The sequence below is a fragment of the Oryctolagus cuniculus genome, chromosome 15, assembly GCF_964237555.1.
Source record: "Oryctolagus cuniculus chromosome 15, mOryCun1.1, whole genome shotgun sequence".
In the NCBI taxonomy this organism is placed as follows: domain Eukaryota; kingdom Metazoa; phylum Chordata; class Mammalia; order Lagomorpha; family Leporidae; genus Oryctolagus; species Oryctolagus cuniculus.
In genome coordinates, this window is record NC_091446.1 from 28789361 (window position 1) to 29046673 (window position 257313).

Genomic DNA, 257313 nt, shown 5'->3' on the forward strand with positions numbered 1-257313 from the left:
TAACCCTGCTGCTGACCCCGACATGGACACCTGTAATTAGGCCAGGGGAGGTTGCAGCTGAGGAGTGGGGAGGAGGGGGCTGCGGGGGGTGAGGGCGGGGCTGTGACAAGGAGCCTAATGCCCAGGAATGCTCTCAAAGCTGTGCCTGGCTCCAGGGGCTGCTTGGCTCACCTCTAATACCTCGAAAAGCCTCCCAGACCGGGCTCCAGGGGGATTACCGTGGAGGGGCCCAGAGAGGTGGCAGGGCTGCTCAGCAGGCCCACCCTGCCAGCCCTGGGCTGGGGAGGGCTCGGCAAGCAGAAAGCTGCCCCCTTGACCTCAGAGCCCAGCAGCCTGGCCACAGGATCCCTCCGCAGCCCAGAATGCGTGCCCCTCGCGGCATTTGCCCCGGGGGTGGGGGTAAGGGTGGGGCTGGGGAGAGCCAAGTCCCGGCAAGCTAGGCAGGCTCGCGCAGCCCCTCCTCCGCTCCCTCCCCTCCCCCACCGGGGCTTGTTTGTGTACCCATAGCTCCATCCGCATTAACCCCTGACCCCGCCTGTAACTCTCCCTTCCTCTCCGACGACTGTGCCTACCCTTGGCTTTCTCAGGGCAGAGGGGAAGGCTTCTCCTGCCTCTCCCTGTCCTGTGTGCTGTCCTCTGGGAGGGCGGGAGTGTGCCCTGGGGCCACTGATGAGGCTCCTCCAAGAGCCTGGGGAGGGGGGACAGTGCCCACTCTGATTTGAGGGTGCTGAGGTCATCTTGAGGGGCAAGCTGGCAATAGCTATCGAAAATTGTTAAAGATTTATTTATTTTAAAGAATGACAGAAACAGATGGAGCCTCTATCCTTTGATTCACTCCCCACGTGGCTGCAACAGCCAGTTCTGGGTCAGGCTGCAACCAGAAATTTGTAAGGGATGTATCAGTTGACCCAGCAATTTCACTTCCAGAAATTTGTCTATATATTTTCTGCATTTATGCTAAAAGAAATATGGTATTATTGGGGCTGGTGTTGCGGTGTAGTGGGTGAAGCTGCGGCCTATGACGCTGACATCTGTAGGCACTGGTTCAAGCTGGTCCACTTCTGATCCAGCTCCCTGCTAGTAGCCTGAGGAAAGCAGTGGAACATGGCACAGGTGTTTGAACCTCTCCCGCACAGGTAGGAGACCCGGAGGAGACTCCTGGCTTCAGCCTGGGGAGTGAGCCAGCGAATGGAAGATCTCTCTCTCTCTCTCCCTCCCTCTCTCTCCCTCCCTCCCTCTTTGTGACTCTCCCTCTCAGATAAATAAATATTTTAAAAAGGAGAAATATGATATTTATTGCCGTGCTGTAAGAGCTAAAAACAATCTAGGGACAAGTTAAATAACTGAAACACTTTCACACAATGGAATTCTACACAGCCATTCAAGAGAACAATGTGCATGTTCCCTTCTAGAAAGATCTTCAAGGTATTGTATCGTAGAAAGGTACAGATAAAAAAAAAAATACAAGGTGCAGAACAGACTGTTGACTATGCCATCACTCGGGAGAAAAGAAAGAAAACATACAAATAAGCTCTCATCTGTCTTGGGAAACAGCTTTGAAACAAAGCCTCTGGAAGTACCATTGTGCAGAGGGCCTGAGGGCTAGCCGGGTTGAACGGCTCTTCTCTTTTGTGCTTAATGATGTTGTTTAAAGATTTGTTTATCTGAAAGGCAGAGTTACAGAGGGAGAGACAGAGAGATCTTTCATCCGCTGCTTCACTCCCTAAATGGCCGCATAAAGTCAGGAGACTGGAACTCCATCCAGGTCTCCCATCTGAGTAGCAGGAGCCCAAGCACTTGGGCCATCCTCTGTTGCTTTCCCAGGCACTTTATCCGGGAGCTGGATCGGAAGTAGAGCAGCCATGACTGGAACCAATGTCCATATGGGATGCTGGCGTGGCAGGTGGCGGCTTCACCTAGTACACCACAACACCAGCCTCTACTTTATGATTTCTCAAGCTTTGTACATGTTTAATCTTTCCAAAAGACCAGGTTTTTTATACATACAAAAATAAGTAAATTGCATACACTTAGATCTAAGTATTCAATTTCTAGAAATCTAGCTTGCAGAAATTCACAAAGATGACACTCACCCAAAGGATGGTCTGTCATTTCAATACTCATCAGAATGCTCATCACTAGGCAATTGCCTGAGTGAATGGTGGTGCTTCCGTGCCATATAATCCGGAGAGCCAGGGAAAGAATGCAAGACCACAATGACCAGAGGAAACAAGAACACAAGTCACAGAACCGCATAAACACACCAGTCCTTCTCCTTGTACATACAAACGAGGGACATTCAAAGATTTCACAAACAATGCATATTATTTAAAAATTATGCATGAATTTCAAGACTTCTTGCACCAAAATAAGTTTATCTTTTAATTCCATTTTCCACAAACTTTTCAAATCCTCTTCATATTACATAGATGCATCTCCAAAACTCTAGAAAAATGATCACCAGTCAATGCAAGCATTGCTTTGCTTCTTCCGTATGTACAAGGAGACTTCGTCAAACACTCCTGGCATAGGGGTTGGCATTGTGGCCACTACTTGAAATGCTGGCATTCCATATCAGAGCACCAATCAAGTCCCAGCTGCTCTACTTCTGATCTAGCTCCCTACTTTGCACTTGGGAAAGCAGTAGAAGATGGCCCAAGTGTGTGGGTCTCTACCATGCACATGGGAGATCCAGATGGGGTTCCGGGTTCCTGGCTTTAGCCTTGTCCTGCCCGACTGTGTCGGCCATTTAGGGAATGAACCAGCAGATTGGATGATCTCTTTCTCTCATCTCTCTCTCTTTGCCTTTCAAATCAATAAAATAACTCTTAAAAGAGAAAGAAAAATTATTCCTTGTGTAATTACAAGGTAAAATCAATAAAAACTTTTAAAAAGAATCACAGTCTCATAGCCATTCATCTGGGTCCCAGCACAGAGCTCCGGCAACCCTCCTGGACATGCTGCTGTTGCCCTCAAGACACAGAAGGGGAAATTAAGGCTGAGAGAGGTTCTGGAGCTTCCCCAAGGTCGTATACAAACACGAGCCAGAGCCGTGCTCCGAAGCTCACAGCCTGTCCATGCCACCTGTCCTCAGAGACATTTCTGAGGCTCTTCAAGGGTGCAGGCTTGTAGCTCCCCCCAGACTCCTACAAACAGCATAGTGAACCCTCCCCTGCCTGTGCCCCTCACCCACTCCGGCCACCAGAGGACCTGCCGGAGAGCCCAGCAGGGGTGAGCTGCAGAAGCCATTGTGGCTCCCGGCCTTGGCATGGTTGCCAGCGTCCCCGTCACCTGCTCCTACTCTGGCTCCTTCCTGCCAGCCTGAGCCCAGTACCCGTTCCCCGCCAACACCCCCTCCTCACCACAGAGCACCCCCTTAATTACACTTAATGGCAGAGACTATGAGAGCTTTATTAACTTTATTATGGACCCAATTAGCAGCTAATGCCCCATGACTACTGTCCCCCCCAATAATCCCATTAAACATAATGAAGCAGACTTCCCCCTTCCCTGCTGGGCAGGGGATGAGGGGACAGGGAAATCCATCTTCCTGGGCCTCATTCTGCCCCCTCAGGCCCCTTGGACACCAGCTCAGGCCTTGGAGCTTCCTGGGGACCAGGGCTGGGTACATAGAAGACAAAGATTAATCAGCAAGTATTTTGGAGCCAGCCATTGAGCCTACACACACACACACATACACATATATACAGTCTGGCTGGTGTCCAAATAGCTTCTTTCTCAAAACAGAGATGTGGGAACACACATACCACAGGCACCGCCCCCGGCCAGGGCACCAACATTGTCCTTGGCTGTGTCCAAGAGCCCTTCAGGGCTGGCGGTGCTCAAGCTGAAGGTCTCTGCCTGCACTTGGAGAGTGGGAGACGGGAGAGCAGAGAGGGAAGACTGAAGCTGCGCAAGGAAGGATGTGCCCCTAGAAGCCCACGCCCCAGTCTGCCTGGCTTGGGCTGATGGTGTCAAATATGGATTCAGCTCCCACAATGTGCAGGGCCCTCTCTGCCACCCCCGAGGATATAAACGCTGCTTCCCCCAATTTACAGATGAAGAAACTGAGACACAGAAAGACAGGCTTTTTAAATTTATTTTATTTACTTGAAAGGCAGGATTACGCAGCAAGAGAGATGACAGACATCTGCTGGTTCACTCCCCAATTGGCCACAGTGGCCAAGACTGGGACAGGTTGAAGCCATTAGCCTGGAGCTTCATCAGGGTCTCCCTTGTGGGTGCAGGGGGCCAAACACTTGGGTCACCTTCCGCTGCTTTCCCAGGCACAGTAGCAGGAAGCGGGATCGGAAGTGGAGCAGCCGGGACTCGAACCAGCACTATGTGGGATGCTGGAGTCACGAGCACTGGCTTAACCCGCGGCACTGTCATACCAGCCCCAAAGATGGTCAGTCTTTAAAATAGGTCTTCTCGGTGAATTACCTTAGAAGCTCTCTCCTCTCTTCCCCAGCAACCCCTCAGCCCCATCTCAGCAGGGGCAGAGCCGGGGAAGCTGTTTCCACAGCAGCCTTGACGGGGGTGAAAGGACTGGAAATGCTTCTGTCCCTGCTACCACAGGAGGGCACGGCCTTCACAAGTAAGAAGACCAGCGGGACAGGGCGGGTGAGGCCGAACAGAGGGTGTCATGACAGGCAAGATCCCCCAGCCACCCGTGATCCACACCTGAATACTTGGGGAGGCGGTCCTTGAGGGTCTGCGCTGGGGGTCTCCATCCACCCCCCACTCCATGCCCAGGAATCACTTCCTCCCAATGTGGCAGCAGAGGCCCACACCAGTGTCCAGGGCCTTGAGCCCCTCCCCCAGCCTGGGTCCCAGAGAAGGAGTAAACATCGAGAGTGACAGGGCAGAATGGGCGCTGCCCTGTGCAGGGCGGTGGGGGCTCAGGAAGGGAGACCCTTGATCCTTGGCTTGGAAGGAGGCTCCCTATTCCCGCTCCCCCTCCTGCGGGCTGGCCCGGCCTGGAAGCAGCCACTTGAAATGGGTCCCAGGGAGCCTGGGAGAGCGGCTGGCCTGGCTCCAGCCTCCCACTCCTCACGCCCCAGCCAGGCCCACTTCCTCAGCTCCCCTCCGGCCCATCCTGCTGGGGTCAGGAGGTGAGCAGGGGAGCTCTCTCCAGCCCATCCCGGTCGGTATCCACCCGCAGGCCCAGCAAGGCTGCTGGAGCAGGCAGGCAGCACCCTCTCCCTTCCCAGGAGGCCACGGGGCCTGGGAGGGGGCAAACTCTACTCCCTGGGGTTACTCCGGGGCACAGCATTGAGGAGCCTCCGCTCTTCGCTGTGCTCTGGATGAGTGTTCCCTGACACCAGCCCCCTGTACAAACAGCAGTGCCATCCTCCTCCCTGCCTGCGGCACAGCTGGAGGGATGTGGTGCCTGGGTAGGCTCAGCTGGAGATGTCCTGAGTCAGCCGGCAGGGGTCGCTGGGGAGCCCTGGGGGAGGGAGGAGTCGAGGAGGTGGGCAGGGGGATGTGGGGGTCTGTGTGGAGGCTCCGGCTAGTGAACTGGTCCAGATGCCTTGTTTCCTGGCTCTGTGAGCCTGAGCAAGTTTCCCAACCTCTGCACTTCCGTTTTTCACCCATAAAATGGGCCTGAGAATAGAAACTGCTTCAGGAACATTGAGGTGGTCACGGAATGAAGACTCGGAGCCAGGGGCCAGCGCTGTGACGCAGCGGGTTAAAGCCCCAGCCTGCAGTGCTGGCATCCCATAGGGGCACCGGTTCGAGTCCCAGCTGCTCCACTTCCGATCCCAATCCCTGCTAATGTGCCTGGAGGATGGCCCAAGTGCTTGGGCCCCTGAACCTATGTGGGAGACTTGGAAGAAGCTCCTGGCTTCTGGCTTTGGCCTGGCCCAGCCCTGGTCATTGTGGCCATTTGGGGAGTGAACCAGAGGATGGAAAACCTTTCTCTCTCTGTCTCTACCTTTCTCTATAACTCTGCCTTTCAAGTAAATAAAATAAATCTGAAAAACAAAACAAAACAACTCAGAGCCAGTCTCTGGTGTTCAGGGCACCACAGGGAGCACTGACGTTGGTGGGGTGGGGCTGGCGTGGTCCCTCGCTTGGCAGTAATAATGACAGCACGAAAGAGAACAAGTAGACAGCCCTGCCTCCATTGCCAGCCCTGAGACTGGTTCTGACCCACATCTCCAGCCCCCCAGACCCACGTGGCCTACCCTGCTGTGACCACTTCCGGGTACAGACTAGGTCCTGGCTCACTCCCAGCAACCCCTAAAGGTGCCTCCACCACGCCTTCTTACTTCTCCCTCCCCACGTCCCCAAAGTGTTCTTTCTTCCCCTTCCTTTCCCTGGAGCAAGGAGAGAAAAGGAGATACCAGAATTTGAAGGATGTGAAAATTAGCTGGAGCTGAGAGAGGTGTCAAGTTCAAGGCAGCACCCCGGCCCCCGCCCCTTCTCTGCCCTAAGGATGATGTTCCCGCAAGTCTCTGCAGGGAGAGCCCCCCCACCCAGGGTGTGGACTGACACTGACAGGTGGGAAGAGAATGAGGGGAGAGGAGGGGATTGCCACAAAGAGCAGCTGCCCCAGCGCAGGCGCCTGTGCCAGGCCTGGGCTCCCACCCAGGCCTCAGGGCTCGGATCTATGGCCAGGAGGGGAAAGTACAGAGAAGTAGATCAGTCTGACCCTCTCTTAAAATTTTTTAAATTGATTTTTATTTTATTGGAAAAGCAGAGAGAGAGAAATCTTTGATCAGCTGGTTTACTCCCTAAATGCTCTCAACAAGCCAGGGCTGGGCCAGGCCAAAGCCAGGACCCTGAACTCAACTCAGGTCCATCCTTGAGGACAGCACAGACCCAGTTACTTGAGCCATCACCTGCTGCCTCCCAAGAAGCTGGATTTGGAAGCTGAGGAGCTGGGACTGGAACCGGGCACTGCAACGTGAAATGCAGGCATCCTAAGCAGCAACTTAACCCTTGTGCCAAACACCTACCCCGGTCTGATCTGAAAGTGTCAGGGGCTGAGCCAGCTGGTTGGAGGGGGAAGCAACTCTTCCTAGGAGGCAAGAGGGATCTAAGCAAGGTCTTTCATCCCCTGGCGTGGGCCTAGCGCCCCCTGGAGCCTGTCAGAAGTTCTCTTTGGAGACCCCACCTTGCTTCTCAAAGACTGCAGGGGTGCCTGTCTGCTCTACTTTCTGAGAGTGGTCAAGCTGAGCGAGGGGCGGGAGCTCCAGGAGAGAAGACCCGGCAGAGCAGCCAGGCCCCTCGACCGGGCTCTGTCATCGTTAACAGCCACAATTATTATTATTTGGAGAGACGGGCAGGGGTGGTCAGGGACGTGGTTGGGGTGAAGGAAATGAAAAAGTCCTCAGTACGTGCCGTCTCGCCAGGTTAATACTCCTGCCTGTCGGCCTGACAGCTGCAAGATTGATTACCCCGGCCTCCCGCTCTTTATAACTCGATCAGTCGAATTAATCTCTGGCTGTCGGCCCATCTGATGCCTGAATCACAAATTTAATTTGGAGGTACACAGCTCCTCCCCATCGGCCTCCTCCCCTTCCTCCCAGCCCCCCCTTCCTCCGTCCATCCTCGGCTTTCGCCTTCCTTCTCCTCTTCCCCTTCCTCCTCTGTCTCCCACCCCTCTGGCCCCGTGGTTTTCTGTTCCTCCTGCTCTTCCTCCCACTGCAGCCTCCAGGCCCCTCAGGCAGCAGTGGGTGGAGAAGGAGGAAGAGGAGGAGGAGGCGGGAGGGGAGCGGGTGGCCCTGAGTCAGCAGCCCCCCTGCCCAGGCCAGGGGAGGGGTCACGCCCCCACCACTGGGCAAGGTGCCCACTCCATGTGCTCCACCCCAAATGGAGAAGGAGGTCTGGCTGACACTAAGTAAGACATATTAATGTACTAAAGACTTAATGAAGTTGGGGGGTGAGGGGTGGAAAGTGCTTGCTTTATTAGTTTATGGCCGATTAATGGGGACGCCATTACTGTGATGGAGACGGATTGCTGCTGTCAGCAGCTGGGCTGGGGGCGGGCCGCACCTCTCCTCGGCGGTGGGTGCCCGGACCCAGGCAGGGAGAACTTCATTAGAAGCAACGATGGGGTTCCACCGGGGGAGGGCTGCAGGGAGGGGCCCAGCTCCAGGCTTCAGAGGGGAACCACAAGGGGCCAGGGGCTAGCAGGGACAGGGCTGGGGGGCTCAGTAGTTCCCTGGGGAAGGGGCAGGAGGAAGAACCAGAACCCTGAGACCACACTGGGATGAAGGCGGGGAAGAGAGTGGTGGTGCCAGGATGCTCGCTCCCAGGCCACACCCTCACCCTTCCATAGTGAGGCCAAATCATCTCAGCCGCTGACCCCAGGCGGCCAATGGGCAGCAACTCGGTTCAGATGGGGGCGTGGCTGAGGGGAGCCTGGGGGCCCGTGGAGCGGACACCATGCAGCCTCCGGGCCATTCCCTCTGCTACTTCTCATCTCCAAGAGGCATGTGGGGGCCGGGCCAGTGCAGCTCGGGCCCCGGCCACTTCTTTCTATCTATCTGTAGGCTTCCAGGTCTTCCGTGAGCTTACATCTCTCAGGAGGGTGTGACTTTTTAGCATCACCTTTTTTTTTTTTTTTTTAAGATTTGTTTATTTTGAAAGAGTTGCAGAGATGGAGAGAGAGAGAGAGAGAGAGAGAGAGATCTTCCATCTGCTGTTTCACTCTCACTGGGCCAGCCAAAGCAAGGAGCCAGGAGCTTCATCCAGGTCTCCCACATGGATGTCAGGATCCCAAACACTCTAACCATCTTCCGATGCTTTTCCCAGGCCATGAGCGGGGAGCTGGATCAGAAGTGGGGCACCCAAAACACCAACTGGCACCCATGTGGGATGCCGGGGCCACAGGCAGTGGCTTTACCTGCTCTGTCACAGTGCCAGCCCCTTGGTGTGGCCATTTTCATGCTGGAATATTAAAACATATTTTAGGATCGAATGATGTTCAAACCAGACATGTCTCAGGCCCTCCCTAGCCCCTGCTCTATCTCAGGCCCCTCCAGCCCAGATCCCTCCTGGAGAGGTTGCAGGGATGAAGAGTGTCCCAGGATGAGCTCAGAACCACAGGCTGTTGGGGTGTGTTTAGCATAGTGGCTAAGCCACCATTTGGGACACCCACAGCCCATATCAGAGTCCTGGTTCTGCTTCCAATCCCTGCTTCCTGCTAATGCATACCCTGGGAGCCAGCAGGTGATGGCTCAAGAACTTGAGCTCTTGTCACCATATGGGAGACCTAGATTGTTTTCTGGTTCATGGCTTTGGCCTGGCCCAGCTCCAAGTGTTATAGGCATTTGAATCAGCAGGTGGAAAAATCTCTCCTCATCTGTCTCTAGCTCTCTGCCTTAAAAAAAAATAAAATAACCACAGCAGTTGACCAGAGTACATAGTAACAAGGAGACAATTCTACATTTTCATGCAAGTAGGGAAAACAGCTGTAGCACAATGACTGAGCCAAAATGTCCTCTGTGGTCTCATTGCCTTTTCCTCATTGTGTGTGAAATTCTCTGTGTGTGGGTGTGTAAGACATTACCCAGTGTCCATGTGCTCCACGGGGGCCCCTGTGAGTGGGTGCTTGGGTATCTGTCTGCATCACAGAGTGGTACCCCCTACTGGCCACCAGGGTTGCCGGCTCAGGCCAAGTATACACTCTCACTGCAGGGGTTACCACCCAAACACACTCCCCAAGGTAGGGGCTACCTGCTCAGCCTAACTGGGAAATAAATACCCTATTTCTGAGAGTAATTTAATTATTGGCTCCTGCGAACTAGTGGGTAATTAAATTTCGTAGCTCCCAAAGTAATTAATTGCTATGCAAATAGTAATGCCCTCTGCTTTGGAGAGGAGGATCCCGGTCTGGGGTTGCCCTGCAATTAGAAGCTAATAATTACCCTGTCAGCTCTCAGCTCCTGCTGGGTAATTACCTGCTGAAGTCCCACTGGTCACCGAGGGTTGTTCCCATCACCTGCTGCTGAAGCCCAGGCTCTCTGGCCCCCTACCCAGAGCAGGGGAGCCCCGGAACGTTGCTTAATCTTGAGATCCTCCCTGTCCTGAACCATGCCCACAACCCCCAGGACCTATGAAGAGACACCCTGACTTCTGTCCGAGGAAAACCAAGGACAGGACCTCCCCAGCCCTCCTTTTTCTGCAGGAAGAGACACCCAGCCTCTCAGAGGGGAGGGTTCAGCTCACCGACACCGGGCGACTCCCATGTGCCAGGAACGTTCCCAAGAGAATATGATCGTGAATCATAGCCAACATCTCCCCTTGTGGCACTTTTGTGCTGATTAGGCGGGGCTAAGGTGTACGACCAGGGGAGGGGCAGCAGGCATTTCATGGCTTACACAACCTTCTCCCAGCTGCTCTGCATGCCAACCTAGGTCCTGCTGCAAAGGGATTTGGGAAATGCCAATGAAGTCCCTATCAGTTGCCTCTGAGCTGCGGAAAGGCTCCTCTGTGGGCCTGACCTAGTCAGGCGAGCCCTTCGAAGGGTCTGGACTCCTCCAAACAGCAGTGGATCTGTCACTGCCCTCCCCTTCCTGGGCTTCCGCTGACTGACTGCCGGTGGCCAGCAGGGCCTGGGGCTTCCTGCTTGTTCCACATCTTTTCTTCTTGGCTGCCTGCCCTACAGATGTCAGACTTGCTTGGGCAACCCACACAACTGCTGAAGCCAACTCCTGGCAAAGAATTTCCTTGACATTTTATATGGACATCTGGGGTCTGCCCCTTGAAGGCCCACCTCCTTAGGAAGAGCTCAGAGCATCAGGAGACTGTGACACCACCCCCACAGTCCCATTAACCAATCCCTTTATAATAAACCACCTCTTGGGTTTGCAGCCTGACCAACTGATACACTCCTTTTGAGGAATGAGGACTATAGAATCAGATACAAAACAGAGGGTGACCGAAGATTCATGGCTAGTAAGTGATCAAACAAGGACTGAAGCCAGGCTTCCCACTATGTCATCATGGCCCATGCAGCAGCAGGACCTGGCTGCAGGCAGGTTGCACCTGTGCCCAGGTGGGAAGGTGTGTGTATCTACTCCTGTCCCCACCCAACACCTCATGATTCTCCAGGATCACTGTGGTTCAGTAATCATCACTTCTTATCCAGATCTTTTCCCTCCCACTGGCTCCCAGCCTTCTGTCCTGGGTTCTTGTTGCTCTCTGCTTCCTTCCTGAGAATGCAGGCCTGAGCTTGAGAATATCGGGTGTTCTCTCTGAAGAATCTCCAGAACCCACCTTCCAGATCCAAAGTCTCCCACCTGAGCCCCTGAGGGATGTTGTCCTGGTGTAGTCTCAGATCTAAGGACTCCATGGGGAAGGCAGGTGCTAGGCAGTGTGGGGAGAGGGGAAGAACTCCTAAAGACTGGAATGAAGAGCAAGGGTCTCTTGCCCTTGTATTTGAGAAAATCTGAACTTGGAGAATCCCCTTTCCCCCAATCCCCAGCTCCATCTCTCCCATTCCCCTGAGAGAAGGAAAGTGATGGTATCCCAGCATCAGAGCCTGTGCCCCACTTTCCATTCTCTACCTCTGGTTCTGATTTACTGCAGGAACTGGAAGTTAGACTCCTTTTTTTTAAAGTTTTTATTAGAAAGGCAGGGTGATAAAGAGAGAAAGGGAGGAGGGGAGAGAGATCACTCTTCCAACTGCCAGTCCACTCCTCAAATGGCCACAACAGCCAGGTCTGGGCCAGGCCAAAGTTAGGAGCCAGGAACTGCATCGTGAATTGCCACATGAGTGGCACGACCCCACTGCTTTCCTACAAGTCTGGCACTCTGTCATGGGATTCGGGCATCATAAGCAGCAGCTTGACCTGCTGTACCACAACACTGGTCCCAGGAGTCATGCTCCTGCTTGTCTTCCCAGAGATTCTAGGACAACGATGTCTGATCACTCCTAAGTCAGTACTTCTCAGGAAACTCAGATGGCAGTCTAGAAGGTGGGCTGTGCCTCCCCCATCAGACTGGAGCCTTTCTGAAAGTAAGGGTCATGTATTTCCCCTCCCAACAGGGACTTTCAAAGGCACTGGCTGTTTCTCATCTAACTACCCCCATCTGCCTGACCCTGAGGTGTGCAAACAGTGAGTTTCAAAGGGTGTGTGTGTGTGTGAAAGTGTTGCTAGTGGTGCCAGCACATGGCAGAGCTGCCAGGCCTCTGGCAATGTGAGGCCTGCTGAATAGGCTGGCATGGTTTTACCCTCACTGACAGCTCTTTAGAATCCATTCAGTTTCTACCCTGCTGTAATCTCTGGATGATGAATATTTCCCCTAATGAATGGAGGAGAATTGGATTAGGCTGGAATGCCTGTGAGCTTAGACTCTGATTAAACCTCCATCTGTGCAAGGCCTGCCTGTGAACAACTCGTTATGTGTGATTTTCCAAAGGAAGGGAAAGTGCTGTTGGTATCTGAGCTCTGCAGAGGAGCAGGAGCAACATGGAAGCAAAATGCCTGTGCAGACATTGGACAGGGTCTGGTTGCTTTGCCTCTGACCACACCCAAGGTCACCTCTTCCTCCCAGCCAGCTTATCTCATGAGGCTGGAATCAGGCCAAGGGTCTCCCTAGGCTCAGGTACCTGCACCTTTCCCAAGAGCCCAGCCCAGAGTTCCTCTGAGCCCACACATGTCTGCCTTCCTGCAAGGAGCATTGATCAGACAGGAGCTGCTTTGGGGAAAGGCAGGAAAAGGAGATGTCATGAGCGCAGAGGTAACATCTGAGGATTCAGTTTCCATCGGGTGCAGCTCCAGCTCTATGTCTGCCTCCCAAAACCTTCTTTACCTTCAAAGGAAACCACAGGGGGTTGGGGGCCCCATCCAGGGCGGGCATTTAGTTATTCTAGCCCCTTTGCTGGTCAGGACCAAGGACAGCACCCCCGCCATTTCAAGGATCTCCACCACCCTTTGTCCGCTCTTCCCTGCCACACACTCTACTTCCCCGCTCTTGAACTCATTCTTCCCTCTTCTCCTCCCCTTCCTGTTGTCCCTCCCCCTCTCTTCTTCCTCCACCTCTGCTTACTCTCTGGCCCTCTCCCAGGGATGGTGCCTGGCTTCTGGTTCTTCACCACCCCAGGAACCCCTTAAGAAAAGTTATGTAAGCACCTCCTGAAGCCTATCCTGCCCAGCCTCCAATAAATGCCGTGTTCCCCTGACTGGCTCTTTCCTCTTACCCATCACACACACACATACACACACACACACGCACACGCACACGCATACACACACAGAAATCAGCTGTTCAGAAAGAAGGAGGGGGGGAGGGAAGGAAGGAACAAGGTCAGAGAGATATGTTTTGAAAGGCTGGACCACCCTTTCTCTCCTCAGTGGGGCCCAGGACCAGCCTACCGGATGTGACTGTGGCCTGGACCACAGTCCTGCCCTCCCCTCTCTTTTACCCTCCCCTTTCCCCACCCCTCCCCACTGTCTCTAGGAAAAGCAGCAGCAGCTGCTGCAGAAGGCATTCCCTTCAACGAGCATCAGCAATTGTCGTGACTGAGTGTCCCAGCCTTCCTTCCCGGTTAATCTAACTTGGGCAGAGTTGAGGTGTGCTCTGGCTCTGCTGCCTCGGAAAGACAGAGAATAAATAACAAGCCAGAGGCATAAACAGATGTGCAGATATATGCAGCTGGCGCTTCCCTGCCAAATTACCATGGACAGAACACTGGAAGGGGGCCAGGATGCCTCCCCTCTGTTTGGAGTTTGGCCACCAGGACCCGTCCAAGCTCACCATCATTTGGCAACGTCTGAATGAGGGGAGGGAGTGCCAGGGAAGGGAGTGAAGAGGCTGCAGGTGCCCTTAGGTTTGGTGAAGTGCTCCAGGTGGGGGAGGGACAGGGAATTCCGGCCAGGCCCTCCCTGAATATTCCCTAGGGTAGTCCCCCCAGAGTATGGCTGGAAGTGGCTTGAGGGTGGAATCTTCCCTTTAAAAAGATTATTTATTTATTTGAAAGTCAGAATTACAGAGAGAGATCTATCTGCTGGCTCTCCCCCCAACGTGGTGAGCTGAGCCAGACCGAAGCCAGGAGCCAGGAGCTTCATCTGGGTCTCCCACATGGGTGCAGGGGCCCAAGCACTTGGGCCATCCTCTGCTGCTTTCCCAGGTGCTTCAGCAGAGAGCTGCATGGGAAGTAGAGCAGCCAGGACTTGAATCAGCATCCACAGGGGATGCAGGCACTGCGGATGGCAGCTTAACCCACCATGCCACGGTGTCAGCCCTGAGGGCAGATTCTTATGGTGCTACATAGGTGCTGTGTTCCCACCCTCTCTTGAGTTCCTGGATTGGGCATTCCTTGATCTGTGATCACACCTGGCACTGCCCAGAGTTAGCCTGGAGTGCAGGTGGCAGACAGCAGCTGACGAGAACCCTCAGAAGCTCCCCAGCAAAACCAGGTGTCCCCGAAGGCTCCAGCCTTGGAACAAAGACTGGGAGAGAAATGGGCTAGAGTTGCTGTGGAACAGGGGACAAGGCAGGTGCGCAGGGAGAGGAAGCACAAAGCTGGAATGAGTGCTGCCAAGGGGAGCACTCGCCATGGATACCCTAGAGCTGAATTCAGAAAGATCCTAAGCTACTTTCTGGACTCCATTCAAATTAGGAGTCTTTTCTTCAGCTATGAATTTGTCTTTCTCATGCCAGGCTATTGCATGCACACCCAGGACAGGTTTTCCACACCTGATGACTGCCCCATCTCTGGAAGAGATGCTATGGATTATAGCCCATGGGGCAGGCGCTGTCTGCCCTGGTGAACCACAGCGTTATGATGATGGTGGGTGAACTCAGTTCTCTGGGAAGCAAGAGAGTCATACGATGGAAGTAAAAGTGATGGCCTCAAGAGACAAGGCCAGTGGTGGAGTGGAAGGGAGGAGAGAGGCGAAGTGGAGAGGCTAACTGGGAGTCTGGTGCTGCGCTTCACAGCCGATGGTGGGGTCCTGAGCCATGCAATGGAAAAGGAGCAGAGGGAAGAATGCAGGAAGCATTGGTGGGGCCTGGTGATACTGAACAGGAATCAGAGATGCACTGGGATACGCCCATGTAATGTAATGTCCAATACACGACAGCTTAGCCATGGATGGAGCCCTTTCTGTAATCTGACCAGGACAATAGACATAAACTCTACCATCCTGGGCAAATCTGGACACACAAACACCTTGGTCAGAGGTGATGATGTCAACAGAGGACATTGTGAGGCAGGGGGCAGGATGGAAGAAGAGAAGATAATGATCTTGATCTTGGACTTGTTGAGTCTGAGGTGTTTGAAGACAGTCACCTGGAAATAACCAACAGCCCAGCCTCTTCCAAGCATCCCTGGGTGTTTGCTTGGAAATGGTTGTCTCCAACTTGAAGGAGAAGTCAGGGCTAAATACATAGTGACCCGGTGATGCCTCCTAGGAATTCCGATTTCTCAGAAATGCTCATTCTTGTGCAAAATGACATACGGTAAAATGTGCACACTGTGGTGTGGTCTGTTAACACTTGGAAACAATGTAAGGGGCCCTGAATAAGGAATTGGTTCCATCCATATGGAGTGCTGCACCAAGTATTTCCACTCATCCTGGGACATCCATATGGACAGCCCTGGAGAATACCTCTATTTTTAGGGAAGAAGGCAAATTGCAAAATGTCATGCCAGGCTATAGCTTTACAATAACTGTTTAAAAACTGTGTGTGTGTTTGCACACAACCATGTAGCAAATACCTAAGAGATGGGGAGATGCACTGACTTGTTAGCAGTTCCCCATGGAGCAAGGAGGAGGACTAGAGGGAAGCAAGCGAGGGAGGCTTCCACTTCTGTGCACTCCTGCGTGTTCCAGAGTTTTATAAACACCGATTCCTGAACGATTTTAAAAATAAACTACGATGAAAAGGACAGGACAATGTAAAGGGTTTTAAAGACAGACGGAGGAGGAGTGATGGAGTGATCTCATGAAGCTGAGGGTGAAGTTCTGGGAGCCGTGGAAGCAGAGATTAGGGCTGGGACTTGAGACCGCCTTCACAGAGGGGGCATCTAGGAGACAGGAAGCAGGGCGAGGGAAGAAACCCCGCAGTGCACCCCAAGAGGGTGCAAACCATTTCTGACCCCCAAGTTGCGGTGGGGGGGGGGGATCTCCACTCTGCAAATGGAGCTGCCGGGACCATTCCCTCCAGACCTCAACCCTCCCTTCAGGAGCTTGAGCCCGCACGAGAGCGCAGCTTTGTCCCAGCGTCCCAGGCAGGTCCTAGGTGACCCCAGTTGCTCCAGACTCCATGCCCGCATCTGTCTCCAGTGCCACCCTAGCCCAGAAAGCTTAATCCCAGGCACCACACTCCTCCTCTCTCTCACGATGGTGTCAGAACTCCCAGCTCTTCTCCAGGTGTGGAGAATAATGGCCAGAAATGAATTCCATCTTCTGGAGCCAGCTGTGTGTGTGTGCTGGGACTGGGAGTGTAGGGACGAGGAGGGGAGAAAGCAGTGTGACTCACAGGGCCGCCTCCTGCAGACAGAACCTGACATGTGGGCTGTGGCCCGTTGAGGTGACTCCCTGCCGAGGCTGTCAGCAGGTTTCACCCTGCACTCGCATGCAGCCTAACTCAGGCGTCTCCTGCTCGCTCTCTGGCCTTCTCCCCTTCCCATGCCCTTTCCAGCTCACCCTCTTTCCAGCTTGGTGAGGCTTTCTTCCCCCTCTTCTTTTAACAGAAATATGTGGAGTCAGCTTTTCTGTTGGGGGGCCCTGGCTCCTTCCCAACCACAGCAAATTTTATAGATGATTGGGAGTCCAGGGATGCACACAGTACAAGGGGCAAAGAGACTGCATGTGCAGTGTGTGTGTGTGTGTGTGTGTGTGTGTGTGTGAGAGAGAGAGAGAGAGAGAGAGAAAGGGGTGGGGGTGGGGAGAGAGGCAGAGTGAGCCTCTGCATCTGTATCTATGCAGCTGAGTGGTGGGTTGGGTTCAGAGTACGTGTAGACGGGAAGGGAACACAGCTGGCCCTAAACATCATCTTCCTCAGGTCTTGGAAGGTTATAGGACATCGGGATCAGCAGGATCTTTAGAATCTGTCTCACCAGCACCCCCCACCCATTTATAAATGAAAAAAGAGGTTCAGAGCCTGGTCTTCCAGTACACAGCCAGCTGCAGGGTAGCAGGGTTAGAACCCTGGGAGCAGGAGGGGGAGCAAGGCCGCGTCCTTAACTCAGAGACCTGCAGAACAGCTCCTGCGGGGCGCTCAGGGGGACTGTGGGAAGCGCATTGTGGAAGAGCCACGCATGGATTTCAAACGCGTTTTTGCACTAGAATATATTTATCTTTTAATTCCATTTTCCACGGACTTTTTGAAGTGCACAGATTTGACTAACAACTCTGCAGAGAGGTGAGAGAAGCTGCAATCCTCGTGGCCTCAAGCTGACAGAGGACAGGATCTGCATTGACAGCAGCTCCTCCTGACCATGGAGGCTGCCTGCGTCCTGATGAGACCTCAACAGCAGCTCCTTCCAGGGAACACCCCAGGTCCAGGGAGCGGCTGACTAGGAGCGCCCCACATCTGCCTCCTCTCCTTGGCTGCACGTTCCTGACCTTACTTTGAGTGCCCCCTGCCACATCCAGGCACCTAGCCTACAAAATATTTGCTTTCTTCTTATTTATAATCTTTTTAAAAAGTATGAGAGCAACAGCGAGAGAGGGCACCCCCTTGTAATGGTTCACTTCCCGAAGGCCTGCAGCAGCCAGCACCGGACCGAGCCAAAGCCAGGAGCCAGGAACTTAATCCAGTCTCCCACGTGGGTGGCAGGGGCTCAAGCACTTGAGCCATCACCTGGGCCTCCCAGAGGCTGGAACCCAGAGCAGAACTGGGACTCAGAGCCAGCCCCCCCCCGGGGGGGGGCCGTACTCGCCCCTGCCTTCCCACCCAGGCTCTGCTGGCTGCCGCCTCCCAAGGGCTTGCTCCGCTTTTCTGAAGGGAACCCTGTCTCCCACCCACAAAGCTGGCGTTCCCTGTGTTCCGGGTTCTCGGCATCGGGAGTCGCTTGCCTTCTCCGAGAATAACCCGAGAGCCCTTTCTCGTCACTGACTGAAAGAAAAATTGGTCCTTAACAGGAGCTCCAGTCCTCGCCAGCGACAGCAACCGCGGCGCGGTGCCGACCCCTCCACGCCCGCGCTCCGAGTGGCGCGCACGGGCCCAGAGCCGGCCGCGCGCTCGAGCCGCCTCCCCGCCGCCCCGCAGCCCCCAGGAAGCCCGCGGAGAGAGGCTGGCAGGGCCACGGCCCGCGTTCCCCCACCCTGCGCAGACGCTTCCGCGTTCTCGCTTCGCCCGCTCCGGTCTCCACTCCCCTCCCTCCCGCTTTCTCCGCCGCAGACCCCGCAAGCGCGCCAGCGGCAGCGGCATTTGGGGGCCGAGGCGGGAGAGGTTAATTATTGCTCCCCCACCCCCACGTCCCCCCCCTACAAGATGTATCTGACTGTCAGAAGGGGTGACAGATGAAGACAAAGTACAGGTACGGCTCCCTCCCGCGAACCCGGCCCTCCGCGTACCCGCCCGGTGCGGGCGGAGGGGGAGCGCGCCCGGAGCCTTAACCCCTCCGACGCCGGCCCTCTCCGCGCGCCGGCCGCAGTTCCACGCCGGGCCCGCAGCGCGCCGCCCACGGAGCCCAGGATCCCTGTGTGGCCTCCTCCGGCTCTGCTCCAGGGACCTGGGGTGGAGGGCCGGTGCGAGGCCTGGAGCCGGGGTCAGGAGCAGAGAATGTTACAGGTCTGCAAAAAGGGGTTCCCGGGTAGCCTAGGTAGACTGGGGGCCCAGGACCCCCAGTGAGAAGGGGGAGTCCCAGCGCTCTTCCTCCTCCCACGCCAGCAGCTCCCTCACACAAGCCTCGCCCAGGGGCCCTTGTCGGGTTGTGCGCGTGTGTTTGAGTGTGGGATTGTGTGTCCGCACTGTGCGTATCTGTGGTGAGGTTCCTCAGCAGGCCCCAGAGTGCCGGAAACTGCTGGTATGTGTGTGTGCGTGTGCGCGTGTGCACGTGCACCCTTGCGCACAGGGGCTGGGGAGGGGCTGTCTTCGGCCTGCCAGGGGCCTGTGCTATGACCATAATGCATTGTGTTTGTGTGTGTAGGAGAGAGCTGTTCGTGGAAGAGTGTGTCTCCTGGAGAATGTGAGTGTGTACTTGCACTTGAGTGAGAGTCTGTACTGGGGAGTGTGGACATCTTCCGTGGACGCCAGACGAGCACCAGTGTGAGGGACAATGTGGATGTTGTGTGTGAGTGTGGTTGTGTGTGTGGTTCTGTGATTGTGTTTGGTTATGTGTGTGTGCTTGTGTATGGTATGTGTGGTTCTCTGTGTGTGTGGTGTATGTGTGTGATTGTGTGTGAATGTGGTTGTGTGTGTGAATGTGGTTGTGTGTCATTGTGTAAGTGTGGTTGTATGTGTGTGGTGTGTGTGGTTGTATGTGAATGTGGTTGTGTGTGGTTTGTGTATGTGGTATGTGTGTGCTTGTATGTGGTTTTGTGTGAATGTGGTTGTGTGTGCGTGCCATTGTGTAAGTGTGGTTGTATGTGTGTGGTGGTGTGTGATGTGTGAATGTGGTTTGTGGGTGGTTGTGTGTGTGGTTGTGTAAGTGTGGTTGTTTGTGTGGTTTGTGTGCAATGTGTGAATGTGGTTGTGTGTGTGGTTATGTGTGAGTGTCGGGTGTGAGTGTCATGCAAGTGTGGTATTGTGTGTGGTGTGTGAATGTGGTTGTGTGGGTGGTTGTGTGTGAGTGCTGTTGTGTAAGTGTGGTTGTATGTGTGGTGTGTGTGATGTGAAATGTGGTTGTGTGCATGGTTGTATGGGTGGTTGTGTGTGAGTGTCAGGTGTGAGTGTCGTGTAAGTGTGGTTGTATGTGTGTGGTGGTGTGTGATGTGTGAATGTGGTTTGTGGGTGGTTGTGTGTGTCGTGTGTGTCGTTGTGTAAGTGTGGTTGTATGTGTGGTGTGTGTGGTGTGTGAATGTGGTTGTGTGGGTGGTTGTGTGGGTGTCGGGTGTGTGAGTGTCATTGTGTACGTGCAGTTGTGTGTGTGTGGTGCTGTGTGTGTACCAGCTGTGACCGCGGCCGCTTCCGCTGGCCGGCACCCCTCTTTCCTGACTGTCCTTTCTCCAGAAGCAAACGAGGTGAAGCAGTTACTTTTCCAGTTCAACAGCGGAGTGCTCTAATGAAGTCGTCTTTAAAAGGGAAAGGAGGACGATCCGCGTCTCCGCGGTTCAGGGCGGCCCGAGCCCTCCCCAGTTCATCAAAGCCGGAGCTCAAATCCAGCCCCTGACCCCCTTCCCCACCTCTGCTGACAGGCAAGGCGCCCCAGAAGCCCTCGTTTCAAGTCCCAGCTTCTCCCGGGGACCCCTGGCTTTCCTGCAGCCCGCTCTGCCCAGCCCTGCTCCCAGTCACCAAGGGGCTTGTCTGGCCACAGGAAGCCTCCTTCAGAAGCTTCTTCCGGTCCTGCCTCCTCCCAGGACACGCAGGCCCCCAGCCCTGCTGCCCCTCCCCACGGGTCCCCCGAGCCCCGCAGCTGCTCTGAGCTTTATCTGTCTTCACTGACCCCGCTCAGCACAGTTCCGGCAGCTTCCGCCTGGCCCGTGTCTGTTCCCCATCAAAGGCCCCACTGGAGCGCCAGGTCTTCAGCAGCACAGATAACAGAGATGGATGGAGGTGAGGTGGGGTGCCCCTCCCGCACGCTCGGAGCTGGAGCCCTGGGTTCTGACAGGGGCTCCCGGAGGAGGGCCGGGCTGCCCAAGAAGACTGGAGCTCTCGGCAACCCAGTCCCTGCCCCTCCCCTTCCTGCCTCAGCCCCTCCCCTCTCCTTGAGTCCTCCTCCAGGCAGGCGCCAAGACTGACACACAGCACCTTCCCCACTGCAGCAGGAAGCTCTGCGCTGGGGCTGGGCACCCTGCCCCCACCCTGTGCAGGTCGTCGGTCCTGGAGCAGCAGCTAACACCACCGTTCACCAAGCACCAATTCCGTGCCAGACACCTCTCCTCTACGGTCTCGGATTCTGGTCACAGCTCCTGTGGGGGAAGTTTTCTCACTATGTTGCCAAACAGGCCACAGAGGAAGGGCCAGCACTGTCGCCTAGTGGGTTAAGCATCCGCCTGCAGCGCCAGCATCCCATATGGCTGCTCCACTTCCCATCCAGCTCCCTGCTCATGGCCTGGGAAAGCCCAAGTGCTTGGGTCCCTGCACCCCTGTGGGAGACCCGGAAGAAGCCCCTGGCTTCAGCCTCAGTCCTGGCTCACATGTGGGGAGAGAACCAGTGGTTGGAAGACCTCTCTCTATCTCTGTCTTACCCCTCTCTCTGTAACTCTGCCTCTCAAGTCAATAAATAAATCTTACGAGAGAGAGAGAGAGAGAGAGAGAGAGAGAGAAACTTGCCCAAGGGGCTGGTATTATGGCGTTTTTTTGTTTTTGTTTTTTGGCAGGCTGGGCAGCCACCTGTAACATTCGCTTCCCACCTCAAAGTGCTGACTGCTCCTATTCCGATCCAGCTCCCTGCTAATGTGCCTGGGGAAAGCAGTGAAAGTGAAAGATGGTGCAAATGCTTGGGTCCCTGCCACCCACCTGGGAAACCTGACTGGAGTTCCTGGCTTCTGGCTTCAGATTGGTCCAGCCCAGGGTCACTTCCCAAATTGCCACAATGGCCAAGGGCTGGGCCAGGCCAAATCCAGGAGCCAGGCACTTCTTCCGGCTCTCTCACGTGGATGCAGGGGTACAAGCACTTAGGCCATCTTCCACTGCTTTCCCAGGCTCATTAGCAGGAAGCAGGATCAGAAGTAGAGCAGCCAGGGCTTGAGCTCAACCCGCTGTGCTAAAATGCCGGCCCCTAATAAATAAATAATCTTAAAAAAAAAAAAAAAAAAACATCGTGAACTGAGACGCAAACCTCACAGCCCCCTTCAGCTCGTCCTTGACCTCAGAGCCCTCATAGTGGCTCACACACTGGGAGGGCCAGGGGAGTTGGGGAAGCTGCAGCCAAACTCTGGTGCACATGAGGGTGAGCGCTGGGGCCTTCAGCCCTGCTTCAGGTTCCCAGGGTGGGGGACAGGAGAAGGAATTGTCCGTAGGGTCCTCAGCTTTCACCGGGGGAGGCTGTCCCTCGCTCAGGCTCTTGCCGCAACTCAGAGACCTCGTCTTTCCCAGGGCTCCAGATCTGGCTGGACACCCTGCAGTCCACCCTGCCCCCTGGGGCTTCCCCCAAGGGGATGGGACAACTCCTGATTGTGGGGCAACACCTGCCACCAAAATAGACTGCCTGACCTGTTCACTCTTTGTAAGGAGGCCTCGGTCAGCCAGATGGCAGAGAGCATGTCAAAGACAAACCCAGGCCGGCACCAGCCTGTGTCTTCATCAGGGACACAGCTCAGGTAGGTGAGGTCTCAACCTGGACGACAGAGGGACTGAAGGAAGGGAAGAGCGGCCGAGGAGGGACAGGAGCCAGGGTGTCAGCCAGAGAGGGCGAGAGGGAGGGGCAGCCAGACGGTCCTGCCGTGCACCCAGGGCGGGCTGTGGCCTGGACTGCATCTGGAAACCGTCTAGCAAGAGCAGGGGAGGCAGCAACGAGCCAGATACTCCTGCCCAGTGCGGCTCCAGGAGTGTGTGGCTGTGTGGGGGTGTTCCCTTGCTCGGACCCCCAGGCTGAGCCGGGCTGGAAGCTGGTAACAGCAGCTGGGCAGACAGCTGGGACAAGGCTTCACGGGGCACTGCTGTTGTGAGCGCTGCCCACCCAGATCGTCCATCGGCGAGTCCGCTGAGACATGCAGCTCACTCCCTTCTGCCCCCCAGCACCTCTGGGCACAGCCTGAGCAGAGGCGGGGCTAGTGGATGTTGGGCCCCCCAAGGAGAAGGGAAGGCTGGGGGACAGTGAGGGACAACTCCCCCTGAGCTGCTTCTATGCCCCCCTCCAGGCTGCCCTCCTCCCGCCCCCTGGGGCTCTGCCTCTCACCCCCACTCCACCGTGTTCCCTACCTCATTATCCCCTCCAGCCACTTCCCCATCCCAATATCCTCACTCCACCCCCCGTCCTCTGCAGCTGACTACCTCCCAGACATGGTCCCACTGTCGCCAAGTGTCCCCATCATTGTCTTCAGAGAACCTACTCTGCCACCAGCCTCCCAGACCCCAAACCCGCCCATGCCCAGCCCTGCACTGAGACCAGATCGTCACTAACAGTGCAACACCATCAGCAGTCCTGCATAGCTGCTCCCTGCTTGGGAGGAACTCAGCCATGCAGAGGGCTGGGAGAAAAACAAAGATGTTCCAGGAGTTAATAGCTGTGTCTCCAGCTTCTTTCCCTCTGCCCTCGGCTGCTGGATGGGAGTTTAAGGCCATAGGACCTATGCCTTTGGTGTCATGTACATGTGCAAGTATTCCTGTCAATACACACATGCACAACTAATGTCAGTATGCATGCATTCATACATGCATCCTAGACTCAGATGTAAGCTCCATGGGAACAGGGCCAATTTTGTCCTGTGGTGGGTGGCCCCTGCATCTACAACAATGCTGATCTGTGACAAGTATTTATAGAAAGGACGACACACAATGGAACACATGCTTGCAAATAAAAGTGTATACACATATATATCAAAATATCCATATACACAAAGCTTATGTACCATGTACATAGATATACTTCCACGGGTGTCCAATATATGCACATTGACTACATACACATAGCCTACATATGTAACAGTGCATCTAAACACACATGTAACTTCTATGAACATATGAAAGATATCACATATGTACTTCACATCCATGTACAATAGACTAAAGAATACTAATGGTTAACACCTTTTTAGGCAAACCAGCTCAAGGCCCCTGGCCAGGTCGCTGCCACTACCAGAAACACCCACCAGATGGCACTCTTTCGCCAGTTCTTGTTGCCAGAGATGTGGCCTCTTTCGGGTCAGGGACAAAACTTGGGGAGCCAGGTGTACCCCAGGCACTCCCTACCAACTCAGCCGGCGTGGAGAGCCTGTCCTCACCCCCAAAGCAATCTTGACTCTCTCCAAAGTCGGGATCCAGGCCCCCAGTCACCTAAGAGCCAGGGGTTGGGCTTGGCGGGGACCCCATCGGTTCAGACCAGCGCGGCTGAGGGACCCTTCTTCGGAGCCTACGTAGGAATGGGCAGCCAGGCAGAGCGGCCCATCCCCACGACGACCCGGGGAGTCAGAGGCAGGGTGGTTGGGCACAGGCGGGACACTCGCACACCTGTACGCGCGGCCTCGCTGGCTTATCCTCACACCTGCCTGGAGGAATGGCTGACACAACCTTCGTCCACCAGAGGCGGGGTGCAGAGCCGCTCGCCCTGGAGACCTGGACCCTGGGCCTGGGAGGGGCTCGTCCCGACTAACCCTTCCAGGCAGCGTTTTTAAATCCTGGCGGCGGGGGGAGCATGGTGGGACGGAGGCGCCCGCCGGCGGGTCTCGGCTGCTCAGCGTCTGCTCTCCTGGAGCCTCGCACTTGGCGCGTGAGCCACGGAGGACGGGAAAGGCCGGGAAGGCTCGGAAACCCGTGGGGAGGCGAAGCCGAGCATTCCGGCGGCGGCTCGGCTTCCCCCTTCCCCGCCCTCTCCTCCCCAGGGAGCAGCGGGAAATTATTTATTAAAACGCCGCCCGCGCTCTCATTTATTTGCGGTGAATAATCCTCGGCTTCTCAGCGCGTTTATTAAACCTTTCCCGTCCCCGCGCCCGCATTACTTTAATAATAAATCGCGTGTCACTTCCCAGCGACGTTATTAAAGCCGTCCGCGGCGGCAGAGGCGGGGTGCGGGCAGAGCGCGGGCGGCGGGGATTCCTCCCACGCTAGGCTGCAGCGCGGGAAACTGAGGCTGCGCCGCGACACCCTGCAAAGCCTGCCACCGTGATCCAGGACCTGAGTGAGCCTCAGCTCGCGGGGCTTCGGGGCATGGCGGCTCCGCACTGCAGGTGGGCGCGCTACGGTCCAGGAGCCCGCAGGGGGCGCCTTCCAGCCCAGCCAGGCATGGATTCCCTGCGTGATGGAGCCGCACAGACCCCCGTTACCCCTCGGCGTGGACCAACCTTTCTCTGGTCCCCACGTCCAACAGCACGCCCCCCCTCCCCCGTCCACACTGTCCCTGCTCCTGCTGCTGTGGTCGCTTTGGAATCCGTTCCAGGACACAGCCCCCTCGCGCTGTGGTGCGCGCCTCTTGGGTTCGGCAGTAGAACCGGCGCCTGGAGCGGGGGCCCGGGACAGGGCGGCAGCAGAGGGAGGAGGAGGGAGGGGCGGCTAAGCCCCGCGGTTGGGGTTCCCTACCACTCCCCTCCCGAGAGGCCGAGCTCCCTGCCTCGGGCCCCCCAGAGGACAGACGCAGACGCTGAGCCCAAAGCAGTTCCTCCCGCGGTGGCGCCAGGCTCCGGGCGGGGCCCAGGCGCGTAGGAGGCCGTCGCCGTTCGTACACAGATTCTTGGCCTCGCTGCCTTAATGCTTTCACTCTCCCCTTCAATCATTCAGCGAACGCTGCGCCTCGCCAATGTTCCTGGGCTACGTAAGGAAGACGCGGCGAGAGATTTGGGGGTACCAAAGGGTGCAGTTCTGTGCAAGCCAGGGACGACAGGTCACAATTGGGGCAGAGAGGAAGCAAGACTCACGCTGGCTTCGGGCTCACTGGAGAAGTGGGTGTGACCCACACAGGTGGCCAGGCTTCTCCCCTCCCCTATCCAGTTTATGCCTCCAAATGGGGGTCCTACCCGCATAGACCTGGGCCCCCGCTCTGCCTGGGGAGGACGGCAGGAGGGCAAGCAGGTTTTCTATCTCCATACCAACCCCAACGGAGGACAGTGCAAAGGATACCACTCCCCCCATCCCACCCCAGGGGCAGGGGCCAGAGCTGCAGCCCCTCCCTGTGCACCTGGCCAGCATGTACACGGAGAGCAGGACCTGAAGCTTCTGGAAACCAGAGTCCTGTTGGCTTGGGAGGGCCCCCAGGGATGTGCGGTCTTCAGGTGCACATCTGTGTGAACAGTCCGTGCAGACGCGTGGCTCTGTGTGTTTATAAATCTTTATTGGTGCTTCCTGTGCCCAGCCCTGTGCTAGGCTGTGTCCAGTACAGAGTGGTGTAAGATGTGCAGCTGGCTTGGTGCTAACCTAAGCCACGCTCCCCTGTGCTCTCTGGCACGACAGATGGCCAGCAGCAAAGCAATTGCAGTTAGTAAGGGAGAGAGGGAAACCTGTGGAAGGTGAAATTTGAGCTAAGGGAAACTGAGGTTAAGCAAAGGAAAGTAACGGAAGGAACCAGGACCTCTCTCCCTACCCTCCTGTGACTTGTCTCTCCCTTACCATCGCCCCCATGATTGCTCGTCCTAAGAGCCTTGGAGCAATGCATGAGGGGACCCTGCCTGCTCCCGCTTGCAGGGGCTTTTCCAGAACTGAGCCAGCCTCCACATCCTGGCTCTGGACCTAGTAGTAGTCCTCGCCCTCTTCGCTTGCAGCCTCCTCCTCCGGAACTAGGCTCAGCTGGGGGATGCCTGTGGAGTTCAGCTGGTCTGGGTAAAGAAGAAGGACCAGGAGAGAGGGGCTGTGGGCACCCACATCTCCCAGGCTGGGGGGCACCGCCATGCGCATGCACACCCAGACTGTTTCTTGCAGCACCCCGCCCCCAGGCCCCAGAATTCTCCTCACCTGGTGTGAGCACCGTCAGGGTAGCAGGGGCCTCCGTTTGGCCCAGTGAATTTCGGGCAAGACACCGGTAGACACCCTCATCACTGGGGCGCACGTCCTGGATCTGCAGCCAGCCGGTCACCTCGAACCTCTGGGGGCCACCCCTAAACTGAGGCCAGATGAGGCGTCAACACGGCCCTTCCAGGGGGCCCTGGGCTGCCCGAAGCAAGCCTCTGCTACCTGTCCCTACCTGCACGGAGATGTGGGGGTCATCCCCGGGCAGTGGGATGTCCAAGCCGTCCTTTCTCCACTCGATGGAGGCCATGGGGTAGGCGAACACCTCACAGCCAAAGATCACGTCCTGCCCGGTGACATTCCAGATGTCGTGGGGCTGTGACACGATCTGGGGCTCTGCGGGGGAGAGGCGGGAGGCCTGAGAAGGGAGGGCACGGGGTGGGGGGTGCCCAGCAAAGACACGCTACTCAGGGACACGTCTGTGTGGGGACACAGAGCGTGCTGAGGGAAATGTACACCCCTCAGCAAAACACGACAGGCACACGTGGGCACACAGGAACGCAGATGTGTGGACACACAGGGAGCAAACACAGCATGGAGATGCACACACACCTTGCAGACACAGTGCACAAACAGGCAAGTGCAGGGACCCACACCTTAGCCCAGCAGCCACTGCGGTCCCTGACTGCTCCCCTGTCCTCATTCCACCTTCCCAGTCCCCTCCCCCCATGCCTGTAACCAGCACCCCCTCCCCCTCTCTACCCAGGCCCAGTTCCCAGAGGCCCTACAAGCAGCCCTCTGTCCCTCCCCCTGCAACCACACACACACACACACACAGGGCTCCACAAGGTAACGGAGGACAACCTGAAACCAGACCTGAGAAGCAGACAAGAAGCCTGAGTGTGTGTGTTGGGGGGGATTGTTGGGACCCCCCCTCCTCCGCAGAGGTGGGGGTGGGGGAGTTTGTTTTCCCAGCAGCCCCAGCCAAGCCAGACCAGGAGCTGGGGCTCAGGAAGTGAAAGTTACTAAAGCTGCCAGAGAGAACTTGAGATCTGAATGGACCCCAGCCCCCAGGGATGGGGGGAGGGAGAGCTAGAATCACTTCCCCCTTCCCTAATCCCTAAACGCAAGCGAAAGGAGAGACGCCGGCCAGCTGGGCTAACTGATCGCTCTCAGGATCCTCGAAACTAAGCCTGATTGTGTCTCATAGGAACCCGTGAACTCATAGGAAGGCTGGGGGTCTTTTCCCTCTCTCCATTGGCTACGTGCTTGCTCCCCGGAAAGCTGGTTCCTGCCAGCTGAATCCGGAGCTTGCATGGGGCTCAGACTAGCAGGTCGCCGCGCCCCTTCAGAGGGCTGCCTTTGCGAACCAGTGCGGAGAGCAGCGCTGTACGCTGGATGCGGGAGCCTTCCCGCCCTTATCTTTCTAGCTCCGCTGGCCAGAAACCAACGCTGTCGGGCGTTGGGGAACAATGCCTCGAGGAAGCCCAAGTGCCGTGCGTACCCGATTCGCAGGGCCCTGGGTGCGCTACGGTGAGATTGGCGTCGGGCTGAGCGCGGGCCGCCTCCTGCAGGCGGCAGATCTGGGCGTAGGTGCGGCCGTCGGACCCGCAGAGCGGCCGCTGCGAGCTGCAGGCGCACAGCGGCTCTGGCACCTCTCCGCGGCTCAGGTCGCCGCCTGCGTCCAGCCGGCACTCCAGCTGCTCCCCACAGCGCCCGTAGAAATGGGCACTGGGGTCCAGGTCGCAGAGCTGGCCCTCCAGGTTGGCACATTCCCAGCAGCAGCCGCACGCGTCGCGCACCCGGCCAGCCAGGCAGCCCCGCGGCGCGGCGCACTCTTCCGGGCGGCAGGGAGCGCAGCCCTCGCCCTCCGCTAGCAGCCGGAGCCAGCCGCGCCGCAGGTAATCCGGGCCTGGGGACGGCCTTGCGCTGGTCGGGGGCGGTGTCCGCACCACGAGCAGTAGCAGTAGCAGAGGCAGTGCCAAGGCAGCAGCGGGCGGCGGCGGCGGCATGATTACCGGGAAGCCCTGCGAGCCAGCACTCAGAGCATCAGCGCGTTGGCGGCACCCTGCCAGGAGGGAAGCCAGGTCAGGCGGTCAGAAACAACGCCCAAGCCCTAAGACCACCCTCACTGCTCCCTGCACCAAAACTTGGCCCTAGCAGTTGCCCCCCCCCCCCACCAACACAGAGACCTAGGGACCCCCTCAGGGCTATCCAGTTACGCCGGTTGGCAATTGATGGGGCTGATGGGAGTGGGGGCGGGGAGTGGGGAAAGGAGAGAGAACAGGGTGATCAAGTTCAAGCTCACACCCGCGCGCACCAACACCACGAACATCCTCTAAGTCGGATCCTCCTTGTCCCAGAGCTGGACAAGGCTCTACAAGACATCGTTAATGGGGTGAGAAGAGGGGTGAGTGATGCCCCTGGGGCTGTAGCCTGGGTCCCAGGGCGCTCACCTGGTGTCTGGGAAGAGACCCTCTGATTCCAGTCCAGAGCAGGTGGTGGAAAGAAAGCAGAAGCGCACGGTGCGCGGGGCCTGTGTGCCACCTCTGCTCCGGCCTGAGGCTCTCGGGGAGAACCCACCGACTGGGAGTCACAGAGCCGCCCCTCCGAGCCGCCCCTGCGCGCCCTCTCCCCGCCCCTCGACGTCGCGCCCGCCTTCCCCCCTAGTTCTGAGGCTGCGGGTTTTATGCAGCTACACGGGACCCTTCCAGGCCATTTCCCCTAGCCTGGCCCAAAAGTCACGAGAAGCCGTAACCGGACACCGCGGCCGGGAGAGGAGAGGGGGTGAGGACCCAAGTCGAGGCGCGGGGGTGGCCAGGGAGCTCAAAGCGTTGGCTGAGCGGCCAGGCCCTGTCACACCTGACTCTTCAGTCCCTGAGGTCGGCGACGGGGGCTGCGTATTGGGGGGGAGGGGCGGTAGGAGATCCGGTGCCCAGTCATTTGCCGTCGACGTCTGGGCGCCCCTGGAGGGCAGGGCTAACTGCCGGCGTCTCCCCGAAGCCCAGGGCCGGCTTCCCGGGGGGGGCGCCTGCAGGCTTGTCCACCCAGCTCCTCCAGCGAGGATCGGAGCCCAGCGCTTCCATCTCCCTTTCCCCATCTGGACTCCTCCCTGCCCACATCTGGCAGGTGCTTCAACCCGCAGACGGCCGCGTGATTAAAGGTCGGAGCCGGCCAGCGGCCGCGGGAGCAGCCGGGCGGCGTCGCGCGGGGCCGGGATTACAGGTTTTGCTTGCGAGGCCAGCAGGGCAGGAGGCTTTCGGCCTCGCGGCCGCCACCAACGCCACCGTGGCACTTCGCGCTGGGGGCGGGGAGAAGAACGATGTCGGAGGCCCCGCCCCGGCCTGCCTCGAGCGGCTCTCTGAAGCCGCGCCGCAGTCAAGTTTGTAGGGGGCGGAAACCGTGATTTGCAGCCAGGGAGAAGGCGGTTTTAATCAGGCTCAGTCCAGAAGGCCTGGGCCGAACTGTGGCCCCGGCCGGCCCAGCGGGGCCGCCTCCGCATGCGCACTGGAGCCCCGTGAGTCGCGCTGCCGGACTCTCCCTTCCAAGAGCACCCCTGAACCCGGCCAAGCCCTTCCCCTTGGGGCTCCCGAGCTGCGTAGACGCCATTCCCGGCCAGAGGATCTCTGACGAGCTGGGCGAGGCCGAGCCGCCGTCCCCCGCGGCTTCAACCGAAGAGCGACCGAGAACGCAGCTCACGCGAGTTCTCAAAGTGTCGCGAGAGTCGCAACAGGAAACCTAGGAATTCAGAACAGGAAAAGCCCGCGGGTTTTAAACCAGGGGGCGAGGGGAGGGGGAGCGCTGGCAAAGGCAGCTGGGGCCGCTCGTCGAGGGTCGGCCCTCGTCGCTGGCCTGAGGGCACTGAGTGTTGCCCTGCGGCAGAGGTGGCCCCCGGGGAGCTGCCAGAGAGGGAGACCTGCGGAGGAGGGGCGCAGTGCCCAAGGGGAGGTTCCTGGCGCTGACTGGAGGAACACCTTGGGGCGGATACCGAGCGGAAGCAGGCCGGGATCTGAAGAATTCCAAGGCCTTAGAGTCGAAATTTGAAGAAAATTCCAGGGCCCTGGGAACTCCTCGCTCACCCCACTTTATTGCAGCCGGTTATTTACTGTGAGCGTTTGCTTTGAGTAGTTAGGAATCGTGCCTAACTCCCACTTTATCTTGTGAGTCTAGTCCCGCGACTGGCGGCACAGTAAATTCTCGGTAAATATTTGTGGATTAAATGTGAAAGACGTTTCCTGAGTGTTAAAGTCAAGTTTAACCTGGGTTCTCTGAGTGGCTGGTGGAGAAAACGACTTAGACGGGGAACGGGCGCCCTCTGGTGGGCATGCGGCTGGCGGCGAGGACCTGGCACACCGTGCATACCTTGGGCACCAGCGACGTTGACTGTGCAGGGGCTCGGTTTTAATTAAGTGCAGATTTTACTCCAGGAAAATGCCACATATTATAAAAATACTTTTAGAGGGGGTTTGTTTGCATAAGACATAATTTGAAAGTCTAGACATGGGGCCGGCATGGCATAGCAGGTTAAGCCGGGGCCAGCATTGCCTGCATACCTTATGGGTGCCGGTTCCTATCCCAGCTACTTCAGCAGCTCCCTGATAATGTCCTGGGAAAGGCAGTGGAGGGTGGCCCAAGTGCTTGGGCCCTGCACCCACGTGGGAAACCAGGATGAAGCTCCTGGCTCCTGGCTTTGGCTTGGGCCAGCCCTGGCAGTTGCAATCATCTGGAGAGTGAACCGGCAGATTGAAGACCTCTCTATCTCTTTCTCTCTCCTTCCCCCCGCCCTCCTATAACTGCCTTTCAAATAAATTAAATCTTTTTTAAAAAAACAAATAAATATAGGGGCCAGCACTGTGGCACAGCAGGTTAACGCCCTGGCCTGAAGCGCTGGCATTGCATATGGGTGCCTGTTCGAAACCTGGCTGCTCCACTTCCTTTCCAGCTCTCTGCTATGGCCTAGGAAAGAGTAGAAGATGGCCCAAGTCCTTGGGCCCCTGCGCCCACATGGGAGACCCGGAAGAAGCTCCTGGCTCCTGGCTTCAGATTGGCGCAGCTCCAGCTGTTGCAGCCAATTGGGGAGTGAACCAGCGGATGGAAGACCTGTGTCTCTCTCTCTCTCTCTCTCTGCCTCTCCTCTCTGTGTAACTCTGACTTTCAAATAAATAAATCTTTTTTTAAAAAATCAAATAAATAGGACCAGTGCTGTGGCATAGTGGGTTTGTTAGAGTCAACTGCCCGAAAAACGTCACCAAGAGACATCTCTTATGCAAACAGCAAGGGGAAGCTTTATTGATTATCCAGCATGCTGGGGCTGCCTGATCATACATGAACAGAGCAGCCCCGAATAACCAAAGGTTAGGGTTTATAAAGACAAAAACTGCAAAACCGGGAAGGGGGGGAATACATGGTTGCTATGCACGGTTGCTATACACAGTTGCTAAAATCAAAAGAGAGTACATAAAATCAAAAGAGAGTATATGGTTACTGGGGTCAACATAACCTAAAACCTAAGTGAAATTAATATTTATCATAATCTTGACGATACCAGTTACAATATTACAATCAGCAATTAGGACTTGACATTAATGTAAGACACAGACAAATCACATCTTCATTATTAGCCCAGGTAACCCAGGTGCAACCTTTCTACTTTTAAGCTTGAGCAATCATGCTAGGGGGTTTTTGTGTGTTGCCAAGGGTGATGTAGTGCACTGCTATTGTCCGACTATTTGAGATCATAGTTTCAGACCAGAGTCTCACGGTGGGGGGTGCTTTCTCAGAATGGAGTCTCAGGTGCTCCAAAATGGAGTCCCTACTGTCAAGGTGCTACTTCACTCTGTCTTATTTTTACAGCTGTACACCCGCACATATACAATTTTAACTCTTCAGGTTAAGTGGCCATCTGCATTGCCAGCATCCCATGTGGGTATCAGTTTGAGCCCTGACTGCTCCCTTTCCAATTCATCTGCCTGGTGTGTCTGGGAAAGCAGCGGGGGATGGTCCAAGCACTTGGGTCCCTGCTACCCATGTGGGAGACCCGGAGGAAGCTCCTGGCTCCTGGCTTAGGCCTGGCCATTTGGAGAGTGAACTAGCAGATGGAATGTCTCTGTCTCTCTTGGTGTGTAACTCTGACTTTCAAATAAGTGAATAAATCTTAAGGACAAAATTATATTTAAAAAATGAAAAAAATTTTTTAACAAAAAGTCTAGGCATGCTCCCAGATCTTCATCACCTGATTCTTTATTCATTACAGGTTTCAAGACACATTCAGTAAAACCTACATGCCTCCTAATAAAAGAACGGCAACATATTTAGTGTGTTCATACTTCGAAAATATTGACTCGGTCTGGCCAGGTTCACGTAAAACTCTTGGGCTGAAGGGAAAGGATTCTGTGGTCCAGATGACAGGAGTACTGCAAGGAGAGAAGCCAGGTGGCGCCTGCTTTGTGTCCACGTGGGGGAGACTGCTCAGCTGCAGAAGGCGATCTTAAAGTATGTGGACTGCCTGCCACTCTCCTCCCCGTCGCGAGCTGATGCTTGGGCTGAAGGGAAGAGGTGCAGCTGTCAGTTTTTGTCCCTGCACTGGAGTGCCTGCGCCAAGTTACTCATGAAGAAAAGGGCGGGCTACTGGGGCTCATGGCCCTGGAAGCTCGCAGCCCAAGATCAGGCAGGCTGGCTGAGCTGACATCTGGTGATGGCGCCTCACTGGCAGGATCCTGAGGCAGACGTCACATGGCACAGACAAGCGTGTTACTGTCCCTCCTTATCAAGGCATGATTTTAACACACAGGCCTCTGGGGCACACTCAGACCCATCATGGGAGGTGTGGACTGTCGTCTGCCTCCCACTGGGAATCATAGCCTGGAGTCCACGGATGATCACACTTTTACTTTCTTTGAGCCCCTGACGCGGGAAATAACTGTGAAATGTCATCACAGAGTGAAGGGGGCCGTTCTGTTGCTTCAGGAGCCCTATTTTGACACAACTGAGGAAAATAGTGGGGAAGCATCTTTGAGGAGAGAAGCAGAAGTGAAAGGAATGGTCCATGTTGACCTCTTAGCGGTGGGTACAGAGACATTGTGCTTCCTGTGCATATTAAAACCAGTTATGTCAAAAAAGGCTCCATAATGAAGACGCAATACTTTGCATCTACCCACTATGACAAATAGGTGGACTCAGGCAAAGTGAAAAATATGTGCAGAAAAATAAGGCTAACGGGGAACTATGGATATGGATCACCGCTGCAGTCCTCAGTAAGCATCCCACGAGAATTGGGAATGAGGCTGAGTGATGGTTGAGAATAATGCGCACTACTCCTTGATTTTGTAAAAACTATTTTTCATAATAAAGAGTGGAGACTGTTTTTATAGATACATTAGAATGTCGAGATAAATGGAAAATGCTGGGGTAGGCAGCTAAGATGAGAAACCCTGTAGTTCAGCTCCGTGTAATATTACCAAAAGAAGGCTGGGAGAGCCAGGCACTGAGACAAGCTGACATCCATGGGGAAGCCAGGCGACCACAGGCCTCAGTTTACCTTTCTTGCACTATCTCAGAAGACAACACCTAACCCCCAGCATCCCACCCACCTTTCAAATGAGACTGTAGCTCCATCCAACCCGATGACTTGGACACATTTTGTATTGATAAACTTTAAGAGGTTGTTTAAATCATGGTGTACACAGACTCCTTTTCCACCTGTCCATTTTTCATTACGAAGTAAACAGACAAGAAGACAAGTACACAAAGCGGATCCGTGGCCCAGCTGACTGTTAGAAAAGGAACGTTCTCGTGAGCCTCATCCAGGTCAGGGAAGACACTGCTCATAGCACCAGAGGGCCCATCCTGCTCGGTCCTTAGACAGCCACTGGCCACGCTCTGTGCTGATTTCACTGCTGTTGATGCTTCCTTAAACTGGGACATGCATAGAGATGAGATCACGGCTTCATGTCATATGAAGACAGGCAACATTAGAAGATATTACCAGACCTTTCTTCCAAAGTGACCATCAAGTCACATAGTGGCCAGCAGTTATGAGCTTTCCCACTGTGCCACATTCTTGCCAACACTCGGTATGAACAGTCTTTTAAATCACAGCCAGTAGGTAAAAATCTTAGAGCCTAAGACTTTTTTTTTAAAAGACTTATTTTATTTGTTTGAAAACAGAGAGCTGTACCATCCACTGGTTCACGCCCCATATGGCCTTGACAATCTGGGCTGGGTCCTGCAGAAACCAGTAGCCAGGAACTCCATCCAGGTCTCCCATGTGGGTGGCAGGGGCTCAAGTACTTGGGCCATTCTCTACTACCTTTCCAGACACATTGGCAGGGAGCTGGATCAGGAGTAGAGTGGGCGGGACTTGAACTGGCATCCCTGTGACGTCAGCACTGTAGATGACAGCTTAACCCACTATGCCAGGGTACTGGCCCCTGAATTCTTAAATAAAATTTATTTTTGTTGGGGCCCATGATATGGTGTAGTGTGTACAGTGCCACCTCCGGCTGTTGAGCCATTTGGGGAGTGAACCAGTGGATGGAAGACTCTCTCTCTCTCTCTTTCTGTCTCTGCCCTTCAAATAAATAAGTCAATCTTCAAAATACTTTTTATTCATATAATTTTAGACTTGCTTAGAAGCTGCAAAAATAACACAGAAATGTTCCATGTATCCTTCACATAACCCATTAATAACATCCTATTATAACCAAAGTATAAACATCAAAACCAAGAAATTTATATTACTGTTATTAACTAACTATGGATCTTATTCAGGTTTCACCAGATTTTATGTTACTTGTGTATATGTATCTGTATAACTGAAATGTTATCCCATGTGAGGGTTTGTGCAGCCATGAGGGGAGTAGGTGGGTTTTTGGGGGACACGACAGGCTAAAGCTGATGCCAAAGAAAAAGCTAGTAGAATCTGTGCTGACATCACGTCAGTTAACATCTGAGTTGCCTCGTGCATTATTATTATCAAAGTCATTTATGGGAAACTCAGCCAGTGGTCGTGGCTAAACACTCCGCCCACATTAGTGCACCAGGCATCGCCACACTGGGAAGCCTGTTGGCGTGGGTAGAGTCCCGGGGTCACTGGCGAAGGTCCACCTGTCAGTATGGCAGACTCAGAAGGGAAGATCGGTCCCACCCCACACCCACTTGTTATCTGCCGTCTCCTGTAGGTGAGGCCAAGGAGATGGCCTCCCCGACACCTCACAGTGATTCCTAATTGCTTCTGGCAGATGCCCAGGTTTCTATCTCTGCTCCACACCCGGTTCCTGCACCTCACTCCAATGTATCCAAACCAACTAATTTCTTCCAAGCAGCCGGGAAGAAGCCCCTACGAACAGCATCATGCTCATCATTCCCAGGAAAGGCGTCCGTATACCTCACATCTCAGAGAAACCTTTCACTGAGTAGGCTTGGGAGCTGTGCTCAACAAGAACTAATCACACGGCCAAGAGCGGTCACCCTGGCCCACGGATCTGCCTGCAGCACACCGGGCCGGTGCCCCTCCACTCACCTGGGCTCACCCAAGGCTACTGCTGACAATGGCTCTATGCAATGGGTCTCTCTGCCTCAGGGAGTTGTCAGCCCCTGGGGGGGCCAGAAGTGCCGCAGAGGGAACAACTCAGGAGCGAGGCACAGCAGTGGGGACAAGGTGGGAGGAGACATGACCCGCTGCCTTGCCTTTCGGTGGGGTCATCCTGAGGCACACCCTGCAGAGATTCGCTGAGAGAAGCCCAACTTCCTTCCTTCACCCTTTAATGAGCCCTGTGTTTATTTCTCCTCTCTTCTCCCACCTCGCTTCTCCCTCGCTGTGTTTGCTAGGATAGCCTTCCTGATAAATCACTCAAACCCAAGCCCTTTCCTCACTCAGGAAACTGAAACCAAGGTAACCCTTATGAAGGGGGAAGCCATCTTTCTGAGAGCCCCATCACCACCAAGAAGAGGTCTTGGACCCCAAGTCATGTCTGTTGTGGAAATGCCTCCACTCACTTCCCATTGTTCATCCTTGGCTCTTGAAACAGAGTAGACGTGGGTGTTTACACAGCAGTGAAGTCAGCAGTTGGGACACTGAGATCGCGCTCAGGAGCGCCTCTTTTGAGGAATGGTTACTCTGCTTCCGATCCAGCTTCCTGCTGATGCACACCCTCGAAGGCAGCAGGTGATGGCTCAAGTACTTGGGTTCCTGGTTGTTGCATGCATTCGGGGAGTGAAGCAGTGGGTGGAAAATTAATATCTCACTCAGAGTTCCAAGGAGGAAGCAGTGGACACTTCTTGGTGGACTCATGGGCGTTACAGAGGACTAATTAATCAGCCAGGAATGACTTGGCTTTTAGGTAACCAAACCACAGGAGAATCTTGTGCCATAGCAGAGCATCAGAATAAAACTGGTAGAATGCTGAATGTGTTTAAAAGTTCAGAGGCTGGCACTGTGGTGCAGCGGGTTAAAGCCCCAGCCTGCAGCGCCGGTATCCCATACGGGTGCCAGTTCCTGTCCTGGCTGCTCCACTTATCATCAAGCTCTATGCTGTGGCCTGGGAAAGCAGCGGAACATGGTCCAAGTCCTTGGGCCCCTACACCCACATGGGAGACCCGGAAGAGGCTCCTGGCTGCTGACTTCGGATTGGCTCAGCTCTGGCCATTCCAGTCATATGGGGAGTGAACCAGCAGAATGGAAGACCTCTCTCTCTCTCTCGGGCTCTGCCTCTCTAACTCTGTCTTTCAAATAAATAAAATAAATCTTTAATAAATAAATAAATAAATAAATAAATGAAAGTTCATAAGCTGGGGGCAGTGCTGTGGCATAGTGGATAAAGCCGCTGCCTGCAGTGCTGGCATCCCATATGGGCACCAGTTAGAGTCCCGGCTGCTCTACTTCCTATCCAGATCCCTTCTAATGCCCCAGGGAAAACGGGGGGAGGATGGCTCAAGTGCTTGGGCCTCTGCCACCCACATGGGAAACCCTGATGGAGTTCCAGTCTCCTGGCTTCAGCCTGGCCCAGTCTTGGCTGTTGCAGCTCCTTGGGGGAGTGAAATAGAAGATGGAGGAAGGAAGACCTCTCTCTTTCTCTCTGTCACCCTCCCCCCCACCCCCGTAATTCTACCTTTCAAATTAATAACAAAAGAAATCTTAAAAAAGTTAATAAGTCTGGGCCGGCGCCGCGGCTCACTAGGCTAATCCTCCGCCTAGCGGCGCCGGCACACCGGGTTCTAGTCCCGGTCGGGGCGCCGGATTCTGTCCCGGTTGCCCCTCTTCCAGGCCAGCCCTCTGCTGTGGCCAGGGAGTGCAGTGGAGGATGGCCCAGGTGCTTGGGCCCTGCACCCCATGGGAGACCAGGAAAAGCACCTGGCTCCTGGCTCCTGCCATCGGATCAGCGCGGTGCGCCGGCCGCAGCGCGCCGGCCGCGGCGGCCATTGGAGGGTGAACCAACGGCAAAAGGAAGACCTTTCTCTCTGTCTCTCTCTCTCACTGTCCACTCTGCCTGTCAAAAAAAAAAAAAAAAAAAAAAAAAAAGTTAATAAGTCTGGGGCCGGCGCCGTGGCGCAGTAGGTTAATCCTCTGCCTGTGGCACTGGCATCCCATAGGGGTGCTGGTTCTAGTCCCAGCTGCTCCTCTTCCAACCCAGCTCTCTGCTGTGGCCTGGGAAAGCAGTAGAAGATGGCCCAAGTGCTTGGGCCCCTGCACCTGCATGGGAGACCAGGAATAAGCACCTGGCTGCTGGCTTTGGATCGGTGCAGCTCTGGCCATTGCAGCCATTTGGGGAGTGAACCAATGGAAGGAAGACCTTTCTCTCTGTTTCTGCCTCTCACTATCTGTAAATCTACCTCTCAAATAAATTTTTTTAAAAAATCTTTAAAAAAAAAAAAAGTTAATAAGTCTTTCATGTCAATGTACTCAACCTCACAAAATCCCAGAGTCCTTCGTGGCTTTTCTCCCATTTCCCCAAGGGTAAGGTACAGGAAGACAGATTTAGTCAGGGTGAGGGTAGGTAAGGCACTGCTTGGGACACAGCATCCCATACCCGAGGGCCTGCTTTGAGTCCCAGCACTTCCCATCCAACTTCCTGCTAATGTACATCTTTGGAGGCAGCAAGCAATGGTTCAAGGACTTGGGTCCCTGCCACCCATGTGGGAGACCTGGATTGAGTTCCTGGCTCTTGGTTTCAGCCTGTCCCAGTCCTAACTGTTGCCTGCATTTGGGGAGTGAACCAGTAGATGGGAGATTCATATTCTCTCTCTCTCTCTCTCTCTCTGCCTTCAAGCAACTAAACACATTTCTTTAACTTATAAATAACTATAGAACTTTAGGAAATGAGATCTCCTGGGTCCTGGCACTTGACTTGCTGTCACCCTCCCTTCTGTAGCGTTTGGAAAGAACTTGGGGGTGGGTGTTTGGGCTAGCAATTAAGACCCCTGTATTTTGCCCGGTGCCGCGACTCAATAGGCTAATCTTCCTCCTGCGGTGCCTGCACACCGAGTTCTAGTCCTGGTCGGGGTGCCAGATTCTGTCCCGGTTGCCCCTCTTCCAGGCCAGCTCTCTGCTGTGGCCCGGGAGTGCAGTGGAGGATGGCCCAAGTGCTTGGGCCCTGCACCCCATGGGAGACCAGGAGAAACACCTGGCTCCTGGCTTCCGATCAGCGCGGTGCGCCGGCCACGGCGGCCATTGGAGGGTGAACCAACGGCAAAGGAAGACCTTTCTCTGTCTCTCTCTCTCACTGTCCACTCTGCCTGTCAAAAAAAAAAAAAAAAAAAAGACCCCCGTACCGTATTCCACCCCGGAGTCCCTGGGTTCAGTCCCCAGCTCTGGCTCCTGACCCCAGCTTCCTGCTGACGCAGGAGGAGGCAGTGCGTAACGACTCAGGTCTTTGTGTTCCTGCCGCCCATATGGGAGAGCTGGAGTGAGTTCCCTGCTCCTGGCTTCAGCCTGGCACAGTCCTGCCCCAGCCATTTCAGACATTTGAGGAGTGACCCACAGGTGGGAGCCCTCTGCCTCTCAAATAACAGTTACATTGAAAAAAAAAAAAAAAGATGTTTCACAGGAAACTAGGCTGCTGTGACCAAGGCCAAGTGCTAGTGACTCCAGCCCAGCCACAAGCGCTGTGTGCTATAGGGGCCGCAGCGGGGGCAGCTGGTGAGGCTCCACAGTCTTGGGGGGGTCAGTCCCCCGCCTGGGAGAAATTCTTCCTTTGACTTGGAATCCAGGCTTCCTGGCTCGGCTTAGCCAGCGGCCACAATCCATCTGCACTTCACTTGCTTCTGGGAGCCGTGAGTGAATTCAGCCTCAGACACGTTGCACTTGGCACAGTGTTTTCAACTTCTCGCTCAAGTGCCATTATTTAAATGTTGAGAAGTTTTATATAAAAATCTAGAATGTAGGGCCAAAATGGCCAGGCCAAGCCATTCAGAGAGGTTGTGAGAAGGAACCAAGCTTCTTCTAGTGTTCAGATAGAGAGGCAGGGAGTGAGAAAAATCAGGACTGGTGTCTGAGCACCTGATGCTGGCAGACTATTCTAGAAGCAAGCAACCAAGAGAAATGGGGCACCTGGTCCACCTAGCAACAACTGACAGTGACACCTGGTTCACCTAACGACAACTGACGGTGAGCACTGGCTGCTCTTCAGATAGAACTGGCTGCCACAGTCCCCACCTGGCCCGCTTCCTTCACTTAAGCTTCCTGCCTGCCGTGGTAGATTTTATGTCCCTTGAGCTAGATAGATCCTTCTTCTTTGAGATGTAATGATAATAATAATAATAATAATAATAATAATAATAATGGGCCAGCGCTGTGGCTCAGTGGGTTAAAGCCCTAGCCTGCAGTGCTGGCATCCCATATGGGTACCAGTTCGAGTCCCAGCTGCTCCACTTGCAATTCCACTCTCTGCTATGGCCTGGGAAAGCAGTGGAGGATGGCCCAAATCTTTGGGCCCCTGCACCCGCGTCGGAGATCTGGAGGAGGCTCCTGGCTCTTGGCTTGGGATCAGCTCAGCTCTGGTCGTTGCAGTCATTTGGGGAGTGAATCAGCAGAATGGAAGACTCTCTCCCTCTGGCTCTACCTCTCTCTGTAACTCTTTCAAATAAATAAAATAAATCTTTTAAAAAATAATACTACTAGCTACCACTTCTCAAATGGTTACAGTCCACGCGGTACTGTGGTATTTACACACATTAGCTTGTTTCAGACTTAAAAATCTTAGGTATGGTTATTAGCCTTGTGTTTTATTTATACAATTTTAAAACTTAGATTATTTCTTTGAAAGGCAGAGAGAGAGTGAGCAAGCATACTTCCACCTGCTGTTTCACTCTGTAACTGCTCACAGCTGGGGTCGGCCCAGGCTGAAACCAGGAGCCAGGAACTCATCCTGCGTCTCCCATACAGATGGCCGGGACGCAGCCGTCCACCATCACCTGCTGCCTCCCAGGCTGTGCACAGCAGGAAGCCAGGAGCAGCCGTGGAGCCAGCCCGGAGCCCAGGCACTCTGACACAGACGTGGTGTTCCAAGCGCTGAGCTGTCCCAGAGTCTTACCGGCCGCATCAAATGCGCACCCCACCTGATGTTTTGGACGAGGATGCTGAGGCGCAGAGCGGTAGGTATGTGTTCCCGGCGCCACACTGGCTAACACTTGACCTCGGGGCTGCCGGGGCCCGAGGTACGATTCTAGCCATCACGTTGCCCCGACGCTGTTACTGTACTGTGTCCAGCTCCAGCCGGCGCAGCGGCAGGAGTTTTACAAGTGTAAATGCCCCACGTTCAGGAGCCGCGCTGCAGAAACAGGCGACTGCGTGCCCAGGGGCAGAGATCAGGAGGTGGGGAGATGGTAACAGCTGGGCCTCTGAGGCCTAAGTGTGCCTGGAGAGAGATTGGGGTAGGGGAGCGGGCAGGCTGTTTGAGAGGGGGGTGTGTGGCGCGGGGGGTGGGGGGTGGGGGGTGGGGAGCCTCCAGTTCCATCTGTGCCGAGACAGGCTGGCAGGGTGTGAAGCAAGTGCTCACGTCCCCCGCTGGCCTGGGCAGGAGCCTTCCTGGCTGAAGGTGGTTGGAGGGGTCGTGAGTGCAAATCAAGCGGGTCTCTCCGCCGCGGAGCCGAGCCTTCTTCCGTCTTGCCCCTCTCCTTGCTCTGCCTGACCCGTCTGTGGTGACCAGCCAGGGGCCTTTGCAGAACAGCCCAGCTAGCCCCCCGGGGGCAAGTGGGTGGAGTTTCCCTAAGGTCTCGGAGCCCCTGCTAAGTGCAGTGCATTGAGCGCTAAGGAAAAAGAGCAAAGCACTTGTCCAGAAGCACGCAGTTGCTCAGTGCGTGGGGTGAGCCCAAAGCAGGAAGCCTGGGCGAGGATCCCGCGTCGAAGGCCTGGAGCGCCCTCCGGTGGCGTCCGAGAGCGCCGCAGCCAGGCGGCGGCGCGGGGCAGGGAGGCCGGCCGAGGGAGCTCCAGCCACGCCGGCGAGCGCGGTGCGCCCCCTTCCCACCTGCGCGCGGGCGCCCCGCCCCGGGGAGCAAAGACGCGAGTCCGAGGCGGGTCGGGTTCCCAGCCAGCTCCCTCCTCACAGGAGGCGGCCCATTATCCGGCGTCGTTAAAGAGCAATTAGATGGAAATTAAGCCGAGAACAAGTATTGATTATCTCATTAAGGCCGGGGGAGCCCGCTCTGTCGGGGAGAGTTTACCGCCGCTCACCCCATTATCTGCAAGGTGAAAGCCTGCGGTCGTCAAAGCCCAGTGATGCATCGATCTTGCCCCCATCCCCAAACCCATCCCCACCCCCTCTCCTCTAGACCAAGTGGGTTGGGGGGCACACCGGGGGTGCGATGGGGTGCAGGCAGAGCTCAGGGCCCCACCCTCTCCGTCCTAGGACTTTCTCCTTAGTTGCTTTAATTTCTTCCATTTCTGATCCCGAATTAGTATTTTTACTTGGCTCTTCTTGGGGGCAAGAAGATCAGAGACTGATCACACACCCCCACCCCCATGCATGCCCAGAGAGGATCCTCCGAGGGAGAGAAAGTGGAGTGGAATTTGCTCCTGTTGACCAGAATACAGGCCTACCGAGGCCCAAACACTTCACCAGGAGGGACGGGAAAGGCTTAATTCTGGGCCACTGCTATCCCCAAAGGACGAGCTCCCTGGGACCACCTGCAGGCAGGACTTCAAAACTTCAGAAGCTAGAAGGAGCTTCCTTGGGGTCTCAGATGATGTCACCTTTGGAGAAAATTCAGTGCCTTACAGCGGAAAGTTATTTTCACCCAGCTTCCAGTCTAGCTGGCTATGTGACCTCAGGCAAGTCGCTCTGCCTCCCCAGGCCACGGAATCCTCCAAAGAATGGGTTTGGAAGAGGCTTGCTACAACTGCAATTACGAAAGGCCCAGCTCCCTGGGGGAGCTGGGGGGTGGGAGGGAGGCGGGTGTCCAGCCGTGGGTCCCCAGGAGCTCACCACCTGGCAGGGGAGGAGACATGGAACTGGTACTCCCAGAAGGAATGAATAAATCACAATTATAGCATGAGTTAGAAGGGAGTGCAGGTGCCCCCAGTGTTTAATAAGGGGGGAGGGGCTCGCACAGGAGGCAGATGTTTCAATAAGCCCACTCGTTCATTCAACACACAATTAGGGAAGCGCTCCAGAGTCCGCGGTGAGCACAACCTAGATCCCTTGGCCCTGGAACCTACAGTCCTGCGGTGGAGACAGATACCAAGGCTATAACGGTACGGATAAAGATGGTTCCAGTGCTGAACCGTCTGCCAGAGCGCGCCTGAGCGGGATATCCACGAGGAACTGACTGGAAGGAGGCCATGGGGTCCAGAAAGCTGTTCCGAGAAAGCGGCGGTCAGCTCCTGAGTTAGGGGTGCAATTCTTTTCATTGGTAAAACTGGGGGGAGGTCCCCTGGAGAGGGCGCGCCTTCCTCCCCCACGTGCCAGGACCTTGCCTGGCCTTGGCGCGCTCCCCCATCGGCGGACTCACCTGCGAGCGGCCGAGGGGCCAGGGCTGGCGGAGGGCTGGCGGCAGCAGGTGGAGCGCGGGGCTGGCCCGCGCCGAGCGAGCGGCGCCGCCGCCGCCGAATCTGGGCTCGTCTCCCTGCCCCGGAGCCGGGCAACGATTAATCTTGGTTGACGGTTTCTAATATCCTAATTGGGAGGTGGGCAGAGCGGCCCAGTCCGCCCTAAAGGTGGAAGCGGCTAATGGGCCTCTTCATCACCGCCAGGAGCGCGAGGGACGCCGCGGCAGGTGAGGCGCGGCACTGGCGGCGGCCCTTAATGAGGCTGGAGGCCCCCGGCGCCCGAGGGGCGAGCTCTGGGGACGAGGGCGGTGCCAGGGTGAGCGGCGGCTTCGCCCTCCTCCGCCCCGACAGCCACCTGGGGGCCAGATACCTGAGGAGGCCTTCGGTGGGCGCAGTGCTGGGGGTGGCCTGGTCAGGCCTGCGCAGATAAGGATCTTTCCAGAGGTGATGGGAATCCAATGGGATGGGAGGAGGGTCTGAGAGCCTGCATCGCCTTGCACACTGCGGGCGCCTCGAAATGTTTGCTGACCTCCGAGGCCTGTGCCCGTATGTGCAGGGGAGAGTTCAGAGCAAGTGCGAATTTCGCGGCCTTTTCGTGGCCGCACCCCCGTCCCTTGGTGACTCGGTTTCCCTTCTGAGATGGGTTGGTGAGCTCCCCAGCCCTCCAACTCACAAAGGCGACCCTGCTCCAATATATGCCACCGGAACCCGTGGCTAGCCCCATCCCCTCAATGTGGTCATTACCACTCCCGCTCCTATCCTGACCCAAACTGCCTTGGGATGAGGTGGGGGAAATGCGGGCAGAGGCAGGGCCCACCCAGCCCCGTCGCCGCCCCCGCCCCCACCCCCACCCCAATCCCGGGAGCCCAGCGTCTCTGCAGGCTCCGCGCTCCTAGCTCGCTCGCTCGCTCGCTCGCTCGCTGTCAGCCTCTCCTGCCCTCTCCGCCTCCAGCCGCATCAGAAATATATTGCATTCTTACCTAATCCCGTTCAATTACAGCATAATAAAACACATAATAAAAACCTAATTCATTTTTCTCCCGCGTCTCCCCCATCTCCTGGCATCGTCTTGCTCGGGATTAAAATCTGTCTTCATGTTTGTGGCACAGCAGGCCCAGTGCCCGCACATCTTTAATGTATGAACCAGGACACTAGGGACCAGCGGCACCTGCAGGCACTTGAGAATGGGGGCTTGGGCCTGCGTGAGGCCCCAGACGCACCCACCTGCTGCGTTCCCCGGAAATCCGGTGGCCAGGAGCTAGAACGTCCGCCCAGTCCAGCCGACCCAGTGTGGCCTCCAGGGGGCGCAGAGGAGCAGGTCTCCGGGGATCGAGTTTGCCCAGGAGAAATGGGCCCACCGGGTGCAGCCCAGCGGGAGATGTAGAAGGAAGCCAGCCCTTCTGTCCGCAGCTCCGTTCTCTCCCTTGCCAGTCTGGCCAGTGAAGCCCTGACTTCCAAGCTTCTGCTACTAACCCCAACCCTCACTCCCAGTCCTCACACCCTGACTGACGCCTTGTGATCCCCTATGGACAACCTTGGATTACTGAAGTCAGGTTAGAACTTCCCAGAAGGAATGTTTAAGAGTCAAATCAGAGGGGCTGGTGCTGTGGGTTAAAGCCCTGACTTGAAGTGCCGGCATCCCATATGGTCTCTGGTTCTAGTCCCAGCTGCCCCCTTCCAATCCAGCTCTCTGCTATGGCCTGGGATAGCAGTAGAAGATGGCCCAAGTCCTTGGGCCCCTGCACCCACGTGGGAAACCCGGAGGAAGCTCCTGGCTCCTGGCTTCGGATGGGTGCAGCTCTGGCCGTTGTGGCCATCTGGGGAGTGAACCAGCGGATGGAAGACCTCTCTCTGTGTCTCTACCTTTCTCTGTAACTGTCTTTCAACTAAATAAAATAAATCTTAAAAAAAAAAAAGAATCCAATCAGAGAAAATTGCCTAGAAAATCACAGTACCTGTTGAGTTTAGAGAGGGCAGGTCTGAGGCCCAACACATTCCTCCTTTGTTCAGTCAGGACAGAGGGCCCCAAACTTCCTAGATTCACTGAATTCTTGGGTTTTCAGTAATTTTTCAAATACACTGGATCCAAAGAAATCTCTGACAGCTTCCTTGGGTACACAAGTCCAAACAATGTAAGTATTTACATGCCAACAATTTTGCAGCTGTTTGAAAAACTAATACATGGGCCAGCTCACTTGGCTAATCCTCCGCCTACGGTGCCAGAATATGGGCCCTGTGTTCTAGTCCCGGTTGCCTCTTCCAGTCCAGCTCTCTGCTGTGGCCCAGGAAGGCAGTGGAAGATGGCTGAAGTGCTTGGGCCCCTGCACCCGCATGGGAGACCAGGAAGAAGCACCTGGCTCCTGGCTTTGGATCGGCACAGCGCCAGCCGTAGTGGCCATTTGGGGGGTGAACCAGTGGAAGGAAGACCTTTCTCTCTGTCTCTCCCTCTCACTGTCTGTAACTCTACCTGTCAAATAAATAAAAAAATAAAAAAAGACAAACTAATACACACTAGTTGGAAGAAAGAATATTTTTATTTCATTTTTTAAATATTTATTCATTTATTTGAAAGGTAGAGTTACAGAGAAAGAGAGAGAGAGATTGTCTATCTACTGGTTCACTCCCCCAGTGGCCACAACAACCAAGGCGAGGCCAGGTTGAAGCCAGGAGCCAGGAGCTGCTTCCAGGTCTCCCTCGTGTGTGCAGAGGTCCAAGCACCTGGGCCATCTTCTGTTGCTTTCTCAGGTTCATTAGCAGGAAGCTGGATCAGAAGTGGAGCAGCCAGGACCCGAACCGGCACCCATAGGAGATTGCAACACTGCAGGCCACAGCTTTTAACCTGCTGTGCTACAGCACCGGCCCCTTTATTTCATTCTTAACCCCAATTCTTCACTAATAGGATGTAGGCATCTCTGTGTTCTCCTTATTTCCTATTCCACACCGATTCTTGTGCAGGGCCTGCTTTTATCACAAGCCATTACACGAAGACATCACTAAATATAATGCAGCACAAGCTAACGGTTGAAACTCTGAAATACCACATGCAGTGTCCAATCAATATCGAGTACGTTTCCCTCAAAAGCAGCCCTGGGAGTTCCCTGTGGCCCTCTGGGGTACCTCACAACATAGCTTGGAAACTTCAGATCCAGGGGCCACCCACTGTCTATGCAACAAGCTTCCTTAATTGATCTTGGGAACTTTGGGACAATTGAACAGAGTGTATCTGATTTAGCCTAAGGAAAAGAATTTGATTCTTTCCACAGTGTGGGGGTCAGATATATGCAGAGGAATCTGACAGACTGGTTCAGGGGCTGGCAACCAACTTGCAGAAACGGGGACCTCACTGATGAGCAAGTGTAGCAGGATGAGTGAGTATCACAGAAAGCAAAGCTTCCAGGCATGTGTAGGGTGATGCTTTATCCCATATACACCACTGCCCAGCACCACCACACCATCCCCTGGTGCCCCGGTGTGCCCTGGAAGGCAGGCACAAGCAATTCCGCTCGGAAGCCACTCTGTAAGGAACCGAGAGGGGCCAGCACTGTGGCTTAGAGGGTAGAGCCACCGTCTGTGATGCCAGCACCCCAGATGGGTACTGATTCAAGCCCCAGCTGCTCTGCTTCTGAGCCAGCACCCTGCTAATGCACCTGGAAAAGCAGCAGATCATGGCCCAAGTCCATGGGCCCCTGTATCCACCTTGGAGAACAGATGGGAGTTCCAGTCTCCTGGCTTCAGCCAGGCCTGGCCCCAGCCATTGCAGTCATTTGAGAAGTAAAGCATTAGATGGAAGATTCTCTCTCCATCTCTCCATCTCTCTTTGTCATTCTGCCTTTCAAATAAATAAATCTTTTTTTTTTGGGGGGGGGGCACTGTGGTGTAGCAGTTAAAGCTGTCGCCTGCAGTGCCAGCATATGGGTGCCGGTTTGAGGCCTAGCTGCTCCACTTTCAATTCAGCTCTCTGTTATGGCCTGGGAAAGCAGTGGAAGATAGTTCAAGTCCTTGGGCCCCTGCACCTGTATGGGAGACCCCGAAGAAGCTCCTGGCTCCTGGCTTCTGATAGGTGCAGCTCTGGCCATCGCAGCCAATTGGGGAGTGGGCCAGCAGATGGAAGACCTCTCTCTCTCTCTCCCTCACTCCCTCCCTCCCTCCCTCTCCTTCTCTCTCAGTGTAACTCTGATTTTCAAATAAATAAATATATTTTTCGACAGGCAGAGTTAGTGAGAGAGAGAGAGAGAGAGAGAGAGAGAGACAGAGAGAAAGGTCTTCCTTCTGTTGGTTCACCCCCCAAATAGCCGCTACGGCCAGCGCGCTGTGCCAATCTGAAGCCAGGAGCCAGGTGCTTCCACCTGGTCCCCCATTCGGTGCAGGGCCCAAGCACTTCAGCCATCCTCCACTGCCTTCCTGGGCCACAGCAGAGAACTGGACTGGAAGAGGAGCAACCAGGACAGAACCGGCGCCCTGACCAGGACTAGAACCCGGAGTGCTGGCACCAGAGGCGGAGGATTAGCCTAGTGAGCCGTGGCGCCGGCCCAAATAAATCAATGTTAAAAAAATAAATAAAGGGAAGATACATCTCTTCTAGATTGACTTACATGGTGGCAACCTGGTACCAGCCCCAGGAAGGTGCAAAAGTGGAGGGTAGGTCAGCCGCACAGGGAACTGCCAAAGGAAGAGGGCACTGGCAGGTGCAGAGAAACAGATAAAGCACAGCCTTGGGGGCCGGTGCTGTGGCGGAGTGGGTAAAGCCGCCGATTGCAGTGCCAGCATCCCATATGGGCGCTGGTTCGAGTCCCAGCTGCTCCACTTCCGATCCAGCTCTCTGCTATGGCCTGGTAAAGCAGCAGCAGATGGCCCAAGTCCTTGGGTCCCTGATGCCCACATGGGAGACCTGGGTGGAGTTCCAGGCTCTTGGCTTCAGCCTGGCAGAGGCTTAGCCCACTACACCACAGCGCCGGGCCCCCACTCTGGGTTCTTAATGGAAGTGCCTATACACTCCAGACCCACCCAGCTCCCTGCCTTTCCCCAGGCCCTGTTGGTGAGCACCGTTCCTGGTTCTGACAACTATAGCAGAACCCTTCCAACATAACCACTCTCCACAATCATTGCTCTCAACAACTGAACACATTTCAGCTTCAATCAAAGTTCAAACAGAAGTGCTCCTTCTGGGGAAAAAAAATATCAATGCAGTGAGGACTTGCTGGTGGGAGGGGAGGGAGGGCTTCGGTCAGAAGGAAAAGAATATAGGCCCTTAACTGGTTAATTTACAGACTAACACAGCCAGCCCTGCCCCTTAAGTAAGCACCTTCTGGAAGGAGCTTCTCGCTGCCTGTTAAGAGCACCGCGCGTGTTATTTTCCTGTTGGATGTGCTGGGGGTGGCTCGGGGTTGTCAGTGTAGCCCAAGCTAAGGAGGGATCCTCCGCCCCGCACACGCCGGGTCCGCCAGTTCAGCCGCAAGAACTCCTGGGTCTGAGATGGAAAGGGGGAAGCTGGAGGAGGCCAGCGCCTGGAGCTGGGGCTGCCGTTGGCGCCCTGGCGGCCTGGGCTGGGACTGGAACATCCCAGGAAGCTCCCTTTTGGAGAATGACCCAGCTGGCAAAGGGTGGTGCCCGCATCAGGACCGAGACGACCGCAGCGCCCGCGGAGAGGAAAGACGAGAGGCGCCGCGACGTCGGCCCGCAGGCGCGAAGGCGGGTCCCCCTCGCAGAGCCCAGCTGCCGGGGTTCCGAACACGCTTCCTGAACTCCTGGGTGGGAGGCCAGGGAGCGCGAGCGAGGCGGACGGCACGGGGGGAAGGGCCGAAGCCCGGGAGGCGGCTGCCCAAATGGGGGCTTGGGACCAGGAGAGGCCTCGCGTGATTCCTCGAAAACCTCGCGCGTTTCCGGGCAGGAAGTCAAAGGGCGGGCCCTGGGAAGCTCTTGGATTTCGAAACTGGAAAGAAGGGGGGGTGGGGATTGGCGGATTTAGCAGTCCGGGACCAGGAGCAGCAGGGCAGCCGATTCGAGATGCATGCTCCAGGCTCAGGGAAGAAGGTGAGCCGGACCCGCGACCCAAGGCGCTACCGCCGTTGCCCGGGAAACGGAAGGACCGACAGGGCCACCGCGGGGGGCGAGACTCTAGCAGCCGGCTACGTCTCTGGTGGGCGTGGCTTACCGATGGCTGGGGGCGGGGCTTGAAGCTGCCAGGCTTTACCCGGAGGGAATAGGATTGGCGCTGCCTGGAACCTGGCCAGACCAGGCTAAAGTCTGACTGGTGTGACCCCGCAGGGCTGGCGCTGAAATTGGCCCTAACCGCCTGTCCTTAGGATGGTGGCTTCATCCGGTCCTGGAATCCAAGACAGGGGCAGGAGATGCTCACTGTGACGAGGCTAAGCCAGGGCTCCGGACTGAAGCCCTTTATTTTCCCGTTTAGACTGTAGTGGGGGAGAGAGGAGGGTTGTGTTTTGTGTTCTATCTTAATAAGGGCAGAATGGAGGCCCTGGAGTGGATGAGGCCAGGCGAGGGGAAGAGATGCAGCCTCCCAGAGAAGTTCCTGGCCTCTAAGCACTGGAAAGAAGGCCGACCCACCCGAGAATGAGGTGGGTGAAGAAAGTGAGCCGCACGCCCCACCCACAGGCTTACTTCTGGTGAAAATTCCAGTGTGTGGAGACACTTCGGAGTCACCTGGTGGGTCCGTCCCTGGAGAGGCTATGAGGTCCCTGCAGATAATGTAGCATGTTTAAGAAACTAGTTTGAAGCAGGAAGGAAAGACGCTTCCTACTCTGCCCACCAGTGCCCTGCCAGTCTTCTCTGAGGTGGTTAGCATTACCTGCAGGGCACAGTTCTTTTTTATTTTAATGTTTGTTTACTTATTTTCCATCGAAAGGCAGAGCAACACACACACACACACACACGCGCGCGCGCGCGCGCGCGCGCACGTGCGCACATCGTCCATCCACTGTTTCACTCCCCAAATGCTTACAACAGCCAGGGCTGGGCTATGCCGAAGTCGGGATCCTAAAACTCCACCTGGCTCTCTGACATGGGTGGCAGGGGAGCCAAGCACTTGAGCCATCATCTGATCTCTCCAGGATGCAGTAACAAGAAGCTGGATCATAAGCAGAGCAGCCTGGACTCAAACCAGTGTTCCGATAACTCACGGCACTAGAATGCCCACCCCAAATAACTGCTATATAATGTCTTTTAAAAAAGATATATTTTATTTATTTGAAAGGGAGAGAGAGAGAGCTTCCATCTGCTGGTTCACTCCCAAAATGGCCGCAACGCCCGGGGTTGGGCCAGGCTTAAGCCAGGAGTCAGGAGCTTCCTCCAGGTCTCTCACATGGGTGCAGGGGCCCAAGCACTTGGGCCACCTTGGCCAGGCCATTATCAGGGAGCTGGATGGGAAGTGGAGCAGCCAAGGGTGGGATGTCAGCACTGCAGGTGGCTGCTTAACCCAATACACCGCCAGCCCTTTGTTTTGTAAAGATTCCTGCACCTCACTCTCAAACTAGGTTTACCTTCCATAGATCATCCCTGATTGGCAAGTTGGGGTGGAGTTGAGACTTTTATCTAAGTGTTGTCCTGTTTTTAATCAAGATTGGGGATCTTCACTTGTTTTTTTTGTTTTGTTTTGTTTTGTTTGACAGGCAGAGTCAGAGAGACAGAGAGAAAGGTCTTCCTTCCGTTGGTTCACCCCCCAAGTGGCCGCTACAGCCAGCATGCTGCGCCAATCCGAAGCCAGGAGCCAGGTGCTTCTCCTGGTCTCCCATGCGGGTGCAGGGCCCAAGCACTTGGGCCATCCTCCACTGCCTTCCCGGGCCACAGCAGAGAGCTGGACTGGAAGAGGAGCAACCAGGACAGAATCCGGCACCCCAACCGGGACTAGAACCCGGGGTGCTGGCGCCGCAGGCGGAGGATTAGCCTAGTGAGCTGTGGCGCCGGCCAGGGATCTTCACTTGTACTGCAACTGTGAAACTCTCAAGGTGGGAAACTACTTAGTGGCATTAGTGAAAGGCTTGCGTGCACTTGTTGACCTGTCAGTTTTGCTGGTCTGTACAAAAGGTGGCCAGGGAAAGAGAGGCCCTGGAAAGTCCACAGGACCAGAATAACGGCCTCAAGGTCAGCTGTGCCTGGCAGGTGAGAAGTCTAGCAGAGTGGCCATGGTGACACACACACCTCTGCTTCAATCCTAGCTATACCGCCTCCTAGTAGTGCAGTGTGGGAAACTCCCTTAATAACTTGAAGCCTGTGTCTTTGCTAAGAGTGTAAGCTTTCTGGCCCCCCAGGGGTGGTTATGAAGATCAAGAGATGACAGACTCGCAGCCCTGGCTTCACTGAGCCCACACCACACAGGGGAATTCATGGTCAACAGCTGGTGTCAGCCCTGCTGCCCGCCCAGGTGAACTTCTGACTCCAAGGACAGTGAGTGACCCCAGGCCAAGGTGCACTTCAGGCTGCTGTGAGAGCTTTGGGCTGGAAAAAAAGGGAAATGAGGGGTCTCTCCCTGCAGGGAATGAGACACAGTTTTTCATTAAAAACCCATTTATCATTGTTCCCTTTGAATCTACAAAAGCTAAGACTCAGGGGAACAGAGGCAACTATAAACTGCCCAATAGTAGCTCTTACTAGCTAGACACAGAGGTGAACTTCTGGCCTCGTCCACCCCCCAGAAGTAATGGGGGAGGGTGGGTTACATTCATAGGGAGGGGTGGAGGACCCTGGGGTCATGGGAAGAAGTGTTAAGGGGGGTGGTGTTTGGTGCAGTGGTCAAGAAGCCACTTGGGATATTCAAACAAATCAAACCAGTGCCTGGTTTGAGTCCCAGCTACTCTGCTCCAGATCCAGCTTCCGACTAATGCATCTGGAAAGCAGCAGATGATGTCTCACGTACCTGGGTCCCTGCCACCCATGTGGGAGACCTGAACTGAAGTCTAGGCTCCTGGCCCAGGAATGGCTATTGCGATTATTTGGGGAGTGAACCACTGAATAGAAAATTTCTCCTCTCTCCTGTCTCTCTCTCTCTCTCTTTGAACTGAAGGTGTATTTATTTATTTGAAAGGCAGAGTTACAGAGCGAGAGAGGAAAGGACAGAGATAGAGATTTTTCATCTGCTGGTTCATTCCAAATGGCTGCAATGGCTGGAGCTGGGCCAGGAAAAGCCAAGAGCCTGGAACTCCTACTGGGTGGCAGGGACCCAAGCACGTGAGCCATCTTTTGTTGACCTCCAGGCGCATTAGCAGGGAACTGGATGGGAAGTGGAGCAGCAGGAACTAGAACTAGTGCTCCAGTATGGGATCTCAGCATCGCAAGCAGCAGCTTAACACACTACACCACAACACCAGCCCCTCTCTGTCTTTCTCCTCCCACCCTACCTCTCAAAGAAAATGAAAATAAATACACACAACTTATTGAGGGGCAGAATTTTTGCTAAGAAAAAGCAATTTGCTTTTAAAAAAAAAGTATTAAATGGCAAGTGGTTCCTGCCAGGCCTGTTCCCGTGGGACTTTGTAGGGCATGGAGGAAGTGCCGGTGTCCTAGCAGCCTCTGTGATGGAGCCGGGCAGTTCTCAGCCCTCTCGCCTCCCTGTCTCCAGAGGCCTCTACATCACTCTTCCCCCCATGCCTGAACTGGTGGGCAGATCCCGCCCAGCCCCCAGTGGGCAGTGTTCCATCCATCGCGATGACAAAAGGCGGCCTCATCTGCAGTCCCTGCAAATGAGGGGACTGACTTTTTAAATCTCAGAGCGCCCTCTTCTGGGAAATGAGGCTCCCTACAGAAGAGGAGGCAAGAGGCCAAGAACTGGACTTCCTAGGGAGAAAAAGGAACTCCGCTGGACACTCGGACATGGAATCAGGTGAAGATCAAGAAGGAGACAGGCTTGTAGTTTATTGAGTAGCAGTGGCAGCATGGCTGTTGTCACCGGCGCTGGTGGCCTGGGAAAGTGCCCCCAGAGCATCCACTGAGGCCTTCTGTCCATCCCACCTCCACCGCCGCTTCAGCCAGTGTCCGTGGAGCTGCAGTCAGGACTGAGCTCTGAATTTACCCCCAGCCATCCCACCCCACGCCCACGTTCCACTTGGACCCACCATTGATGCCCGGGCCCTTCCTCTCCTTGGGGTTGGGGTGGAGGTAGGAGCGGGGCCAAGCCTCGAGAAAGCAAAGCGGCTAAGGTGAGGGCTTTGCTGATTGTCTCACAGGGGCCAGTGGGACACAGAATCCCTGGTCTGAGGATCGCACACTCAGGGCCTGGTTGCCTTTGAGGGTTCCTAGCTACAACCACTTGGGTGCCTGAGGAGTTTAAGCACTGCTCCCACAGCTGGGACCCTCTGTGAGCAGGTAGTGGGAGCTCTTAGAGGGAAGTGCTCGCTCTGCCTTTGTGGCTCTTTGGTTGGGGAAAGGGGTTGGAATGGTGGGGTTTCAGTCTGAGGTCATGATGTCAGAGCAGACCAAGAACTCCTAAGTGGTGCCTAAAGACACCAGCATTGAGGTCTGGGGGGAGTCGGGGGAACAGCAAGAGCAGCACAGGCTACTAACACTGCTTTGTTCTGGTATAGGAGAGCAGTGGAAGAGGGGCTGTTCCAGGGTGTGGGGGTGCCGCCGAGGGATGCGTGAGCCCCCTGCCTCCCCTTACCGCACTGTGGCTTCCTGAGCCAGCCCATTTCCAGAGTCAGCTTTGGGAACCAGGTCTCAAAAACTGGAAGGATTCAGCCCACTTTGGCCTGCTAGTGGCCCTCCGTGCCTATCTTGGGAGCCTGGGGCTCTTCCTGTGTCTAGAAAGGGTGAGGCGCTATCAGAAGTGACAGCCAGTGAAACAGTTCAAGGACGGAAGTCCCACCTTGACCTGGCTGGCAGGTGGGCAGGCCGCTGAGAAGGGAAGCCAGGTATCAGAACATCCCAGGATAATATGTCTGCCACTTTCTTCCAGGACCAACGTACACATACATGTCTCATGCATGTATGTATGTGGACACACAAGCACAGGTAAGGAGGGGTTATGTGATGTCACTCTTTGAAAACAGAGAAGAGAGAAAAAGGCTTATGGGAGCACCTCCCCCACCCTAGTGGGTTGCTGGTATCCGTAGCTGCTCCCCTCCCCCACGCCTCTTGCCCCATACCAGGCAGCTGGGCAAGTGGCAGTGATGGCAAGGCACCATGAAAGCAACAGCCCAGGCAGCAAGGGAGGGGACAGCTGACCCCCCTCAGAGCCCCTTGTTGTAGTAAACCACTTCGATGCTCGGCTTTTGCTCGTGGATCTGAGCTCTTAGCTCCGGCTCCAGCCTGCTCACTTGTATGGAGCTGCAACAGGACAGCACAGGTGGGTTGACTGCCCCCTGAGCCCCCGCCTCAGGCTCAAGGACCACCGTTCCTTCCCTCTCCCACTCCCACTCCTAGAAGCCTAGCTCCCTGTCACTCCCCCACCCCCAAAATCAGAAGACTGCCTGCCAAGCCTCCGCCCAGAACATACAAGGAGGGTCAGGAGCCCCCGGCCTTGGCCAGGGGGCAGCACTTACCTCCTCTGGGGAAACAGGGCACAGCACAGGGGCGTGGCAAACACCAGGCTGGGAGAGAAGGTTGGAAAGGCTGGTGAAGTTTGGCCTGGGTTGTTCTCTCCCTGCGCCCACCCATCCCTGAAGATAGCCCCTGGAGGTAGAAGTATTAAACCCAAAAGGGCCTTTTAGGAACATTAAGCCCAACCCTGACTTTAGGTTCTGGCTGAGGACAGAGCCCCAAGAGCTACGTTCCAAAGCCCCTGGCCAATAGGTGCAGAACCAGGAGTGAAATGTGTGGGAAAGCCCTTCCTGGCCCAGGAGTATTTGTATGTTTCCCCTTGTAGATGAAGACTGGCAGCCCTTCAGCTAAACACGTGACCTTCATGGGCAGGGACCACCCCCTAACACGCACAGGTGTCCAGGACACACACGAGCCGGACACATGAATGCACACTGAGTATAAGCATCTCAAAGGCCATAGAGAGCCATCTTCGCCCACTGTGGATGAGGCGCCCACACCCCACCCCACCCCGCTAGCTCCTTTGACACTTACCAGAAGCCCACCAGTCCCACCTGCAGGGGTGCCCCCAGCCAGGGGCGGCGCTGTGGGGAGACAGAGACAATGGGATGGCTGGTGTCCCCGGCCTCCTAACCCCCATCCTGCTCCACCCACTCTGGCAGTATCCTGTCAGGCCTACCTGTGGGCCTTTTCTATCTGCCCAGCCCAGGAGACAGTGGATCCATTGCACCCATGCACTCCAGCCAGGCCTGGGAGCTGACCACCCTCCCTGACATCCTGTCAGTCATTCTCACCTCTCAGAATTGGTTGCCAGGACACTTGCTGGCCCCTCCTCTTCTCTCACCTCCTCCGGGAGCTGCTTCCTTCACCAAGTCTTGGCTCTGAACCTCCACTCCCAGCCCCCTATCCTAGAGGTATGAATCTGTCCCTTTCCAAACACATCCCCTGCTCGGCACACTGCTCTCAATTGGCTTCAGTCACAAAGACCACCGTCGGGCCCCTCAAACGTTCCTGCCCCAGGTCCTTCGCACTGGGTTTTCTCTGTACCTGAAACACTCTTCTCTGTACTCCGTCCAGTCTCCCCTTTCCATCCCTGAGTTGTCAGCAATCCTTCTTGACCACTTTCTAAACAGCTCGTCCCCTCTAGGGCCCACTGGTTCCCCACAAAGTACGCATCCCAGCTATTTATATTGGTGGCTTCCTTGTTTATTGGCTTCTGTGCTGAATTATAAGCTTCCTGAGCACAAGGACTGTTGTCAGGGCTGGCACACAGCCTGGCACGTAGTCGGTTCTCACTCAGTATTTATGAATGGATGATCTAGACCATGTATCCCTGTGCCTTGCTTCCCCGTCCTGCTTGCGTGTGTGTGTAAACATGTGCACGCTGTGGTGGTGGGGCCTGCTAGTGGGTGATAGTAAGAGTATGCTATCAAATATGACCGTGACAGTCCTTATCCCGGGGTCGAGGCCTCCAGGGTGACGCCAGCTCCCTTTTGGACAGAAACCATTTCCTTCTTCCCTTATCTTCTCTTCCTGTGTTCCTTCACCCCAGCCAAATTCATTCTTGTTGAATGAATGAAGGTGGGGGTGCAGGCCTTAGGCTCAGGCCAGGTTGGAGAGGGCTGGAGGCTGATGCCTTCCTCTCAGCCACCACCACTTCCGGGATGGGGGCGTGGTGAGTGCGTGCCACCTACCTTCAGGAAGTCTTTCTTCTCCAGAGTGTCCATGATCACAGGGGGGATGGCTGAGGGGAGAGCAGGGCGGGAAAGGAGGCGGTTGGTAAAATGAAAGTCAAGGACCCCAAGGAAGGGAGACCTCTTCACAACTCCTGCGTCCTCCCTACATTCTTACTCCCCCAAAGTCCGCAAAAGAAACCGCACCCCTCCTCCTTTCATAGACCCCCCCCCCCCCGCCATGCTTCCCCCCGCCTCACCCATGGCAGGAATCGCCATGCAGATTCTCGATACCACCACCTGGAAGATTCCCTGCTTGGCCGCAGTCACCGAGTGGCCAAGCCTCTGACCTGTCTCGTCAGTCACCGGGATGCCCACCTGCAGCTCCCTAGGAAGGAAAAAGGGGGCTGGGGTCAGATCTTAGGCCCCAAAGCCACCTGCAGTGCCGCACATCCCACTCAAAGGCCAGTTCTCCCACCAGCCCGAGGATTCCAGACTGAGACTGAGACAGCGCTGAGCCGATCACGTCTGGGGAGGGAGAGCAGCGTCCTCACGCAGGGCTGGTCTGCATGAGGACGCTGGGCGTGCACGGGCCAGGGGCAGCACTGCTCACCTCTGCCGCATCAGAGGGATGTTGATGCAGTTGGCGGCTGCCACCGCTGCAAAGGGCACAAATCTGCCGACCAGGGGAGGCAGGTGCTGGGGGGAGAAAGATGTCATTCAGTGGCCCTGTGGGCCATGGGCTGGTGAGGGTCCCTGGGGAGAAATGTAGGGATCCCACAGGTCAGGACTGGGGGGCGATGAGGAGGAAGGAAGGGGACAAAGGATGTGTGGGGGCACCTCTACCTTGGTGAGGGATTTGAGTCCAAGAGCCGTGGCCACAGCCCCGGTGGTGGCACTCACATAGGCTGTTCCCAGCTGCCTGTGGATGGAAGGGGCAGGTTACAAGGGAGAGGTGAAGAGGCCACCTATGGGGTCTTTCCTTTAGGGACACACCAGAATGTCAGCATGTGATCGTGAGAGGGTGGCCTCACTGCAGAGAAAGCCCTCCCCAGCCCCAGCATAAACTTGGTAGGAAGCCCCCAGAGCATACCCTGGGGGACCTCAGGCCCTCAGGTGAGGCAGGGGTCAAGCTAAGCCTCTGGCTGCTGGGCCCACAGGGAGCAGGAGATAAGGACGGAGCGGTGGGGGTGAGAGAAGAGGGTCCCGCACAGCACCGCAGCTCTTCCTGGGGACACGTTCTCACCCCACAGTGATGGGAGCGTCGCCGCTGCGGTTGGAGTAGTTTACAATGGCGTTGAAGGACTGATTCACCCACTGCCAGAACACCACGGTTGGGGTCGTCCTGGAGGAACAAAGACACTTACTTCTGCCCCCTCTACACCATCACTCGCCTTGCACCCTACAATGAAACCCCATAGGTTATTCCCAACCCGCAGGGGGAGCCCCTACCCCTGCGTGCCCCACCCCTTACACACCCACTGTGCCCAGGGCTGAGATTCCAACAGCAGCTCTCGCCCTCCCACTGTCCTCTGTCCAAAGTGTCCCAGAGAGGAAGCACCTACTCACCAAGCCTTAGCGTACTCAGGAAGGGACAGGGGACAAGACCTGCCTGTAGAAGGTGAGCATGCAGCCAGTGATGGTCATGTTCATGGGCACCTGGGCTGACATGCGGCCAATCAGGACCACCTTCTCTCCCGTGTCCGGGTGGAAGGCAGAGTCGTACACGTACTTGGCCCTCCACAGCTGGTCCTCGGTGAGCCCCGGAGTGAGCACGCCGGCCCTGTAGAAGTTAGCAAGGGGTAGGCAGGCCAGGAACTTCAGCCCCCAACTCGGGAATAAAGGAGCTCCTTGTCTTTGGGGGAAGGGCAAAGCTTCCCCAATGTGGAAGCTCCTATTACTGGTTGCCTTCTAGCTCCACACAAAGGGCGGCCCTTGTGTTTCTCCCAAAATGCTAGGTCAAGGTGATGGTGGTTTCCAATGGGTGGTTGCCCTGTGGCCTCGGTGGTTCTCTCCGTTCTCTCCGTTGAGCCCTGCCCTCCCTGCACAGGGCGGCCCGGCAGTGGGAAGGGTCCTTATCAAGGGTTTGTGAAGCACAGAGCAGCACCCACTTGTAAGTATCAATGCCACCTCCTCAACCCAGACACCCTCCAGTCCTTATTGGATCAAGCTCTGGGCCACAGTGCTTGTGACACCAACAGACAGGGCGACGGGGGGGGGGGGGTTGAGGAGTAGGACCGGGTGACTTTCGAGCTGGGGGAGGCAGGTGCAAAATGTACTGTATTGATGGCAGGGAACGAGACCCATGGGGACAGGGTCAGACTGGAGGAGTCACCTGTAGTTCTGTACAATGTTGCGGGAAGCTTCCAGCTGTGCCCCGGATAGCAGTAGATTTCGGGGATCGGTGACAGTGAAGAAGTGCCTGGCTCTGCCCAGGAAAGTGCTTTGGTCCCAGCGAGGTTCCTCGATGTTGATATTTAAGGGCAGTTCACCCATTTTCTGCAGGGCAGGGACAAAGTCAGAAGGTTCCAAGGAAGGGACCCAGAAACTCCACCTGGGGATACGTTGGTAGCCCTGTCCTGGCACCTGCCTGTCACCAGCACCTTCTAGAGCTCAAGGTGACTCTAGGAAGCCGGGGTGGGGGAGGAGTTGTTTCCTAAGCAACGTCCTGGCCCAGGGACCCACAGCCTCTGGAGAGGGGAGGGGAAGGTCAGCACCGGGAACACACATCTCCTTGTGCTTTGGCCTGATACAGATTTTCATGAGTGAGGATTTACATGTATGTGGCCAATGCATAAACAGCAGCTAATCCTGTGTACCTCCTTGTGTACTCTGGATGCACAGTACTCATCACGCACTGCACACCCAGGCTCATGTCAGCTGTAGGTCCCCAGCTGCCCTGAGACCTAGATACAAACACCTAAGACATTTGAGAAGATGGCAAAAGACATGCCACATTCCAGCCCACACTCCTGACAGGAAGAAAGCCAGAGTTCACTGGGCACCCCAGGGCTTATCGGCTCCACATGGTCTCAAACATAGGTCTCTTGTCAGCCATGTGCATGCACAGATCTCCCCTCCAGACCCAGCTTCCCCAGCCCACACAAAGTCCCAAGGCTCTCCCTGCTGGGCAGCCTGGCACAGACACCCACCCTCCTCTCCAGGAGCTACCGGCCTCCAGACTAGAGCCGCACTCAGCTCAGCGGAAGCCCCTCCACCCAGCACAGAGAGGAAAGCCGGCAGCAGCCATCTGGCAAAATCCTGCAGAATGACTAATCCTCTGCGGCCCCACTTCCTCCCTCCCTGGAGGACTCACCCTCCCCTCTCGCACACTCACTCACACTCACACTCACATACCCATGCACAAAGTCACCATCATGCACGCCCTGCCCGGACATACAACAAGGTGGACGCTCCGGGTGTACACCAGCCCACAAAGACCTTTAGTCTCTGTCTCTCTGCCCGCCCCACCTCCATCGCCATCAGTGAGCACACACAGCCCCACCCTGACACTCCTCCCCAGCCAACCGCCCGTGGACCTCCGCAGAGAGGAAGTCACTGAATCCCACGCGACAGAGCGCCCGGTTCAAGGCAAGCCTCAGTTTCCCACCCCAACCTGCAGTGCTCGCCTCCCTGCTCCGACCCCTCCAGGCACGGCCAGCACTCACGCCTTCCAGGGCTCCGGGCCTCTGCAGCTCTCAGACCTGCCTTCCTCTCCGTGCGTCGCCGCCGCCCTCCTGAGAGGACGGGACGTCACGCGTGACGCTGAGCAGCGGGGAGGGGCGGGGGTGCTCGGGGCGCCTTCGCCCGCGAGCCTGGGGATTGGCAGAGCCTGGGAGCCGTGGGTGTCATTGGGACCAACGAGACTGGGTCCTGCGCCTTTTCCTAGAGTCAACCGTGTGGTGGGGATCAATCCCGTCCCAGTTCCCCGCCAGAGAGAGGGGGGAGGAGCCGCGGGCGCTGCCCCTTGTGCCTGCAGCCCCCCGGCGGGCGGTGGGCGGCCCTGCAGCCAGCAGTCTAGGTGCGCTGGAAGGAAGCTCGCGGAACGCAGGGCGCAGGTGGGCGGCATAGAGGGGCTGCCCTCTGATGGGGCGTCCGGAGGGACTCGGGTAACAGCGGGCTTGTTTACTTGATGGCTGCCTTGGCGACGGCCTCTGCCAGCTTGCCAGGTCCCCCTCCCTCCCACCCCACCTCCCGTGCACCTTCCCCAGGACCCACAAGCTCCGCCCACGGTACCTTGGCATTCGCTCCCCTTCATTGCCCTGTTCCTGTCGAACCTGTGCCCCGTCCATGTCCCCAGCCCTCTCCCTGCTCCCCCTCTGTCACCCGTTGTTTGTGTCTCCATTCTCCTTATCCCAACCCCCATTCCTGCGCCACAGTCCCCGGGATGCCGAGGGCCAGGAGGCTCGGAAGACCCGGCGGCGCCTCCGCAAGCGCGTCGGAGGGGCTCTTCCTCCGCCCTTGTGATGGGACCGCCGCCTCGCCCGCACCCGAAAGGGGGTGTCCAGAGAGAGGAGGATGCCGGCGAAGGCGGCTGCCCCCAGCCACGCGCGTACGCACTCGCGGCTCACACGGCACGCGGACAGCTCCCCCGGCGCCAGCCCGCGCTCCTGTCAGCGCAAGCTCGCTCCCCTCTCCGCCCGGTGACATTCCCCACTGCCTCAGGGATGACCACGGAGGGGTGGCAATTCCAAGAGCTAGGGGAGCTGGCTTGGCCAGCGAAAGACGCGGTTCCGTCAGGAGGAGAAGGCGAAGACGCAAATTCGCGTGACGGGTGGGGCGCCGGCGTCGGAGTGGAGAGCAAAGAGCCCCGCGGCCCCGGGCCGGGTGAGGGGCGGCTGCCGCGGGCGCCCGAGGGAGGCGCCGGGATGGAGTGATTGGCGTCCCCAGCAGCCAATGGAAGCCCATGACTTACAACGCGGCGGTGCGTGGGCGGGGTCCCCAGCAGCTACAGTCGCAGCGCCCGCGGGCGGGCGAAGCGGGCGGCCGCCCCCACGCCAGGAGGTGAGAGGGTCTGGCCCGACAATGGGGGGCCGGGAGGGCTGACCCCGGGGTGGGGTGATGCATTCTGGGCCCAGAGCTGCCCCGGGTTTTGCGCGGGATGTTGTGGGCTCTTAGCCATCGTGTCCTCCTGGAAGCGTGGGAGAGGCCCCCGAAACCTCTTCAGTCCAGGAGCGTCGTCCCCTGCTCCCGGAGCCTAGCAGTCTTTGGGGTCCTCGACCCCAGATGTCCCAGGGCCTTCGCTCGAAGCCCGGAGTCTGGTCCTCTACCCGCATACACAGCACAGGGCTGCGATGAACTGTCCTGACCCCTCGTGTGTGTACACCGCCCGAAGCTTCAGGGCCCCCGAAAATCCCATCCGCATTTTCAACCTCTGCTGAGGACTGGGGCGAGTGCGGATGGCTCAGCCGTGAGCTGGAGCCAGGAGTGAAAAAGAGGCTCCCACCTGCCTTGTGTTAATGGCTCTCATGGTGCCTGCCCAGCAGTCCTCTTGCCCGACGTGGGAGAACTGGGGGCCCAAGGCACGGGAGGGCGGGCGAGAAGGCAGTGAAGGCAGAATTCACATCCCTTCCTCCATGGCTGCTCTCCCTGCCCAGGCCTGAAGCACGCTCCTGAGAGGTGGTGCAGCAAGGGCTCCACCCCGCCGGGACCCCAGCCCTGCACAGAAGGCTCACAGAACCCAGAGCAGGCAGAGCCAGCCTCTCAGAGCTAGCAGGTTCCTTTGGATGTGTAGGGCGCCTCCGCAGCCCAGCGACCATGGCGCACGGGTTCGCAGTGGGCTTCAACCCACAGGGCCACGGAGACCTAAGCTCGGGCTCTTTGAGCTCCCTCTCCTCCCGTGGCCACCTGGGCAGCGACTCAGGCTCCACGGCAACGCGATACCTGCTGAGGAAGCAGCAGCGGCTGCTGAACGGGCCCCCCCGGGGAATCCGAGCCTGCTCGCCCATGGGCCGCGTCATCCTCATCAACTCCCCCATCGAAGGTGGGTGCGGGGCCCAGCCACTGGCCTGCCTTGGGGGGGACGGTGGTAAGGGACAGCAGGAACTAAACAGGAGGTGGAGCCAGTGCAGGGAAATGGACATCCCAGGGAAGGGAGGGAGGTCCTTGGGGACCCACACTCTCGCTCACCTCCTCTTGCCTCTCCTCCAGGCTGGTGTTTTGGGGCTCCAAGATTGCAGCAGGCTCAGATGTGAGGGACTAAGGGCACACGGGATGAGGAATGCGCCGTGTGTGCCAGCTCCCAAAGCAGCAAGGCAGGGCACTGGACTGGCCCCTTCCCGTGGACTTGATCTTTCTGTGTATCGTGTGTGTCTGCCTTTGGGGTTGGGGCAGGGTGGGGAAGGATCAGCCCACTGTGTGGCCAGCTCAGTGCTGGGCTGTGAGCACTCAGCGCCTCAGGTGCAGGAGGAGGGGACTGAGGGTACAGCAGCGAACACTCAGAAGACAGGGAACCACAAGGGGGCTGAAGGTCAGAGAAGGAGCCCCCGGGCCGGGTCTGAAGGAGGGGGAGACCTCGGTTTAGGGGTTGCCTGATGCCACTTCCTGACATGCCCAGTCTGTACCAGCCTTGCTTAGGCCCTGCAGGGGACCCCCCAGGGAGAAATGAGGCTCAGTCTCCCCCTTGCAGTCTTTGGCCGCGTGGCAGGTGGTGGGTGGAGGGGAAGGCAGGGAGCATGGCGGGGTGGGCAGCTGGGAGACAGTGGGGCTGCAGTGACAGATGTGAGGCGACGAAGAGCTGGGGAGCGCGACAGGACCTTGAATGCCAAGGGGAGGGGACCCCTGGGCCTGGGCTCTCTGTGAACAGGACCAGATAAACATCTCCAGCTCCTCTCCTCTTTCTTGGCCAACACGGCTCCCTGGCTGAATCCCAGACTGGCCTCCTCGGGCTCTGTTCCTCCCCTCTGACCCAGCTGGGCATCTCAGGCCCCCTCCCCAGGTGCTGGCAGGGGTGGGGCGTGTTGCTCCTCCTCCAGCAGTGGCCCAGTGCCCTCGCCCTGGCCACCCAGCACGCTGTGCCTCACACTCAGCTGAGCAGCAGGACCCCACTGAGGGGCAGCACTCACGGCCGGGAGCAGAAGTCCCCAGAGAACCCGGGGCCGGGGGGGGGGGCCTGCAGCACCTCCTTTGTCAGCCCATTCTAGTAAACTGTACCCCCCACCACACACACTGTGCCCACCTGTGATGCCAGGGCTGTTCATGCTGCCCCTCCAAAGACCTCCTCCAGAAACCCCCTGACCACTTTCTCCCCAGCCTTGCCCTGTGCCGCCGGGCAGCCAGGGCAGCAGCGTCTCCTAGCAGTCAAAGGACCACCTGGTCCCTACCCTGCCTCTGAGCCCAGAATCTTCCCCTCTTCCTGGGTACAAACATCCCCTGGCTCACCACAGCCTGCCCCATGTTGTCCTGTGGCTGAACAAAGTAGCTGAACAGGGGGACACTGCCACATCACCCCCCAGGAGGTTGCCAGACAAAATGCATTCTCTTTAACCTACCTCAGCCATTATTCCTTGTCTCCTTAGTTCATTCATTCATTCATTCATCAGTCCATTTAATAAAAAAATACTTATCGAATACCACGTGCTGTACAACATCCTGGGGACATACTGTGGGAAAAGATGCCAAAGTCCTACTGTGAATGAGCTTTAGTCTTGTAAAAGGATGCAGGCAATACACGAGAAATAATGAGAAAGGACGGAAAGAATTTGGAAGGAAATAATTCATGTGATGCCATAGAGTAATTTTTCTCAAACTTTTTTTTTTTTTTGACAGGCAGAGTTAGACAGTGAGAAAGAGAGAGACAGAGAGAAAGGTTTTCCTTCCATTGGTTCACCCCCTAAATGGCCAGTACAGCCAACGCGCTGCACCTGCATTAGCAGGAAGCCAGGAGCCAGGTGCTTCTCCTGGTCTCCCATGAGGGTGCAGGGCCCAAGTGCCTGGGCCATCCTACTGCCTTCCCAGGCCACAGTAGGAGCTGGACTGGAAGAGGAGCAACCGGGAGAGAATCCAGTGCCCCAACCGGGACTAGAACCCGGGGTGCTGGCGCCGCAGGCAGAGGATTAGCCTAGTGAGCTGCGGCGCTGGCCTTTTTCTCAAACTTTAAAAAAAAAAAAAAAGATTTATTTATTTGAAAAGCAGAGCATCAGAGAGAGGAGGGAGAGAGCTTCATTTGCCTGATTCACTCCCCAAATACCTGCAGCAGCCAGTGCTGGGCCAGAATGAAGCCAGGAGCCAAGAACTCCATCCAGGTCTCCAACATGGGTGGCAGGGGCCCAGGCACCTGGGCCAATGTTTGCTGCTTTCCCAGGCACATGAGCAGGAAGTTGGATCAGAAGCAGAGCAGCCTGGACTCCAACTAGCACTCTGATATGGGAAGCCAGCGTGGCAGGTGGTGGCTTAACCTGCTGCACCCACTGCACCATGCCAGTCCCTGGTTCTCAAACTTAAAGTGAGTCAGAATTGGCTGGAGGGCTTCCTAAAAGACAGGCTGGGGCCAGTGATTAGCCTAAGACGCCCACATCCCACATCAGAGTGCCTAGGTTCGATTCCCAGCTCAGCTCCTGGCTCCAGCTTCCTGCTAATGCAGGCTCTGGTGGGCTGCAGTGGTGGCTCTCAAGTGATTGAGTCCCTGCCACCCAAATGGGAGACCTGGATCGAGTTCCTGGCTCCCGGTTTCTGCCTCAACCGAGGGACCACTGTTGTGGACATTTTGGGAGGCAGCCAGTATGTGGGAATGCTCTTTTTCTCTATCTCTCTGCCTTTCAAAAAAGAAGACCAATTGGTGGGCTCCCCCCAGAGCCTGATTCGGTCAGTCTGTAGTGAAGCCCAGGAATTCACATTTTGAATACACTCCCAGGAGATGCGGCTGCGCTGCAGGTGCAGGTGCCAGCTGGGAGAATTCCTGTGGTGGCCCCTGACTTGGGGGAGGGGAGGGCCTCTGGGAAAGTAGAATCTGAGCCAGGAGGGCAGCGAGGAAGGAGCTGGCCTCTGAAAGATCTGGGCAAGGGTGCCGCAGGCAGAGGGGACAGGGACAGGGCGTGGCTTGTATGAGGGACAGCAGGGATGCTGGGTGAGAATGGCCGGAGGTGAGGACAGAGGGGTGGGAAGAGGAGGCCCTGGAGGGCCTTACAGGGCACAAGAGGTGTTTGAGTCTTGCAGAGCAGGCGAAGGGGCAGGCGTGGATGTGCTCAGGCGGAAAGACATCATCTAGTGTGCCATCTGACTCTGGCCACCCGGGGCGGGAGCAGGAGCAGGGACACAGTGAGCAGGTTGCTGTGGAGCGCCTGGAGGGTGGGGTTGGTGGCCCCAGCTAGGGCAGTACAGGCAGAGAAGGCGCCACCCTCGGAGGACCCAAGGTCCTAAGCTCACACCTCAGAGTGGCAGCCCCTGGGCCAGGGCCCTAGGAAGACCCAGAAGGGACTACGGAGAAAGAGGGCGGGGGGGCAGGGGGTCAAGGATCCGTGGCAGAGGCCGAGCAGGTCCCGAGATTCTGTAAAAGCAGTCGATGGGCAGCCGAACCTCCCCAGGGCTCCGACCTGCACCAGCCTTGCCCACGGGCTGCCCTGGGGATTTCTTTCGCAGCTGCCCTGGCCGTGCCCTGTAACCTGATTTCCCCCAGATCAAATGGAGGTGTGCTCGTGTGCATGCTGTGTGATTTCTCCCCCTGAGCCACCTCTAAAGTAAGTCTTGCCCAGGAAGAGACTTTCCCTGGGACCCCACGGACCCCCGAGTCTTGCTTGTCTCTGACCAGAAGGCCTCCCCAGGCCCGCCTCTGAACTTGCTCACTCCCTCCCCTCCTCTGGGCCTCACCCCCTCCCGGCCATGTCTCCCAAGAAGCCTGCTCTCACAGGTCCAGGCCCAAGGACCCCTCCCCTGACCGCCCTGCCCCGAGGGGAAGGCCCACTCGGCTCTGCAGCCCACTGCAGCGTGGCTGCGTCTCAGCTTCTCTCTCCACGTGGCCAGGTGTTTCCTAGAACCCTTACCTCCAGAATCACGCAGTCTAAGAGGTGAAAGAAGTCTCAGACTCCTTCCAGGAGGCCTCCGGCGGGCACTGGCCAGGTCTCAGCTTGCATGCCTCCAAAGATGAGCAGCTCACTATCTGTTCCAGAAAACTCATCCTGTGGTCCAACAGCTGAATGTTTTAGGATTTTCCTTCCGTCTCATTCCACTGTGTGGGCTGGTGCCAGGGTGGGCTCTGCCCCGTGGGTTATGCAGACAGAAGCATCTGATGCCCTCAGCGGGTGGCTCTTTGGCTATTTGAAAATGGAGCCAACAGTCATTTTTGTTGCACTAAGCTGAAGAGTGCAGACCCCTCTCTGCCCCACGCGGCAGAAATCTGAGCATCCTTCTCTGTCCCTGTGACTCTGAGTGCAGGGTTTTAGAAATGGGGGCATAGGAAGCTTATTAAGCACACATGCACACACACAGAGGGAGGGGGAGCCATGTTCCGGCTTGGGGCGTCCTGCTGCCTGCTGCTCTCACTCGCTTCCACAACCTCCTGGCCCATGGTTCCCCAAACCACCCGGGGGTACTCAGAAATAGACAGCACCCCCCCAGGGCCTGAGGTGCCTGCATCTCAGCCTTTGCAGGCCCTGAGCTGGGGAACCCAAGCAGGGCACATTGTGTGCCCAGAGGGAACATGGGCGTCATGCCTATGTCCTTGTCCCCACAGCTAACAGTGATGAGAGTGACATCATCCACGCGGTCCGGGTGGAGAAGAGTCCAGCAGGAAGACTGGGGTTCAGCGTGCGTGGGGGCTCTGAGCACGGCCTGGGCATCTTCGTCAGCAAAGTGGAGGAGGGGAGCAGCGCAGGTGAGCAGGCCCTGGGACGTGACCCTCAGCGCAGGCAGGGGCTACTGTAGTCAGGGGTGGGGAGGCAAATCCTCGGCTCTGGGGGCCTGGGATGGGCAGAATGGAGTGGGGACAGACCCCTACTCTAGCAGGGGGTGCTGGGAGCAGCTCCCCGGGGAGTCCATGCCATTGGGGACCCTTCTCCCAGGTGTCCCGTACCAGCTCTCCCCCTCTCCTCCTGTGCAGAGCGAGCCGGCCTGTGCGTGGGAGACAAGATCACCGAGGTGAACGGACTCAGCCTGGAGAGCACCACCATGGGCAGCGCTGTGAAGGTGCTGACGGGCAGCAGCCGCCTGCACATGATGGTGCGGCGCATGGGCCGAGTGCCAGGCATCAAGTTCTCCAAGGAGAAGACCACGTGGTGAGCAGCACCTGCCTGGCTAACTACCCCCACCCAGTCCACCCAGCACCGGCACCACACAAAACCCATTGGCAGGAGGGAGCCTGGCTCCTCCTGCTCTCTGGGCACCAGAAACACAGGAATGTTAGGCTTGTCCTGGAAATGAGGTCTGCCACTCTACCCCGGCCCACCCCCAAGCCGCTCTCCCAGACCAGTGGGCTGACAGCACCTGACCTGCAGGGGGCGCCGTAAGGATTAGAACTGAGCCCCAGCACCTTGTAGCTGCTCAAGAGAAAGGGGTGAGGGGTGCCGAGGACAGTTTCCAGATTCTTTGGAACCCTGAGGGGCTGCCGAAGGACCCCGGCCTGGGGAATCCCCCCAAAGGCACCCCCAGCCCCCCGCCCCGTGCACGGGAGGGGAGCTGGGCATGTGGCTGGGGGCCTCAGGCTGAGGGCCCCGCGCGGCCGTCCCAGGGTGGATGTGGCGAACCGGCGCCTGGTGGTAGAGAAGTGCGGCTCCACGCCGTCGGAAAGCGGCTCAGAGGGCGGCATGCGGCGCATCGTCCACCTGTACACCACCTCCGATGACTTCTGCCTGGGCTTCAACATCCGCGGCGGCAAGGAGTTTGGCCTGGGCATCTACGTGTCCAAGTGAGGTCGGGGGGGAGGGGGAAGCCCAGAGCTCGGCTGGGGCGACGGCGGGCAGGCTGGGACCCATCAGACGGGTGCCTGTCTGCCCCCAGGGTGGACCATGGTGGGCTGGCCGAGGAGAATGGCATCAAGGTGGGGGACCAGCTGCTGGCGGCCAACGGCGTGCAGTTTGACGACATCAGCCACAGCCAGGCTGTGGAGGCACTCAAGGGCCAGACGCATGTCATGCTGACTGTCAAGGTGGGCGGGGCTGTGGCATGGGAGGGGAGTGGTCAAACCAGGAGAAGAGCTGCCTGCACCACCCAAGCTCTAGCCCCACCCCTGTTCTGCAGACCCTGCTGCTTCCACAGCCACGCGAAAGGCACAGCAGGCCCCACTCTCACTCCCACTTTGCAACAGAGAAAAGGGAGGCAGAGCAATTCGTGGCCAGTTACTGGGCCTGGGCCCACTCCTGTTCGCAGTGGCCCGAGCAGGGTCCCTTCTGAGTAGGAGGGGCCTGCAGTCAAAGGAGCGAGTGTCCCACCAGAGGGGCTGTGGCAGGGGGCAGGGCCTGGTACTGGGTGTCCTCAGAGCTCAGGGCAAGGCTGGATTCCAGCAAAGGCGGCTGGCTTCATTATCCATGTGGGTCTCACACTTGCCTGTGAATTAGGCCTTTTCCTTCTGGCTGTGGAGGGAGGAGGTGAGGCCTGGCCCTCCCCTGGAGCCCACACCTGCCTCCTGCCCAGGCCTCCACCCACCTCGCCAGGCAGTGCCTCCTCCTCCACGAACTCCCAACACCTCCATTCCCCACCTCTCCCACATCCCATTTCCCCCTTTTCCTCCTCTCACATGGTCCGGAACATCCCTCCTTGCTCCCACTCAGCCCCTCATCCACTCGTTCCTCGGCATTTTTGAGCACCTGCTATGTGTTGGCCACCTGTGGCGCAGGGACAGTGAACAGGACAGACCAGGCCTCTGCTGCTGGGAGGTGGGGGTGAGGGGTAGACAGACAAACTGGATCTTCAGGCTGTGACAGATGCTATAAGGAAATTAACCGAGACGGGCTGGAGTCATTCACGAAAGTGCCTGTGGCCAGGGGCTCGGGGCAGGCCTCTCTGAGGAAGTGACACTCAAAGAACAAAAGGATCCGGCTGTGTGTCAAGATGAGCAAAGAATCCAGGCAGAAGCGGCAAGTGCAAAGGTCCTGAGGCACAGAGGCACTTGGTGTGTTCAGAAATGAAGTGGGTGGTGCAGCCTGAGCATGATGAGTTGAGGGTCTTAACAACGACTCCTGCCCCACCCCTCCCCACCCATACCCTCCCCACGCCCTCCCAGGACACAGGCCGGTATCCCGCCTACAAGGAGATGGTGTCTGAGTACTGCTGGCTGGACCGACGTGAGTGGCTCATGCCCCTGAGGGTGTCGGGAAAGGCCCGGGGCTGGACTCTCCAAAGACAGAAAGGGCAGGACCTCCCCACAGCTCAGAGCTGCTCTGGCTCCTGGCTGAGGAGCTGCAGATCCAATCCAGGCCCCTTCAGCCCTGGACTCCCAGAGGGGCAGAGGCAGCAGGGACTGGCCTGAGGTCTCGCAGCACGGTGGCGGCAGGGCTGCGGCACAGCCGGCGGTTCCCACCTGGGCTGCTGCCTGACCTTTGGCCCTCCCAGCCTAGGGGTGGGCTGCAAGCCTGGCAGGGCCCTGAAGCCACCGGGCCAGCCCCCAGCATCCCTGCCTCCCCTCCCTGCAGTGAGCAACGGGACGCTGCAGCAGCTGTCGGCGGCCTCGGAGAGCAGCTCCAGCGTGTCCTCCTACGCCTCCAGTGCCCCCTACAGCCCGGGCTCCCTGCCCTCGGACCACAGGGATGTCTGCCTGGGGCTCGGGGAGCTGGGCAGCCAAGGTCCAGGCTGGGGGCGGGCGGACACGGCCATGCAGACGGAGCCGGAGGCGGGGGCCCGCATGGAGACCTGGTGCAGTGTGCGGCCCACAGTCGTCCTCAGAGACACGGCCATCCGCGCCGACGGACCCCTGCCCGCCCGCCGCCTGGACTCTGCACTCTCAGAGTCCCCCAAGACTGCTCTGCTGCTGGCCCTCAGCAGGCCCCGGCCCCCCATCACACGCTCCCAGAGCCACCTGACCTTGTGGGGTATGTGGTGGGGCAGCGGTTGCCAGCCTCACACCCTGTCCTGGGCCCCAAACCAACCCTAACCCCAGTGCTTCCGCACTGGACTTTCTAGGTGTCCTGCGCGCGCGCACACACACACACACACACACACACTCCTGACCTTGCTGTAGCCCTGTGGGGGTGGAGTTGGAAGAGGAACCCCGTGCCCACTGCCTGCACCGCTTCAGATCCTGTCTGCCCTCTGCTCTCCCTAGTCTCCCTAGTCTCCCCACCCCGCACCCCTGCCCCTCGTCCTCCCCTTCCGCCCACCCCTCCAGCCCCCCGGGTGCTCCCTCGTGTCTGCAGAGGAGAAGAAGCAGCGGAAGAAGGAGAAGCCGGGGTCCCCTGGGGAGAAGGGTGCCCTGCAGCGCTCCAAGACACTGATGAACCTCTTCTTCAAGGGAGGGCGGCAGGGGCGGCCGGCAGGGGATGGGCACAGAGAGGCCTGGACGCTGGACGGCGGGAGCCCGGCCAAAGCCCGCCCGCACCTGGACCTGGACAAAGGTGTGTGCGGGCTGCATGGGACAGCTGTGGCAGCCAGCAGCTCTGGGTTGAAATTCCGCACTGCCCCCTGTCAGTCACCACTCCACCCTCCGTGGGAGCCTCAGTCTCCTTGTGTGTGGAATGGGAGCAGCACTGCCTGTTTGTTTAGCAGTGGTGGGAAGTGAGTGCATGCGTGTGTGCGTGTGGGTTGCTCTGAGCTTTGTCTGGCACAGGCAGTGAGAAGGCGCTCAGCAAATGCAGGGCCGCTGCTGTGGCTCCCGGCTCCCCATGGCACACAGAGGGAAACTGAGTCACAGCACAGTGAGGAAGTGTGAGGGCCAGGCACGGAGCCCTGTGTTCGCTGGGGCGGCGCTGGGTGGGCGGTGAGGGGGGTGTGCACTTTTCTAGGGCACCAGACGTCACCCCCCTGGCCAGACTCCGCAGGCCCTGCTGAGTTCTAGAACCATCCTTGAGCAAGGCCATTCTAGATTATTAAGGCCCTGGGCAGAAGGGCCTATCCCGGCATATGCGTGGATCAGGGGCTTCCTAACAGCTCTCACAGGAATCTCTAGTGAGTGGCAGAGGCTGAGAGTGGGTAAGTTCCTTGGAGGTGCGTGAGGCAGAAGCTCAACTCAAACACACGTTAAGTAGGCTGGGTATAGCTTTGCACCGAGACACCTGTCCCCTGCCTGGCCATGCCCTGGGCTTGGAGAAAAGGGGGCCTCCCCCGATAGGGGATGGGGGCGCTGTTGCTGGCCTGGCTGGGGTCACCTGTGCTGAGCAAGTCGCTGCGATGGAGCAGACAGGCGGGTGCTCTCTGGCCTCCTCTGGCCTGCATGGAGGACATGGGTGGAAGGCGGGGGCTGTGTCCCCAGGGGAAAGCCAGAGTGCCATTTCCCAGATCGGGTGGGCACCAGAGGCTGAGGAGCCGGCCCTGCCCTACCTGGGCTGGATGCTCCGAGGCTCCAGATGCTGGACCCACAGGCTAGACAGATGCGTCCAGCGGGGGCTCCACAGCCCCTCCCTCATGCGCCCTCTCTCCCCACAGCTCCCAGGGCCCTGCTCCCTCCCAGCTGTCCTCCCTCTCTGGTTCCTCTTTCCCACTCTGTCCCCTGAAGGTAGGTAACTCTACCCCTGAGCCTCTTCCCTCTGGAATTTGCTTCCAAATGAAACCCCGCAGGCAGAGCCTGGACTGGACCCTCTCTTGACCCAAAGCGCTTTGACCCCATTGCCCGTGAACGAAGTCGCCGGCCTGAGCTCATGACCTTCAAGCCCCTGTGGCCAGGCCCCCATCTCCCTGCCCTGTCTGCTCCGTTCCAGCAAGTCCAGTCCGAATGCCCAGACTCCACCTTCCACACTGGGGCCTGAGGCCTGCAGCTGAGCCTGTCTCTTCTCCACAGCAGGCAGCGTGGGGCCCGTGCAGAAGTTCGTCACCTGGAGACTGAGACGCGGTAATTCACACATCACTTCCCCCAGGCCTGGCGTGCAGCAGCGTGGCAGCCGAGGGTGCATGTCGGGGGCCTGTGGACTAAACTCAGTTGGGGTCCACGTAGGGGACCAGGCAGGTAGATGCTTTTGGCAGTAGCTCAAAGAATTGCACTAAGCTCAGGAAAGATAGCGCTGTAGATGACTATTGGGGTGAACTTGGGGGCTTCTGTTGGGACTCTCCAAGACGGGTTTTGGTAGCCTGCGTTAGGACTCCAGTGGGGCACAGATGGTGCATTTTTAGGGGGCGTGGGGGCCCTGGACTAAGACTGTGTTCAGGAATAGCCTGGTATGGGGTGGGTGTCAGGCAGTGGGAGGTGGGGATTGGCACACCACTGGTGGGTGGGTTGCTGTGGAAGACCATGCTGGGAGCAGATGGGCTGGCCTGGGATCCCATCCACTGACCCTCCATGGGGAGGCTTCTGCCCTCCCCTCGACGGGGTCTGACTCCTACATCACGGCCGTTTGTTCCTGCCTCACAGATCGGGACAGGGGCCGGGCCCTGCTCTCTGCCAGGTCCAGGAGCCCCTCCAGCCAGCTGCCCAATGTAGACGAGCAGGTGCAGGCCTGGGAGAGCCGACGGCCTCTCATCCAGGACCTGGCCCGGAGGCTGCTGACTGATGACGAGGTGCTGGCTGTCACCCGCCACTGCTCCCGGGTAAGCCCCCAGTGCATCCCCAGCCCCCTGCTCATGGGCACTGTAACCCAGCCCCTCACCTGTTCAGGCCACTGACCAGTCTCTGGGCTCGATGATGGGAGACCAGGGGTCGGTAAAAGCTGCAGCAACTTCTCTCTCTCTCTCTTACACACATGCACAGACACACACACATACACACACATGTAATAACTAGAACCAAATACCCACAGTGACAAATCATGGGATTTCTGTGAAGGAAAAGAGTATGAGAAAATAACCCAGAAAGTGCACTTGCAGTGGTGTAGTCTGGGAAGACCTCCCTGAGGAGGTGATATTTAAGGAGAGGTGTGAAGAAGCGGGAGTGGGAAGAGAAAGTCCAGCAGTCATGTGCCTGCAGCCTCTATAAGCCCCAAGCCCTGTCCCCATGCCTCCTGCTCTTGGGTCAGCCAGCAAGCCTGGCCTCCTGCAGCCCCCAAACCTACACTCTTGTCCTCTGTCCCTTCCACTTCGAACAAAACCAGAAGACCCCAGGGTAGGTCAGATTTGGAGGAGACCCTGTGGTCTGATCCCTGGGAGGCAGCAGAGCGGTGGCTCACCCCTCCCTGCTCCCGTGCCCCGTGCCAGGCTCCCCAGGAGAGCACGCATTGGTGTGTGTCCTGTGCAGGGCGAGCCCAGGGGGTTCAGGAAATCATTTATGCTGGTTCCCCACCCCTTAGCTTGCTGGGGGCGAGGCTGTGTTTGCATCTGTGTGTGTGGCTGGTGCACGTGTGCATCCTTGCATAGTCATCTATACTTAGGTGGGGTCATCCATGAATCCCTTTACCAAGGTCCCGTGCACAGCAGAGCAGCAGATGGGTGCATGCTGGCGGGCAGCTAAAGTCTTTTGGGCCAAAGGAAGTGGAGCACTAACTGTGGCAGCGGTGGGGACCGCCCTCCTGTGAGCCTGCAACTCTGGGATCTGGCCACTTGGTGGGGCTCTGTGTCTGTTTCTTTAGCGGCGCCTCTCTGGATCCTCCACAATCCCCACCCCTCCCCCGGGTGGTCAGGGCCACTTCTTACTGTGTCCCTCTATCAACTGCAGGGCTCTACACACCGCCTCGACGTGACCCGGGCCCCGTCCACACCCAGGCATGAGGCCCTGTAGGGTGGAGCACTGGCCGAGTGATTAGTCAGACCCCAGGCTGAAATCCCCAGGCCACCCTCTCTCCCTCTCTGAACCTTTTCCACATGGCCTCCAGACCCAGGATTGTAAACTGCCTCCGTGGTCACTGCACACGCCAGCTGCTCACTGTCATGTTCAAGGCCCTGCCTGGTTTCACCTCCCACCCACTAATCAGCTTGGTCTTCCCGCTGCCACCTCTGAGGCTCGCTCAGGCCGTGAGCTGCATGATTTGACAGGGTGCTGGTCACTCGGGAGTCATAGCTCATGCAGCCCTACATGGCTCCCATGGCCAAGTTAAGCCCCCCATCCACGAGTCACTCCACGCCACCCCAGAGCACTTTCCTCCCATGCTGTTCCCTGCGTCTCTAAGTGCCGGCGTGATACCCACTCTGCCCCTCCCCGTCTGAGACTCCCTCACCCCCATTACCGGGGGTTTATAGCTCACTGGGGGTACGTGGCTCATCTTCCCTTCACTTCCACCACAGACAGGGTCTTCATCACCATGTGGGCTGCCCCTCCCCCAGTACAGGGCCTGGCCCTTGGGGGCTGCCCGTGCAGGTGTGTGCACACGTGTGGCTGGGTCTACACAGTGTGTGCAGGTGGGACTTCAAAGAGATCATGGCACAATCAATTTGAAATCTAGGCCATTTGTTCATAATACCCGTTTTCCATGAATTTGTGAAGGCTCTCTTATATCCCTAGACAGAAGGGGTGTAGTGTGTGTGTGTGTGTGTGTGTGAGACAGAGAGAGAGAGAGAGAGTCCCATTTGTGTCTTATTCATTTTCAGGTATTTATGAATAACAGGCTGTCTCCACCAGGGCATACTGTGTCTGTCTATGCCCATAGGTGTTCTGTGTTGGGGGGGGTGGGTCCCTGAATCAGGCTCCCTCTCGCCACTAGAGGGCAGTGTGCTGCCCAAGGAGGGTGGCTGTCCCTTTATTTGGTTCCCCCCAGTCAGCTGGGTGTGGCTAGTGGTGCCCCGCAGGGCCAGGCAGAGGGGCTTCCACCCCCAGGGTACTGACTGGAGAGCCTCCCCTTCCTCAAAGTTTCTATCACAGCCAAGAACAGAGCCTAATGCAGGGGTCCGCGTATAGCCATGGGCAGGGACAGCCAGGCTCAGCCAGGAGCTCGGCTCCAGCTCCTTCCTTCTGCCTGCCGGTGGGGGCGGGAGGAGCAGCCGCTCCCTGCACATCCTTTTCCGGCAGCAGCTGGACTCCTCAAGTTCCAGGCCCTGCAGACACTTCCTTATCTGTGTGGCTTTGAGCAAAGTCCTCCTCCCTTCTGAGTCCCTGTTTCCTCCTCAGGGAGATGGGGGTAGTTAATGTCATCTCAGGACAGTGGATAAGTGAGAGACCCCATGGAAAAGGCTGAGCCAAGTGCCTGTCTGTCCCCAGGCTGTTCTGGTTGTTACTATTTATGGCCGTGACAGCCTTCGGTGTGGAGGGCCAGAGGGCTCCCAGGACCCCAGACTGCCCGCCGACCTGTGGCGCCTCTCTCCACAGTACGTGCACGAGGGTGGTGTGGAGGACCTGGTGAGGCCCCTGCTGGCCATCCTGGACAGGCCTGAGAAGCTGCTGCTGCTGAGAGACATCAGGTAGGGTGGCCCAGGGACCAGGAGGGGGTCCCTGGCGCCTCCCCAGGGCTGAAAGCTCCCTGGCACCTCCAGGACTGAGCCCCTGCCCACCGCCATCTCTCATCCTGCCCCAGGAGTGTGGTGGCGCCCGCGGACCTGGGCCGCTTCGACAGCGTGGTGATGCCCGTGGAGCTAGAGGCCTTTGAGGCCCTCCAGGGCCGGGCAGGTCAGCAGCTGGGCCAAGACCCCGCGGGCCCGCGCCGGGGTAGGGCTGGGAGCCCAGGGCGCGACGGGCATGGAGGCTCGCCGAGCTCTGTCGTGGGTGTCCCTCAGGGAGCCTTGCCTCTGACCTGTCCCTCCCTCCCACCAGTGCGGCCTCCTCCTTTGCGACCAGCACGGCAGGACACGCCGCCCAAGCGTCACCTCATCACCCCTGTGCCTGGTCAGTGAGTCTCAGGGCCCAGGGAGGGGCTCCCTGGGAGCCTGGGAGGGACGCCCCCCCCCCCAGTACAAGCCCTCGACCACCTGTGCCATCACTCACTTGGTTGAGGGTTTCAGCCCCACTTGCATTTGAAATCAAGCCTCATTCTGCGCAATAATCTCCAGGAAAGTATGGCTTTGGGGTGCTAGTCGTATTTTGTGCTAGGCGTGTTCAAATAGAACGCTGTTCAAATAGAACGCTAACAATTCCAAGAGAAGATAACAAAATACTATTATAATAGAACATGTGTGTCGGCGTCCGGGCCCAACCCAGGCCTCCCCCCCATAGCTCCCACCCCTCACCAGCCCAGGCCAGGCTGGGAGGAGGGGCGGGGCAGCCTGACCTTGGCCCTCTCCCCCCAGACAGCCGCGGGGGCTTCTACCTACTGCCTGTGAATGGCTGCTCCTCGGAGGACGAGGACAGGGATCTGAGGGACAGGCTGGGGGGCCTCAAGGTCTCCCTGAGTGCCTCTGCCCCCCGCCACCCGCACGACGGGATCCCCCCGCTCCAAGACGTGCCAGTAGATGCCTTTGCGCCCTGCCGCAGTGCCTGCACGCCCCCTCCCCAGCCACCCCCCGTCGCTCCCCGGCCCCCGCGGCCTAACTGGCTACTGACAGAACCCTCGAACCGAGAGGACCCTCGGCAGAGCCAGAGCCAGAGCCAGGACCGGGCCCAGAGCCGCAGCCGCAGCCGCAGCCGGGGTCGTGGCAAGTCCCCTGGACGCAGACGCTCCCCTTCCCCAGCGCCCATCCCCGCCCTTCATGCGGCCAATGGGTGCTACCACAAGCCGCGGAGGGCCAGGCCCCCTCTGCCCCGACCTCTGCAGGAGCAGTTGACCAGGGCAGGGGCCAGGCAGGGGCCTGCGGAGAACGGGGCTGGGAGGACGCCCCAGGAGGCAGCCCTGGAGGCCCCCAGCGAGGAGCTGAGGACTGTCACACTGTCCAAGACCAAGCAGTCCTTGGGTGAGTCTCCGGGGGAACCAGGCTGGCATGGGGACTCCCGGGCTTGGCTTTGGAGGGTTGTGGCTTAAGGGTGCTGGGCGCAGGAAGAGAAGCTGGGGTGCCGAGGTATAGGTGACAGGGTGTGAGCCGTGACTGGGGAAGTGCGTGGAGACCTGAGTGGGAACAGAAGCTGGGATTTGGGAGAGGTCTGGGGCCCTGGATTTGGGGAGGGAATCCTAGGTTCCTCCTGAGAACTCTGGGTTTCGGGGTGTTTCTCCCTCACCAGGCATCAGCATTTCGGGGGGCATCGAGTCCAAGGTGCAGCCCATGGTGAAGATAGAGAAGATCTTCCCTGGGGGGGCCGCCTTCCTCAGTGGGGCCTTGCAGGTGGGTGGAGGCCACCGGGCCACTCCCTGGGCGCAGAGCTGAATTCTGGCAGAGTGGAGGCTGCTCCACACTCAGCTTGTAAACCTGGTGGTTTAAAGCTGGTTGGGGGGCACAGGGGTCAAGCACTGGGATGATCGGTCCCCTCATGCTCCCTGGACCTAAAGATGGCCCATCCTGTTCTGCCCAGAGCCCCAAGGGACAAAGGGCCATTGTCTGTGCCCCACCCTGCCCCCAACAGCTCTGGGCACAAAAGTCCCATTGTCCATCCCCTGTACCCAGATGGGGGAGGAGTGTCCTGGCTGGTGGAGGTGAGAGGGCACTGCTTTCGGGTTGGGGGCAGGGAGGAGGTGAGGAGAGGAGGAGACTGATTCTCCCACCTCCCACCCAGGCTGGCTTCGAGCTGGTGGCAGTGGACGGGGAGAGCCTGGAGCAGGTGACCCACCAGCGAGCAGTGGACACCATCCGCCGGGCTTACCGAAACAAGGCTCGCGAGCCCATGGAGCTGGTGGTCAGGGTCCCCGGGCCTGGCCCTCTGTCCTCACCCCGTGACTCCGCTGTCACTGATGGCCGCCTTCCCGTCAACCGCTCCCCTGCCCACCTACCTCTTGATACTATTCAGGTCCTCTCCCCTGGCTCTCAGGACTCCTGGACCACCTCCACTGTGGCTGACCTGCCCCGGCGGCAGACTCCCAGCCCAGTGCCCCCCCCAGTCCTCCAGCCTCCTGCCACTAACACTAACCAGGCCTCTCCCCACGTACCCCGCCACCCTTCACACTGACCTGATCTTCCCTGGGCTCAAGTCCTCTGCTGCCTCCCATACTTCTCCTGAGAACCTCGCTGCCACTCAGGAACCTCCCCTCCGGCCCCACCTGCCTCCCCAGGGCTGTACATTGGTGGCTCTGATCTTTGCACCCCTCCCCTCCATTCCCCTCCCACTTGTCTGTAAGGCTCCCTCCTTTCCAGATAAGCCTGGTGTCCATGGAGAGTGCTAGTGGGCAGCCTGTGCCAGCTGCGCGCTGTTCCCCAGCCTCCCAGAGACCAAGTCCCGTGGGCAGGCACTTTCTCCTAACACCCCCACTGTTGATTCTGCACACTCTGAGGGGTGTGGGCTTGCAAAGGGGCCTTCCAGGGCTCCCCATCCCCAAGCAGCGCCAGTGCCTCAAACCCTGAGACCACGTCATGTTGTGAGCCACTAGGACCCCCCACTCTGCACTGGATCTGTCCTTCCTCCTATACCCTGTCTCCCTAGAAGAGCTCTCTGTGGGGAGGGGAACACCCAGGAGACAGATGGGGTCAGGGTCACACAACCTCCCCCAGCGTGTATGCACTTGACCAGCTCGTTCTTTTTTTAAAAACAAAAAAGGTTTTTAATTTTTTCTTTGGGTTTGTACAAATTTACAGTGTGAAAAATATACACTTGAAAACGAGGCCATAAACCTGGGTGTTGGGAGGGACTGCTTGGTCACAAACACAAATAAACAAGACATTTCTGAGTTCTTCCTTTGGTCTGACTTCAGCCCCTCACCTGAGGAGGGGGCAGCAGGGCTGGAGCCTGGGGAGCGGATCCCGGTCCCAGCCCCAGCCCCCAGCCCAGGCAGGGTAGGGGCAGGCACATCTGGAGCAGCTGGCGCCATCTGGCTTTCTCTGGCTTTGGGGTGGGGGAAGAATGTGGAGATGAGGGGCCCCTTCCCCTCTGAGCTCTCCTGGCTGGAGTGGGCTGGTGGGCATCTGGGCTGGATGGTGTTGGCAGTGGCACTGACAGCAACTGGGGAGTGACACAGATATAGTGAATGGGGGCTCTGGGTGACAGTGAACACAGCGACCCTCGAGGGGCCTGACCTTGCTCCTCCACATCACACGGCAACCCGAGTTCTCGCAGAGGCCCAGGGGCTGAGATCCCAGGGAAACGAGTGGCCCCGGGGTCCTCTGACCCGGGGATGCTCAGTGGGTCCCGGGGCCCGAGCGATCTGTGGCTGCTGCCCCTGGGCAGAGCTCCCTGCGGAGCGAGACGCCCCGGCCCTAGATCTCGGTGGCCGTGATCTCCTCCAGGCAGATGCAGGGGGCCGGCTCGGCCAGGCCCAGGTCCGCCAGCTCCCGGGCCTCCAACTCCAGGCTGAGCTGCTGCAGCTCCTGCTCCAGCTGCCGGTTGCGCCGGCACATCTGGATGTAGTTGTGCTGCAGCTGCTTCTGGTAGCGGATCACCTGCTCCTTCTCCGCCTGCCAGGCCAGCCGCTCCCCGTCGAAGCTGTCCCGCTGCTCCTCGCCACGTCGCCGCTCCCGCTGCAGCTCCGCCCGCAGCCGCTCCACCTGTGCCCGCAGGCTGCCCCCCACCCCGGCTGCCGCCCGCTGCACCTTGGCCTCGTCACTCTCAGCCAGGAGGAAGGGGTCAGCGGCGGCAGGGGGCGCAGGGGGCTCCCGGAGCCCAGCTGCCTCGGCGTCCAGCTGCCCGGCCTTCTCGCGCAGCCGCTCGGCTTCCTTGCGGTGCCGCTGAAGCTCCTGGGAACAGGTCTCCAACTCCAGCTCTCGTGCCCGGGCTGCCTCCTGCAGGCCCCGTGCCCGGCCCTCACTGACCCGCAGCGCCGCCCGGGCCTCCCGCAGGGCCACCCGCAGGGCCACCAGCTCGCTGCCCTTCTGCACCAGCTCTGCCTGAGACTCCTTCAGTTGCTGCTTCAGCAGGGAGATCTCGCCCGACTTCTGGCACACCTAGGGTGGGAGGGGTCAGGACAGACGGGAGTTCCTGGGTGACGACGTGCTGGCCGCTGCACGAGGGAGGGTCCCACTGTGACCCCCATTTTACAGATGGAGACACCGACATCAAGCTGCTGCAGCGGACTGCACACTCCAATCTTATTCCTGTCTTTAAGGCATCAGAAAGACCTGGCGGAAGCAGCACCGAGCCCAGGGCCTGGGCAGCAGCGGGTCTTGCAGGGTGGGAGTGGTTGGGGCACTCCGGTGTCTTGGTTAAGAGTGCAGACGATTAGAGCCACACTACCTGGGCTCCACGTTTGGCTCTGCTACTGCTAGGTGTGAACTGGGCCCCAGTCTCCTTATCTACACAGTGGGGAGGTAAACAGTACCAACCTCACAGGCAAGGTGGCAGAGCTGGGGCGCCACTGGCTATGTGGGCACTAGCCCAGGGAGGAGACCCAAGGGACTCCCACCCAGAAAGGGACTCAGTGGGCTCCTCATTTCACAGCAAGGAAGGGGAGGCCCTCCGGGGGTGGCCGGCTCACCTCCCACTTGGTCTCCTCGAGCCGCGGGCCGAGCTCCCGCTGTTCCCGCTCGAAGGTGGCGCAGCGCCGCTCCAGCTGCTCGCGCTCCTGCAGCAGCTGCGCGAAGTCATCCTGCAACTGCCGCTTCTCCTGCTGCAGCTGGAACACCTGCAGCTGCAGCAGCTGCTGCGCCCGCTGCGCCCGCTGGGCCGCCTGCTGCGCCTGCGCCTCCCGCTCCCACGGCCGTGGCCGCTGCCTCTCCTCCAGCACCTGTGCGGGAGAGGGCAGACCTGGGTCCTGGCAGGTCCCCCAACGGTGGGTGAGCGCCGGCCCTCCTGGCTCCAGGGGCCCACTGCCCTGGCTTCTGGGAGGGGAGGTGCCACCGAACCAAAGCGATCACAACAGCGGTAGCAATGACTTCTATGCCAATAGAGACGAGCACCACATAAGAGCTCGCACTTAAACAGCGCTCGGGAGGTGCCAGGCGCCGCTCTAGGCAATCTGTGCTCTTGCCTTCCTCACCTCTGAGTTACCCCCAGGGCCAGAAAGATTCCCCTTCATAGGGAGGCTGAGGCTCAGGAAGGTTAAGGACCCACGTTGCCAAGAAGTGCTCCTGGATTCCCAGGGCCTCTGGCCATGCGGTGCAGTCTCCCCCCGCCCGCAGGCCCCCCGTTCTGCCGCTGACCACACCTGGCACACGGTGGCCTCGCCCTCGTCCAGACTGTCCCGCAGCTGCTGCAGCTCCGCCTCCCGGTCACGCAGCTTTCCTTCCAGAACACAGTGCAGCAGGGCCTCGTCTGACGGGGGTGGGGGCGGTGGGGGCGGCGGGGAGCGCTCCCCGCAGGAGCTGCTGTCAGGGGAGGCCCGGGCCCCGCTGCCCAGGAGGCCCCCAGCCACGCGGCCCCCCAGGGATCCTGTGCTCTTGCTGGAGGAGGACCGGCCGCTGTCCGAGTGGGAGGGCCCAGTGGGGGCCCCTCGGGCTGGCCCAGGCAGTGGCCCCCGAGCAGGGCCGTGGGAGGACAGGTGTCCGCCAGGGGAGCTGGCAGCAGGCTCAGCGCCCCCAGTGCTGTAGGTGGGCAGGCTGGACAGGGAGTTTCGGCCAGAGTCAGACAACGTTCCCGACGGGCAGCCACTGGCCCAGCCGCTCAGGGCCAGGGGTTTGTCGGCAGCCGAGGAGGAAGAGGAGGAGGAGGAGGAGGAAGCAGGGCCACCAAACAGCTGTGTCAGGCTGCCCTGGCTCCCGGACAGCCCGGTGGCCCGCGGCCCCAGGAAGCCAGGCAGGGCCGGAGCGCCTCGAGGTTTGGGCAGCACGGGCTTGAAGGCTGTCGGGCGGATCAGGATCTTCTCCATGTTCTGAAAAGAAGTGCCGAGTGGCCTGGGGATGAGCTGCCCATGCTGCCAAGTCCCCCTTGCAGCTGTCTGACCCCCCACCCCGTGCAGTCCCAACAATCGCTACCACTGCCAAGTGCCTCCCGAGCGGCCGCTCGACGCCAAGCGACTAGGAAGGTCTCGCTCTCATCACCACCGACCACTGCCCGGGCCACAGCTGCCTTCTGCCAGCATCCCCACGTTCCACGCGGGAAACGGAGGTGCCGCATGGTTAAGGCCTTGCGCAAATCTCACGGGGAGTTAGTTGTCTGACAGTCATCCAAGCAACCAACACGTACCCAGCACCTGCTAGGCGCTGGCCCCATGCTCAGCACTGTCTGAGTCACTTCTCCTAACAACCCTACGAGGCCAACCTGCGGCTCGGACCTTACAGAGACAGAAATGGAGGCCCTGACTTCCTTAAAGTCCCACAGCAAATCGAGGCAGGGCTGGGCTGGCGAAGCTGGAGCCCACGCTCTCCTCTACACAGGCTTCTGGATCCCCACCTCCCCTCAGGGCCCCAAGGAAGGGGCTGGTCCTCACCTTCTCCAACTTTCCCGAGACAGGGATGAGCTTGGGTGGGGGGCCACGGAGGTGGGCACTGCGCGCCTGCTGACCTCGGGCATCCTCCACGTCGCTGCTCGGGCTGGGGGGTGACTCTGTCCGGAAGTCCTCATTGATGTAGGTGAAGCTGGCGCCGGGCACAGTCTTCCTGGGGGGCACAGCTGGGCACAGTGGCTCCTGTGCCTCGTAGCTACCCCGCAGCAGCCCATCCTGCTGGCGGAAGAAGGTGGGCCCCGGAGGGCCATGGTGGCGGGAAGGAGCAGGTCCGCCGGGGCAGGGCCGGCCGGAGATGAGGCTGCTCACACTGCCCATGGCTGGAGCTTGTGTGGCAGTGGCGGCCTCAGGAGCGGGCTCCAGCGGCACTGGCAGAGTGTGCACGATGGCCATGGCGGTGGAGGCTCGGGCCTGGCCAGGGGCCTCCAGGACAACCTGTGAGCAGGGCACTGATATCAGAATTCCAGCATCCTATACCCTAGCTGGAGCCATGGCTCAGTAGGCTAATCTTCTGCCTTGCGGCGCCGGCACACCGGGTTCTAGTCCTGGTCAGGGCACCGGATTCTGTCCCGGTTGCCCCTCTTCCAGGCCAGCTCTCTGCTGTGGCCTGGGAGTGCAGTGGAGGATGGCCCAAGTGCTTGGGCCCTGCACCCCATGGGAGACCAGGAGAAGCACCTGGCTCCTGCCTTCGGATAGGCGCAGTGCGCCGGCCGTGGTGGCCATTGGAGGGTAAACCAACGGCAAGGGAAGACCTTTCTCTCTGTCTCTCTCTCACTGTCCACTCTGCCTGTCAAAACAAAACAAAACAAAAAGAATCCCAGCATCCTATACCCTCTCCCTATACAAGGCCTTGAGTCCCTGTGCTGTCCCCTGATCCAGGCCAAACGCCTTCCTGACATGAGTAACAACGCCCTGACCCCCCCCCCCCCCCAAGGCTCCTCTTCCAAGTACTGGCACGAATCTCATTTCTCTCTGGGCCCCAGACCACTGCTCCCTGGTCTGCACAGGGCCACCAGGCAGAGATGAAGGGATCGGAAGCCTGCACAGGGCCACCTGGCAGTGGAGGCCCAGACCCAGACCTGCAGCCCCACGGAGACCAGGACTCAGGTTAGGCAAGAAGCCCTCTCTCCCAGCACCTGGCCCAGGTCCCCAGTCTCCTGGGACAGGTGGCCTCGTTACAGGGCAGTTTGGGCAGCGACAACCTCAAGGACACCACCAGCAACTCAGACAATAATTAGGGAACAAAGAGCCAAGGCCAAGCAGCGCCCCACCTCCCCCTATTGGGCCTCAGTTTCTCCCAGACAGAGAGGCGGCAAGGGTGGAGCTGGCCAAACAGGCAGTCCACAGCTCTCAGGGCACACACACCTGCCTCCTGGAGGTGATGCAGGCACTTGCTTGTTTCTATGACAACCCCTACCCTCTCCATACCCAGTCAGGGTGTGACATGGGGCCTAAAGGAGCCTTCATGGGCGCTGCCCGACTCCAACCTCTATCAGAAGCTTCCAGCTTCCGCCATCTCCAGAGAAACCCCGATGGAGGCGGAAGCCCCACCATCACTTCTGGCAGCTGCTCCAAGACCTCACCACCTCCCCGGGCTCTGCTCCTTCCTGGAAGGGGAGAGCAAGCCTCCCTGGGGAACTCCCTCCGGTCCCGAGGCCGCAGAGCACCAGGGCTCTGGCATCTGCCGAAATCATCATGCAGAACGTGCAGGCCAAGGAGGCGGACAGAAAACTTCCTGGGAGTAGGAATGTGTGCGTGTACAGGTCTTCATGGCCGCCTTTATGCCCAGGGGCAGCAGAGTGAGCACTGCGTGCCAGGAATAATGCGTGTGAAAACATGAGTGTGTGTTTGGACATGTTCAATACATACACCCGTCTAGGTGTGAACTAACGTGTGAACCTCACACGTATGCGTGTGTAATTAAGGGTCACCATGCAAGTACGCAGGAGTAGTAAATGCACAGGTAACAGGTGAGTGTGCTGAGATGCTGAAGAGGAACCCAGGACATGGGTTCCCCCCCGCGAACTCCTGTGTGTGCACAGCAGGCCGGCCAGAGCCGGGTTACCCACAGAGAAGGCTCTGAGGGCAGGCATGTCGGGCACCGGGGAGTGCGAGGGAACCCGCCAGTTTTCACTCTGGAGTGTGGGGAGAGGGGGAACCACCTTTGTCCGAGCTGTTCCCCTTCTTTCTTGCTTGTGTTCCATCGAGTTCATCCCTTTCCTCTCTACCCAAGTGAAAAGACACCAAGAACCAGGTCGGTGTCAGTCCAGACTGCCGGAGGAGCTGCTGGGAGCAATGGTGGGCCTGGCTGCAGGGCTGGGGCCTGACAGCACCCCAAGCTCCAGCCCTGGGCAACGCGGGCACCCGGGAGCCTCCTCCTCCCTCTGCAGGGCCACGTAAGGCACGGACAGGACGGGGGAAGGGGCTGCTAAGGGGGCCATGCGGGCTGGCATTTCTGTCCGCATTTCTCCTCTTCAGGGAGCACAGAGAAAAGTGAAAACTGAAGGAAGGCGATGGGCCCACTCGGAGAAAGAGCCAAAGGCCGAGACAAAGGCTCAGGGAGGCGCGGGGGTCAGGCGGCCAAGGAAGCCAGGCAGGCCGGCCCATGGCGCCAGGCCCCGGAACCGCAAGAGGCCAAGGCCCCCCAGACCCAGAGCGACGAAAGCCGGCCAGCCAGGCCCAGCCAGTAGGACTCCCGCTCTCAGAGCCCGACTGAGAAGGAGGGGCAAGCCGAGGCTCCATTTTGAGAAATGCGCCGTGGCTGTGGGCAAAGGGAACCCCTCGCTCTCCCGAGTAATCGCCGCGGTGGGCAGGACGGAGGGCTGAGGGCTGGGGCTCAGCCAGGGCCAGCGACGGCTCTGGCCGCGCTCCGAGCTCGCGCAGACCTGTTTTGGGGGCTGAGGAGTTCGGGAAAGTCGCCCTCCCACCTCAACTCCAAGAACAGTCACGCAGGCTCAAGTCTGGGATCCGAGTTCCCATTCCGAGGCAGGAAGCCGGGACCCCTCCCCCCGCCCACCCCCACTCAGCCGACGACCCCCCCCCCCCACCAGCACGGCGGCCGCCGAACGCCGCCTCCCCTCCCGACGCCGCCGCACAGAAGTTGGGGGCGACCCCGGGTCTCCTCCCGGCCCCGGCCTCCCCCTCACCTCCGCCGCGCTGCTCCATGCTCAGCCCCGGGCCGCCCCAAGCGCTCCACAGGCGCGCCGCCCGGCTCCGGCCCGCGCGCGGCCACTCGGAGCGGCCCGACCCGGCCGGGCCCCGCCTCCGCCTCGGCGGCGCACCCGGCCCGGGCCAGTCCCCTCCCGGCCCGAGTGGGCGGCGCGGCGCGGGGCGGCGCGGGGGAGGGGTCCGAGGGGCGTCCCCGCCCCGGGGCGCGGACACGCGCAGGCACCCCACGTCACGCGTGTCTGCTGGGGCGCACGCAGGGGCTGCGCGGCGGCGAGCGGGACCCCTCCCGCCGAGTCTCGGTGACTGCGTGTCGGACGGCTCGGTCGGCTGTGGATTCGGCGGGCGGGTCACCCCCTACCAGAGCCGGGCCCCGGGGCCAGCGGCAGCTGGTCATTGTTCGAGCACAAAGGGCCAAGGCGCGGCGCGGCGGCCCCTCCCCCTCGCTTCTCTAATCGAAGCCCGCCCCAGACACTCTCCAGCTTCAGAGTCCAGAGCGGGAAGCCGAGGGTCAGCTGCCCGCCGCTCCTCGGCTGCCGGGGCCCTGCGCCCCAGCACTAGTCGGGGGCCGCGGCCAGGTCCCTGCCTGGCCCACCCCACAGCGGGCTGGAGGCGGTACACGAGGATCTGCGGAGGCGGCGCCACCTGGCGGTCGGTTCTCAGAGCACATCTACTCGCCCCCCGACCCAGGGGGGTCTTCTCCCACTCCACAGCCCGTGCCCGTGGACGCCAGCCCAGGCCTGCCCTTGGCGCGGCTCTGGACTCCCCAACTTTCCCTTGGAGTCGCTGGCTAAGAGAAGGGTCATTGCCCGGGGAAGGGCGGCTTCTGGCCTCCCCAGTGGAAAGGCACAGCCCAAGCCTACACCAGCTTCCCACCAGACAACATTCCACGGTCTCCTCAGGGTCACGCATATGCTCACCCTCTTGGAAACAACATCTTAACACCCACACGACCTTTCCCACATTCAGTCTCGGGCAGCCGCAATCGCAGAGCTTCATCCGTCACGTGGTCCCCCAGGCCTCCTTCCATGCACTCCCAGGCCAGCTCCCGCGCAGCCCCGCGTCACACCGGTTGTGCATTAAGTCTTTCACAACAACTCGCAGGCCCTCGCACCTCCCAGCATCTTTCACATGCTGACAGCCTCGCAGTACTCACAAACAGCTTCTCATACTGCACACCGTGTTTTGCATGCACTCTATCACACAGACCTTTCCTTAGGGGTCTCTGTGACCTGGCCAGGTCAGCTGATGCCCGCTGGCCTTGGCGAGGACGGCCTCCCTCGCCCAGACGGCAGCCCTCCCCCGCAGGGCCAAGGCCAGCCAGAGCTGGGCTCTGCCCCAGGAAGGAGCATCCCCCCCTTCCAGGCCACAGCCCTGGCCGGCGCTCAGCTCTATTTTTAGCTCGATGGGTTGTTTTTCTTTCTTTTTCCCTGGAAAGGGAAACATAGCCCAGCCAACCTCAGGCTCACCCCAGACCCTCAGCTTCGCAAAAACAGACTGAGCCCCTTCCCCAGTGGAGAGCCCCTTCCTCTGGTCGTGCCCTGATCCCGGCCTCCTGGGGCACTCAGAGCCGCCTCCCCTTGCTGGCAGCGCGCCCGGAGGCTCAGGCAGCAGCTGGGATCAGCATGGTGGAGTGCTGGGGGGTGGGGCCGGGGAGCGAGGCACCAGCCCGGCTCCCTTGGCTCCTGGGGGAGGGCTGCTCTCCTGCCTACAACTTGAGGGTAGGGGCAGGCCCACTTGGGCACTGAGGGGTCGTTTAGGCTCAGGGCGGCAGTGAGGGGGCGCCCACTCTGGCATGGATGGGTTTCGCCTCCTACACCGGGAGGAGGAGCTACCGATTCTGCAAGGGGCGGAGGTGGCTGTAGGAAGGGGACTGGCAGGCACTGGGGCAGCTGCTCCCCGGGCTGCGACAGGGGTTGGGGCAGCTGTCCACTGCCATTGAGGGCCTCTCCCACACATTTTGGACACCAAGAATGTCGGGGAGAAAGGCGGGAGGAATCCAAGGAACCCTACCCACCCTAGCCCATCCATCTCCAGCCCTTCTATGCCACCCCGGCTCCAGGGGCCGGTGTGCTCCCCATTCTGGGAGAGGGCTTAGCACGGCTCCTGCGGAGAAAGGAACTCAGCCCCCGTGGGTCCCAGCAAACGCCCTGGGAAGGGGAGGAGGTCCCCTCCTGGTGGCGGCGTTGGGGGACACAGCCCACTGGTTTGCGGAGCAATCACGTGCTCCGTCCCTGTTTACGTCTTAGCCTTCACCTGCAGGCGGCCGGGAAGCAGCAGCGTCCGGATGCGTCCCACCCGGCCCGCCCCCGTCGGCGGTGATGGGACAGCCCCTCTCCCCAACCCCACCCCCCGGCCTAAACAGCGGGGCGCCCTGCTGGCTGGGGGTCCGCGCGGGCCGGTGGCGCTGCCCCTGGACTGCAAGGGTAACCCACGGGCGCGTCCTGTCCGAGTGCACGTGTGTGCGTGTGTCCCAGGTGCGTGCGTGGGGAGCCGTCCGTGTGAGTTCCCGTGTTGCTTCCCTGCTCAGACTCATCGCCTGCGCCCCAGAGAGTGGGAACCCCCCCTTCCTCAGCCCAACCCCCAGCTTTCCTAGCCGCGGAAAGTTCGCTCCGGAGCGGCGGCGTGCGGAAGGCGGGAGTTCCTGCACCTCCGCCGCGCCACCACTCACCCAGCGTCACCTGCGCCGCCGCTCTAGCTCCGGTTGGGTTCCTGCCCCAGCGCGTCCACCTCCTCGTCGCGAGAACGCCGGCTTCCCCGCCCGCTCCGGCTCCGGGCTCCGGGCTCCGGGTTCCGGACGCCGGACGCCGGGAGCCCGCCTGGCCGGACCCGGTGGAGCAGGGCGGGGCGGGCCGGCTGAGGCCGCGCCCCCCACCCAGGGAGGGGAGTGGTCTGCCCAGCACCCCCTCAACATTAGACCCAAAACAGTACCCAGCCCCACAGTAGCTAGCCCATGGCTGCTAAGCCTACTGCCGTTGGCTTTCTACCTGGGCAAGGGGCCTCTAGCATGTGACCAAGACCTGTGTTACCTGGGTGCCCTAAACTGGCTATGGGGCTTGACTCTGCCACCCGCCCCTGCTCCCTGGGAGGCCGGCCCCGCCCACTCTCAGACCACCACCACCCCAGAGGGAAAACCCCTGGGAAGCAAAGAGAACTCGGTTTCACCAAAGCAGCGCCCCCCCCCCCCCAACACACACACACCTCAGCTTGGAGCTGCACCACCCACTTCCCTGGAGTCGCTGTCTGGCTAGGTGAGCAGCCTGCCAGTTCTGGCCCCCACAGGCCATGGCTCTGCTTCCCTTAGGCTCATAAAGTCCCACCCACAGGCACAAACAGGAAGTTGGCCTGTATTGCAGGGAGGCACCAAGGACTCCCTCCCTCCCCTCTGGCAGCGCAGGTAGCCCAGGAGAGGCCCAGGCCTGCAGGTGTCTGGGTCATATTTGCAGGCTAATTGGGCTATGGAAGACTCCAGTGAGTTTTGTCTCTTCTCCCAGCCGTCCACTGCTGGGACACACACCATCTTGGCCAGGCCCTTCCTGAACTCAGCTGCTTGACCTCCACCAGGGCGCAGGCAGAGTGCTGGTTTTGTCCCAGGTAATTTGCTCCAAGCCTCTTTGGCTGCAGACGTGGACACTGGACTCCAGGGGCCTCAGGCAGGAACTACTGATTCCCCTGCTTCTTTCTAGGCTCCAGGGACTCCTGGAATGGAGTGGCACGTGTTTGGGTCAGGGGTGGGGTATTACCATCCCTCCCCCTCATCATTCTGCCTTGTGTTGTGTGGAGGAGTCTGCTAGGAGGGTGGGGCCAAACAGGAAAGCACACATCTCTCTGTCCTCGGTTCCCCCAGTCCCCCAGAGGATTTCCTGAGAACACAGCAAGCATGCTCGAGAGGCCAGAACCTGGAACTCGTGTCTTCTAGGTAGGCCTGACCTGCTATTGTGCATCTGGAAGCCATGGCCGCCGTTCAATGTTACAGACCCTGGATGAGGCCTAACCAGCCAAGGGCTGGGAATGATTACTGCAGGATTAGGGAGGCCTGGCTCCAGCCAGTCTGGGAGAGACCCCCAAGAAGGCAGGCCTGGGAGGAGCCACCCCCACCCCCATGGCTCCCCTTGCAGAGAACAGCTTTGCAGCAGGTTGGCTCCAGGGCGCAGCTCTCACACACTGTGGCCCAGGTGCCAGGCCTGTCCGCCGGGCCCAGGAGGCCAGGAAGACCTTGCCAAGGCAGCCCCGCTTCCCCACCTGGCAACAGAGCCCTCGCCAGCCCCTTTAGGACATCGTGCATTCTCACCGCTCTTCTAGGCAAATCCAAAGGGAACCTGAGACCATCAGAGGGAGATGAGAAAATGCCACTCACAAGTACTTCTGACAGGACCTCTGGATTTCTTATTTTACAACTCCTGCTGGAGGGCCAGTGCTGCGGCTCACTAGGCTAATCCTCTGCCTGCATGCAGCGCCGGCACACCGGGTTCTAGTCCCGGTCAGGGCGCCGGATTCTGTCCCGGTTGCTCCTCTTCCAGGTCAGCTCTCTGCTGTGGCCCGGGAGTGCAGTGGAGGATGGCCCAGGTCTTTGGGCCCTGCACCCCATGGGAGACCAGGAGAAGCACCTGGCTCCTGCCTTCGGATCAGTGCGGTGCGCCGGCCACAGCACGCCGGCTGCAGCAGCCATTAGGCGGTGAACCAATGGGAAAGGAAGACCTCTCTCTCTCACTGTCCACTCTGTCAAAAAAAAAAAAACAAAAAAAAAACAAAAAAAAAACCACTCCTGCTGGACTTGTTAAAAATGATTCCTGTACCCCTCCTCACCCCCGGAACTAAAAATGCATGTGTGTGTGTAGGGGGGTGGATTTAATCTGGGAAGGGGAGTAGGACCTAAGTCTTACATTTTAATTTTTTAAAAGAATTATTTGACAGTGACAGATCTTTCATCCAAATGGTGATAATATCAGGGGCTGGGCCAGGCCAAAGCTAAGAGCCAAGAACTCCATTTGGGTCTTCCACGTGGGTGGCAGCGACTCACTTGCTGCTTCCCAAGCACATGAGCCAGGAGTTGGATTAGCAGCACGGTAGTGAGAGATGGGAGGCTGGTGCCTCACGTGGCAGCTTAATCTGATGCACCACAAAGCTAGCCCTTATTCTACATTTCTAAAACAAATTTCCAGGCATTCTGGTACATACAAGGGCACTTCAAAAAGCTCATGCAAGATGGAATTAGAAGACACATTTATTGGGCCCAGCAGCACTGTGGCATGGGGGTTAAGCTGCCACCTGCAGTGCCAGCATCCCATATGATGCCTGTTCAAGTCCCAGCTGTTCCACTTCCTATCCAGCTCCCTGCTAATACACCTAGGAAAGCAGCAGAAGATGGCCCAAGTGCGTGGGCCCCTGCACCCTTGTGGGAGACCTAGAAGCCCCTGACTTCAGATCAGCCCAGCTCAGGCCAGTTGCTGTGGTCATTTGTGGAGTGAACCCGTGCATGGAAAACCTTTCTGTCTCGCCTTCTCTCTATATATAACGCTGCCTTTCAAATAAATAAAATAAACCTTAAGAGAATAAGTTTATTTTAATGTAAAAATATTTTGAATTACAAGTTCAAAAAGTTCATGGAAAACACGTTTAGGAAACAATTATGCATGGATTTCATTATTTTGCACCTAAATAAATTTACCTTTTAACTCCATTTTTCTGCAAATTGTGTAAAGTACCCTGTATTAACATTAGAGAAACATGGGGGAGAGACGCAGATTGGGGGTAGATCTAAAACATCAATTCTGACTCCCCCAGGAAAGTGTGAGGGGCTCCGGTCACAGAGTGCTGGCTGCTCACACAGAGCTTGGGCGCAGGAACATGGGGGTCCTCAGGGAAGTTAGTGATAAACATACACCACCCTGTGCTCCACAGGCCAAGAAGAGGTGTAAGGGGAGCGGGCAGTGTAAGGGGAGTGGGCGTGAAAGCTCTTTAACACCAGCGCCCAACTCGGAGGAAAGTCGTTACAGACTAGGGAGACACCTGGTGGACAAGTAAGGAAAAGCACAGAAACAAAAAGCAATGAGAAAAAGTTTGTGGTTTGTTTTTTTTTTCCCCAGTAAAACTGGAAACGATGCTACAAAAAGTTCTAAGTCTAGCTGCAAGGGGCAGCATCCAATGGAACCAATGTCCAGGGACTGGTTCTGTGGGCTCCTAGTTTCCTCTCATGGTTCTGTGAGCAAGCAATCTCTCGGGAGCTAACTCCCGTCTTAGGCCCTGATACAGTCCAGGGCTAAGCACCTAGGAACCAAATCCCACCATGTGCCCCCTCATGTCGGGCTCCACAAAGAGAGGAGCGGAGGGGCTCGGCACCTACCATGTCACCCTTTGGCTTTGAAAGTCTGGGCTGGGGTTGGACAAGAAGCCCCCCCATTCCTGTCGAGGGTCAAGAGGCCCGACCTCACTGCCTTGAACCTGACTTGGTCATTCCCACCTGCCGGCCCTGTACTGACTTTCTCTGTCTCGATCCCTTTCTCCACACGTGCGTGTGACTCACTCACTCTAGTTCTGCACCCCCAGGCCAGATGCCCCCTGCTCAGATCACCTAATCAAAACTAGGCCGCAGGCGCGCTATCGCCCTACCATTTTCTTCACAGCATTTTCACATCTGAAACTGTGTTTTCTGTTCATTCACCACGGGTCTTGTCTCCCCCACCACAAGCAGAGCCCTGTCTTTTCAGTGATGCAGATACAAGACCTCAAACAAAGCCTGGCACACAGAAAGTTCTCAAATACCCGCTCAACTGAATTTTCTCGCCGTGGAACCCTGCCCGAGAAGGGCCCACAGCCCAGGGTCCCCGGGTAGAGCCCTAGCAGCGGGCTACGAGCCCACGCCCCAGCGAGCGGCCCTCATGACATTCACCTGGAAGGCTTGGCGGGGTCTGGCTGGGAGGGGCTGGGGGCCTGACTGGGGCAAGCCTCAGAGCTCTGGGCCACAGCCCCCCTTTTGCCAGAGGAGGGCTTTTTGGCCACTAGTTCATTGTCATCCTTGATCTTCTTGAGACGGGCCTTGCTCTTTGGTGGAATGGCGAAAGTGAGGGAATTCTTGTTGAACTCAAGCGGGAAGACGCCCACGTCTCCGTCGAAGCGGTTCTTGGACACCTGTAGGTACCGCTTCCCTGGCCCAGTGACCAGCTTCCGGTCCTGCAGGATCAGAACGTTGTCTGCTTCCTGGCTTGCCTGCGGGAGGGGCAGAGTGAGGGGCAGGAGTAAGAAGACACAGGAGCAAAGCGGCAGGAGTTCAGTGTGCTGGGAGGAGAGGAGACTGGGGATAAGGCCTCCCCGCATCACCAGGGCTCTCTGAAGCCGGGGCCCTTCAATCCTCCCGCTCCCGGACAACACGCCTGTGCTGCGGAGACCGTGCGAGCCGGCCCCTCTGCTTGTAACACCTGACCCCGCGGTGGCCACCCCACTCATCACTCAACTCTGCTCCAAATGTCCCACTGAGAGGCCGTTCTGCATTCCCTTAAAGCAAGCAAAGCTGCTTCCACATCTGCGTTATTCTTCCCCGCCTTCAAGTCTGTTCCATCACGGCACACGGCGTGTGCCCTTGCCCTGGATTCCCGGGCCTGGCCCAGGCCTGCCATGTACTAGGCACTCGGTGTAGCACTGGACGCCCTAGGATGAGGCTGCTCCTGATGCTAGCAGGCCGTCCCATTTACTTGATTATCTCATTTATCTGATTGAAACCCATTGTCTGCCAAACCTCCACCCAACCCTTGTGGACTCCTCCCTGGGAAGTCTCCCAGATCCAGGCCAACTCAGATGTTTTTCCTCTTCCCTCCTGAATACCTGTGCTGCTGATCACAGCTCTCATCGCACAGAGCTGCAGTCACACCTCAGTGTTTCTCCCACACGGGCCTGAGCTCCTACAGGACACAGCACCAATGAGGAGCAGCCTGCCTCTGCATTCTGCGCATTTCCAGTCCTCGTGTCAGGACCCCAGAGGAGGTCAGGATGACAGAAGGCGACTGAGGGCTGTCCCCTCCGCTCTCCAAAGCCTCAGCTCCTCTAAGGGCCACTCACTTTGGCTGAACCAAAAATGGATGCCGTCTGCAGTTCCTTGTCATCGTCCTCCTTCCGGGGATGAATGACCAGCGTCACGTGGCAGCTGTTGTCCGTGGCGAACTTCCGAAAGGCCCCGACGATGTAGTCCTGAGCTGCGATCCTGACCCCAACCCCAACCACAGAGAGAGGTTACTGGACAAGACGGCACACACAGATCCACTCATGTGTCCCCACAGACCACCGCAAGCCCGCTCTACCTCCCTCTACCTGTGGACTCCCTCTCAGGGCCCCATTCATACTACTTCCTGCTGCCATACCCTATGTAACGCAAATGGGGTGGCCTGCACACATCTCAGAAAATAAGAGAATCGGGCTGCCATTGGGGCATAGCAGGGTAAGCTACCACCTGCAGTGCTGGCATCCCATATGGGCCAGTTTGTGTCTCAGTTGCTCTCCTTCCAATCCAGCTCCCTGCTAATGCACCTGGGAAAGCACTGGAAGAATGGCCCAAGTGCTTGGGCCCCTGCACTCATGTGGCAGACCCAGAGAAGCTGGCTCCTGGCTTTTCCAGCCATTGCAGCCACTTAGGGAGTGAACCCATGGATGGAAGATCTCTCTCTCTGTGCAACTTCGCCTTTCAAATACATAAAATAAGTCTTTAACAAGAAGAGAGAGAGAGTGCTTTGTGTGCCCAGAGGCTAGCTGCCCGAGAAGATGTGTGCTCAAGAGAGCTCAGGCTCGACGAGAGGAGGAGGTCACCTGTCTGTGGACAGCTGCTCATGACCCATCATGAACTGCAGGTTGTCGATGACCACGTGACAAACGTCGTAGACATAGACTGCATGCTGCATTGTGTCAATCACTGTCCTGGGAGGAGGAAGAGGCAAAGGAGTCGGGAGTCCAGCGGTCTCCAGAGCAGCCCGGGAGGAGGCGCCTGCCCTCCCATTCTCGGGAAACCCCACCCTGTGTAGGGAGACCTGGGAGTCCCCACCGGAGCTGGGGAAGCAGAGTGCCCGGGGCCGGGGCCGCACCTGATGCTCTGCTGCCCATGGAAGGTCATGAAGTAGAGGGGCAGGTCCTCAAAGCGGTCGGCCCACTCGTCGTATTTGTCCAGCTGCTCTTCCAGCCGCCCCACAGCGAACTGCGTGAGCATGACCCGGGCGAGCCTCACGTTGCTGATCTCAAAGCTGCCCCACAGCGTGTTCACCCCCTGCGTACACAAATCCAGGGCATATTCACTGATGAAGGTTGTCTTTCCGCTGCCTGTCGGCCCTGTGGAGGAGAACAGAGTCCTGGGTGAGGAGGGAATGTCCTAGCCTTGAAGCCAAGACACAGAGAAGGCTTGAGAAATTGCAAAAGGAAGCCTCCTTCTCAACGCCGGCAGGGGCCCAAACCCCCGCCCCTGTGGCCCCTCGGAATCACCTGTGAAGACCGTCAGCTCGCCCTTCCGATGGCCCTTCAGGAGCCGATTGAGGTCTGGAAAGCGGCTCCAGCGCACGCCAGCCGCCTGCTCCACGTTGGACAGTTCTCCTAGCACCTCTTCCCGAAGCTGCCGGAAGGACACGATAGACTTGTGCCAGGCGGGCAGGGCAGTACGAAGTATCCGAGAAAGATTTAAGCCCTGGTTCAGGGCATCCAGGGGACGGGGCTGCTGGTCCCCAGGCCGCACCAAGGAGCATCGCTTGGGGTTAAGTTTTCGGGCAAACAACTTGGCAGCTTCCCAGGACCGGAGGTCGTCCCCCAGCCAGAATACCACACGCCGGAACTGTTCAAGGTAAGGCAGCAGGGCTGGGGGTAAGCAGGCTGTTCCTCGGGGCAGGGTAAGGGTGGGCAGCCCCGTGGCCTGGTTCAAGGCCAGACTGTCCAGCTCACGGCTTGTCAGGACCACCTCGACATCCCGACGAGTGATCAGGGGCAATCCAAACAGGTTGTGGTAGGCACCAGGCCGGGGAATGGTGGTCTCCACATAGCGCACTCCATCCCCCTGGTCTTCCGCCCCTAGTAGCTTCAGGCCTCGTAATCCCAAGCCCCCAGGGGAGAACCAAGGGAAGACAAGGCTGCGGGCAGGTCGCAGATACCGCACACTGAAATGCCTGAGTGTGTCGTCCGTCACCTTATTAAGGCCGAACATGACCCGAGCCAGCTTGGCCTCCTCTGGGTCAGGCAGCTCCCCGAGGGGGACGGCTCGGTCCCAGATCCTCCGCACCTCCTCACTGTCCTCAGCTCTCGGGGCCTCACTAAGCAGGGTCCCCTCTCTGGCCCCATCCCCTCGTCCCTCCACGCTGGCCTGGAAGTCTTCCCAACTCCCTTCTGCCAGGCTGCTCATGCACAGAAAGTGGCCTGTGGTTTTATCAATGAAGAGGCTGAAGGAAGCCGTGGAAGCCGCCTGGTCCTTGGGTGGCAAGGACCCCACAAAGGGGCTTGGAGCCCGCAGGCAGCTGTGGCCATCCTGGAAGGGGATCCCATGAGTCCGCAAATACTGGCGGATTTCGGTCGTTGTTACTGGCAACACCGGCGCCTCCAAGGCTGGCAGAGCCTCCTTCCGGTACCGTCTGCGAGGAGGGCCTGGAACCAGGCTTCGCGGGAGGCTCCTCCGGGCCATCCATCCCCCTCGCAGGGGCAGCAGGATGCGGAGCGGGTACGCACCCCGGAGGAGGACCCACATTCCTAATGCAGCGGGGAGTCACGACTTGAAAAGCCCTGGGTACCTGGTGTGGGTACCTTCACTAGGCCAGACCCTGGGGATCCCAGCCCCGCCCCCAGCACTCTGCAGGGCTCTAGATGGCTTCTCGCTGCCCCGTACACATCCCTCTGCACCCTCTTCACACTTCTGCCCTTGGACGTCGGTGTCGTCTATCTCGACTCCCTCACCGCCACGTCCTGAGCAGCGTCTCTCTCCCACCACCTCACCTCCGTGCCCCTCTACACCGTCCCTCACGGACACGGTTTCTCCGTCATCTCCTCCCCTCCACTGCCCCTCCACAGATTCTCCTCGCCGCTCTCACTGCTGCCATCCGCATCATTTTCGCAGTCTCTCGGCTCTAAGCCCCAGCTAGCGTCCCTTCTCGGCACCCTCCACACGACTCCCGCCGATCGCCGAGCCCGGAGGGACGCCACCACCTCCGCCCTCCTCGTGTCTTCCCTGGGCTCTGTTGGCAAGCGCTCCGCAGCCCCGGCCAGCGCCACCGCGCTCCGCTCACTCCGTTCGTCCGCAACGTGGGTCACCAGCACGCTTTGACCCCGGAATCAAAACTCCTCGGGCCCGGATGTCCCCGGAACCGGAACCGGAAGTCTCCGGGTTTAGTCCCTCCTCCACCGTCGCTTGGCTCCGCTCCCTGCGAACTGTGACCATGACGGCGCGCGGCACGTCCAGCCGCTTCCTGACCAGCGTCCTCCACAACGGGCTGGGTCGCTACGTGCAGCAGCTGCAGCGTCTCAGCTTCACCCTCAGCCGCGACTCGCCCTCGTCCCGCGGCGCCAGGTGATGTGCGCGGTGCCGTGCGCGCGAGGAGGGAGGGAGACAGGGAGTAACACGTCCTGGCTGAGGTCGCCCGGATCGGGGGGTCACCGTGCTCACCTTCCCTGGGTCCCCGTAGGGAGTTCGTGGAACGGCAAGTGACCGACTTCGCCCGACGGAACCCAGGAGTCGTAATATATGTGAACGCGCGGCCCTGTAACGTGCCAAGAGTAGTGGCCGAATACCGTGAGTGGGGCCGGGGCGGGATCGGGGCTCACCCCGCTAACCTTGCCCTCGCCTGACCCCCGGCCTGCCGGCTTCCACTGACCGCCACCTCCCCCTGCTAGTGAACGGAGCTGTGCGCGAGGAGAGCATCCACTGCAAGTCGGCGGAGGAGATCACGACGCTGGTGCAGAAGCTGGCAGACCAGTCGGGGTTGGAAGTGATCCGCATCCGCAAGCCCTTCCACACCGCTAGCCCTAGCATCCAGGGCCAGTGGCACCCCTTCACCAACAAGCCGACGACGCCGGGCGGGCTGCGCCCCCGAGAGGCCCGGGACGCTGCCCCGGTTCAGTTGCAGTGAGAGTTGCCCCACCAGCTGCGACCCCGCGCTTTTGAGCTGTTTCCCAGGATAGGCGGCTCTTCCTCTGGGATTCTGAGCCCTGGCAGACAAGTGAAGCCGCCAGTGCGCAAATGGACACCAAAGGTTTCGCGTGGATTCACGAAGCGTGGCTTGTTTCTAGTGTCCGTGGGCCAGTGGCCTTTTTGAGCCCCTAATTCTTACCCAGTTGGCATTCCTGAGACATGAGATGAGAGGGCCTTCAGGGGTTCTACAGGGCCCTTGTTTTCTGAAATCCAAATTAATAACTGAACTGAAAACACAGCGAGGGGCCCAGAGGCTGCTGTCTGAAGCCTGTCTCTCCTGCTGCTCCATCCGCTGAGCCAAGGGCTGCTGTCTGCTACCGTGGCAGCCATCTGGGCTAGGCACTTCATCTGCTCTCTGTTTGTACAGATCTTAGTGAGATTAATAAACAGACCCACGGTCGTACTTGATCTGCCTTGAAAAGGTGTGCATATTTGAAGCCTCATTTTTCACTATTTCAAAACTGGAAGCAGCTTCCTGGGACACTGGCATCCCATCTGAACACCGGTTCCAGTCCCAGCTACCCCTCTTCCTGGGAAAGCAGTGGAGGATGGCCCAAGTACTTGCCACCCATGTGGGAGACCTGGATGGAGTTCCAGGCTCCTGGCTTCAATGTGGCCCAACCACAGCTGTTGCGGCTGTTTGGAAGTGAATCAGTGGATGCTCTCTCACATAAATAAGTAAATCTTAAAAAAAAAAAAAAACCTGTAAGTGGAACATCGAACAATCCTTCAGAGTGGTTGGCATCAAAGGCCATGTGATGATTCTAGGTCTGACCTCTGGAGAGTGGTTTGTTGTTTTGTTTTTTTTTTTTTGATAGAGAGAAAGGTCTTCCTTCCGATGGTTCACCCCCCAGATGGCTGCTACGGCCGGCGCGCTGCGCCGATCCAAAGCCAGAAGCCAGGTGCTTCCTCCTGGTCCCCCATGTGGGTACAGGGCCCAAGGACCTGGGCCATCCTCCACTGCCTTCCCGGGCCACAGCAGAGAGCTGGACTGGAAGAGGACCAACCGGGACTAGAACCCGGGGCGCCAGCGCCACAGGTGGAGGATTAGCCAAGTGAGCTATGGCGCCAGCCTGCAGAGTGTTTCTTAGGTCAAGTCCCTGGTTGGTCCCAGCTGCACACATATCCCCTTGTGCTGAAATTCCTTGGGCCAGGGGTAGGGGGCTTTTAGGTTCCTGGGGGGCTGAGAAATGAGTATATTCCAGGCATAGAGGTTGGCAGGAGGGTTAGGAAAAGAGCCAGGAAGTGAAAAATCTACAAACTGTATGAATTCTTAAACCGTTATAATTTTCCTGGTTGTCATTTTCTAACCACCATGACCAGTGAGTAACGTGTGCCTTGGTAACCAAAGGGCCTGCGTGTCTGCCCCGCACACCGGGATGAAGAGCCCTGCAGCACCTTCTCCACAGGGGAAGGCCCGTCTAGACCAAGCAGAGGACTCACAGCTGTGGGGAAAGGGTATTTATTAACCAACGGGGAGCAGCTGAGCCCAGGCTCCCCACTCTGTCACATGCCTGTTCCGCCCACCTGCGTGGTGAGTGGGGGCATTCCTAAAGAAGTGTAGCCGTTCTCACAATAAATACATTCATTGTGGGGTGGAGGTGGGAGGGTGGGTGAAGGGCAGTAAAAACCCGTGGGATTCCACGTTCTCAGCTACAAAAATAACAGTCATCCTCACCCAAGGGGGATGGGGGAGCTCAGTCAGGATTGATTGTCCCTTACAGGCCTGGAGCTGCAGAGGCCCCTGGACCCGGAAAGTGCCCCGGTGAGGTAGGACAGGGGTGGGAGCCAAGCATCCAAACTCCCAGCCTCTGCCCTTTGCATAGTTCCAAGAACGGGCTTCATGTGCCAGGTGAGACATCCGATCTCCTCCACTGCTGTGGTCCAGGGGAAGAAATGCTTGGTCCCCCAGAGGGGAGGCTGGCTCATTGAGTGCAGTGTTGGTCACCCGTCCCAGGGAAGGGTCTCCTCAGAAATGTCCACGGACCAAACCCGACAGACACGGTCCGAGGCGGCAAGGGGAGGCTCAGAAGGTGCATGTGGGTGGAAGTGAGAGCACGTGTGATAAGGTGCATGTTACCACATGTGCATGCGGAAGGGACACGCCTGGAGCTCTGTCTGTCACTCGAGAGGGACCGAGAGGAGTGGGGCTGACTCACAAGGGCACGGGAAGGGGCGAGAAGGGATTGATGCAGTCCCTCAGCTGGCCTGTTCCCAAGCTGCCAAAGAGGTCGCCACGTGGGGCGGGGCCTGGGGAAGAGGGCTAGATAGGGGTGTGGTAATTGGGAAGGTACCCAAGTCTAGAAGGGATGAAACACAAGAATCCACCAGAAGGTGGGGGTGGGGATGGGCCCTGCAGCCCAGCTGATAAACATTCTTCCGTGTGTGCGTGTGAGTACGCAGGGCTCGGCTGGCTGCAGAGGTCTTGTCTGGCCTCGGCCATGCAGAGGGTGGTGACATTGAGGCCATCTGGACCTGCAGAGCCCTGCCTGGGAGAAAGAGGAAGGGCTTGGGCAGACGAATGGGACCGGAGGAGGAGCCCCCTCCTCCTGAGTGTTTAGGGTTAAGGGTCTGGGTCTACAGAGCACCTGGTCCCAAGGGAGCACCTACCTCTGAGGAGCACCGGTGGGCCTGGGCTGCTCACGTGTGGGTCTTGGAGACTGAAGAGGGGGCTTTGGCTGGGCTTGCCTGACCAGCCCTACAGAGACAGTAAAAAGTTGGGAGAAGGGCGAGTTGCGGGGGCGTGGAGGCAGGGTGTTAGGAGGCAGCAGCCCAGCCCAGGGCAGACAGGCTGGCTTGGAAGAGGCTGGGCTCAGACAGAGCTCTCGTCCAGCTGCTCTATGAGCTGCGTGTGCTTCCGCTTCTCCAGGATGCGGCTGAGTTCCTCGGCAAAGGAGCAGGGCCCCGCAGGCACGCCATTGTTGCTCTGCCTCAGGAGCACGTAGCTGTTGCCGTTCATCCTCCGCAGCCTGCTGGGCAGCGCCACCAGCCCGTTGGTCAGCTCAGCCGGAGGCGGAGGAGGGGGTGGGGGCGGTGGTGCCGGGGCTCCTTCTCCGGGGATGATCTGAAGGCAGCCACCCTCCAGGCCCCCGGCCCCCTCCCCGTCATCACACTCGTCTTCCTCTCCAGGACACTGGCCTGAGACCGTCTGCAGCTGCACAGCAGAGCCCCCTGCCCGGCCAGCCCGGCCCAGCGAGTACTTCCGTCGGCGCCCTCCTCTGCCTCCCCGCAAACAGGCCACGTAGAGGAGGGAGAAGGCCAGGATAAGGCAGAGGCTACCAAGTGTGGCAATGGCCAGCACGTAGAGCAGCCTGACGTCGGGCTCCAGCTGTGCCGCAGACGTGACGGGAGCTTGTGGAGCTGGGGCAGGCGTGATGGGCCGCACCGTGAGGCTGTAGGAGGCCAGCAGTGTGCGCAGGCCGTTCTCCTCGGCGTAGCAGCCGTAGTTGCCACTGTGCTCTGGCTGGGTGTCTGTCACCAGCAGCCCGTCCACCCCCACGCGGTAGCCATGCTGCCCATCGCTCAGGCCCTTGCTCCCATTGAGTAGCCACAGGGCCCGGGCCAGGTTGGATGGCTGGTCACACGGCAGGAGGACGTCATCGCCGCGGAGCACAGAGCGGATCTTCAGTGGTGGTGGTGGCCCTGGGGAGGAGAGGGAGATCAGCACCTGCCTGTTTAGGGAGGGCGTTGAAGGTGGCAAGCCAAACCAAGTCACTGCCCAGTCCTGGCATCCCGCACGGACCCTGGAACCACAGTGACAGCTGACCAAGCACTCATGCTCCCGGGCAAGAGTCCCCTGAGACCTTCACAGGAAGCAGGCAGTCCCGTGGGCCCTGTTCCCTTCTCTCCATGTGCTCTCAACCTCTCCTGTACTTCCAATTCTGCCATCTGCCAGTGACGCCCGATCTCAGCCTCCAGCTTGGACCTCTCTCCAGACTGGAATGTCTGCCATGTGCTGGGCCTTCCTCAAGGGGTCTGGGGGCGCCTCACTCAGGCCGGGTACACCCAGTTCTTTCCTTGAACTGCACCACCAGCTACCTGACTGCTCAAGTCAGAAAGTGGGGAGTCTCCCTTGCCTGCCTTCCTCACTTCCTTATCCAGCCCTCACCAAGATTCTGCTTCCAGAATCCATCTCAGACCTCATTTCTCCCTGCACTGCCATCAGCCCACTCTGGCCCGTTTCACCCCATTCTCCACACGGTGGGAAGGTGATGTTTTAAAACCACAGCCGGGGAGTGGGCACTTGGCACAGTAGGTTACTTTGCTGCCTGGGGAGCCTGCATGCCGTTCAGAGTGCCTGGTTGGAGTCTCCATGAGCTTCCTGCTTATACTCATCCTGGGAGGCACAGATGCTGGGGGGCTTGGGTCACAGCCACACCCACGTTCAAGACCCGGACTGAGTTCTGGGCTCCCGGCTCGGCTGGCCCCAGCCCTGGCTATCGCGGGCATTTGGGGAGTGAACCAGCAGATGGAAGATCTCACTTTGTCTCTGTCTATCTGCTTTTCAAATAAAATGAAACAAAAAGAAAAACTAAAGAGAAAAACTACAAATCAGATCACACCACGCCTCTGCCCAGACTCTTCAGATTTCCTGTTGCTTTTCAACACGGTCCTTCCACTTCTCCAGCTCATCTCCAGGTGCCGACATGCCAGGCTCCCTCTGGCTACTCTGCCCTCTGCCTCGGTGCTGTTCCCGACCCCACCGCCCTCCTTTTCCCTGGTTAACTCTTGTGGGAGACGGCATAGCACAGTGATCAAAAGCACAGACTCGGGTCAGCCTGTTTGGGGTCAGGTTTGAATTCTGCCCCTGTGGCTCGATACTTGAACACCTGAGCCTGGAACTCCTTGCCTGTGCCTCCGAGAGGTTGTCCCTCAGGATAATCGCGGCACCTCTCACAGGAATGCTGTGCGGAGCCTCGAGATCGTGCGAGCAGGTGCGTGGTCCGCGCCTAGCACATGGCGATGCATTTGGCTACGGTTATTAACTTCTGTTCTTCCTTCAGATGTCAGCTCTGTAATCTGATCTTCCTGAACCCACTTCATAGTTGTTAATTATTAGTATTACACTGAGTTATTTGCCCACCCACTGGAGCAGTGCCCCCGACTAGCACTCACAGACACACCCAGAAGGGACGCACTGCACATCTTGACCCTGTGAACTCCTCCGTATCTTCTTTGGGCAATAAACGTCTGCTCAGCACCTTCAGCCAGGCTCTAGGCCGGGTCATCCTCGCCAAGAGCACACAGACACAAACATGACACGCAAATGACAATACACGGCAGATGCACCCCCCAGAAGTGTCGCTCACCTGTTTCCCTGCTGCCCTCGCATCCTCGGTTTCCCCTCTCCATGTCCTGTATCAGTGCTGTCCTGGGGGACAGAAGATCAAGGTTCGGAACAGGGGAAGTGGGCTTCCATTTCCCCAGGGCAAGGGTCGACCAGGTTGTTAGCGATAATTCGCCCCCACCCCACCCACTACAGCCTCCTCCACTCAGGCCATATGGAACCCGCACCACCCCCCGGCAGCCCTGGGACCTGTTGGCTGTGGTGGTGGCTGCCTTGCAGGCATGGGTGCTGGGGTCCCAGCCACAGTAGGGGTCCCGGGCCAGGATGCAGTCATAGCAGGTACGGTAGCGGGAGCAGCTGGACAGCGGTAGCTGGATGACTCCGCTAGGGGCCCCCACGTAGAGGCTGTGCTGGGAGAGAGTGAGCACGGCTGGTCGGCAACGCCCCCTCTCCCACTTGAGAGACACACACCCAGCCTCTGCCCAGGTCCCCACTCCCTCCCGCTTTCCAGGCCACATCGAGGGTCAGAAGTCAAGGGCTACCTGCACTGGAGAGATGACCAGGTTCTCCACAGACTGGGGCTCACTGAACACTTGGGTCTCCTCAATTATGTGCATCCCAGAGCCCAGGACCACGGCCTTATGGATCCAGCCGTCAGCTGGCACAGGGAAGGCAGAGGGTCAGACCGCAACAAGGGGCTCTGCTCCCGGCACCCACAGAGGCCTCACGGGACAGCCCAGGAGTCATGAGCTCAGGGGCTCCAGCAGCATTACTGATCAGGGTCAACAGAGGTGAGGATGCGGGTCAGAAGCACCTGTGCCCAGAAACAGCAGGTCATAGGTGGGTCCCGCCGGCGTGGTGACGGCTGTCCCGGCGAGGTGTGTGTAGCGCACATTGCGCTTGAGCAGCAGTGGCCGTCCGCGCGTGGGCACCACGGGCCGAGCCATCAGCGGGTGCAGCTTCACAAAGTCCAGGACCAGGGACGGCAGGTCTTGCGACGAGTTGTAGCCTCTGCTGCGCAGGGAGTCTGTGATGCACTGGGGTGGAGGAGGGGCTGGTGAGATTCAGGGCTCCGCCCCCTGCCCGCCCTCTCCTCAAGGGTGGTCCCTCCTGCACCTCCCACGGGTCTGTCTGTTTAGCACTGGCCCCAGGCCTGGGCACTTACTGAGCCAGGCCGGGGCTCAGGCACTCCACCCTCGTAGCGGCCCCAGCGCCGGGCACCATCCTGGTACTCCATGTAAGGGCCTGCGAAGACGGCCTGCACCTCGGCCAGGTCATAGCGGCAGATGGCTGAGGCCTCCAGGGTTTTCCTAGGAATGGGACATAATGGAGGGGGCTGGGTCACACTGAGCGGGGCCCAGTGTTGCCATGGCAGGCCCACAGCGGCCTCTGGCCCTAGGCTGGCCTGCCAGTCTCACCTTGCCACCAGTCCTCCCCACCATGGGTCCTGTCTCATCCATTTTGATCTCTTTCCCAGGGCCTGTGCTGGCCCAGCCCCTCGCCTCCCCACTGTCCCTGCACTGACCATTGTGTGGTCAGCGTGAAGGCCGCGTAGAAGTGCGTGCGCGCTGAGGCCTCCGCGTCCAGGCTGCAGACCGCACGCAGAGTCTCATACTGGGGGATGTGGCAGATGAGGCGAGCCTTCAGGAAGGTCGTCCACTTCTTCTGCAGGATCTTCTTTCCTCCCAGGTCTCCCTGGGGAGGCAGAGGCATGGGGTCAGGGGTCAGGAGCCAGGATCAGAGGTCCGGCCTTCACCCCGGGCCCCCAGCTGCAGCCTTTCCCACCTTGCACACCCGGGCCACACGGGCCACGCGGTGGTTGCTGCGGCTCTGAGAGAAGCTGCTGGAGCTCTCCTCGGCAGTGCGCTCCGTGAAGAAGTAGTAAACCTTGTCGTCGTCGCCCACGGCGCTGGCCTCGCTCTCCCGCACCAGGACGGAGAACACAAACTCAGCATCTGCAGGGCCGGGCAGGTCAGGCGGCTGCTGAGACAGGCATGGGCCCCGGCCCCTCCCCTCCCCGGACAGCACACAGGAATGGAATGGACAGGCTCACCTGGGGCTTTGGGGGATGGCTGCCCAAGGAGTAAAAAAAGAAGAAATAGTTTCCTCCCCCGCATCCTCCTAACCATTGAGCCAGTGCATCGGTGCCTCCTCGGTTCTCAGAGAGTGTGGGTGGCGGCTCCGGCGGATGTCAGGGATGCTCCGGAATTCGTACCGCGTGGCTGTGTAGAGGCCTCCGTCTAGAGCAGGGACATGCCAGGCCGGGAGCCACGTCATAGGCAGCAGACCACAGGACACACGTAAATGGCAAGTCCTGGCTCTGAGACCCCCGTCCCAGGAACCACACTGAGAGCCTGCTCACCGATGACAAGGCCTGTGAAGCCACGGGCTGGGTCATAAGGACACTTCTCCTTCCCCTCCTCGAAACTGGTTGGCAAAGTGAAGGCCTCAGCATCCTGCAGGACAAGAGGCCAGCAGTCCATCAGTGTTCCCAGGCACACATAGTGGAGCCCAAGTTCAGACCAGTCTGGAGTCAAGGTCAGGGGTCAGGCATCTGGGCTACAGGAATGCATACTCACAATGGCTGCACAGAGGGGCTGGAAGGCGTGGGTCCCACATGCATAGAGGTGGGTGGCATTGAGCCGCTGTAGGAATCGCACATGGTTGAAGCACTCTGTCTGCGGGACAAGGTGGGGGAGGCGGTGAGCCCCCTGCCCCTCCATTAGTCTAGTTTTTTTTTTTTTTTTTTTTTTTTTTGATGGGCAGAGTTAGACAGTGAGAAAGAGACAGAGAGAAAGGTCTTCCTTCTGTTGGTTCACCCCCTAAATGGCTGCTACAGCCGGTGCGCTGCACCGATCCGAAGCCAGGAGCCAGGTGCTTCCTCCTGGTCTCCCATGCGGGTGCAGGGCCCAAGCCTTGGGCCACAGCAGAGAGCTGGCCTGGAAGAGGGGCAACCGGGACAGAATCCGGCGCCCCAACCGGGACTAGAACCCGGAGTACCAGCACCGCAGGTGGAGGATTAGCCTAGTGAGCCGCGGCACCGGCCCATTAGTCTAGATTTGTAATATGATTATTGCCCCTACTTGTAGGGCAGTTCCTTCCAGGACTCCCATGGGCCTTCTCATTGCCCGGAACACAGAATACTCCCTGGAACTTGCTGTCCATGGCCGCCCAGAGATGACATGGCCCTCTTCTCTCCTGTAGTCCTCAGATAACCTCACTCCACTTTGCCAGCCTATGCATCTCCTGCACTTCCCCTACCCCAAGTGTAGGAGCTCCCACAACCCTGAATTACTTCTCTCCCATTGACTCTTTCTCTATAATGCTCCCTCTCCCCGCCCCATCCTGGAGCTTCACACCCTTCCCAGGGTGAGACCACCAAATCCATCCCCAGGCCCAGCTCTCTCTCCACCTGATAGTTGCAGACCCTTCAAACTCAACTCGTCAGAGAGCAAGCTTGCCGCCTCCCCAGCCTGCATCTCCCCTCCTAGACCTGCTCAGCCAGTCCGTCCCACCTTGCTCCTCCATCCATCCTGTTACTCAGGCCAGAAACCGGAAGTCATCCTTGTGCTTCCCACCCCTTCACCCCCACACTCAGTCCCCCTCCATGACTCATTCCTTGTCCTAAATGGCTTGTAACTTGGTCCACTTGGCCTTCTCCTCTACCTCTGCCTTCCACTGCAGCAGCCACCTGGCAGCTCTCCCAACACTCCACTGCTCTTTATAAAAACTATTCAGTGAATGAAGAATACATGCATGCAGTACAAGCTTCAAAAAGTATGGGGCAGGTGCTTCCAAAAGTGGTGCAGCAAGTTAAGCCACTGCTTGGGATGCCCACCTCCCATACTGAAGCACCTGGTTCGAGTCCCAGCTACCTATGGTGCTTCCTGCTAAGTTGCCTGGGAATCAGTGGGTGATAGCCGAAACACTTAAGTTTCTGCCATAGGGGCTGGCACTGTGGCCTAGCAGGTAAGGCTGCCACCTGCAGTGCCAGCATTCCATATGGGTGCTGGTTTGAGTCCCAGCTATTTCTCTACCAATCCAGCTCTCTGCTATGGCCTGGGAAAGCAGTGGAAGAAGGCCCAAGTCCTTGGGCCCTGCACCCACATGGGAGACCAGGAGGAAGCACCTGGCTCCTGGAGCAGCGCCGGCCGTAGCAGCCATCTAGGGGGTGAACCAACAAAAGGAAGACCTTTCTCTCTCTCTCTCTCTCTCTCTCTCTCTGTCTAACTCTGCCTGTCAAAAAATAAAAATAAAAAAAATCTCTTTTTTTAAAAAAAGTAGTACAATTGCTTTTTTTTTTTTTTTTTTTTTTTTTTTTGACAGGCAGAGTGGACAGTGAGAGAGAGAGACAGAGAGAAAGGTCTTCCTTTGCCGTTGGTTCACCCTCCAATGGCCACCGCGGCCGGCGCGCTGCGGCCGGCGCACCGCGCTGATCCGATGGCAGGAGCCAGGAGCCAGGTGCTTTTCCTGGTCTCCCATGGGGTGCAGGGCCCAAGCACCTGGGCTATCCTCCACTGCACTCCCTGGCCACAGCAGAGAGCTGGCCTGGAAGAGGGGCAACCGGGACAGAATCCGGCGCCCCGACCGGGACTAGAACCCGGTGTGCCGGCGCCGCTAGGCGGAGGATTAGCCTAGTGAGCCGCGGCGCCGGCCACAATTGCTCTTATTTAAAAAAAATTCAAGAAAGTGCAAAGGAATATGTTGTCAACAGATGGTTTCTTATTCATCCCTGTCTCCCAGGTCGGCTGCATAGACAGCTGCTGTTACCACTGTCTGCAGTTTCCTTCCAAGAGATTCTAACCATCAACACACCTTTGCTCCCCTTCCACGAATGTGAGCCACCAGTGCCCTGCAGGGTCCCCTGGCCCTGCACTCCTGGGCTCTGCCCCTTTTGGGGGCCTCACTCCCCGCTCCAGCCACGCTGGCCTTCTCTGTCCCTCAGAAGCTGGGAGCTGCTGCCTACTTCACCTCTTTGCCTTGTTAATGCTTCCTCCTTCTGTATGCAGGGTTGGAATCTACACAGGCCTCTTTGTCTCCTCCCACTCCCTCTCCCTCTGCAGCACCCAGCCCCTGTCCTGCCTACCAGCTGCTCAGGCTCCTCTCTGACCCATACCATGCCTTCAACCTCCCCACCACTTTTCCCACCTCCAGACTTCACCCTATTTTCCTCCATCCAGTGCCTGGGGCCAGGTCGATATTCCTAGCAGTATCACTGAAAATGGACATTCCTCGGAACATTCTCCTGACGCCTTTTAGCCCGGTGCGGTCCAGGGAGCAGCACATCAGTGTCATCTGGGAGATCCTTGGAGCTGCACACCCTTGGGGCCCACACTGTGGCATAGGTTACGCCTCCTCCTGCAGTGCCAGCATTCCATATGGGTGCTGGTTCAAGTCTCAGCTGCTCCACTTTGAATCCAGGTTTCTGCTGTGGCCTGGGAAAGCAGAAGATGGCCCAAGTGCTTGGGCCCCTGCACCCACATGGGAGACCCAGAGGAAGCTCCTGGCTCCTGGCTTCAGGTTGGCCCAGCTCTGCCGTTGAGGCCATTTGGGGAATGAACCAGCAGGTGGAAGATCTCTCTCTGTCTCTTCCTCTCTGTCTGAACTCTGCCTCACAAATAAATAAATATTTAAAAAAGAAAAAGAAAAAAAGAACTGCACACCCTTGTGCGGCCTCCAGGCCTCCTGAGTGAGCATGCGCATTTACGGTGGACCCGGCTGATTCACATGAACATTAAAGTCTGAGAGCCTCTTTAGTATCCAACCGTGACCCTCAGCCTTCTAGGGCCGGGGTTCCTCCTGCCTCACCAGCCGTTTCCTACCCATGCTGCACCAGGAGGTGGCCTTTCACAGCCCCCTGGGCTGCCTCTCTGAACTGCAGCTGTCTCACCAGCATCCCAGACTCGCCGAATAGGAGTCCCTGGGCTGGGGCCCTTGGGAACATGTTGGTTTTAGCGCTCTCCAGGTGGGTCGGGTACTAGCCAAACACGGGACTCCTGTGGCCGCCCATAACTTCAGCCAGGAAGGGCTGACCCGTCTCTAACAGCCCTCCATGGAATGACTGGGTACTGAGCTGCTTCTCAACCAAAGCCTCATCTTTCTTGTCTGTAAAATGGGGGATAACACTACTTCACAGGTTACTTGAGCACAAGGCAAGGCAACAGGGAAATCACTTATAAGAGGCCACTTATTGCTATCATGATTATTATTTGGGAGCCCCGAGGGGATTAAGATGCCATGACAGGCCAAGCGAACAGGCCACCACATGGTTGGATTAGATGTGCTGTGCCCAGGGCTCTACTCCAGCAACGCTTACAATGTTTACTGTGAGTGACTAGCGGGTCTGTGTCCCCACGAACCCTGGAAGCCCCAAGTGAAGGCGAGGCAGAAAGCAGTGGAGGACAGGGTAGACCACGTACCTGGTTGTTTTTCCCTTTCTGATGGCATTTGCTTTGCATCTCTGGGGAGGCCTCCCAGCGGATCTGGGGGGGATAGAGGGAAGGGGCTGATGCATTGGCTCCAGCGGCTGTTACTCATAGGACTAGGTGATGGGACCCCAGGGAGCAGGGGAAACGGGCGGGGAGGAATTTCAGGTGGAGCACTGGGCGCAAGGCAGGCCTGCGCTGGGCCGAGCGGCACCGTCCATGGAGGCTGACAAGGTTTCCAGGGAGCCGGGTGAGGCTGGAGCCGCTGTCGGCTCCAGGTTCCAGAGACTGACCTCTTTGTGAGCACCATCTCCTATGTCCTGGGCGCTGAGAGAGAACAGGGCGCCTCGGGCTCCCACCAGCAGCCTCCCCGAGGCCTCTTCCAATAGCAGCGTCGAGTAGTTCTGGGCCTGGCCCTTGAAGTGCCGGGTCCCGGAGAGCTCTGCAGAGAGTGGGACACAGGGCCCAGCTGCAGCTGCAGGGCTGCCTCCCCTCCCCCAGCCCAGGCTCCCACGGCCTTCCCAGGTTGAGGGTCTAACCTTCATAGGGGATGGTGGTCCTAGGGGTGGCATCCAGCTCTCTGGATGGACGTCGCACGGAGAGTCCAGGGACTGCGGTTGCTAGGAGGAAGCTCAGAAGGGTGGGCCAGAGCCTCCCCAACATCTTCCTGGGGAGGCCCAGACCAGCAGGACCCCCAAGGGGAGCCGGGGCCAAAGTCGGGGGGGTGGGTGGGTGGGTGAAGGGAAGAGCAATCACAGGCGTCAAAGTGCGGGGAGGCCAGGTGGAAAGTCAGGGGTCACGAGGCCATGGGGTCAGGGGTCATGAGGCCATGGGGGTCAGGGAGTCATGGGGCCAGGGGGGGTCCTGAAATGGGGGGGACATGGAGTCACAGGGTTGTGTGGCCATGGAATCCCAGCGGAGAGGTCACAGCGAGGGATGGAAGGCAGACTCCATGGGGACAGGGAGCCGTGGAGTCACTCAGGGGCTGCAGGCTCCTGGTGGGGTCGCCCTGCCCCCGGCAGCAGGGCTAGTCCGGTTCTCTGAGGTCGCTTTTCTGAAGGGTAAAGGAAAGACACAAACACACAGAGGGGGAAAAGCCCAGTTGTTTGATCTGCATGTGGGCAGAAGATTGACCGCAAGACCCAGACCTCAGGGGGCACTCCAGGGGGGAAGTCGGTGTCCACAGAACTCCCACACCCTCACGGGCTCCCGGCATTCTGCCCAGCTTTCTCTTGGGATGCAGAGGGCTGGAGTGGAACTCATCCTCCTTACAAGACCCTCACCTGCCCCAGCCCGCCCCAGGCAGCAGGCCTCCTCTGGCCCCACCTCGGTGGAGCTGGGGCTCTGAGCGGGAATGCCTGCTCCTCCCTGCAGTGAGCCCCAAACAGGCACAGTTGCTGCCCCTGCGGCCTGCAGGACGGCCTGGCAGAGGTGGGCAATGGGCCTTTGTGAATTTTGCCCTGTTTTCCCTGTGTTTTTTCTTCTCCCTGGCCTGAGAGCTCCCTCTGGAATTTCTCTTTAATTAGACACTTCTCCTCCTCAGCATTCCTCTCCGAGGGGGTGCACATCGCTGCCCTGCCCATGCGAGTCTGTACTGCACCTTCTGGCTAGGCTTCCCCACGTGTCCCTGCCTGCAAGCAGGCGCTCACAGGCCCGGGGGCTGGGTATCTGGGGCCCCCAGACAGGTGTAATGTCTGTGCAGAAGGCTGGAGTGTGTGCAAAGCCAGTTCACTGAGACAGAAGCAACAACTGAGGAGCTCTTGGCCACTTGCCTGGCACGTCTTGGGGACCACTACCACCTCAGCTCCCTCTCCGAAGCTAAGCAGTTGGGGCTGGGGTGGGGGTAAGCCGCAGGCCTCTCCAACTTTGGAGGGGCTCCTGCGGCTCCCTGAGCTGTGCTGGGTGTGGAGGAGGCCTGACTCACTCCATCTCACAGACACCCACGGGCAGGGTCAGAGGTGCCACTGTGTCTCCCCTCCCTTACAGGTCAAATATTAACTATCTGGCCTTGAAGAGAGGGGAGGGATCAGGAGCTGGCCAGACGGATAAGAGGAATTTGGAGAACTTATTTAAGAGAAGAGGTAAAGGCCAGCCCCATGGTGGACAGATCCCAGTGCCTAAGAGGAGAGAAGAGTGCCCCAGACCACAGAAAGGCTACCAGCTGCTGGTCTGGGGGCCAGGGCAGCAGGAGGATCCAGGAAAACTGCCCAAGCTCCACCTCTCCCGGGGAGGCACACCTGTTTACCTTTGGGGCCTCCTATTTGCTCAGCACAGAAGACAGGGTGGGGGGGTGGAGGGAGCCTTATCACTAGGAATCAGTCCCTAGGATTGGGCAGAAGGAACACACCCCAGATTCGAGGCACCACTCAGAGTGTGGTACATGGCACGCGCACACAGGTTCTGAGAAAGGTGATGTGCACGCACACAGGTACACACACATGGGCTCACAAGGAGGGCTGTGAACAGCCGTCCACACACATACACCGAGAGGGAGGTTTGTGCACACACATGCACAAGGAGGGTCATGGCCACACACAGCTATGCATACTCAGAACATACAGCCCCGGAGGTTGACACAGGTGGGTTTATATGACTGTACATCTACTCAACAGGAGTGCTCTGCACATACACACACGTGTATGGGGACACGCACCCAAACCTGTTGATCAAATGCTTCAGTACATGTGTGTTCACAGAGTCCCAAACACAGTCACATCCATGTAGAAACAAACAAGCATGCATATCGGGGTCTAGCTCTTGCTGCAGGCTTGAAGGCTGCCGGTGTCCACTGGGGTGAGATGCAGAGCAGAACCCTGCCTCTCTTCCAGAAAGTCCCAATTCTAAAGCCAGATTCCAAGTGTGTGTGTTGGAGGAGGGGAGGGGAGAAGAGGATGGGAGGGGATGCGGGGTGGGGGGTGGGGCTTCTGACCAGGGATTCCCAAGGCCATGCTGCAAGGGAGGAAGGGGTAACTAACTGAGGCAGGGGGAGGCCGTTGGCTTTAGCAAAGGAAACACGGAGGGGAACGGGTAACTTAGCTCTCCTCTGCCCCCATGTATACTGCAGTTCTTAGATAAGGGAGTTGGGCTGGTGCTCGCAGCCCCTATTTAACCTGTTGGGAGGGAGGGTGGAGCTAAATGGGCGGGGCGGTGCATGCCATCCCCCTCCTCCCATGGCAAAGCGGGTTCAAGGTCTCCAGTTCACAGCCCACACCTCACCCCGAGTTCCAGTTAGGGTTCCTCCCCAGCGCCAGCCTCGTGAACTCTGACCACCTTGTCTATTAAATCCTAGGATGAAGGGAACTGGGGCGGGGAGACCCCTCTCAAAAACAGGATCAATGGAGGATCAGCAAGCTCTCGACCTTCATCCCAGATGTCCATCCGCCTGGCCTGGGTGGTATCTCCCCTTGCCCAGCAGGATGGCAGTCCCTTTTGCTTGAGAGAGCCCCTCCCCCGCCACCCTCTTTCTCCACCATCCTGGGCGGTCCGCGGTTCTCTGCTTTCGTCAGGTCTAACCTTAGTCTCTACTGCTGCAGCCCGAGGACAAGCTCTCCTTCCATCCCGCTGTCGCCGGGAGACGTGACCCAGATCCCAGGGAGCACGGTTCGCCACGCGGGCCCCCGCCCCGTGCCGGTCCCCGACTCCACCGCGGCGGGTCTGCGCCCAGCGCGTCCCGAGGCCTGGCCCGTGCCCCTTTAGAGCCTATATACGGGGCCGGGGACTCGGCAGTGAGAAAGGCCTGGCTCAGTTTGGGGTGGAATGGATGTGGGGAAGGCCTTGACTGGCCCCAGGCCCAGCCTCGACCCCCGGCCCCGCCACCGCCCGCACTCCCCGCCTCCCTCACCTTTGCGTTGGGATCCGGGGCCATAGAGACAGCGACGCTCAGCTCCGCCGCCCCACAGCACCAGCTGCGGGAGGAAGGGGCTGCGGCCGGAGGCGGGGCAGGGGTGGAGGCGGAGCCGGGGGTGGGGCGCGGCCTGGGAGGCGGGACCGACAGGGCAGGGTACGAAGGGCGCAGCTCTCTTCTTTCGCGCCCCCCACCCTAGCACAATAAATATGGTCAGAGGGCACCCTGCCCGCCCGCGGACATCTGGTGTCCCCCTCCTCCAGGCGCGGCGGCCGCGGTATCGCCCTCTGGTGGTGGCCTCACCGCCCTGTGCGCCCTCCACAGGTTTCTAGCTCGCCTGCCCCTCACCTCTCTCCTCTAACTTGCCTCCCGCGGCGACTTGGAAATCCTCCCCCTGGGGTCTTTCTCTTTCCGAGGGCTTCTGGCCTGTCCTTTCACCTGGGCCTCACTTCCTGCGCTCCTGACACCTCTCTCAGCTCTCGGCCTAGGCTGGGGCGGGGGCGGGGGCGGGGCTACAGGTGGAGACCAAGCATTGGAGCAGCACAGCGTATGGATTCCCAGATAACAGGCCCCTGCAGTCTGGCTGTTCAGCTGAGTAGGTGAGATGGGGTTAGACCCCTGAAGGGGATTAAGCAACAGCTTTGACCTTAGGCGCACACAGAAAATGTTCTTTCCTGGATAAATGAGCCACAACCTGGCCACTCACCAAATCATAGCCTTAACTCTGGTTCACCTCTGGACTTTGGTCAAACACCTGCTTTCCCCTCCAGCTCATCTTGAACACGGTTCTTACTCCAGCACCCTGGGCCCTCCTAGGCAAATACGCTGTGCTGCCCAAGTCCAATCACTTTCCCCAGCAGCAATGAGGAAACCCTCTCAGAATCTACTCCCCCGCTCAAACTCAACTACAGTGATCCTCTCTCAGTCCCTGTCCCGGCCACTGCCCAGTACTGTGAACCCAGCTCTAGGATCTGAATGAAATCTGGGCTCTGGCTGTGACCCAGCCTGGTCCGCCCCGCTTCCCCTGCCCCCCGACAGTACTGATGTATTCTAAGAGAAGAAAGAGGAGGACCACCTACATAACTGATTGTCGCAGGCGCCTAGGAGTCTGAAAAGGATTTGAGTGGCATATTTAACTGAGGGGGCCCGTTTCTGGATTCCCCAAAGCTTACACAGTTTGGCACTTAATCCTGTACAATCTCGTAGTTTGGATTGCTGTGTGTGACTGCAGACTGCTAGACAGCAGGGCTCACATCACACTTCCACCGCCCCCCAAACACCTCTCCCAGCACTCTGCAAATAGGCTGTGCGTGTGTGCAAGGGGAGGGAAGTAGCCAGGAGAAATGCTTACATTGTATACATACACTTTATGTTCAGCTTTATTTATATTTTTTGTGCACTCATCTCACCCTGAAGAATAGCCCCATTTTATAGATGGGAAAGCAGGCTTTAAGAGGTTAAAGTGATCTGCCTTGAAATTTATTTTTGTGTTTATATAGAGGACAGTCAAGATGGGAAGTCCGAGGAGGAAGCAGGGTAAGCCTGAAGGGGCAATGTCATTAGCAGACACAGAAACATGCAAGTTTGGAGCAGGCATGGAGGTGTTAAGCTGCTGTTTGGAATGCCTGTACCCCATATCTGAGTGTCAGCTCAGGTCACAGCTACTCTACTTCTGACCAGCTCTCTGCTAATGAGCCTGGGAAGCAGAATATTGGAGTCCTTGCCACCCCTGTTGGAAGGAGACCTGGATGAAGTCTGGCTCTTGGCTAAAGTGTGGCTCAGCTCCAGCTGTTGTGGACATTTGGGGAGTGTACTAGTGACTGGAAGAGTTCTCTCCTTCTCTTTCAAATAAATAAACCTTAAACAAAGTGCCAGGAGCTGGCATTGTGGCAAAGCAGGTAAAGCTGCCACCTGCAGTGCTGACATCCTACATGGCCGCCAGTTCCAGTCTGGGCTGCTCCACTTCGGATCCAGCTCTGCTGTGGCCTGGGAAAGCAGTGGAAGACGGCCCAAGTGCTTGGGCCCCTGTACCCATGTGGGAGACGCAGAAGCTGCAGGCTCCTGGCTTCAGATCCGCTCAGCTCTGGCTGTTGTGGCTATCCAGGGAATGAACCAGTGCATAGAAAATCTCTCTGCTTCTCTGTAACTCTGCCTTTCATGTAAATAAAATAAATCTCTTAAAACAAGTACCAAATTTGTGCATGGACTTGTACAGCAAAGGGGACTGGTGGAGAGGGAGAAGGCAGGAGGCGTGGAGAGTGTGTGAGACTGCTTAGACAAGGGGGTTCATAGCAGGAAATAAGGTGTCAGAGTCAGCTAGTAGTTTGGAAAAGAAGAAAATCTTGAATGAGCTAACAGATTAAAGAGTCTGAGCTGGGAAGATCAGCAGAAACATGGCTGAGAAACACCAATCTACAGTCCCTGTGGGAAAGTGGGTTGGAGACAACAGTGACTGCTGGCCACAGTACTAGCCAGGAAGGTAAACCACAGGGGCTCAGTGGGCTAAGGCACAGCTCCCCAAGTTCTCACAGAACTCTCAGTGCTACTGCCTTCAGGTGCCTCAGGAGCGGTAAGTGGGCCAACATCCACCCTCCCTCTACCAGGCAAGCCTTTCTCCTGAGCTGCTCTCCTGGCAGACGCACAATTTGACACATTTTTCAAATTTGTAATTTCAATGCCAACTTCCAGTATAACACTTGCTACACTGTCATTGGGCAGTTACTTCTGACAGTGAAGATTCAGACCACAATCCATTTCCCTCTGCTGTCCTCCTCCTTACATCTCTGAGCTCAATGAAGGTGTCACATGTGAAGGCAATTAATGGAATCTTCTATAGGAAGCCCTTTAATGGACATTCCTTTGTGCAAATCAAGCTGATAAATATTTGAGGACAACACTTGCAGCAGGAAAAAAGGAGACTCAAAATCAAACCAAGAAATGAATGAATCCTACCCGAGCTATGAACTTGAGCCTGGGACCCTGGCAGGTGAAGTCTGCCTGGTTGCTCCTCTGCGTGGCTGTGCAAAGATGCCATTTGGAAACCTTTGCTGTACTTCACACACACAGAACACAAATGAGTTCTGTGTTTTGTGTGTATGTGTGTGGCTGTTCTCCCCAACTCCCATCAGAAGTGGCTGAGGGTAGTGCTGGCTGTCCTCAGCATGGAACCTCAACTGCCCACCTGCCAGGGGTCTTGGGGCTCCAGGCTTTGCACAGAGCCCTGTAGCAGGGATCCTTCTGTAGCAGGGGAGGCAGGAGGTGTGAACTGAAACTTGAGCAGGCAGCTCTTGTCCTGCTTTCTGTTCCCCAGGCAACATTTCCGTCTCGTCTGCCATCTCCACCTCTGGCCTGCCCAGCACCTTAGGCAGTGTGATCTTTATTTTGGCCACATAGGCAAGTGTACTTCAGAAGGGCTCGTCACCAGTGCAACAACGCTGTGGCCCCAGTGTTCCACAGTGCCTCCGAAGCCTGTTCTGCCTGTTCCGATTTCCTCCTAGCCAGTCCTCTTGGAGTCAGATCCAAAGCTGGGCCTTCTGGTTTGCCCTCTTTTGACTGCAGCCTGAGGAATGGCTGGCAAGGAAAAGGGAGTGCCAGGCACGGCCACAAACACCGGAGAACTGCCACCCACCGCTGCTTTCTCAGCTCAGCATTCTGGGTTTCAAAAAAAAGGTCAAAAACCTAATTTTTAATTTATTTTTACCAGCAGACACAGAGGTGAACAGAGAGGCCTCTGGAGCTCCTTGTGCTGAAGAAATGGAACACACTTACAACTCTAATTTTTGGAGACAGGTAGAATACTGCTAAGGCTCTGGAACTTGAGGTCCCTGGAGACCAGCAGGTAAGATGCACATGAGCTCTGTTTGTGTTGCTCACCACTCAATCTTCCCTGAAACCCAGAGTACCTAGAATATAGCAGGTATTCAACAGTTGTTGAATTAACAGCAAATGAGGTAAGAATGAGATTACTCAACTCCTGACTGCAAAGCATACAGTAAATTGTTAAGTGCTTATGTAAAAGTGAACTATGTGCAACTGTGGCTTTATGCTTCTGGAAACAAGAGACACTAAGCAGGAAACTGGAGAACCCAAAGCAAGAGGAACAAAGGAAGAAATCCATGTTAGAACTAGGGCATGGGGTAAGGAAAGAACAAGGCATTCCAGGTAGTTACTCATCCCCGTTCCCAAACAAATATTATCCAACACATGTTCAAACTGAGAAAAAGCAGTTTAATAACACACACATACATTCATAGGACTTTAAACAAGATGTAGTATAAAATCTTAAAATAAAAAAGGAAAGAGAAATCAGCAATTGCTGCCTGTCGAGGCGCTGGTGGATTAAACGGCTGACAGAATTGCCCAGGGAAAAATAAATGCACAAAGAGGTGCACCAACACTGCTGATGAGAAACCACCATGACAGATCACGCTATCTGTTCCACGTGCCCAGCCGCCTGGGTCCTACTCCTGCGTCCTAGGAGACACCAGGACAGTCATCCTTTAATTCTCCAACTCAGTCCCTCATCAATAGATCATCTCTTAAAATTTTCTTTAAGTTTAAGAATTATTCTTAAAGACTCCACACGTAATTACTGGCCAGTCCCCACCAACTATTTGTTTTGATAAAAATAAAAATGCAAGTGCTGCAACTGAGCCTGGATGACAACATACTGTTTTCTATCTTCTACATCTGGGGAGATTTCTGTGGAGTCTAAAGCAAGCTACTACTTGCACTTTAAAACAGAAACAAAATGCCAACCTTCCAGAAGGTGACAAAGGCACACCACTGCCATCAGGAGACAGACAGAAAATGTACAAATGCTGTCATTTTGCTGCTACATAGATGCATTTTGTGCATGGAAAGCCTCTTCACTTAACTGGGTATCACTAAGAGAATTCTATTTTCAGATACAAGAAAAGCAGTTTAGGAAAGGCGAACAGTTACACACAAAGGCATAAATACACGTACCTTGATTTTCAGCTTGCAGTAAGGGTAGTAAGTTTGACATACATATTCAGAAAATTAGACAAGGTGATTTTTGGCACAGTAACATTGCCAAATACACACCCATTCAGTGCAAGCTTTGTTTGCCAAGCCCCCACAGTGGCCTGGCATTTTCTGTGCAATGAACATTTTCTCCCTTTCCACTGTCCCATTCATGGGCAATAGCAGCAGAAGGGAGACAAAACGTGGGGGCAAGAGGGAGAAGGAAAATACTTGATTTAGGAGAAAAAACATGGGCTACTGTGTAAAAAGAGAATCACATAATTTTTATGAGAACCTAAATGCAAATACTGACTGGACTATGACCTGGAGACTGAAGACCTCCACCAGAGTCATAAAGACAAGGGCCTAACCTCATGTCTGGCCATTTGTTTTAAAGGGACAGATGAAGATATTTTTCTTTAACGAAGAAAGACAATTAAAAATAGATTTTTTTCTTACTGGAACTGTTAAATAAAAATATATCAAAGTGGTTTTAAATTTGATGGGCAGTTATCTGTGGAAACTGCAATACAAAAGGGTCACTTAAAAAAAAACCTGAATAACCCATTTGTCCCCCCATTAATGTATACAATTAGAAAATATTTACACACTGTAATTACAAGCAATATAAGCAGTATTTTATACTTTGAGAGTTTGTACACTTTACACAATGCAAAATGAGAAAAATATGAACACTTATAAAATTACACTCAAATAATGTATCTACAAAGTATTAAATTACAGAGTGACAGCCCCCATTGTTGGGCAGATAGATGCCAGAGTTTCAAGTGACTGTCAAATACAACTCTTTGTATCTATCTCTTTAACCACAAGTGGCATTTTGCAACAATACCCTTGAGAGGTAGTATCAAGATAATAATATTCTTACCAGTAAACTCAGCACAGAATAAAAACTTTCATTGGTCTGACTCTTGGAGCCTCCTTCTGCCTGGGCTCTTGGAAACTCCATTAGTCTTCCCTAAAAATCTCTAACTGCCCAATGCTTGACATGAGCTCAAAAGTTACTGATACTATTTCAAATGATAAACTGAAGATAAAAAGTTTTTTACTCTTAAGCCTCAATTTAGAGGTAGAAAGTTTCCAAAATGTATTCCCCCTCCTCGAACCGTAAGTATCAAGTCCGGTTCCTTTCCCCTCCACCACCTTTCCCCCCATGACTGGAGATACTACTAGAGTGCTCAAGAAAGCAGGTCACCCACGCCGATAATGAAACAACAACAAAAAGGTGGCATTCTTTCAGGCAACAAACCCTCTGAAAAGGGACATTCAGGCAACACAGAAATTTTCAGTTGGCTAGTAAGAGTATATTAACTCTCAAAGGCTTCGAAGGGCCGTTGGCCTAAAACCAGATGCACTTCTAACCTTCCACCGTTTAAACCAAAGGATGGCTTTCCAGTGTTTAAGAATTTAGAGCAGCCATGGTTTTCAAGTGCAACAACTCCAAGACACAAGCACATGATTGTGAGCACATGTGCACACGCACGCACACACACATATGTATACACACGCACGCACACAGTATCCCACAGAATAAACACTACCCAGGTCTCTGCCAAAGTTATATACTCAGTGAAACAAGGTTTTTGGAAACCTCCCTAGATTTTTAAGCATTTACTAATATGGTTTCCAAGAGCCAGAATTCTAAGAGTCTAAAATGTAACTAGTATTAAAAAATATATATAAATGCACTTAAAAGAAATACAAAACAAATGCCATAAGGATGTTCTGGCATAAAAACAGAGCCACTATTTTATAGCTTAACCTTTTCCCCTTAAGGGGATCTGACAATATACCAAACTTCCACTTCTTGCCTGTTTAAATGCATTTTAAAAACCTAACCTTTGTAATCTTGAATAGTGAATAAAAACGCATGGGTTGAAACCTCTCTTTGATTTAGAATTACAGGAGAGACTCATGCTTTTTATTACTAAATTCTGTTCTAACCTTTCCCTTACATCCTGAAATAACCAAACAGGAAAATTAAGCCCAACTGGAACTTGATCTTGGTTTCCATGTCCAACTAAAGTCAGTTCAAATTCATTTCATCCATATTTCCTGTGATTATCCAAGTGCCACCATACTACCTAGAAAGAGGTAATTTGTTTCCAATCTAACAAGAGAAGTTACTAAGGGCAGATGAAACATGTGACTACTCACTGCTTCTCCCCTTTTTATAGGACTCTGCTCTTTTAAAGGGGCAGTTGCCTAACAATTAAGCAGATCACATTTCATATCTGCTCCAGAAAGGGCAATTTCTTCATTACCAGCTTCATACTAGGTATTCAAGTGGCATATCTGCTGCACATTTTCCTAGCATCCCACTGGATTCTGCAGCAATCCCTTCTACTCCTTTCAGAAAGGCTCCTATTGAGTTTCTCTTGGTCCACATTATGGCTGCTGCAACTCCTGTTAAGAATCTGGTACCCAGAAGTCATGAAGCTGCCCCTAGAAAAGGAAAGAGGAAAACAGGATAAAGAAAAATTTAATTGGATTATGAATTAATCCTTATAAAACTACTGATCAACAGATAAAACAGGCTTTGATAATGAAAGAAATATAATCTCTATATTATACATATCTAAAAATTAATGGTAATCATTCAAATTTCACATTTTATGGTTAACAATAAAGTATCAAGTAAGTACAGTATACTTTTGTCACCAACTCACACAGGACATGAATATTTAAGGAGATTAAGCTGATTAACTCAAAGTTTTGCCATTAAATTCTTTTCAGTTTTAACGCCACCTCAGCTCAGATGGCCAGCCTAAAAACATTTATTGACATAAGAAACCAAAACAGTAACACTTGAGAAGTTTAAGACTTCTCAAAGACTTTTCTAAAAGGTTACACATGCATATCTTACGAAGGACACCCACAGCAAGAGTTAAAATGTCATAATGAGGTTGTATTTCCTAGTTAATATTCACTACTCCTGTGATTTTGTAATAAAACATAAGCAACTTCCCTGGATACTCAAAGTTTGGTCACTGGACCAGCAGTGGTGGCATCAAGGCAATGAAAATACAACACACAGAATGGGAAACAAATATTTGCAAATTATTTGCCTAATAAGGAACTTGTATCTAGAATATACAGATACTTCTTAGACACCATAATAAAAATCTATATAAACGGCTAATAAACACATTAGAAGATATACAATATCATTAGTCAATAGGGAAATGCAAATTGAAACCACAATGAGATCCTACTTTCTATGTACAACTTCAGTGAAAAAGACAATGACAAGTGCTGGGAACAATGTGGAGAAATTATAATACTCATACATTCTGGTGGGAAGAAAAGTCTGTCAGTTCCTCAGAACACAGAACTACCGTGTGCTTCAGCAACTCTACTCTCAGATATGCTCAAGATATTCTCATTTGAAAACATCTATTCACATAAAAACTGATGTTCAAATGTTCATGAAAGTGTTATTTGTAAAAGCCGGGATGTGAAAACAACTCAAACTTCTATCTAATAAATGGATAAATAAAATGTGATACAGCCATATAATGATTTCATTTGGCAATAGAAAGGATGTATGTGCTACAACACATATTCATTTATCAATCATTAAATCATTATGTTGAGTGACAGCAGCTAGTCACAAGACTGCAGAGCGTATCTCTTTTCCAGGAAATGTCCAGATTAAGCAAATCTATACAGACAAGGTATATTAATGTTTGTCCAGGGCTTGGGGAGAATCAGGAGGAAGTGAGGGGTGGAGGGGAATGGGGAGTGACTTCTAATGGGTATGAGATTTTCTTTGTAGGTGACATATGTTTTAAAATTAGATTGTAGTGACGGCATTCACAACTCTGAATATACTAAAAATCACTATATACTTTAAGTAGGTGAAAAATATGATTGTGAATTATATCTTAATAGTACTGTTAAGAAGAATGTTTCCCATGAAATAACCACCATTTGATGAAATATACCATTTTAAAGTGGGCTCAACCACTTCTGGAAATCAATTAATATAAAGCAAACAAAAATTGAAAAATGTAGACGAAACATGTACATGTATTATACTGGCATTTTTAGTTCATCTTAAGACAATAAGAAGCAAGTGCTCTTCACAGCGTCAAGAGTACCCTTCGGTAAAGCTATTAAGAATCAATAAACTGTTTAATAAAATGACACCTGAGTAGGCCGGCAGTTCTGGATTATTTCCTGCCACTTTCCATGTATCCTGGCAACCAAGTCTTTCACCTTAAAAATAACAAGAGGAGAAGGGATCAGATCAAAGAAATTTTCACCCATAATCAATTTAACACTTAATCCAAAAGATCTAATAGCTGTGACAGGCTCACACTGAACTCAATTTGATTTTTGTTAGGAAAGAGAAAACAAACTGGTGCTGGCATCGTGGAGTACCAAGGTAAAGACACCCAGCCTGCGATGCTGGCATCCCTTATGGGTGCTGGTTCATGTCCCAGCTCTCCACTTCCAATCCAGCTCCCTGCTAATGGCCTGGGAAAAGCAGCAGAAGATGACCCAAGTGCTTGGGTCCCGTCACCCATGTGGGAGATGTGGAAGAAGCTCCTGGCTCCTGGCTTCAGCCTGGTTCAGCGCTGGCTGTTGCAACCATTTGGGGAGTGAACCAGCAGATGAAAGATCTTTTTCTCTCTTTCAAATAAAGAAATAAAAAACAAAGGAGAAAGAAAACAAACCATTTATCTTTTGGAGGGGCTTTCAAATCATAGTAATTAACAACATTCCTGTATCAAAAATATTGACTGCTTAGACTCCATTTTCCTATTAGTTATTAAAGATCATCCAGAAAAAACATTTCCTGCCTTCAAAGGAATTTACATTCTCTTTTTCTTTGGGCCATCCTCCTCTGCTTTCCCAGGCACATCAGCAGAGAGCTGGATAGGAAGTGGAGCAGCCAGGACTCCTACGGGATGCCAGCACTGCAGACCCAGTATGGCACAATGGCAGTCCCAGAAATGCACATTCCCAATGTGCAGACTTTTGAATGCCCAGAGGAGCCAGAGAGTGCTCTCAGCCATGGGGCCAAGGCCTTGGCTGTATCTTGCCTTCCTAGCTTCTATCTGAAAGACTCAAGACCATAACAAATGTTTATTTGTTCTTTTTCGCATTATCAGAAAGCCCAAAATTCAAAATCAGTTACTTATCTCCATGTTTCTGCAAAGTACTATGAAATTCTCTTTAAATACCTGGTATATTCCTGTATTTTGAGGTTTAACAAGTCTGTCTGCAAAACTCAAACTTAACCACAAAAACAAACTCCACCACTCCAGATACTTCATTAGTTTTTTTTTTTTTTTTTTTTTGACAGGCAGAGTGGACAGTGAGAGAGACAGAAAGGTCTTCCTTTTCGCCGTTGGTTCAACCTCCAATGGCCGCTGCGGCCGGCACGCTGCGGCCAGCGCACTACACTGATCCGAAGGCAGGAGCCAGGTGCTTCTGGTCTCCCATGGGGTGCAGGGCCCAAGCTCTTGGGCCATCCTCCACTGCACTCCCGGGCCACAGCAGACAGCTGACCTGGAAGAGGGGCAACCGGGACAGAATCCGGCGCCCTGACCGGGACTAGAACCTGGTGAGCCGGTGCCGCAGGTGGAGGATTAGCCTAGTGAGCCGCAGTGCCGGCCGTTCATTAGCTCTTGAACATAACTGCTTGAGAAAAGTATTTTAAACAAGTCAAGGATTTTTAAGCTGCTTAAAATGCATGAAGTAAATTGCAACCTCTGTTTTTATCTACACCTAGAGTTCAGCAAATTAAGTTTCTCCAAAACAATTATCAACTTTTCTATTAGAGGCATTTGGAGAGGCATGCTACTCACCTGTTTCGGCCGAACCATCCCCTGAAGTAATTTTCATAGACTACTGTGTCACTCTCCACTCTAAGAAATTAGAGGAGCCCTGCACCAATTTGTGCCAGGCCCTTAGCTTTAAGAAACATAAACCTTGGGCAGTCCCCCTTTTAGCATGTCTGTCAGCAGCAGTCACTACCATCAAGTTGTACAAGCCATTAACTCTAGTCAATATAGGAAAGAATGTATTTTTGAAGCTAGGGTTTCCACTCTAAGGAAAAGAGCTATATCCTACATGTATTTGAAAAGCTGAAATCTGATGCAACTTCATTAGTTGCTCATTTTGATATTTAACTTAAATTGACTAAATACATACACCAAATCCAAATGGGCATCGTTCCAACGACTAACTTTACAGCTAATTAATGTATGATATAAAGTTACAAAGTTGAGCTTTACATGAGATGACTATCCAAATACAAGAGGCAAAAAGGATCAGCTTTATTTAGGAAAGCTAAAATAGAGACCTAGAAGTTTTAAAAAGTATTGTTTCACTTTATGTTTCAGGAAAAACTAGTCATTTCATTCATACAAAGGCTACTTTCCTACTCCAAACTTACATATTTGGCTTTCCTATTGACTTCTGAGTATATAAAACTTTTAAGAAAAAAACTTAATAAGCTTACTGTTGAAATCATTTTTACCCTAGAGTTCAGAGAGGTCACAGAGATTTGTAGAATCATTCTTTTAATGCATTCTTATTCAAATATTCAAAGCATAACAAGATATCAACCATCATAACATTTTATAAACACCATTTCATAACAATATATTTATATATAAACAACAGTTTTTGAAGCTATCTAAAACAAAGGGTTTAATTTGTACAATACAAAAAAATTAAGTATTGGGAGAATTTTTCTCATTTGGTGTCTAGAATTTCAGAACAAAAAGCCAAAAGTGTATTTGCTTTAAGATTTTTTTATTTCACTTTTAATCTAGCTTGAAATATACTGCAGAAACTGATTTCTGTTATTAAAGGAGAAAGGTGTATTTCTACTGATCTTATATAGTCTTTAAAAAGTTTTTACTTGTTTATTTTACTATTTGAAAGGCAGAGAGAGAGAGAGAGAGAAATCTCCTATGCACTGGTTTACTTCCCGAATACCCACAAAAGCTGGGCTGGGACAGATGAAAATCAGGAACTGAGAACTCAGTCTGGGTCTCCCACATGAGTGGCAGGGACCCACGTACTTGAGCCATCACCTGCTGCCTTCCAGGCTGTACTTACTGAAATGGAGAATACAGCTGGGGCTCAAACTCAAGCACTCTAACATGGGATGCTGGCACCCCAAGCGGTGACTTAACCGCTGCGCCAAATACTCGCTTCCTGTTTTCTTTTTTAAAGAAAGGCTCACATATTTCTCTTCCTTAAATATTATTGTAACCAAGATTAAGCAAGAACAATATATATATATAAAAAAAAAACTTACCTTAGTTCTATAGAAAAGTCTTGCATCTTCTCTAATATCACACTTAACATGCTTTTCCAAAGCCCCACAGAGTAGCACAAAGTGTTTCTGTGCAAAATAATTGCAAGGGATGACAATAATACTAAACAAATTAACAAAGACTGCAGTTTGAACAACTAAATCATTTAAAAACCTATCATTTAATACTTTTTGATGCTAGCTAGCCAACATATTAGCAGTCATTATCACTGAAAACAGTCACTTTCATGAAAATAAAGCTGTTGGGTTTTGCTAATTAATTTTAAAAATACAAGTTGCTTTAGCTCAGACTAAGTGATATTACAGTACCAGAAATTTGAAGAGCTCTTGCTGTAACAAATTTCCTAAAGGATTATTGAAATAACAGCTAACCTATTTTTTTCTTTATGAACAAAGTAAATTTTTATTAATAGTGTATCATACTTACTCCTTTGAAAAATCATGAGGGCACTTTAAAAGTCTGTGATGAATGGAATTAAAATAAAGGCCTTAGGAGAATACTCCAAATGGATGACTATATTAGCTTCCAACCAGGAGAGCAAACATAGTTCTAAGTACAACAGCATTTATAAAAACACATAAAACTTGTGCCCTTACTACTACGCTGAGGAAACAGTATGTTTTTTGGGGAGTAAAAGGTTCAATAAAATTTTATTTATGAACACTGAAATTAGAATTTCACATAATTTTCCTATGTCACTAAATATTATTCTTTTAATTTTTTTTTCCAGAGATTCAAAACCATTAAAACCATTCTTAGCTTGCTGTCACAGAAAAGGTTGTGGATGGGATCTGGCTATGGGCCATAGTTTGTTTTAAAATAAGGGATGGAACAGTTAAGATGTGAACAAAGCGGGTTCATTCATTCCATCAACAGTGATACCTATTTAAAAATAACAATGAACATTACCTACCCGTTGTCCAGAGGAAAAAGAATGAGAACAACTAACTTCACCGATTAAATGAAGAAGAATGTAGGTCAGGTAATATGCCTGTTGGAGAAATGAATAAAACAATACCCATGAATTAGATAAACGTCACTCCAGTTTACACCCTGGGAATGCTGTCCAGGAAGAATAAAGGATTCGCTAAAGTTAACCAACCTGATAAGAAAGGAAAAGCCAATCACTGAAACCAGGCTTTCTGATTTCTAACTTAAGTGCATCCTTTTTGCCACTTCAAGATTGCCCTAGCACAGGGCTACAAAAAAATACTCCCCTTATTAAATTACTAATAACTACTATTTTTATTAAATTATTAATTCTCAAGATTACTGAAGAACTTCACAACAGCAGTATATTAAAAATATACACTTTAGGCCGGCACCGCGGCCCAATAGGCTAATCCTCTGCCTGCGGCACTGGCACACCAGGTTCTAGTCCTGGTCGGGGCGCCAGATTCTGTCCTGGTTGCCCCTCTTCCAGTCTAGCTGTCTGCTGTGGCCCGGGAATGCAGTGGAGGATGGCCCAAGTGCTTGGGCCCTGTACCCGCATGGGAGACCAGGAGAAGCACCTGGCTCCTGGCTTCGGATCAGCGCAATACGCAGGCTGCAGTGGCCATTGTGGGGTGAACCAATGGAAAAGGAAGACCTTTCTCTGTCTCTCTCACTGTCCACTCTGCCTGTCAAAACAAACAAACAAACAAACAAAAAAAACAAACAAAACACTTTATAGTTTGCCAGAATATATCCAGTCTCTATATCCAGAAGTGCCTATGCCACCAATCTATGGTTAGGTTTGGAACTGGGACTGGCATTATGGCTCAATGAGTTAAGCCACTGCCTGTGACGCCGGCACTCACATACGAGTGCCAATTGAGTCCTGGCTGCTCTATTTCTGATCCAGGTCACTGCTAATGTGCCTGAGAAAGCAGCGGAAGATGGTTCAAGTACTTAGGCCCCTGCCACCCAACTGGAGAGTGAATCAGCGAATGGAAGATATGTGTAACTCTGTCTTTCAAATAAATAAAATAAATCTTTTTAAAAAAAAGATGGCATCAGTTATTTGCATATGTACTCATATTGAGATCTAGCCCTGGATACCTGCTTTTCAAGCTCTAAATGAAGACTGTCATCAATGGTGCCATTTGGTTGTTCAGCCTTTTTCTTCAAGACCATTTTCTTCAACAAATCAGAAGGCTTCATTTGCACAAGATAGCGATGTAGGACTGATATCTATCAGAAGAAAGGAGGCAATGAACACTAAAAACTAAGCAATATAATTGTTCTTTCTTGGCTATATCTTCCCCGTGTATTCTCTGTTCATTATGCCCTTTCAGTTTTCTTTATAATCCAATGTCGTTCATTTCCCTTTTACTTTGATTGCTTAAAAAGGGATTTTAAGAGGCCAGAGCTGTGCCTGAGCAGGTAAAGCTGCCGCCTGCAGTGCCAGCATGCCATATGAGTGCCAGTTCGAGTCCCAGCTGCTCTACTTCCGATCCAGCTCTCTGCCAAGACCTGGGAAAGCAGTAGAGGATGGCCCAAGTCCTTGGGCCCCTGAACCCGCATGGGAGACCCAAAAGTAGCTCCTGGCTCCTAGCTTCAGATCAATGCAGCTCTGGCTGTTGCGGCCATCTAGGGAGTAAACTAGTGGATAGAATACTTCTCTCTCTCTTTCTCTGCCTCTCTGTAACTCTGCCTTTCAAATAAATATTTTTTTTTAAAAAAAGGAATTTTAAGCTAAAGATTTAGTATTTGTAATTTAGGATAAATGCTTAGGAGACCAAATGACAGAGATCACAGGAAATGCCTTTTCTAGGAAATTATTTGAAAATCAGCTAAGTTGAATCTCCTGGATAAGAATCACTTAACTCTGAAAAGCACTACAAGGGTAAGCATCTGGTACAGCAGTTACAATGCTGCCTGGGATGCCTACATCCCACTGGTTTGCTTGGATGACTCGAGTCCCAGCTTTGCTTCCGATTCCAGCTTCTAGCTCATGTGTACTCTGGCAGGCAAAGGCGATGGTCAAGTACTCGGGTCCCTGTCACCCATGTGGAGACCTGCACACTGAGTTCCTGGCTCCTGGCTTCAGCCTGGCCCAGCCCTGGCTATTGTAGGCATTTGGGGAATGACGGAGATGGGAGATCTCTCTATCTTTACCTTTCAAACATTACAAAGAAGTTGTGGGGGAAAATCACAACTAAATTTTGTAATTTAATGAGTCCGAGGGTTAATCATTCATATAGTGAATCATTCATATGGTTCTGTTTTGTATAGGCAAAACAGAAAAAAAAATAACAGAATTAGAGGCAAATGGTGGAAATCCTATCCTGGATCTTTTTTGATGGTAGTAAATATCACTGAAAGGAACTGAGAGCTATTTGCTAATTAATCTAGTGGCTCTGGAGTGGTCCCCATATATTTAGAATGAAATCTTTATTGAAGCAGAAACCAGCTGTCTCTATCAATCTCTGGTTCCATTGCACCGTGTGCATACTTCCATCACTGTTCTTGCTAGGCCAACTAGCCCAAAATAGCTGGTGTATTTTTCTTTTAAAATTTTAAAAAAGATTTTATTTATTTGTTTGAGAGGTAGAGTTATGGAGAGAGGGAGAGACAGAGAGAGAGGTCTTCCATCTGCTGATTCACTTCCCAAATGGCCGCAAAGGCTGGAGCTGGGCCAATCCAAAGCCAGGAACCTCTTCTGGGTCTTCCACATGGGTGGAGGAGCCCAAGCACTTGGGCCATGTTCCACTGCCTTCCCAGGCCATAGCAGAGAGCTGGATAGAAAGACAGATAGCTGGGACTTGAACCAGCACCCATATGGGATGCTGGCGCTCCAGGCAGTGGCTTTACCAGCTACGCCACAGAGCTGGCCCCAGTAAATTTGTTTTAATCACTATATTACACCTTCATGGGTAGAGTCTCTAATTCATATTTTTTTACATCTCTAGGACTGGGGCCCAGCGTGGTGGTACAGTGGGCTTCCAATCTAGCTCCCTGCTAACATGCCTGGGAAAGCAATGGAGGATGGCTGCTATTTGGGCCCCTTCCACAAAAATAGGAGACCTGGATGGAGTTCCTGGCTCATGGTTTCAGCCTGGCTCAGCCCCAGCCATTGTGGCCAATTGAGGAGTGATTCAGCGAATGAAGATTTCTTTCTCTCTACTCCTCTGTCTCTGTAAATCTGCCTTTAAAATAGCTAAATCAATCTTAAAACAAAACAAAACAAAAAACAAGCCCAAGATCTGAGAGAGTACCTTGTACTGAACTGCAATTCAAACAAGAACACCAGTATATCCAGATCACGTTCTATGGTGAGTTTTAAAATCCACCTAAGGGTATACGCATTAGTGCTACCAATGTTTGAAAAAGATCTTCATTACTTCTAAATGTGGAGTTTCCAAAGAACATGTTCATACATGAAATATTTATGACTAAACAAGTACTGGAGAGAAATCACATTTAAGCCCTATGATTTAAAAAGGCTAATATTAAAACAGGCACAAGAGGCAATTAATGCACAAGATTTCCAATCTTGAGCCAGTGCTGTGGTGTATAAGGTCAAGCCTCCACCTACGGTGCTAGCATCCCATTTGGGGACCGGTTAGAGTTCTGGCTGTCCCACTTCTGATCCAGCACCCTGCTAATGGACCTGGGAAAGAAGCAGAAGATGGCCCAAGGCCGGCACCGTGGCTCAACAGGCTAATCCTCCTCCTTGCGGCGCTGGCACACCGGGTTCTAGTCCCGGTCAGGGCACCGGATTCTGTCCCGGTTGCCCCTCTTCCAGTCCAGCTCTCTGCTGTGGCCTGAGAAGGAGGATGGCCCAAGTACTTGGGCCCTGCCACCCGCATGGGAGACCAGGAGAAGCACCTGGCTCCTGGCTTCGGATCAGTGCAGTGCGCCAGCCGCGGCGGCCATTGGAGGGTGAACCAACGGCAAAGGAAGACCTTTGACTCTCTCTCTCTCACTGTCCACTCTGCCTGTCCAAAAAAAAAAAAAAAAAAGAAGATGGCCCAAGTGCTTGGGCCCCTGTACCCATGTGGGAGACCCAGAAGAAGCTCCTGGCTCTGACCTGGCCCAGCCCCAGCCACTGTGGTTATGTGGTTATCTGGGGAGTAAACCAGTGGATGGAAGTTTTTTTTTTTTTTTTTTTTTTTTTTTTTGACAGGCAGAGTGGACAGTGAGAGAGAGAGACAGAGAGAAAGGTCTTCCTTTGCCGTTGGTTCACCCTCCAATGGCTGCCGCGGCCGGCACACCGCGCTGATCCGAAGGCAGGAGCCAGGTGCTTCTCCTGGTCTCCCATGGGGTGCAGGGCCCAAGTACTTGGACCATCCTCCACTGCACTCCCTGGCCACAGCAGAGAGCTGGCCTGGAAGAGGGGCAACCGGGACGAATCCAGCGCCCCATCGGGACTAGAACCCGGTGTGCTGGCGCCACAATGCGGAGGATTAGCCTAGTGAGCCGTGGCACCAGCCGGATGGAAGATCTCAATCTCTTCTCTCTGTATCTCTGCCTTTCAAATAAATAAATAAATCATAAAAAAAGATTTCACATCTTGTGATGATACCGATAACTTTGAAAAATTGCAGTAATTCTATATTGTCATATATTTATATAATAGCATATTATCATTTTCCCAGTAGTTTACTTATATATTAATTCATCTGATAACCATCCTATGTGATACAGGGTGTAATATCATCTCCATTTCAGAAATGAAGGCACTGGTTCTTGTTAGTTAAGTGCCAAAGATCAGTAGCATGCCTCAGAGATAAGAATTAATCCCAGGACTTTTGATTTAAAATTCATCAATTTTTCTTACACTTCAGTATCTCTCCCATTTATTCAAAATAAAAATGTATTCTTACCTGCAGGTTGTTGGCATTAGGGACATCTTCATGTTTCTCATCCAAAAGCTTTGAAATAATCACTAGACTTAGGCACTGTCTCAGCTGCCTGGAATTAAAATTTAAAAGTATTTAGAATGCATTTTCATCAATATTGTTAGAGAAACAAATGAATGTGCCAATAATACTTCTAGTTCTAACTGGAAATACAGGTAATGTTTCAAGAAAAGCCTGTACAGGTTGTTAAAAAATAGTAAAAACTTTCATGTAAAATATTTTCATCTAAAGTTAAGAGTTGCTTGGGGTTCGGCGCTGTAGTGCAGCGGGTTAAAGCTCTGACCTGCAGCACCAGCATCACATATGGGGCACCAGTTCGAGTCCCAGCTGCTCCACTTCCCATCCAGCTCCCTGCTAATGTGCCTGGGAAAGCAGCAGTGGATGGCCCATGTTCTTGGGCCCCTGCACCCATGCGAGAGACCTGGAAGAAGCTCCTGGATCCTGGCTTCGGATTGACTCAGCTCCAGCCATTGCAGCCATCTGGTAAGTGAACCAGTGGATAGATCTCTCTCCCTGTCTCTACTTCTCCCTGTAACTCTGTCTTTCATATAAATAAATACTAAAGAAAAATGAGAGTTGCCTGAAGTTCAGAAAGTCAGTGAAAGCCTATATCTTTGCCTGTGCTGATTTACTGATAGAAAACTCATATTATTGGCCGGCGCCGTGGCTCAATAGGCTAATCCTCCACCTTGCGGCGCCGGCACACCGGGTTCTAGTCCCGGTTGGGGCGCCGGATTCTGTCCCGGTTGCCCCTCTTCCAGGCCAGCTCTCTGCTATGGCCAGGGAGTGCAGTGGAGGATGGCCCAAGTGCTTGGGCCCTGCACCCCATGGGAGACCAGGAAAAGCACCTGGATCCTGGCTCCTGCCATCGGATCAGCGCGGTGCGCCGGCTGCAGCGGCGGCCATTGGAGGGTGAACCAACGGCAAAGGAAGACCTTTCTCTCTCTGTCTCTCTCTCTCTCACTGTCCACTCTGCCTGTCAAAAAAAATAAATAAAAAAAAAAAATAAATAAAATAAAAAATAAAAAAAAAAGAAAACTACTCATATTATTATTGGAATAACCTTTGCATTAAAGCAAACAATGCTAATTCATTCACTTTAATTTTATATGTGTCAAGTGTATTATCAGATAAACTAAAAATCAAGACTATTACAGAATGATCCAAGTTAAGAATCAGCCTATTAGCACCTTTTCTCCCACAAATGAGTATGAACTAAATATGAAATAAAAGGTTCTGATTTCACATTCAAAAAATGATGAACAGAAATAAAGAGCCCTAAAACAGTTCATTAATATAAACTTTGTAGAATTTCTTAGTGTTTAATTCTCACTTTTAAATACCTTCCACGTGAGGTCCAGTTAGGAACCAGCTGTACCATCCACAGAAGGTTGTGAGGATGACTTGAGAGCTCATTTATACCCAGACAGAGTTCAGGCACCTGACCAAAAAGAACAAGCAAGATTTCTTTTTCAAACAAGACAGCAGAATCAAGCACCTAACAGATCATTTATACACCTTCTTGTCCTAAGAGAAGAACTATTGCAAACTATAGAACACTCATTTTTAGAAACAGTATGGATGGGCCGGCGCCGTGGCTCAATAGGTTATTCCTCCACCTTGCGGCGCCGGCACACCGGGTTCTAGTCCCGGTCGGGGCGCCGGATTCTGTCCCGGTTGCCCCTCTTCCAGGCCAGCTCTCTGCTATGGCCAGGGAGTGCAGTGGAGGATGGCCCAGGTGCTTGGGCCCTGCACCCCATGGGAGACCAGGAAAAGCACCTGGATCCTGGCTCCTGCCATCGGATCAGCGCGGTGCGCCGGCTGCAGCGGCGGCCATTGGAGGGTGAACCAACGGCAAAGGAAGACCTTTCTCTCTGTCTCTCTCTCTCACTGTCCACTCTGCCTGTCAAAAAAAAAAAAAAAATAAAATAAAAAAATAAAAAAAAAAAGAAACAGTATGGAGTCTAGAACCCCCTAAAATCTATACAAAACAGAGATTCAGTTTTATTTTAAACAGACCATATAGATACACTTGTCAGAATTCCACTGACTTTCAAGTTTTGTGCTCCATTACATCTCTACCTATATTTAATCAGTTTTTCTTGGAAGAATAAAATGATCTGAATATATGCTAATTTTCAAATGTGTATAAAGGAAATTGCACAAGATCATCCATGTTCCTGATCTGGGATTTCTTGTACTTCAGGGATCCTATTCCGGCATTTTCAAAAGCCTAACAGTTGTTTATAAAAATAATCTGATGACTAAGGGAAGGAGGTACGGAGTGGGTTTAAGAGATTAGACAAGATCAAAGACTGATTATATCTTCATAACTTTTGAAGTTGAGTAGCAGGTATTTAGGGGTTCAACACAGTCTTCTCCTGACTTATGGCCATGTTTTAAATGTTCTACCAAAGAAATCTGAGAAACATGATTTTCAGAAAGATCTAAAAATATACATGTTCACTCTCTATATGACTGCAGAAGTTCAACTCAAATTCTTGCTGCAGGTCTAACTCTCTCCATCATTTCATTTAAGTCTCTGCTCAAAGGTCATCTCAGAAAGGCCTTCCTTGATCGCTTCACACAAAATAGCACAGCACCCCAGCCTTTCTTCTTCCTAGAGTTCAGGGGTGGGGCTAAAAAACTTGGCCAAAAAATTATTTGGTCTGGCCCTGCCAAAACAACTGCAGGCAGGACTTGAGATTCAATAAATTTATAGCAGGCTAATTTTGTATAGCCTGCAAATAATGCTATAAATATTTAAATGTTCCTCGGGAGAAGAAAGGCTCCCCACCCCTGCTACCCATGTCTTCCTTTATTTTAGTTTGTTGTACATAAATACAACTTGATGGGGCTGGCATTGTGGCGCAGTAGATAAAGCTGCCGCTGCCTGTGATGCTGGCATCCCCTGTGGGCGCTGGTTTGATTCAGGCTGCTCCATCTGATCTAGCTCCCTGCTAATGGCTTGGGAAAAGCAGCAAAAGACAGCCCAAGAGCTTGGGGCCCCTGCCACCCATGTGGGAGGCCCAGAAGAAGCTACTGGTGTTGGTCTGGCCCAGCCCTGGCCATTGTGACCATCGTGGGAGTGAACCAACAGATGGCAGATTGATTCTTTCTCTAACTGACTTTCAAATAAATAAATCTTAAAAACAAATAAAATACAACTTGACATGAAAATACAACCTACATCTACTTGTTTCCTATCTAACTTTCTGACTAGGACAAAGCTCATAAGGTTAAGGGTACTTTTTCATAGCCAAATCTCTTAGCACCTACATTAAATGTTCAGCCCACAGCAAATTATCAATAGATGTAGTTTTGTTGAATAAACAGTTTAAGTGTTCGAAAGGATTCTTTTATCATGAATTTAAATAATACAGTTCTAGCAAACAATCCCCTCAATTCATTTTTAATCTGCAAAATATCTTAACTGAGCTAAGAAACATCACTACTTCTGTTACAGTGAAAGTCAAATCATGATACTGTACCAAAAGCCAATACTAAGGTTTTTAGTAATGTTACCTTAGTGTTCCAATCTCTAATGTTTTTCATCAGGTTTATCAGGAGGCTTTGAAAGTCAACGAGAGGAATCTGCTTCAGCTGTTTCTCCAAACTCATTTTAAACAACATTAGAATCAGCAACATTATTTCACGATCCTGGTAACCTTCTGGATGTATAGATGTACACAAGCCTAGAAACTTTGATACAAATGCACAGACAAAACAGCTTCAGAATATATATCTTACTTGAAGAATTTTAATTATAAAATCTTTTTGACAGGGGTAGGCATAGGGACACAGCAGGTTAAATCACAGCAGACACCAGGAGTGGAACAGCCAGGTCTTGAACTGGCGCCCATATGGAATGCCAGCACTGCAGGTGGTAGCTTTACTTGCTACGCCACAGTGCTGGTTACTTTTTGAATTCTTGATCATTAAGCTATATTTTTTTTCCCGTCATATTTCCTAATTATAAAAAATGATTGGTTTTAGGGGTAGGCATTTGGCCTAATAATTAAACTGTTCATGAAGGTGCCTGTATCCCATATCACAATGCATGGGTTCAATGTCCACCTCCAGCTCTTGATTAGTTTCCTGGTAATGCAGACCCTAGGAGGCAACAGTGATGGCTCCAGTGATGGGGCTCCTCTCTCTCACTCTCACTGCCAGCATTTGGAGAATGACCAGCAGAAATGAGCTCTTTGTCTTCTCTCAAATTAATAATAAAATAATAATGATAATAATAATAAAAACACCAAGTGAAAACAAAAGACAGCCACTCCAGGAAAAAAAATTATTGGTTTTAAAATTATCTTAGTTACCTAACTCTGACCTAAAGTTCTGTTTCACTATTAATTTTTAAAAATATGAATTTATTTAAAAGGCAGAGTTACACTGAGAGGGAGAGACAGAAAAAGAGGTCTCCCATCTGCTGTTCCACTCCTCAGATGGCTACAACAGCCAGCACTGGGGCCAGGCTGGAGCCAGGAGCCAGAAGCTTCTTCCAGGTCTCCTGAGAGGGAAGCTAGAGCCCAAACACTTGGGCCATCTTCTGCTGCTTTTCTCAGGCCATCAGCAGGGGGCTGGATCTGAAGTGGAGTAACCGGGACGTGAATCAGCGTCCATATAGGATGCCAGCATTGTCAAGCGGCGACTTTATCTACTATGCCACAATGCCAGCCCCTTCACTCTTCATATTAAAACAAAAATAGGCCAGCGCCGCAGCTCACTAGGCTAATCCTCTGCCTTGTGGCGCCGGCACACCGGGTTCTAGTCCCGGTCGGGGTGCCAGATTCTGTCCCGGTTGCCCCTCTTCCAGGCCAGCTCTCTGCTGTGGCCCGGGAGTGCAGTGGAGGATGGCCCAAGTACTCGGGCCCTGCACCCACATGGGAGACCAGGAGAAGCACCTGGCTCCTGCCATCGGATCAGCGTGGTGCGCCAGCCACAGCGCTGGCTGCAGCAGCCATTGGAGGGTGAACCAACGGCAAAGGAAGACCTTTCCCTCTGTCTCTCTCTCTCACTGTCCACTCTGCCTGTCAAAAAAATAAAAAACAAACAAACAAACAAAAATAAAAACAATTTAAAAACTTTAATACAAAGATATTTGGTCAGACATCTCACCTAGCAAGAGACTAGTAAAACCTACCTGTAAGATACTAGTGATTTTTTTTAAACTGTTACCACAGAACAAATGATTATAGCTCTGAGCTAAAGACATACAGGTAAGTTTTTTCCTACCTTAACCACATTTAAAATGTTGGTTTCGGGAAGAGCTGAAAAAATTGGCTTACAAGATGAATCTTCACTTCCTTTCCCCCCTGATGTTGTCTGTGTATCAGAACTATTGAAAAATGAATAAAGCAATGTGAAATTAGGTGTAAAATAATTATTCTGTTTAAGAAATGAAAAAAATTTTAAACTATGTTTTCTTGAGGTATACTTTACATACAATAAGGAACACTCATATTGTATTTTGCTAAATGTACACTCAGTTAAACACTATCCAAATCAACAACTTCTAAGAACATTTCTATCACCCAAAAGCCCCTTCATGCCAGAGCCAAGTCAATCTGCTGCCCCCATTTGAGGCGAACTTTTTTTTTTTTTAAGATTTTGTTTATTTATTTGAGAGGTACAGTTACAGACAGTGAGAGGAAGAGACAGAAGTCTTCTTTCCATTGGTTCACTCCCCAAGTGGCTGCAATAGCTGGGGCTGTGCTGATCCAAAGCCAGGAGCCAGGAGCTTCTCCCAGTCTCCCACGTGTGTGCAGGGGCCCAAGCACTTGGGCCATCTTCTACTGCTTTCCCAGGCCATAGCAGAGAGCTGGATCAGAAGAGGAGCAGCCAGGACTAGAACCGGTGCCCTTATGGGATGGGAGCACTGCAGGCAGAGGATTAACCTACTGCGCCATGGCGCCGGCTCCTGAGGCAAACATTTAATCTGATTTCTCTCTCTATGTATTAGTTGTCCCTGGTGTCAGAAACCTGCATAGGAAGTGGCTGCAATTACAAAGAGCTCCTAATAGGTAAAAGTCTTTTGAATGTCCTAAAGAAACAATGCTAAGTATTCCAATTCTGGTTGAGTTTAGCTATGAAATTTCATGGGAGAGGACATGCATTAATTTGGCTTTCAAAAGATGTATGGTTTTAATTAAAAAAAAAAAAAAACCAACAACACAATATTTCCATTTGTTGGTTTACTCCTTAATTGTCCCAGGGACAGAGCTAGGGACTGGGAACTCAATCCAGGTCTCCCAGATGGGTAGCAGGGACCCAACTACCACTATTGAACACAGGTAAACCCAATGGGTGGAATCTGTTGCAGAATCCCTAGACCTGGTCTGCCCTGCCAAAATGTGTAGGATGTCAATCACTGACGCTGGGATAGTGAAAGCAGTTCATTTTGCAATTCACAGAGCAAGGAATCAGGCAACTATCACTTGACTTCCGAACTCCCCAGGAGATTAAGGGTGGTGAATTTAGACTGAAGTAAGGGTTGAGCACTGCATGTGTGGGTCTCTGATCCACAGTGTTCGTGGCCTTCCTTTGATCGGTTAGTGACAGGAGGCCAAGGTTTTTTTTTTTTTTCTTCCTTTTTGAAAGGTTCATTTAAAGGCTGGTGTTGTGGCAAAATGGGCAAAACCGCCACCAGCATTCCATATGGCTCTGGTTCATGTCCTGCCTTCCAATCCAACTCCCGGCTAATGCGCCTAGGAAAGCAGCAGAACATGGTCCAAGTACTTGGGCCCCTGCATCCATGTGGGAGACTCAGAGTAAGTTCCTGGCTCCTGGCTGTTGAGGTCATTTGAGGAGTGAACCAGGGGATAGAAAATCTTTCTCTCTGTCAATCTGCCTTTCAAATAAATAAATCTTAAAAAAAAAAAGGTGCATTAGCAGAGAGCTAGATCAGAAGTGGAGCAGCTGGGACTCAAACCAGCGCCCATGTAGGATGCCTGTGTGGTGTTTCAGGCAGCAGTTTAACCTGCTGCACCACAATGCTGGCTCCAAGAGTGTTTCTTATGTAATGGCAAGTGGGCTTCTGCCTGTGCTGGGGTCTTCAAGTAGATTGGCTATTACTTTGTCTGATTAGGGCCTGCAGAGATTCTATTAAGCTCTCAGACTAGAGTCTAGAATTGGGATAACTTGATAATTCTGACTTTCAGTGATTCTGTCTTACACGAATGGTCTTACTCTTATGCCACTCCTTAAATTTAGTGAGTCAGGGGCTTGCGTTGCAGTGCAACAGGTTAAGTCACTGCTTGTGATAACAGTGTCCCATATTAGTGCCAGTCCAAGTCCTGGTTGCTCTACTTCTGGTCCAGCTCTCTGCTAATGTGCCTGGGAAAGAAGTGGGTGTCAGCCCAAGTTCTTAGGCCCCTGCCAACCATGTGGGAGACCTGGATGAAGCTCTTGGCTCCTGGCTTTGGCCTGGCCCAGCTCTGACTTATTGTGGCCATTTGGGGAGTCAATCAGCAGATAGAAGATCTGTCTCTAACTTTGCCTTTCAAACAATTAAATAAATCTTTATAAAAAAGTAGTGAGTTAATCTTTAGTAAGGGGTTGACCTGTAATCATCAAAGAGAAGACAGAGGAACTGCAAACTGAGGGAGAGACACTGATAGTCTACATCAAAAGATTCCGGGGTAAGGGCTTGGTTTCACTACTTGAATCATCACCAGGGTATGTGCTGGCAGGAAGCTGGAATCCAAAGCTGGAGCTAGAACTCAGGCAATCCAATATTGGGCATGGGTATCTTATGTTCTAACTGCGAGGCTAAACACTTATCCCTGTTTAATTAAAAATAAACAGGTGCATGCATTATGGCGTAGAGGGTAAAACTGCTGCCTTTGATGCTGGCACCCTCTATGGAATCAGTTTTGAGTCCCAAGTGCTCCACTTCCACTCCAGCTCCCTGATAATGGCTGGGAAAGGCAGCGGAGGATGGCCTAAGTATTGTGGGCTTCTGCTACCACATGGGAGACCAAGATGTTGCCCCTGGCTCCTGGCTTCAGCCTGCCCCACGCTGGTTGTTATGGTCATCTGGTGAGTGAACCCAGCAGACAGATCTCTCTCTCCTGGTCTCCCACACGGGTGCAGAGGCCCAAGGACTTCTAACTGCTTTCCCAGGCCATACCAGAGAGCTGGATCGGAAGAGGAGCAACCGGACTACAGCCAGCGCCCATATGGGATGCTGGTGCTTCAGGCCAGGGCGTTAACCCACTGTGCCACAGTGCCTGCCCAGCCCTGTATTTTTTAACTAGTTATAATTAAGATGTCTGAGGCATCTTGATTTCTCTTTATTGTTTTTTTTTACCCTGGAATTTATATAAAATTCTCTTATTTGTCATCATTTTTCAGTTGACTGCTAGGCTTCTATACATAGACTAAATCACTTCTGCAAATAAACAATCTTTTACCAACTCCTTTCCAATTCTTACGTCTCTTATTTTCTTGTCTAAGTGCTTTGGTGAATACTGCCCAAGGAGTTAAATAATAATGGACAGCTATTAACTTTACAAAAAAAAATTTAGGAGGAGGCATTTAGTCTAGCAGTTAAGACATCTCTATCTCACATCAGAGTGTCTGAGTTTGATTCTGGGCTCCTGTTCCTCACTCCAGCTTCCTGGTAATGAAGACAGACCAAGTAATTTGGGTTCTTGCCATCCACATGGGAGATCTAGATTGTGTTCCTGGCTCCTGGCTTTGGTTCTGGCCAAGCCCTGGTTGTTGTAGGCATTTAGGTGAGTAAATCACAGATGGGAACAGTCTCTGCCTCTCAAAAAATTAAAAACTAAAAAATTTTAAAGGGCTGTTTCTATCATTTCTCTATTAAACATGTTGAAGGCTTTTAGATTAAGACATGTTAAGAATGTATCTAGGCCGGTGCCGCAGCTCACTTTGCTAATCCTCCGCCTGCGGTGCCGGCACCCCAGGTTCTAGTCCCGGTCGGGGCGCCGGATTCTGTCCTGGTTGCTCCTCTTGCAGTCCAGCTCTCTGCTGTGGCCCGGGAAGGCAGTGGAGGATGGCCCCAGTGCTTGGGCCCTGCACCTGCATGGGAGACCAGGAGGAAGCACCTGGCTCCTGGCTTCGGATTGGCGCAGCAAGCTGGCTGTAACAGCCACTTGGGGGGTGAACCAAGGAAAAGGAAGACCTTTCTCTCTGTCTCTCTCACTAACTCTCCCTGTCCAAAAGAAAAAAAAAAAAAAAAAGTATCTAGCAGGGCTGGTGCCATAGTCTAGTGGGTAAAGCCACCACCTGCAATGCCAATGCCAGCATCCCATATGGGTGCCGGTTTGAGTCCTAGGTTCTCCACTTCCGATCTAGCTCTCTGCTATGGCCTGGAAAAGCAGAAGATGTCCCAAGTCCTTGGGCCCCTGGACCCAAGGAAGAGGCCCTGGCTTCAGATGGGTCCAGTTCTGGCTGTTGCGATTATCTGGGGAGTGAACCAGCAGACGGAAAAACTCTGTCTCTCTCTCTATTTGTGCTTCTGCCTTTAAAATAAATAAATAAATCTTAAAAAAAAAAAATGCATCTAGGGACCGGCACTAAGGCGTATGGGGGAAAGCTACTACTTGCAATGCTGGCTTCTTTTATGGGTACCAGTTTAAGTCCCAGCTGATCCACTTCCCATCCCGCTCCCTACTAATGCACCTGGAAAAACAGCGAAGGATGGCTCAAGTACATGGGCTCCTGCATCTATGTGGGAGACCCAGAAGAAGCTCCTAGCTCCTGGCTTCAGTCTGGCCCAGCTTGAGCTGTTGTAACCATTTGGGGAGTGAACCAGTGGATGGTAGATTCTTAAAAATCAAGAACAAATATTAAATTTGCTAAATAATTAGCCAGCACTGTGGCATAGTGGGTAAAGCTGCCACCTGCAGGGCTAGCATCCCATATGGGCGCTGGTTGGAGTCCTGGCTGCTTCACTCCTGATCCAGCTCTCTGCTATAGCCTGGGAAAGCAGTAGAGGATGGCCCAAGTCCATGGGCCCCTGCACCTGCTTGGGAGACCTGGAAGAAGCTCCTGGCTCCTGGCTTCAGATTGGCCCAGCGGCCAGTTGAGTGAACCAGCAGATGGAAGACATCTCTCTCACTCTGTCTCTGCTTCTCTGTAATTCTGCCTTCCAAATAAATAAATCTTAAAAAAAAAAAAAAACAAAAAAAACTAACTAAATTAACATTAGCTGTTATGTTTGAATTGTTTAAAATGATGCTTTTGGTGTTATGAAAAGCAAACTTACACCAGATTGTCTTCATTGAAGTCTGGCTGAAGATTCTCCAGAGGAAACAAAGATCTAAAATCAATCCCCATATTGAAAAACACAGCTGCTATATCAGATAATGATGGAATCCAGGGCCAAATTGGTGAGTCACTAAAGGTATCTGGTTAATAGAACAAAATATTTTACTCAAAACCACTGATGTATAAACCCACATTTGGAAAGTGACTGCATGTGAAATATGATTCTTAAAATGATTTTATAGAAATGACAGTTAATGATACACTAACAATATAGTTAAATTATAGTGACCAGTGGAACTATAGATTTTCAAATAAATGTGAAGGAAATGACACTCATAAATAATAAGTAGCTCAGAGTGATGGATAAAAGAGTTTAACTCAAAAGGAAGTAACACATTTTCAAATGACTAAAATAACAATGGCAAAATCTGAAATACTACCAACACATGAAGATTTATGATTTTTGGTACCTTTATAATCCAGTCCATAATACAAGTGAAACAGGTAAATCACAACACTGTTTTTATTATAAGGGCTCTTGAAGGTGAAAGTCATCGCAATGAATACTTCCAGTCTGCTTTAGTCCATTATCAGTACTTACCAATAAGCCAATTAAAATTAACTGCATAAATCAATACATAAATCTAGCAAAGTAAATTGCTATTTCCCCTGTACAGTAAACCCTGATTTGGTAAGTAGCAGCAAGAGTTGCCGCTTACAAGATCTTATCCCCTTTTCTTAATGCAGCTAGAAAAATGCAGAAACGTATTTTTGATTGGTGTTTCCTTATTAAAGACTTTTTGATTAAAAAATTGTACTATTCATCAATATAAAGAGGCTATATAATAGCAATCAATTCATGCTGTACATCACAGCAAATTCAGACTTACCATTTCTAATTGTTATTTCCATCAATGTACTTAAAATTTGCACTGACACAATGCAATCTGTATGAACTGACATCATCTGTCAAGCACATAAATAATAAGATTATTAGAAAACATGAACATTTATTCTACATTTAAGGTGATTTCTGCATATTTCACTTAAGTCTTTCAATAAGCAGGGCTGGCACTGTGGTGTAGCAGGTAAAGCTGCCGCCTACAATGCCAGCATCCCATATGGGTGCTGGTTCGAGTCCTGGCTGCTCCAATTCCGAAGCCAGCCTTCTGCTCTGGCCTGGGAAAACCGTAGAAGATGGTCCAAGTCCTTGGGCCCCTATCTTGCGTGGGAGACCTGGAAGAAGCTCCTCCTGGCTTTGGCCGTTGCGGCCATTTGGGGAGTGAACCAGCAGATGGTAGACTTCTCTCTCTCTGCCTCTGCCTCTCTGTAACTCTACCTTTCAAATATAAAAATAAAACTTTTTTTTTTTTTGACAGGTGGAGTTAGACAGTGAATGAGAGAGAGAGAGAGAAAGAGAGAGAGAGAGAGAGTGTCTTCCTTCCGTTGGTTCATTCCCCAAATGGCTGCTACAGCGGGTGCGCTGTGCCGATCCGAAGCCAGGAGCCAGGTGCTTCCTCCTGGTCTCCCATGTGGGTGGCAGGGCCCAAGCACTTGGGCCATCCTCCTTCTCAGGCCACAGCAGAGAGCTGGACTGGAAGAGGAGCAACCGGGACAGAATCTGGTGCCCCAACCAGGACTAGAACCCGGGGTGCTGGCGCCGCAGGTGGAGGATTAGCTAAGTGAGCTGTGGTTCCAGCCCTATCAATAAAACTTAATAAAAAGAAAAACCTTTCAAAAGCTTATGAGGCAGTACTCATCACACATATGATCAAATAGTCTCAGAGAGATTAAACATCCTACTCAGTGTGACAAATGCTGATTTTTTTTTTCAGATATATTTAAGGGGCCAGCACTATGGAAGAGCAGGTAAAGCTGCTGCCTGCGGTGCTGGCATCCCATACTGGCAACAGATTGAGTCCATTTCTGATCCAGCTCCCCGCTAATCCACCTGGGAAAGCAGCACAAGATGGCCCAAGTCCTTAGGCTCCTGCACCCATGTGAGAGACCTGAAAGAAGCTTCTGGCTTTAAACTGGCCCAGCTTTGGCTGTTGCTGCCATCTGGGGAGTGAATCAGCAGATGGAAGATTCTTTGTAACTCTGCCTTTCAAATAAATAAATAAATCTAAAAAAATTATTTATTTGGAAGTGAGCCATTTCTGCAGTCTCCAAGGGTATATACATTAGTAGGAAACTGGACAGAAAGCAGAGATGGGACTTCTACTCCAATATGGAATGTGGGTATCTCAAGCAGTGGCTTAACCTACTGTGCCACGACATCTGCCCCTCTAGTCAGTCTTAAAGTACAGAAATTTAGATATAGAAATATATAATTATTATTACTTTTAGAGGATATTTTGGAACAAAATCTCAAATTGAAAATAAAATTTTTAGATTTTTATTTTATTAAAAATTTTATTTGAAAGGTAGACCAAAAGCCAGAGGAGAGAGAGAAAGGAGGAGCATGTGTGCTAAACAGAAAGAAGTCTGGGGCTGGCGCTGTGGCATATTGGGTAAAGCCGCTGCCTGCAGTACCGGAATCTCATATGGGTGCCGGTTCAAGTCCCAGTTGCTCCACTTCAGATCTAGCTCTCTGCTACGGCCTGGGAAAACAGTAGAAGATGGCCCAAGTCCTTGGGCCCCTGCACCCATGTGAGAGAACTGGAAGAAGCTCCTGGCTCCTGAAAGTAATTTAAGTGGGTTTGTACAGAACACACACCTCAATTGCTATCTTTTGATTAGGAGCTACAGATTATGATCATAATAAACTTAAATTTAAAATGTAAAAGGGATAGGGTAGGAGTTTGTTCCAGCTTCTGACCCAGCTTCTTGCTAATGTTCACCTTGGGAAGCAGCAGATGATGGCTCAAGTACTGCCACCCACATGGGAGACTTGAATTGGATTCTAGGTACCTGTCTTTAGCCTGCTCTAGCTATTGCGGGTATTTGGGAAGGCCTGTTTTTGCATTTCAAACAAATTGAAAATAAATAAATAAAATGTAAAGGGGAATAATACAAACTCTGCTTTCACTTAAGCATAAAGCCTTTGTCATTCCTCAACTGTTTGCTATTAATCCCGGCCACTAGGAGGCAGCACATGTGGCACACAAGACAAGGTTTGGCCAACAATCATTTGGGGGGGGCTGGGGTGTTGGTTCCTGAGGGAGTGCAATATAGTAATTTCAGATAAATAAATGTGTAAAAAAGCATACTGAGTAATATACTTCCCTCAGTTGATAATAGGTTAAATAATTCATGATACAGTCTGTCAAAGGAATACCATAAAGCCATTAAAAAGTACAAACAAGGGTGTAGACATTTGGCATTGTGATTAAGAAACTAATCCATATCCTGTATCCATATCAGAGTACCTGGGTCTGAATCCTGGCTCCTCCCTTCATTCCAGTTTCCTGCTAATGTGCATCCTGGGAGGCAGTAGGTGATAACTCAAGTAACTGGGTCCCTGTCGCCCATGTTGGAGACCAAGACTGAGTTTCTGGCTCCCAGCTTTGGCCTGGCTCAGCCCTGGTTGTTACAGGCATTTAGAGAGTGAACAAGGTGGGAGTTCTCTTTCAAATAGATGACTTTTAAAAAGGATGTTAATATCTGTATTCTTTTTTTTTTTTTTTTTTTTTTTTTTTTTTTTTTTGACAGACAGAGTGGATAGTGAGAGAGAGAGACAGAGAAAGGTCTTCCTTTGCCGTTGGTTCACCCTCCAATGGCTGCCGCGGCCAGCGCGCTGCGCTGATCCGATGGCAGGAGCCAGGAGCCAGGTGCTTTTCCTGGTCTCCCATGGGGTGCAGGGTCCAAGCACCTGGGCCATCCTCCACTGCACTCCCTGGCCACAGCAGAGGGCTGGCCTGGAAGAGGGGCAACTGGGACAGAATCCAGCGCCCCGACCGGGACTAGAACCTGGTGTGCCGGCGCCGCTAGGCGGAGGATTAGCCTAGTGAGCCGCGGCGCCGGCCAATATCTGTATTCTTGAAGTGGAAATAATTTACTGCTATCACATATTCTGTTTATATTAGATTAGCAATTTTTGCATGCAGAGAAGAATCTAGAAACATTAGCCAAAATACAGTTCCTGGATATTTGGATTTGAGAACTCGGCCTACTTTTTAAGATTTTTTTTTGTTTACTTGAAAGGCAGTTAGAGAGGAAGAAGGGGATAGAGGTCAATCTTCCATCTACTGGTTCACTCCCTAAATGGCAGCAACAGAAAGCTAACGCCAGGAGACAGGGATCTCCATCCATGTCTCAGTGGGTGGCAGGGGCCCAAGCACTTGGTCTATCTTCTGCTGACTTCCCAGGTACAATAGCAGGGAACTGGATCAGAAGCAGAGCAGCCAGGATTCAAACTGTGATATGGGAGGCCAGCTGCTTAACCCACTGTACCACAAACCCAGCTCCTTAGCCTACTTGAAAAAAAAATTTTTTAGAAGCAGACCTTCAGCCTACTGATTAAGATAACTGTGTCCGCCCGGCGCCGCAGCTCATTAGGCTAATCCTCCACCTTGCAGCGCTGGCACACCGGGTTCTAGTCCCGGTCGGGGCGCCAGATTCTGTCCCGGTTGCCCCCCTTCCAGGCCAGCTCTCTGCTGTGGCCCGGGAGTGCAGTGGAGGATGGCCCAAGTACTTGGGCCCTGCACCCCATGGGAGACCAGGGTAAGTACCTGGCTCCTGCCATCGGATCAGCGCGGTGCGCCGGCCGCGGCGGCCATTAGAGGGTGAACCAGCGGCAAAGGAAGACCTTTCTCTCTGTCTCTCTCTCTCACTGTCCACTCTGCCTGTCAAAAAAACAAACAAACAAAACAAAACAACAACAACAAAAAAACTGTGTCCAACATCAGACTGCCTGAATTTGTCCTGGTTCCAATCTCCTGATTCTAGCTTCCTGCTAACGTAGACCCTGGGAGGCAGGAGTGATGGCCTAAGCATTTGGGTTGCTACCAGCCATGTGGGAGAACTGGATTGTGTTCTGGGCTCCTGGCTTCATTACAGGCATTTGGGGAGTGAACCAGTGGATGGCAGCTCACTAGCTCTCTCTCAAAAAACAAAAAAACAGGTAAGTTTACAGAAAGAACATTTAATCTATCCATTTTATTTAAATTTTTTATAATTAAACATGCATTCCCTTTGGAAATGATAAGAACAAAGGTTCTTTTTAAAGATTTATTTATTTATTTGAAAGAGTTTAGAGGGAGAGACAGAGGGAGGCCCTCCATCCACTAGTTCATTCCCCAGATGATCACCAATGGCTAGGGCTGGGCCACTCTGAAGTCAAGAGCCAGGAGCTTCTTTTGGGTCTTCCACATGAATGCATGGGCCCAAGCCCTTGGGTCACCTTCCACTGCTTTCTCAGGTACATTAGCAGGAAGCTGGATCAGAAGTGGAGCAGCTGGAACTTGAACTGGTGCCCAGATGGGATGCCAGTGTTGCAGGCAGCAGCTTTACCTGCTATGCCACAATGCTGGCTGTCAAAACAAAGATTTCTTTTTTTAAAGATTGATTTATTTATTTGAAAGAGTTACAGAGAGAGAGAGAAGGAGAGGCAGAGAGAGAAAGAGAGAGGCCTTCCATCCACTGGTTCACTCCCCAGTTGGCTGCAATGGCCAGAGCTGTGCTGATCTGAAGCCAGGAGACAGGAGCTTCTTCTGGGTTTCCCACGCGGTGTAGGGGCCCAAAGACTTGGGCCATCTTCTACTGCTTTCCCAGGCCATACGAGAGAGCTGGATAGGAAGTGTAGCAGCCAGGGCTTGAACCGGCGCCCTTATGGGATGCTGGCACTGCAGGTGGCGGCTTTTCCCGCTACTCCACAGCGCCAGCCCCCAAAATAAAGATTTTTAAAGAGTAAACTTTCAAGACTGGTGCGGTGGCATAGTAAAAGCTGCTGCCTACAGTGCTGGCATCCCATATGGGCACTGGTTTGAGTCCCTGGCTGCTCCACTTTCAATTCAGTTCCCTGTTATTGGCTTGGGAAAACAAGAGAAGATCTCCAAATCCTTGGATCCCTGCATCCACGTGGGAGACCAGGATGAAACTCCTGGCTCTGGACTGGCCCACCTCTGGCCATTGTGGCCAATAGGAGAGAGAACCAGTGGAAAGATTTCTCTCTGTCTCTCCCTCTCTCTAACTCTGACCTTCAAATAAATAAATAAATCTGTCTGTCCCCATCTCTAACTATGCCTTTCAAATAAATTTTTAAAATAAAAAAAGGATGCTTTTTCTCTCACCTTGGTACTCCCCATATTTACCTTAGCCTACTTTAGTTTTCTTCATGGCACTTATAATCTGACATAACAGATATTTACAAATGTGCACATTCACTCTTATTAGTGTCTGTCTCCTCTGTACTAGAATGTGGACTTCGCCATATCAGAAACACTTTTTTTTCAAGATTTATTTATTTATTTCATAGAGTTACAGAAAGAAAGGGAGCAACAGAGACAAAAAAATGTTCTGTTCACTGGCTTACTCCCCAGAAGGCCTCAATGGCCTGGACTGGCCCAGGCCAAGGCCAAGGCCAGGAACCAGAAGCTTCAGCAAGGTCTCCCAGGTAGGTGGCAGGAGCCCAAATACTTAGGTCATCTGCTGCTGCTTTGCCCAGGCCATTAGCAGGGAGCTGGATCGGAAGTGGAGCAGCTGGGACACAAGTGGCAACTATATATGCTGGGTATCACAGGCAGTGGTAGTTTTACCCACTATGCTACAACGCGAGTCCCCAGAAACACTGATTTTTTTTTTTTAAAGATTTACTCATTTATTTGAAAGGCAGAGTTACCGAGAGGTAGAGGTGGGGGGTGGGGGTGGGGGTGGGAGAGAGGCCCTTCATTTGCTGGTTCACTTCCCAAACGGCCACAACAGCTGGAGCTGCACTGATCTGAAGCCAGGAGCCTCTTCTGGGTCTCTCACAAGTATGCAGGGGTCCAAGCTCTTGGGCCATCTAGTGCTTTCCCAGGCCATAAGAGAGAGCTGGATTGGAAGTGGAGCAGCCAGGTCTTGAAGGTGTCCACATGAGATGTCTGCACTGCAGGCAGTGCATTACCCGCTCCGCCACAGTGCCCAGCCCTGACACTGATTTTTTTCATTGCTGTTTTCTCTAGTGTCTGACACAACTGGCTTTCAAAAATGACAACTATATGAAAAAAAATGAAAGAATGTCTATACTGGAATACTTCTCTAGCTTTTGCCCAAAATGAGATTCTTTGAAATGTTACCTTAGTTTTTATTTTATTTTTTAAAAATTTACTTATTTATTTGAAAGACAGAATTATAGAGGCAGAGGCAGACAGAGAGATTTTCCATCTGCTGGTTCACTCCCCAAATGGCTGCAATGGCCGGAGCTGGGTCAATCCGAAGCCAGGAGCCAGGAGCTTCTACTGGATCTCGAATGTGGGTGCAGGGCCCAAGCACTTGGGCCATCCTCTGCTACTTTCCTAGACACATTAGCAAGGAACTGGATCAAAAGTGGGGTAGCAGGGTCCTGAACCAGCACTCAGACAGGTTATGTCTGCATCACAAGCAGTGGGTTAACTTGCTGTTCCGCAATACCAGCTCTTCTACTCCAGACTTCAAGATGGCATTTTAGGGTCCGGTGCTGTGGCACAGTGGGTAAAGTCACCACTTGCAGTGCTGGCATCCCATATAGGCACAGCTCAAAAAAAAATTTTTAACTGGGGTACAAACAGTAATCCCCTAACCACTGGAAGCAAATGCTGCTGCCTCACAGTCTTTGCAACACTGGCTGTTCTCAGCCTAAAATGCTCTTCTCTCACATAGCACCAAGATTCATTCCACACTACTTTCTTCAAAAGGGTAAAGTCTCACTAGAAACTGCTGGAAAGATGGATCTTAAGGGGAGCATATGAGCACTGGTCAATGGGGGAACTATACTGACAAAGTTACTCCTGGATTTAGACCTCATCTTAAAAGAAAGGCCTTCAGGGGCCAGCGCTGTGGCACAGCAGGTTAAGCTGCCACTTGCAGTGCTGGCATCCCATATGGGCACCAGTTTGAGTCCTGGCTGCTCCACTTCCAATCCAGCTCCCAGCCAATGCGCCTGGGAAAGAAATGGAAGACAGCCCGAATGCTTGGGTTCCTGTACCCACATGGGAGACCCAGATGAAGCTTCTGGCTTTGGCCTCGCCCAGCTCTGGCCATTGTGGTCACTTGAGGAGGGAACCAGGGGAAAATCTCTCTTTCTTTATGTCTCTCTCTCTGTAACTCTTTCAGATAAATTGATAAATTTTAAAGAAAAACAAAAGGCCTTGATCAGCTACATTATTTAAAAATAAAAAGATGGGACTGGCATTATGATGCAGTGGGCTAAGCCACTGCCAGCAATGCCACCATCCCATGGAGGCTCTGGTTCAAGTCCCAGCTGCTCCACTTCCGATCCAGCTCCCTGCTACTGCACCTGGCGAAGCAGAAGCAGTGGAAGGTGACCCAGGTACTTGGGCACCTACCACCCACGTGGGAGACCTGGACAGAATTCCTGGCTCCTGACTTTAGCCTCACCCAGCCTCAACCATTGCAGCCATTTGGAGAAAGTAGTAGATGGCCCAAGTACTTGGGCTCCTGCCACCCATGTGGGAGACCAGGATGAATCCTGGCTCCTAGCTTCAGCCTGGCCCATCCCTGGTTGTTGTAGGTATTAGGGAAATGAATCAGTAGATGGAAGATTGATCTCTCCCTCACTCTCCCCTCCAGTCCTGATGCTCTAAATACTTCTCAATCATAAAAAAAGAATAAAATCCTATCTTTTGCAACAAAATGGATCAAACTGGAAACCATTATGCTTAGTGAAATAAGCCAGTCTCAAAAAAGACAAATATCCTATGTTTTCTCTGATATGTGGCAGTTAATATAGAATCCAAAAGATGTATAGGAATGAAACAAACATCTTGTGATATGATTGCTTTTAGCTCTGGTGGAACTGTGGTCTTCTTACTTTTTACTTGTTGAATATTATGGTTATCGATGAATTAAGCCTATGATTATGGAGTGGACCGAAATTAGGTGTTTGCAAAATTAAAGGAAAAAAAAGGAAGGAAGGAAGGAGGAGGATTGAGGCAGGCAGTGGGGGAAGTATGGTTATCTTAGAACTGTACCTAAGAAATACATGAAATCTCTTCTCTTCATATTAATAAAAAAAACTTTCAAAATAGAAAAAAGCCTGGAATAGAAACTCCATGCATTTTTTTCTACTTTTCATTTCTTATGATACAGTTCTCTGATATCATTAATATTTTTAAAAATAAGATTTCTGGAGCAAATATTTACCATCATAAAGGATTCTCTTATACCATGAATTATCTTCCTCTATTGTATGCTTTTCATACATTCAGAATTTTATTAAAGTGGAACACTCTCACAACCTGGGAATAACTTGTCATTCATAATCTTCTTTGAATATGGGAGGAGGCTAATTCCAACTGAGCATCATCATAGTACTTGCTGATGTAGCAGCTAGTCAAAAAGTCCCTCTCCATAGCTTCCTAGCTCTTCTAGGATGTACTGCATTTAACCCTAAATTGGATGATACAATACTTCTATATTAATGATGTCGTTTGCCTAAAGGGACAAAGTACCTAGAGTAATACCAGGACTCTACATATAAAATCAATATCATCTATATTTTTAAAAGTTACACTTAAAAATAAAAATTAAGATATTCAAGTGGATTTAAGTAGAAAATATAAATAGAAAAAAGAGAAACAGTTGGATTTACACACACACACACACACACACATATGAACGAATGGGGAAATATTAGTATACAATAAAATCCCTGAAAATGAATATTGGTACCCCTAGAAATAAAACAAAATTTAGGGAATGTAAGCATTTGAAGATCCTTTCTAAAACTAACTGTAACAGTGATTTACTGGTGTGATGAAGTGCCTCAGACACATATAACTTTATTGACTATCCTGCATACTATCTGTATTAACATTTCCTTTAAATGCATTCAGACTCCTTTTGTATATTCTAATCCACTGAAATCACGGGTTTGATATATTAATTTTCTCCTAGGCATATGCAAGTAAAATTACATATAAAAACTTGCTTTTGACTGGGAAATACAGTAGCAGGCAACTATAACCCTCCAAACATTTCTCTTACCCGAAATAGCCACTTTAACACAGGTACAGGACACTGGACATAATGATAAGCAGAGGTGAGGAAGCCTTGTGTTGTCAAAAAAATCTGATCTGTTTTTCCTGATCTGAAAAAATAAAGTGAAATCAATGACTATTACTTTCATGGCAAAGCATTTCTACTACCACCACATCTGACACAATCAAGACAATAAAAAGCGAATCATCCTGTGTAGGTGGATCCCACACCAATATAGACAGGTTACTCACAAAACAAATTCAACTGATGGCATAAAGCTGATGCGATCTATTATTTCAGCTTCACGCCTGTCTAGTAGGCAACGCTACATTTGTTGGCAGTGTTGAAAGAGCCTATAAAATCTTAGGACCTCCTCTGCTTTTGCTAGCTTGCAGAACGCTGTTTCGTAAAACTCAGCACCAGAACTGATATGATCTCTCTAGCTCTAAGATATCAAGTACCTAGAGAAATCAGACTAGCTAGGTAGAGATTACTTATCCATACTAACATCTGGTTTGTGGTTGAGATTACTTGTCTATACTAACATCTAATTTTGCTTTTTTTTTTTTAAACTTTATTTACTTATTTGAAAGGCAGAGTTACAGAGAGGCAGAGGCAGGCCGGTGCTGTGGCTCACTAGGCTAATCCTCCACCTGCAGCACCGGCACTCCGGGTTCTAGTCCCAGTTGGAGCGCCAGTTCTGTCCTGGTTGCTCCTCTTCCAGTCCAGCTCTCTGCTGTGGCCTGGGAAGGCAGTGGAGGATGGCCCAAGTGCTTGGGCCCTGCACCTACATGGGAGACCAAGAGGAAACACCTGGCTCCTGGCTTCGGATCGGCGTGGCACGCCAGCTATAACGGCCATTTGGGGGGTGAACCAATGGAAGGATAGACCTTTCTCTCTGTCTCGGTCTCTCTCTCACTAACTCTGTCAAAACAAAAACAAAAACAAAACAAACAAAAAACAGAGAGGCAGAGGCAGAGAGAATCTTCCATCCACTGGTTCACACCCCAGATGGCTAACAGCTGGAGCAGGGCTGTCTCTTCCTCTCACTGTCTGTAACTCTGCCTCTCAAAATAAATAAATAAAATCTTACATAAAAAAAAAAAAAAGAATGACAGAGAAAAAGAATAGTGAAACCAACATACTGGCCCTAGACTTTATACCTCTTACCCTTCTTTAACTTAAGAAAGAAATAAACTCTTGTTTAAGCTCCTTTTACTCTGACAGTCACTGCTATTTATGGATCTTAATCCTAACTAATAAAAGCATGTCAACTTTCCTATCCTGCTTCCTATAATTAAGTAAAATATCATAAAGGGCAAAAAAGGATTAGGAAACCGGAAAATTACATTGGTCAGAAGTCTTTTAAAATAATTTTTATAGAGAAAAAGATATAATGTTAATTTCTACTTACTTAAGAATAAGCTTTTCTACAGCACTTTGTCCGATAAAACCAGAGTCTCTTAAATCCAAGGTATACTGATTGAAAATTTTTCCAGAATTAAGGAAATTAAATATTTCTTCACCTGGATGATGATCAGGAATAGCATCAATTGTAACTGAAAATTTCTTTAGAAATTCCCTGAAACATAAAACATGTTACTTGAATACCAAATAGTTATACTGCACATGGTTTTGTACTTAAAAGTTGGGTGCAAAGAAAACTTTACGTCCAATGTTAATCCCAGGTTAGACGACCAGCCGGAGAAAAAGTATGCTTTGCTGCTCCCAATTTTTGTCTCTTATGAGAAGGAACAATAATCAGTACAAAAGAAAAGGCGTAACTTGCCTCTAACATTTGCCTTTTAATACCATCACAGACGATTAGAAACCCAGTAAAGATTCATGAAGGAAATAATCATCAAAGGCCTATTTATTTTACAAAAAAACAAAAATTATATTTTATTTTTTTTGACAGGCAGAGTGGACAGTGAGAGAGAGAGAGAGAGAGACAGAGAGAAAGGTCTTCCTTTACCGTTGGTTCACCCTCCAATGGCCGCCACGGCTGGTGCGCTGCGGCCGGCGCACCGCACTGATCCGATGGCAGGAGCCAGGTACTTATCCTGGTCTCCCATGGGGTGCAGGGCCCAAGTACTTGGGTCATCCTCCACTGCACTCCCTGGCCACAGCAGAGAGCTGGCCTGGAAGAGAGGCAACTGGGACAGAATCCGGTGCCCCAACCGGTACTAGAACGCGGTGTGCTGGCGCTGCAAGGCGGAGGATTAGCCTAGTGAGCCACGGTGCCGGCCAAAAAACAAAAACTGTAAAATGACATACATACATTATAAAAAATACCATACCTGTGTTCTTCCAAGAGGCCATCTTCATCATCTGTACTATCTTGATCTCCGATTCTGATTGGGGATTTAATGCCTCGGCCCTGCCTTATATCTTCTTGTAGCTGCTTCTGCAGTTCATCTAGCCTGAGGATTAAAAGAATGCTATAATAAATAATTCATCCTAAAAATTAAAAAAAAACTTAGTAAGTTAAATCATGTCTCCCCAATACATCATGACATATAATATAATATACCATTTTCAGTAAAACATGAAAAGTCTGTTTCTTTTTTAAAGATTTATTTTATTTATTTGAAAGTCAGAGTTACACAGAGAGAGAAGGAGAGGCAGAGAGAGAGAGAGAGAGAGAGAGAGAGAATCTTCCATCTGCTGGTTCACTCCCCAGATGGCCGCAAAGGCCAGAGCTGGGCCGATGCGAAGCCAGGAGCCAGGAGCTTCCTCCGGGTCTCCCATACGGGTGCAGGGGTCCAAGGTCTTCGGCCACCTTCTACTGCTTTCCCAGGCCATAGCAAAGAGCTGGATAGGAAGTGGAGCACCTGGGACTTGAACTGATGCCCGTATGGTATACTGGCACTGCAGGCAGTGGCTTTACCTGCTATGCCACAGCGCCAGCCCCCAAAAGTTGTTTTAGGTCTTAGGCTTTTACTTAGTTTCTGTATAGAATCAGAATAGTGTTCATCACATAAAAACCTTGAATATTTCTTTACTGTTAAAAGATTTTAAAAGTGATCTATCCAAATCATTTAGAGAATGGGGAAAGAAAAGTATCAAGAATAAACACCACTAATTTAGTAATCTTTAACATTTATTTGACTTCTAGTAGTCCCAGCAACCTGCAGTAGTTGTCACTGTCATTATCATTTCAGCTAACATTTACTGAGCAGTTACTATGTGACAAGTACTACACTAAGGGTTTTATGCATTTAATCCTTTTAATCCTCACAACTCCATGTAATTTATTATTACCCATTTTATAGGTGAAGAAGTGGACATTAGAAAAGTCAAACTTGGAAAAGCTCAGGATGCATGTTCACAATGCAGAGTCTGGGCTAGATCCAAGGTTCTTGCTCATATTGCCTCTTTAAGATTTTTTATTTTATTTTTCAGAAGATTTATTTATTTGAAAGGCAGGGTAACAGAGAGAGAGGGAAAGACACAAAGAGAGATCTTTAATACACTGGTTCACTTCCCAAATGGCTGTAATGGTTGGGGCTGGGCCAGGCCAAGGCCAGGATACTGGAATTCCATCTGGGTCTCCCACTGAGTGGCAGGGACGCAAGTGCTTGAGCCATCTTCTGCTGCTTCCCCAGGTGCATGAGCAGGGAGCTGGATGGGCAGTAGAGCCCTGTGACTTGAACCAGCGCACCTCTGGGATGCTGGCATCATAGGCAGTGGCTTATCCTGCTGTGCCAGAATGCCTGCCCCGAGATTGAGTTTTTTTTTTTTTTTTTCCTCTTCTTTTCTTTTTTGACAGGCAGAGTGGACAGTGAGAGAGACAGAGAGAAAGGTCTTCCTTTGCCGTTGGTTCACCCTCCAATGGCTGCCACGGCCAGCGCGCTGCAGCCGGCCCACCATGCTGATCCGATGGCAGGAGCCAGGTGCTTCTCCTGGTCTCCCATGGGGTGCAGGGCGTAAGTACTCGGGCCATCCTCCACTGCATTCCCTGGCCACAGCAGAGAGCTGGCCTGGAACAGGGGCAACCGGGACAGAATCCGGCGCCCCGACCGGGACTAGAACCCGGTGTGCCGGCGCCGCAAGGCGGAGGATTAGCCTAGTGAGCCACGGTGCTGGCAAGATTGAGTTATTTTAATCAATGTTTTTATTCCCAACCCCAGTTCAAACAAATGAGTACATACAACAGTAAATGACTAGTACCTGTATTCCTTTATCATTATAGGAAAGAGTCAAATCATCAGATCAAACTAGTACCTTTGCTTTTGGGCTAAGCAATGGTCCATTTTAAATAAGCAACTTTAGATTTCACATTCCAGATCAGATTTTATAATAGAGATAATTTCTCAAACTAAATTCAGAAAGGTAAAAACTTTTGACATATTAATTGTCTGCCAGATTCCTACAGTTAGCTAGCTATTTGGTTATCAAGTTTGAAATATTACACAACTCCTTTGTAATCAAGCCAGCTGAACTCTTAAGTGAAGTTCTCTGAATTAGTATCACAGAAACTCCTTGAATTGGGGCCGACGCCGTGGCTCACTTGGTTAATCCTCCGCCTGTGGCACCAGCATCCCATATGGGCGCTGGGTTCTAGTACTGGTTGCCCCTCTTCCAGTCCAGCTCTCTGCTGTGGCCAGGGAGTGCAGTGGAGGATGGCCCAAGTGCTTGGGCCCTGCACCCCATGGGAGACCAGGAGAAGCACCTGGCTCCTGCCTTCGGATAGGCGCGGTGCGCCGGCCGTGGCAGCCATTGGAGGGTAAACCAACGGCAAGGGAAGACCTTTCTCTCTGTCTCTCTCTCACTGTCCACTCTGCCTGTCAAAACAAAACAAAACAGAAAGAATCCCAGCATCCTATACCCTCTCCCTATACAAGGCCTTGAGTCCCTGTGCTGTCCCCTGATGCAGGCCAAACGCCTTCCTGACATGAGTAACAACGCCCTGACCCCCCCCCCCCCCCACCAAGGCTCCTCTTCCAAGTACTGGCACGAATCTCATTTCTCTCTGGGCCCCAGACCACTGCTCCCTGGTCTGCACAGGGCCACCAGGCAGAGATGAAGGGATCGGAAGCCTGCACAGGGCCACCTGGCAGTGCTGGTGCGCTGCGGCCGGCGTACCGCGCTGATCCGATGGCAGGAGCCAGGTACTTATCCTGGTCTCCCATGGGGTGCAGGGCCCAAGGACTTGGGCCATCCTCCACTGCACTCCTGGGCCACAGCAGAGAGCTGGCCTGGAAGAGGGGCAACCGGGACAGAATCTGGCACCCCGACCGGGACTAGAACCCGGTGTACCGGCGCCGCAAGGTGGAGGATTAGCCAAGTGAGCAGTGGCGCCGGCCAGTATTTCTTATTTCTAACATAGCTGACAACAGAAGAACTGTTAATAGTAGTACTAACACAAAATACAAGCTAGTTTCTTGTGATTCTTTTGAAAGGTCAATTAGGGGCCAGCGCTGTGGCGTAACTGGTAAAGCTGCCGCCTGCAGTGCCAGCATCCCTTATGGGCACCAGTTCGAGTCCCAGCTGCTCCACTTCTTATCCTGCTCTCTGCTATGGCCTGAGAAAGCAATGAGGATGGCCCAAGTCCTTTGGCCCCTGCACCTGCATGGGAGACCCGGAAGAAGCTCCTGGCTTCAGATTGGTGCAGCTTCACCATTCAGGCCAATTGGGGATTGAACCAGAGGATGGAAGACCTCCCTCTCTCTCTACCTTTCCTTCTCTGTGTAACTCTTTTAAGTAAATAAAGAAATCTTTAAAAAACAAAAAGAAAGGTCAATTAAAACTAAACCAAACAAGCTGTATGCTAAATCCAGCAAACTCATCATGATGACAACTAACCTTTGTGTGTCTTCCATCTCCTTCACCAGACGCTCTAAAGTATTTGTGTAAGTCCCACTGTGACCATGTTCCTAGAACAAGAAGAAAATTCAGAAATATTTTACAATACATCTTAGTATAAAAACTGGGATATTTAACATTATTCAGAGTACTAAAGACTATCTTCTATTTCAGTAACCTGGGCCAGGAGGATGCCTTTCTTAAAAGATAATTTTCACCATCATGCTTTAAATCTAATATTTTATATTGCAGGCAATTTGATTTTTACCATCTACCAGGAAAGGTACTACTTATAAAACCCTGCTACTCTTAGGATCTAACTGCAGTCACCCAAGGGCTCTGTGGCTACCCTGTCTTTACTTTCAAGTTCTTTTAGTGGAATCAGACTACCAATTTTTAGATGTTACCACAGAATATTAATATGATCCCCACCAACTTTTACAGACATCTTAGAATTTAATTCAGCTATTCCCAAGATAGAATGAAGCACTTTATAAATAAAAATTGCACACCACAATTAACAACATTTCTACACTCTACCTTCATTTACAGCAGTGGTCTCCAAAGCAGGGGTGTGCAAGGTGATCCGTTGGGGTGCAGGAAGAAAATAATAGAACTTCTATTTATATGGAACTTCTATAGAAACTCCAGTAGAACTTAGTCCATAGTAACTTCTACATAACTTCTATAGGAAAATACTCATTTTCTTCTTGTTAAATTATGTTTTTGCATATGCTTCAGAAAGTACACAGCATTTTAGTGGTACATGTATGTAATCTATAAGTATACACATATATTGGCGTACATGCTCAAAATTTTTTTACTAACAGCAGTGTGTGTGATCAAAAAAGTTTGGAGACCACTGATTTATGGGAAACTCATCAAACAAGAATTATACCATTTTCAGTTTATTATGAGTTGTGATAAATATTAATTTTAAAATAAGTTCTAATAATCTGTTCTTTCACTAATCAATCCATCTTTCCCTCTTCAAGTTAAGGAAAATGTCATAGAAGTACTTACTGTATATTCTGATGATTGAGACCTAAGACCCTTGGTAACAGCTGGAGGCTTTCCTGTAGTTCCAGAAGTCTGATTGAAGTTCAAAGCCATTATTTCTTCCAGTGATTTTAATGTTTCCTCTTCCTCATCACTGTCTAGGTTGTAACCTAAACTTTCTTCATCACTATCAAAATCACCCCTTAGTTTTCTTTTCAGTGCACTGCTACCTGTGTTGGAATTTCCTGAACTCTCTTTATCTGAAGGTGCTGTAGAGCTTGGGATACACGGCACAACTTCCAAAGCAGCTGGGGGAGACTTTGTAGAAGTGCCATATTCTGAATGCAAAGATTCCCCAGAAATTCTCCCTGAAGATACATTAGTATCATCCTTATTAGTCTTTGCTTTGTGTTCCTTGTGTTTGGAGGATTCTGTAGAATGCCCAGAACATTCTTTAGATGACAAACGCTCTTTATCTTTTTTAGGAACTGGAAGAGTACAATTTTTAGTATTTAATGGTACCCGAGAGGAACCAGCACTTGGAACATGGGAAAGTAAAGGTAGAAGTTTTGTCTCTTTTGATGTCACAGAGCCAGCAGTTTTAGTTTTCTGAAGGCTGCTAGCTTTTTTAACTGCAGATTTTTCCTGAGGTAAAGGTGAGTGGGGTTTATGCATCTTAGTGTCTTTGGTACTTGCCACACTGATTTGGTCACTATTCCTAGAAGAATGGTGGCCAGAATTTGAAGGTGCTGAGCCTGCAGAGGAGTAATCAGTTTCATCGTGAGGTTCCTTGGATATATCTTCCAAGCGCAACACATCACCAGGTGTCTTCAGAGCAATATGTTTTATGAATTTTTCTTTCTGATGTGGTCCGTCAGGACGCTTTTCAAAAAAGGACTCTTTTGCTTTTGGTATCAGAGATTCTCTTGTGCTTTTTAGATCTGAGTCCACAGAGCTCCTTTTTCTTTTGTCAGGGAATTTATTCTGCTTAGAGCCTGGTAAAATTTAATTTTTGTAAGATTAGTGAAAAGTATACTTTCCTATCTCAGAAAAGCTTATTCAGTGAGTTTCTAAAACACTTTGACAAAATATTTAAATTCTATAGATTCAGGTTGTGATTATTCAGTATATATGGAATGAGGACAGAATTAATTATGTCATTTATCAAGTTGATACATACTGGTGTCAAGTTTAAAGCAAATGACAAATGCTCCCATTCATTCCAAAGCTATAAAAAGTTTAGTACCTTAATAGAATTAAAGGTCACTCCCCAAAACAAAGACAACTATGAAATTCAAGATGGGATTCTCAAGATAGATATTCTTTTAAACTTAGGACTACCTGGTTCCAGAAATGTACCACTTCTACCTCTATATGTACAGTACCTTAAAAAACATAGTGTAACTGGAAGGCAGACACATTTTAATTTTCCACTTAAAAAGAAATTTACCCAATTCGTTCCCTCTACTATTTAATTATTATTTATTCTTTCCTATGTATCTTTCCAATCTTTAGCTATGCTACAGGATGAACTCTGTCCCCTAAATATGATATGAAGTCCTAAACCCCAGTAATTCAGAATATGACCTTACTGGAAATAGACTTCATAAACATGATACAATTAAAATAAGGTTTTTAAGGGTGTGTCCTAATGCAATGTAACTCTTACAGACGTGCACAGATGAAAGACAAACTAAAGATTTACAAGGCAAAGATGTCATGTAGCCAGAATGATATATCTATAAGTAAAGAAATACCAAGGATTACAAGCCAACACAAGATAGACGAGGCAAAGAACTAGCGTTGTAAGAGAGAACACAGCCCGGTTACCAATACGTTGATTTTGTACTTCTAACTTTCAGAATTGTTAAATAATAATTTCTGTTGTTTTAAGCCATCTTGGGTTTTGGTATTTTGCTATGGGAGCCCTAGGAAACAAGTTGTACATGTTTATCAGTTGCCTCATCCAGAAACATTTCAATAACAACCACTTCTCAAAAATCTCACTAAAAAGCCTCCAAAACCATACTTGAGAGTTAGGTAATTTTTATTTGGACAACTTTATCAATAATATAGAAAATTCAGTAAAATTAAATAGTAATTAATAAACAAATATCCCAGAGCCCGGGATGGCCCATGTCCTTGGGCAGCAGCACCCATGTAGGAGATCTGGAAGAAGCTCCTAGCTCCTGACTTCAGATGGGCTCAATTCCAGCTCTTGTACCCATTTGGGGAGTGAACCAGCAGATAGAAGACATCTCTCTGTCTCTAGCTCTCTCTGTAACTCTTTCAAATAAATAAATCTTTTAAAAAATAAACAAATATCTCTTCTCTTTTTCTTTTTAAAGATTTATTTATTTGAAAGTCAGAGTTCAGAGAGAGGGAGAGAAAAGAGAGAGAGGTCTTCCATCTGCTGATTCATTTCCCAAATGGCCACAACGGCCAGAGCTGCACCATTCTGAAGCCAGGAGCTTCTTCCAGGTCTCCCACAAGGGTACAGGGGCCCAAGGACTCGGGCCACCTTCCACTGCTTTCCCAGGCTATAGCGGAGAGCTGGATCAGAAGTGGAGCAGCTGGGACTCAAACCGGCACCCATATGGGATGCTGGTATTGCAGGCGGCGGCTTTACCTGCTATGCCACAGCACCGGCCCCTACTGCTGCTTCTTTGATTTACCTATTTGAAAAGCAGAGTGGCCGGCGCCGTGGCTCACTAGGCTAATCCTCTGCCTAGCGGCGCTGGCACACCGGGTTCTAGTCCTGGTTGGGGCACCGGATTCTGTCCTCGTTGCCCCTCTTCCAGGCCAGCTCTCTGCTATGGCCTGGGAATGCAGTGGAGGATAGCCCAAATCCTTGGGCCCTGCACCCACATGGGAGACCAGGAGAAGCACCTGGTTCCTGCCTTCGGATCAGCGCGATGCGCTGGCCGCAGCATGCCAGCCACAGCGGCCATTGGAGGGTGAACCAATGGCAAAGGAAGACCTTTCCCTCTGTCTCTCGCTCTCTCACTGTCCACTCTACCTGTCAAAAAAAACCAGAAAAACAAAAAAACACCACAAAAAACAGAGTGAAGAAGGAGAGAAAAAGAAAGATCCACCCCCTGGTTCATTCCCCCAAACTGGATTGGAAGCAGAGCAGCTGGAAATTGAACCAGCACTGTGATATGGGATGCTGGTGTTGTTAAACAGTGGCTTATCCTACACCACAATGTCATCCCATTTTAAGAGCTTCTAGCTTCAGAATTAGAAGAAAATTAATTGGTACCATAGGTGGCTTTTCTGCAAGCTCTTAAGGGCAGTAAATTAATAGTAACATTTTCATGATGTTTCTATACTCCCATCCAGTCTGTAGAGTGAGTGTCTAGTAGTTTCCGTTTTGACTAATATTATGAATTAGGTAAGAGAGGGGCTGGTGCTGTGGCGCAGTGGGTCAAAGCCCTGTCCTGAAGCACTGGCATCCCATATGGGCGCCAGTTCGAGTTTTGGCTGCTCCACTTCCCATCCAGCTCTCTGCTATGGCCTGGGAAAGCAGTAGAAGACGGCTCAAGTCCTTGGACCCCTGCACCCATGTGGGAGACCTGGAAGAAGCTCCTGGCTCCTGACTTCTGGCTTCGGATTGGTGCAGTTCTGGCCATAGCAGCCAACTGGGAAGTGAACCAGTGGATAGAAGACCTCTCTCTCTGTCTCTATTTCTCTGTAACTCTTTCAAATAAATAAAATCTTTTCTAAATAAATAAAATAAAATAGGTAAGAGAGGGACTGAGTTTTTAAAAAGAAAAAATGGAAAGGTCTAAAGTCCACTAACGGGGAACTTGTTATTAATAAATTATCAAATATTGGGGATAGATTAAATATGATCTCAGAATTCAGCCATATTCACGGTTCAGAAAGAGCAAAGAGACAAATGTCTATCAGCATTTCTGAAATCTCTGAACTGTGGGATTAGTAATTCTGTGATTACATATATTACCATCGCAATTGCTAAGCACAATAATGGTAATGACGAACAACATGCATGATTTCCTTTTTTAGTATCTACTCACCATCAAATAAAGTACTTTCAATGTAATCTAGAGTGAGAAATCCCTGTATGTCCTTTACATATTGAATTTCTGTTGATCTCAGTCCACTGAAGTATAAATGTACAAGGGTATAATGCTATAATGCATGCAGTATAATAAAAATAATGTAAGTGAAGGTCAACCACCTTAAGTGTGCCTCTGAAAATACGCAGAGAACAGATGTTTTCAAGCAGTGCCTCAAAACTTTTAATATGTAAATGAAACAACTTCAGCCAGCACTGATAGAATTTGTAAACAAAGGAAATGAAGAATTTTTTTCAAAAGATTTATTTACTTGAAAGTCAGAGATACAGAAATAAGGAGACAGAGAGAGAGATCTTCCACCTGTCCAAGGCTAGGCCAAGCCGAAGCCAGGAGCCAGGAGCTTCTTCTGGGTCTCCCACATGGGTGCAGGGACCCAAGCACTTGGGCCATCTTCCACTGCTTTTCCATGCACATTAGCAAGGAGCTGGATCAGAAGTGGAGCAGCCTGGACTCAAACCAGCGCTCAAATGGGATGCCAATGCTGCAGGCAGTAGCTTAACCTTCTATGCTACAGAGTCAGCCCCAGAAGAAAGTTTTTTAAAGTCTTAAGTCATTATCATAGAAAAAGGCAAAGTTGAATAACAGCTGCACCACCAGTAGCAGCTGCCTTTACACTGGCAGAGCTGGCCTAATATTTTGTACTTCCACCCACCTAAGTGAAAAGTGATCATTTACTTAATATTACAAATATGCAATACAGTGAATGAAGCAGTCTCATGGCTGAGAAATTTTTATTCTTGAATAATGTCAAAACTTACTATAATTTATCATAAAATCAACATTATAGAAATTAAATAAATTTAAAACACACATGGGCCAGTGTTTACACAGTGGATTAAGCTGATGCTTCTAACACTAGCATTCCATATCAGAGTGCCAGTTCAAGTCCTGGTTGTTGTTCTTTCAATCCAGCTTCCTGCACAGGTAGTAGAAGATGGCCCAAGTGTTTGGGGCCCTGCCACCCATATGGGAGACCCAGATGGAGCTTCTGGCTTCTGGCTTCTGCCTGGCCCAGATCTGGCTATTGTGCTATTGTGACCATTTGGGGAGTGAACCAGCAGATCAAAGATCTCTGTCACACTGCCTACCACATAAATAAAGATAAACACAAACAAAAAAAGCCACATAGAAAACTTCAGATTTATTCCTGGATCCTAAACAATCCTTCTATGATGGTAAAATATGGTTGGGCTGAAACTTGATTTTAACAATTTAAAATGCTTGGTCAAAATAATTATACATAAAATGAAGTACTACAGGAAACTTGAAGAATGACTCAGAAATGTCTCTCTACCCGTGTTTCTTTCATCTCTAAAAGTAACACTTTTGTGAGGATCAAATGAATTAGAAGCACACAGAACAGAGCATAGCACATAGTAAGTGTTCAACAAATGTTGGTTATAATGATTTTGTCCAATATATCTTAGTGGATGTCTAAATTCATACAGTTGACAAAATGTATAGTCATCACAGGGGAAAAAAACAACTTGATACATCATACTATAACAGTCATTTTGGGGGATCTTCCATTTTCAGTGTTATAAATTTCTGTAGTGTTTGAAATTTAATGTTCTAGTTAAAAAAAAAAAAAAACCTTGGTGCTGGCGTTTTGGTACAGTAGGTTAGGCAGCAGCTTATAATGGCTGCATCTCTTATCAGAATGCAGGTTTGAATCCCGGCTCTTCCACTTTAGACAAGCTCCCAGCTAATGCTCTGGGAAGGCAGGGGATGAAGACCCAAGTGCTTAAGGCCCTGCTACCCAAGAATGAACACCTGGACAGAGTTCCTGGTTTCTGGCTTCAGCCTGTCCCAATCCAGATTATTGTGGACATTCTGGGAGTGAACCACTAGATAGAAGACAGACAGCTAGATCTCCCTCTCATTCTCTCTCCCCTTCTTTCCCTCCTCTGAAACTCCGCTTCTCAAATAAACAAAAAAACTTTTGTAAAAAAAAATTAACTTAAGAATTACTGAATTAGCAGTAACTGTTATTATCTATTTGTTAATACATAGTAAAAACACAAACTATTATCATGTAGATGTCCTTGACATTTGATATTAAAAAGGCGTATTTGTAATATTATGGAACATTATCTTGGATGATAACAGTTCCAACTTTATACAAAACATCTTTAACATAGTAGCAGGACCACAGAGAGTCCACAATTCTAAGAATAAAAGATTATGCTTCTTGATGTTGCCAAGAATTCAGAAGTAAGAAACTGGGGCCCAGGCTGTGGCAAAGGTTAAGCTGCTGCCTGCAGTGCCAGCAGCCCAGATGGGTGCCAGTTTGAGTCTCGGCTGCACCTCTTCTGATCTAGTTCCCTGCTAATGCACCTGGGAAAGCAGCGCAATAGGCCCAAGTCCTTGGGTCCCTGTCACCCATGTGAGACATCTAGAAGAAGTTCCTGGTTCCTGGCTACAGCCTGACCTAGCCCCAGCCGTTCCGGCCATTTGGGGATTGAACAAGCAGATGGAAGATCTCTCTCTCTCTCTCCTTTCTCTGCTTCTCAAATAAATAAACAGATCTTTAAAAAAAAAAAAAAAAACAAAACACACAGTAGAAAACTGAACACAAATATGAGAAACACATTGTTAAGAACTCTTGAAGAATGCAGAAGAGTCAAGACAAAGCAAAGACTACATGTACTAAAGTGAAGTACAATTCTTTTTCAATATAATTCTACCAAACTCTTCATCTGAGAAAGTCAATTCACCTTTAGAAAGAAAAATTTAAACATATGTATTTATAAGACGCAAATCTATTTAGAAATAAATTTAATTTTTATCTCACCTGAAGTAGGTTCCCATGAATCAGAGGAGGATCTTTTTCTTGAGAGATGTCCATTTTCCTATCAGGAAAGAAAGAAAAAATTAGTTAGGAGTTTGAGGTAGTGAAGAATTTGAATTGCCCTTCATAACACTTATAAAGACTTCTAGACTGAATTAACTTCCAAAATAACATTTAAAAACCTTAAGTTTTACCATAAAAATGAAGTGTATTTTTATGATTAAAAATCTAAAAATGTTGGAGCCAGTGTTATTGTATAGTGGGTAAAGCCCCTCCGAAGCCAGGAGCTTCTTCCAGGTCTCTCATGTGAGTGCAGGGGCCCAAGCACTTGGGCCATGTTACACTGCTTTCCCAGGCCATAGCAGAGACCTAGATGGGAAGTGGAGCAGCCAGGACTCGAACTGGAGCCCATATGGGATGCCGGCACTGCAGGCAGCAGGTTAACCCGCTATGCCAAAGCACTGGCCCTGAGAATTTGTATTTCTAACAAGTTTTCATATGATGCTGATATTGACAGTCCCACCCAGGGACCAGTTTGAGAACTGTTCTTTCCGATTTTTGACTCCTTAAGCATCTCCCTTCAGCAAAGTTTATTTTATTTTTATTATTTTTTATTGAGCTAAGCATTTTTAAAAAAATTTTTTTTAAACAGGCAGAGTTAGACAGTGAGAGAGAGAGAGAGAGAGACAGAGAAAGGTCTTCCTTCTGTTGGTTCACCCCCCAAATGGCTGCTACAGCTGGTGCTGCACTGATCCAAAGCCAGGAGCCAAGTGCTTCCTCCTGATCTCCCATGCAGGTGCAGGGCCTAAGCACTTGGGCCATCCTCCACTGCCTTCCCGGGCCATAGCCGAGAGCTGGACTGGAAGAGGAGCAACCGGAACTAGAACCCGGGGTACCGGCGCCACAGGTGGAGGATTAGCCTAGTGAGCCACGGCACTGGCCCGAGCTAAGCATTTTTTTAAAAAAGGATTTTTTTATTTGAAAGGCAGAGTAACAGAGAGGGAGAGACAGCACTATCTTCCATCTGTTGGTTTACTACCACAACGGTTGTAATGGCTATGGCTGGGTCAGGCCAAAGTCCACTGAGTGGCCGAGGTCCAGGGTCTTGGACCATCATCTGCAGCTTTCCTAGGCACATTAACATGGAGCTAGACTGAAAGTGGAGCAGAGGGCTAGCGCTGTGGCATAGCAGGTAAAACTGCTGCCTGCAGCGATGCCTTCCCATATGGGTGCCAGTTTGAGCCCCGGCTGATCCATTTTTGGTCCAGCTCTCTGCTAGGGCCTGTGAAAACAGCAGAGGATGGTCCAAGTCCTTGGGCCCCTGCACCCATGTTGGAGACCCAGAAGTTCCTGGTTCCTGGCTTCAGATCAGGTCAGCTCCGACAACTGCGGCCACATGGGGAGTGAACCAGTAGATGGAAGACCTCTTTCTATCTGCTTCTCTATAGAGTTCTGGCTCCTTTACTTCTGATATAGCTTCCTGCTAATGCACCTGGGAAGACAGCAGATGCTGGCCCAAGTGTTTGGTTCCTTCCTCCCATGTGGGAGACCCAGATGGAGTTCTGGCTCTTGGCTTTGGCATGGGCCACCCTGGCTGTGCTGTCATTTGGGGAGTGAACACAGTGGATGGAAGATCTCTATCTTTTCATTACTCTTGCAAATACTAATCAATCAAAGAAAAAACAAGTTTAAAAAAAGATCTCTGTTCTGAAATATTAAAGGCAGGAAACACTTCTTTACTGAATTCAATGATGGGCAGTTGGAACAAACCCAGTGAAATCAGCTTTTACACAAACTGTGCAACAATATTTCCTTAAAGAAAGATACTGTGACCTAGCAATTATTGTTAGTACTCTAGACGTTATAAAACAGTAGCAAAGCTAATTCAGTAATTACTGCACATACCAGGTTTGAAAGGTTACTCTTTCCAGGTATGGCATCATTCTGTTTACTTTGTTCCTGTCTCTGTTGGCATTTTCTTTCCATACTAGAAGATTTTAAGGAAAGACTGCTTGCTTCGGAGAAAGAATTTTCTGAGTTAATTCTCTGTTCCATCTGTTCCTTCCTCAACTTCTTCAGTTCTCGTTCTCTGCAGTAAGAGGCTAGTGACAACTGGAACTTAGCTCCCAGTGGGCTCTCTCCTGAGTGATGTCTGGACAGGCTGCTTCTGCTACTGAGACTTCTGGAGCTGTTCTTGAAGATGTCAGCTTCTGTGACTGTGGCCTGTCTTTTGGACTCGGCATTGGTCTTGCCTCGGTCTCTATCAGCCTTCTCTCTGCTATTTTCATGAATGAACAGAGACTTCCTTCTCTCTGGAGATCGATGTTTTTTCTTCAGCGCTTTCATCTCTTCTGATAAGCGATAAGGAGGAGGAACATAGATATTTGTTCCTTTGGGTAAGTACTTGGAGGCTAGTGACACACAAGGTCGACGTGACTCAGATACATCACGATCTTTATGGTGCTCTTTCACACCTTTCATGAAAGCTTCTAAAATAGGGCTCTTGTCTGATGGCATCCTTTTGTGTTTAGATTTTTTTGGTGAGGATAGTTTCCTTTCAAACTGCTCTGTCCCAGTAACGGACAATCCACTTCCTCCATATTTGATGTTTGATTTTTGTGGAGAATCCAACATATGTCTGTCTAAATAGCCAATTAAAACACATACAAACTGCATGTTACTAAAAACAACACAAACATATTTTAATATATGAAATTAAACTATATTTAAAGCTACCACAAAACTTTGTAAATCGATAATATCTGGTGAATGATATACATTTTATTGGAGGGTAAGAGAAATGAAGACATGTTTAATAGCCTTACTTTCATTAATCTCCCATTTGCTATATTATGTAACCCCTTTGGCTCTATTTATAAGTTATTATACTAGAGAATCAAAATAATACACATTATAACATTAAATTATTGACTAGAATACTATTTTAAAATATAAGAAAGCATAACCGCAAAAATAGTTTCTGTTTAGAACTTGAGGTTATATTCGTTAAAAAATACTTTCACTATATTTTAATTTTGAATATTGTATTTAGTCAAATTAGCAAGAATTTAGACAAAGTTAAAAACTTGAATCCATCTCCCTTATCCCCAAAATAGCCTATTAAAAGAGCATTACAGTATACACACCTTGTTTTGAGGCTCGTTTGAAGAAATCTATAATTGACTGTTTCCTGAAAACAAAAGCATAACTAATATGGTATCACATAAGCAAATATTAAGACCTTAATAACCTGGATTAAATGAAAAATGTTAGATTTACAGAATATGGGCTAGATTTCACCCTTTAATCAAGTTCTCACGACAGTAATCATGCTTTGCTAAACTGGTCATGAAAAAATTGAAAATTACATTCATCACTTTCAGTAGTTTATCACAACTGAGGTTTATGTAACCTACAGTATTAAAATAAGATTAGATTGTGGGTTCAGGTAATGGGTACGGAGTGCTTCTTAGGACCAAAACACTCACTGCTACATGGCAGGATGGGAGAGCTTTGGGATAAGCATTTGTTGACACCTCCAGTCACTGGCACAGAATGACATTCAATAAAAATTTGCTGGATGAATAATGGAGATTATAAAAACAGAGTAAAACCTGAATAGCATACCACAACAAGAGTAGAACAGATGGCAAAATGGCAATATGGATGGTTTGGCTGATTTCAGGAAGCAGCTGAAGAGGAATGTACCAGATAAAGGCAGAAAGGATCAAGTATTAAGCTCATTCTACCCTCTCTATACACTTCAGCAAATCTAAGTTAACAGCAGTAATTGGAATAAGCTTTCACAACCAAGTAAGTAGCGTTACAAATTTTTAATTTTTTATCTAAGAATCTTTTAAGATATTTACAAAACAACACATTGCCTGGGCAAAACATGAAATGGAGAAAATGGAATAAAGTTAGTAAATATAACAAAAACCAAATTGTTTTTTAATTCTTAAGGATTTCTGAATTCAAAGGAGACACAAAGAACCACATTACCAGAATTTATATTCTGACTTGCTCGTATGTTCAGAGCTGTCAGCTGCAAAAGGGAGAATGTAACCAAATACGGAGCAAAATTAACTTTCTGACAAGTGTGCTGAAATGTTTTCATTTCACCAAAAGAAAATAAGATTACCAACTGCCCTACATATTTATCTACTGGGAGGTTGGAAAAGTTGAACAAACCAAGTTCCTTATGAATGTTAAACTTCTACACCTTGTACACCTTACTGGTCATGTTAGAGGAGCGATGCACATCTTTACTGGTTACTGGTCTGCCATGTTTGTCTGTGATTTTCTAGAAAAGCTAAGTGGTTATGAGATGAATATAAGAGACAGGCTATGAAAGAACATACACAACTGTTTACAAAGTAAATTATTTTAGGTAATTATTTTACTTTAGAGTAAAGAAGGAAAAGCCAGAGGGTCTACAAAAGGAAGAAAGATAACATTACTTACTGAGGAGACACGGGAAAGAAAACAGAAGCAGCCAGTTCATTCGAAACAAGCTAACATTAAATCCACTTCTACATTAATTACTAAACGCAATACCATCTCTCTTCCTTAAAATGTTATATTCCAAGCTCCTTTTCCATTAAGACACCAGAACAAGAAAAATGCTTTTGGGTAAAGCACACACACACAAACCTATAAAAGTACCATGAATTTAACTTTTAAGAGATTCTCTAAGTTTATATGCACAGAAATGTCCCTAACTTATAACTGCTTAAAAACAAATTATAACAGCTTCATAACCCATATCTGACACTTCTGAGGCCAAATGTGTTTTAGAATTCTGAATTTCTGGAACTTTATAAAGAGGAAAAATTAAATGAATTATGTAAGGGCCCCCGTGGGGTATGGTGCTGTGACCTGTAATCAAATACAATAACATCTCCCCAGCAAGATTTATGAATATTCACATGCAAATGGGATAAAGGTCATAAACAGCCATAGTTTCTGGTCAGGCTTGGCTGCCAAGTTAACACTTGTTGCCAAACTTACCGAAAACATCTAGCTGCCACAGCTTTTTGGCTTTCAGAAACCAGATAAGGGATCATGGACCTGAACCATAAAACCATGAATTTACTATAAACTTAAAAATAAAAGACAGTACCAAGTTCGTAGAGAATTTAAGCATATTTTATTGTCAGCGGATGTCATTTGATGAAATCACCAATTTCATTACAGATTCCAGAAAATCTTTACAAAACAACTGGCCTCTTGGAGAGGCATGAAATTACTGAAAGAGAAGACGCATCACTTCCCACATCTGTAATGCTCTCTTAAGAACGAATTACCGTGTACACGGGACTGTTAGGTTACCCGCACACAAGTTCTCCCACAATTTAGGATCAGAACTGAGAACGCACAGAAAACGACCTACGTATGCGGTAAGCAGTTAGGGCCCCGGGTCCAGCTCTCGGAAGGTCAGAAAACACCTCGACCTAAGGCAGGTTCTTCAGCGCCATCCAGGCTGGTGGTCACTAGACCAGGAGCTGCTTCCCAACTCCAGAGAAGCGAACTCCAACTCCCAGCAGCCCCTGCGCGGAGGCGGGGCGAGCATCGCCGGCCTCCGGAACGCCGAGGCCTGAGCTCGCAGAGGATGGCGGGAACTGAAAAGCGGCCGTCCGCAGTCCTCCCCTCCTACCCTTGCCCCCGCGACCCGGCCCCTTCTCAAGCCCTCTGCACGGTACCTGTCCCCAGGACTCTCTGGTCTTTTTCCCGCTGCAGCAGGGGCCGTACTACCCGGTCTCAGATGGCAGCGCGGGGGCGACGACCCCGGGGCTGGGGATGAGGGGAAACCTGGCCTAGCGGGCATGCAGCGCCTTGTCATGTCGGCGCCGCTGACGACGGCGGCATGAGCTGTGGCTGGAGAAGATGGGTGCGTGGTTGCCGTCTTGCTGCTGGGGCTCAGAGAAGCTGTCGGAGCAGAGGTGGGCGGCACCCCCTTCTCTCTTCATGGCGGTTCTCTCTTCGGAAGTGACTCCGGTGCGAGCGGGAAGGAACCTGAGGACCAGTAGGGGGTGGGTCTTTGCTGGGACATTCGCGGTCTGATTGGCTAGCGTGGCGGTCATTCCGGTTGTGGTGCAATTGAAAGATGCAGCTTCAGGAGAAGGCGGGATTTCGGAAAGGGGGAGGGGAGGGACAAACTGCTCCCCCTCTCCGTCACGTGCGCCGGGGGCGCGCGCCTCCGCCTCGGGGCTGGCGGCCGCGGCGGGGAGCGCGGGGGCCGGAGAGGCGGCTCGCCGCGGGCTCTGCGGCAGCTGGTGACACCCGCCTCCGGCGGAGGGGTGAGGGTGGCAGGAGTAAGCCGCAGCCGGGCAGCTGCCCTCAGTGAGGATGGCCAGCAGTTGGGCGTCTTATGTCATAGATTGTGCTGAATTCGGCGCTCCCCAGCTGCTTATTACATCGTCCCTAGAAGGTCTTAGGCCAGAGTGCCATCACGCTGTCACCGTTTCCTCTGTGGTCTGCACAGCCAGACCTGAAGATCTGCCCATTCTCTGAGGGTTCTTTTTTAAGTGTTCTATATTCTGTTTTTGAAAGGGCGCCACCAGCAACAAAACCCCCATTGGAATAGGGACAGTTGTTCCGTAAAAGCATTTTGAGTTATCCATGAAGACTCTGCAGCTGGCTTACCCGGAGTTTGTGAAAGGAACATGGAATCAGCTTGCAGTTACCCTTGTTAAGTTTGGATTGCGTGGGTTAATGAAAGCTGCCGGCAGTCCTCAGGCCTCCTTAGAGGCTGATAGCCAGGACTTTTCTTTAGACTGAGAGAGTGTCTTTGAACCTCAGTCTCCACATCTGTACAGTGGGTATATTATTCTTTTTTGGGTAATTATAAACCATAAAAGTAAGAAGTATCGTAGGCTGTGCAGTCAGATTCTGTTATGTAATCAGTACTGAGTAAATCAGTTCCCTGTCTCTGTTCTCCACACGTTCAGTGAAATTAACCTTCTACAAAATCTTCTAGAGACAGGTCAAATACTCTTAGAGTAACCGTTAGCAATCAAAGTACCTGTCTCAAGGATGTCCAGGTTTTAATGGCCAGGGCTGTTCAATCAATTGGATGGAGCAGAATCTTAAATGCCACAGAAGAATTTGTACTCATCTTTCAACTTGCGGTACTAGATTGGTACTAGATTGGACTGTGTTGGTCGGTTGCTAAGCAGGCCCGCCTGACCTGAAGTTCCCCTCCTTGCCCTTCCCAGTTATCCCTCGGGAGGAAGGATTAATGAGGACTGAAGTGGCCAACAGACTGGCAAAGCAGAGGGTACAGGTGTCGCTGCCATCCAAGAGGCACGTTTGCACAGCTGCCTACTAGGCAGTGGTAGTGCAAGAAAGGAAATTCCAAAATAAAAGGGCGCTTTTCAGCTGCTAGTAGAATTTACTGCTTTTTTTGGTGAGCATTGCTCCTTATGTAAAAAGAGCAAAGTGTGTTAAATAATAACTTGTTTGTTTGTATAAGGGGGTTTTTCACGTGTCTTATTTCTTGTCTCTTGATTCGGTGTTCTCTGGTGCATATTTCTTTTTTTCTTTTTTTTTTTTTTTGACAGAGCTACAGACAGAGAGAGACAGAAAGGTCTTCCTTCCATTGGTTCACTCCCCAAATGGCCGCCACGGCTGGCGCTGCGCTGATCCGAAGCCAGGAGCCAGGTACTTCTTCCTGGTCTCCCATGCGGGTGCAGGGCCCAAGCACTTGGGCCATCCTCCACTGACTTCCCAGGCCACAGCAGAGAGCTGGACTGGAAGAGGAGCAACCGGGACTAGAACCCAGTGCCTGTATGAGATGCCGGCACCGCAGGCAGAGGATTAACCAAGTGAGCCACGGCGCCGGCCCCTGGTGCATATTTCTACGCTAGGAAGTTCCTGCTTCCAGAACACAGCACATCTCCAAAACATTGAATCCAGTTTGTTTCATTGCATGCTCAGCCCATAAAAAGAGTAATGCATAAGAAAACATGTTCTGCATGATCAGTTAGCGGCTTTTCTTGGATCTTAGCGTTAGAATCGTTCAGCCTCTAAGGCATCACTTTAAAGTCTGTACTGACTCCACAAACAGCAGTTTTCACATTTTCTTAATCTGAGCAACAGATTATGGAGTTAAGTGAGGCAAGAAATTCCTTGATCAATAAATGGAGATGGAGTCGTAATGAAAACACAATTTTAAAAGTCTCCTCAACAGAGAAGTAGTTATCTAAATCCTCAATAAGCATCAAGGCCCTTCTTTGTTTAAGCAGTATGTTGGAAAGTGACACAGGTTTGGGATGCAGTGTAAGATAGGTTCAACAGACTAACAGGATGGCTGGGAGTCTCTAAGGCTCTCTCTGTCCCCTGGTGTTTGTAACCCTTCTCCCCGCCTTGCAATGCATGCACATAAGCCAAGCACAACCAACTGTGGCACACGAAGGCCAGGAACTAGTACGCTGGGTAAGAGATGTTCAGAGTTCAGGGTATGCAAGAGGGGAGAGAACACCAGGTGGGGCTGCGGGGGACGGAGTACAAGCAAACCTGAGTAAGAGATTTAAGATGAAATAGCCAGGACTGGAAAAATAATTTGGCGAAATTCAGGCTGGGTAACGGTGAAAAGCTGATTTGGGAAGACTTCAGGACTTGGCGGTGAGGACCTAAGACCACTGGGACAGAACAGCTTTTGGGGGATGCGGCGCAGCTCAGTTTCTTACCTTGAGTTGCTGAAGTGGAAGGGAGAGGAGCCGGCTCTGGCCTTGACAGAAGGGATGGGCCAGCAGTTGAAATAATGTTACGTGAACTATCTGACAAGTTTGCTGAGAGAGTCAGGCTGACGGTGGGAGTGGTGTAACTGATAGCAGAAATGCGAAGCAATCAGAGCTTGAACAGCCTGTGCAGATGGGCTCACACAGAACCTTAGCAGGCAGGGAACAAAAGGTCACTAAGTTACAGAGAATGTTACTAAAAAGCAGGGGCCTCTAAAAGGAATTTAGGATTATCCAGTAATGACGAATTTGTGTTCTGAAATCGCTACGGCCCGGAATGCCTCCCAAGGCTCTTGGAGGGCACTGGAGTCCAGGCCAAGAGACAAGGATAAGGAACCAACTCAGAGAAACAGGAAATAATGAAGTTCAAAGCCTGCCAGACAAAGGAGCACGCAGTGGTCTCGAGACACGAAGATGAGCTCCCAGCGGCCACCCAAGTCACTTTGCAAACGATGCTGAATTCAAAACTGCCCAAAAAGTGCTTGGAAAAACCCCTGGCTGGGTTTCAGGGGCTTCTGGAGAAACGCCCAATGTAATATGCAACTTAAACTTCCTGGGAATAATTCATAAAACTGCGCTAACACCCATCTGGCATTAAAGAAAGTCAGGTTCTTGTTACTTCGTTATGGGATAGTGCAAAGCGATTTCTCACACTCCAGACACATGAAAAGCATGTTTGATCTTTTTTTTTTTTTTTTTTTTTTTTTTTTTTTTGACAGGTAGAGTTATAGACAGTGAGAGAGAGACAGAGAGAAAGGTCTTCCTTCCGTTGGTTCACCCCCCAAATGGCCACTACGGCCGGAGCTTAGCTGATCTGAAGCCAGGAGCCGGGTGCTTTTTCCTGGTCTCCCATGCGGGTGCAGAGGCCCAAGCACGTGGGCCATCCTCCACTGCACTCCCGGGCCACAGCAGAGAGCTGGACTGGAAGAGGAGCAACCAGGATTAGTACCCAGTGCCCCAACTGGGACTAGAACCCGGGGTGCCTGCGCCACAGACGGAGGATTAGCCAAGTGAACCACAGCAGTGGCCATGCTGTTGTTGTTTTTAACATGCTTTGTGACCTATTACCTCAATTTGAAAACCCTCTAACAGGCTGCTGAGTGACAAACATCTGACTATAGCCTGGAATCCTTAAAAGAAAAAAAAAAAAGTATTTCCCAAACCATGTCTTCTATTTCAAATGTAAATGTAAATGCAGTATCTATGCCTATCAGTACTGGTAAACAAGATAACTATAAAAGATACTTGTACAAGGGACTGCACTGGGGTGTAGTGGGTTAAGCCACAGGCTGCCAGCTGCTCCACTTCAGATCCACTCCCTGAATGGGCTAGAAAAGCAGCAGAGGACAGACCAAGTCCTTGGGCCCCTGCACCCACATGGGAGGCCCAGAAGAAGCTCCTGGCTCCTGGCTTTGGCCTGGCCCAGCCCCAGCAGCTGCAGCTATGTGGGGAGTGAACCAGCAGATGAAAGATTTTTCTCACTGTAACTCTTTGAAATAAATAAATCTTTAAAAAAGAAAAAAATAAATATTTACTTATTGTCATTTTCATTTTAAAGGCAGAGAGACAGACAGAAATCTTCCATCTGCTAGCTCACTCTCTAAATGCCAACAACAGCCAGGGCAGGGCCAGGCCACAGTCAGGAGCTGGGAACTCAATCTGGCTCTCCCGCATGGGTGAGCTCAAGTACTTGAGCACAGTCTGCTGCCTTGAAAAGTGCACACTGGCAGGACGTTAGAAGGGGAGCAGAGCAGGCAGGACTTAAACCAGACTAGTCCCGGTTGGGGCGCAGGGGTCTGTCCCGGTTGCTCCTCTTCTAGTCCAGCTCTCTGCTGTGGCCCGGGAAGGCAGTGGAGGATGGCCCAGGTCCTTGGGCCCTGCACCCGCATGGGAGACCAGGAGGAAGCACCTGGCTCCTGGCTTCGGATCGGCGCAGTGCACCGGCGGTAGCAGCCACTTGGGGGGTGAACCAACAGAAAAAGGAAGACCTTTCTCTTTCTCTCTGTCTCTCTCTCTCACTCTGCCTGTCAAAAAAAAAAAAAAAAAAAAAAATGGGATGGAGAATTCTGGTACATTGCATATAGTATATGAACATATGTTCAGCAAAATTTTCACTTCTTCAGTTGTGTGTGTATCTTACATGGTGGTGGTGTAAAGGATATTCCAGTGGCCCACAGCAGAGCCAAACACACAAAATGTTTGGAAGCTGTCGCTGTGACCTGTATTCACGTTTCATGCTTCTGCGTATTCGTGGCTGGCCCTGAACAGCAGAAGCTTTTGGCCGGGGGAAAGGGATGACCTTCCTTTGGTCACTCCAAGGCAAGGCAGTGGAGGCCAAACTTGGGCTCTCTTTCTGCCCTTCTGTGGCCAAATCCTATAGGAGTGGGAGAGACATGGAGAGAGTTCCGTGAACACCCGATGTTCTTTCCAAAGAGGCTTGCTGTGATTTTGTGATGTTCAGTCCACCTTAGCCACAGGTTCACATCTGTGGATTCAACTGACTGTGAATTGAGAATTTTTTTTTTAAAAAAAGAACCTGCAAAGTTCCAAAAGCAAAGCTTCAGTTTGCTGTGTTCTGAGCACTGTTCTGAATCCTTGCAGGGGGTACGTCGGTGCCGCCTGCTGCAACCTGCTGTGCTTTTGCAGGGCACAAGTTGCTTGAGCACTGTTTACCTTGTGTCTCATTGTGTACCAGGTGGTTAGACCTACAGGGCTTGGGTACAGTAAGTACAGAACAGTTCACATAGCATTTACATTGTGTTGGGTATTGTAGGTAATCTAGAGATGATCAGAAGTCTGAGGGAGGATGTCCATGAGTCACTTGCAATACGATGCCATTTTATGTAAGGAACTTCAGCTTCCCCAGATCCCGGTGTCCTCTGAGAGGCCTGGGCCAGTTACCCTCTGGATACCGAGGAACAACTGGTAGTCAGATATTTTGGTTTTCACCCATGGTTCCTAGCTCACAGCTCCTATTGCGTGACTAGAACAATAAAGGTAAAAGTCCTTTGTTATCTGCAACAATCCTTTTAAACCTAAGTTTATGTTGATATGATGACAGCCTTATTAATGTAACCTATCAGCTATAGTTGAGTGTATGTTAATCTTACTCAGTCACATCTGCATTTATGTTGATAAGTAACTACCTTATTAGCATAAGCTCATTAAACTGCAGGATGAGGAGTTCCTTGCCAGGGGAACTAACCCTGTGCTCAGAGTTGGATTCACAGCCCATACCCCAAGGAGGGAGAGGGGCTGAAGGTTGAGCTAATGACCAATGGCCAATGATTTAATCAGTCATGCTACATGAAGCTTCCATAAAGTCCCAAAAGGAACTGGGTTTGAGGATCCCGTGGAGAGCCAAATACACGGAGGCTTCCAAGAAGATGAACAGAAAAGGGTGACACACAGGAGGGTGGCACAGTCCAAACTCCACAGAGACTGAAGCTCCTGCACTCAGGGCCCCTCCAGATCCCAGAGGGGTTGACTCATCTCGCTGTTTGCTTGTCTCCTTTAACATATCTTTACCACTAAGCTAAGGAATGTGTTTCCCTGAGTTCTGTGAGCCACTCTAGCAAATTATCTGACTGTAAGAAGGAAGGCTGTGTGGGAATCCTGATTTATAGCCAGAAGGTCAGAAGTTCCCAAGGCCAGGGCTTGCAACTGGCATCGTGTGTGTGTGGTGGGGGAGTCTTGAGGGATGGACTCTCAGGCGTCAGGAGCTGATGTTACAGTGTCAGCATTAGGGGACCCAGCTGGTGCTCACTGCAGAGCTGATCGCTTGCTGGTGGGAAGAAACTCCCTCACATTCGGGGCTCATAGAAGTGCTGTGAGAGCCTGGCCAGAGAGTCTGGTGTTTTTTTTTTTCCCTATTAGCTTGCCTTTTCCCTTCCCAAGCTGAGTAGCCTCTAGGTGGGGAAGAGTGGCTGAGGTGACCCTATCAGGTCCTGCTGTGTCCTCTGTCACAGTAAGGACTGCAGGTGAGAAATGAGAGAGAAGGGACAGTGCTGCAAAAGAGGCAGGAAGATCTCAGATCTCTTGTCCACCCAGCCCCTCACTAAAACCACACTACCCTGCAGCTGGAGAGAGACTGCTCTTGCTCCCTCGTGGCGCTCTTCCCAGCATTCAACACATCTGCCATGGCCCTTTTCTTCAGTGGACTCTGGCCTCTCTATAGAGTCATTCTTGCCACCTCCACCACCCTCAAGCTTCAGCAACACCAGAATACTGATAAGGTGGCATCTGTGTCAGCGAAAATTCCCTGGAAAAGAAATCTAGGATGAAAGGAAGACTTTATTTCAGGAAACAGCTTGCTAACTGGGGAGGGTGCAGCCTTCTGTATAAGAAAGAAAGTGCATCTCAAAGAAGCAAAGAGAGGGCTGTCTTAGATGCAGAAAGTTCCTGCCCAGGCTCCCACTCTGATCCGCTAGGAACTTAGGATGCAAGCTTGCAGGAAACACTCAGGCCTGATTGATGTTTAAAACTGACCACAGATCCTAGTTCATTGGTCAGGTCTGGGTGGCCAAATGCTTTTTGGAGGCCAGTCATCTCTGTGGTTGAAGCAGGAGCATGCCTGGACAGGGGCTGTAAGATGCTGTTTCCAGGCGCACGGAGCAGAGCAGTGTGCGTTTCACAGCCAGTCAGCAAGCGGCTACTCAGCTCCAGTTTGAACTTCAGGCCCCTTTTGCCACTCCGGACTCAAGGCAAACGGTTGACTTCTTCCAGGGTTTCCAGGAGGTAATACAAGTTAAGTGCCTCAGGCCCACCTTCCCCACTTTCATAGAGATGGCATCGGAGAAACATTTCTTAACAATGACACTGAAAACCAGGGGTCAGGCACTGTTTGTTCTAGGATGGCCTGTGGATATGGGTCTGACCCATTTCATCTGTACCACATTCCTCTGAATTAGAAAATGGTGGCCTTTATCCATGTGTTGTCTGCACAGGCATGATGATAAATGGCACCTGGTACTCGGCCCCAGGGAGGAGAGATGTGGGGCTGGGGGAGAACCAGAGGGCACATTCCGCCCTCTCCAGGCCACAATTTCCAGTGGGAATGCAGGACCAGCATTGCCCCTCTCTGTCAAAAGCTAGGGAGCAGAGGGGAGGGACGGTGAGGGGGAGACGGGACAGACCTGCCATGAATATGTGCAGCCCCTCTATGTTTTGACACATTCCCTAACATTTGTTTATTCCTGTAGTACTGCGAGATCATGCTCTCTTAAAGCAAATGTCTCTTGGAAGCAAAAAGAGGAGGAAACTGTGAGTGCTTTTGGTATCCAGAGGAGTATTATCGGGAGTAGTCGATTCCCACTCAGGGGCTTTCAAAGAAATTGCCTTACTTTACCCACGGTCAACATCTATGGGCATTGAGAAGGACTAATAAGGGGCCGATGCTGTGGCATAATGGGTAAACCCGCCACCGCCTGCAGTGCCGGCATCCCATATGGGCGCCGGTTTGGACCGGCTCAGCTCCAGCTGTTGCAGCCATTTGGAGAGTGAACAATTGGATGGAAGACCTCTCCCTCTCTCTCTCTCTCTGCCTGTGCCTCTCTGTAACTCTACCTTTCAAATAAATAAATAAATCTTAAAAAAAAAAAAAAAAAAAGAATGACCAATAGCCTTATCTAAAGTAGAAAATATACATGTCCTTTGACCCGGCAATTCCTCTTCTAATGTATTTTTTTTTTTTTTTTTGACAGGCAGAGTGGACAGTGAGAGAGACAGAGAGAAAGGTCTTCCTTTGCTGTTGGTTCACCCTCCTGTGGCCGCCGCGGCCGCCATGCTGAGGCCGGCGCGCTGCGCTGATCCGAAGCCAGGAGCCAGGTACTTATCCTGGTCTCCCATGGGGTGCAGGGCCCAAGCACTTGGGCCATCCTCCACTGCACTCCCTGGCCACAGCAGAGAGCTGGCCTGGAAGAGGGGCAAACGGGACAGAATCCAGCGCCCCGACCGGGACTAGAACCCGGTGTGCCGGCGCCGCAAGGTGGAGGATTAGCCTAGTGAGCCACGGCGCCGGCCTCTAATGTATCTTTGAGATGTACTCCGATATTCACAAAGGTAGCATTGCAACACTGCAGTAGCAACAGGCTGAATGGACTAAATAGTCCAGTGATAGGGAACTAGTTACACAAATGATGGCACATTCACACAGTCATATAACAGACTATAGTCAGGAAGTCGGAATTATGCACACAGGACGTGTTAGGGTTAAATGTGCAGATCTGTGGCTTTGGGCACCCTTTCTGTGCCTCTGTGCTCACATGTAAAGGGGAATGATGATAGTGCCTACCTTGTAAATGTTTGTGAGCATTAAATGAATTATATAATTAAAGTGCTTACCACAGTGCCTGAAATGTAGTGAGTATAAAGTTTAGTAATTTTTATTGGTAATATAAACCGATGTGGCATAATCTCATATATAAAGCTTTTTATCCATTTTATTTGTATTTGGAAGGCAGAGAGACAGATACACAAACAAAAGATCTCCCATTTACTCTCTAAGTGCCTGCAAAAGCCAGGACTGGGCTAGATTGAAGCCAGGAGCCGGGAACTCAGTCTGGGTCTCCCAGTTGGGTGACAGGAACCCAAGTACTTGAACCATCACTTGCAGCCTCCTAGGTTGTTCATTAACAGGAAGCTGCAATTAGGAATGGAGCTGGAAATTGAGCTCAGATACTCCAATATGGGATGTGGATGTCCCAAGGGATGTTTCAACCACTACAGCAAATACCCATCCCTCTAAGATATGTTGTGAAAATAATACGTTGCAGGAAGTATAGTGCTTTGTATGTATGTCCCTGTTTGTATATCAGCAAACAGGATTATTTGCATGCATATGCCAGGATTATCTCTGGGAGGATTCCGTGCTGCTTAAGTGAATTGCTGACTGCAGCCTGGTGCTCTGTGTGGATGCATCCTCACTGAACCAGTCCCCAGCCGCCTGACTAGTTAGCCCCTTTCAGTCTTTTGTACTAATAATGCTGCAGTGAATGCCTTTATATATCCATCTTTGTGAGCACAGAAGTATATCTCTTAAGTTGCATTAGAAGGGAAATTGTTGGGTCAAAGGACATGTATGTTTTTAAACATGTATTTTTATTCAAAAGACAATATGACAGAGAGGGGGGAGAGAGAGAGAGAGCGAGAGCGAGTGAGCAAGCAAGCAAGCAAGCTTCCATCTGCCGGTTCAGTCTTCAACTGTTTGCAATAGCTGGGGCTGGGCAAGGCTGAATCCAGGAGCCCAGGATTCCATCCGGGTCTCCCATGTGAGGGGCAGGGCCCAAAAACTTGGGCCGTCTTCCCTTGCATTTCCAGGCACATTAGCATGAAGCTGGATTGGAAACAGAGAACTACGACTCCAACACTTTGATATGGGTTGTGAGCATCATAAGCTGTAGATTAACCTGCTGTATCACAACGCCAGCCCCCATTTTATAGTTTTGATAGATATTGACCAATAGTGCTTTTCAGAGTCCAGCTTGCTTATAGGTAAAGAAGCTCAACAATGGTTGCCTGTGGAGAGGTTTCCCTCTATGTGTAAATTTATATTTGACTAGGTACATATCTTGCTTTTCCAAAGAAATACATAAATATCTACCTATGTCTATCTCATAAAAAAAAAAAAAGGACCAATGATTCGGCTGAAAAGGTCTGCTAAGTGTTCTGCTCCATGCTTTCAATGAAGACTTTGCAGGTGGCCCCTCCTGCTTCCTTGTTCCCCTTCTCAGATCTCGCCACTGACATCTCTGCTCTTCCTCCCTGCTACTTGTGGGCAGTGTAGCTGCCATTATGTGGCTTATCAGGGATTTGATAGGGTAAACATTTGTTGCTGGGCTCTTGAGTCAGCATACCTCTTTATCTTCACTCCCCCAGCCCCAAATATGATTTCCTCTCCTTCTGTGTTTCTTATCTCCGTGAATAGTTTCATCATTTCCCACTCCAACCCGTCACCCAAGCCAAAAACCTGGGAGTCGGATAATGCCTTCCTCAGTCACCCTTCGTCCCCACGTGTTAGCAGTCACGGAGTCTGAGTTTGCACCAAATAACACTGGTATGCTTCCTTCTGTCTTACACACACAACTATTTGATTTGACTTTTCTTTTTTAGAAATACAAAAAATACAGACAAACACAAAATAACATTACAAACACATATTCACAACTCCAAACTGTGACTCAACATTTTGTCCAGTTTCTTGTCTTGTTTGGTCTTTTTGTTTTTATAGAAAGACAGTATCAGTCCTTTTTAACTACCATACTCAATTTAGCTTCCCTCTCCCCTACTATTGTGATTTTCAAGTTCACTAGACATTTTGTACATACACCAATATGAATATTTAGTCATAAAATTGGGTATGATTGTTTCATATATATTTAAAGAATATTCGTACAGGGATGCTGTTAACATACCACACGTGATTGGTCCAGTACAAGCAGTGCTATCATGGACATCTCTGTACCCGTTCCTGTGTGCCCATGCAAGAATTTCCATGGGTTCCATGCTCAGAAGGGAAATTACTGGGTCACTGGGTATTTGCGTTATCAAGTTTATTGCATCTGTCAAATTGCTTTCCATAAATGGTGACTTGGTCTATAGCCCCACTGGCTATATAAGAGAGAGCTCCAGTAGTTGATATTGTCACCCTTTTTTGTGGTTGCCCGTATGAATGGTGAAAATAGCTTCTCATTGTTTTATTTTGAATACCTTGATTAGTAGTGAATAGCTCTTCAGACTTTTTTTTTTGGAGGGGGGCTACTTGGATCCTTCCTTTATTAATTGCCTATTTCTGTATTTCACTCATTTTCTACTAAGTTGTTTTTGTTTTTCTTACTGGTTTGGAGATATATATATATATTAACAGGCAGAGTGGACAGTGAGAGAGAGAGACAGAGAGAAAGGCTTTCTTTTTGCCGTTGGTTCACCCTCCAATGGCCGCTGTGACTGGCGCGCTGCAGCCGGTGCACCGCGCTGATCCAAAGCCAGGAGCCAGGTGCTTCCTCCTGGTCTCCCATGCGGGTGCAGGGCCCAAGCACTTGGGCCATCCTCCACTGCACTCCTGGGCCACAGTAGAGAGCTGGCCTGGAAGAGGGGCAAACGGGACAGAATCCGGTGCCCTGACTGGGACTAGAACCCAGTGTGCCGGTGCCGCAAGGCGGAGGATTAGCCTATTGAGCCGTGGCGCTGGCTTGGTTTGGATATTTCTAAAAATGCATATTTTGAAAACTCAGAACCCCTGTCCATCCCTCCTGATACAGGTCCTGGTCTGCCCTTGCAAAGTCTCTTGCAACAGCTTTCAAATTGGCCTCCTTGCCTTCTGTAGCCTAAACTACCTTCGTAATAAGCAAATCTGAGCATGCTGCTCCCAAACTCGTTACCCACAGGAAAACAAAATGAAACAAAAGCATCCCCCCCAACAAAACCATACAAAACCTTCAAACGCATTGTACATCTTGCCGTTCTAGGAACTTGATGGGCCCCTTCTCTGCCCATGCTGTGTTGTCACACCGCTCCTCCCTGCACAGCTCACAGGGAGCCGCTCAGACCAGTGGTCATGGCCATCCTCTGAACATACCAGTCCCACTCCTGCTGCTGGACTTCTGTGCCAGCCATTGGTGGTGACACTTGCTCTCCTACTAAAAATTTCCCTGACATCCCTAAAGAGACCTCATGGTTCCTTGCTCAAACCTTATACCCCCTATGAATCCACTATAATAGTCACGATTTTGCATTGAAATGATTGATTATGACTTTTCCAAAGCTTCGTTTGGATAAAGCTCTGACTATTCATCTCGAGAGACAGTATAGCAGCATGGTTAGGAGTGTGGGCTCTGAAGCCAGACAGGCTGGGTTTGAATCTTAGCCCTGTTACTCTGGGAAGTTACGTAACCTCTCCATGCCTCAGATCCCCATCTGTAAAATGGAGGTAGTGATAGTCCCCATCCCATTGGCTCGTAGTAAATCAGTTAGTATTACAAAGTGCTTATAACAGTCCCGGGCATTAGGAGATGTTCAGTAGTGTTAATTCTGATGATTCTGATTCATTAACTCATTATTAGTACCTATCATTCATAGCAGGCACTGGCATACTTGCATGAATGCCAGGTCTACCCACCCAGATGTCTTAATTAGGCATTTTGAGAATTAAGACTGAATCCGTCCAGTGGTTTTGGGGTGGTACATCCTCAAGGGGGATAGATCCCACAGCTGGATTAGTTTTCCCAGGCCGTCTCCCGCCCAGCCCTGACTTCCTCTGAGGTTCCTAGAGGAGGCACACCTGGGGCGAGAGCAGTGCTAGCCCAGGCGACACTTGAACATCCCTGAATTAAGTTTCAGGAGTCAGTTCACTGTCACTTAGTTCTGGCTCCAGTCTTTGTCAGTAGTGCCCCCTTTACTTCCTTCTGTCCCCAGCCTCTCGCTTCCCCACAGAAACAACTGGAGGTACTGGAAAAATGCATTACTTGAAATGAACCTGAGAACATCGTTTGCATTTTAAAGACCTTGGCTAGCCCGCCCCGTCCTCTCCCGCCACTCACCAAATCCGCCTTTTCCCTCTTCTCTTCACTCTTGCAGCCGGCTACAGTCTGAGGTCTCAACATGTGGAAAGCCCAAACCTCCTGTGCCAAGATTCCCTCAGAATCCAGTTTCCCACGTGGGGCCTCACAGGCTCTTTACCATAATGTTCTCATCTGAACTCTTCCAAGCACAGAATTCTTACTCCGCGTTCTTCTTGTGACCAGAGCAGAAAGAAACCTTTGCTGTGTAGTCAGGAACAGGAAAATGTACTTTGTTATTGTTTTGTAGAGCATAGCCTACAAATGCCACGCCTGATTTTCTCAGAGGCCCTTAGAATGCTGCTGGCTTAGATCACAAATGAAAAATTCAGATGTGGACAGGTGGGAAAGTCAAGGGATCAGCCTGGGGGATTCTGGGTGTCTCCAATTCAGCAGGACAAATGGAAAAACAACAGGTGTCCACAGATGTCCCGACACACAAGGCTCACTTTGAGATTGAATTCTCTCATGAAATCTGCCCCTTCTTTGTGTGGCTCCCCAACCCCCACCCCCACCCCAACCTCTGCAGGGCTCAGAAAACTATGCATTCTACTGGCCTTATGTTACAGGTACCATGAGGTCATGTGTGACTCACTCAGGATTAGCTGGCTTTAGGACTCAAAGTTCTGACATTTTCAGGCTGTTAGTCATACTATGTTATAGCCTCCCTACTTCCATGATAATTAAAAACTTCATGTTGGTTTAAGCAAATACTCGGGGCTGTCGTGATTGATAGGACAGAGATCTGGTGGGGTCCTCAGAGTGCACAGTGCTCTATTTAAGAAGACAGTTTCGGCCAGCACGCAGCTCACTAGGCTAATCCTCGCCTGCGGCACCGGCACCCCAGATTCTAGTCCCAGTTGGGGCGTCAGATTCTGTCCTGGTTGCTCCTCTTCCAGGCCAGCTCTCTGCTGTGGCCCGGGAAGGCAGTGCTTGGGCCCTGCACCTGCATGGGAGACCAGGAGGAAGCACCTGGCTCCTGGCTTCGGATGGGCGCAGCGGCCAGCTGTGGCGGCCATTTGGGGGGTGAACCAATGGAAAAGGAAGACCTTTCTGTCTGTCTGTCTGTCTGTCTCTCACTGTCTAACTCTGCCTGTCCAAAAAAAAAAAAAAAAAAAAAAAAAAGACTTTCAGGTAGGGTAAGAAGGTATATGGGGGTGCTTCAGAAGTCTATGGAGGGCTGGTATTGTGGCACAGTCAGGTGAGCTGCTGCTTGTGACACTGGCATCCCATTTCAGAGTGCCAGTTTGAGTCCCAGCTTCTCTGCTTCCAATCCAGTTTCCTCCCAATGCTCCTGGGAGGCAGTGGAGGATGACCCTAGGGCTTGGACCTCACCCCCCATGTGGGAGAGCTGGGCAGAGTTTCTGGCTCCTGGCTTTGGCCTAGCCCAGCCGTGGCCTGGCTGTTGTGGAGTGTGAACCAGCAGATGAAGGGTCTCTGTATTACTTTGTTCTTCAAATAAATCTTTAAATATGTGTGTGTGTGTGGGTGTGTGTGTGTGTGTGTATGGAGGATTGCGTAAGTTATATGCAAATACTATGTCCTTTTATACTCAGGATTTTATACTTCAGCTTCTATGGATTTGGGTATCTGCAGGGGTCCTAGAACCAATCTGCTATGGATATCAAGGGATGACTTGAAAACTTGTTCCTCTGCCTCAGATAGGGATATAACTTTAATCTCTGATTTCTTCCTTTACCCAGGATCATAGACAAAACTGCAGTATTAGTGTACGTTCTTTTCATACACATACAGGATGTTTACAAAGAATAGACCATGTGCTAAGCCTTAACAAGATTCAGTCGCGTGCTAATACACTGATACTAGACAAATAACAGTTTCTGTTAACAATGCAGTGTAACTGAAATTCAGTGACGAAAGTACCACATTTAAGTATTAAATAACTAATTTAAGACACAACCTAATTCTAAATTCTCTAGCACAGATAATGTAAAAGAAAAACTTAATGAATTTTGATTTTTTACCTTTTTTCTAATTATGGTAAGAACATTTTTGAAGATTTATTCATTTATTTTATTTGAAAGGCAGAGTGACAAAGAAGGAAAGACAGAGAAATCTTCCATCCACTGGTTCATTCTCTGGATGACCCCAACAGCTGGAGCTGGTCCAGCCAGAAGCCAAGAGCCCAGAAACCCATCGGATGCATTAGCAGGAAGCTGGATTGGAAACAGAGCCTCCGGGACTTGAACCGGGTCTCCCATATGAGATGCTGACATAACAAGCGGCACCACACCAGCCTCTCTAAGACCTTTACTGCTGAGCAGAACTGCCCGTGAGTCAAGTTAATTCACATCTCACCTGTGTCCATACAGGTTTGAAGACAGTTCATTTGCTTGTGAACTCAATTCTGGACCTGGGGAAAGCCTCCTTGCCAGTGCTTATGACACCCCTGTATTCAGGCCAAGGAAATGCCTCCATTATCCTGACTCTTGGTCACAGGCACTAGCATTTGAAAGACTCTGTTAATCTCTGGAGAGGAGCCCACACCTGCCAGGCAGCTAATGTTTAAAAAGATTGACATGGACAGATGCTCAGCCTATCTCTTACGTTAAAAATGTTACAAGCAAATGTGTATTGTATGCATTATCTAATTTGTAAACCAGGCACATGCCTGAGGCACCAAGAAAGAAAAATATGTATATGTAATTTTTTAAAACATTGAAATAATTATTAGAGGAAAAGTGAAAACAGACTTTTTTGTTTATATTATTGTTCTAATATTTTTATTTTGATCCACACATGAGCAGGAGGAGAGGACATGTTATCTATTTTCAGGCTTAAGGTTGCCTAAGTTATAAGTCTGGCTGTGATTTTATTATATTAATTCTGTGAAAATTCACATATATGTTCATATGTATGAAATGTTTGGAGGGGGCTGGTGCTGTGGCTCAGCAGGTTAAAGCCTTGGCCTGCAGCACCGGCATCCCACATGGGCGCCGGTTTGAGTCTGAGCTCTTCCACTTCCAATCTAGCTCTTTGCTAATGTGCCTGGGAAAGCAGAAAAGGATGGCCCAAGTTTTGGGCCCCTGCACCCACGTGGGAGACCTGGAAGAAGCTCTGGCCGTTGCAGCCATTTGGGGAGTGAACCAGCAGATGGAAGACCTCTCTCTGTAACTCTGTCTTTCAAATAAACAAAATAAATCTTAAAAAAAAAAGAGAGAGAAATGTTCGTAGATGCAGAGAAAGTAATCTAGATACATGCACCTCAACTTAACAATGGTTGTATCCCTGAGAGCTAGAATTTTAATTTCTGCCTTACATATTTCTGTAATTTTTGACATTTTACAGTGACTACTAAGTCAGGAAAACAATGAAGATTAAAAACAAAACACAAAGTGCAGCCCTTGCTCACGTGGCTGTGTGAGGTCTCACCTGGTTTCTGGCTGCCAAACACTGGGGCAAACATCTCCCGGAAACAGCCTGAGGCGCATCCCCGGTTCTCTGCAGCATCCTCAGATCCTCGACCCCTCACTGCCACCCCTGGCCTCTGGCCACTCCCTGCTCTGCCCCCTCGGCCGGCTGGGCTCTGCAGCCATTCGTCTGACTCTTAAGATTCCAGCTCAGACCCCCTAATAAAAATCCTTCTTTTTCCTCTGTAAACAGAGCTTCTGGACATTTTATTGTGTGGTCCAGAACTTGCTGTAAACGTTCTGGCGAGCTGGATGAAAGTAAAATGTGGATGTGAGCAATTAGAGAAGCGGAGCACAAGGACTCTCGCAAGGCTGTGTCTCAGTGAGAGGTGGCAGGGGCGTCAGTCCCAGGCAGGGGGTACTCACCGGTTTCCTGTTGGTGCAGAGAGGCGATCCCAGCGTTAGGGGTGTTGGGAGGTGCTGGGGGGGGGGCGGTCTTTGATGGGCTGGGAGACTTTCCTGGGTGGAGAAGCAACAGGGGCTGGAGCTTCCTGAAAACAAAGGCTGTTGGGACCAACTGGGATTTAGAGGGCTTTAGCTAATCCGTGGCTTGGAGACACATAGATTACCTGTCTGGCCTGTGTGATGGTGTCTTACACAGAGACTATCCAACAAAGGAGAGGCCTAGGAGAACAGGGCTCCTCTGGGCCACTTCCCAGGTAAAGCTGATGGCAACATAGAGCAGCTTTTGTTTGATGAACATTTAGTTGGCCACCCAGGGAGAAGGAGAGGGAGAGGGAGAGAGAGAGAGGGAGGAGGGTGGTAAGGGCTTCCGCTAACCGTATTAGAAGAGCCAGGTATGGGAACCAAATTTTGTAACACCTGCAAGTTCTTGGCTATGTGTGGCTTCCTCGGTTGTGTTTGTATTTTCCACACCTGTTTCCATGGTGATTAGCAGTAAATCAATGGCAGTAAAACTGTAAAAGCTTTAAAGTAAAATATGGGGAGGCATCGTTGCATAGCTGGTTAAGCTGCTGCTTGGGGTGTTCGTGTCCCATATCCGAGTGAGTGGTTCAAGTCCCAGCTACACCACGCTTGTTTTCAATCCAGCTCCCTGTTAATGCTTTGGCAAAGGCAGTGGATCATGGCCCAAGTATTTGGGCCCATGTCACCTGCTTAGGAGACCTGTATGGAATTCTGGGATCCTGGCTTTGGCCTGGCCTAGCCCTGGTTCTTGAGGCCATTTGGGGAGTGAACCAGTGGATGGAAGATCTAGCTCTCCCTCTTTGTCACTCTGCCTTTCAAATAAATGAATGAATCTTTTTTAGCAAATAAAATAAGATGTGTTTGTCTTTTGGGGCAACAGTGAAAGGGAAGCTGAGGGCCAGCACTGTAGCACACGTAGGTAAAGCCACTGCCTGCAGTGCCAGCATCCCATATGGGCGCTGGTTCAAGACCAAGCTGCTCCACTTCTGATCCAGCTCTCTGTTATGGCCCGGGAAAGCAGTAGAAGATGGTCCAAGTGCTTGGGACCCTGCACCCACGTGGGAGATCCAGAAGAAGCTCCTGGCTCCTGGCTCCTGGCTCCAGATCGGCGCAGCTCCGGCCATTGCGGCCAGCTGGGGAGTGAATCAATGGATAGAAGACCTCTCTCTCTTTCCCTGCCTCTCCTTCTTTCTCTCTGTAACTCTGACTTTCAAATAAATAAATAAATCTTAAAAAAAAAAAAGAAAGAAAGAAAGAAAGGGAAGCTGGGAAGGCTGACAGAGGCATTTCCCTATGGAGGAGAAAGCGGGCTGGCACTGGTGCCCTTGGCAGGAGGTCCAGGAGATCCTGATCTGGTGCAACCTTGGGCCAGCAAGGCCTGGGGTACTTAGTTAAAATAATAAAGGAGGGGGCCCGAGCCATGGTGCACTAGGTTAATCCTCCGCCTGTGGCGCCCTCATCCCATATAGGCACCGGTTCTAGTCCCGGTTACTCCTCTTCCAGTCCAGCTCTCTGCTGTGGCCTGGGAAAGCAGCAGAGGATGGCCTGAGTGCTTGGGCCCCTGCACCCACCTGGGAGACCAGGAAGAGGCACCTGGCTCCTGGCTTCGGATCAGCGCAGCTCCAATCGTGGAGGCCATTTGGGGAGTGAACCAACGGAAGGAAGACCTTTCTCTCTGTCTCTCTCTCAGTGTCTGTAATTCTACCTGTCAAATAAATAAATAAAATCTTTTAAAAAAACTACATAAAAAATAAAAAAGGAAATAACCCTCCCCTCATTTTACTTGCCCCTCTGCTGTGACCCTTATTTCATACCTACCTCACATAATAAATTGCCCTGTGCCTGTTTTCATTTATATTTACATCTTTACATCTGGATGTAATGATACAACTACGGGGGCCAGCGTTGTGATATAGTAGGTAAAGCCGCCACCTGTGATGCTGACATCCATGTGGGCTCCAATTGAAGTCCTGGTTGCTCTACTTCCGAATCAACTCCCTGCTAATGTACCCAGGAAAGCAGCAGCAGATGACCAAGTGCTTGGGCCCCTGCTACCCACATGGGAGACATGGAAGAAGCTCTGGCACCTGGCCTCAGCCTGGCCCAACTCCAGCAGTTGCGGCCATCTGGGGATCTGGGGAAAGGCAGATCTCTCTCTCTCTCTCTCCCCCTTTCCCTCTCCCACTTTCTAACTCTTTCAAATAAATAAGTAAATCTTAATCAAAAAAATGAAGATAATTATGCTGCCCATGTTCTTACATTCCTAGACACCTAGTACAGAACTGGACATGTATCAGGGGTCAATATATTTTTCTTTCTTTTTTTCTTGTAAAGAATTTTACTTCTATATGAATAGGAACAATGCATAAATATAAATTTTTTGTTTACTCTTTTCCTTGGCTTTTTTTCCTGCCTCTTCTCAAGTTCATGTAATCATATGTAAATAGAACACACACACACACACACACACACACACACAGGAGCCATTCAAACAGCTCATGAAAGATGAAATTAAAAGATTATACAAAAATTCTGAAATCCATACGCATTTTTTTACAATGTGCATTTTTCACTAACCTTTTGAAATGCTCTCATATAAGTTTTTTCTTTCTATTTTGTAAAAATATGATTATATGGGGCCTGTGTTGTGGTGTAGCACCCATAAGGATACTGATTTGAGTCCTGGCTGCTCCTCTTCCCATCCAAGTCCCTGCTAATGGTCTTGGAAAAGCAGCAGCAGATAACCCAAGTGCTTGGGTTCCTGTACCCATGCGGGAAATCTAGAGAAAACTCCTGGCTCCTGGCTTTGGTCTGGCCCAGGCCTGGCTGTTGTAGCTGTTAGGGGACTGAACCAGCAGATAGATGATTTTCTCTCTCTCTCTCTCTCTCTCCCCCTCCCTTTTTCCTTTCCTCCCTCTCCCTCTCTCTGTAACTCTGCCTTTCAAATGAATAAAATAAATTTTTTAAAACATCTTTATTTTGCTTGAAAGTCACAGTTACACAGAGAGAGGCGATGCAGAGAGAGAGAGGTCTTCCATCTGCTGGTTCACTCCCCAGATGGCCGTAATGGCCGGAGCTGTGTTGATCCAAAGCCAGGAGCCAGGAGCTTCTTCCTGGTCTCCCAAAACCTCAGTAAGACTTCTTGCAAAAGAAAAAGAAGAAAAAAAAAATCTCTTGGAAGTTCAAGTGAACCACAATACCATTTTATTCTTTTTTTTTAAAGATTTATTTTATTTATTTGGAAGACAGAGTTACAGAGAGAAGTAGAGACAGAGATGTCATCCATCTGCTGGTTCACTCCCCAGATGGCCGCACAGCCGGAGCTACACCGATCTGAAGCCAAGAGCCAGGAGCTTTCTCCGGGTCTCCCACATGGGTGCAGGGTCCCAAGGACCTGGGCCATCTTCTACTACTTTCCCAGGCCATAGCAGAGAGCTGTATCGGAAGAGGAGCAGCCAGGACTAGAACCTGTGCCCATATGGGGTGCTGGTGCTTCAATCCTGGGCTTTAACATGCTGTGCCACAGCGCCAGCCCCCATTTCATTCTTTTTGTTTAAAGATCATTTATTGGAAAGGCAGAGGGGGCATGAGAAGTGGGGACAGGGGAGGAGAGGTATCTTCCATCCACAAGTTCACTCCCAAAATATCCATAACATTCAAGGATGCACCAGACATAAATCAAGAGTGAGGAGTTCCATTTAGGTCTCCCACATGGGTGGCAAGGACCCAGGTATTTAAGCCATTATCTGCTGCCTCCTAGGGTATACATTAATGGGAAGCTGGATCAGAACTTATTCCTTTAGTGGATGCATCGTAGTAGAGGTGTGGCTGTGCTATGCTTTATTCAAGGTGTGGTTATGCTGGAGCCCCAGCTTTCTTTTTTCTTTTTCTTTTTTGTTAAAAAGATTTGTTTTATTTACTTGACAGAGCTACAGAGAGTAAGGGAAAGACAGAAAGCTCTTCCATCCGCTGATTCACTCTCCAGTGGCCACACGGCTGAGGCTGGGCCAGGTGGAAGCCAGAAGCTTGAAACTCCATATGGGTCTCCCACGTGGGGCCGTCCTCTGCTGCTTTCCCAGGAGCAGTAGCAAGGAGCTAGATCAGAAGCGGAGCAGCCAGGAGTCCAACCAAGGCTCCCACGTGGAATGTACACATTGCAAACAGCTTCCAACTGGCTGCGCCATGATGCTGCCCTCAAGCCCCTGGCTTTCTCCAGCTGATTGCTCACATCTCCTCCCAACCTGGCACACAGTGACATCAAGTTGGTTGCTTAAAACTGGCCCCTATTCAGGGTTTTAATTTGTTTCTGTACCCCTCCCCCCGGGATGAAGGTGGGGAGAATGGCTAGCCCAAAGCAGCAATGCTGATCTGTCATCCTGATGTACTTATCTTATGTCCTGGTGTTTGCTTTTCTGTGGGATTGAGGAGTCAGAGAATACATATTTTCAGTTTCTAAGGATGTTGCCAGGTTAGAAAGGATTGTAGAAATTTACATTTCGACCAGCAGCATGAAAATTGCTTTTCCTGCATCCCTGGAATTACCCTCAATTGGATTTTTGTTGGTCCAAACAGTATAAAATAATATCTCACTTTTAAAAAATTTGCATCTACCTGAATACTACTAATTCTGAGCTTTTTTTTCTTATACATGTTGACCAAAGTGTGTTCATTGGTGAGGTAGCTTCTGATATCCTTTGCCCATTTTTCTATTGAATTATTTGTTTCCCTTTGGTCCATTTAGAGATCTTTTTGTTTGTTGTTGTTTTTAATTCTCTGTCTAATCCTGTATATTCAGTAGACGGAGCAGATGAAGGAAGCACTGAGCTAACACCAGCCCCTAATCCTGTGTATGATTAAGATTTTTCTCCAAATCTATTGTTTTCCCACTTCTTTATTTATTTTATTTTTTGCCATTCAAAAGGTTTTTTAATTGTTACAAGGTAAAATATGTCAATACTTTCTTTTATAGCTTTTGGATTTCCAATCTTGGCTTACAAAGCCCTCCCTCCCTATATTGAACTTGTAGCCTTCTAAATTTTCAAAAGTGTTATTGTCTTCTTTTTTACATTTGTCTTTAATCTATATGGAGTTTATATTTGTATGTGGTATAAAATATGAGTCCAGTTTTATTTTCTTCCTGATGGAAGTTGTCTTGGCACTGTTTATTAAATAATCCATTCTTTTTCATGGAATTGAAATACCAACTGTGTCACACAGTAAATTCTCACATGTATACTTGCTCTATTTCTGGGTTCTCTATTTATTTTATTCCTCAGATCCATTTATCAATCCCCATGCCGATACCAAATCGATTTAATTACGGTGGTTTTATAGTACATTCTGATATCTGAGGAGACAAGGCTCACCCTTTTTCTTTCTCATATTTGTATTTGCTGTTCTAAAGCATTTATTCCCTCTGTAACTTGAAGATCATTTTATTCAATTTTCCCTTCAAATAAAAACTTCTTGCTATCCAATTAGAATGGCATCAACTGTGTACATTAATTTTGGAGAAGTTGACATACCACTATTTTTTCATTCTTCCCAAAGATATTTGGGAGTACCTATTTTGCAACAAGCTCGGAGGATGTAGCATGGTCTCTGCCCTCCTCGAGTCCAGTTATGTTGTTTACAAATAAACAGCCCAGTAATGCACCCTTGGGTGTATGCCTGACAGAGACGAATGCTGACGCCCACCACAAAGACACTTGTAAGAAAGCTCAGAGCACTTTTATGGCACACAGATGAGAACTAGAGGTAATGCAAGTGTTCCCACAGTAGAGTGGATACATAGATGGTGCTGTGTTTATGCAATGGGAAATCGCACCGCAGTGAGGAAGCAGGAACCCTTGCTACCCCAGCAACACAGATGAACCTATCAGAGTTCACGCTGACCAGAAGACGGGGTGCACAGAAGAGCACATACTGAGTCCATCCATATCAAGTTCCAAAACAGGCAACACTTGTTCAGAGGTGGGGTGGAATAGTGGCCACTTTGGGCAGGTGGATGCATACTGGCTGTGAGAGGACACCCGGGAACCTTTGAGTGGTGGTCAGCCAGGTCCAGGCAGACTCGCACTGAGCCACACCCTCATGGGCCAGCAGCCTTCCCATTTGTATGTGATACTTCAGTCAAAACAAAAGGAATGAAAGGGAGATTCATCCCCACAAACAGGCTCCTGCCCTTCAGGGTGCCTGGGGTGAGCAGCCATCTTGGGCCTCTGCCTTCTGCTTGCTCCATCTCTGAAAAACAGAGCTTTCTAGTGCTTTCTAAGCTAGGCTGTTGAAACCTCCAAGCTGCTACAGCTGCTGCTGATGTCATAGTTTTGCAGCCGTCCTCCACTTTAAAAGAATTCATTAAGGAAGCTCTTGATGGACTGTGGTACAGTCCTGGGGAGCAGCGACAGACCCGCAGCAGCCAGCTGAGACTCCCCCCTCTCCAACTGGTCAATAAGAATCCTGGGTTGTGTGTCTTACCCCCAAAAGAGTTATAAAGTTCAGTAAGTGCCTGGAAAGCAGGCAAGACTCTGCGATGCAATCTGGATCACCCATTACCAATTTGCTTTGCTCACCCACCGTAGTGGCTGGGCCTTATGCTTCCTAGGGGAAAATGAGCAGTTTGAATGCCTGCCCCCTCCTCCTGCCTTCTCCCATCTCATCCACTCTCCTCCCTTTGTTCTCCATAAATGGGTTGCCTAATGTTAGGGGAGGGGGGGATGCCTATATTTGTGGCTCTTTGGGGAGAAAACTTTGAGCCAAACTTGGGGCTCCACACGTAACCCCGAGACTGCGAGCGTGGGATAGAGCCTGCAGCAGTTGCAGAAAGATGAGGCCGCGGCACCGCTGAGCTGAGTTATTTCGTGTCATTTTGTATTTCCGCTCTCCGGGGCGGTGACTCACTGCTTTCCAGTTCAGTGTGAGGACATGTCCCACGGTGCCGACTGCCCGATGTTCCTGGAGGACATTCCTAACCCACCACTCACCACGTTATTAGAAATCTAACTCCAAAATCACTAATCCCCAAACAGCCTCTGTTCTCTCAACCGCTGGCTTCCTCGCTTTGATTTTATGCACAGTAGTTCTAAACTCAAGGCCAAAAATTCTACCCCATGCCGAGCCACTTTCAAAGGAGAACCAATATGCTAAGACTAGAGGGGAATTTGAATAGCGGCTAATTGTCAGTTTGTCTAGTGAAAACAGCTTCCTCTGGCCCCTGAGCGGGCTGGTTATTTGTTAAAGGTTGCTGGGGTCTGGGGGCACCTCGCTGTCAGGGGCAGCTCGAACTCAGCAGTTTTAATTATTAATCAGGTCAAGGCTGGTGACAATTTTTCTGCTCTTCAGGGGAGGGCCCCTGAGAGCTGGCAGGAGGCGATGGCCAAGCCCTCGTCCTGTGCTGGGTGGAAGGCGGGAGGAAGGGGACCGACTCAAGCCAGACCTGTCCCGAGTTCTTAATGGTTCCTTGCCCTAGAAGGGCGTCGTGGAACATGGCTTACTCTGCCTGTGGGTTCGTCTCTCCTTCCCCGGGGGTGGGGGCTTTCTGAGCACGTGGGAAAGTGCTTCCTGCGTCTCCTTGCTGAGAAGGGGCTCACTCTTCACATGCGGCCGCTCTGGTGTTCCCACAAGCAGGCGAAGACGGCTCCTCTTGGCTTCGTTGCAGCACGCTTAGGAAAGGCTGAGGCTTTTCCTGGTTTGGGTTTGCAACATTTCCAAATGCAGGAGTCTGCTCCTGCCCTGCCTGCTGCCTCCTTCCTGATCCCTCAGGGTCTCCCTCTTCTTCTTGCCCTGAGAGCCCAGCTTGACAAGATCCAGAGAGGCCTCTTTTTTGTCTGCCTGTTTGTCAGCTGTTCTAAGCCGATCCAGCAGGCTCTGCCTCTCACCCTTGTTGCTAGGCAGATTCCCTTGTTGCTAGGCCACCACTGCTTCTTCCCAGCCTCAAAAGAGGTATACATTTCCGGTGACCCACTCAACTGACTGTCCACCCTCCCGCCCACCAGCAAAACAAGCCTGTCTGCACAGAGCAATCCCAAACGGGGAAAGAGGCGGCAAATCCAGGGCTGGCAGATACACAGGTGACAGCTCTCCTGGGGTGATGAGCAGGCTCTCTCCTGGGAGGTTTCTCAGGAGACAGCCATCACTTTGTGGGAATTTTCCGAGATCTGACCCTCAGCCTTATGGACTCAAAACTCATTTTATGTGCAACCAAAACCAGATCCTTGTCCTGGTGGCAGAAGCGTATTAAGCTGGAGAGACTGGTGCCTAAAAGCAGAATGATTAACGTATAATGAGACGTCTACCACATGGACCTAGAATGCTCCTGCAGGTATCACCTTTGCTCTGTGGAGGTGGACTGTTCTGGCAATGATGGTGTCACTGGAGGGTGTTGCAGAGTGGGCAGAGGGTGTTGGTTTACAAGGGAAGGGAATACATGTGCCTATCTAGCTCTGTATCTCTTGTAACAGTCTTACTATATGCCAGGGAAAATGCTAGGTGGTTTACAGATGCAGTTTCATTACCACCTCACATCAACCATAGGAGGGAGTTACCCACCTCACAGAAAAAGCAGGTTGCGTTCTATGACCCAGCTGAGGTCACTCCGCTAACGGGTGACAGAACCAGGATCTGAACCCAAAGCCATGGTTGGACTAACAGATCCCAGCTGCCTGGCAGTGTGAGATGACACATGGGCTGGGGCACGTTGGGTGATGGATACCAGAGTGTTCCTGAATCAGCCAGATGAAAACGCCCTGGAAATGATGGGACTCATGGGAGTGGAGCTTGGCAGAGCCGTGATCTGGAGCCAAGAGGTGGGGACGTGGTTCGGCACATGCCTCCCCTCTTCTGGAGGCACCTAGAGAGCGTGGCTTCTGGATCCCTGCTGAGTGCAGTGACAGATACAGGAAGGCCACTTGGGCTGAGAAGGTGTCTGAGTGGTGGAGGACAGGGCACCGGGGGACCAGCCAGGGAGAAGGGCTCCTGGGACAATGGCTTCACCACCATCTTGCCAGGCAGCCATCGACCAAGAGCCCAGCACCTGTGCAGACCAGGAGACCAAGACCTTGGCTTTAGGGAGAGGTGGAAGCAGCACTGGGGAGAAGGTGGCATGTTTGTGGGTGCACCAGGGTTGCTGAGCCCTTGGAAAGGGGCGTCTGGAGCCTGCGTGAGAAGAAGATCAGCAGGGGAGTGTGCTCCTCACCCAGGGGTCCAGTCAGGAGCTCCCGCGGCTCAGGGTAGGGCACGGAGCAGACAGGCAGGTGCAGACAGGGGCCGGGAGGCAGGTTCTGAAAGGCGCTGAGGGCTCAGTCAGGCATGGCAATGGACTTAGCCTCTAGCTTGGGCTATAGCGTGAGCACCTTTGCTCTGCGTCCAAACCCTGAGAACTGAGGAAGAGCAAGGGGCAGAGAGGTCTGAGCGTCCACCAAGCTGTACCTTCTGCCCGCCCAGCTTCTTGTTTTCTTATTTTTTAAAAAAATTATTTTTTTATTTAATAGGGGGAGAGACATACACAAAGACAGAGAGGAAGAGATTAATTATTTTAAAGATTTATTTATTTGGAAGGCAGAACAGCAGAGAGAGAGAGAGAGAGAGAGACAAGCTCTTCCAGCTACTGGTTCACTCCCCAAATGACTGCAATGGCCAGGCTGGACCAGGCTGGGCCAGGCTGAAGCCAGGAGCCCAGAACTCTATCTGGGTCTCCCACATGGGTGTCAGGGGTCCAAGCACTTGGGCCATCATCCGCTGCCTTCCAGTCTCATTAGCAGGGAGCTGGATCAGAAGCAGAGCAGCTGGGACTTAAACCGGCACACTGATACGGATGCCAGCATTGTAAGCGGCAGCTTTACTCAGGGTGCCACACCACGACTTGATTTTCTTATTCTTGCAACAACTTTGCTGGGACTAGATGTGAGTTACTCCAGGCAGGGCCTCTGTGCACTGCGAGTTGTCTGTTTCTGCTTTTGTAATTTACGCTTTTGGCTTTTCCCCCAGTTTCCTAGCACAGTACGGTTAGAACAGTCTCGGCCTCATCTCTCGCTGATACTTGCCCAGATTTGGGCCAAGGCAGTAGAGGGGGTTCCAGGGCCCCTGGAAATTTAGCATGGTGGGGCCAGCAGCTGTCTCAGCTGGATTTGCAGGAAACAGCTGGTGGAGCCAAGGGCCTAGGGAGGTGAAGTCTCCAGAGAGGAAGGGAGAGAGAGAGACATGGGAACAGCTGCAGCTGCGGAGCTCCCCCCGCCTGGACTCTCTCATCAGAGGCCCGCCCAGGCCTCCTTTCTCCCCACCCTGGCTCTGCTCACAAACAAGTCGAAGTGATGCCTCGGGGCCTACAGACAGTGTGCGAGGACAGTGTCTGGTGGGGACACAGACCCGGCTCTCACCTTGGAGCCCTGCTGGTGGTCACCTACAAAGCTTAACAGCACCTGGTGTATGATTCGGCTGCAGGGGGATTACAGCCCAGGCACCAGTCCAAGACTGTGTGGCCATGAGATTCACTCAGGGTCCATGCGTGCAGTCGGAATAGCGCAGACCTGGAAGAATTCGGGCCTCTTCTGTTAGCTCAGTAAGCTGAGAGTCTCTTGGAAATTTGTGCGTGGCTCCAGCCTGGGTCTGACTGGAGGCCCGCCCCCACCTCCACCTCCCTTATTTGGTGAGCTATAATTTTTTTTTCTTAAAGACTTGGAAATCTGTAACAAGCAAGGCAAGACAATGATGGCTTGACTTATTGCTGGCTGGCCCTTTAGAAGGACGGAGATGAGGAAGGTGCCAGTTATTCTGAAAGTTTTTGGGGTGCCTTTTCCTTATCCGCTAAGTATTTTGCAGTCTCAGGCTTGGTTCCTGGGCAGCAGCAGTTAAATTGAAATCTTGCTTCTCTTGGTAACTTGATGGCTTAGTTTAGGCTTCAGGTTGCTGTTCCATGAACTGCCTTGAAATTTAATCACCCAAATTTATTTCCTGGAGTGTTTTTCACCGTCTCCTCCAGGCCCATTAGTCACCATCCTGTGACCTGACAGAGTGATTACCGAAGACCCCGTGGCTCCCTCTCACTAGATTCAGGGGTGTCGGTAACTCGGGAGGCAAGTTCCAACTTGGGTCACAGTTGGGTGAATTTTCTGTAATGGTTGTGACTCCTCCCTGAGGGCATCATGGAGGCCCTGGGAGCACAGCCCTGGGCACTGCCTGTTCTTTCTTCTGAACTGGGAGATGGGAACTGGCTTCTCCCAGGGCTCCCGTTCTTTGGCTGGGGATCATATTATCCTTTGCCCCAGGCATGTCTCGCATCTCCCAACTTCAGTTTCCCTACTGGTGAAATGGGGATTGCACATGTAACTCAGGCTGCTGGGCCTGGCACGAGCATGCACCACATGTCAGCTCCCTTTCCTGCTCTGTATGGCAAAACCAGGCCTTCCCTCTGGCATTTGGAGAGAGAAATTCTATTTGTTGGATGTGGAAGCATTCTTATTTTTTTTTATTTTAATCAATTTATTTGAAAGGCTGAGTTAGAGAGACAGAAGGAGAGACAGAGACAGAGGTATTCCATTTGCTGGTTAACTCCCCAAATGGCTGCAATGGCCAGAGCTGGGCCAGACCAAAGCCAGGAGCTTCTTCCCACATGGGTGCAGGGGCCCAAGCACTTGGTCATCCTCTGCTGCCCTCCCAGGTGCACTAGTGGGGAGCTGGATGGGAAGTGGAGCAGCTGAGATTCGAGCCGGCGCCCATATGTGATGCCAGTAACCACTACACTACAACACTGGCCCTGGAAGCATTTTTTTAAGAAGATTTATTTTATTTATTTGGAAAGAGTTACAGAGAGGTAGAGACAGAGAGAAAGGTCTTCCATCTGCTGATTCACTCCCCAGATGGCTGCAACGGCTGGAACTGTGCCATTCTGAAGCCAGGAGCCAGGAGCTTCTTCTGGGTCTCCCACGGGGGTGCAGGGGCCCAAGGACTTGGGCCATCTTTTACTGCTTTCCCAGGCCATAGCAGAGAGCTGGATTGGAAGTGGAGCAGCCAGGACTTGAACCGGTGCCCATATGGGATGCCAGCGCTTCAGGCCAGGGCTTTAACCTGCTGCGCCACAGCGCCAGAACCGGCCCTGGAAGCATTCTTACAAATTGTGTTTCAAGGATAGTTGCATGCATTAAATATTTAGCTCCTCTTTCCAACCTTGTCATTCTCCTCTAAGAGAGACACAGAGAGAGATCCTCCATCCCCTGGCTCCTCCCCAGATGGCAGCAATGGCCAGGCCTGGATTGAGCTGAAGTCGGGAGCCAGGTCTTTCCATGTGGGTGGCAGGAGCCAAAATACTTGGGCCATCTTCCTCTTCCCTCTCAGGCATATTAGCAGGAAGTTGGATTGGAAGCAGAGGCCAGAATTGAACTGGTGCTTTGATATGAGAGGAAAGCTTCGAAAGTAGCAGCTTAATCCATTGCACCCCCATGCCAGCCCATATGTCTCAATTTTAAATGCTTTCAAGAATGAAAAATTTTCAGTGTGGGATAGGTGAAATGCAGTATGGCTCCCCCGGGTTAGATTCATGACCTCTGTGTTCTAGGCAGGTTCTTATAAAGATGTTTTTGTTTGTTTATTTGAGAGACAGAGAGGGAAAGAGAAAGTTCCCATCTATTGGTTCACTCCCCAGATGCCTGCAATCACCAGGGCCAAAGCCAAGAGCCAGGAACACAGTTCAGGTCTCGCGTGTGGGTGGCAGGAACCCAATCGCTTGAGCTGTCGCCGCTGCTCCCAAGGTCTGCATTGGTGGGAAGCTGGAGTCAAGAGCTGGGAGCCAGGAATTGAACTCAGGTACTGTGAAGTGGGACACAGGTGTCCCAGCCTCACACTAAATGACCACTCCCAGGGCTTAGCAGTTCCTGGAAGGGGTGTTTTTAGTTTCCTGCCAGTCCCCGCTCCCACTGCTGGCTGGGACATTCCTTCTCAGCTTGGCCGGCCCCAGCAGATAACCGCAGGGGCCCGCTCCTCCTCTGCAGACTCTTGGACCAGTTAAAGGTTATTCCATAGAAACCTCAACCAACAAGTCAAAAGATGAGTTTCCTGCTCTTAATAGATAATTTTTATTGGTTTTGCAATAAACGTATGAAATAGAAACAATAGCAATAAACTAGCTCAACAAGAAATCGAAAGGCAGAGGCCCCCAAAGCCCTTTCCGCCTCTTCTTAATGAGTCTCTAATTTATAGACCGACTAGCAGGCCCACTTTTCTTTTTCCAAGCTTTGCCAACTTTTCCGTCTTGGAGGCCTGGGTGTTCTGGGGGCTTGCGTGCTCATTGCGTGCTTGTTGCGTGCTCGTTGCGTGCTCGTTTCCACAGAGTTGCTGCAGTGGAAGCCGGGACACAGCAGTGCCCGGCGGGAGGAGGTAGCACCGCCTAGGGGCCCCTCTCCTCTAACTTTGAGGGTCTGGTCCCTTTGATTTCATCTTTATCAGCAGAGGGCTGACAGCTCATGTTGAAGCGGTCAAAGGCCACGGCTTAACTTCTAGGGAGCAAAGTTCCAGGGCCTGGGCACAATCTCCAGAACAGTCGGGAGGCTGGGGGAAGGGTTGTTTACCCTTTCCCCGTGCAGAGTATTTCTAGTCCCTGGTGCGGGGCCTCGTCCCAGCACCCAAACTGCCCTGCCCCTGTCTGCTAAGCCACAGCACGGGCTGGCAAGGGGACAGTGATCTTGGCTTCTCGGTGGACACTGATGCTACCTCCGTGTTGCTGTTCTCAGGGCTCAGCTCACTCAAGCCAGCCGGAGGCCCCGAGGCCCCTGGCCGTGGGTGTTTGCCTGCTGGGCTGCTGGCGGTGCCGGATGAGCGATAGCAGAGGTCAGAGGGCTCGCTGCTCCAGCTGAACATCTCTCCCGAGGCCTGCAGCCCAGAGAACAGGTTATCTGGGTTCCTGATCATGCCTCAGAGAAAGAACAGACGTCCTCGTACTGCGGTGGGAAAACAAGGCCAACAGGGTCCCCATACCCACCCTTGGCTCAGGGTCTGGATGTCTCTTGGATTATTGACTGATGTTCTCATGTCCAAAGCTGGCTTAGGACCCGGCCCCCCCCACCCCGCCGCCACTTCCGGTCCCTTCTTGGCTGTGTCCCTGCAAGGGCGGAGCTGGGGTGAATTCACAGCAGAGCCTCCCTGTGCTCCCCCCCAGCCTCCACACAGCCCCTCCCCAGAGGGCTCAGGGGGCAGGGAAGAGATGCTGCCTTTGTAGCCCACAGCCCCACAAGGCCCCACCTATGGCGTGCTGCTATGCTTCGAGGACACAGGACTGTGAACTTGAAATTGTCTCGCCTTTGTCACCTCCTGGCAGGTCTTCAGAGCCTGGGGACACAGTGGAGCGGTACAAATCGCAGCGGCGTGGCACAGCCCCCCCTCCCCGCTCCTGATGGGCTGCCTGACTCATATCCGTTTCCCTGGCAAAAAATAAGTTTTTGTTATTGCTGGCTTGGCAGAAGCACGGGAGAGCGCGCGAGGGTCTACTGCCCCATGCATCACTGGCCAAATTGCCTGAGAAATCCCAGCTCTAGAACTTTTCATCGTTGGCTGTGATGTACCGAGCAGAACGGCTGCTCCATTTCCCCCGCGCGGGGCTCAGCGACACTGGCACTTAGCAGGCCTGCTCTGCTTGCAACTCCCAGCAAATGTGGCCTCTCCCTTCCCCTCCCTTCCTCTTGGTCCTATAGTCCCCCCTTCCCCCTTTGCCCATCCCATCCCCCCATCTGCTCATCAACCCCCTCCCTGCCTCTACCCAGCAGAGCCATAGCTGGAGAATCAGGAGGAGGCCCACAATGTCATTTCCCCATCACTCTGCAGACGATGCCACGCTAATGTTCTTTTAATGCTGTGATGCTGCACTAATTAATAAGCATCCTGCACAGAGGCCTTGCCTCGCCTCTCCTCCCCTCTCCTCCTCTTCCCTCCCCGCCCCTCCCCGCCAGCTCTGGAGAAGGCCTCCTGACATCCTGGCATCTGGCAGCAGAGAAAGGATTTCACTCCTCTACCTGGGCTGCCTGATATTGCTATGAGAGATAACTGTATACGAACCAATAATCTAGCCTGACAATCCAATTTACTGACCAATAGCGCACAATCCACCATGTCATCGGCTGTGGGGAGGCCCATAAATTAGTTTCTAGTAATTTATTCTGATCAATAGAATGGGCAAAGTCACTTGTCTCTTTAATCAAAGGGCCTCTCAGAGATGTCAGGGCGAGCGGCTGCGTGGGAGGGAGGGAGCAGGGCTCTGTAAGCCACGAGGTGAGGCAATGGGTGCTCGGCACCAAACCCCAGCCCTGGCTTCCAGGACTCAGCAGGAGGCGCCCCAAATGGCCAGTGTGCAGGAGGGCCCATGGTCAGCCTCGCTGTGCCTCCTTTGGTCACCCCAACCACAAATCGTGGGCCTTCAGAAAGGCCAAGGGCAAGGGTGGCTAGGAGTGTGGTTAACAGGAGACAGACTGATGAGACACCAAGGAGGTCTCTTTTCTTCTGAATGTTCAGAACCCTAACCCTCCCCCTCCCCAGGTCATGGGGCTGACCCCCCCAATTCTGTTCTGTAAAGGGAGGCTCCTCGCCTGGGAGATGTGAATGCACCACTCCAGGGGAGGGAGTGGCACCCAGAGCTTCAGGTGCTTAAGCCTGGTGCCGTTAGGGTGCCACACTGAGGAGCCTGGCTTTGGTTCCTGGTTTCAGCTCCTGACTCCAGCTTCCTGCTGGTGCAGGCCCGGGGAGGCAGCTTAGGTGGTGGGTCCTTGCCACCCAAGGGTGTTTTGGATTGAGTTCCTGGCTCCTGGCTTTGGCCCTGTTCTGACTATTATGGCTATTTGGTGAATGAGACAGTGGATAGGACAGGGATCAGGAACTCCATCCGGGTCTCCCACATAGGTGCAGGGGCCCAAACACTTGAGCCATCTTCTACTGCTTTCTCAGGTGCATTAGCAGGGAGCTGGATCAGAAGTGGAGCAGCCAAAACTTGAACCAGTGCTCATATGGGAGGCTGGTGTCACAGGTGACAGTTTAACCCATTTTACCACAACACCAGCCCCCAGGTGTGCCTTTTTTGTTTGTTTTTTAAAGATTTTTTAAAAGGTTTTTTTTTTTTTTTTTTTTTTTTTGACAGGCAGAGTGGACAGTGAGAGAGACAGACAGAGAGAGAAAGGTCTTCCTTTTGCCGTTGGTTCACCCTCCAATGGCCGCCGCTGCAGCCGGCGCACCGCGCTGATCCGATGGCAGGAGCCAGGATCCAGGTGCTTTTTCCTGGTCTCCCATGGGGTGCAGGGCCCAAGCACCTGGGCCATCCTCCACTGCACTCCCTGGCCACAGCAGAGGGCTGGCCTGGAAGAGGGGCAACCGGGACAGAATCCGGCGCCCCAACCGGGACTAGAACCCGGTGTGCCGGCGCCGCAAGGTGGAGGATTAGCCTATTGAGCCACAGCGCCGGCTCCTTAAAAGGTTTTTTAAAACATTTATTTGAAAGGCAGTTACAGAGAGAGGTCTTCCATCCACTGGTTCACTCCCCAAATGGCCGCAATGGCCAGAGCTTGGCTGATCCAAAGCCAGGAGCCAGGAGCTTCTTCTGGGTTTCCCACAGGAGTGCAGGGTCCCAAGCACTTGGACCATCTTCTGCTGCTTTTCCCAGGAGCTTTAGCAGGGAGCCGGATTGGAAGTGGAGCAGCCAGGATTTGAACCGGTGCCTATATGGGATGCTGGCAGGCACTGCAGCCTGGGGCTTTAACCCACTGTGCCACAATACCAGCCCCCAGCTGTGCTTTTTTTGTTTGACGTATTCAGAGCTGGCTATTCAGAGGGGCTTCGGGCACATAGCAGCTTCCCTGGTGTGTGAGAGATTTGTACCTGGGGAGGACATCTGCGTTAGCGCAGCAAACAGTGGGCCGTGGTCTGCCCTATCTGGAGCTAGGGAAGCCCCTACCCCCCCACTCCTGTCTCCACCCAGCCCAGGCCTTGCTGTCAGTAATTCCCTGGGAGCCTCCATCTGCACAGGAAGATGACAGCTTTCACTTCCAGTGCATTTCCTCCCCTCGCCCTCCCAGCTCACACCCAGCACCCTTCAGGAGCTCCCAAGCCCCTAGCACGTTGTGTGTGGTAGAAAAGCCCCAGCCATCTGGGTCTTCTTATGCGCACCCCATGCACGAGCACGTGATAAATCCGTGTGCCCTCTTTCCTTTGGACAGGGGAGGGAAAAAGCCCCTCGACCCTTCCTCTAGCACGGTGGACAGCAGTCAGATTGCCTGGCTTTGAATGAGGACTTGCTAGCTGCGAGGCCCCGGGCAAGCTGCTCACCTCTCAGCTTCCTCACCTGTGCAGAAGGGCTAATGACGGTGTCTTCCTCACATGGTTATTATTAAGAGGATTCAGTAATTTAATTAATATAAATTAAGTAGGGGCCATTGTTGTGGTGCTGTGGGTTAAACTGCTGACCACGCCGCTGGTATCCCATATTGAAACACCGGGTTGGGGCCAGCGCTGTGGTGTAGCAGGTAAAGCCTCTGACTGCAGGGCCAGCATTCCATATAGGGGTCAGTTCGAGTCCCGGCTGCTCCACTTCCCATCTAGCTCTCTGCTATGGCCTGGGAAAGCAGTACAATATAGCCCAAGTCCTTGGGCCCCTGCACCCATGTGGGAGACCAGGAAGAAGCTCCTGGCTCCTGGCTCCTGGCTCCTGGCTCTGGATCCGCTCAGCTGCAGCCGTTGTGGTCATTTGGGGAATGAACCAGTGGATGGAAGACTTATCTCTCTCTGCCCCTGCCTCTGTAACTCTGCCTTTCAAATACAAATAAAAAACCCTAAAAGAAAAATGCAAAACATTAAAAAAAAGAAAAGAAAAGAAACACTGGATCAAGTCCTGGCTGGTCCACTTCCGATCCAGCTCCTTGCTAATGTCTGGGAAGGCAGCAGAGGGTGGCCCAACTGCCTGGGCCCCTGCCACCCAGGTGGGAGATCCGGATGGGGTGCCTGGCCCCTGGCTTCAGCTTGGCCCAGCCCCAGCCATTGCAGCCATTGGGGAATGAACTAGTGGATGGAAGATCTCTCTTTGTTTCTCTCTCTATTTCAAATAAATAAATATTTTTCAAAAACATTAAGTTATACATGGATGTATAAAATGCAAAGAACAGTGCCCGACACATGGTAACTCCCAGGTCGAGTGCTTGTCCACCGACACAGAGACGTCAAGGGAGCGTGCTGGTGTGGCTGGGGAGACTGCCGGGGCTGCGTGATGCTCTGCTCCCTGCGGCTTGTGCGTCTCCTACCCTGCTTCACCTCTCGTCCCCCTTGTCCAACGTGAACAGATAAGGAAGAGTCCACTGCTGCTGCCTCCTTGAGACGCCAGAGACGCCAAAGGCCTCCACGGGAGGGTTTCCCCTCCTCCAGGGCCTCCGGCGGGGCTGTGCCTCAGCCCTGGGGAGAGAGACCAGCTTTGCTTCAGAGAAAATGAGTCCGCTCTTGTTGGTTAGCAGGGAGGGAAAGGGTCTTGGGCCCTCGTATTGGCTGCGGGGACCAAGGCGTGAGGAAGGCAGCAGGGCTCTCTGCCACGAGCTGGACAAAGGGAGACAGCGCAGGGCCATGGGAAGAGCAGAGGGCTCCTGGCCCAGCTCTGCCACTCAGTGGCCCCGCGCCTTCGGCCACCTCAGTTCAGGAGTCTGAGCCCGACTCTGTATCTGAGACAAGAAGGGGTAGGACAAGGTGCTCTCAGAATTGCTCTTGGATCTGACATTCTAAATTCCTCAGGAGTCGGCCGAGGAGACTGTTGGCTCCTCTCTGACCCCCTCAACCCTGCACTCCCCATGGTCATTCTCTGGAAGTCTTGGAACCAAACAGCAGCAGCAGCACAAGGAAATGTGTAATTCCCAGGAATACAAGAGTCACTGAAAAGAGCAGGGTGGGGACACTCTTGGGGGGGAGGGAGATAAGGCTCCCTGGGCCCCTGACCCCAGCTGGGACTGGGTCTCCAAAGGTGCAAGAGGCCAGGGGGTCTCGGCTCCACCACCAAGGTCAAAGCCGGGCCTTCTGACACTAGGAAGTCTCTGGGACCTCTCTACTGGATCCACCAGCCCTGCAGGCTCTGCCAGGGCGGGACGCCCCACGCTGAAGGCATAGACGCACAGAGGCACCAAGAGGAAACTGAGCCAGTATCCCACCTGAAATTCCAGGCTCCAGTGACTGTCCTTGAATCCCACCCTGGCCTCCTGTCCCCCCACAACCCGCCCTGGTGTGTCCATCAGAAGTGAGCTGCAGGGCTGGGGTACGGGGGGTCAATGGGGTGACGGCGCCAGGTTGGAGGCCTGAGGCTCACCCGGGGCAGCTGCACGGCAGGTGGACTCGGTTTCTGGTGAGCGGGAGTCTGGCACCCTCTGCTGACCCCGCGGCAGGAGACAGCTGGTCAACCAGGCTATGGCTGCAGCCACAGGGAGGGGGAGGGGTGGGGCTCGGAGCAAGCGGCAGCTTCCTAGTCAAAAGAGCAGCTCCCCTCTCTGAATAGATCATTTTTATTGGTTTTGCAATAAGCTTATGAGACAGGAACAATCGCAATAAACAAACCGAACAAGAAATCGAAAAGAGGGGCCCCGAAAGCTGTTACTGAGCCCTTCTCACCTTCTCTTAACAAGTCTCTAATTTATAACAAACACCAGCCCAGCACCTCCAAGGTCCCTGCTCCCAGGCTGGGAACCCACGGCCCACACCTGTGTGTGGCTGGTCGTCTCGCTCTGCGCCCGGAGGGAGCAGGAGATGCTATGGAGCAGAAGCAAGAGCGTGGCACAGGAGTGCGCAGGCCCCTGGCTCCGTCTGGGAGCATCCAGGAGACGTGGTGCCCCTGGTCCCCCCACTCAGATCTCAGAGCCCATGGGGCTGGCTCTGGAGGGCCCGCCTCCCTGCCCCAGACCCGACACAGCCCCAGGCTATGATGCAGATGGCAGCACTGCCCTTTCCAAACGTCCTGGTGAGGGCTTGGCATGAGGGGCGGGTCCGGCTGCTGCCCCTTCAGCGGGACTGAGGCCTGGGTTGGGGGGGCTGAGCTCCCACCCTCTGCAGGATCAGAGGCTCCTTTAGGGCAGGGCCTCGGCTCACCCCTCCTCCTTCCCTGAGGCTAAAGCCAAGGGCTTCCCATGTGATCGGCTTGCCCAAGGCCAGGGGTGGGGAGGGGTGTAAGTCCCTTCTCTCAGGCTGTGATCCCCTGGGGAAGGGCTGTAGCTTTTCCCTCAGTCTGCAGCCCCCAAGGTCAAGGTCACCCTTCCTTCCTTTGGACTGAGGCTGTAGGGACTCAGGGTTAGAGCTGCACAACAGACAGGAGCTCCCAGTCCCCTTTGTCACCGAAGCTTTCCCAAGCTTCATGTCCTTACACTTGTCCCTGCTGGAGGTCTGCAGCAGGCCCCTGTGTGCTTCCTGACAGCTGAGTGTGGGCAGGGCCTGCAGGGATCAGACCCACTGGCCGGTCCAGGATACAGAGGCCAGGCTGGGCTGTGCTCCCCTGTGGGGAACCAGGGCCTGCCCGCGATGCCTGCAATCTTAGAGATGGCCACAAGATGTCAGTGTGAAGCCGTGAAATGGCTCCTAACCTGTGGCTGCGCTCTAAAGGCAGGAAAGGGGTCGGGGCAGATGCCATGGCCAGAGCAGCACTTGGCAGCCAGCCCCAGGCTTCTCCCTCTGTCCCCTCCTCCCCTAACGACGATGCTCATCTCTCGGCTCTGCCCCCAACTCTTTGCTTCCAGAAGAGTGAGTTTTGAGGCTCCCTGAGACTGAGATCTGGGAAGAAAGGGGGCGCTGCTGAGGCGCCCTTGCTGGGTGGAGAAGCTACAGCCCTTCCCCAGGGGATCACGGCCTGAGAGAAGGGGTCTACACCCCACTCCCCCAGGCCTCGGGCAAGCCAGTCACATGAGCACTGCAGATGCTCCAGTGTGAGTATGTGTGTGCGCATGCGTGTGTGTGTGTGTGCGCACATGTGTGTGCACGTTGGCGACAGCTTCAGGCCATCACAGGCTGGGCATTCAGAGTTGCCTGTGTTTGTGTGTGTCTCTTTGCAAGGAATTGTGCCTGCCACAGATAAGGAAAGTTCAGACCTGCACGTGTCCCCGTCCAACCTCTCCTTTGGTAGGTGAACAAATAGAGGCTCAGGCGAGCTGTCCCTGCAGCCTGGCCTCCCGCCTGCGGGTCCAGTGTGAGTGTGTCTGCAGGCCTGGGTGTCTGCTATGCTTCTGTCTTAGCCAGCCACTTCCAGTGGGCTCTAGAAAGTTGGCCAACTGACCATCAGCCAGCAGGGTTATGAACAGAATCAGATGGCAATGGGTAGAGGATGGGGTGGAAGGAAGCAGACACGCAGGGTGTGTGGCTGTGGGTGTGTGTGGGTGCCTGCATCTCTACAGCTCGCTGTGGTGGCCAGCGGATGGAGTGTGCGGGTCTCTTTGCGGCCCTGGGTGCTTGTGTCAGAGACCCCGCTTCTGCTGTGTAGACTCGAGTGTGTGTGTGTGTGTGCACGTGCGTGTGTGTGACCCTGGATTGAGCATCCATCAGTGGACATGAGCAACGGTGGGTGTCTGTGAGCATGAGAGACTGCTTCCTCTCCCCACCTCCTTGCCCCCCACCAGCCTGGCTCCCCATGGCCCCTGGGGTTTCAGCGTCCCTGCCCCAGCAGCGGTGAAATCCTTTATCGGTTGAGGCAGCAGCGCCCGTGTCGGGATTTCAAGGTTCCTGTCGGTTCCATCCATCTTCTGGGGCCTCCTGGTATTAGCATTGATCTACAGGGGAAATGGAGAGCGCGGCTGGGTTATTACGCCCGCCCGCCTTCCCTGGGCCGTGATGGAGTGCACACAGAGAATTTTTGAAACATGGCCACCCTAACTTATTCTGTCTTCCTGCCAATAGCGTGGCACGGGTCCAAATTACGGGTCGATACCAGCTGATCTTTTTATGTTAAACTGTGATGAAGTTGCTTCTGTGTGGAGATGGGATTAGGCCTGGGCCCTCTTTTAGCTGAGAACTTTGGCGATGGAGCCAGGGTTGGGGGGATTGGGGAGTGGGGAGTGGGCATCCCGGCAGGGCAGATGGGAGGCTGAGGGCAGGTGGTGTGGGGCAGGGCGGGCTCTGGCCAGGAGTGTGGGCCTTTAGGGGAGGCAGAGCCAGTGCACCTGCCCTTCTTTCTCCCTTTCCGACCCTCACCACCCTGGGGACCCTGAGGGCCGCGCATCAGACAGCCCCTGGGTCAGCGGGCCAGCCCCTGCGAGGCCCCGCCTGCTCCCTCCAAGGATAGAATTCCATTTCTTCCCAGCTCTCTCCACCCTGCTCCCCACGCCCACCCCCACACACACCTGCACCATCAAACGGGTTTGTCCTTACCCTCCAAACAGGGAACTTTAATTAAAGAGACAGTGACCCCTTTTACGAGTGTGGTCGAGTTGGGTTTCAGGGCCCTTGTCCCCCGCGGCTCACATAACGCTAACAAAAGCTTGCAGGCCCCAGGAGGAGCCGGTCCCCCTCGTAGACATTGCAGGCATTGCGACAGGGGCACAGGGTGGTGCCGGGGGGCACGGGGAGGAGGGAGGCATCCTCGGGTCAGGCACCCGGCTGACTGCACGGTGAGGTCAGAGGGTGGGGGAGGAGCCGGCGCAGCTCCCATCCAGGAGACAACCACGTGGGCCCTGGCAGAGCCGGGGCCCAGCGCCCAGGTGGGACTCACCGCGCGCGTGCTGCCGGGCGCCCACCCGTCTGCCGGCTGGCTTGCGTTATGAAGCTAGAAGTAATTTCTAAGAGGAATAGATTGGATGTACAACTCACTCTAAGAATAGCCGATTTTTTTAAACTCACATATTTAAAGGAAAAGTGATTTTATGATAAAACGTAATTGCTAATAACTATAATAACACCACTCGACATATGGCGGGAGACACAGATTGTGTCCTGTATGTGAGGTGCAGAGACTGCACAGCACTCCCGCTGCGTGGGGCGGGGCTGCGAGAGCTAGACTCAGGCCTCCTGGGCTCCACCTCCCCCACCCGGCTCCCTCACAGACCCCAAACGCAGGCAACTCTTGGATTAGCAAAGGGAGTCTGAAGGGCCCTTCTCTTAGGCTTAGCCTGCCTCTTAACTGTTGATTTTTAACCAAGCACTGTCTGGGTTCTGTAGGGGCGTTTGCTTGCCCTTTGATCTAGTTCTTTGATAGCCTTTGTGAACTCTTTAAGTTGAAGAGAGGGTTGCCCAATCTGTCACACTTATTCATTCAACAAACACCAGAGGCTGTTAAATGGAACCTGTGTGTAATGGATTCTTTCCAAAGGTGGGTTTTCAGGACCACTGCTGTGGTGTAGTGGGCTAACCCTCCATCTGTGGCACCGGCACCCCATATGGTCGCTGGTTTGTGTCCTGGCTGCTCCTCTTCTGATCCAGCTCTCTGATATGGCCTGGGAAAGCAGCAGAAGATGGCCCAAGCCCTTGGGCTCCTGCACCCTTGTGGAAGACCCGGAAGAAGCTCCTGGCTCCTGGCTTCCGATCAGCTCAGCTCTGGACACTGTGGACATCTGGGGAGTGAACCAGCAGATGGAAGACCTCTCTCTCTGTTGCTCCCTCTTTCTGTCTGTAACTTGACCTCTGAAACAAATAAATAAGGTAATTAATTAAAAAAAAAAAAGAAAAGGTGGTTTTTTCGAAGTGGGGTGCAGTGCCATTCACCCCCAGAGGCTGATGAGTTGTCAGTTATCTGCAAGGGGAATCAGGTTCCTAAATGGCCACACAGGGATGCTCTGACCGGAAACTAAGGTTGCGTCCAAGCTGATGAAGTCGTGGAGGTGGGGAGTCCAGGCCGAGAGCGAACGCAGGCTGAGCAGGAGTGGAAGGCAGGCGCGCTGAGAATCCTCTCAGCTCCGTTCTGGCCTGGAGTCCCACCTCCACCTCTGTAAGTGCGCTACCCCCGGGCCCCAGGCAGGGACATTAGGTGAGGCGTGGGGGCATCTGTGGGGAGTCAGTGCACTCCCACGCAATGGGAGAGCATCCGGACCAACGCTTGCAGCGTCAGCACATCCCCGCGCCGGCCACGGCACCTACCCACGTGAGGGCCTGGCGCTGTGTGTGACTGGGAGTGCACGCACCCACAGAGAGAGGTCACAGCCCCTTTCCTCCGCGCCGGGGGAGGGACCTGGAGGCCAGAGGGGCTGGGTGTAATTGGTGTTGGCGTTTCCTCCCGCCACCGCCGGGGAAGCTTTCTCTGCTTCGTCCTCAGCCCGATCAATCCCCAGTCATGTGCCTTTCCACATGGACGCCCCCGAGCCCCCGACTCACCACGACCGCGGAAACTTCGTTAGTGCCGTTAATCTGCTGACCCAGGCAAATCACCCACTCTTCCTTCGGCCCGGCCGCCCCCCAGGGCTGGCTCCCTCTCCCCTTCCCACTGCCCACTCGCCCTGCCTGCCTGATGCCCCCTGAGCCCCTTCACTCCCTCCTTCCACGTCATTCATGTCCCCGACGCTTTCCGAGCCTTTTCCCAGGTGTGCCTGCTGGCACTTTGTGTCAAGCGCTTAGCCCAGGCCTGCCCCTAGCACCCTTGAAGCCGGAAAAGGGCCGTGGGCAGCTGCTCCCTGGGGGCAGAGGGTGCGGGCTGGGCTCTCACTGCAGGAACCGTCCAAGGAGGAAACTGACAGGCCTTGAGTGCGTCCAGTGTGCAGGCACCGCGCCACAGGTTTTACTCAGCTCATTTACCCTCACAACCTGAGAGGCAGGCCTTGTTCCCCCCATTTTAAAGATGAGGGAAATAGAGGCTGGAGAGATGAATTACTGGTGTGTGAGTGGCGCCGGCAGAATTAGGACCCAGACCTGCCTTCTTTTTGCCCTGCAGGAAGGAAGAGAACCCCCATCATTGAGCCAGGCTCCGGGCAGCGCCCCACTGAAAGTCTCTACGAAGGAGGCTCCACCTGAGGTCCTGAGTTGGGAGCGCATCTGTGTCCAAGCCCTTTTCCTCGCAGCCTAGAAGGGGTGCGCGGTGCCCAGCCCCCCGTCTGCACCCCCTGCACGGGCTCCTGGCCCCACAGGAGAAGGTCCTGCTTCCTCCTGGCCTCCAGTGCTGATGTGCTGGGCCCATTGTCCAGGCGGGAACAAAGACTGCGGATTTAAGCCGAGTGACCAGGCGGCTCTGCCATGCAGAAAACACCGCCCCCCTCGAAGCCGGGCCCAGCCGGGGGTTTGGAGGGGGACCCGAGAGAAAGGGGACAGGGAGCCTTTGAAAGTAACTAATTAAAGGGCCTTGCCTGCCCCCTCCCCCTGGGCGCCTAATCTCTCTGGGGCGGCAGCCAGACAATGTGCCCCTCCACCCTGCCCCCCTCACCCGAGGTTTAAAACAAGAGACAACTTGAAGTTAATGAGCGCCACCTGACGGGGGTCCCCTAATGAGAGGGGGCTGCTGGGCGGCTCGCAAATTCTCGGCCTCCCTGAATAGCTCCCCCCACCCCCTGAGTTTTATTCATCTAGGGCCAGGGGCAGGGGGCAGAGAGGAAGGGGGCCCACTAGGCCCGGAGCACGGAGCACGTGGACTGTGTGGTTCAGGCTGGGGAGGGCCCCACCCCCTTTCATGGCCCCTGCCCAGCTCTGAGGCTGAAGCTCACCAAGCCTGGCCTGAGACCTGGGAGGCCCAGAACCTGGCAGGGTGGCTCAGGGCCACTTCTCTTCCTAGGCCCTTGGTCACCAGCACCTGCTGCTGGCTTTTCCCAAGGGGACGCGGAGGCCGGGCAGGGGTGCTCAGGGGCTGCCGTACTTGGTGGTGGCAGGAGTCATTTGGAAGAGGCGTAGAAGTATCTCCTGCACACCGGGACGGTCTCCACTGTCTCCTTGCTCCACTGACGCCCTGATCCTAGTCTTATCTCCCACTGCCCCAGCTCCACTCCCTGCCTGGCTGCCGTCTCTGAAGCCTGCCTCTGATACCCCTGCTGCTTCCCATGTCTGCTGCCCATCTCCAAGCCCCCATAGTCACCAACACAGCCCCTTTGAGTAGATGCAGTGGTCCTAGTTCTGTGGTGTGGAGCCGTGCATGTATATGGAACAGCATGTGAAAAGTCACCCCAAGTCTACTCTCTTTTTACTTTTTTTTTTTTTTTTTTTGACAGGCAGAGTAGACAGTGAGAGAGAGAGACAGAGAGAAAGGTCTTCCTTTGCCGTTGGTTCACCCTCCAATGGCCGCTGTGGCTGGCGCGCTGCGGCCGGCGCACCACGCTGATCCGATGGCAGGAGCCAGGTGCTTCTCCTGGTCTCCTATGGGGCGCAGGGCCCAAGGACTTGGGCCATCCTCCACTGCACTCCCTGGCCACAGCAGAGAGCTGGTCTGGAAAGGGGCAACCAGGACAGAATCCAGCGCCCTGACCGGGACTAGAACCCGGTGCGCCAGCGCCGCAAGCTGGAGGATTAGCCTAGTGAGCCACGGTGCCGGCCCCAAGTCTACTCTCAAATCACCACCCCTGCCCCAAATAAATACTCCTAAACCCACTACCCATCCCCAAACCCACCCCAACCAGCCTGGAGCCCATGCTGAGATAGCTCCTAGACGAGGAGTCGGGGAGGCGAGCCAGGATGGCCTGTCCATTGCCCTCAGACCAGGAGATGACCAGCAGGGCCTCCTCAGAGCCATGCTACAGAATCCCCTTTCCTCCCCACTACTCAAAAAAGGCAAAAATGAAGGGGGTAGCATTTGTAGGCTCCAGGATGGCCTGAGAGAGAGGGTAGGGAGGGGCCATGCAGCAAGGGAGTCTCCAGCCAGCAGAGAGCCATGGACAGAGGTGACTAATTTCCCAACTACTCATGGTGAAAATATCACATTTCATGCTTTGTTGCTGATTCATAGAAAAGTCCTATTAAAACCGGGTGGAATATTTATACAGTTTAAACAAATGATGATCAAAGATTCTATATGTTTTGAAAAGAACCCAGAAGTATGCAGCCTGGGGGGTGCTTACCCACAGTGTCATGAGCAGGGGTAGGATGTGGGATTAAGAGATGTGGAGGGGTTGGTGACACCTGTTCTGTCCAGCAGGGGGCGCCCTCCCCTAGGGTTGATAGGTCCTCCCGCCACGTACGCAAAGTCCCGTGGATGGGCAAGGATTCCATAGCCCCTTTTGTCTGGACGTCTTTCCTCTCAGCTTCTGAGTTTTGTTTTTGTTTTGTTTTGTTTTGTTTTAAGATTTATTTATTTATTTGAGAGGCAGAGTTACAGAGAGAGAGGGGGAGGAGAGACAGAGAAAGAGATCACCTATCTGCTGGTTTATTCCCCAAGTGGCCTCAATGGCTGGGGTTAGGCCAGGCTGAAAAAAGGAGCCAGGAGCTTCTTCTGGGTGTCCCATGTGGGTGCAGGGTCTCAGGCCACTTGGATCACCTTCCACTTCTTTCCCATGCACATCAGCTGGGGGCTGGATTGGCAGTGGAACTGCCAAGTGCATTATCTGGGATGCCGGCTCTGCAGGTGGTGGCTTACCCGCCATGCCACAGCTCCTGGACTTGATCCAAAGTCTCCCCAAGTGTAGTAGTGCGGTGCTGGCATGTGTGGGACTTCCCAGTTGGAAGCGCGCAGTGCAAACGCTGAGTGGGGTCAGAGCATTGTTCAGAATGTGGTCATGCACACAGCTGTGTCGCTGTGGGTTCCTCCACTGTTCAGCATACTCTCAGTCCCAACCTTCAGCAAGGCTGGCCTGCTGCTCCCCTTGCGCACACATGGGCACCTGCACATACACGAGGCTGCACCAGTGGTGGGAAGTGGTAGGTGGGTGGAGGAGGTATCGGCCCCCTTCTGATGGACTTGGGGACTCCCTCCTAGGACGCTCGGTTCCCCTGCCCCAGCTCTGAAGGCCTCACCGAACCCCCTCCCCCATCTGCCCAACCTCCCCTGCCGTGGCCTCTGCCCAGGAGGAGTGTGCTAAGCGCTTGACAGCCCTGGCTCGAGGGTGGCTGAGAGCCTCATCATGAGAACGTGCAGCCCTGTTCCGCACCAGAGTTGCCGAGAGGTGCTGGAGGGAGGGCTGCTTGGTGCCTGGGGCAGGGACAGACCGGCCCTGGTCCTGTGCCCATGGCCGTGCTGCCTGTCCCTGCCCACCAGGCCGTCCTGCCTCAGTAGTTTTATTACCCATGGGGAGATAACGCCCTGGGGGGTGAGCTTGTCCTGAAGTTGAATGCCCCCCCATGCACTCTAACCTTGGGGCCAGGCTGGGCCTCGATCATTTCTAGTCACGTGGGTCCTGAGGAGGCTGAATCGGGGTGGTCCTGGAGAGGCCACGCATACAGTCCTGGGGTTGCCACAGGGAAGCGAGGAGAGGAGGGAGATGGTGGAGAGGGAAGGGGTGGCTCCTGGGATGGAGTGGGGCTTCCCTTGCAGGGGCGAGGGTGGAGGGCTTGGCTGGGCAGGGTCGAAGCAGTGGGAGGGGGTGAAGGTGTCTTCTCCCCAGAGAGAGGGTGCTGGGCTGCTGCAGAGCCTGGGGGATGTGACGTCTCCTGGCTGCTTGGTTTGCTTCCATATTTATTTCTTCTTCCTGGACGCCAGTTCTGGCAGTGCCAGGAGTGCCCGGGGCCCATGCAGCTCACCTAGGAGTAAGAGCCAACTCCTGATGGAGACCCCAGTCTGCAGGGTTGTGTCCCGACTCTCGCTGCCCCCACACTTCCTTCCCTTGTTCTTTCTCTCTCTTTCTGTTTTTTAGTTTTAGAGAGAACCCAGGCCACATCCAGGTGCGTGGCTCAGCGGTGAGTGCAGCGATGGCTGGTGCCTGCCACATTTGTCAGCCCCGAGCGCCCCCAGCAGCCCGGCTCCTACGAGCCACCTTGCTGCCGCCGCCGCCTTCCCCCAGCCCGCACTTTATTAGAATTTATATGTTGCCCCGATTGCGGGGGGAAATAATTAACACCCCTACAAATATATCGTAAACAAAATATTTATTAGAAATAAATAACTCATTTATTTTACATATTTCATTTCAACAATAACATTACCCAATTTATCATTTAACATTTTTGCAAGACAACTTAACGACTACTTATTAGCATTTCCATTTTTCACCCGCGCACCATAAAGCACGGGCGCTCCCCAAATGGCCTGGCACGGGCCGAGCCGGGCGCTCTGAGGACCCCAGGAAGCCATGGGACCCCCTGGTCTCCCCCTCATATATGTCATCCCCCAGAAAACACATGAAGCCGTCTTCCAACACAGACACTCTCTTCTTACACACACACATCACAGAGCTGCCCCCCGCCCCAGAACAGACACCCCCCAGGCAGACACACGCAAGCATACCAATGGATACCCTGCCTGATTCCAAATATATTTTTTTAAAGATTCATTTGTTTATTTGAAAAGCAGAGTTGCAGGGGCGTGCTGGTCCAAGCTGATGCCTGGAACTCCACCCAGGTCTCTCATGTGGGTGGCAGGGGCTCAGGCACCTGGGCCATCTTCTGCTGCTTTCCCAGGAGCCATTAGCAAGAAGCTGGATTGGAAGCAGAGCAGTGGGGACTGGAACTGGCGCTCCTATGGAATGCAGGTGTTACAGTCAGCAGCTTAACCGGTTGTACCACAGTGTTGGCCGCTGATTCCAAACTCCAAATATTCTTGCTCACAGGGACTCTGACCACCACCAGCACCACACACAGATGCGTGTGCACATGTGGTCACGGATTCCGCATGGCCCATGCCCAGTCGCACACAGGCGCCATCACTGGCCGTGCACCTGCACGTATGCCCACGTTGGTGCTCACATGAGTGGGTAATGCAGAGGAACAGGCACCTCTTCCCTCTTCCTCAACAGGGCTGGGGTGGAGCAAGGACGGAAAGGCCAGGGGTGGGTCCTAAGGCCCCTCAGACCTCCCTCCACACACCTCTTAGGTTTCCTTTGGCCCAGCAAAGATTTCCTGGGATCCAGGCCCCATTTTCACTCCAGACTCCTGGCCCCAGGAGCTCCCTCTGAAGAGCCTGGCCTGGTTTCCGTGGCCCAGCCCAATATGTGTTCTGTAGGGAGGAGCCATGCGAAGGCTGGGCCTCAGCGGCTTGGCTCTGGGCTGTGAGCTCAGCGCCCAGGTTCTGGGCCTTGGACAGGCTCGGATCTCCATGCAGCGAGATCAGACGTCCTGCTGAAATTCAGTGCATCTGCGAGTGTCCTTCCCAGCCAGGGACAAGGCCCAGGCCAGCTCCCTCTGTGCCCCCACCTGCAGGAGAGGGGGAGCAGGGAGCCAGTACCCCCTGCCTGTCCTCCATCTTCCTGCCCCAGCACTGACCTTGTACCCAGAGGGTTGCGGAGTGGCCCTATATGCATTTGGAGTCACTGTGGCCTGCCGGCCCCCTCTCTATCCCTCTCTGCACCCGTTCTCAGTGTCTGTGTGCAGACAGGGGCTGGAGGACCAGACGGGCGCACACTCCTCAAGGACACACATGGGTGCACATGTATGTGCGCACGTGTGTGTCCCTCAGTGATTTCTGCCCAGGCTGACTCCTGGCCTCCCCCCGGCCCCCAGCACCGGTCCTGACATCTGGGAGGTCAGCGCCCCTTTGGGGTGCTGAGGGCCAAGTCTGAGATGCTCCCCATGAGTGCATCACTCCTCTGCCCTCTCACTGGGAGGTAGAGTCTGGAGGGGGGTGGCTGGGGCGCCTAGGGCCCAGGAGACAGGGCAGGGGGGCCCTTCCGAATCAGCCTAGCTGGGGGCTGGGGGCAGGGCCCAGGGGGAGCACACACAATGGCTGGAGGTTGGAGGGCCTGAAACTGGAGACTTTAATAAAAGCCACTGACAGCAAATAAAGCTGCCAGGGGAGTCCCATTACCCACAACAAGGACCCTTTGTGAGCTAAGCAGGGCTGTGCTGACCCTTCCCCACCACCCCGGGGCCCTCTGTGCCGGCTTGCAGGCTCCCGAGCCTCTGCGCCAGCCCAGCCCGGCTTGGGGCATCTCCAGTGCAGAGGGAGTCCTGCCTGCTACTCGCAGACTGAACGTCCTTCTCCGTGTCCACCTGTACTCTGCCCAGGGTCCTGTGTAGCCAGCCTTGTGCTGGTTAGTCCTCTTACGGGCACTCAGTCCGTCCCTGCGGTGGGGAAGCTGAGCCTTGGGGTGGGCTCCATTCTCCCCGGTCCAGTGCTGGGGAGGGCGAGGGTCGCCCCGGCTGGCCCAATGCGGAGCCAGGCCCTGATGCGGTCCCTCCCGCAGATGGTCCTCTTCCTCCCTGGAAGCGGCCGCTGACCACAGGGCAAAGGCAGCTGCTGGGGTCTGGAAGAGGGGGGCTGAGTCCTGGAGCTGCCACTTCCCAGTCATTCAGCCGGAGTCGTCTCTAAAGGGGCTGAACCAAAAGCGTTCCTCTGAAGGATTCACGAGCCGACAGGCGCAGCAGTGACAAACTCTGACGCATCCCGCAGACCAGCGGCCTCGCAGCCTCGCAGCGCAATGTGCAGCCGAATTCTGACTTGAACGAGGTTCTCCTTGCAGGTTTTGAGTCCGGCTCTCATTTCCGTCCCAGCAACGACTGTGTTCAGGGTGCGGGAAGCTCTGAGGGCAGGAGTTCAGTGAAAAATGGAAGAAAGGGTGGGGCGCGTCCTAAGCCCTGACCTCTGCTAGGAAGCTCCCTGAGTGGTGGAAGGCACAGAGAAAGTTGGGGAGGCAGAGCACTGGCCTGGAGTTTGCAGAAACTTTGGAGGACGGGCGGACACGGGTCAGGGCAGTTGGGGGGCTCTGAGGCAGAGTTGGGGTGTGCAGCAGGGAAGTTCTCTGGGCTGGGTCCTGAGGCAAGAGGTGGGGAGGGGGCGACCCTGGGGGTGTGGAGTTGCCGAGAGGGGAGCACCACGCAGGGCGGGAGGATGGGGTCCGGCCATCCCCAGTCTCTCCTGGCCCGGCAGGAGGGGGTGCCGGGGGCTTGGGGCGGGGAGAGAGATTAGGAGGCGCTCTCAATTGCCTTAATGGGCTCTAAGAGGCGGGATCCTATTACAGCTCGGGGTGCCCCGGGGTGCCTTGCTGGGAAGACAAGCTAATCTGGCATGCAAATTAAATCCTGCCTCAAGACGCAAGGCCTGCTTAATGTGATCCATTACACAGTTTACTTGTTTATATCTAATATTGGAACAGGCAGCCCGGGCGGGCGGCAGCGGCAGGCGGAGCGGCCCAAAAGCAGGAGAGTAAATTACCAGCAAAATGAGCTTTTCCAGCCCCGGCCGCCGCCGCTCGGCTTTGGCGGCCCGGTGCCCCCGCCCGCCCGCCCGCGGCGTCCCCTTTGAGGCCGGCTGTCCCGCTTCCTCCTGGGCTGCCCGCCTTCTCTTTGTCTTTCTCCTTCTCGTGGCATCCCTCGGCCACGGGCTCTCTTGTGCGGGGTCTCTCTCAACCTGGAGTTTCGCCGGCCACCTTCTGCCCCTGCTTGGGTTTCTGTCGCCCCCTTCCTGCTCCTCTGTGTCACTGTCTTCCCGCCACAGAGGGGGAGCAGCGCGAGGCCATGGGAGTACCAGCCCAGGCCTGGGCGCACCTTGGGGTGCACATACCCGGAGCCTTGCCAGGGGCTGGCCTTGGAGCATCTTGGCCTGGGCCTGGGAGCTTGGGAGCTGCTGTTTTGCTGATGTCCCTGACTGTGATGGTGTGTGCGGGTGACCTTGAGGTGTTTATATGGGAAGCAGTACAGGGTGACCCCGTGTGGGTGGGGGGTGGTCCTGTGTGCCTGTGTGTGTGGGTGGGTGCCTGGGCCCTGCCTCTGCGTGTGCTTGGGTGGGGTTTTCACACACCCTGGCAGAGGCTGCCCACCATCTTCCCAGTGCACAGTGCAGCTGGGGCTTCTTGCTGGTCAGCCTCCGGGTCAGCCTCTTCCCAGCCTGAGGTTTCCAGCACCTTCCTCACACTCATGACCGCAGGCCGCTCCCCTTCTGGCTCCCGGAGGGCTCCAAGGTTGTCAGCGTTCCAGGGTCACCTGACTGTCCACCATCAGAACCCCTGACCCAGCCCTCCTACCTCCCCTTCTCGGCTGGACTCTGCCCCTCCGTGGTGCACATCCCACCCCTGTTAGACATCCGGGAAGCCAGAAGCAAAGAGAAACTGAGAGACAGAGACACAAAACCTCTCATGGAGGGGAGAGACACAGAGGCACTGACCACGGCGGCCAAGGGACTGGCAGAGACCCACAGACAAGGGCAGGCACCGGTCAGGGGCCAGGCAGTGCAGGAGGCTGTGCACCTGTGACTGCTTGTGAGCCCTTATGCTCACAGAGGCTGTGGGCCACTCAGGAGCTAGCCCCCACCCTGAAGCTGCTGGGGCAGGGGGGATGTGGCTTCCAGGGGCACCTGCCCTTTGACTTCATCCTGAGGACCCATGGGTCACTCGAGCATAAGCCTCTGGACTCCTGGCCCTTGCCTGTAGTCCTGAGAAGAGCCAGCCCTGCCCTCTAGGGTCTGAAGCCTCAGGCCCCAAGATAGACGGGGGCAGGGGCAGAGAGAGCCCCCACAGACACAGACCTGCACAGCTGCTACTTTCCCGCCAGCCCCGACATGACGCACACACCCACGCCACGTGCCAGGCTGGAACCTTGCCAAAGAGGCTCCCCTGGCCCCGGTCCATGGCCCTGTGCTAGGGCCCCAGCCCAGCCACAGTCTTCACGCCAGGACTCCTGACTCCCCAGGGCCCTGCTCCCAGCCAGGCCAACGGGGACCCCTGACCTCCACTCTCCCGTCCCTCTGCTCCCCAGATTCCCTCCAATTCCCAAGAACCCCAGAGCTCCCAGTCCTGCCGCTTCCAGGCCCACTTCTTGAGGTCCCTGACTTCTGGCCCTGGTTGGCATGGGGGCCTCCTGACCGGTGGAGGGCAGGAGGGAAGGTGTGAGTCTGTATGTCTGTGTGGAACGGGGGCTGTTTAGATAAACAGATGGCAACAAATGGCATAAAATTATATACCCATAATGTCAGTTCATAACATTTTGTTCGACATACTTGATTTAATCGCTTAGCTGACGATTTGGCTTTTGGGCCCATATGGTGGGGAATGAAGCTGCGTGGCACCCGCTCCAATCTGGCTCTTTTATCACCCAGGCTGGGGGGGTGGGGATGGGGGGGTCTGGGGGGGGAGGAGAAGGGATGCAGATGGAAAGGGAATGAGCTGACAGGAGGGGGGCCAGGGAGGGGGTGACTGTAGCGACTGAAGGGGGCTGGACTCCGTGAGGGCAGGGGAGGATGGCTGGAGACCGCCTGGGCGGGGTCCAAGGCAGCCACAGTGGCAGAGCCGCCCCCGGGGCCCTGGGCCCTGCGGCTGACCTCGCTGGGTGCGGGTAGGGCTGTGGCCCAGGTCTGCCTCCATGAGCACAGGGATCTGATGCTGTCTTCAAAGACAAGGCCCAGGCCCTTGGGGCTATCCCCTCGCTTGTGCCAACTGAACGCTTGGTGGGTGGGCTCCCGTGTGCCTTCCTGTCTGCCCGCCTGCTGTGTCTGGGCAGGGACGTCTGGGGGACCGTGAGAGGCCTTGTGTGACAAATCTCGTCTGTGCAAAATCACTTGACTTTCACTCTGAGCAGCTGAGAAGGGTGACAGAGTGCTGGCGGCTGTTCGTGACTGAGAGCAAGTGTGACTGAGGGGTGGACGCACCAGCGAGTGGGCGCGTGAGTTTGGGGGGCGGCGACAGTGGGTGAGGCTGACAAAGTGACCGTGTGCACAGTGAGGGGCTGCGGGCTGCGGGTTGCATGCACTGTGACTGAGTGTGTGAATCTTCCAGATGGACTGTGGTGCATGGTAGGTGTTCAAGCAGTGTTGGCTGAAAATGTGCATGTAGCCTGGGGAGTGTGTTGTGTGTCGTGTGTGCACGTGCACGTATGTGTGTGTGCATGTGTGTGTGTGCACGTGTGTGTGAGACTAGACCCTCTCAAGTCCCCCGGCAACAATCCCTGGACACAGGTCACCCGGACTCTGCTAGATGCCCAGAGAAGACAGAGAGGTTCTTCCCCACAGAGACTCCCCTTCTCCTTCACTCCGCCTGCCCCCCTATCTGATCTCAGAACTGAGCCAGCCCCCCAAAGTGTTGCAAATCTGGGCCCAGATTGGTGCCCGGCCTCATCTGCACGCTGCTGAGTGCCGCCCGCTGGCTGCAGCGTGGGCTGGAGCGCCTGCCCAGGATGGGGGATGGCCCCTGCAGAGACCAGGGAGATGGATGTCCTCTCTCACCCTCCAGAGACCCTAGCCCCTAATCCCAGCTGTGGCTTTGTGTGTGCCGAGGCCCCTGGGCAGTGCCTGGGACCCTCTCCCTGCCCTTCTGCCCTTCCTGCGTCTGCTGCTGGCTCTCCCACTACGTCCTCGTGAGGTTCACCTCCCCTCGGCCACTCTTCCTGTCTCCGCTGTCTTCCACAGGCCTCCCTGCCCCTGTCTTTTCTCCTCGTGCCTCTGGGTACACTTTTTTTTTTTTTTAACATTTATTTTGTTTATTTGAAAGAGTTACAGAGAGAGGGAGGGAGAGACAGAGAAAGAGAGAGAGAGAGAGAGAGAGAGAGAGAGAGAGATCTCTCATCTGCTGGTTTACTCCTCAAATGGCGGCAACAGCAAGAGCTGAGCCAGGCGGAAGCCTGGAGCCAGGACTCCCACATGCGTGCAGGGGCTCAAGCACTTGGGCCCTCCTCTGCTGCTCCCCCAGGTGCATCAGCAGGGAGCTGGCATCAGAAGTGGAGCAACCAGGACTCAAACGGGGGCCTAACCTGCAACACTACAACGGTAGCCCATGGGCACACCTTTGGGGGGTTGATGAAGGTGCAGAATAGGACTGGGTGGGGACAGGGCATAGGCCCCGAGGGTGGTGCTCTACTCCCACCCTCCCCCAAGCCAGCACATCCTTCACCTCTCAGAGACAGGGCTCCTGGGGTAGAGTGGTGAGGATCAGGCATGTGATGGGGGTGGGGCATGGGCAGCTCTTCCCCTCTCCCAGGCCAGATCCCCCAACACCTTCACTCCCACGGGATGCTGTGGTTTGACCAGACCTTCGGCCCCTCTCAGGCCACCTGGTCATTCATATACTCAGCCATCAGGGGCACATTTGATGTGCCAAGCGCTATGCCAGTCAGTATGAGCAAGATGCTCTAAGGACTTTCTTTTGAGGCCCCACAGGGTGAGGGAGACAGGTGCACACACAGCTAAGGATGCAGGTGCTCCAGTGGGTGGGAGATGGGGCAGGGCCCAGTGTTGCCCAAAGAAGGCCGAATCTACAGGTAGGATATAAAAGTCTGGGGAGAAGTTTTAGGGAGAAAGTTCTCAGCTAAATGAAAGACATTTTCTTCTTTCTTTTTTTAAAAAAGATTATTTTAATTTGAAAGGTAAAGTCACAACACACAACACACACACACACACACACACACACACACACGGGGTTGGGGGGGAGAGATCTTATATTCACTGGTTTGTTCCCCAAATGGCTGCAATGGCTGAATCTGGACCAGGCTGAAACCAGGATCCAAGAGCTACATCCTGGTCACCCACATGGGTGCAGGGGCCCAAGCACTTTGGCCATCTCTCAGCGCTTTCCCAGCTGGACTCAAATAGGCGTCCATATGGGATGTCGACATTGCAGGCTGCAGCTTAACTGCCTGCACCACAACACTTCCCCTAAAACATTGTCTTCTACTGTAGAACACTTAGGAGGCACAGAAAAGCTCAAAGGAATATAAAACAAAACAGAGCCTGGAAATAGAATTGCAGGCCGTCTTGGGTGATGACGGGGTTTTATCAAGTGAACACTGTGGGGGTGATGGGACAGTAGGGTTCAGAGAAGGGCATTCTGGGCAGTGGTGAGGCGCAGGAGTCAGGCACCCTGCCAGGAGCTGGGGGTTTGGTAGCTGCAAGGAATCTGCTGTGGCTGAATCCTGGGAGTCCCGTGGGCTGAGTTCCAACTTTGCTCTACGGGCAATGAGGAGCCGCCTGAAGGGTGGTAAGCAGAGGAGTAGCGTGAGCAGTTTCCACTTTAGAGCGGATATTCTGGAGGGTGGATTGGAGGAGGAAGCAGAGAGAGCAGTTAGAAAATCACTAAAAGTTGGTAACTGGGGTAGTTAGGAAAAGAAGGGAAGCAGAGGTGGGAAGGGGGACAGAGAGGAGTCACAAATGGAGGCCAGGCCTTGGGAGTGTTGGCAAAACGGCGGGTGGTGACGTGTCACCACAATGGCAATCCCGAGAGGAGCAGGACTGGGGGCTGAGCGCTTTCGGACTTGTTGAGTGAGAGATGGAACTATCCAAGTGGAAATGCTCAGGCGACAGTGGAAGACAGGGGTGTAGATGCAGCTGGGGATTCGGAAGTCGTTGTTGGTTTCTCTTTGTAAGTCAACCCGTTTTCCTCGGCCCCACCTGTGGCCGAGCCTCCCATATGTCCCGGTGGCTCCCTTCCCCGCCGACTCCCAGTCCCTGTTCCGCCCTTGCCCTGTCCCTAAGCCTTGCACACGCCCTTTCTCCTGACAGTCTCTCTCCTCCTCCCAGCCAGCCGGCCCAGCTGACTTCCCCTGCTGCCTGCCCCCACGCCCCACCCGAAGCCCTACCTGGTTCGCTTTTCTCAGGGGCGTCTGCTGTGGTCTGAACGTTTGTGTGCTCCCCAGATTCATGCTGCAACGCTCACCCTCAGGTTGATGGGATCAGGAGGCGGGGCCTGAAGAGGTGATTCAGACATAAGGGTGAGGTCTTACAGACCTCAGAGAATAGAGACTCTCCCACCGCCCAGGGACACAGCAAGAAGCTGCCGTGTGGGAGGAAGTGGGTCCTCACCGTAACTCGCCACCTGCTGCTGCCTGGACTCTGAACCTCCCAGCCTCTGGGGCTACGAGAACCCCACTTCTGTTGTTTGGGAGACCCTCAGATTCTGGTCCCTTTACAGCAGCTGAGTGGACAGCTTCTCTTTAGGAAGCCTTACCAGCCCAGCCGGTGACCGTCTGCCTGCCTGTGTTGCTGCCTCTGGATCAGAAGTTTCTCTAGGACTGGCCTCACTTGGGTTGCTCCTCTGTCGCTCCAGGGCCCACTGTGGTGCAGGGCACAGATCAGGCCGTCAGATTTACAGGCGGTGCATTCACGTAGGCTGGTGTGGAGACAGGGCTGGTGTCGAGACAACAGGCTGGTGTGGGAGGCGGGCTGGCCTGGGGACAGGGCGAGGAAGGGCTGGGGGCGCGGTGGTACAGCTGGTGCTGGCGTGGTGCTGGGTTCTGCAATGGAGGTGAGAGGGCTACCTGGTGGGAGAGTATGGTGGCTGTGAGTGGGGGAGGGCACAGGAAGGGGGCTGGGCTGGGAGCAAGGGAGAACCCCGGGGGGCCTCTCCAGGGTTCCCGCTGCTAACGCTGCTGCCTGCCGTGGACCCAGCTCTCCTCGGGGGCCAGCGTCTCCCCAGAAGGCGAGTCAAGAGCCAGGGAGAAGAGCCTAAAAGGGTGAAGAAGGATTTTCATTATGAAGTTAATTAGCTCCAGAGCCGCTGCACCTTTCAGGACGAGGAATTAGAGGGATTTAATTGCTTTATCAGCCTTCCCTTTGATTTTCAGCAATCAGGCCGATTCCATTTAATTTAACTGCCACAGACGAGGAGAAAATTGATGCGCTCACCTGCCTCGGAGCAGAAAGAGAGAGAGGGGGAAGTGGGAGAGGGGGAGCCAGCGAGACTGGCAAACACAGAGGCTGCAGATTAATGAAAACCAACAGCATTTGCTCACAATTGGAGATGAAGTGTGCCCTCGAGGTGTTTGGAGCCCTGTGTGTGGCTTGGAGTGTGTGCGTGTGCATGGCTGTGTGGGAGTGTGTGATTGTGTGTGCTCGGACTTGGTGGTGCGGAGGTGGGTATGTGGCACGGGGTAAGTGACGGGACAGGACTGTCCTTGACTGCGGAAGACTCCTGTATGTCACGACAATAGTGTGAGTGAGGGCAACTGTCTCGGCCTGTGTGGCCACGAGGACGGCGCCTGTGTGTGTCACCACGGGGAGTGAACCTGCACATCTATCAGTTCATTTGCTCAGTAAGCACTGAGTGAACTCCTGCTCAGAACCATTCGCTGTGCTGTGGGGCAAAAATGAGTGCAGAGAGGCCCCTGCCCCTAAGGACTCTGTCCGGCAGCGGCGACAGAGGTGGATAAGTGTCATAGTTCCAGCACCTGCTGCGTGGCTTGCTCTGGGAGTACTTTTCTGGAAGCCTTCCTGACGAGGTGGCTTAAATGTTTCTAAATGGAGAAGGGATTGATGGGGTCACGGTACAGGAAGGACGTCGCAACCGGATGGAGTAGTTTGTGTAGGATGGGGAGGCTGGGCCTATTCAGGAGGGCAGATCCAGAGCTGGGGAAGGGGGGGGGCGGTGTACTTCGGATCATGCTAAGAAATGGGGGTCTTCATGTGGGTACTGAGTGGGAAGTGACTCAGATCTGTGTGTCAGAAAGACTGCTCACACGGCTGCACGTTGGACGGATTGGAGACGGCGAGATCAGAGGCGGGAGAGATGGTGAGAGCTGGGGGAGGACAGATGAGCTAGAATGGGTGGGATTTGGGCAGATGTTGAAAGCTTCTTAACTGCTAGGTCGTAGGTGACTCCATAAAGAGAGAGACTGGAGGAAGAGCAAGTTGGGGAATGAGGCGATGATTCAGTCTTGAATGTGCGGAGGTGAGGTTGCTGTGGGACATCCAGGTTGAGGTGTGCAGCAGGTAGCTGAACATGCTTCTGGAGCTCAGTGGAGAGGGCTGGCCTGGGACAGGCAGGAGAAGCGTCAGCGTGTGTGGGGAGCAAATAATGCCACAGGGACAGAGGAAAATCCCCGGGGAAAGTGCTGAGATCAAGAGGAGGCGGGTGGGCATGTGGCCTAGCGGTTAAGACACCAGTATCCCATATCACAGTGTCCGGGTTCGATACCTGCCTCTGGCTCCCCACTCTAGTTTCCAGCTAAGTGCAGCCTTGGAAGCATCAGTGATGGCTCAAGTACTTGGGTCCCCGGCACTCACCTGGGAGATCTGGATTGAGTTCCTGGATCTTGCTTTAGGCCCAGCCCAGACCTGGCCATTGTGGGCATTTGGGGAGTGAGCCAGTAAATGTGAGCTCTCTTTGTCTCTCTCAGATAAATGAATTAGAAGTAAAAAATAAGGGCAAAAAAGATTGGAGGGAGGAACAAACAGGGAAGATGATGACTTGTATGAAACAGAGGAAAATCAGGAGCAAGCTAGGAAAGTGAGAACACTGCTGAGAAGTTGGGTTTAGGGGCTGGCCCTGTGACCTAGTGGGTAAAGCCGCTGCCTGTAGTGCTGGCATCCCATATGGGCACCGGTTCAAGTCCCAGCTGCTCCATTTCCAATCCAGCTCTCTGCTATGGCCTGGGAGAGCAGTAGAAGATGGCCCAAGTACTTGGGCCCCTGCACCCACATGGGAGAGCTGGAAGAAGCTCCTGACTCCTGGCTTCAGATTGGCGCAGCCAACCTCAATTGTGACCAATTGAGGAGTGAACCAGTGGATGGAAGACCTCTCTCTCTCTCTCTCTTTTTCCCTCTCTGTCTCTGTCTCTCTCTAACTCTGCCTTTCAAATAAAAAAATAAACAAATCTTTAAAAAAAAGTTCGGTTTAGTTTTCAGACATGCTGAGTTTGAGGTTTGCTGTGACACCTCCGTGTAGAGGTATTCTAGGTAGGATCTAGAATTCTGAGTTAGCACCAGTGAAGGCTTGCAATGTGGAAGTCATGGTGGAATCTGGTCTGGGTGGTGCACAGGATGAGTGGATGCATAACAGGAGAGGTTGAGACTGGAGAAGGGAGTCTGCTTATATAGGCCTTTGAATACCAACATACACGTTAGTACTTTAACTTGAGGGCAGGAGTTGTGGACTGTCTTTTTTTTTTTTTTTTTTTTTTTTTTTTGACAGGCAGAGTGGACAGTGAGAGAGAGAGACAGAGAGAAAGGTCTTCCTTTGCTGTTGGTTCACCCTCCAATGGCTGCCGCGGCCGGCGCGCTGCGGCCGGCGCACCCCACTGATCCGATGGCAGGAGCCAGGTACTTATCCTGGTCTCCCATGGGGTGCAGGGCCCAAGCACTTGGGCCATCCTCCACTGCGCTCCCTGACCACAGCAGAGAGCTGGCCTGGAAGAGGGACAACCGGGACAGAATCCGGTGCCCTGACCGGGACTAGAACCCGGTGTGCCGGCGCCGCAAGGTGGAGGATTAGCCTAGTGAGCAGCGGCACCGGCAGTGGACTGTCTTTAATAAGGAAGATGACTGGGGCTGGTGATCTGGCTCATTTGGTTAATCCTCCGCCTGCGGCGCTGGCATCCCATATGGGTGCCAGGTTCTAGTCCTGGTTGCTCCTCTTCCAGTCCAGTTCTCTGCTGTAGCCTGGGAGGGCAGTGGAGGATGGCCCAAGTGCTTGGGCCCCTGCACCCACAAGGGAGACCGGGAGGAAGCACCTGGCTCCTTGGAGCAGCACTGGCTGTAGCAGCCATTTTGGGTGTGTGTGTGAACCAACGGAAGGAAGATCTTTCTCTCTGCCTATAACTCTACCTGTCAAATAAATAAATAAATAAAAATAAATAAAAATGAGAAAGATGACTTGATCAGAGTTTTGTTTTAGAGGTGTCATCTATGAGGGTACTTTGAAGATGCAGTGGAAACATAGAAATAAAAGATACCCTTGCATACACATAGAAAAGTTCCGTGAACTTTTTGAAGACCCCTTCATGTACATGGATTTAAACATTTTTTTGTACCAAAGAAACTTTTTTAAAAAATTTATTTAACAGATAGAGTCAGACAGAGAGAGAGAGACAGAGAGAAAGATCTTCCTTCCATTGGTTCACTCCCCAAATAGCTGCTACGGCCGGCGCTGCGCCGATCTGAAGCCAGGAGCCAGGTGCTTCCTCCTGGTCTCCCATGTGGGTGCAGGGCCCAAGCACTTGGGCCATCCTCCACTGCCTTCCTGGGCTACAGCAGAGAGCTGGATTGGAAATGGAGCAACCGGGACTAGAACCCGGGGCCCATATGGGATGCTGGCACTGCAGGCAGAGGATTAGCCTAGTGAGCCACAGCGCTGGCCAGAAACTTATCTTTTAACCCTCTTTTCCCCAGAACTTTCTGAAGTACCCCTGCAGGTCTTAGGTTGGTTTCCCCTGAAATCAGAGCTTGAGGAAAGGACCTGGGGAGGCAGTTTATTCGGGAGGTGATGGCCAGGAGTGGTAGGGAGGGCGTGGGGAGAGCGAGGCAGAGGCGAAAGTTGGCTGCCACTGCGGGCAGCTGAAGCTCAATCCTGGGAAACCTGCTGGGAGTGGCGGCGAAGGTGCGGCAGGATCGCCACTGCGAAGCACGGGAGCCCGGGCACTGCCCACTGCGGAATGGACCCCCACTGGCTGAAGGCAGCTGCCAGGGCCGTCCCACCCCTCTCCTGGGCTGGCTCACTGAAGTGGAAGTGGATGGAGGGAGGAGATGCCAGGAACAATCCTAGCACCTGCTGCGTGCTGGCAGTCATGTGGGCAATGGATTGGAGAGGAAGAGACTGGAGGTAGAGACACCAGATAGGTGATTGTGATGTCCAAACACCCCACGATGAAGAGTCTAGAAGCCGATAGAAGGCACGGCCACCTTGGAGGCAGAGAATGAATAGGTCTGAAGAGCAATTTGGTACCGGGGTCTGTGGTAGGCAGAAAAATGCCCACCCCCTCAAGGTCTATATCTTAATCCCAAGGACCTGTGGATGTGCTGTGTTACAGAGCGCGGAGGGGGGAGGAGTTGAGGCTGCAGATGGAATTGAATTTGTTAATCACCTGCAGGAGGTTTACCCTGGGTCATTCACAGTACTGCCATGAGTCCTTGTAAGCTGAGGAAGGAGGCAGGGGGATCAGAGTCAGAGAGAGACTTGCAGGTGCTGTACCGCTGGCTGTCAGGTGGAGAAGGGAGCCCTGAGCCAGGCGCACAGCTGGCCGCTGCAAGGGGAAAACACAGGGAAATGATTCGCCCCTCCAGCCTCCAGTAGGATCTAACCCTGCGACGCCTTGACCTGAGCTCAGTGAGATCCACTCTAGGCTTCCGACCCGGGAACAGAAAGCTAACAGACCTGGGCACTTTGAAGCCACTGAGTTGGCTGTCACTTGTCATGGCAGCCACAGGAAACATGCAGGGGCCATTCGAGAAGGACTCTCAAGTGACTTCCGATGTTTCTAGCTTGGGCCCACAGAGAGGAGTTCATCAAGAAAGGGGGAGGGGAGTAAGATTGGGAGAAGCTTGTGAGCTGTTTCAACCATGCTTTTTTTTTTTTTTTTTTTAAAGATTTACTTATTTATTTGAAAGGCAGAATTACAGGGAGAGAGAGAGAGAGAGAGAGAAAGATCTTCCATCCATTGGTTCACTTCCCAAATGGCCACAATAGCTGGAACCGGGCTGATCCAAAGCCAGGAGCCAGGAGCTTCTTCTGGGTCTCTCATGTGAGTGCAGGGGCCCAAGCTCTTGGGCCATCTTCTGCTGCTTTCCCAGGCACATTAGCAGGGAGCCAGATTGGAAGTGGAGCAGCTGGGACTTGAACCGGTGCCCTTATGGGAATACCAGCTCTGCAGGTGGCAGCTTAACCCACTGCGCCACAGCGGCTGCCCCTCAACCGTGCTCTTGGTGCGGCCTGAGGGACTTCCATGTGGAACTCTCCATAGGGGAGGAAGCCAGCGTGGAGGTAAGATTTGGGGAAGGGGTCCTCATCGACACGGTGCCTTCTGAGGCTGTGGAAGCAGGTGTCACCTGGCAGAGGACAGGGACAGAGCCTCAGGTCCATGCCGGTGTGCGGGGACTGATGGGGGGGGTTTGCTTGTGGCAGTGCCTGTTTCTGTTGATCTCTGTCTCCTCTTTACAAACTGGGGGCCCCGGTGTTGGCTCCGAGGCCTCGCTCTCCTTCCCGCACTGTCCTCTCACCTCCCCAAGCCCTTGGTTTGGTAGGCGGCAGCCTGCAGGGCCATCTGTATGTACCGCTGTGCGGGCTGAGCGTCACGTGGCTCCCAGGGCATCGCGGATCTCGGCTGTGTGAACGCGGCGCTCCCCTCGAGCTGCTGGGGTACAGGACTGTGTGGCGCATCTGTGAACACCAACAGGCAAGTGCCTCTGCGGCTGCCAGGAGCCAGGCCAGCACACAGAGAGGGGGCAGCCCTTGGGAAAGATGGGGGCTCTGCAGCCTGGGCTGTCACCCCCGTCCCTCAGAGGAGAGCTCTCCCCTCTCCCCCCAGCACCCCAGCCCTGTGGACTGCTTTTTGATTAGAATGTGGACTCTAACTTGGAATTAACCTGATTAATGTAATGAAGGCAGGGCCGGCTCAGCACCGCCTGGTGATGAGGGGAGATGGATTGGGAGCGAAGGCGCTCGGATGGAGGCGCGCCCGTAATTGCTGCGTTTACTGCTACCTGCCTCGCTGACCCTGCTGTTTAGCCCATTAATGATGATGCACAAGCCTCACTGTCCAGAGATAATGACAGAGAACCTCGGGGGAGGGGGAGAGAACCGGGGCTCTGGGGCCTTAGGAGATGTGGATCTGAGGGTGGCGCCATGGTGAGGGGGAGGGGCTGGGAGCACAGGAGCAAGTGGGAGGTGGAGGGTGCAGCGCCAGCAGATGGGAGCTGGCTCTGGATAACTTAGGATCAGCACCCAGCACTGTGAGTTGAGTTGGGGTACAGTGGTGAGGCTCTCTGACTAGGGGGGAAACCAACATCACTCCTTTCCCAATTCAGGAGGGCTTCCTGGAGGAAGAGTAAAGAAAGCCCAGAGAGGGCAGGGCTGAGCAGTGCGTTCCCGATTGCCTCCAGTCCAGCCAGGAGCAGGGAGGAGAGCATGTGGGGGAGGGGGTCAGGGCAGAGCTTTGGGGGTGTGGCTTGGACAGCATACATGTACCCTGTGCTGAGCACAAAGAAGCTGCATATAAATCCATAGGACGGCAAGAGTTTGATTAATTCCTCTTTGATGCCTCAAATAGGAGGAAATGGATATCTCTCGTCTCATCTGTTGCCCTGCCTGTACTTTCTCCTCCTCTATGTCCGTCATCCGGGTGTGCATTCATTCACTCAAGATGGGCGAGGGCCATCCCAGCTCTGCTGCCAACCTGCTGACCTCTCTGGGCAGCCCCCTCCCCATCTCTGGGCCTCAGTGGGCTACTCTTTGAATGAAGGGTGGACCAGGTCGGTGCTCATACGGCATGGTGCAGACACCATGTCTTTATGGCCACGTGTGGGCAGAGGGGCCTGGCCTGGCCTTCAAGTCAGTGTCTTCCCAGCCCATGTTGAACTCCCGCAGGGCGGCCCCCACCAGTGTCCTCACGTTTTAGTCACCAGTTTGCTCTGCAGACCCATGGATGCTCATGGGTAACAGCTCCTTGCTTTGTCTCACACGAGACACTGGCAAACCTGACTCCTTCACGGTGCCCTGGGGCCATGGTTTGTGAAAATAAAATTTTTTCAGGACTTTGCATTCGGGCCCTAAATTTCATAATGTTACTTTTTTTTAAGCTTTATTTATTTTATTTGAAAGGCAGAATTACACAGAGAGAGGAAGAGACAGAAAGAGAGAGAATCTTCCATTCACTGGTTCACTCCCTAAATAGCTGCAATGGCCAGAGCTGGGCCTATCCAAAGCCAGGAGCCAGGAGCTTCTTCCAGGTCTCCCACATGGGTGCAGGGAAGACTGCTTTTCCAGGCACACTAGCAGGGAGCTGGATCGGAAGTGGAGCAGCTGGGACTCAAACCAGCGCTCATATGGGATGCCAGCACTGCAGGTGGCGGCTTTACCCACTATGCCACAGTGCCAGCCCTATCATGTTACTTTTGACCCATTGGTATAAGCTGTGAGGCCTGCGTTTCCTTTTCTGTCATTTAAGGTTGTATAGCTTCTGATGAGCTAGGAGCTCTTTAACAAGAACAGGAAGTAGGAGGAGCTAAGGATGGAATCCCATCCTGGGACCCAAACAGAAGTGTCCTTTGGGGCTCACCCCTGCTTCCTGTTTGGATACCTTTTGCCACATTGACTTCCCCCCTACGCTGGTTATCACTGCGCATGCCCGTGCTCCACTGGGCACTCAGTTCACGCGGCATTTGCCAGGCAGAAGGCAGAAGGTAGACCGCCTGAGGGCGTGACCCCCTCTGTCCTGTCTGCCACAGATCCCTGGGGCTGGCCCCGTGGGAGTCACTGAGGGAAGATGTGGCTGCATGTGGGGAGGCCGTCAGGAATGTTACTGTGGGTTACTGCCCTGGTGCCCACCTTCCTTCCTCCCGCCGGGAGTGGTGGAGAAGAGGGGAAGGCTTGGTGGAATTAAAAAAAGGGGGAGGGGGCGGGGAGCGGTGCTGTGGCACAGTAGGTTAAGCCTCTGCCTGCAGTGCCAGCATTCTATATGGGCACCGGTTCTAGTCCCAGCTGCTCCTCTTCCGATCCAGCTCTCTGGCCTGGGAAAGCAGTAGAAGATGGCCCAAGTCCTTAGGCCCCTGCACCTCCGTGGGAGACCCAAAAAAACTTCTGCCTCCTGGCTTCAGATCAGCGCAGCTCGGGCCGTTGCAGCCATCTGGGAAGTGAACCAGCGAATGGAAGACCTCTCTCTCTGTCTTTCCCTCTCACTGTCTGTAACTCTACCTCTCAAATAAATAAATAAAATCTTAAGGGGCCGGTGCCGTGGCTCACTTGGTCAATCCTCTGCCTGCGGTGCCGCATCCCATATGGGCGCCGGGTTCTTCTCTTCCAGTTGCTCCTCTTCTAGTCCAGCTCTCTGCTGTGGCCCGGGAAGGCAGTGGAGGATGGCCCAAGTGCTTGGGCGCCTGCACTGGCTTGGGAGACGAGGAAGAAGCACTGGGCTCTTGGCTTTGGATTGGCGCAGCACCGGCCATAGTGGCCATTTGGGGGGTGAACCAACAGAAGGAAGACCTTTCTCACTGTCTCCCTTAGTATCTATCAAATAAAAAAAATCTTAAAAACAAAACCTTTAAAAATATTTGTTTATTCTTTTTTAAAAATATTTTATTTATTTATTTGAGAGGCATAGTTACAGGGAGGGAGAGACAGAGAGAAAGGTCTTCCATCTGCTGGTTTGCTCCCCAAATGGCCGCAATGACCGGGAGCCAAGAGCTTTTTCCAGGTCTCCCACATAGGTGTAGGGGTCCAGGCATTTGGGATCCGGATTTGAAGAGGAGCAGCCAGGACGCGAACTGGTGCCCATATGGGATGCCGAAGCCGCAGGTGGAGGCTTAGCCTGCTATGCCACGGGGAGAGCAAACTTCTACCGGCTGGTTCACTCCCCAAATGCCCGCAACCACGGGGGCTGGCCGGGGCCTGGAGGCAGAGTCAGGAATTCAGTCCCGGTTTCCCACTTTTACTTAGCCGTCACCTGCTGACTCCCCGAGTCTGCGCTGGCAGGAAGCTAGAATTGGGGGCCGGAGCAGGAATCAAACCTGGGCACTTGGGCATGAGATTGATGTCCACACCAAAGGTTCACCCCTACATTCATATTTGAATTTCATCTTCCCACAAGTTTTTTGAAGTATCCCTGAGCCGGCCCCGTGGACGCAGGCGAGGCGTGGGAGGAGCCTGGGAAGCTCTTTGGAGAAGCCTTGCATCTCTCACGGGAGGGAGGAAGAGCGACCAAGGAGAGGGACGCCAGGTTGGCGGCTCACAGGTGAGAGCTACGGGGAACGGAGGCCATCAGGGCTGCCTGGGGGGGCGGGGGCGGCTGAGCACCCCCACGCACCTCCATACGCAGAGGGCCCCGCCGCACGTCTAGAGCGGGGGCTGCCAGGTCCTCACGCCGGCGGCTCCAAAGCGCACAGCTGATGGAGAAGAGCGGGCTGCGGAGCAGGCCCTGCGGCACTGGCGTTTATACCGGAAGCCTCGAAAGTGCCGGAACATGGACATTATCTTTGAATTCCACCTTCCACAAGCCTGGCGAAGGCCCCTTACATGGCCATCTGTTTTATTCAAGGAAAAAAATAGTAAGATAAAAACCAGAATTCTTGAATTCCTGCAAATGTACTGTATTTGTAGGAGTCAACGTAAATAAGGGTTGCAGTGCTAAAAAGAGTTTTTAAAAAATTATATAGCCCTTCTCTTTTTTATTGTGGCAAAATATTTTTTAAAAAAGGCCAGGAAGCTGGAATTGGGAGTGGAGCTTGTACTTGAACCCAGGCTCTCTGGAATGGAATGCAGGCATCTTGAGCGCCAGCTCCAAGCCCTTTCCTCCTCCATCCCCCATTCCTTTCTGTGTCTAAATAGTATCCTATTGTTTGTATATGCCACATTTTACATACTTTATGATTTATTTGAAAGGTAGAGCTCAGAGCAGGAGAAGCAGAGAGAGAGTGAGAGAGGAGAGAGAGAGAGATCTTTCATCTGCTGGTTTGCTCCCCAAATGGCCACAATAACCATGTCTGAGCCAGGCCGAAACCAGAAGCCAGGAATGTCATCCTGGTCTCCCACAGGGATGGCAGGGTCCCAAGAGCTTGAGCCATCTTCTGCTGCCTTCCCAGGAGCCTTAGCTGGAAGTTGGATCAGAGACAGAGCACCTGGGCTTCTAATTGGCGCCCTGAGGTGGGCTGCGGATGCCACGGGCGCGGCTGAATTTGCTGCAGTGCGCCAGCCCCCCCCCCCACTTGTTTGTCCATTCATTTGTAGATTTTCCCCCCTAAACCTGTTCCTTCAAATCTGTGAGAAAACACTAACTGCGAGCCTGTTTTCCATTATTTCAACCGGGAACAACGATAACAGGAAATGTGACAACTCAAACCGCCTAGCTGATTTCTTAAAGCGTAAGGAAAGCCCAGCAAAATGCCTGCAAATACATAACAAATTATGTTAGGATGTAGCATGCTCGAAACACTGCTTCCTGGGTACGGAGCAGGGAAGGTGGCGGCCGCTCTGTCACTGGAGGAAGCCGTGCCTAGCGGTCGGCATGCTCCACGCTCGCCTCTGTCCTGCCCGTGCCTGAGCGTGGCTCCCTACCGGCTCTATCTGAACACAACCTGGGATGTTTCCTGTGCATTGTTACGTTGAGAATGCCATGTTCAGTTCTGGAGATACAAGTATGTGAAGAGTTCCCCTATACAAACAACAGCTGATAATGCTGTTGTGAGATATGTATGTTCAATAAAGCTTCTATATTCAAATTCAGAGATTTTCTTTTCTTTTTTTTTAAAGGTTTATTTATTTACTTGAAAGAGTTACACAGAGAGAGAGGAGAGTCAGAGAGAGGGAGAGGGAGAGGGGGAGAGAGAGCTCACTCTTCCATCTGATGGTTCACTCCCCAATTGGCCACAACAGCTGGAGCTGCACCGATCCGAAGCCAGGAGCCAGGAGCTTCTTCCAGGTCTCCCATGTGGGTGCGGCAGCGCGCCAGCCGTAGCGGCCATTTAGGGGGTGAATCAACGGAAGGAAGACCTTTCTCTCTGTCTCTCTCTCTCTCACTGTCTAACTCTGCCTGTCAAAAAAAAAAAAAAAAAAAAAAAAAAAGATAAGGTGGCTTTTAGTCTAGTAGTGGCTAGGATGCCTGTATCCCATGTCTAAGAACCTGGCTTCAAAACTCAGTTCCAGCTGCTAACTCCAACTTCCTGCTAATATTAGCAGACGCTGGGAGGCAGTGGTGATGGTTCAAGTAATTGGACTCTTGCCATGCACCTGAGAGACCTGGACTGAGTTGCTGCGTCCTGGCTTCAGGCCTGCCCAGCCCTGGCCATTGCGGGCATTTGGAGAGTGAACCATCAGCTAGGACAGGAGCTCGCTCTGTCTCTCAAATTAGTTAATTAATTAAGATAAACTTTAAAAATGTTTTTACTACCCAGGATAACCTTTGGGGTGAAAGATGTAATGCTATCCAGAGACAGAGAAGGCTTGCTACCTTTCTTCTTCCTTCTTTCCAGAGTGTTGGGTGAATGACTTCAAATCAGAAATTATAGCAAAGAAATCGTGATAAAAAGATCCAGCGGCATCAGGACCACACGTCATGAAGAATTTGCTGTCGGAGACCTTGGGGAAGCATGGAGAGTGGGAGGAGTGCTATAGGGTACGACCCTGCGTTCTGTTCAGCTGGGTGCAGTACTACCGTTCTATTCAGCAACACGTAGATGCTGGCCTTGGAAAACGGGATGGTCAAGATGGATGGCAATTCCCGGCAAACTTCCAGAAAGTTGCTGACAAATGGGGCCTCACATTGCTTAGCAAGGAGAGTGACGTTCGGTGGAAGCCAGCGTGAGTCCTCTCCGAACACGCAGCAAGTACCGAATGCCGCGCTCCTCATGTTGAAATGAATCCTGCGCTGGGAGAGGAGGGCGATGCTGGAGACACTGGGTGTTTCCCTTCAATGGGGCATGAAGCAGAGGTGATATTATCCTGGCAGGTAGGGTGCAGAAATGTGGGCTGTGTGACGGCTCTGCTGGGAGCATTCGTAACTGCTGACTCACTCTGCCCAAAGAGGTGTGATCATGGGTGCTATGTCTTGCCTGGGGTGGGGGTGGGTCTTGGAACTTGCGACTCAGCCCTGCCCATGCGATGTTTCTATCAGGGATTCAGATGAAGATGTAGGTGTGCAGCTCATCACACTTGCAGATGGCAGAAGGAGGAACAGGATCGCTAATAGGTTGGATGATAGAACAGACGTTCAAAACGATCTCGACAGGCTGGAACAAGGATCCTACATAAACAGATGATGTTTGGAGGGTGGGCATGGAGTCCTGCAGGAAGATAAAAAAGATCAGAGGTGCAAATATGGGCTGGGAACCCTGGCTGAGGAGCGCATCGCGTGGAGAGACTAGGCTTATCTGAGAGCGAGTTTATCACGAGTGAGCTGTGTGGTGCTGCCGGAGCCTGGTGGCTCCCAGGCTGCCCCGTGGATGCGGAAGGCGAGAAATGAGGAGGGCCAGTGGTAGCACTGGGCTCCACCTGTTGCAGGTTCTGCTGTGGGGACATTTCTTGAGAGCAATGTCCAGGCGAGGGCAGGCCCTGTGATGAGGCAGCTACACGCCAGGCCCTATGAGCAGGGGGACCAAAATATTTATTACGAGTGAGAGAAAATGTCACTAATGATAGGAATGTATAATAGTTATATCTCGGAGGCATCATTGGAGGAACTGGGACTTTTTATACCAGAGAAGAAAAGACTTAAAAAATTGAAGAGTTGGGGCTGGTGTTGTGGCGTAGCGGGTTGAGCTGGCGCCTGTGGCACCAGTGTCCTGTATGGGAACTGGTTCTAGTCCTGGCTGCTCTGCTTCCTGTCTGGCTCCCTGCTAATGCACCTGGGAAAGCAGCAGAGGATGGCCTAAGTGCTTGGGCCCCTACAGCCACGTGGTAGACCCAGAGGAAGCTCCTGGCTTCCACCTGGCCAGCCTTGGCTGTTGCAACCATTTGGGGAGTGAACCAGCTGATGGAAGACCTCTCTGTCTCTCCCTTTCTCTGTTTGTGGCTCTGCCATTCAAATAAATAAAATAAATCTTTTAAAAAAACCTCAAATAGTTGTTATATGAGAAGGGAATATATTTTTATGTCCCATTATCATTTTAAAAGTTGTTATTTAAAAAGGGATACCGGCCGGTGCCGCGGCTCACTAGGCTAATCCCCCGCCTTGCAGCGCCGGCACACCGGGTTCTAGTCCTGGTCGGGGCGCCGGATTCTGTCCCGGTTGCCCCTCTTCCAGGCCAGCTCTCTGCTGTGGCCAGGGAGTGCAGTGGAGGATGGCCCAAGTGCTTGGGCCCTGCACCCCATGGGAGACCAGGATAAGTACCTGGCTCCTGCCATCGGATCAGTGCAGTGCGCCGGCCGCAGCGCACTGGCCGCAGCGGCCATTGGAGGGTGAACCAACGGCAAAGGAAGACCTTTCTCTCTCTCTCTCTCACTGTCCACTCTGCCTGTAAAAAAAAAAAAAAAAAAAGATAAAGAGGGATACCTACTCACTCAAAAAATCAGTGATGGACAAATAATCTTCTATGAAATGGAAATAAAACTAGTGCAATCTAATTGTAGGGTTTTTAAAAAAGATTTATTTACTTATTTGAGACACAGAGTTATAAAGAGAGGGAGAGACATAGAGAGAGGTCTTCCATCGTTGGTTCACTCCCCAGATGGTGCAGTGGCCAGAGCTGCGCCAATCTGAAGCCAGTAGCCAGGAGCTTCTTCCCAGTCTCCCACATGGGTGCGTGGGCCCAAGGACTTGGGCCATCCTCTACTGCTTTCTGAGGCCATAGCAGAGAGCTGGATTGGAAGATGAGCAGCCAGGACTAGAACCGGCACCCATATGGCACTTCAGGCCAGAGCTTTAACCTGCTGCGCCACAGCGCCAGCCCCCTCTCGTGTTTCCACGAGAACCATGAGTGTACTGTGTTTCAAACAGTGCACAGCATCAGTTCATGAGATTAAAAATATTAAATAGGAGGGGATATTTAGTATAGAGGTTAAGCCACTGCTTAGAATACCTCTATTTTATATCAGAATCCCTGGGTTCACGTTCTAGCCCCACTTCCTATTCTAGCTTCCTGCTAATGCACCCTGGGAGGCAGAAGGTGATTGTCAGGTACTTGGGTCTCTGCCACACATAAGAAAGACTGAATGGAGTTCCAAGCTCCTGGCTTCGACCTGACCCAGCCCTGGTTGCTGCAGACATTTGGGGAGTGAACCCACAGATGGATCATCTGTATGCCTTTCAAAGAAATTAAAAATGAAATTAAAAACATGTTTAAGGGCCGGCGCCATGGCTCACTAGGCTAATCATCCACCTGCGGCACCGGCACACCGGGTTCTAGTCCTGGTCGGGGTGCCGGATTCTGTCTCGGTTGTTTCTCTTCCAGTCCAGCTCTCTGCTGTGGCCCAGGAGTGCAGTGGAGGATGGGCCAAGGGCTTGGGCCCTGCACCCCATGGGAGACCAGGAGGAAGCACCTGGCTCCTGGCTTCGGATCGGCACAGCGTGCCGGTCATAGCGGCCATTTGGGGGGTGAACCAACAGAAGGAAGACCTTTCTCTTTGTCTCTCTCTCACTGTCTAACTCTGCCTGTCAGAAAAAAAAAAACATGTTTAAGAGGAAAAAACCCTCCCATTCCTTATCTGAGGTAGCCATGTAATTACTGTGAATATATTTCTAAGTATCTGAAAATATTTTAAATTTAAAATATGCTTACATGATGCAAAGTAACAAAATCTTAATACTTGCTAAATATGAGAGTTCATGTTACTTTCTTTCCACTTTGCGTGTTTGAATTTTTTTTGTTACAAATGGTTTATTTAACAACCTCCAAAGCAACCAAACACAAAGTTATAGCTGGCTCTGTCAATTCATCACAGGAAACCATCTTAAAATGGCTTAGCTATATCTTCTGTTATGTATTCCCTACTTCCATAGAAATATCATGCTTATGTTGCTATTTTTTTTTTTTTTTTTTGACAGGCAGAGTGGACAGTGAGAGAGAGAGACAGAGAGAAAGGTCTTCCTTTTGCCGTTGGTTCACCCTCCAATGGCCACCGTGGCCGGCATGCTGCGGCCAGCGCACCGCGCTGATCCGAAGCCAGGAGCCAGATGCTTATCCTGGTCTCCCATGGGGTGCAGGGCCCAAGGACTCGGGCCATCCTCCACTGCACTCCTGGGCCATAGCAGAGAGCTGGCCTGGAAGAGGAGCAACCAGGACAGAATCTGGCGCCCCAACCGGGACTAGAATGTGGTGTGCCGACGCTGCAAGGCGGGGGATTAGCCTAGTGAGCCGCGGCGCCAGCCTGTATTGCTATTTTTAAAAATTTATTTATTTTGCTTGAAAGTCAGAGTTATACAGAGAGAGAAGGAGAGGCAGAGAGAGAGAGGTCTTCATCCGCTGGTTCACTCCCCAATTGGCTGCAATGGCTGGAGCTGTGCCAGTCTGAAGCCAGGAGCCAGGAGCCTCTTCTGGGTCTCCCACGTGGGTGCAGGGGCCCAAGGACTTGGGCCATCCTCACTGCTTTCTTAGTCCATAGCAGAGAGTAGGATAGGAAGTAGAGCAGCTGGGACTCGAACCGGTGCCCATATGGGATGCCAGCACTACAGGCAGCTGCTTTACCTGCTACACCACAGCGCCAGCCCCAATTTTTTTTTTTTTTTAAAGATTTTATTTATTTATTTGAGAGGTAGAGCTACAGACAGTGGGAGGGAGAGACAAAGAGAAAAGTCTTCCTTTTCCATTGGTTCACCCCCCAAATGGCCGCTACAGCTGACACTGCACCAATCCGAATTCAGGAGCCAGGTGCTTCTTTCTGTTCTCCCACGCGGGTGCAGGGCCCAAGCACTTGGACCATCCTCCACTGCCCTTCTGGGCCACAGCAGAAAGCTGGACTGGAAGAGGAGCAACTGAGACAGAATCTGGTGCCCAAATGGGATGCTGGCTCTGCAGGCAGCTGCTTTACCTGCTACGCCACAGTGCTGGCCCCGATTTTTTTTTTTTTTTTAAGATTTTATTTATTTATTTGAGAGGTAGAGCTACAGACAATGAGAGAGAGAGACAGAGAGAAAGGTCTTCCTTCTGTTGGTTCACTCCCCAGGTGGCCACAATTGCCAGATCTGTGCCGATCCGAAGCCAGGAGCCAGGAGCTTCTTCTGGGTCTCCCACGTGAGTAACAGGGGCCCAAGGACTTGGGCCATCTTATTCTGCTTTCCCAGGCCATAGCAAAGAGCTGGATGGGAAGAGGAGCAGCCAGGACTAGAACCGGCACTCACATGGGATGCCGCTGCTGCAGGTGGAGGATTAACCTGTGCCACGGTGCCAGCCCCTGTATTGCTATCTTTGATGTTTTATTTTTAAGGTATTATCTATTGACTATCATGGAAGATAGAGATCAGGATCGTTTATATCACCATTCTCCCAGTATACTGATGTCAGAATTTGCAATAACATCAGTAATTCTTGTTTATGTTGAGAAGCACAGCCAGGCTGTATTGTTATTTTCATCACAATTTATTCCTTGCTTGACTTTTGTTTTCCCTTAAGTTAATACTTGCCTCAGGTGTTGTTTGCTGTTTGCTAAATTTTCTAGTTACTTATTACTATTTCATCTTCAACAGAAAGTATAAAACTATTTATTTTTGTGAAATTATTTTGTAATCTATTGATCTATTGTTACTATATTTTCTTAATTTTTTTAATGGTGGCACACTTTTTAGACCTAGAATTTTTTTCATTTTGGGACATCACTAACACAAATAATCCTTTTGAGTAGTTAAATAAAGGCATTCTCTCTGCCTTTATTTATTTATTTTTTTAAGATTTATTTATTTGAAAGGCAGAGTTACAGAGAGGCAGAGAGAGAGACAGAAAGGTCTTCCATGCACTGGTTCACTCCCCAAATGGCTGCAAGGACTGGAGCTGGGCCAATCTGAAGCCAGGAGCCAGGGCTGGCGCTGCAGCTCACTAGGCTAATCCTCCGCCTGTGGCACCGGCACACCGGGTTCTAGTCCTGGACAGGGCACCGGATTCTGTCCTGGTTGCCCCTCTTCCAGTCCAGCTCTCTGCTGTGGCCCGGGAGTGCAGTGGAGGATGGCCCAAGTGCTTGGGCCCTGCACCCGCATGGGAGACCAGGAGGAAGCACCTGGCTCCTGGCTTTGGATCGGCGCGGCGCACCAGCCGTAGCAGCCATTTGGGGGGTGAACCAATGGAAAAGGAAGACCTTTCTCTTTGTCTCTCTCTCTCTCACTGTCCATTCTGCCTGTCAAAAAAAAAATTTTTTTTTTAAATCATTAATGAAGTCAGGAGCCAGGAGCTTCCTTTAGGAACCAGTGCCCATATGGGATGCTGGCACTGCAAGTGGTGGCTTTACCCATGTACGCCACAGTGCCGGCCCCATAGTTTTATGAAGGTGCTCTCTGGGTTGGCAAATTGTCAAATGCTACTTCCTCTGGTAAGACAAATCAGTAATAAATGCTTCTTTCTCTAGATTTGATGCAACACCTCATCAGGATTGTGGCTTAACCAGAAGATTGCAAGAGAGATTTCAGTTCTCATTTATTGCTCCTCAGCCAGACATGACAGGTCAGGGAACATACATGACTGTTGTGTGGTACACCTGACTCTCTTCCTGTCTGCTTACTCTGTGGGTACATTGCATGGCTTTCACTGTGGAATTTTTATTCTCCATCATTTTGGGAATTTCCCTCACCTCTCTCCTATGTTAGATCTTTTGTTTACTGAGTGTCAAGTATTCATATTCTTGGTTTTTAAATTCACTGTTGATGAGAACATTCTCCATCAGACGTGTGTGAAAATGACTTTATTTTAGTCTCATAGTTGATTGATATTGATAATTTTATCTGTGTGTAGAATTTTTAGATTTCAGATAATTTTTCTAAGAGTTTTGAAAATATCATCCCATTACTTTATAGGTTCCATCATTGCTATTGACAAGTCTGCTGCCATTCTTATTCCCAAACTGTCATAATTAGTTTTTCTTTACCCCCTCTTTTTCATTCTAGAAGCTTCTATTCCTTCCTGCTGTTCTATAATTTTATTATGTGCTTTTTTTCTTGAAGTTTGTAAATCTGCCATACTGAGTATCTGTTAGTTTCATTCAATCTAAAACTCCATGACCTGCATTTTTGGGTTAATTTACAAAATAAATTTGTGATAATCTTCTTGCTTTTATTTTCTTCTGTTAAAAAAATTTATTTGATGAGGTTAGAGGGAGACAGAGACAGTGAGGGAAAGAGAAAGGTAGAAATCTTCCACCCACTGGTATACTCCCCAGATGGCTGTGACAGTCAGGGTTGGGCCAGCCAGGAACCAGGAATTCCATATGGGTCTCTCACATGGGTGGAAGAGACTCAAGTCCTTGAGCCATCATCTGCTTCTTCCCAAGAGCATCAGTAGGGAGCTGGATGGGAAGTAGAGTAACTAGGACTCAAACTGGCTCAGATAGAAGATGTGGGCATCCCAAGTAGTGGCTTATAGCACCTGTGCCACAACACTGGCCCCTCACTTTTATTTTCCTTGTTTTCTTTTTCTGATCTACTCCTAGAAGTTTAAATTTTCTGTGTCTATCCTTTCTTTCCAAATACCTTTCTGGAGCTGGTGTTGTGGCACAGTGAGTTAAGCTGCCACTTGCAACACTGGCATCCCATATTGGAGTGCCAGTTGAGTCCTGGCTGCTTAGCTTGTGATCCATCTCCCTGCTAATGCACCTGGGAAGGCAGCAGAAAGTGGCCCAAGTCCTTGGGCCCCTGTCACCCATGTGAGAGACCCAGATGGAGCTCCTGGCTCCTGGCTTTGGCCTGGACCAACCCCAGCCATTGCAGCCATTTGGAGAGTGAACCAGCTGATGGAAGATTCTTTCTCTTCCTTTCTCTTTCTCTCACTCTGCCTTTCAAATAAATATTTTAAAATAAATAAAATAAATTTTTTCTACCTTAGTTTTCATTTCTGTGACTATTTGTTCTTTTTCATGATTTTCTTAACTTTGTCTTGAAAATCCTCTACTGAATATTTTTCTTCTGATGTTATATAACCCTATGTAATGTATGCAATATGTGTACATGTATATTAATTTCTGGGAGTTTTAAAAATTATTATTCTCCAAACATAACTTAAAAATACACCCAGTTGGCCAGCTCCGTGGCTCACTTGGTTAATCCTCCACCCACAGCGCCGGCATCCCACATGGGCACTGAGTTCTAGTCCCGGTTGCTCCTCTTCCAGTCCATCTCTCTGCTGTGGCCCGGGAGGGCAGTGGAGGATGGCCCAAGTGCTTGGGCCCCTGCACCCACATGGGAGACTGGGAGGAAGCACCTGGCTCCTGGCTTCAGATCAGCGCAGCGCCGGCTGTAGCAGCCATTTGGGGAGTGAACCAACGGAAGGAAGATCTTTCTCTCTGTCTCTCTCTCTCACTGTCTAACTCTGTCAAATAAATTTTAAAAAAAAATACACCCAGTCCTTGTTTTATGGATATGAGTTTCATTAACCTATCTGATGCTATTAATTATAGATTATTTTTCTTTAAAGTTTTCTTTTCTTTCCTGAATTTTCTTTGATTCTTTCAAGTTCTTTTTCTTGTTTTGGTTAATTTTGATCTGTTTCATGTCAAAACTTTCTTTAAGTAATTTTTATCCTTTTCTATCAACACACAAAAGTAAGGCATGAACACATTACTTGGTAGCTCTATATATCTGTATTTGAGCCTGTTGACTAGTGGACATGAGTGGAGGTCCAGATGTTTTTTGGGAGATCCTGATTGTCAATATCTAGAGGCCTTTCCTTTGGGGATGATCAGTTTCCTTTTCTTTTTTTTGTTAAATATTTTTTATTTATTTTATTTGAGAGTTAGAGTTACAGACAGTGAGAGGGAGAGACAGAGAGAAAGATCTTCCTTCCGTTGGTTCACTCCCCAAACGGCTGCCACAGCCAGAGCTGCGCTGATCCGAAGCCAGGAGCCAGGTGCTTCTTCCTGGTCTCCCATGTGGGTGCAGGGGCCCAAGCACTTGGACCATCTTCTACTGCTTTCCCAGGCCACAGCAGAGAGCTGGACTGGAAGTGGAGCAGCTGGGACTAGAACTGGCACCCATATGGGATGCCGGCGCTGTGGGTGGAGGATTAACCTACTGTGCCACAGCGCCGGCCCCAAGATGATCAGTTTCTACATAGTCTCCAGCTTGAGGATATACACAATTGAAGACAGCTGCCAACTTCCAGAAAATCAAGATGAGGGAGATGGATACCCCAATACCTGACCAGCTTATTTCAATATAACCATGGCTAATTGTTTTATTATTGAAAACTTCAAACATATACAAAAATAGAGAATAGTGCAATGAATCGAGATCCAACAATGATCAATTTTTATAAGATTTATTTATTCAAAAGACAGAGCAAGAGAGAGAGTGAGTGAGAGAGCGAGATCTTCCATCTACTAGTGCACTCCCCAAATGCCTGCAGTAGCTGGGGCTCAGCCAGGCCAAAGCCAGGAGTCTGGAGCCAGGAGCCAGAAATTCCATCTGGTTCTCCCATGTGGGTGGCAGGGACTCAAGTACTTGAGTCATTGCTGCTGCTTCCCCAGATCTACATTAGCAGGGAGCTGGGTCAGGAGCCAGAGCCAGAACCAGGTATTGAACCCAGGTACTGTGATGTGGGATGTGAGCATCTTATCCAGTATTTTAAACACTAGACTAAACAGTTGCTATTCTCTCTTTTTGCAGACTTATCAGTCATTTTATTAGGGTTGCACACAAGTGAGATTCCAAATCCAGCGTTTTGTTTTGCATTTGTTAGTTGCAAGACTTCTACAAAGAGAAAATTCCCCTCACCCATTATTTGGTTGCCCCAAGGTACAATTCACATAATAAACACAATAGAAAAAGCTTGATTCTTCTTCTTATCAGTTGTCTAACTAATTTGTTGATTCCCTAACATTCCTTTAAAAATATTAATAAGATTTTCTTTTAAATATAACTATTCATTCATGGATTTAAATATATTTGATGATTTTCCATCAGTTGCAGATATTATTCTTATTGATGTTCAGTTGTTTTGTCTTTGGACAATGGGATTTTCTAGGAGGTGCATAAGTCCTTTTGACATGACTCTAACAGTTTTTGATAGCTTTCGGATATGATGAGATTACCAGAATCATCTTGTCCGTATCTTTTCAGATCTGGAAACTTCCATTTTGCCCAAAGAGCCCCTGGTTTTTTAGAGTGCAAAGTGGTGTTTAAAGACCACAATATAGGGACCAGAGGTGCTTGCTGTTAGTGAGTCTGCCAGTTTCTTGTCCTTGCCAATGGACAGAGCCCTGAAATACATATTAAAAAAATATTAAATGCATCAAGAGTTATTGATGATCCTTTCAATTCAAATTTAGGACTATGGAGATTTTGCTAATTTTCAGTGATCCTCCATCTGTTATTCTTTGTCTCTCCCACACCAAAAACCTCCATGAACATCAATCTCATTACTTATTTGCTTTATCAATGTATATTCCACTAGGGATGAGTATAGACTCAATTACTGGATTTTAAATTAGTTGAAATAGTTTCTCTATATGTGGTTATGACACTAACTCAATAGACAGTTAGGTTCATTTGTTTCATTTTGCTTTTGACTTTTTAGGGATTACTTATTTATTTGATTTGATTGTGTTATCATATGAAGGCATTTACATGGTTTCAAAGCCCCAGCTAAAAGATAAGTTATACCCAGTGATGTCTACCTTCTCTCTTGCTCTCACCACCTAGTTCCTCCCTTCTCCAGTAGATGATCATTTGAAAAACCTTTTTGGTTTATGTTTCCATTTTGTGAACTGTAAGCATATGTATTCATATTCCTATTCTGCCTTTCTTACATAAATAGTTGTCTATTATACACATTTAATTCCCTGTAATGTTGATTGTTTAGTAAAACCTATGTATAGGAATAGATCACGTTTTCCACTGGTTTGTCGCACACTTCCTAAAGCAGAGACCCCAAGGCTTGGTATAGAAGCACTTTTTTTTTTTTTTTTTTGATAGGCAGAGTGGACAGTGAGAGAGAGAGACAGAGAGAAAGGTCTTCCTTTTGCCGTTGCTTCACCCCCCAAGTGACCGCCACAGCCGGTGCGCTGCGGCCGGCGCACCGTGCTGATCCAAAGCCAGGAGCCAGATGCTTGGGCTTAGATGCCGGCCTAGAAGCACTTTAAAGGCAGTAAAGTTTGATTTCCAGCTCTGCCTCTTACTTGGTATGTAATTTTGGACAAATATGTGCATCTCTCTGAGGAAATAATAAGACCTTTTTCACAAGGTTATTGCAGATAATTCAGGAAGAACTCTTGGCACAGTGCCCAGTGTTGTGATAAAAGTTAGATAAATGCGAATTTTTTTCTATTGTGTTATGATTGTTTCTGGTTTTTCTTTCATATTCTTGTCAATTTGATGATTCCAAGAATCTCGCAAGTATCAAATGTGATTTGTCCTGCCTTTCAACTCCTAAAGCTGATACCTTTTGAGCCAAGTGCACCAAATGTGATCAGGGCTGTAGGCAGGGCTGCCTCCTTTAGTTCTTAGAATTTGTTTGTTTGAGGCCGGCGTTGCGGCTCACTAGGCTAATCCTCTGCCTGAGGCACCGGCACCCCGGGTTCTAGTCCCGGTTGGGGCCCCGGATTCTGTTCCGGTTGCTCCTCTTCCAGTCCAGCTCTCTGCTGTGGCCCGGGAGTGCAGTGGAGGATGGCCCAAGTGCTTGGGCCCTGCACCCCATGGGAGACCAGGAGAAGCACCTGGCTCCTGGCTTCGGATTGGTGCAGCGTGCTGGCCGTAGAGGCCACTTGGGGGGTGAACCAACAAAAAAAGGAAGACCTTTCTCTCTGTCTCACTGTCTAACTCTGCCTGTCAGGGAAAAAAAAAAAAAAGAATTTGTTTGTTTGAGAGACAGAGAACTCCTATCTGCTGGCTCACTCCCTGAATGCCCTCAGCAGGCAGGGCCGGGCTGAGACTGCAGCTAGGAGCTAGGAACTCAATATAGGTTACCCAGGTGGGTGGCAGGGACCCAGCTACTTGAGCCACCAGCTGCTGCCTTCCATGGTCTACATTAGCAGGAATCTGTAGTCAGGTACTGGACCTGGGCTTTAAAGTCGGGTACTAAAATGTGGGATGCAGCTATCTTAACCATAAACCTCCTTCTGACCCAAGGCCTAGGCCTCTCCACTCTGGCCAGCCCCACTGAGCTGTGTCCTGCCCGCAAAGCTACCACTCCTTGCCTTCCCAACTTTCCTTTTTGGCTGTTCTTTCCTGCCCAAGGCTGTGGCATTCCCAGAAGCTACCTCTAGGCTGCTGCTGCATCCCAAGGAAGCTTCCTTCATTGCTTGCAAAGGCGCTTTCACTCCATTCTCAGGGTCCTGGGGCTTAGGGTAAGAGCGCCACACTGGGGCCGGCATTGTGGTGTGGCTGGTTAAGCCACCACCTGCGTTGTCTACATTCCCCTATGGGTGCTGCTTCGAGTCCCAGCGCCGCCGCCGCCGCCGCCGCCGCCGCCGCCGCCGCCTCCTTCTCCTCTTCCCCTTCTTTTTCTTCCTTTTCCTCCTCCTCCTCCTCTTCCTCCTCCTCCTCCTCTTCCTCCTCCTCCTCCTCTTCCTCCTCCTGTCGCCACCTCCTCCTCCTCCTTTTCTTTTTCTTCTTCTTTCTTCTCCTCCTCCTCCTCTTCTTCTTCCTCCTCCTCCTCCTTCTCCCTCTGCTTCTTCTAATATTTATTTGAGAGATAGAGAGGGAGAGACAGAGAGAGAGGTCTTCCATCTGCTGGTTCACTCCCCAAATGGCTGCAACAGCTGGAGCTGGGCCAATCCGAAGCCAGGAGCCAGGAGCTTCTTCTGGGTCTCCCACGTGGTTGCAGGGGCCCAAGGACTTGGGCCATCTTCTACTGCCGTACCAGGCCATTAGCAGAGAGCTGGATCGGAAGTGGAGCAGCTGGGACATAAACCAGCTCTCATGTGAGATTCTGGCACCATAGGCAGAGGGTTTACCTGCTACGCCACGGTGCTGACCCTTGCTCTACTTCTTCTCCTTCTCCTTCTCCTTCTCCTTCTCCTTCTCCTTCTCCTTCTCCTTCTCCTTCTCCTTCTCCTTCTCCTTCTCCTTCTCCTTCTCCTTCTCCTTCTCTCCTTCTTCTTCTTCTTTTGACAGGCAGAATTATAGACAGTGAGAGAGAGAGAGAGAGAGAGACAGAGAGAAAGGTCTTCCTTCCGTTGGTTTACTATTCAAATGGCCGCTACGGCAGGCGCTGCACTGATCCGAAGCCAGGAGCCAGGAGCTTCTTCCTGGATTAACCAAGTGAGCCATGGCGCTAGCCCCCAACCTCTTTTTTTTTTTTTTTTTTTTTTTTTTTAAAGATTTTATTTATTTGACAGGAGGTAAAGTTACAGACAGTGAGAGAGAGAAGCAGAGAGAAAGGTTTTCCCTCCATTGGCTCACTCCCCAAATGGCCACAATGGCCAGAGCTGCACTGATCCGAAGCCAGGAGCCAGGAGCTTCTTCCTGGTCTCCCATGAGGGTGCAGGGGCCCAAGGACTTGGGCCATCTTCTACTGCTATCCCAGGCCATAGCAGAGAGCTGGATGGGAAGATGAGCAGCCGGGACTAGAACCGGCGCCCACATGGGATGCCAGCACCGCAGGCGCAGGATTAACCTACTGCACACTGTGCTGGCCCCCCTTGCTCTACTTCTGATCCACCTCCCTGCTAATGTGCCTGGGAAAGCAGTGTAAGATGGCCCAAGTCCTTGGACCTCCGCACTGATGTGGGAGACCCAGATGAAGTTGCAGTCTCCTGGCTTTGGCCTGGCCCAGCCCTGGCTGTTGCACCCATTTGGGGAGTGAAGCAGCAGATGGGAGATTGATCTCTCACTGTCTTTCTATAACTCTTTCAAATAAATAATAAAATTAAATTAAATTTAATAAAAGAACTCCACCCTCTTCCCTTCCACTGTCTTTGAGGCTTTGTTACCATGTGATGTCACCACCACATTCTGTCATCATGTCCTTGCATCCTCACACTGTTGGGTTGTCATTCTGTTGCTGGCCTGTGTACCTCATGACAGTCACTTCAGCACTCCAGTGTCTCTGGTTACAAGGTCACCTCACTACAGCCCTGTATCATTAACCCATAGGACATTGCGCATCAGTTCTTGGTTGATATTAGTAATCTGCCACGTGGCTGTCCTGTTTCTGGATTACATCACTGTAGCCCTGTGCTACACTTGCACCTTTATGGTGATGCATCTGGGTTGTATTGGATTATTATATATTTGTATTGGATTATTATATATTTGTATTGGATATTGTATTGGATTATTATTTTTTGTTGACAGGCAGAGTGGACAGTGAGAGAGAGAGAGACAGAGAGAAAGGTCTTCCTTTGCTGTTGGTTCACCCTTCAATGGCCGCCGCGGCTGGCGCGCTGTGGCCGGTGCACTGCGCTGATCCTAAGCCAGGAGCCAGGTGCTTCTCCTGGTCTCCCATGGGGTGCAGGGCCCAAGCACTTGGGCCATCCTCCACTGCACTCCCTGGCCACAGCAGAGAGCTGGCCTGGAAGAGGGGCAACCGGGACAGAATCCGGCGCCCCAACCAGGACTAGAACCCGGTATGCCGACGCCGCAAGACGGAGGATTAGCCTAATGAGCCACGGCGCCGGCCGTATTGGATTATTACAAGATGATTTTGGCTCAGTATTAGATCGTCACTTTGCTATAGAATCTCATGGGCCCATCCAAACAGAAATGTAAATTTCAGTCGGGAGAGTGGGTAGGAGGGTACAACTCTCAATTCTGCACCCTAAGGCCGATTCTCTCCCCGAGCTTCTGCCCTGGAACTGTCTACTGGCTGTCACGCCCAGGCATGTGTGCTCAGTGCACAAACCCGCCCTCCCTTGCTACCTCTGCTGATGGCCCCAGCAGCCGCCCAGCCTCTTGGGACTCATCCCTCCAAGGCAATCTTCCCAGCCAAGCCCACATCCCGCTGGCAGCCAAGTCTAGATATGCTGCCCCAGGGAGGCGACCACCAGGCCTTCTCAGCCCAGACACTCGGAGGGGAACCCACGTGACCTGGCCTGTCCACTCGTGTCCCTCAGGGGATACTGTTCCATCACAGACCTTTCTCAGGGAAGCCTCAGGCCCCCTCGCTATCTCTCCCATTTTACCATGATTGTCCCGTCTCCTCACGGTCTCCCAGCCCCAGCTGGACTTCACTTTGCAAATAAAATTTTGCATCTGACCATCCTTAGAGGCACTCAGTGATCCCTCATTAAGGGCAGAAACAAGGTCAGACCTGGCCTGGTATTCATTGCCTGCCACACACTGGTCTCCCCACCCCCTACCCCGCCATCCAGTTAGTATCCAAGACCGGCACTTGCAGTATCAAACCCCACTGGGGAAAGCTCCCTTGCCAGCAGTTGGTTTGCCCCTCCTCCCTTCAGCCAGCCTGCGTCTCTGTGCAGAGCTCGCTTCCTGCAGACCCTGGCCTTTGCTCTTCTGGGAAGTCCTCCCAGCTGTTCTCTCTGCCATTCTAACCTCCAGTGCTTAGCAGTCTCTCCCTCACCTGCGCCTGCCCAGTGCAGCTGGTGTGGGTCAGCCTGATGGGATCAGAATGACCTGAGAATTCTCTGAGGTCACTCGTCTCCAGGGCCAGCCTACCAGGAAGGCTCTCACACAGGGGACTTGGCCCCAGAGTCAGGCCAGGTGTAGAGCCAAAGCAGGACAATGCATTTATTCACTCGCATTCATTCAACAGAAAGCTTCCCATACCTGCTACATGCCAGGCTCTGAGCATAAAGACATGGATGCCTTTGTCATGAAACCCACCATTCTGGTGGAAAAGCAGACAACACACAAATTACTTACCAGGGTGATATATTGATGAATAGGGAAGTTTGGGAGCTGTAAAAGTATATCAAGGGGGTGCTGGCACTGTGGCATAGTGGACTAAGCCTCCGCCTGCAGCACCAGCATCCCATATGGGTGCCGGTTCTAAAACCTGCTGCTCCACTTCTGATCCTGCTCTCTGCTATGGCCTGGGAAAGCAGTGGAAGATGGCCCAGGTGCTTGGGCCCCTGCACCCATGTGGGAGACCTGGAAGAAGCTCCTGGCTCCTGGCTTCAGATTGGCCCAGTTCCGGCCATTGCAGTCATTTTGGGAGTGAACCAGCAGGTGGAAGACCTTTCTCTCTGTCTCCCTCTCTCTGTAACACTACCTCTCAAATAAATTAATTCTTTTAAAAAAAATTTTACCAAGAGGTCAGGAATGGCTTCTTGGAGGGAGTGGCATGTAGTCTGAGATCTGAAGGGTGACTAGGCATTAGTGACGTGCAGAGTGGGGGTGGTTCAGGGTGGAAGGAGTATTCTATGCTGAGAGAACTGTGTGTGCAAAGACCAGAAGGCGGGATCCAAGGGGCTGGAGCAGAGAGGGGAAGCTGGAGCTGAGGCTGGGCTGGTGGCAGAGGCTGGAGCTTTGTGGCTTTTGAGTCAAGTTAGGAGTTTGGACTTGATGTCTTGCAGGCCCATGGTGGCCCACCAAGAGAGTTAGGCTGGAACTCAGCATGTGTATGGTGGTGGTGGTGGGGAATGGAATGGGACAGGATGTTGTCTGCATTTTAAAAGACAATGATATTTACAAGCAAGAACCCAACTCAGGAGAGCAAGGAGAGCGGCTGGCTGACGGTCAGAGTCTGCGAGCCCAGAGTAAGTGCACCAGATTTGATGTCTGTAGGGGAGGCTGAACTCTCAGGACTTGGGCTGTGATTGGATGAGGGGGCTGGGGAGAGGGAGGAGTCCAGGATGACTGGCAGGGTTCTGGCTGGAGCAGCAGAGTGGATGACAGTACCATGGCCTCAGAGCAGCATCATTCCAGAGACAACTGTGCCTTGGACTCTGCACCATTAGTCAGCCCAGATGGGCAGAGTGGGGCGTGACGGAACCTACCCCAGTCAGGGGGTTGAGGGGGCCTTCCTGGCTGGGCTGGCTGATGGCACGGCCCTGACTCAACGCGGCCGAGAGTCTGAGATAGGAGGTAGGGCCTATGGAGACCTGCACGTCAGGGGAGCAGGAGGCCTGGAGACCCGGAAGTAGACCCAGGGTGGCCCCGGCCTGGGTGACTCCCGCCTTCACTGGTGACAGACTGCGGGGCTGGGCTGGGCTGCCCTCTCCTCCTCTGATAATTAATCCCGCGCGGGGGCCGCGGGCGATGACAGGGCTGTCTAGCGTGCACTTAAGCATTAAATGACCAATTTCTGTCAGACTAACTTCCCCAGCCTCCCTGTCCCCTCCCCTGCCACCCACCCCCGCCTGCGCCTCCTCCCTCCGCTCCCTGCACTCCGAGTTTTTCCGCAACTGATGGCTCCTGGTTCATTTCTGTGGAATTAATTGGTCCCTGAATGAATTCGGTTGACAGGGCAATTTATCATGTGTTTGGGCTGACAGTGCGGGTGTCAGGGGTGGGGGGAGATGAAGGGAAGGGGGGGTCTGAGTTGGGGTGAATATTGACCATAGATGGGGGCTTGAGAGGTGCTACCCTAAGGGCTTAGGGTACCATGGAGCACCCCCAGTCATAGCTTCATCCTTTGCTATGCATCCCAATCCCACAAGTTTGAGAGAGAACTTCAAAGTGGAGAAGACCCCCCAAACACTGGCCTCTCCCCAATTCTTTAATCTTCCCAAGTGGGGGTGTCCTCATGGGGCAACTCAGCACCACCCAACATTAACCCTAGGAAGGCTGGAGTGGGGCCTGGGGCTGTGGGGGTGGGTGATGGAGTGTGTTCACGTGTGTCTGCATGCAGTGAGCACACTCATGTACTTGGGGAGCGAAGGACTGATTAGTCTGGGGCGTGAGGGGCTAGTCTCCAGGGAGTTGGGCGCTCAGCCGGCCTGGCTAACAGGGGCCTAAGGGACTGGCTAATTAGGGGATCGGGATGGTTTGGGCAGGCGGGGGTATGGGGAGGAGGCTGGAAGTATAGTTGGCCCCAAGCAGCTTCTTCCTTTGTCTCCCTCCCCTACCCCTACCTGCACCCTCAAAGGTCCCCATTTGCAGCCCCTTCTCCCAGAGACCTCTGGGAAGAGATGAGAAAAGGCAGCATTAACTCGCAGACAGGAAGATGGCAGCCAATAAATGAACCCAGGTCTCCTGCAGCTCCAAGGCCCCCTTTCCATCCGAGTGTAGCCGCCCCACCTCTGCAGCGCCTTCCTGAGCTTCTCCCGGCCACAGACAAGGACACCTAGAATGCCCAAGTGGCAAGAAGCCCTCGAGGCCAACCGGCTCTGCATGTGAGGTACAGAGAGAGGGCGGGGTCTGTTGAAGGTCACTCAGTGACCTCGTGAGCCAACTGCTGGGTCCCTCCAGCCCTCGGCTTGGAGATGCCTCCACAGGCACATGCATTTTGCTCTGCCCTTGCGGAGACTGCTCTTCCACACAGGGCAGCTGAGGCCTTGACTGCACACCTGGGGCTGCACAGTCACGAAGATCAGATGGTAGATTGGGCCGGAAGTGGAGCCTGCAAGAACCTTCTCGCGAGCTTGCTGACCACGGCGTCTCTTGGCCCCTGTCATGTTCCCCTCCCTTCCGAACCTTCCAAAGAATCCTTCCCACTCCTGCTTCCCCAGGTTTTAGCACTGCCCCCCTAACACACACCTTCGGCGGCTCTCCCTCTCCCTTCACAAAGTGCTAGGTTGGAGGGCCCCAGGTACCCCCTCCATTCACCAAATCCAATGGCCTTTTCGTTAGTCATAGGGCAAAACGAAAAGCCAAA

General features: G+C 52.7%; 8 protein-coding genes and 2 long non-coding RNA genes across 43 annotated transcripts; 4 read left to right on the forward strand and 6 right to left on the reverse strand.

The window, feature by feature from the left end:
• Nucleotides 1-25978: 25978 nt before the first annotated feature.
• Nucleotides 25979-28622, reverse strand: KAZALD1 (Kazal type serine peptidase inhibitor domain 1). The gene is made up of 4 exons (XM_017348659.2): nucleotides 28115-28622; nucleotides 26846-27006; nucleotides 26617-26764; nucleotides 25979-26480 (listed from the first exon to the last, which is right to left on the reverse strand). Exons 1-4 carry the CDS (start codon nucleotides 28620-28622, stop codon nucleotides 26395-26397), a joined length of 903 nt encoding a protein of 300 aa, XP_017204148.2. The 3' UTR covers nucleotides 25979-26394.
• Nucleotides 28623-29177: 555 nt separating this feature from the next.
• On the forward strand, nucleotides 29178-35557 carry LOC138845318 (uncharacterized). Its single transcript, XR_011382322.1, has 2 exons — nucleotides 29178-31826; nucleotides 32500-35557. It is a non-coding gene; the product is annotated as an uncharacterized lncRNA (long non-coding RNA).
• On the reverse strand, nucleotides 32833-79055 carry SFXN3 (sideroflexin 3). 8 transcript variants are annotated; one of them, XM_070057367.1, is made up of 12 exons: nucleotides 78654-79055; nucleotides 59087-59250; nucleotides 58364-58534; nucleotides 57998-58096; nucleotides 57598-57673; nucleotides 57365-57450; nucleotides 57012-57139; nucleotides 56773-56822; nucleotides 55613-55662; nucleotides 55081-55128; nucleotides 50210-50286; nucleotides 32833-33152 (listed from the first exon to the last, which is right to left on the reverse strand). In XM_070057367.1, exons 1-12 carry the CDS (start codon nucleotides 79053-79055, stop codon nucleotides 33079-33081), a joined length of 1425 nt encoding a protein of 474 aa, XP_069913468.1. In that variant the 3' UTR covers nucleotides 32833-33078. The 8 variants fall into 8 exon arrangements, with proteins under 8 accessions (XP_069913468.1, XP_069913473.1, XP_051680078.2 ...); XM_070057368.1 differs by lacking the exon at nucleotides 32833-33152 and adding an exon at nucleotides 49468-49520; XM_070057372.1 differs by lacking the exon at nucleotides 50210-50286.
• Nucleotides 60670-79724, forward strand: PDZD7 (PDZ domain containing 7). Of its 11 annotated transcripts, XM_051824103.2 has the most exons (18): nucleotides 60670-60809; nucleotides 61131-61755; nucleotides 62349-62734; nucleotides 67418-67558; nucleotides 67784-67958; nucleotides 68411-68587; nucleotides 68680-68827; nucleotides 69902-69962; nucleotides 70311-70706; nucleotides 71031-71228; nucleotides 72608-72658; nucleotides 73175-73350; nucleotides 75995-76086; nucleotides 76200-76291; nucleotides 76436-76507; nucleotides 76909-77508; nucleotides 77774-77874; nucleotides 78263-79724. In XM_051824103.2, exons 3-18 carry the CDS (start codon nucleotides 62509-62511, stop codon nucleotides 78650-78652), a joined length of 3096 nt encoding a protein of 1031 aa, XP_051680063.1. In that variant the 5' UTR covers nucleotides 60670-60809; nucleotides 61131-61755; nucleotides 62349-62508; the 3' UTR covers nucleotides 78653-79724. The 11 variants fall into 11 exon arrangements, 6 of the variants coding, with proteins under 6 accessions (XP_051680063.1, XP_051680068.1, XP_051680066.1 ...); XM_051824108.2 differs by lacking the exons at nucleotides 60670-60809; nucleotides 76200-76291; nucleotides 77774-77874; nucleotides 78263-79724 and having other exon boundaries at nucleotides 61160-61755; nucleotides 76909-77046; XM_051824106.2 differs by lacking the exons at nucleotides 60670-60809; nucleotides 76200-76291; nucleotides 77774-77874; nucleotides 78263-79724 and having other exon boundaries at nucleotides 61160-61755; nucleotides 76436-77041.
• Nucleotides 79218-89512, reverse strand: LZTS2 (leucine zipper tumor suppressor 2). 10 transcript variants are annotated; one of them, XM_070057361.1, is made up of 6 exons: nucleotides 86159-86403; nucleotides 85175-85295; nucleotides 82998-83447; nucleotides 81777-82439; nucleotides 81108-81383; nucleotides 79218-80577 (listed from the first exon to the last, which is right to left on the reverse strand). In XM_070057361.1, the coding sequence occupies exons 2-6, from the start codon at nucleotides 85223-85225 to the stop codon at nucleotides 79894-79896; spliced, it is 2124 nt and encodes a 707-aa protein (XP_069913462.1). In that variant the 5' UTR covers nucleotides 85226-85295; nucleotides 86159-86403; the 3' UTR covers nucleotides 79218-79893. The 10 variants fall into 10 exon arrangements, with proteins under 10 accessions (XP_069913462.1, XP_051680075.1, XP_051680073.1 ...); XM_051824115.2 differs by lacking the exons at nucleotides 85175-85295; nucleotides 86159-86403 and adding an exon at nucleotides 89379-89512; XM_051824113.2 differs by lacking the exons at nucleotides 85175-85295; nucleotides 86159-86403 and adding an exon at nucleotides 88859-88982.
• Nucleotides 89513-91721: 2209 nt separating this feature from the next.
• TWNK (twinkle mtDNA helicase) lies at nucleotides 91722-97442 on the reverse strand. Its single transcript, XM_002718662.5, has 5 exons — nucleotides 95634-97442; nucleotides 95243-95483; nucleotides 94971-95078; nucleotides 94230-94371; nucleotides 91722-93383 (listed from the first exon to the last, which is right to left on the reverse strand). The coding sequence occupies exons 1-5, from the start codon at nucleotides 96874-96876 to the stop codon at nucleotides 93063-93065; spliced, it is 2055 nt and encodes a 684-aa protein (XP_002718708.1). The 5' UTR covers nucleotides 96877-97442; the 3' UTR covers nucleotides 91722-93062.
• A 38-nt stretch (nucleotides 97443-97480) lies between these two features.
• MRPL43 (mitochondrial ribosomal protein L43) lies at nucleotides 97481-98735 on the forward strand. The gene is made up of 3 exons (XM_008270367.4): nucleotides 97481-97692; nucleotides 97808-97914; nucleotides 98016-98735. The coding sequence occupies exons 1-3, from the start codon at nucleotides 97562-97564 to the stop codon at nucleotides 98249-98251; spliced, it is 474 nt and encodes a 157-aa protein (XP_008268589.3). The 5' UTR covers nucleotides 97481-97561; the 3' UTR covers nucleotides 98252-98735.
• Nucleotides 98736-99759: 1024 nt separating this feature from the next.
• Nucleotides 99760-114007, reverse strand: SEMA4G (semaphorin 4G). 2 transcript variants are annotated; one of them, XR_007911090.2, is made up of 16 exons: nucleotides 113867-114007; nucleotides 110565-111079; nucleotides 110319-110467; nucleotides 110020-110082; nucleotides 106180-106278; nucleotides 105963-106056; nucleotides 105727-105840; nucleotides 105386-105555; nucleotides 105126-105295; nucleotides 104766-104910; nucleotides 104415-104637; nucleotides 104143-104258; nucleotides 103850-104010; nucleotides 103623-103684; nucleotides 100924-101955; nucleotides 99760-100802 (listed from the first exon to the last, which is right to left on the reverse strand). XR_007911090.2 is itself a non-coding variant. In XM_002718661.5 (15 exons), the coding sequence occupies exons 2-15, from the start codon at nucleotides 110686-110688 to the stop codon at nucleotides 101126-101128; spliced, it is 2520 nt and encodes an 839-aa protein (XP_002718707.3). In that variant the 5' UTR covers nucleotides 110689-111079; nucleotides 113867-114007; the 3' UTR covers nucleotides 99760-101125. The 2 variants fall into 2 exon arrangements, 1 of the variants encoding a protein (XP_002718707.3); XM_002718661.5 differs by having other exon boundaries at nucleotides 99760-101955.
• A 7133-nt stretch (nucleotides 114008-121140) lies between these two features.
• SLF2 (SMC5-SMC6 complex localization factor 2) lies at nucleotides 121141-185879 on the reverse strand. Of its 6 annotated transcripts, none has more exons than XR_011382323.1 (20): nucleotides 171788-172109; nucleotides 169232-169275; nucleotides 167991-168727; nucleotides 166089-166146; nucleotides 159216-160186; nucleotides 158193-158263; nucleotides 154685-154807; nucleotides 153799-153966; nucleotides 152391-152493; nucleotides 143156-143231; nucleotides 142264-142405; nucleotides 137265-137367; nucleotides 135549-135725; nucleotides 133357-133464; nucleotides 131988-132075; nucleotides 128218-128349; nucleotides 127091-127168; nucleotides 126159-126245; nucleotides 123029-123097; nucleotides 121141-121321 (listed from the first exon to the last, which is right to left on the reverse strand). XR_011382323.1 is itself a non-coding variant. In XM_008270365.4 (20 exons), the coding sequence occupies exons 3-20, from the start codon at nucleotides 168717-168719 to the stop codon at nucleotides 121286-121288; spliced, it is 3309 nt and encodes a 1102-aa protein (XP_008268587.2). In that variant the 5' UTR covers nucleotides 168720-168727; nucleotides 169232-169275; nucleotides 185362-185879; the 3' UTR covers nucleotides 121141-121285. The 6 variants fall into 6 exon arrangements, 4 of the variants coding, with proteins under 4 accessions (XP_008268587.2, XP_008268586.2, XP_002718705.2 ...); XM_008270365.4 differs by lacking the exon at nucleotides 171788-172109 and adding an exon at nucleotides 185362-185879 and having other exon boundaries at nucleotides 133367-133464; XM_008270364.4 differs by lacking the exon at nucleotides 171788-172109 and adding an exon at nucleotides 174776-174976 and having other exon boundaries at nucleotides 133367-133464.
• On the forward strand, nucleotides 171699-175452 carry LOC127484233 (uncharacterized). Of its 2 annotated transcripts, none has more exons than XR_011382324.1 (2): nucleotides 171699-172082; nucleotides 173648-175452. It is a non-coding gene; the product is annotated as an uncharacterized lncRNA (long non-coding RNA). The 2 variants fall into 2 exon arrangements; XR_011382325.1 differs by having other exon boundaries at nucleotides 171979-172117.
• Nucleotides 185880-257313: the final 71434 nt, after the last annotated feature.

What these genes read in the sequence shown, in the direction of transcription:
- KAZALD1 (XM_017348659.2), bottom strand. Translation starts at nt 28,622, where the DNA reads ATGCCGCCGCCGCCGCCCGCTGCTGCCTTGGCACTGCCTCTGCTACTG. An exon ending in ACCCCCACATCTCCGTGCAG is followed by an intron (nt 26,765 to 26,845) that starts GTAGGGACAGGT and finishes ATCTGGCCTCAG; the next exon opens with TTTAGGGGTGGCCCCCAGAG. An exon ending in CCTGACGGTGCTCACACCAG is followed by an intron (nt 26,481 to 26,616) that starts GTGAGGAGAATT and finishes TTCTTTACCCAG; the next exon opens with ACCAGCTGAACTCCACAGGC.
- PDZD7 (XM_051824103.2), top strand. Translation starts at nt 62,509, where the DNA reads ATGGCGCACGGGTTCGCAGTGGGCTTCAACCCACAGGGCCACGGAGAC. An exon ending in CAAGACCAAGCAGTCCTTGG is followed by an intron (nt 77,509 to 77,773) that starts GTGAGTCTCCGG and finishes CTCCCTCACCAG; the next exon opens with GCATCAGCATTTCGGGGGGC. An exon ending in TCCTCAGTGGGGCCTTGCAG is followed by an intron (nt 77,875 to 78,262) that starts GTGGGTGGAGGC and finishes CCTCCCACCCAG; the next exon opens with GCTGGCTTCGAGCTGGTGGC.
- SFXN3 (XM_070057366.1), bottom strand. Translation starts at nt 79,055, where the DNA reads ATGACGTGGTCTCAGGGTTTGAGGCACTGGCGCTGCTTGGGGATGGGG. An exon ending in AGAAGAAAGACTTCCTGAAG is followed by an intron (nt 55,663 to 56,772) that starts GTAGGTGGCACG and finishes GTCTCCCCACAG; the next exon opens with CGCCGCCCCTGGCTGGGGGC. An exon ending in GCCCTGTTTCCCCAGAGGAG is followed by an intron (nt 50,287 to 55,080) that starts GTAAGTGCTGCC and finishes CATTATCTGCAG; the next exon opens with GGACCTCATAGCCTCTCCAG.
- LZTS2 (XM_070057361.1), bottom strand. Translation starts at nt 85,225, where the DNA reads ATGAACTCGATGGAACACAAGCAAGAAAGAAGGGGAACAGCTCGGACA. An exon ending in GGGGAACAGCTCGGACAAAG is followed by an intron (nt 83,448 to 85,174) that starts GTGGTTCCCCCT and finishes CCCTGCTCACAG; the next exon opens with GTTGTCCTGGAGGCCCCTGG. An exon ending in TCTCGGGAAAGTTGGAGAAG is followed by an intron (nt 82,440 to 82,997) that starts GTGAGGACCAGC and finishes ACTTCTTTTCAG; the next exon opens with AACATGGAGAAGATCCTGAT.
- TWNK (XM_002718662.5), bottom strand. Translation starts at nt 96,876, where the DNA reads ATGTGGGTCCTCCTCCGGGGTGCGTACCCGCTCCGCATCCTGCTGCCC. An exon ending in CATGGGCAGCAGAGCATCAG is followed by an intron (nt 95,079 to 95,242) that starts GTGCGGCCCCGG and finishes TCCTCCTCCCAG; the next exon opens with GACAGTGATTGACACAATGC. An exon ending in CCATTTTTGGTTCAGCCAAA is followed by an intron (nt 93,384 to 94,229) that starts GTGAGTGGCCCT and finishes CCCCTCCCGCAG; the next exon opens with GCAAGCCAGGAAGCAGACAA.
- MRPL43 (XM_008270367.4), top strand. Translation starts at nt 97,562, where the DNA reads ATGACGGCGCGCGGCACGTCCAGCCGCTTCCTGACCAGCGTCCTCCAC. An exon ending in CCCTCGTCCCGCGGCGCCAG is followed by an intron (nt 97,693 to 97,807) that starts GTGATGTGCGCG and finishes GGGTCCCCGTAG; the next exon opens with GGAGTTCGTGGAACGGCAAG. An exon ending in AAGAGTAGTGGCCGAATACC is followed by an intron (nt 97,915 to 98,015) that starts GTGAGTGGGGCC and finishes TCCCCCTGCTAG; the next exon opens with TGAACGGAGCTGTGCGCGAG.
- SEMA4G (XM_002718661.5), bottom strand. Translation starts at nt 110,688, where the DNA reads ATGTTGGGGAGGCTCTGGCCCACCCTTCTGAGCTTCCTCCTAGCAACC. An exon ending in GAGATGGTGCTCACAAAGAG is followed by an intron (nt 110,083 to 110,318) that starts GTCAGTCTCTGG and finishes TATCCCCCCCAG; the next exon opens with ATCCGCTGGGAGGCCTCCCC. An exon ending in ACCGATGCACTGGCTCAATG is followed by an intron (nt 105,556 to 105,726) that starts GTTAGGAGGATG and finishes CCGGCCCTGCAG; the next exon opens with ATGCTGAGTTTGTGTTCTCC.
- SLF2 (XM_002718659.5), bottom strand. Translation starts at nt 171,927, where the DNA reads ATGACAAGGCGCTGCATGCCCGCTAGGCCAGGTTTCCCCTCATCCCCA. An exon ending in GTAGAAAAGCTTATTCTTAA is followed by an intron (nt 152,494 to 153,798) that starts GTAAGTAGAAAT and finishes TTATTTTTTCAG; the next exon opens with ATCAGGAAAAACAGATCAGA. An exon ending in AGAACTGCCGGCCTACTCAG is followed by an intron (nt 121,322 to 123,028) that starts GTGTCATTTTAT and finishes TTCCTTTTCTAG; the next exon opens with GGGCAGCTTCATGACTTCTG.